This window comes from Oryctolagus cuniculus, chromosome 7 (assembly GCF_051225735.1).
Source record: "Oryctolagus cuniculus isolate XC-2025 breed Fujian yellow rabbit chromosome 7, ASM5122573v1, whole genome shotgun sequence".
In the NCBI taxonomy this organism is placed as follows: Eukaryota; Metazoa; Chordata; class Mammalia; order Lagomorpha; family Leporidae; genus Oryctolagus; species Oryctolagus cuniculus.
The window spans coordinates 133,040,175-133,324,299 of NC_142873.1; the positions used below are offsets into that span (position 1 = coordinate 133,040,175).

The 284,125-nt window shown below is 47.9% G+C and overlaps 6 protein-coding genes and 4 pseudogenes across 25 annotated transcripts; 4 read left to right on the forward strand and 6 right to left on the reverse strand.

Annotated features, from left to right (window-relative positions):
* The first annotated feature begins 2,840 nt into the window (after nt 1-2,840).
* Nucleotides 2,841-42,202, forward strand: RIMS3 (regulating synaptic membrane exocytosis 3). 2 transcript variants are annotated; one of them, XM_051857905.3, is made up of 8 exons: nt 2,841-3,159; nt 19,700-19,864; nt 24,123-24,367; nt 29,176-29,317; nt 32,902-33,014; nt 34,452-34,553; nt 34,892-35,031; nt 36,700-42,202. In XM_051857905.3, the coding sequence occupies exons 3-8, from the start codon at nt 24,154-24,156 to the stop codon at nt 36,910-36,912; spliced, it is 924 nt and encodes a 307-aa protein (XP_051713865.3). In that variant the 5' UTR covers nt 2,841-3,159; nt 19,700-19,864; nt 24,123-24,153; the 3' UTR covers nt 36,913-42,202. The 2 variants fall into 2 exon arrangements, with proteins under 2 accessions (XP_051713865.3, XP_051713866.3); XM_051857906.3 differs by lacking the exon at nt 19,700-19,864.
* Nucleotides 42,203-62,796: 20,594 nt separating this feature from the next.
* Nucleotides 62,797-73,771, forward strand: LOC138850369 (large ribosomal subunit protein eL37-like; annotated as a pseudogene).
* Nucleotides 73,772-76,371: 2,600 nt separating this feature from the next.
* Nucleotides 76,372-76,990, forward strand: LOC100338326 (large ribosomal subunit protein eL13 pseudogene; annotated as a pseudogene). Its single transcript, XR_016211097.1, has one exon. The product of XR_016211097.1 is annotated as a large ribosomal subunit protein eL13 pseudogene (transcript).
* A 3,861-nt stretch (nt 76,991-80,851) lies between these two features.
* LOC100359308 (uncharacterized) lies at nt 80,852-92,802 on the reverse strand. Its single transcript, XM_051857896.3, is given in 5 exon segments — nt 80,852-81,386; nt 81,389-82,312; nt 83,671-83,766; nt 84,052-84,203; nt 91,675-92,802. Coding segments are annotated over 5 exon segments (1,458 nt in total). The 5' UTR covers nt 91,911-92,802; the 3' UTR covers nt 80,852-81,336.
* Nucleotides 92,803-102,158: 9,356 nt separating this feature from the next.
* Nucleotides 102,159-104,424, reverse strand: LOC149125742 (rab GDP dissociation inhibitor beta-like; annotated as a pseudogene).
* A 5,253-nt stretch (nt 104,425-109,677) lies between these two features.
* On the reverse strand, nt 109,678-117,947 carry LOC149125743 (uncharacterized). Its single transcript, XM_089299402.1, has 4 exons — nt 117,833-117,947; nt 117,374-117,503; nt 116,258-116,353; nt 109,678-110,495 (listed from the first exon to the last, which is right to left on the reverse strand). The coding sequence occupies exons 1-4, from the start codon at nt 117,887-117,889 to the stop codon at nt 109,678-109,680; spliced, it is 1,101 nt and encodes a 366-aa protein (XP_089155528.1). The 5' UTR covers nt 117,890-117,947.
* Nucleotides 117,948-136,117: 18,170 nt separating this feature from the next.
* On the reverse strand, nt 136,118-143,276 carry EXO5 (exonuclease 5). Of its 7 annotated transcripts, none has more exons than XM_008265499.5 (3): nt 143,079-143,276; nt 136,501-137,658; nt 136,118-136,378 (listed from the first exon to the last, which is right to left on the reverse strand). In XM_008265499.5, the coding sequence occupies exons 1-2, from the start codon at nt 143,160-143,162 to the stop codon at nt 136,504-136,506; spliced, it is 1,239 nt and encodes a 412-aa protein (XP_008263721.1). In that variant the 5' UTR covers nt 143,163-143,276; the 3' UTR covers nt 136,118-136,378; nt 136,501-136,503. The 7 variants fall into 7 exon arrangements, with proteins under 7 accessions (XP_008263721.1, XP_069934795.1, XP_089157037.1 ...); XM_070078694.2 differs by having other exon boundaries at nt 143,110-143,247; XM_089300911.1 differs by adding an exon at nt 142,245-142,336 and having other exon boundaries at nt 136,118-137,658; nt 143,110-143,239.
* A 7,445-nt stretch (nt 143,277-150,721) lies between these two features.
* LOC100338575 (uncharacterized) lies at nt 150,722-201,459 on the reverse strand. 9 transcript variants are annotated; one of them, XM_089300915.1, is made up of 6 exons: nt 201,235-201,459; nt 164,158-164,336; nt 162,329-162,414; nt 157,366-157,492; nt 156,988-157,083; nt 150,722-152,080 (listed from the first exon to the last, which is right to left on the reverse strand). In XM_089300915.1, exons 1-6 carry the CDS (start codon nt 201,330-201,332, stop codon nt 150,942-150,944), a joined length of 1,725 nt encoding a protein of 574 aa, XP_089157041.1. In that variant the 5' UTR covers nt 201,333-201,459; the 3' UTR covers nt 150,722-150,941. The 9 variants fall into 9 exon arrangements, with proteins under 9 accessions (XP_089157041.1, XP_089157040.1, XP_008263729.3 ...); XM_089300914.1 differs by having other exon boundaries at nt 156,988-157,086; XM_008265507.5 differs by lacking the exon at nt 201,235-201,459 and adding an exon at nt 165,640-166,266 and having other exon boundaries at nt 156,988-157,086.
* Nucleotides 179,147-179,683, forward strand: LOC127493679 (transcription factor SOX-15 pseudogene; annotated as a pseudogene).
* Nucleotides 201,460-201,771: 312 nt separating the features above from the next.
* Nucleotides 201,772-255,606, reverse strand: SMAP2 (small ArfGAP2). Of its 4 annotated transcripts, none has more exons than XM_002715186.6 (10): nt 255,025-255,606; nt 219,316-219,449; nt 218,007-218,092; nt 216,950-217,028; nt 211,626-211,712; nt 210,543-210,624; nt 209,445-209,554; nt 208,168-208,333; nt 207,411-207,727; nt 201,772-203,118 (listed from the first exon to the last, which is right to left on the reverse strand). In XM_002715186.6, exons 1-10 carry the CDS (start codon nt 255,125-255,127, stop codon nt 202,993-202,995), a joined length of 1,290 nt encoding a protein of 429 aa, XP_002715232.1. In that variant the 5' UTR covers nt 255,128-255,606; the 3' UTR covers nt 201,772-202,992. The 4 variants fall into 4 exon arrangements, with proteins under 4 accessions (XP_002715232.1, XP_069934796.1, XP_089157044.1 ...); XM_070078695.2 differs by lacking the exon at nt 255,025-255,606 and adding an exon at nt 242,657-242,866; XM_089300918.1 differs by lacking the exon at nt 255,025-255,606 and adding an exon at nt 224,765-224,934.
* Nucleotides 255,607-284,125: the final 28,519 nt, after the last annotated feature.

Consider the following 284,125-nt stretch of genomic DNA (forward strand, 5'->3'; position numbering starts at 1 on the left):
GTTGGAAGGGCTGGCCAATGGGGATGGAGGTGGGTTTAGGGGGGTGGGGGGAATACAGGAGGAAACCTGGATTCACTTCCAGTTTATCATTTGTCTTCTAACTTGATTATGATAATTTTCTCTGTATAGAAACTTTTATAGTCAAATTTAAAATTTGATTTACTTATTTGAGAGAGTGCCCACCCACTGGCTTATTCCCCAGATGCACCCTTAACAGCCTGCTCTGGGCCAGCCCCAAACCAGGAGCCTAGAACTCAATTCAGGTATCTGCTTCCTCCTTGGGCGCATGATCAGGAAGCTGGAATCAGGAGCAGAGAGAAGACTTGAACCCAGGCTCTCTGGTGTGGAGCATAGGCATCCCAAGTGGAGTCCTCACTGCTAAGTCAGAACGTCCACCCTTATCGTCAAATTTATTGATACTTTCCCCTAGGACTTCTGGGTTTCAGCATGCCTAGTCTTCTCCATGTCCAAGGTTATTAAAAATTCACTCATGTTTTCTAGGGGCACATTATGGTGTTATTATTTAAACATGGTGGGCCGGCGCCGCGGCTCACTAGGCTAATCCTCTGCCTTGCGGCGCCGGCACACTGGGTTCTAGTCCCGGTCGGGGCGCCGGATTCTGTCCCGGTTGCCTCTCTTCCAGGCCAGCTCTCTGCTGTGGCCTGGGAGTGCAGTGGAGGATGGCCCAGGTGCTTGGGCCCTGCACCCCATGGGAGACCAGGAGAAGCACCTGGCTCCTGCCTTTGGATCAGCGCAGTGTGCCGGCCGCAGCGCGCTGGCCGCGGCAGCCATTGGAGGGTGAACCAACAGCAAAGGAAGACCTTTCTCTCTGTCTCTCTCTCTCTCTCTCACTGTCCACTCTGCCTGTCAAAAAACAAACAAACAAACAAACAAACATGGTGCTCCAGCTGCAATTTATTTCAGTGTAGGATAAAGACACAGTTTTCTTCTATTTTCCCAATTGACTTGCCAATTATTTCATCCACTTACAGAAAGCCCTATCTCCTCCCCCACTTATGTGAAGTTCTGTCTTTATCACACACTGAATCCCCCTGTGTGGCTCGATCCATCCACGGCTCTGTCCAGTCCTGCTTCAATGCCATACTGCTTTCACTGTGTTGACTTTAGAGTATGTTTTAATATCAAGTAAGGCGAATCCCTTTTCAGCACTGTTTTCTAGAGTCTTTCCCCTGCGTGTTTATTCTTCTATATGCACTTAACAACCCCCCTCCCCATCATTCTGGAAGCCAAGTTGGAGCTTTGGAGTCCCTGAAATTAGAAGCACAAGGTACATTTTCACATTTCTCTGGAGAGAAAGTTCTACATTTTCATCAGATGTGCAAAGGGACCACAGTTCCAAAGGAACAGGGCCAAGGCGGGAGCGCAGAGGGAACCCGGAACCTCTCTCGTCTCCCACGTCCTCCCAGGCTCTGCCCTGTCCACCTCCATCTGCATGTCCCTGGCCTGGTCCTGCCTCCCTGCTGCCCTGGCCCCAGTGCCAGGCTAGGCGCGCTGTTGACTGCAATTGCAGATTTTAACAAATAATCTGTGTGCAGTTATGGGGCCCGGCTTCAGTTCTTCATGTTGCAGGGCCTCAGTTCATCCTTCTTACAGGCCAAGAGGGAAGGAATGAGCTAGGATGAGGACTGCGGGAGACGCAGCCAGCTGTCCCCAGGAGCCTCCTTCAATCCCAGTAATTCCCCCACCCTCATTCATATTTAAATCAGTGCCCTCACGGGCTCTCTGCCAGGGCCAGGGAAAACAGTAGAAGATGGCCCAAGTCTTGTGGGAGACCTGGAAGAAGCTCCTGGCTCCTGGACCAGCCGGTGCGGCCATTTGGGGAGTGAACCAGCTGATGGAAGACCTCTCTCTGTTTTTCCCTCTCTGCAACTCTACTTCTCAAATAAATAAAATCTATAATAAATAAATAAATAAATGCCCTCAGAAGGGAGACTACTGCGTTCCTGTCTTCAGTGAGTATTAACAAGACCAGACTTTGCCAGAAGCAAGCGGAATTGACGGCACTGAGCAGGGTTACCCACAGCAAGCTGGGGCAGGCAGGACCCGAGGAGAGACTTTGTGCTCACATGGTGTCTCACAAGTCCCAGATGCAGAGGAACCCGGCATGCAAGGTGTTCCTGCGGAGGTGCACGTAGGCAGGTGCCAGGCGCGATTCTTGGGTGCGGAGACTGTCCTGTACCCTGCGGGGTGCTCAGCGGCAGCCAAGGTCTCTTCTCACCAGATGCCAGGAGCAACCCCCCAACCATGAACACCAAAAATGTCTCCAGACACTGTCGAATGTCCCCTGGGGCCCCAAGCCTCTGTAGGTTGACAATCACTGTCTCAGGAGAAGCCCTGGTCTCAGCGCAGGACACCGGTGGATTGCCTGGCCCTCGGTCCAAAAGACATGGAAAAGTCTTTGTTCATAGCGCACCCTGGAGCAAGCCTCTGCCATCTCAGAGCTTGCTGGTTCCTCTGTGTTGGTGAGTTACCCCCTACTCTCCTGGGTGTGGTGCAGGGCAGGGCAAGGGGGCACCGCGCTTGTCCCTGAGGTCTTGGGGGTGCCCCAAGGGGAGGAAGAATGAGAAAGAACAGGTGGAGAGGGAACAGAGGGAGCGGGGGACGGGCGGGCCCAAGAGCACTCTAGGGACAAGGAGCGGATTCGGGCTTCCCCAGGGCCACTTCTGCAAGGCCTCACTCCTATAAGTCGCCCCTGGCCAGACAAATCCAGACTCTTCCGACTCTTCCAGGCCCCGCCCACCACAAAGTCCAGGCCCCATTGGCCCCGCCCTAGACCCGCCCACCGCCAGAGGCCCCGCCCCCGCCAGGCCCCGCCTCCCTCCTCGCCTCCCGCCAGCCTCGGGCTTGGGCTTTGCACCCGGCGGCGACTGAGACCGGTGGCGGCTGCGGAGCCGGCAGCGCAGGCGGGCGGAGCGGAGCTGCCCGGCGCGGTGGCGGGCGATGCCCCCGTGAGCTTCTCTCGCCGCCCCTCCCCGCCCCGCGTCCCTACCCCCTTGGAGTCCGCGCCCGCCTGGGGCCGGGCCGCGCCTACCGCCGGGTCCGCGGGGCGGGGTCCCGGGGCAGCACCTGCCCCGCCTTGCGGAGCCGCCTCGGCCTGTGAGCCCCCCCTCCCTGTCTGGACCCCGGCCTCACCTCCGGGTAAGTCGGTAGGCCTTGCCCGCCTGGGAGTGGACGTGGGGAGGGGGCTGCAGAGGTCCGGGGGTCCACGGGGGGAGGGGGACTTGGGTGTGAAGCGCGGCGTGGGGATGCGAGTGTGCAGGGTCTGGGGCAGGGGCGGGGGCCGGGGCCGGGGAAGGGCGCAGTGAGTGGGATGGCTCGGGGACAGGGGCTAAGGTGGGAGAGGGGGGCATGGAGGAGGGCCTGGAAAATGGGGTATGGGCCTCCCAGTCTTGAGTTCTTTGCTGATGCTCAGAGCACCTGGGGCCCTGGCTTCAACAGCATTGCCTCGCATGGCCTTTTTGGAAAGTGCTTAAAATCCCTCCTGGAAAGGGAGCTGGAAGGCAGCCTGCCTTCCTCCCTCCTGCCTGTGCCCTGGCTGGGAAGCGGCCACTTTTTCCACCCAACCTGACACCACCGTGGTGCCCAGAGGACCTCCCCAGCCCACGAAAGAAAAGGGATGGTGTCGCTCCAGCCCGAGGGTGGGAGCGAGGGGCATCTGCGAAGCTCGGAAAGGCAGCCTCTCAGTAGCATGGTGGGGAGTTCGAGGTGCAGGGAGGACCCCTGGTGGGAGACTTGGGCGTCTTCTCTTCCCCTGGTTGCCTGGACCAGAAGAGGTGATGGGGCGTGGGGTGCAGGCCGCCGGGAGGCTGGGGAAGCTGTCCTCCTGGTGAGCAAGAGGATGTCCAAGTCTCCCACCCAGCCGCCCCCATGCGCACATCACGCACCGTACATCACCAGCCCTGAGCACTGGGTTTGTTTTTTTCCCCCACAGTGTCCTGGGCCTGAGAGAGTCCATGGTTCTCGTGGCTCTGGAGGGGGTGGCAATGCCATACCCAAGGCCAGAGAACAAGGGGCACTGGCTGGCCTTGCCCCTTGGGAGCTGTTTGAATGTGGCTCTTCAGGCCTGCTTGGGGGTCTGGGTGAATGGCAGTGTGGAGCCCTGATCACACGGCCTTGTCTGGATGTGGGGAGGAAGGTCCAGTGCTCTACCCATGACGACTTCTTCAGCCTGGGGTCCTTGGGTTTGGGGTCTGAAGTGGTGGCAAGCGGGTTTTTCTGGGTTGAGCCTGGTCACAGTTAACAGGCCATCCTCAGAGTCACTGCCAGCCACCAATTAGTCTGTAATCAGGCAGCTGCCAACTGTCCCTCGGGGTATGTGGGCAGCCTAAGGGGACATTCTCAGGTTGGGCGTGGGGATGGGAGGGGGCCCGTACAACCTGTCCTGAATCCAAGCACCACGTCTTCAGAGTTTGTTTAGGGCCCAGAGACCCCTGCAATGCCCTTTGTGCCACGCTGCCTGGATTAGGGTCTTGCAGCCCCGGGGTTCCACATTTACCTGGCTCTTTGCAGGGTTGGTTACACCTGGCTTCAAACTTAGGCTCTGCCACTTTGTGGCTGTGTGATAATCAGGAAGTCACTTCCCCTCTCTGAGTATCTTTCAGTAAAACGGCCGCACCGGCTAGGTCTGCTGGGAGCAGTCGGTGATAATGGTGGATCTGAGCTGCTGAGGTTGGTGCCTGACACAGAGCAGAGCTCCCTGGGCAACTGCTGACCTCAGGAGCCAAGCACTTGCTGGGGCAGGCAGGCGGGAGGCAGGTGCTGGGGACCCAGCAGGGAACACAGTCCCTTCCCTCGGGGCATGTGGTCTGTGTCACTGTCTTAACTATTCTCTCTCCCTCCTTCCTTGCTCACCCCGGGCTTCTGCTCTCTGGACATTAATTGGATTTTACTCTGTGGAGCCCAGGCCCGAAGCTGCCACCCTCTGGACTCCTCCTCCCTCTGCCCAGGTGCTGAGCTCTGTGGGGTCTGTCAGGGGCCTGGGCCATGTCTGCAGCTGCAGTAGCAGCTGGCCCTTTAAGGAGGGAAGAAAACAATTACTGGGCCTGGGCATTGCATCAGCTGGAGCCTGGAGGGTCCCTGGGGAAGGGGGGCAGGCTGGTGGTTGATTTCATTAGCACCATGCAGGAACTCTCACCTGAGTCTGCCCCCAGGCAACCGCAGCCCCAGTGCCTCCTCCCACCTGGGAGCACCACCTTGGAGGACGGACTGGCTCTCTGGGCACCCCCTGCCCATGTCATGGGCCCAGGCGGAGGTGGGCGTAGGGAAGCGTCTCTCACTTGGCCTTTTGCTGGCTACAAGGGTATCTCTCCTGCTGGCATTCTGCTGGCGTACTGGCATTTTGCTCCCAAGGGGGTGTCCCCCTCTTCGTGTCTGGCTGACTTGGGGGCGTTTCTCCCACACTGGTATTTTTTGACCCAGGGGAGGGGTGGTTTGCACTGGTCTCTCTCCAGCAGTGGGGTCTGCTACAATGGCAAACTGCATACCCAATGGGGACTGCGCCCGCTGGGGTGTCAGTAGACTGGGGGTGGCGGCTAGAAAGAGTGGTGCTCTGGTTGCAGGTGAACAGTGAGTCCTAGGGACTGGGTGGGTGGCCTGGGGCAGAGAAGAGACCAGGCACGTGGGCATCAGACAGCCCAGGGTTCAAGTGCTGTGTCTTTCACTTCTAGCCTGTTAGCACTTGAGGCGGTTGGCCTCTTCCCTGGAAGAACAGAAATGACTGACCTGAGCACTGCCCCACCCCAGGAAGGTGGCGAGGAAAAGCCATGGAGGAGGCGGCAGTGCAGCACCTGCCAAGGTGGCCCTCTTCCCTTTGCGGGCTTGGGCTCCGCAGACCTTGACTGTAAGATGCATGGACAAGGAAGAGAGTTGGGGAGGAACGGAGAGAAGGGGGAAAGAACGCCCCGCCCCTGCCTCTGTGGCAGGAGGGGGCAGTCAGTCCCTGGGTCCCTCCCCTAGACCAAGCGCTGGAAGCCGTGGCCCTCTGCCCCGGGGAGCTGGCATCCTGGCGGGCGCATGACCCAGAGCAGGTAATGACACCTGTGACAAGTGTTGAAAGGGAAGCTCCTGTCCCTGTCCCTGGCGGTGCTTTCCTGGCTGGTGACCTCTCCGTCTCCGCTGAGGTGTGAGAGGTGCCATGCCATTGTGGGAGGACAGAAGCAGTGGGGGAGGGGAGGACGGGGCAAGCCCAGACAGCCAGGCCAGGCCGGCCTGTTCTAGCTGGGTGCTGAAGGCCGGAGTTTATACCGAGGCCAACAGCGTCCCCCAGAGGGTTTTAAGCAGAGGAGGCCAGGCCAGGTTTCCAGGGTAGGGGCTGGGGCCTGTGGCCCTCCGGCTGAGGCTTCTCCCCAGCGACTTCTGCCTTCTCCTACCCCCTCCCCTGTGCACAGCAGCCTTGGCACCCAGGGAAGGGTTGTTTACGTGGCTCACCCCGGGAGGGAAAGGGGCCAGTCCCAGTCCCTCCGGCTCCTTCTCTCGGGGCTGAACGGCATCTCAGCACGGCCCTTGGGACCAAGTTCTCCCAACCTCCCTGGGGAAGCCACAGGGCGAGAGACATGCTGGCCCGTGTGCACATCCCAGTTCTGCTGTTCCTGTGCTGGGTGACCTTTGGCAAGGCACGGCGTCGCTGACCATGGCGGTGATGGTTACTCCCTCTTTGGGAAGGACAAAGTGAAGTTCTGATTGGGAATCAGAGCCGCAGTACAATGCCCACAGCCTTTTGGCTACTGCATGCGGGTGGCACTGACCCTGCATCAGGCCTAGGGCTTCAAGGCTGTGGTCACACGGGGTCCTGTGCCTAGAAGGATCCACGCTTGGTGGAATGTTCTGCTGTCACCATCTTGAAATTCTTGATACTTTGGAACACAGGGTCCTGCCTTTTCCCTTGCACACTGGGCCCTGCGCATTATGTAACCCACAAATCGGGTAGGGGGAAGGAAAAGGCACGGAGGGCCTGAGAGGAGGACGCACAAGGTGGAGGGCATGACTAACTGTCCTGAGGTGGGTGGATGTTAATAATAGCAACATTTATTTAGTGCTTACTGTGTGCTAGTTTAAGCACTTTACATACACATCTTCAGCCGCCCTGTGAGGTAGGTACTATCATCGTCTCTACTGTAGAGATGGGGACACGGATGTTATGTGGCCGGTCACGCAGCTGTCAAGAGGCTGGGCTTCAACTACAGCGTGCAGGCCCGGACCAGGGCATCGCCTGGGAGGCAGTGCCTGGAGGCCCAGGTGCAGTTTCCCCAGAGGGGACAAAGGTGCAGAGCAGAAGGGAACAGTGTCTTCTCTGTGGGTGGGTGATGCTTGGCCAGGAGACGGGGAGCCAGAGCCAGTTGTTCTGGGGCTGAGAGAGGCTGACCTTTGGATTTCGTGGTTCTGATTTTCCAAGCTCAGAGCTCCTGGGCCCTCAGTCTTCGGGTCTTGCTGCGGCCGTGGCTCCTCGGGGCTGCCTGAACCCCATCCTCCCCTTTTCACGGTAGTCCCTGCTTCTTCCCCACCCCCAGGTCATCCCATTCGCCTTCTTGACTTTAATGATCTCTTCTGAAGGTCCGAGTGCTCCCTGGACCACCCTCAGATGTCTCACACAGGCGATCAGCCTTAGGTGCAGAGCCCAGGGCCCCGGCTCCCCCCGCCCACCTCTGCTGTGCCTCCAGGTCCCCGGCTCCTCTCCGGCACCATCATCCGCCCACTTGCTCAAGCTGGGAAGCTGCAAGTTCTCCTGGACACCTCCCTCTCCCTCACCCCCACATCCTACAGCCAATCCTCAGCCAGTCCTGCTGGTTCTCTTTGGAGTCTGTGGGCTCCTCCTGCCCGCTGCCCCCCACCAGGCCCCTGTGGGCTCTCACCCGGCCTGCTACCTCTGCCTCCTACCTGTCTTTTGTACTCCTGCCCTACTTCATGCCATTTGCACGCTGTAGCCAGATGATCTAATAAAGCTAAACATTTGATTGTGTCATATCCCTGCTTAAAACATCCAGGACTTCTTAGAATAAACTCCAGACTCACTGACGTCTCCAAGGCTCTGTGTGATCTGGTCCTGCCTACCTTTTTGTAGCATCTTGTACCCTTCTCCCTCTCCCTCGGCTGCTGGACTCCACACATGTTGTCCCCAATCCTGAAACGCACGCCCCCTCCTCGGCCCTGCCAACTCCTACTTATCCTTCAGGCAGACACCAGCTCAGCACCAGCTTGCACGTCGCTTCCGCCGGGAAGCCTAAAAACCTGCGACTAAACCGCCCGCCTCCCCCTACCTCCATGGGACCTGGCCCTTCTTCAGGGTATTGGAATTGCTCACCTGCTGGACTGCACGCTCTGTGAGGTCGGGAAGGCTGTTCCGCCCAGTCCTGGCACACAGTAGGTGCGCAGTGAGCTGTCTAGTGAATGAAGGAAGGGACCAGCCGTTGCTGCCGTGCAGTATCTTCGCTGGGCTCTCTGCCTCCGGGCCTGCCTTTCCCAGTCCTCCCTGCGCACAGCCCAAAGCGATCCCTCCAAAACAGAACTGACCCTGTCACCCCCTGCTACTTAAAATACTTCAATAGCTCCCCATTGCTGCCAGGAAAAGGCCTCGGCTTCTTATCATGATATTCAAAGCCCGTTGTGATCTGCCCCGTCTCATCTCCCCTGCTTCCCCGCCACTCTTTGAACTCCCGGCAGTTCCTGTAGCATGCCAGGCTGTTTTGCGCCTCTGTGCATCTGCACTTGCTGTTCCCTCTGCTCGGGATGCCTCCCCACCCCGGCTTTGTCTCCCTGGAAAACGTCCTGTATTCCGCAGGGTGGGCTCAGCTGCCACCTTCCCCCGGAAGCGCCTTCCGACGCTCCCTGGTCAGAGTCGCCGGCAGGTCCATGGCCACGCTCCTTCGGGGGTCTACCTCTCTTCCTTGCTGGTTCCTCCAGTGCAAGCACAGTAACTTTTTTTTTTTCAAGATTGTTTATCTTTGTACCTCTAGCTCCCAATTTCTCTCCTGTCTTAATTAGGTCTTTGCTTATATACAGAAACCCAGTCAAACCAGCTTCAGTAATAAAGGAGATTTTTGTTTTGCTTTGTTTTGTTTTTTTTAATGAGGACAAGGATTCCTGGGAACTGAGGGGAAGCTAGGGTTTGGAAAGCCAGAAGAACTTGAAGCAGCCACTCTGTGCCCTCGTGGCCACTCTTGCCTTTCTGTCACTACAGACTGGATTTCTCTGACTTCCTGGTCCTAGGCCACCTGTGGTTCCTGTATTGTGTCCCTTGGTTCTAGCCAGATTCAAAAATGGAACTCAGGGCATGACTGATGCAATCTCAAGCTCCCAGAAGAGGATCCGATTGGCTGTGAGAGGGTCAGGTGCCCACTGTAGTCCAATCAGCTGTAGCCTGTGGGAAAGGATCACAGTCAGCCATGCAAACACGGCTACTGGTGCAACCTCAGAGAAAGGGCATCTCTGCTAGCTGGCCAAGGATGCCAAGACATCTCCTGGAGTCCCTAAGGTGCCAGGTGGGTGCAGCATTTTGGGTCTGAGCCCCAGCCTTTCATCTGGAGAAAGGGGGCCTGGAGTTGTGACTAAACCGGGAGTCTTCCTGGGGCGGTAGTGCACAGGGCAGGCTCTGAAGAACCTGTCACAGGTAACTCAGAGGCCTGAGCAGGAAGAGAGAGAGAGAGAGAGAGAGCGAGAGAGAGAGCCTGAACTTCCTTACCTCGCTTTGGAATGGGGAGGGGGAGAGGGAGGCTTGAGCAGTCAAAGCTTTTCCTTAGCAAACTTATTCATTCTCTAAACTTCATTCATTTCCTTTCCTCAGTGAAAACCCATCGCACACCTACCCCAGTTTCCCCAGCCAGGCATTCTATACCCATATTGACTTCATACATCCCAAGCACTGAACAGTTTTGATCACTTACTGTGTGCCGTGTTCACGCATCATCTCATTTAATCCTCACACCCTGTAACATGGGCATGTCCACTGTCCCATTTAACAGACAAGGAAACTGAGGTTCAGAGAGGTGGCATCCATAGGCCAGGAGCGCACAGCACAGTGACTCCAGAATGAAAGCTACTCATGGCTTTTACCCTCAGCTACCTACTCACTTGCCCATCGGGGTTAGGAGGGCCTCACGGGCAGATCCCCGGTCACCACTCTTCCTCTGGCCCCACTGCTCCGCCAGCCCAGAGCAAGGGCTCCCAACAGCGAGGCAGGGGATGCAGGTAGAATAGAAAAGGCAGGTGGGTGGGAGCCAAGGTTCTCCTCTTCATGGATCCACCCTCCTTGTGGAAGATGCCAGCTGAGCCCACCCTGCGGAATACAGGACATTCTGCAGGGAGACAAAGCCAGGGTGGGGAGGCATCCCAAGCTGAGGGAACAGCAAGTGCATGGTCCTGTGGCCTTGGACACATCTCTTCCACCTTTGAGCCTCACTTTGCTTATTCAGAAATGGGGATGACAATTCCTGCCATGAGGCTCACATTGGATGGGGGCTCTGATGCCAATTTGTAACTGAGAACTGAGCAGTTTCCCAAGGGTGGTTATTACCAGATGGGCTGTGGCAACCGGGTAGTAGCTGGCCAGGGGGTCCAGGCTTCAGCAAGAGGCAGGCAGGCCCACAGCTCCCCGGAGTGTACACTGCTACCCTCAGCAGGACCGCGGTGACGGTCAGTGACTCATGTTGAGTGACACTGGCTCGCGTGGTGAGGAAGCTTGTCCTTTTCAGCTCTGTCAAGTCCAAGATTGGCCCAGAGAGAAAATGTCAGTGTAGTTGCTAGTGTGTGTTGAACAACTTCCTAACACTTTCTGTCCCCACTTTCTAACCGAGAAAGATCTCGGACGAGGCTGGCAGCTTTGGCTGGCCACTCCACGCAGCTAAGATTTCATAGCATTAGCTTTATTTTTCACTGTATTTATCTTACTGCCCCTTTCTATTTATTAAAATGTTATATTGGCTTTTTCACTTACAGTAGCAATACCATTTCTATTAAAAATAGATGCGTTTAAGTTAAAAGTAGCCATGGCAGAAATTGTTGAGTGGCATGCGGTGTTGCGCGGGTGAGTGGTAAGTGGGGCGTGGTCTGGGGTGGCAGAGATGTGGGCTGTCACCTAGAGTAGACCCTGAAGGTGCCTTCCCCCCACCTGATGAGTTTGGGGGCCTCTCCTTGCTCTGTGCCTCTCTGCTTCTCCTCTGCTCACACAAGTCCAAGCCTGTACTCTGGTGTGATTGTCCTAAAGGAAGGAGAATTTGTGCCACTGTTCCTATAACCTGCTTGAGAGGGGGGCTCCTGGAGTTGGGGGTGCATGGGTGGGGGGTAGGGTGCCCCCTTATCTCTGAGGCCAGTTGTTGTTTGTTGTATGTCATGGTCTTTACACAGCTCCTGGGGTGGCTGGAGCTACAGACTCCATGGTTCCTCTGGTCCCCAGGCACAGCTGGGCCTCAGGGCTTCCTAGATGCCCAGAGTCCCAGAGAGCAGGGAAGCTTCGGGAGCTGCAGGTGAGGGCCAGGCTGTCCCTGGAGCTTCATGCCCTAGGCTCTGAAGTCTCAAAAGTCCCTGTTCCTGCTTTCTCCACCTCTTGGTGCCCTGCCTGCCTCCCTCTGGACACTGGGCACAGATCCCAGGAGCCCTAGTGGACACAGTGGATTCAGCCACAGGGCTGGGGACCAGGGCCAAGGCCGAGATGGGAGAGAGAGAGTCCCATCTGCCCTTTCCCCAGCACATTGTTCACTGTGAGGACGTGGCCTGGGCACCAGGACAGTGCCTGGGGCGGGGGGCGGGCAGGCCTGGACAGAGCGGATCCTGCATCCTTGCTGAGTGTCTGAGGTCTCTGTGAAGGCACTATGTGTGTGTGTGTGGGGGGGGGGGTGCTGAAAGTATTGTCACATGAGGTGTGTGTGGTCTCTATAACACAGTTTCTGTGACTTTGCATGTGCAGGGTATCTCCTGGATGTGTGTGTGTGTGATGTGTGTGGGGACCTCAGGGGTCTACATCTCCATGTAATGTGACTGTGACGTGTACTTGTGTGTCTATGTATCTGTGTCTGCCTGCCTCTGGTGCCTTGCTTGCTTGGGTGTGGGGTGTGTCTACTGCTTTGTGTACGTCAATTGTACAGCTTATGTCTGACTCCCTGGTCTGTCTCAGGGGCAAAGGGAAGGTGTGTGGCATGCACACGGGTCTGTAGCTGGAAAGGGTACACGGAATGCAGTGGCCTTCCAAGGGGCGGTGTCTGCGTGGGGGTGGGGAAGTCGCTGTGCTGGGTTCTCAAAGAGGGTCTCTAGGGCAGACCGCGGACGCGGCGGCGCCTTCCGGCCCGGCGCGGGGCTGGTAACCGGAGCCCTTGCCCCATGAAATATTGATCAGGGCCGCAGGCGGCCGGGCTGGAGGCGGGGTGTCAGGCAGCGCGCCGGCCGCTGTCCGTGGTGCTGCCACGCCTACCGGGAGTCGGTGTCAGGCCCTCCCACCGGCACCCTCAGCCAGGCCTCTGCCTCTCAGCATGAGCTTGCGTGTCCCTTCTCATCTGGCAAGGGAAGCAGAGGAACCAGATGGGCGTCTTATTGGGATCCAGTATCCCCCGTGGCTGGGGTGACCATATGGCTGGGTTGGCCTGGGACAGTCCTAACTCATAACTGTGGTATGGTGTGATTGTTAGTTGTGCCCCTGCTCGCTCCCCAAAGAGTCTCAGTGGAAGGATAAATTGTGCGCTGAGCAGCAATCTGGCTTCCATCCTTTGACTTCTCCCCCTACCGTTTCAGCTCTGCCCTGGGAGTTCCGTAGCCACTCAGGTGTGCAGGTGCATGTGTGTGTGTATGTGTGTGTGTGCGTGTGTGTGGGTGTTGTGCCCTTCCTGTACTAGGACTGAGCTGGAATAAGGCACTAGGGATCCTGTTGCAGCCCAGACCTTCCCCAGGGGTTCCAGCCCCCTTTCCCCCACTGCAACTTCTGCTTTCCTTTCAATTCCCTTTCAAACTGTGCTCCTTCTCAGCCCTGGGCTTCCCCTGCCCCTAGAGAGTCAGGGTATCTCCTGGCCTCCCTCCTGCATCCTGGACTGGGAGGCCTCTCCTTGGTCTGAACATCAGGGTGTTGTAGAGTCGCCAAATTGGCCATCTGTTCACTTACGGCATCTTCTCTGGCCTACATTTTTTTTTTTTAAGGCAAACAGACAAATAGACAGAGCTCCCATTTGTCTGCTGGTTCACTTTCCAAATGCCCACAATAGCCAGGACTGTACTAGACCAAAGCTTGGAGCTGGAATTCAATCTAGGTTCCCCCACTGTGGGTGACAAGGTCCCAGTTATTGGAACCACCATAACTGCCTCCCAGGGTATGCATTAGGTGGAAACTGGAGTCCAGGTCCAGAGCCAGGCACTCCAATGTGGGACACGTCTTCACAGTGTTTTAACCACTAGGCTAAAAGCCCACTTCTCCCCTACTTTTAACCACTGCTCCTCCCTGCTTGAGTGCATGCACTGTCCCCCTACCTGTAACTGTAGGTATTGCACCTTACGGCTTTCCTCATCTGTCTTCCCCTTTGGGCATTCCCCTCCCACCCAGCCTCGCCCTGCTTTGGGAAACACACCCAAATCCTGCCTGCTTGTGCTGCCCCGCTGAGCTCCAGTGGCCCTGCCTGCCCAGTGCCTCTATGTGGGAGCGCCACAGGTATCTCCGACTCCCGGGACTAAAGTGGGGGATTCTTCTTCCTCTTAAGCCAGGTTTTTTTCCCCTGGGACCTCAGGCTCTGCTGGTGGTGCCTTCCAGCCCCTGCTCATCATGTATAAGATCTTGGATTCCATTTTTCCCCTCTTGCCTACTCTATCCCTTTAATAACCCTAGGCAACCGCTAACACCACCATGACTCCCGGCCACCCCTTTCCACTCGTCACAGGCAGGTCTGGTCTGAAGCAGCGCGGCCCTCTTACCTGCAGGGTTACAGCAGCCTCCTGGGCTCTCCCTGCTGTCGGGCTTTCTTCTGGTTATGCGCTCAGTGTCAGATTGAGCTCTGGGAAACATCACATCTAAATCATGTCAGACTTCACTCCTGCAGGATTAAAGCCAAGCTTCTCAGCTCCGCGTCCAGAGCCTTTCATCGACTGTTCCAGCCTCCCTTCCCAGGCCCCTCCTCCACATCCGTACCTGCCTCCTGCTCCAGCTGCTCTGCTCTGCTCACCAGCCTCCGACACGTGTTCTTTCCGCACAGTCCCAGTAGTGCCCATCTCTTTCCTTTAGAGCTACTTCTGCCTCTCCAAGCCCCAAATATATAGATATATATACATAAATATATATATATATATAAAGGTTTATTTATTTATTTGAAAAGCAGTTATGGGGGGGGATCTTCTTTCCACTGGGTTCACTCCTCAAAAGGCTGTAGTGGTCATTTGCAAGGGTTGACCCAGGCTGAAGCCGGGAGTCTGGAACTCCATCTGGGTCTCCCGCATGAGTGGCCGGGGCCCAGGTACTTGGGCCAACTTCTGCTGCCTTCCCAGGTGCATTAGCAGAGAGCTAGATCAGAAGCAGAGCAGCTGGGACTTGAACCAGCACTCATATGGGATGCCAGTGTCACAGGTGGTGGCTTAACCTGCTGCACTACAGCGCCAACCCCCCACCCAACCCCATCTTTTGAGCTCCTTGGGAGGCCTTCTCTGCTCACTCATGTGCTGAAGTGTTTGCTCTTGCAGAACAAAGTATTTTATCTTTGCCTCTCGGTGCCTCGTGTGGTGCACGGACCTGTAGCACGGGCATCACTGGGAGCCTGCTGGAACTGTAGGTGCTGAGGTTCCACCTGTGAGCCCTGGGGTCAGAATCTGCATTCCCACAAGACCCTCTGGTCATTCGTGTGAACAGATGAGCTTGAGGAGCCCTGGATGGTGCTTTCATGGGGGCAGGGTCTTGTTTTTGTTTAGGGGTGGCCTTGGGCCAGGACTGGTGGTATTCCCAAGTGTCAAGTTTAGCAGCTAACAGGTGCCACACAACTATGGGATGGGGTGAGTGGTGGAGATGGCCAAGGGGATGTGTCCCCTGCCTGGGCTCCTCCCCTCCTGTAATCCACACCCCGAGGGGCCCCAGAGCGCCAGCTCTGTGAATCTGATGCCGGAAAGTCCTCTAGCGATGTGTGTAGCAATCAGTTAGTCATCCAAGAAGCAATTATTAAGCAGATAGCAGAACTTTTCCCACTTCACAAAACACATGCTGGTGGAAATGTCTGCTATTTTCATATAAAATAAAATATGCTTGAAAAGAAAAATATGTATTTTTGTTTTTTCATTATAGCATTAATATAGTTTCTAAAGTAGTAACTTTAGAAAACACAATATGTCACATCAAGAAAATAAAAATGACTCAGAGTTCTGCTCTCCAGCTCTACATGCTGGTGATACCGCCGTGCAGATTGCCACTCTCATTCGGCAATGATGTCCAGAGTCCCTGGCAGGCCTGGCCAGGGACGAGGTGTTGGGGTGTGGGAGCCGACATGGCTCCTGTGGTACAGAGCCCCCAGCCAGCAGGTGGGTTTGGGAGGTGGGCACAGAACAGGTTAAGGACAGCAAGCCTTCATTCTCAGGGCAGTTGTAACAAAGTGTCACACACTGGGCTTAAAACAACAGAAACTTTATTCTCTCCCTTTCTAGAGGCTGGAGGTCAGAGACCAAGGTGAGAGCTGTGATGGCAGATCTGGTCCAGGCCTGGTGACAGCTGGCATTCCTTGGCCTGTGGACACATCACTCCACTCTGCCTCCATTGTCACATGGTGTTCCCCCATAGCTCTGTCCCCATGGTCTTTCTCTAAGGACACTGGTCACGTGGATTAGGGACCTACCCCACTCCGGCCTGTCCTCGTCTCACCTAACCACATCTGCAGCCGCTCACTTCCCAAACAAGGCTACCTGCTGGGGTGCTGGAGTCCACCTCAGCCTGTAGCAGGCAGGGCCGTGCTGGAGTGCGGGGGCAGCACCACGGGGACCCCAACCTCATTGGGAAAACTCTCCTTGGAAATGGCCTCCAACCAGGGAACGGGCAGGTGAAGGCCCAGGGGCAGACAAAGGTGGGGCCTCAGGGCACAGGAGTGGGCATGGGCTGGAGAGCAGGGTTCTGCGCAGACAGAAGGCAAAGTGGCACTTTTTAAAAAAATTTTTAAAAGATTTATTTATTTATTTTAAAGTCAGAGTTACACAGAGAGAGAAGGAGAGACAGAGAGAGAGAGAGAGAGAGAGAGAGAGGTCTTTTCCATCCGCTGGTTCATTCCCCAATTGGCCACAATGGCCAGAGCTGGGCCGATCTGAAGCCAGGAGCCAGGAGCTTCTTCTGGGTCTCCCACGTGGGTGCAGGGGCCCAAAGACTTAAGCCATCCTCTACTGCTTTCCCAGGCCATAGCATAGAGCTGTATCAAAAGTGGAGTAGCCAGCCGGTGCCGCGGCTCTCTAGGCTAATCCTCCGCCTGTGGCGCCGGCACCCCGGGTTCTAGTCCCGGTTGGGTGCCGGATTCTGTCCCAGTTGCTCCTCTTCCAGTCTTTCTGCTGTGGCCCGGGAAGGCAGTGGAGGATGGCCCAAGTGCTTGGGCCCTGCACCCGCATGGGAGACCAGGAGGAAGCACCTGGCTCCTGGCTTTGGATCGGCGCAGTGCGCTGGCCTCAATGCGCTGGCTGTAGTGGCCACTTGGGGGGTGAACCAATGGAAAAAGGAAGCCCTTTCTCTCTGTCTCTCTCTTACTGTCTAACTCTGCCTGTCAAAAAAAAAAAAAAAAAGTGGAGTAGCCAGGACTTGAACTGGCACCCATATGGGATTCTGGCACTGTAGGCAGCGATTTTATCTGCTAAAGCCACAACACCAGCCCAAAGTGGCACTTCTGAGGAATGAAAAGAAACAAATGCGGCCGGAATACAGAGCAGGTGCAAGAGGCCTGGGACAAGCTGGGAGCTGGGAGAGGAAGACAGGAGCCAGGTGACACGGGCTGTGGGCCTTGCAAAGGGGTTTCTCCTTCATAAGGAAGGAGACGGGGAGCTACAGGGTGGGGTCAAGCAGGAGAGATTCACTCTGCTTTGTAAGCTCCTCCCAAGGTGGGGTTGTCCATGCTGCATTGTTCTTCTAAGTCCCAGACCAAGTCCTCAGGAGCCCCCTGGCTGAGGGAGGCCTGGCCATGACCCCTGAGGGTCAGCTTTGACTTCAGGAGCCTTGTTCTGAGCAGGGGCCAGGGCTCACCCAGCCATGGGTGTGCCTGACTCTTGGATGTCCTGAGCCCTTGCAGTCTGGGGACACAGGTTGGGACCTGGCCACACCAGCCCCTGCACTGCAGTGAGCATTGTGCCTAGGGATGCGTCCAGGGCCCCATGTCTCCCTGGGGCCAGAGATCCTGGTGCTGGAGCAAGCCCGGTGTTGGGTCTTACAGGGCTCCAGCAGCCTGCTCCCCTGAGGGCTGTGCTCAAGGCATCCCTTACCAGAGCCTCAGATGGGAGAGGACCCACCTGCCCGAAGCTGCCCGAGCCTGCCTTGCCCGGGCTGGGTGGGCCAGGCTGGGTGAAGGAGAAGTGGGTCAGCTTGGTAGCCATGGTGACAGCAGCTGCTCCCTGCCAGCCTTCTCGTCTCCTCGCCACAGACCTCACCGATGAGCTCCTTTGTCCAGGGTGGCAGAGACGGGGGCCCACGGGGTGAGATTGCGGGCTGCCGCGTGTCTGAGTGCGTGAGTGTTCAAGCTGGCGCAGCTGCCTGCTCCGAGCCGGTGCGTGCGCTTTCGCCGAAGCAGCCCGCGCTCAGGGTGAGACGCGTCCTGCTGCCCTGCCTTGGAAGCCTGGGGCCTCTCTGGGCAGGGGCTGTGGGGGTGAGTGTGTGCATTTGGGAATGCACTTGTGAGTGTGTGGGCGCCGCTAGCAGCTTCTCTGTGCCTCTATGTGAGTGGGTAGCTAGGAGAGAGGTGAGTATCTGCACATGTGTGATGGACACATGTCGTGTGTCACATGTGTGGCTGTGTGTGATATGCCCTGTGGTGGCTCTCCCCGTGTGTGTGTGTGTGTGTGTGTGTGTGAATGTGCAAGCCTGGACTGGGGTGACAAAGGTCCACACAATCGGGGTGCTGCCTACTCTGGCTGGGTGTGCTTCCATAGCCCAGCCTGCTCCTCCCGACCCACACCGACCCCCATTACTCCCATCTCTCACCGGGTGAGGAAGGGAAGCATTAGAGCCCAGAGGTCCCCCACGCCCCCTCTCTGGATGCAGGCCCTGACCTCTGACACAACCCGTGGGGGATGTGGGAGGTAGGCTTGGTGCTGGCTTAGGGGTGGGGCAGGAGTCTCAAATGCCAGACCCAGCAATCCAGCAAGGGATCTAGAGCTGAGAGGCTGGCACAGCTTCATGGTTCTCCTCCTCAACTGAGAGCAGCAGGACCCTAGTCCCACGCTGACCCGGCAGCACCTGGGGCTTCAGTGGGAGGCTGTCCTCTTAGTCTCTGCACCCTCCCCTAACATGGCTGCACCTGCTGTGGGTTTCAGACCAGTAAGAGCTAACAACTGGACAGTCTTTTACCTTGTGTAGGCTCATGGAGTTTGTTACAGAAACCCTCTGTCACGGCTTGTCAATGGCTGATCTAGGTTTTATTTCTTATTTAAGAAGCAGAGAGCAAGAGAGAGACAGACAGACAGACTTCTCATCCATTAGTTCACTCCCCAGAAGAGTGCAATGACCTGGATTGGGCCAAAGCCAGGAGCCAGGCCAGGAACTTCACCCAGATTTTCCATATGGGTGGCAGGAACCCAGTCCCTTGAGCCATCACTGCTGGCTCCCTGGATCCGTGTTAGTAGTAGGCTGGAATCAGGAGCTGGAGCCAGGCTTCAAAGCCGGGCACCCTGATACGGGATGCAGGAGTCCGAATGGCGACTTAACTGCTAGGCCAGTGCTGGCCCCAGATCTAGGTGTTTGACCCTGTCGTGTTTTATCTCCTCGCTGGCCCGCCTGATCCTGAGTCCAGCCTGGAAGGGTCGGGCACGGGGTAGTGGTTGCCATCTGATAGAACAGGACATGGAAGTTCAGAGAAGTTGAATACCTTACTGGGGGCAGAGCCAGGAGTGTCCCCTGCCCCCACTGCTGGGCATGTCACAGCCTCTGGGGAGAGACATGGACCTCACTAATCGGGGGGATACACAAAGGAAGAACAGGGTCTGGAGCCCCTTGGGGATTGGTCCTGTCTTAGTTCTTCCTGTGGAGTTCAGCAGTCTGACGCTAAAGTGCCGGCAGGGAGCCAGCGTTGTGGCACAGCGAGTTTAGCCACCACCTGTGATGATCCTGCCAGCATCGCGTGTGAGTGCCACCAGGTTCCAGTCCCAGCTGCTCCACTCCCAGTCCTTGGGCCCCTGCCACCCACATGGAAGACCTGGATGAAGCTCCTAGCTCCTGGGGTCAGCCTGGCCCAGCCCTAGCCATTGTGGCCATTTGGGGAGTGAACCAGTGGAGAAAGATCACTCTCTCTGTCTCTCTAAGTAACTCTGCCTTTCAAATAATAAATAAATAAATTTTTGAACAAAAAAATAAAGTGCCTAAAGGCAGATTGGGAGGGCCCAGATGTTAGACCACTTCCTTTCACAAAGGAGGAAAGAGAGAATCAGACACTTTAAATGATTTGCTCAGGGCCCCACAGCTATCTCCAGAATCCATCCAATACAATAGCCTACAGCTACTAGAAACCCCTCAGGACAAATGTCTTCCCTAGCCTTTCCTCTAAGCTCTACTCTTCCCTTCCAGACCCTTTTACCGGATCACCTCCTCCCGGGAGCCTGCCCTGACTGCCCTCACCCTGTTTCTTGAAGTGGGAGTTAATTGAAGCCTTGTGCAAATGCCTTAGTGGTGTGCTGCTGGGAGGGGCACAGCCCCCGTGGTGTAGCACACACTCTCAGGCTCCTCATTTCGGTGAGTTTGAGCTGTCTTCCAGGTGAGGGGGGTGGAGGGAGCACCAGACAGGTGACATGGGACCTAGGAGTCAGGGGACTTGGGTTGAAGCTCCCTGTGCAACCCTGAAGGCATCTCTTCCCCATTCTGGGCCTTGGTTTTCTTATTTGTTTTTATTGTTATTATTTATTTATTATTTATATTTATTATATATAATAATATACATTATATTATATCATATAGTATATTATAATATGTACTATATATTATAATATTTATTTTTATATGCAAATCAGAGTTACAAAGGAGAGGCAGAGGCAGAGAGAGAAAGATCTTCCATCTGCTGATTCACTCTCCAAAATACCCCAATGGCCAGGGCTAGGCCAGGTCAAAACCAGGAGGGGGCCTGGAGCTTCATCTGGGTCTCCCCTGTGGGTGTCAGGGGCCCAAGGACTTGGGTCATCTTCTGCTGCTTTCCCAGGCACCTTAGTAGGGAGTTGGATTGGAAGTGGAGCATCTGGGACTCAAACCAGAGCTCACATGGGATGCTGGCATTGCAGGCAGCAGCTGAACCCATTGTGCCACAGTGCTGGCCCTGGCAGAGCGATTGTCGAAGTGACTTTCCTGGAAAGGCTGTGGTTCATTGAGCAATGGTTAGAACCCCTAGCAGGTGACAGGCTGTATCCTCCGTCCTGCAGCCCTCTCCCCACTGTGCGCCCACCCCCCGCCTCCTCGCTTCCCCCTGCCCGTGGTCTCACAGCTTGGGAGTGACCGCACAGCTGGTTTGTTCTTCCTGAGCTCAACTGGCTGCCAGAGAAGGCGCTGGACTCCCTTCCGGAGCGTCCGCTGCAGCACAAGTTCATGCTCAGCTTTCCGGCCTAGAGGACTGAATCCGACTCCTTATAGCACACGGCTGAGGCAGCTGAGACCCAGAGAAGCCCCCTTTGGGGAAGTGGCCTGCAGGCAGGGTTCCCACAAGCACTCTGGAGTGCTCCAGGCCCCCTGCGTGATCCCCGGGTGTTTGAAGAGGCGCACACAGCGCCGGATGGTGCAGAGTCCTGGATGGCAAGCTGTCTCTTGTCAGTTTCATCCATTATTCATGAGGAAACACGAGCCCCCGGGTTGGCAGCCTTGGGAATTTTGTCCCTTTAGCTTCTCACCCTCTGGGGGTGGTGCGCTCAGGCTGCCAGGAGGCTGTGCAGGAAGCACTTGCCTCTCCAGCTGTGACCTGGGTGGGCTTTCTGCTGCCCTGGGATGCTCACCCCAGCGGTGGGAACCTGGCCCACAGCGGGGGCTTCTCATAGTAGACCCTTCCCTTGCAGTTTTCTCAAATAGTGCACAGCTGCTGGGCAGAGCATGAGTTTCAGGAAACGAGCCCTCTGGATAAAGCCCTGGGGACAGGGGCTGCTGAGGGTGTCGGTCTGTGGAAACAGGAGACCTGGGTTTGAGTCCAGGCCTTCTCGCTTCTTAGCTGAGCAGAACGGGCAAGTCCTTTGTTCTTGGAGAGGCAGTTTGCTCGTCTGCAGCGTGGTGAGAACTGTATGCCCCACAGAAATACTGGGAGGAGCCAGCTGGGTGTCTGCTGTGGCAGGTGCATGGTATCAGACCCCCCTGTCCCACCTTCTACCAAAGGGCCAAGCAGACACCCAAGAAAGCACAAGGACTGGCACTCGAATTGGAAACTGCAGAAAAGAGATTATCCCAGGCCAAGGTTCAGGGGCATGTTCCATTCGTGGTGAATCTGATGGGGGGCGGGTGGAGAAATACAATCCGGGTCTCTGCACACGGCACAGGCTGAGCAGGAACAGTCAGTCGGCTTTGACTCATCTCCTCTGTCAGCCCTAATTTGCCAGGCCTGCGGGAGCCAGGCTGACCTGGAGGCCAGGTGACCGCTCTCAGCTGCCTGGGGACTGTCTTGCTCCTCGGCAAGAGTGGTACCCTCCTCCCACCCCCGCCCCCGCCCCCAGCTTTCCTCCCTTGCTGTGTCCTTTGAAAAGTCAGACTCCCTCGGGGTGACAGGCCTGATGGCAGAGGGTCGAGCAGTGCCCATAGCCATGGGGTGGGCAGCTGCCCTGGGAGGAGCACTGGGGGCCGAGATGCAGCCTGGACGGCGCAGGGCACGGTGCACGCCCGAGCGGCTGGCTCTGCTCTTTGCTCTGTCCAGACAGCTGTGGACCCTGCTGTGGCACAAAGCAGCCAGAGACACTCGCTTCCCTGCTCCAGAGTGTTCTCAGAGGCCTCCGTCCTCCTCTTCCTGTACTTACGGTAGCCACCATGAAACACTTGTCTGTATAATTAGTTATTTACTGTCTGTCTCCAGACTGGAGCCTTTGGGAAGGCAGGACTGGGTCAGCCTGGTTCACTACCCATGTCCTTGGCACTCAGCATTGGTCTTGGGATTTCGGGGGCTTAAATATTTGTAGCTGAGGCTAATGGGAAGAGTACACCTCTATACTCTGGAAAGGAATTGGGAAATATGTTCCAAGAGCCCAAAGACTACTTAAGCCCTGGTACCAGGCAAGATGCTTTTGGATGTATCTGCTTCAAACTGGCCTAAGCAATGGAAAATAAATTATCTCTCAAAACTGGAGCTCAGAGAAAGGCAGACTCCAGGGATGGCCTCTGGCCCCTTCTGTCTGGGTGCTGTGCTGTCCTCAGCCTTACTGTATTGATCCTAGGGATGGGTCATCTCTTTGGGGAGGGCTCGTGGGGGAGAAAGAGGAGGAGGTAGGCAGAAAGACCCTCCCCCCCTCCCCGCAGGCATCGGATTTGAATCTTCCCCTAAGTCCAACTGAGCCAACGTGGTCATCTGTCCACCCTTGGACCCCAGGTGAACGCCATCCATTGATTGCCTTAAACTCATTAGGCTGGGTCACTACAACAAGCCAGGGGCTGGCATCTGGGCAAAGCCAGTGTTCTGCCAGGAAGCAGGCGGGGGCTGGATGTGCCAGGGAGGCTCCCAGTGGTACCCACACCTCCAACTCAGCCATTCCATTTCTAGACATCAGTCCCAAGGACATAAGCAGACAAAACCAGTGTGGAAAGGTGTTTATTGACATGTGTGTTTAAAAGAGAGGGAGGAGAGAACTTGTGTCTGATTCAGGAGATAACTATATTGAAATAGTTGTCAGTTGTGCTACCTCTATACAATGGGCTACTAGGGTGGCCTTAAATCATTTATACCAAGTGTTAATGACATTGGGGAATGCATCAGATGCAGTGTGCTGGGATATAAAACTGTTTTTCAGTACGATTGTTTTTATTTGAGTGAAAATTTTTTTTAAGCCTACAGGAGGAAGACTGGGGGAAGCATGTTAAAAGGCTCATATGAGGTGGCCATCTCAGTGGCATTGGGAAGGGTGGGTGGCTTTTCTGGACCATTCCCTTCAGGTGGAAGGACCCCTTCCACCATCTGCACAGGCTGGGGCAGGTTTTGTCCTCCCTGATGTCTTTCTTTCTTATTCTTTTTTCAATATTTTTTTTATTTGAAAGCACAATGATAGAGAGAGATGGAAAAACAGAGAGATCTTCCATCCACTGGTTCACTCTCCTGGTCACAGCAGCCAGGGCTGGGCCAACCCAAAGCCAGGAGCCAGGCGCCAAGAACTCCATCCTGGTCTCCCACATAGATTGCAGGGGTCCAAGTACTTGGGCCATCTTGTGCTGCCTTGCCAGGTACATTAGCAGGGAGCTGGATCAGAGGAACCCAGAACTTGAACTATTGCTCTGATATGGGATGCTGGTATCGCAAGCGGTGGCTTAGCCTGCTGCACTGCTGCACTGGCCCCACTGGCTGTTCTGATGGCCTGCTGTGAAGACGGCCATCCCTGGCACTTGCTGGGTACTTCTTTTACCTGCGTGGGTCCCAGCACGCTCCATGCACCATCTCATCTAATCCTCACTACTCTCCCAGGAGGAAGGGGTTGGAGTTCTCATTCTCCTGATGTGTTCGCTGCAACCGCAAAATGTCTCGTCACAAGGAAGCTCGTGGCCAGCATGTGGAGGTCCTGGGTGTTCAAGGCCTGGCCACCTGACTCCACAGCTCTGGTCCTCACAGACTAGGTCACCTGCCAGGCCCTCCCAGCCACGCGATAACAGGGCAGTCCCATTTATTGAGGCCGACCCTGTGCCCACCCTTGGCATGGCTTCATTGCTTGAAGCATTTCAGCTTCAAAGAGGCTCAGTGACTTGCCCAAGTTCACACAGCTAGGAAGTGGTGGGGCTGCCCTAGAGTCTCTGGGTCTGATGTGGGATCCTTTTGTCTCCCTCCTACCTTCAGGGTTGCCTGGGGCCCCGCCACCCGGGGGACCATGTTTAATGGGGAGCCGGGTCCGGCCTCGGCTGGGACCTCCAGGAACGTGGTGCGGAGTTCCAGCATCAGCGGCGAAATCGGATCCCAGCAAGCTGGGGCCGGGGCTGGGACCACCACCGCCAAGAAGCGGCGCAGCAGCCTGGGCGCCAAGATGGTGGCCATCGTGGGTCTGACGCAGTGGAGCAAGAGCACTCTCCAGCTCCCCCAGCCTGGTGAGGGCGTGGACATGGGGCTTGGGGCTGGGGGCACTTGGCAGTGACAGAATGCACAGGGATTGTCCTGTGCACTTGATCCTCACGGGGCTCAGAGAAGGAATGGATCCGGGCTCCGACCCTAGCATTTGGGCATCCTCATTCTCCTGCCAACCCTCACGCTGGGCTGTGTCCACACACAGACTCACATTCGCTGGGAACTACGTTAACGGTTTTGTGTTCCTCTCGGTGTGGGCAGTGACACCACTGTTTTCAGATACACAACCCTTCCCCCTCAAAGTTGTCTTTCTTTTTTAAAAAGATTTATTTGAAAGGCAGAGTTACAGAGAGAGAAGGAGAGACAGAGAGAGAGATCTTCCATCCATGGGTTCACTCCCTAAATGGCCACAATGGCCGGGGATGGGCCAAGCTGAAATCAGTAGCCCAGAACTCCATCTGGGTCTCCCACATGGGTGCAGGGCTCCAAGCACTTGGGCCATCTTCTGCTGATTTCCCAGAGGCATTAACAGGGAGCTGGATCCGAAGCAGAGCAGCTGGAACTCAAACCGGTGTTCATATGGGATGTAGGTGGCAGCTTAACCCGCTGTGCCACAACACCATCCTCCAAAAGTTCTCTTACCTGTGATCTCTCAGCCTCCTAAGTGCCAATAGTCACATGGATACCGTGACACAGTCACATGTGCACATTCTAAAGTCAAAGGGAGAGTCCCATGGAGATTCATGGCTCATACAATAACATCAGCGAGTGTTCTGCTGCTCACGCCGGCCACTCGCATTGCCAGGGAAGCACAGTTGTCATTCGCACTGTTCATGGTTGCAAAACCATGTCACGCCAGTCACACAAGCACAGATCCCACGGTACAGATGCATACCTCCAGATCGGAGACACGTCACACATGTGTACACATGTGTGTTCTCACACACCTCAACAGCCACATCCTGAGAAATGCTGTGTACCTTCTCAGGCACCTAGCGATGGAATCCCAGTTGTGCCCAGAGCCAGGCACCACCCACACTGTCACTCAGCCACCTTGGCCCTCACACCACAGAGGAGCCAGCCTTCCCCACCAAGCCCTTCTCACTGGGCGGCTTCAGCCCAGACACCAGCTGGTTTTACTCTAAAATCTCTTCCTGAATGTTTTGCTCGGAGTAACAACTTCCTCAAGAAACCTTCAAAGAGGAAGCTGGGATGGGGTGATGGGGCACCAGAGGATCCAGAGAGAATGGGCATTAAGACTTGCAGTTGGGGCTGGGGGTGGGGCACTTCCAGGCCTTAAAATAGATGATCACAGAACCCTGGATGGGGAGCACGGGGGATGGGCTTTTCCAGCAATCAAACTGTGGCGTAGTTTGTGGTTTGTGGAACGGCTACATGGGGAAGCGCCCTGGGGTGGGCATGGCCCCTGTGAATGGGCGGATGGAGATATGGATGTGGCTCCTGGAGCTGAGCCGGGACAAGGAGAGCTGGGATTAGGGATAGGGGATAAAGATCAGGAGGCTGAGGAGGTGTTGAACAGCAAGAGCCCAGCTCCAGGAGACTCGGCCCTGGAATCCATCTGATGCAGCTTCAGACCTGAAGCCTTTGTGCCCTGCAGTGATCTGGAGGGGCCGTCTCTCTTCCAAGGCCAAGGCAGGGGCTGAGTCCTTGGGAGACATCGCCATGATTTGCTGAGACTTCACAGCCAGCAGGCAGAGCCTGGAGCAGACACCAGGAAGACCTTTTGCCTCAAGAGGAGATGGGTGACGCTGGTGCTTCTGGATTGCTTGTCTCGTGGACCGGAAGGGCACGGCTGAGGGCCTGGAGCCTGAGCAGGGGACTCTGCTGAGGCCTGTGAATCATCCCATCACTGACTGTCCGAGCAGGAAGGGCCCCTTGAGATCCTCTGTGCAAGGTTCTCATCTGATCAATAAGCCTCCAAAGCCTGGAGAGAAAACGCTTTCCCAGAAAATGACCTCATGGTGGCCCCCTGAGCCACACCCTGTGCCCTGGCCTCTCCTAGCTGGAGGACTCAGGCTGGTCACTTTGCCCCTCTGAGCCTCCTTCTGTGTTTGCAAATGATGATGATAATGCATGCCTTGCAGAGCTGCCCAGGGTACACAGTGGCACCTGGTCCTATGCCTGGCATGTGACCAACACTGGGCAAAGTGTCAGTGCCATGACTGTTACCCCCGTCACAACTGAGTCCAAACAGAAGTGAGTTCTCTGGCCTCTAGCCCCGCCCCTTCTCTGTGGCATGCTCCTCTCCCATCTAGAGTTCCTTTCCCCTGGAGGATACCAGTGTCCTATCTCAGAGGCCCCTCCTGGACGGGAGAGTCTGGCACCAGAGGGATGTGATGGATTCACCATGGGCGTTGGCCCTGGAAGCTCTTCCTGACAAAGATCCTGGAAGAGTGCCCCCTGCTGCCCCAGGCGGGACGGCTCCATTCCCTGCAGGGCTGGGAAGTGAGGGACTGGCCTCTGGTCCTTCTTTATTTATTTATTTATTTTGACAGGCAGAGTGGACAGTGAGAGAGAGAGAGACAGAGGGAAAAGTCTTCATTCCGTTGGTTCACCCTCCAATGGCCACTGCGGCTGGTGCACCGTGCTGATCCGAAGCCAGGAGCCAGGTGCTTCCCATGCGGGTGCAGGGCCCAAGCACTTGGGCCATCCTCCACTGCCTTCCCGGGCCACAGCAGAGAGCTGGACTGGAAGAGGAAACCAGGACAGAATCTGGTGCCCTGACCGGGACTAGAACCCGGGGTGCCGGCGCCGCAGATGGAGGATTAGCCTAGTGAGCCGTGGTGCTGGCCCCTCTGGTCCTTCTTTCTCCTGCTTTTTATGTACCTTCCCTTAGCCAGAGCCCTGCCATCTCTCTTTATTGAAGGGCCTCTGTCCTGGGTCCAGCACTCATATTATCCAGCCTGGGCTACCTCACCAGCCTCTTCTCTAGTCCTCCTGCTTCGTGCCTGCTCCCTTCCAGTATGTTCCTCAAGGAACCCTGGAGTGGATATTTCCTGATATTTTAGAGGGCCAGTCCTGGCTCTGTAACTCTCCATGGGACCTTGATAAATTGCTTTCCTATGGGGGCCTCAGTTTCAACATCTGTATAATGGAGCTAAAAATGTTCTGTCCCAGCTACCTCCTAAATCTAATATTCTCCAAATTGTGGGGCCAGTAGGGAGGGTGAGGTCAGAGCTCTGGGGCACAAGTGAATGCTGCCCAGGCATTAGGCAGGGCCGACATAGGGCCCCTGGGGGCTGTAGTAGCCTTTGCTGATGTGGAGCTCATCCTTTCAGCACCAGGGACAGCGGCTTCCCCTTGTGCACCCTGGGTGAGGGTGGGCAGAATGTTCTGGACCATTCCAGAAGATGTTATGGTGACTGCTGCCGCAGGCTGTATCCTGTCCTCTCATATGTGAAGGGGCAGATGGAATGGTTCCTGGAGTCTTTCAGTCCCTAGGGACTACAGAATGCAAACAACTTGGCCTGGCTCCCAAGAGAGAAGCTACATACAGTTATTGCCCAGATCAACGGGGGTTGAGACTGGACAAGCGAGAAGCCAGCAGAGGAATTTTACTCAAGCTTGCAAGACCTTTCTCTTCACCCTGAAGACACGGATCACTGCTGAGTCACATCTCACATAGATGTGGTGCAGGGAGGGGACTGAGGAGCAGTGTGTCATAGACTGGGAGTCTGTGGGCCTGGGGTCTTGGTCCCAGTTCTATTATTAGTCAGAGCTCAGGCTCCCCATCTATGAAATGGGGGGGGGGTCCTGGTGGAGGTATCTCTAGCATTTCAGCATCCTGTGACTCCCCAACTCCAGGACTCATGTTGGGTTGGGCAAGTCTTATCTAAGAAGTCTGTTTGCTTCCAAATGGGTCAGAACTGCCCCCAGAAGAATGAAGGAGGGGGTGGCTGCTCGCCTGGGCCTCTAACTGGTGACAGCCAGTAGCTTCTTGGATACCTCCCATGTGAGTGCCACTTTCTCCCTACCACACCCCTCCAGCAGCCACGCCACAGCTAGGGGAAGTCCCTGCAAACCCTCACCCCGCCCCCCACCCCCAACCCAGGCCCCAACGAGTCTGGAGGGATTGCAAAGCAATGCCGAGGAAGTTGCTATGGAAACCCAGGCAGTATGGTGATGCTTAGAGAAGAAAGGGCCCTGGGTTCCCTACAAGGCTAGGGAGGGGTCCTCCTCACAGGAGTGGGCGCTCTCTGCACCGCTGAGGTCAGTTTAGGTCAAGCTCACGGACCCTCTCCTCAGTCTTGCTTCCCTAATGGCCTTTCCAGCTCCCCAGTCACCTGCCCTCCACCCCCGCCCCCATGGTCAGACCCACCTGGAGAAGGCAGGGTTGAGAGTGGCCAGCCTTCGGGGAGGGGTGTTGATAGGGCCTATCTGAGAAGGTGTCAGAGAGGTGGGAGGGTAACTGGAATAAGGGCGATAAAACTTAGAGAAGATGAACTTTCCAGGAGACAGAGGCAGGAAGAGCACTTAACCCCTGGGGCCAAGGCTGTTGAGAAGTGGGAGGGTGGCCTCATGGGAGCCCGGGGAGAACGAGGGTGAGGGCCGCAGGGCTGCAGGTCTGGGGCTCTGTCTGGCGACTCCCGCGGTCTCCTACCATGCCAGCAGTGAGTCCAGAACCCCGGATGAGCATGCTCTGTCTGCGCGGCTGGTCTAGGCAGGGGAGGGGGGCGGGCTGCAGAGCAGCTTTGAGCCCCTGCAGCAATGCCCCTGCCCTCCCGAGACGGTGACTTTGGCATTGCTCTCCGAGAAGCCTCCTCTGTGACCTGACCTTGTTTCCTCTCTGTGCTTGGTGCCGGGGTCGCAGAAGGGGCCACCAAGAAGCTGCGCAGCAACATCCGCCGGAGCACGGAGACGGGCATCGCCGTGGAGATGCGCAGCCGGGTCACGCGCCAGGGCAGCCGCGAGTCCACGGACGGCAGCACCAACAGCAACAGCTCGGACGGCACGTGCGTGCAGCCGCGCCCTTCCCTGGGCCCGCGCACACAGTCTGCAGCTGAGATGTCTCGGTTCCTCTGTGTCTCCCCAGGGCCCCGGGTCTTCCAGTTGTTCCCATAAGAGCACCCCCAGAGAGTCAGGAACGGTCAAGTCCCCCTGCACGCTCTGAAAGGGCCCCCTGCTCCCTACACGCAGCCCCGCCCTGGAGGGCTGGAAAGGGAACGTGACCCTCAAATCCTTTCAGGTCCAAAACCGATGTCAGGGCTCCGAGGAGCCGGGTTTTCGCCAGCAGGCTTGCTTGGGGCTTGAGGAAGGAGACTGGACTGGATCTGTGGTTTGCAAACTGCGTGGTGACTCAGGGGCAGGAAGTAAAGTTGGGGCAGTGGCTCAAAACCAGCAGCAGGAAAAGAAATAGACAACTTAGACCTGCCCCAGGAAGACACCATGCAGCCCCTTGCGAACTTGGATTTCAGTTTTTTAAAAGCCTTATTTAATTGAAAGGCAGAGTGACGGTGGGGGGAGGAGGGAGACAGAGACAGAGAGATCTTCCATCTGTGGGTTCACTCTCTAAATGTCTGCAATGGCTGGGACTGGCCCAGGCTGCAGTCAGGAGCCCAGAACTCCATCCAGGTCTCCCATGTGAGTGGCAGGGGCCCAAATACTTGAGCCATTTTCCGCTGCCTTCCCAGGCACACGGCAGGCAGCTGGATGGGAAACAGAGTAGCCGGGACTTGAACTGGCACTCTGATAGGGGATGCCAGGGTCTCACACAGCGACTTAACCCACTGCACCACACTGCCAGCCCTGTTTCAGTGTTTCTATGTCTAGCTGCACACAGGTCTGTAACTGGGATATGGTGTTAGGACTTCTTACACAAGAGCTGCAGCAAAAGATTTGAAAGTCACTAGTGGGAGATTCCTCCAGATCTCTAAATCTATGAGATTGTGGTTTGCAACTACGATTTTCTGCTTCAGTGTCATCAAGACCCCACAACCTCTAGTCCCAAGGTTCTGTGACTCCCTTACTTAAGATCCAGTGATTGCCGGCGCCACGGCTCACTAGGCTAATCCTCTGCCTAGCGGCACCGGCACACCAGGTTATAGTCCCGGTCGGGGCGCCGGATTCTGTCCCGGTTGCCCCTCTTCCAGGCCAGCTCTCTGCTGTGGCCCGGGTGTGCAGTGGAGGATGGCCCAGGTGCTTGGGCCCTGCACCCCATGGGAGACCAGGAGAAGCACCTGGCTCCTGCCTTTGGATCAGCGCGGTATGCCGGCCGCAGTGTGCCGGCCGCGGTGGCCATTGGAGGGTGAACCAACGGCAAAGGAAGACCTTTCTCTCTGTCTCTCTCTGTCTCTCTCTCTCACTGTCCACTCTGCCTGTCAAAAAAAATTAAATAAAAAAAAATATCCAGTGATCATGCATCCCACTCCCATCCAGCTGACCCCAGGGTCTGCCGGGATTGCCTCCAGGACCCCGCGAGGATACAAAAGTCCTCAGAGGCTCAAGTTTCTTCCTTCAAAATGGCAAAGTATACGCTTATAACCTATGCACACCCTCCTGCAGACTTTATCATCCCTAGCTGACATCTAATACCAAGCACCAGTGAAGGAAATGTAAACAGCTCAGGGAACCGTGACAAGAAGAAAAGGCCAGTACGTGTTCGGTACAGACCCGGTTGTTCTGAAGTGTATCTTGGATCTGCAGCTGGTTGAGTGTCCAGGGCGGAAGCACAGTATCCGGAAGGTCACCAGCACTCGCTACATCCCACTCCGCACAGGGCCTCACCCCACACCTGAGAGCCGAGATTCCCATGCTGGGCTCCCTGGCTGAGACCTGAGCTGGAGCCATGATCATTCAGTGCTTCCGCCACCCTGAGGGGTGTGGACACTGCTGCTCTACATTCTAGGTGGGGAGACTGAGGCATGGGAGGAGGGAGAACTTACCCAGAGTCACAGCTATTACCCACAGTGGAGTTGGGATTTGAATGAAGGCCACCCAACTCTAACCTTTGTTCATGATCCCTACACTCCATCCATACCAACTCCTAACATTCTGTGACTTTATGAGTTTAAGTTTCTTTACCTTTCTCAGACCCCATCATCTTAAGAATCTGATGTCTGGGGCTGGCTGTTGTGGTGCAGCAGGTCAAGCCACCACCTGCAATGCTGGCATCCCATATGGCACAGGCTTCAGTCTCAGCTGCTCTATTTCCAGTCTAGCTCCTTGCTAATGGCCTGGGAAGGCAGTGGAGGATGGCCCAAGTGCTTGGGTCCCTGCACCCACATGGGAGACCTGGAGGAAGCCCCTGGCTCCTGGCTTTGGCCTGGCCCAGCCCTGGTTGTTGTGGCCTTCTGGGGAGTGAACCAATGGATGGAAGTGCTCTTTCTCTTTCTCTCTTTCTTTCTCTCTCTCTCAAATAAATAAGTAAATCTTTAAAAAAAAGTATTGCGGACCATGACCAATAAAAGTGGCCTGGGCCTTGAAGCCCATTCCTGGGTAGAGAGGCTGGGCCTAGTGGAGGAGAGCATACTCGGCCTCTTCTTCCCTCCTTGCCTGTCCTTGGCCAAGGGAAACTCAATGCCAACCCGTCTAACAGGGATTTCTTCCTTGGACAGCCTTTTGTCTCTAGCCGGAGTGTGCACCATCCTAGGAGACCTGAGGACTTGGTTTGGTCCCTTGTAGCCCTGAGCAGAGCTGGGGCAAACCTCCCCCATATGTCCTTTCTCTGCTGGCCACACCCAAACCACCTGGGCTCGAGGAGGCCATCGGAAAGCAGCAGTCTCCCTTGAGGACAGCAGCAGCAGCAACCCCCACCGCCAGGCATTGTTTCCTGCTTGCCCAGAACCCTCCCTGCATCCCGTGCCCCAGTCCTCACCCTACCCCTCGGGACTGGGCATGGTCTCTGTTTTGCAGGCGAGACACATGGCTGACCTCTCCCAGTCTCTGTCTCCTCATGTGTCACGTTGGGCATTCGCTCCCAGCACGTAGAGTGGGTAAGGATGGAAGGATGCAATGCAGGCGGAGCTGCTGTTGGCGTTGTCAGCCCCTGGCCGGCTTTCAATCATTGTCAGCCTTTCCTGTCACTATCCCCAGGCCCCGCCCACCCTCACCTGCCATTCACCTCAGCCCCGTAATTGTTCTATTTCAGTCTCAGCTGCTGTTTTAGGCACCCTTCATGTGACTGACTGGGATCTCAAATTCATGGTCAACTCAAACCTCAGTTCTTGGAGCTTCCTCCAGGCGTTGAACTGTCTGGCCTTTGTCTCTGGGTCTCGGCACTGGTGTCCCCTAGGGAGGACACAGTCCAGCAAGCCCCACCTTTTAAGGGTCACCTCTGAAATCCTTGCCTTGTGGGTTTTATTACTATTAATTTCTTTTCTCTAAGGACAGCAAAATAGCTTTCTCCCATGTGCAGGAATGAATAGTTCTGTTTGTCCCATGCCCGAGTAGTGAGCTCAGACCAGCAGGGGAGAAACTGAGGCACAGAGGGATGGTCCAGGGCCCCAGTCCCAGAGTCCCTGCGTCGGACCTCGTCCCCTGACCGCACCCCACGGTCGCCTGAGCACCACTGGTCACGTGCCTCTCTGCCCTCCTGCAGGTTCATCTTCCCCACCACCCGGCTCGGGGCCGAAAGCCAGTTCAGCGACTTTCTGGATGGGCTGGGACCAGCCCAGATTGTGGGGCGGCAGACGCTGGCAACGCCACCCATGGGTGAGTCTGCAGGGCAGGGTGAGAGAGGTAAGGGCAGCCGCCCGGCGGGAGGGGCGCCCAGGGCCCCGGTGTCGCGGCAGAGAGTTACAGGAGCAGCACCCACCGCCTCCCTGCGTGGCAGCGTTCACGGCACACTCCTCCCCGCGCTGCGGTACCGAACAGCGGCAGTGCAGCACCCGCCGCCAGGGAGCTCATTCTGTCATCGACTCTGAACATGGGCAAGTCACACCCTCTCTTTGCACCTCAGTTTCCCTATCTGTAAGATGGGAATATGAGAATGCCAGTTCTGCAACCTAACAGCGGTGCTGGCTTGAACTTGTTGCTCCCAAGCAGCGCGTGGCCCCTCTCCAAGGGGCTCGGGGCGCCGCTCCCTTCTCTACCAGTCGGCCCTGAACAGCATCTGCCCCGGGGGTCCCCACGCAGCTCCCCGCCTTGGACCCTCACAGCCAAAGAGCAAGCTGCTGCGAGCCGAGCCTGCCTTCTAGAAAGTAGCCGCCCCGGAGCCCCTGCGTGCTGGAAGAGAGGTCCGTGGGGACCCTGGGCGGGAGAGGGCGCTCCCCTGGCTCCTGGGCCGGATTTGGTCAATTCCCAGCTCTTGCTTTCAGGCTCTGAAGCGCCCGGGGAGCCGGCTTCTTCCAGTCCTAGACATAGCCTCCGGTGGGAGGCAGGGAGAGGAGCCAGCCGCTGGCCCCGGCGAAGGCGCCCCGGCAGCCTCCAACACTTGTGTGTTGCGCCCCCTCGTGTCCAAAACTGGGGAGGACAGGCTTGTGCCTGCTCACCTTGCGGGGATGAAGTGACCGGCGGCACGCAAGGACCCCGCGCCTTAGAATGGGCCTAGAAATCGCATAGCAAGCCGTGACCCCACGCCTGCACTTCCGCAGCGGGGCGCTGTGCTTTGTGGGAGCACTGCAAGTTCTCAGGCTGTGGCAGCCAGGAGGTGTGGGGCCTTCCCTGCCGCCATTGCCCAGGGGTGCGCAGGCCCTCGCCCCAGGGCAGCGCCTCCTGTCCTGGCCAGGCCCAAAGCTCTCTGGCCAGTCGCACTGCTTCTCTGTCAACATTTGTTCCACATACATTTGGGGCAGGTGGCAGGGACAAGTTAGGGACAGCAGAGCCTCCCCCCGCCCCAGGGGCACTGCCTGACCCCGGAAGCTCTGTCCCGGACCTACCTTTTCTGCCCAGCAAGGCAGAGGCTGCCAGTGAGCCACCATCCGTGGGAGTTTGGCCGCCATTTGTGGTGACCTAAGCATGCCCTTGAGGGTCATGCCCCCAGCCCACACCAAGGGTCCCTCAGTGGGTTGGACACGGTCACCTGGGAGCAGCCTGGGGCACGTGCAGTTTGCCACACCTGTTCCCACTCCAGGGGTGTGGCAGCAGCCTCTGCAGACCGGCCTGTCCCTTGGCCTGGCTCTGCCTGGACTGTCCCCCTTCTCTCTTCAGGAGACGTGCACATCGGCATCATGGACCGAAGTGGCCAACTGGAGGTGGAGGTGATCGAAGCTCGGGGCCTGACTCCCAAACCAGGCTCCAAATCCCTTCCAGGTGGGGCCAAGAGCCTGGGAGGAGAATTTTGGAGATGGGGGGTCCTCTGGGGGAGGGAGGGGTACACAGCTGAGCTCTGAGCCTAGCAGGTTCTCAGCTCCCCAGTGGCCTAAATCAGAATTATTGACAGTGGAGTGATAGCCTGCCTGGAAGGCCGGCAGATGGGGCGGGGCAGGGCAGGGCAGGGGCAGGGGCAGGGGCAGGGGCAGGCGACTGGAGGAGGCAGCGTTTGCTCCCTTGCACTCCTCACTTCCAGGGTCACCTGGAGTTTGGGGGACCTGGAAGGCTGTGGCAGCCCCTCCTGACCCCTGCTCACCACGCTCTCCCTCATCCTGCAGCCACGTATGTCAAGGCTTACCTACTTGAGAATGGAGCCTGCCTGGCCAAGAAGAAGACAAAGATGGCCAAAAAGACCTGTGACCCCCTGTACCAGCAGGCTCTGCTCTTTGATGAGGGGCCCCAAGGCAGGGTGCTGCAGGTGAGTGTGATGGGTGAGCGGGCAGGCCCTCAGGGCCATTTAGGACTTAGCCCGAACCAAGCACCAGGCCAGGGGCATTAGTGCGCACTCTGTCGTATGAGTGCGTTTCTCATTCCTGTAACAAAACACTTGAGGCTGGCTAACTGTAAGAAAAAGGGGTTTATCCCAACCATAGTTCTGGGGCTTCAAGGGTTTGCATCTAATGTCAGCTGTCTTGCCGGCAGAGTCCCGACACACCACGAGGCATCCCATGGCTGGAGACAGGGAGCACCTGTGTGTCTGTGGCTGCCAGGATTCAGTCCCAGGGGCCACATCCTGATGACGTCATCTAACTCCAGTCACCTCCCAAAGGCCTCACCTTGAACTCCCAGAGTCCATTAGGTTTCCACTCTTGTAGAACCTCATGCTGGGGATCAGATTTCAACACAGGAACCCTCGGGGGACACACTCAAACCCCAGCACCCACTTATTTCCACGGCTCAGGGAGGTGTTTCTGCTCCCAGCTGCTTCTCAAGGAGTGCAGGGCCCAGAGGGTGGCAGGATCGTTTCCCAGCTGGCACAGCTGGCACAGCTGGCAGGCAGGGCTGCCCTCTCCTGCTACCTAGCACCACTGCTAACTGCACATCGCTCCAGGACCAGGCTGTGCGTTAGCTGCTTTCCAGACGTGACCTTGTTCTCTCCACCTTGCAACCGAGAAAGTTTCAGAGAGATGAGGCCACTCGCTTGAGTTGTCAGCTGGTGACCAGCTGAGCTGAACTGAGCCCGAGTCCTGGTGGCTGTCCTCCCAGTGACCCGAGTGGCAGAGCCCCTTCACACACTGTGTTGACTTCACTGCAGTCCTGGAGGGGAGGGATCACTGTGCCCATTTCACAGATGAAGACCCTGAGGTCATGTGGGAATAAAGCACAGTGGCGAACCCCTGGGTTCAAACTCCAGCTTGACACTCACTAGTGACGGGTCGTATGTGATGAGGGTTGGCCAAGAGTGTACACGTCGCACGTATGGATGCCTGGCACATAGATACCCAGGGTTAACAGTGTTGGCCTCGCCTGAGGCCCCATAGGTAGCAGGGAAGAGGTAAGAGCCAGGGCCTGCCAGGGCAGCTCCTCTGGCCTGTGGAGGTTCACGGCAAGGTCCCTTGGAGTTGTAAACTTGAACCTCAGCACCCTAGCTTAGAAAAGGCCCCAGCAATGAAAACACAAGTTTGAAAATCACTGAGCAAATCTCTTCCCCTCTCGCAGTGGGTGGAGAGGAACGCTGAGAGGCCCAGGGAGGGCGAGGGACTCACGTGAGCACCAGGCGGGCCAGCAGCAGGGCCGGCTCCTTCCTGGGGAAGGCTGTTACGTGGGATGCCGGGACGTTCTCCCGGTCAGATCCCAGCTCAGCTACAAGTTCTCGTGTATCTTTACGATGGTGAACTTGCCTTTGTGCGCTGCACGGTCCTCTGTGTGGGCACAGCAGCCCCGCCTCCATGATGTGTTACAACAGTTGACATCATGCACCTTGAGTCCCTGGGCTCAAGTCTGGCCCCTCTTACCTACTCAGTAACTGTTGCCCCAGATCGGCCTGAGTTTGGTTCCCTCTGTCCCATCTGTAGCCTGGTGAAGCCTGGAGGCTCCTGGGCCCAGGGAAGTGGCTCAGTTCCTCATTCTGCCTCCCTTCTGCCAGGTGATCGTCTGGGGCGACTATGGCCGCATGGACCACAAGTGCTTCATGGGCATGGCCCAGATCATGCTGGACGAGCTGGACCTGAGTGCGGCGGTCACCGGCTGGTACAAACTCTTCCCCACCTCCTCCGTGGCAGACTCCACACTCGGCTCCCTCACCAGGCGCCTGTCCCAGTCCTCCCTGGAGAGTGCCACCAGTCCCTCGTGTTCCTAAGGACCTCAGGAAAGGAGGCCAGGATGGCAGTGGGGGAAGGGGTGCCAACGGGCCCCGCCTCCCCTCCTGTACATAATCTCCATGTCTTTCTGGACCCTTGCCCTGCTGCATGCCTGTTGGCTCCTGGGCTCGCCCCAGCTGGCAGTGGACACCGTAGTGTGTGTGTCTGTGTGTGTGTGTCTGTATGTGTGTATGTGACCATGTCATATCTGTTCATTCGTCTGGGTACACAGTCGGTCCAGGAGAGTACCCAGGCTGAAATTCTTGTCTCTTTGTATCTTCTTGAAGAGAAACTCAGAAGAGTGTTGGGTGGCCACGACTCACCCCGAGGAGTCTCCTGGGCTGAAGTGCGGGACACGGCCCCTGGTGGAGCCTGCCCGGTCGTGTGCCTGTGCCTCCTCTCGGTGGTCTCTGGTTGGTTTTCTGTCTTGTCTTTTGTCCCACCTTTTGCCTCTCCCAGCACTGCTGCTCTTTCTTGAGGAATGTAGCATCCACTGCAGCTGGCCACACAGAGGCCCAGAGGGGCCCCTGTGCACCTGCCCCAGCCCCTGGCCGCTTGGCAGCTGTGCCCGCGGAAAGCGCTCTGTGCGTGTAGCACGCCCTTCCAGCACCCTGGCCGGGGCCGGGGAGCCCAGGGCTCAGAGAGGGTCCTCCTGGGGGCAGGAGCCACCGCCTCCTCCTCCTCCCAGCGGAGCACATGGAGTTTTGGTTCCCAGCGTTGCTGGCCAGATCCTCAGAGGGAGGCGCCAGGGGCTCACCTGGGCGCTTGCTCTTCCCAGCCCACCTCCCCGCCTCCTCCCTGCCAGCGCTGCCAAAGGGGCTCTGCAGTGGGCTCAGGGGCTTGGCCCCAGATGGGCTGCTCTCAGCCCTCCAGGGGCATCCCTGCGCTGAGGCGCTGGGGCTAGGGCTGTGGGCTGGAGGGAGGGGGCGGGGTGGACAGCCCTCCCCGACTTTCGGGGACTCGCTGCATGCTCTCGTTCCTTCGGGGCTCTATTTTTTGCTCATGTCCAAACCTGGGTCCCTGCGTGGGGGCTCAGACTCAGTCTGGCGCCCACTGCTGGCTCCACGGGCAGCCTGGCCCCGGGCTCTCGTCCCCGCAGTCACCAGCTCCGCACAGCAATACTTCGTGCTCTCGGCCCCCTGCCTTCGCTGCAGCCTGGCCTGCGCCAGGCCCTCCTCTGCCTCTGCTCTTTCCCACTCTCGTCCTGTTGACGCTTCTCCCAGCCACTGTGACCCCGACTTGACAGCTGGGCCCTATTGGTGGGGACCAGTGCCTGGACTGGACCCTGGCAGATGTATGCTGGGAACCTGAAAACTGGCTCAGGAATGCCCTCCCTGTCCCTCTCCCATCTCGGCTCTGGGGTAGAGGGTGAGAGGTCCCCCAGGAGAGACACAAAGCGGCCTCGGGTTCCTGGGTGGCAGGGAGGAACGAGGCAGTAGAGTGGTCAGGGCATGGGGAAGGCTGTCTCTCAGCCTGTTTCACAGACATCGCCCCCCAAATGCTGCCGCGGCTCCCACGCAAATGCCCAAGGCAGGGAGAGCTCCCTGGGCAGCAGTGGAGAGGTCTCGGGCCTCAGTGCTTAGGCTCTGTTTGTAAGCGAACCTGGAGGGGCACAGGAGGGACAGCTCCATGACACTCAGGCCACCAGTCCAAAGGGGCTGGAGCCAGAGTCCTGGGACCCCCCTCCCGTGGAAACCAGGGGAAGCTGCCAGGACCCCAGCACACCTGCACACAGAGTGTTTAGGAGGCAGCAAGGAAGGGAACAGAGCCTGCACCTGGGCTCCTGTCTGGCCCGAGCCTCCATTCTCGTCTTCTCAGAGGAGGGAGCCACCCTGGGCACGGGGAATGGGGAGGCGATGGCCAGGACGGGCTTCCTCTTGGGGCAGCAATGTTCTCCTAGTCCACTGCTTGGACTGGGCAATGCGTACATTTCTTGTGTTCCTGAAAACGGGGCAAAGGGCTCTGTACCCTTTGCCCTTAGCGGGGAGATGGAAAGGAATTTTCAAAACCGCATGTTCCTCCCGGCTGCTGCTGGACTCCCCTCTAGTGCGGCCACAGAGGGTGGTGTGAATTTGACCGCTTTGGAGTGGTGGGGTTCTGAGTGACCCATAGGCGAGACCCAGACCCTGCAGCCACCCCCTGGATGCAGGGTTTCTGGGTACCCTCCCTCCTCTAGGGGTCCAGGAAGGCGGTGGGAGAGGGTGGGAATGGCCAGCAGGGACAGGCAGCTGGCTAGCCTCTGGGGGAGGCTAGCACGGCCAGTTCCGGCCCAAGGAGGAGCCTGCTGTGCCGGGGACATGGGCTGCTTGCCTTTAACCCCAGCTATCCAAACTGCCCACGAGGTGGGCAGTCCCATGGAAGATCATTGCTTCCAAGTTGGCCTTGGGGAATCACTGTTTTTAACCTGGGTTCCCCCCAGGTTTCCCTCGAGAGGGAAGTTGTTAGAGGCTGCTGGATGTGAGCTGGGGAGTGGCTGGATCTCAGGTCTGTGTCCCAGCATCCTGGGAGCACCTTTCTTGGGGTTGGGGCAAGGGGAATCTGCCCTTTGTGGAGAGAATGGTGGGGGTGGGGGAGGTGGAGGAAGGAAACCATCCTCCAGGGTTCCCCCTACCCTGAGTCCAACTCACTGCCAGGTGCAGTGTCCCGGCTCCAAGCGCCCCTCGCCCCAGATGGACCCAGGTGGAGGCTGCCGGATGGGGGTCTGTGGCCTCCCCTCTGTTCTGGTCAGGCAGGACTCCCCAGGGATGCGACAGAGACCAGAGTGGCCTGGCAGTGAGCTGGGCCACAGCAGGTCGGGATGGGTGACTCAGAACGTCTGTCTGCACAGTTCTGTGCTGTTTGGTTTGCGCCGCTTTTGTCAGACTCCTTCCCTACGGGGAAGCCGGCCGTGGGCCTTAGGTAGGAACCAGGCTGCAGCGGAAGGGGCCATGTCTGGGTCTGATAAGGGTGACTGGATCCTCCAGGGAAGCTCCATCTCCGAAAGGACTCCCCACTCGGTCTCCTCCAGCACCTGGTTCCGCCAGGAACAGAGCACACGGGGGGCTCTGGAGGCCCAGCGAGTCCCAGACAATGCCAGCATCCACGGGGCAGCGCAAGCCTAGGGGAGCTCCCCGCTCACGCGTGGCACCACTGCCTGCGGCTGCAGCACTGAAGTCCAGCCAACTCTCCCCAGGGCTGTGACCCTCACAGGGAAGCGACCCGAGCTCTCCTCCACTGCCAGCCCTGAGGAGAGTGGAAGCCTCCGTTTTTAAAGACAACTGAGTCCTCCACGGGCACTTCTTTGGAAATGAAATGTAGCACAACCTCAGACTGCGTTACCAGGAGCCCTGACGCGTGCCCGGCGTCCTTCCTCCACACCCTGCGGCCGGGAGCTGCAGCGCCCTCTTCCCCTGGGCTTCTGAGCTCCTGATACCTCATACTCCCCCAGCATCCTGGGCCCAGAAGGCAGCACGGCTTCGGGACGGCTGCTCCTCTGTGTCTCTCCGATTGCTCCCACACTGTGCAAACCCTGTGCGCGAGATTGCTGCCTTTTGCCGCCGCCGTAGTCGAGTTGCTGTCCGCCCGGGTGGGGAGCGGTGGCACTTCGTTCAGGGCCCGGAGGTCGGCCAGCGCTGTTTCTGCAGTGGCTGCGGGGAGCCTGCCTCCTCCCACCTTCCTCTCCCCCTCCTCTGAGTTTTCCTCTCCGATATCCTGACACGTACCGAGGTTCTTTAACGTGCTGCTTCCTCTACTGGATCGTCTCTCACTGAGTGATCAGGGAAGAGATGGAAATGTAGACTCGCCCCCTGCTTTCTCCCTCCAGTCTGCTTCTCGCTCAGAAGAGACGGGGGGCAAAGCAATCATGACTGGAGAACGGGGGAGCCCCCTGCCATCGGGCCCAGCCTGATGGGGGGCTGGGCTGGCCTGGTCTGCCTGGGAAAGGGTTATTTTGAAAGAGTGCCTGAGCATCTCAGCGCAATGTCAGTGATGCCAAAGAGAGTGACTCGGCCTCCCCGGGCACCGGCCCTGCTGGCCGAGCTGCACACGTGTGGCTCAGATGCTGGCATGGCCAGTGGGGGGGCCTGGTTCTCTGACAAAGGGCTTAATCTTTCCATGTAGCAAAGCACCCCCTCCCCCACCCCACCCTGAGCTCGGGTTCCTCTGCTCCGAGCAGGCTGTGCCTGTGAGGGAAGCCTGCATTCTCTTGGGCGCCTCGATTGGTTTGGGCCATGAGTGTTACTGCTCCAGGAAAATCTTCGGGGCTCTGGTTGGGAACTTGCTCAGAAAGGCAGGGCCTTGCGCCTCCGTGAGTTCACATCAAACCCTGGGACTGGGTTCCAGACAGCTTGGCAAACAGAAATGGGGCCTGAGAATTCCAGGGCCAATGGCGCGTCTGTCCCATTAACCACCGACCTGGACAGCTGTCTACAGGGACTCGTGGGACCTGCTGCAAGTCTCTTCGCTCACCTGCAACACCTGACCATTAGCTGGTTGCCCTGTGGTCCCCTCCAGGCTCTCGGAGTCTTTGCTGCGGGGCTGCTGAGGTGGTGAGCCTGGTGCAGCTGATGCCCAGCTCCCCCGGGGCCCCAGCGGGCACAGGTCCACGTCTGCTCGTGCCCAGCTGCTGCTGCAGATGGGAACTCTAGGAATCCTAACAGACCCGGCTTTCACCTCGTTGTGGTTTGTTCCCCTCCTTTATTCTTGTGAGAAGTAATTAAGGGTTGCGTACAATGGACAGTTTTCAAGGTGCTGAAGTGATTGTCACAACTTCAGCTGCTTTCCGAGTGAGCGTGCGGTTCCTCATTTCTAATATAGATGACTCCAGTGGGTGGGCTGAAGACGGCAGGCGAGAGGGAACTCCCACCCCTTCCAAGTATTTTGCGTCTCAAAACCACTCGTCCCTGCAGAAGGTCTTTTACCAGCACCGTCTCTGAAGGCAGAGTGGCTGTTTCCATAGGGAAAGCAGACTTGATGGTTCTATCCGCTCCTTAGCGTGGCAGCTCACGGGAGGCAGGAACCCCTTGTTCAGAATTTCCAAATGCGTCCTGCAAAGACAGAGATCGCTGATATTGGCTGACAAGCACACTGTTTAGATAAGAAGCAATTAGCCTTTTCTATCCGTGCCCTCTACATTTTCTATGTGCAGCATCTTTCTGTGGTTCCTGGGTGGCAGGTGCACAGCTGGGAGGGACTGCCAGCTGTTTTGTACAACGTTCTTGCCAATTCCTTCGAGGAGAAAATTCTTCACATGGCTTCTGCATGTACAGTATTTGGGCAGCAAAAAAATGATTAAAGTCAGTTTGAAAATGGTCCCCTGTGTTTTCATTCTCTAGAGGGTTCTTAGTCCTGGGAGAGAAAAAATAGGGTTCTAAGTGACCCAAAGGAGGATGCTTTGGCCAAGAGGCAGGGGAGAAAAGGCACAACATGGGGCTGACGCTGTGGCATGGTGAGTAAAGCTGCTGCCTGTGGCGCCGGCATCCCATGTGGTGCTGGCTCGTGTTCCGGCTGCTAATGACCTGGGAAAAGCAGTGGAGGACAGCCCAAGTGTAGTTTGGGCCCCTGTCATATATATGGGAGACATGGATGAAGCTTCTGGCTCCTGGCTTCAGCCTGACCCATTTCCTGGCCATTGCAGCCATCTAGGGAGTGAACCAGTGGAAAGATTCTCTCTCTCTCTCTCTCTCTCTCTCTCTCTCTCTCTCTCTCTCCTTCCCTCCCTCTCCCTCTCTCTTTCTCTTTATCCTCTCTCTGTGGTTCTTTTAAATAACTAAATAAGTCTTAAAGAGAAAAAGGCACAGCAGATATGACCTGGGCCTCTGACCCCTATCCGGGAAACTCTATTGCCTGAGGACTGTGCCAAGGCCGTGGGATCTGACTACTCGAGGCAGCTGCCCAGCTCTCCCTTCCCATAGTCCCTGCTCCAGGCCCCCAAATCCTTTGGTTCCCTCTGACTCTACAAGGGATGCCCAGGTGGAGGGGAAGGTAAGATGGGGCTAAGGCCACTGCTTCCAACCTGCTGTTCATTGGCAGGAAGGTGGAATTGGGAGTGCAGCCAGAGCTCAGACCCAGGCACTCCAATATGGGATGTGGCCATCCCAAGCAGCATTTTTTTTTTAAAGATTTATTTATCTGGGGCCGGTGCTGTGGCGTAGTGGGTAAAGCCACCGCCTGCAGTGCCAGCATCCCATGTGGGCGCCGGTTCAAGTCCTGGCTGCTCCACTTTCGATCCAGCTCTCTGCTATGGCCTGGGAAAGCAGTAGAAGATGGCCCAATTGCTCCTGCATGGGAGACCTGGAAGAAGCTCCTGACTCCTGGCTTCGGATCAGCACAGCTCCAGCCATTGTGGCCAATTGGAGAGTGGACCAGCGGATGGAAGACCTTTCTCTCTCTTTCTCTCTCTCTCTGCCTCTCCTTCTCTCTCTGTGTAACTCTGCCTTTCAAATAAATAAATAAAAAAGAGAGAGAGAATGAATCTTCCATCTGCTTATTCACTCCCCAGTTGACTGCATTGGCTGAGGCTGAGCCAGGCTTAAGCCAGGAGCTTAGAACTCTATCCTGGTGTCCCATGTGAGGGGCAAGGGCCCTAGTACGTAGGTCATCTCCCACTGGTTTCTCACACTCATTAGCAGGGAGCTGGATTGTCAGCAGAGCAGCCAGGAGACCAGCTGGGGCTCATATGGGATGCTGGTGTCTCAGGTGGTAGCTTGTCCCATTACGCTGTGGTGGCTTAACCTGTTGAACCATGATACAAGCCCTGGCTACTCCACTTGAGATCCAGCTTCCTGTTAACACATCTTGAGGAGGCAGTGGATGATGGCCCAAGTGCTTGGTTTGGGCCCCTGCCACACACGTGGGAGACCCAGATGGAGTTCTGGGCTCTCGGCTTCGGCCTAGCCCAGCCCCAGCTGTTGCAGGCATTTGAGGAGTGAGCCAGTGGATGACAGATTTCTCTCTCTCCCCCTCCCTCCCTCTTAAATAAATCTTAAAATTTTTAAAAATATCCCTACATAAACCAAGATACAAAGCCTTACGTGGTTTAATAAACTCAAAATTGAAAAGTAAAATGTAAAGTTAATAATGTAATGAAAATGTAAGAGAAATATTTTTGTGAACTAAGGGCAAGGAAGAACTTTTAATTATTATTAATATGCAAATTAAATCAATCATGAGACATCACTTTATACCCATAAGAGATGGGCACAAATGACCAAGTTGGACATTGTCAAATAATGGTAGGGACATGGAGGTAAAGGGACCTCAGATTCTGCTGTAGAGAAGTAGATTGATGGAGCCATTTTAGAGTACAATCTAACGCGACCTGTTCTAATTATATGCAGACTCCAAGGCCACGAAATATGCATAGAGGTCCATTAAAGGGATACATAGAAGGATGTCTATTGAAGCATTATTTATGGTGATGGGATGGTCGGCAGAATAACGTCCCCCTGAAGACGTCCACATTCTGATCCCAAACTTGTGGATAAAGAATTTACATGGCAAAAGAGATAGACATGAGGGGTATCTGGGTTTTATCAGGGATATTACTGGGGCACTGAGATAAGATCCAGTCTAATGCCGTGGGTCTTTAGGAGTGTGCTCAGAGGGCCATGTGATTGCACAAGACTGGTCAGACTGATGTGGCTTTGAGGACAAGTCAGGGATGGGCATGAGCTAAGGAATGTGGGAAGCCTCTAGGAGCTACAAGGCAAGGAAGCAGATTCTCCCCTGTGGCCTCCATAAAGAACTCTTACAACTCAATCATAAACAACTCAATTTAAAAATGGGCAGGGGCGGGGATTTGATGTAGTGGAAGGATGCTGCTTGGGTGCCTGTCTGCCGTATCAGAGTTCCTGGGTTCCAGTCCCAGCTCCACTCCTGACTCAAGCTTCCTGCTAACATGCACCCTGCAAGGCAGCAGGTGATAGTCCAAATAGCTGGGTCCCTGCCACCCATGTAGGAAACCTGGGTTGAGCTCCTGGCTCCTGGTTTCAGCCTGGCCCAGCCCTAGCCATCATGGCATTTGCAGAATGAATCAGCAGACAGGAACTTTCTGTTTTTCTCTGTGTTTCTATCTGCCTCTCAAATGAATACATAGAATTTTTAAACAAATAGGCAAAGGCTCTGAATTGACATTTCTCCAAAGGTATACAGATGAGCAATAAGCACATAAAAAGATATTTATTAGCCATCAGGAAATGCAAACCAAACCATAATGAGATACTATAGGAAAAATGGAAGGTATTGTGTACATTTTTCATTATACTAGATGTAGCACAATATTATTCGAAGGTAGACTGTGATTACAGATGCATGGAGAATGGGTAGGTGTTGGGCATAGAGATTAGGATACCAGTTAGGATGCCCGCCTCCCACATCCGAACGCCTGGGTTTGAGTCTGGGTTCTGTTCCCAACTGCAGCTTCCTGTTCATGTGCACCCTGGGAAGCAGAGAGTGATGGTTCAAATAGTTGGGTCCCTGCCACTCATGTGGGAGATATGGATTGTTTTCAGCTCTTGGCTTTGGTCTGACTCAGCCCCAGCCATTGCAGGCATCTCTCTCATTCTCAAGGAAATAAAGAGCGAGCTAAATAAGACACAGAGTGTATAAACACTAGAAATAAAAAAAGTTAAATTAGCTAATAAACTAATGAAGATAAGGTACAATACTGAAAATAAAGGATCCAAAACAAGGTGAGAAAAGGCTAGAAAAGAAACAAAGAATAATAAGACAAGGTGAAAACCATATAATTGTCTAAAAATGCATAAAAATAATTTGAACAAATTCAGTACTCATTTACAACAACAACTAAATACTCTCAGCCAATAAGGAAGTTCATCATAGTGGAGAGAGAGACAGTCTGGTTGTCCGTCTGTCACTGGGGAAATGGATGAGTGTTATGTAGAAGAGATACCAAACCTGCAGTGCAGAATAGAAACACAGATGACCACTATACTCACAGAGACAGATCTTCACCATAGAACACTGGGTGGAAAGGTAGAAAACATAATAAAGTCTACAACACAATGTTGTGGACAACAATTCAAAACACAGTCCTCACAATAACACTGCATTTTACAAGAACACACGTGCACACATCAACATGTTTTAAGGGGGAGTATTATGAGGGGAGTGAAAGTGGGAAATGGGTATGCTATTGAGAAAAAAAAAAAAAAAAGAAAAAGAAAAAACAGCAGGCGAGGGGCCTTGCCCAGGGAATGACCAGAGCAAGCTGCGAACTGAGGGGTATATTTAGCTCACTCCTCTGCTCCTGAGGTTAAAAACGTTTCCTTGTCCCAAGATTACATGTACACATGGCTAAATGATCTCAACCGATAAATATGATATGGAAGTAAACAAGTAGATCTAAATCATTTTGTTTGGGCTATATAAGAAGGCAGGGAGGAGGAGGGTGTATGCGTAGTGGTTAAGACCTTACTTGGGAGGCCGGCATTGTGGCACAGTGGGTTAAGCTGCCACCTGTAACACAGGCATCCAATATTGAAATCCAGCCTCTTGCTAATGTGCACTGGGAAGCCGCAGGTGAGAGTGCAAGCTGTTGGGTCCCTGTTATCCACATAAGACCCCCCAGCTCCTGGCTTCTGGCCTGGCCCAGCTCCAGCCATTGAGGGCATTTGGGGGAGTAAACCAGCACATGGCAGTTTTCTGTTTGTCGCTCTTCTCTCTTTGCCTTTAAAATAATATACAATAAAATAACAAAATGAAATTCATAAAATAGGCAGGGATAAACCATAACTCGGTAGGAGCGTTCCATCCACATCATCACCAGGCTAAAGCTGCCACCCACTTCCATGGCTGATCAGGGTTATGGTGTTTGCGAATGTTGTGTGCGGTGGTGTCTGTGTGTGCGTAAGGCTCTCTGCATCTGATGCAATGAGATTAACAGGGATAATCAGAATTCAGAGTCCACTTGTAGTTTTTCTGTGTCTTACTCCCAATGGAATCTCCTATGGAAAAACAACAGAATCTTCATTAACAGTTTTTTTAGATTTATTTTTTACTTATTTGAAAGACAGAGTTACAAAGAGAGGTAGATATATATACAGAGAGGTCTTCCATCCACTGTTCCACTCCCCCAAATGGCCACAATGGCTGGAGCTGAGCTGATCTGAAGTCAGGAGTCAGGAGCTTCCTCCAGGTCCTCCACATGGGTGCAGTGACCCAAGGACTTGAGCCATCTTCTACTGCTTTCCCAGGCTATAGTAGAGAGCTAGAGTGGAAGAGGAGCAGCCAGGACTAGAAACGGTGCCCATTCTGATAACATCTGATGTAAGGGGTGGGAATGGAGGCACACGCTAAACTTAGTAAGAAAACAAAAACATGTTGGCGGCTGACAACCCAATATTGGTAAAAAGGTCCTTACCTGAGGGAGGTGGCCCTCTGGGTTGTATGCTCGCTGGTCACCATCCAGTGTGCACCATGTCCATCAGGTCACCAGGAGCTCTGGAATGTCCTGGGTGACTCACAGGTAGGGACATGGGACGCCATGACTGAATGTGGCAATCGTCAGTCGTGGTGGAAGCTGGCTGGGGTGGGTGTCCTTGCAGGAACAGGGACAGCCTATCTGGGCCCAAGGTCCATACAGCCAGGGGAAGAAGTGGGATGAGGAGAGGGGGGAGGGGCACAGGGAGGCGAGTGGGAAAAGAGAGGAGCAAGTCGGAAAGGGCGCCGGATGGAAGGGAGAGGGGGAGGGGGAAGGTAGGCGGGGGGACGGGCGAGGGTGGAGGTGACCCAGGTGGGGAGACGTGCAGTCGGGAGGGTGGGAAGAGGCGGGAGATGGTTGGGACAGGAAGTGGGAGGAGGACCGGGTGGGTCTGAGCGACTAGTGATGAAGGCAGGCCCAGGGTGAAGAGGCCGAGAAGTCAGAGGGACATCAGGCAGGATGGAAGGAAGGGAGGGAGCCGAAGGCCCAGCCGGAGCCACAGGAGAAGCGGAATGAAGAAGGTGAGCAGGAACAAGGCGAGCCAGCTTCTTCTGCATGGCTCTCAGCGGAGCAGTGAAGCTCTGGTTGACGGGTTCAGGGTTCTGCATTCTTTCTTCTCTTGGTTCCATTATGACTTAGATTCTGGTCAGAGTCCAGGATTTTAGGGCATCTTGAGTTGGAAGACACCTCTGAAATCCTCCAGTACACCTCTCTCCATCTCAGGCCTAGAGGGCTGTCTACAATCACCCACCCATTGGATGCAGTTTGCACAGAGCCCACAAAAACAATGCCAGGCTGCCGAGCAGTGGTCAGAGGAGTAAGCTCTGCAGGGAAGGGGGGGGGGGGGACCAGGCAAAGGAGACCACTCCCCTGTCATCCCAGAAGTAGCCTTCAAAGGCACCTGCTGTCCCTGTGTGGACATTTCCCACTGGGGGAAACCCACTGCAGAGGCATAGGAAAGAGAGTGAACGTGAAGAAAACACTAATACTGACCTCCTCACCAAGAAATCATTGAACTCAAACCCAGGCCTGGGGCTAAGGAATTCTGGAGCGGGTGGAGGGGTTAAGGAGGGTTGACAGTACCCTCCTACTGATTGCATGGACGCTCCCACATGGTTCTCATCCTTGTCTCATTAGAAGTTCACAGAGCAGGGGTATTACCTCCATTTCAAGAAAAAAATAAAGATATTAAGTTGCATGTTAAAAAAATGAGCCCATAAGTGTGCGTGTACATGTGTGTATGTGTGTGTGATCCGTTCTGACAGGGGAAGCACTGGGTGCTACGGAGGAGCACAGGGGGTTCCCACACCAGAGCTGGGGGGTCAGGAAAGAGAAAGAGACTTCTCAGCTGACAGGTATAAGAATGGGAATTCGCTGAGTTCATTGACAAAGCCAGTGGGAAGAACTAACGCTGCTCAAGACTTGACAGGACGGAGTGGTGGAGGTTTTGGCTGAGTTGACAAATTCATGAGGAGTGGAGTTTTAGGAGCTGAGGTCGGAGCAGCAGTCCCCTCCGTAGCTCCCTTTGAGAGAACTGCCGTCACTCCACGGAAGCTCTTAAGGAGAAAGACGTGCCGAGAACCACGCTGGCTCCGGTGTGCGGAATATGTGAAAGGAGGAGGCAGGAGCTCGGGGAAGAAGCAGTAGCTCCACGTCAGGAGAGAAAGGTTGTAGAGTGACCTCAACTGAACCAGTCAGCGGCATGAAAGGGACAATGTGAGACCAAGTAGGAGGTAGAGCTGGCAGGATGTGCCGACTTATTCGACGTGGGAGTGAAGAACAGGGAAAAGTCCAGCCTAAAACCCAAGTTTCCGGCTTAGGAGACAAGATGGACGGGGAGAGAGTGGAGGAGCAGGTCTGTTTGAGGGGAGAAGGGCTGAGAAGGTGAAGGGTCCTGCTCATGACTTATTAGAGTCGCGTGCTTTGTAGGACATCAGTTAGCCTTTGGGGTCTTCAGCTGGAAGCTCAGGAGAGAGACTTGAGAGGCATATGCAGAAATAAAACCCTCAAAAGCATGCTGCATGAGAAACGATAGCACCTAGGGCCAAGCAACAGCATCCATGGCCCAGGACAGACCAAGAGGAACCCACAAAGGAAGCAGGAAGTGAGGAGCCCAATGGCAGGAGGAGACTAGGAGCATGGACTGTCAGAACCCCAGGGGAGAGAGCCCAGAAACAAGCCCTCCTCCATTCAGTGGAGAAAGGACTTTCCAACAAATGGGGCTGAAACGGTGGCTCCTTCTGCAACAGCACATATACAAATTAACTCAGAACGGGTCAAAGGCCCAGCACCGTAAAACTCTTAGAGGAATACGCAGGGAAGGGTCTTCAGGACACTGGGGTTTGGCAAAGAGTTCATGAATACGACACCAAAGGCATAAGCAATAAACAGAAAAATAGACAAATTGAACTTCATCAAAATTTAAAAAGTTTTATGCACTAAAAGAATTATCAACAGAGTAGAAAGGCAGTGTGTGGAATGGGCAAAAATATTTGCAAATACTATGTATGATAAGGCATTAAGATCCACGTTATATAGTGAGCTGAAATTGAACAACAAAGAAACAAAACAATTTAAAAATGACAAAACACTTGAATAGACCTCCCTCTAAAGGAGATATTCAAAAGGCTAATAAACCCATGAAGAGATGCTCAGTATATCAGGAAATGCAAGGCAAAATTACAATGCGGGCCTGGCACTGTGTGCAGCTGGTTAAGCTGCTGTTTGCAACACAGGCATCCCATTGGCATGCTGCTTCGAGTTCCAGCTGCTTTGCTTCCAATTCGGTTTCCTGCTAAGGCATCTTGGAAGGCATCAGATGACGGCTCGAGTGCGTGGGGCCCTGCCACTCATGTGGGAGACCTGGATGGAACTCTGGGGTCCTGGCTTCAGCCTGGACTGTTGCAGGGATTTTGGGGAGTAACCCAGCAGATGGAAGATCTCTGTGACTACTCTGTATAATCTCTCTGTGACTACTTTGCTTCTTCAACTGGATGAAAATAAATTTAAAAATAGAAATTAAACAAATCATCTCAACAAAGGGCTGGTGTTTGGACGAGTGGTTAAGATACTGCTTGGGATGCCTGCATCCCATATCGGAATGCCTGGATTAGAATCCCAATTCTCCAGATTCCAACTTCCTTCCAGCACGTATCCTGCAAAGCAGCGTATGACAGATCAAGTAGTTGGGTTCCTGCTACCCATGTGAGAGAGCACTTGGGCCATCTTCTGCTGCTTTCCCAGGCACATTAGCAGGGAGCTGGATCAGAAGTAGAGCAGCTGGGACTCGAACCAGTGCCCATATGGGATGCTGGCACTGCAGGCAGCTGCTTAACCTGTTGTCACAGCACTGGCCCAGCTACAATGCTTTTGATTCAGCTTCCTGCCAATACACATTCTGGGAGGCAGATGATGGCTTGAATACTTGTTTCTCTGCCATCCATGTGGGAGACCCAGATTGAGTCCAGATTCCTGGCTATGGCTTTGGCCCAGTCCTGGCTGTTAAGGGCATTAGGGGAAGGAACCTAAGGGCATTAGGGGAGTGAACCTAAGGGCATTAGGGGAGTGAACCAGCAGATGGAAGACTTCTCTGTCTGTGTCTCTATTCTGTGGCTCTGCCTTTCAGATAAAGAAATTAATCTTCAGGACCAGCATTCTGGTATAGTGGGTTAAGCTGCTGCCTGTGATGCCAGCATCCCTTACAGGTGCTGTTTAAGTCCTGGCTGCTCCACTTTTGATCCAACTTCCTGTTCATGAGCTTGCAAAAGCTGTGGAAGGTGGCCCAAGTGTTTGGGCCCCTCCTACCCATGTGGGAGACCAGTTTGAAGCTCCTGGCTTTGGTCTGGTCCTGACAGGGCCATCTGGGGAGTGAACCAGGAGATGGAAGATCTCTCTCTCTGTCTCTCCCTCTCTCTCTGTAATTCAGCATTTCAAATAAAGAAATAAATAAACTGTTACCTGTTATGCCACAACACCAGCCTGGTGTGACTGTAGCTTAAATTAAGTCCATACTTGTTGCCTAAAATATCTCTTTAAGAAGGTCCAATCCCTTTCAGCAAGCACAGAAATGAAAATTTATAATAATAGCAGCAACAACAATGCTAATGTAGTTGTTCCCTGGCATCCAAGGAGGCCTTTGTTCTAGGACTCCTTTCTGAAAACCCAAATCTTTAGATATTCAAGTCCCATATATACAATATAGCCAAGTTTGTGTATAACCTATACACATCCTCCCTTATATTTTAAGTCACCTCCAAATTACTCACAATACCTAACAGTGTAAATGCTATGTAAGTAGCTGTACTGTATTGCTTAGGGAATATCAACAGGAGAAATGTGTGTACATGTTCAGTATAGATGCATTTTTTCTGAGTATTTTTGGTCCAAGGCTGGTTGACTCCTTAAATGTGGAAACCTAGACATGGAGGGCTGACTGTAATAGCCAACACTTATGTGCTTGCTCTAAGCCAGGTCTATGCTTAGGACTTGACATCATCTATTAGAAAATTTTGCCCCCAGCATTCCCACAAGGGAAATATGAAGCTCTCTTGTGTGCTCCCACCCTGCATCTCAGAGCTGACGAGAATTGTAGGGTTGAAGAAGAGTCTGGCTTCTTTGCTCTTCTTTTAAAAGATGTCTCGATGCTGCTAGGGGACAGGGCAGAGGGATTAATCATTCTGGAAAGAGTAAAATGAGGGAAATCCTGGAAGATGAACAGGATAGAGCCCTGAGCACAGGCCAGGTGGAGGAGTTGACCAAGACACTTTCATGGGCAAAGGATAGGAAGAATTAGGTACAGACGCATCTCTCTCTCTCTCTCTCTCTCTCTCTCTCACACACACACACACACACACACACACAGATTTATTTATTTATTTGAAAGGCAGAATTACAGAGAGGCAGAGGCAGAGAGAAAGAGAGCTAGGAGCATCCTCTGGGTCTCCCATGCAGGTGCGGGGCCCAAAGACTTGGGCCATAGCAGAGAGATAGACCAGAAGTGGAGCAACCGGGACTCGAACCAGTGCCCATAAGGGATGCCGGCACTGCAGGCTGCGGCTTTACCTGATACACCACAGTGCTGGTCACCTGGCTCTCTTCTTCTCTCAATAAAATCCACGGCAAAGTCATCAAACAAGAGTGAAGTGAGCTGCTGCTGCTTTACAGAAAGAGGAGAAAGTAATAAGAACAGCTCACGCCTGCTGATTGCCAGCTGCCCAGACGTCAGGTTCTGTTCTAAGTGTTTTGCTGGTGTCAACTCATTTAATCCTTAAGACTATTGTGTGAGTTAAGTCCCTTCTTGAGCCCATTACTCAGATAAGGAAATGAGGCACAGAAAAGTTAACCTGCCTGAGGTTACACTGCCACTAAGTGAGCAGTGAGAAAGAAAGTGAATGCAGGGGCCGGCGCTGTGCAGTGGGTTAAAGCCCTGGCCTGAAGCGCCGGCATCCAATATGGGCATTAGTTCTAGTCCCGGCTGTTCCTCTTCTGATCCAGCTCTCTGCTATGGCCTAGGAAAGCAGTGGAGGATGGTCCAAGTCCTTGGGCCCCTGCACCCGCATAGGAGACCCGGAGGAAGCTCCTGGCTTCGGATAGGCGCAGCTCCGACCGTTGCATCCATCTGGGGAGTGAACTAGCAGATGGAAGACCTCTCTCTCTGTCTCTACCTCTCTCTGTAACTCTGTCTTTCAAATAAATAAAATAAATCTTAAAAAAAAAAAAAAAGAGAGAGAGAGAGAGAGAAAGTGAATGCAAACTCTGCAACTTCAGGCATGTCTTGGAGAGCAGGTGGTAGGCTACTTAGTGAAACAGAATCCCTGGGTGATTTGGTGATTTTGAGTACGCTATCCAAAGTGAAGGGAGTTGTTAAAACTGAAGGTTTGGGGCAGGCGCTGTGGCGCAGAGGGTTAACGCCCTGGCCTGAAGTGCCGGCATCCCATATGGGCGCTGGTTCTAGTCCCAGCTGCTCCTCTTCCAATCCAGCTCTCTTCTGCGGCCTGGGAAAGCAGTAGAAGATGGCCCAAGTCCTTGGGCCCCTGCACCCATGTGGGAGACCCGGAAGAAGTTCCTGGCTCCTGGCTTTGGATCAGTGCAGCTCTGTCCGTTGTGGCCATCTGGGGAGTGAACCAGCGGATGGAAGACCTCTCTCTCTCTCTCTCTGCCTCTCCTCTCTCTGTGTAACTCTGACTTTCAAATAAATAAATAAATCGTAAAACAACAACAACAACAAAAAACCCTGAAGTGGCCAACAGGATACAATCAATGTAGAATGAGACTCAACAAGATAGAACAGATGTGAAATCCCAGAGGGGCCCGATCTCCCTAAGAGGGTCAACAAAGAAAATGGTCTTAGAATCTCTTCCAGGCTGGCGCTGCGGCTCACTAGGCTAATCCTCTGCCTGCGCCGCCGGCACACCGGGTTCTAGTCCCGGTCGGGGCACCGGATTCTGTCCCGGTTGCCCCTCTTCCAGGCCAGCTCTCTGCTGTGGCCCGGGAGTGCAGTGGAGGATGGCCCAGGTGCTTGGGCCCTGCACCCCATGGGAGACCAGGATAAGTACCTGGCTCCTGCCTTCGGATCAGCGCAGTGCGCTGGCCACGGCGGCCACTGGAGGGTGAACCAACAGCAAAGGAAGACCTTTCTCTCTGTCTCTCTGTCACTGTCCACTCTGCCTGTCAAAAAATAAATAAATAAATAAATAAATCTCTTCCAGAGTTCCTCAAACCCTCAGCTAGATCAAGGATCCTCAAAAAGGAGGAGAGAGAGGAAAGAGAGAGAGAAGCCAAAGGAGGAAGGGGTGGTGGAGGGGGAGGAGGGGGCAGTGGTCAATGGAGATTCTTCTTTGGAGAAATGCGGTGGGTGCCAAGCCGAGACTCCTCCCTCCACTGTGGTGGCATGCTGGGAAACCCTACCTTCTAACTCAACAGTGGTGAGAGAGTCTTCAAACTGCCCGCAGGACTGCTTTCAGTTATATTCCTTCTTGCTGCCTGAGCAAGCCACCAAGACAGTGGGCTTGAAATCTGGAGAGCTACAGGAGACTGACTGATCACCTGCTTTGCCCACACTGCATTGGGTCTCTTTCTTTGAACGGTCCATGGCAAGGAGCTACAGAATATGTCCTGGGAGCCAGAGGCTGAGAAGGAACTGGCCGCGTTATCGCGGGTCCTTTCCAGTGAGGCCGTCTGGAGGGGTGAGTGAGGGGAGTGAGCAGAGATGCTGGAGAGGTAGTTCTTGATGCCAGGGCTGAGGAAGGAATCATGAGCGCCCAGCGATAAGAAAAGAATTCCGAGAAGTCCTAAATTAAGGATGGAGGGAGGGAAGAGATAAGAGGAATTTATATCAAACTGACAGCTTTGGGGCCAAATCAACAGAGAAAAGACAAAAGCAAGTGCTCCACGTCCCTTTCCTGTGAGTCAAAGATTAGCCGTGGAGGCAGAGCACATCCTGCCTGCAGACCCAAGCGAGCAGCAGCAGCAGGCCCTTTTGTTCAGGGACATCCTCTTATCTCGGGACTGTGGGGCTTTGTATCATTGCGCCCCTCTTATCTATAGCCAGTGTAGGTTTGCTTTCATTCTAACACAGCCTAGGTTTTTAGAGCTCAGTGGACATTTTTCCAAATGCATCTGCCACGCTTCCACTGGCTTAGGAAATTTGTCCCAGAACTGGTCCTTTACAAGGGTGTTTTAAAATTTCATGGAAAAGGAATAAAGAGGTAGCTAATAAATTTTTTTAACTTACTTATTTCAAAGGCGGAGAGACAGACAGGAAGAAATCTTCTATCTGCTGGTTCCCTCGCCAAATGCCCACAACAGCCACAGCTGAGCCAGGCCAAAGGCGGGTACTGAGAACTCAGTCTGGGTCTTCCGTGTGGGTGGCAGGGATTAAACCACTTGAGGGGCCGGCACTGTGGTGCAGCAGGTAAAGCCACCACCTGCAGTGCTGGCATCCCATACGGGTGCTGGTTCAAGTCCCAGCTGCTCCACTTCAGATCCAGCTCTCTGCTATGGCCTGGGAAAGCAGTGGAAGATGGCCCAAGTGCTTGGGCCCCTGCACCCACCTGGGTGACCCAGAAGAAGCTCCTGGCTCCTGGCTTCGGATTGGCAAAGCTCCAGCAGTTGCAGCCAACTGGTGAGTGAACCAGCGGATGGAAGTCCTCTCTCTCTCTGTCTCTCTGCCTCTCCTTCTCTCTCTGTGTAACTTTTTCAAATAAATCTTTTTTAAGAAAATTTTTTTATTTATTTGACAGATAGAGTTAGACAGTGAGGGAGAGAGACAGAGAGAAAGGTCTTCCTTCCATTGGTTCACCCACCAAATGGCCACTACGGCTGGAGCTATGCCGCTCCGTAGCCAGGAGCCAGGTGCTTCCTCCTGGTCTCCCATGCGGGTGCAGGGCCCAAGCACCTGGGCCATCCTCCCTGGCCTCCCAGGCCACAGCAGAGAACTGGACTGGAAGAGGAGCAACAGGGACTAGAACCCGGCACCCATATGGGATGCTGGCACCAAGGCGGAGGATTAACCAAGTGAGCCACGGCACTGGCTCCCATAAATAAATCTTAAAAAACAAAAACAAAAACAAACACTTGAGTCTTCTTGGCTGCTTCCCAGCATGTGCAATAACAGGAAGCTGGAATGAAGAGCAGAGCCAGGACTTGAACCCAGCTCACTGATACGGGATGCAGGCATCCCAACGGGGTGGCTTAACCACCATACCAAACACCTGCCCCTAAAAGATAATTTTAATTTGCTGCAAAAATTATTTGAAACTCATACGTACAAGGAGTCTTCAAAAAGTTCAGGAAAATGTGTATTATGAAAAAGATATGTATGTATTTAACAATTTTTTGAACTAAAATTTATGCCTTTATTCTATTTTTCATGAACTTTCTGAAGTGTTCTTGTATTTTCTTTCCAAAGTCAGGTCCTCTTACTAAATGTTGAATTTCACAGACCAGAAATACAAAATAGAAGTAGAAACAGGCCCCACCAAGGAGTTCCAGGCCTGACTTCACATGACTCCTGCAGCAACAACTTGAATAGGACGAGAAGCAGCTACACCCCCAAGGTCAGGAAAGAAGGACAAGGATTTGGGTCCCGCATGCCCTGCGTCCCACCCAGTCTCTCCCAGACTAATAAGGAGCCACCCTGTGAAGCAGCACAATCAAGACACCTCCCCAGAGAAGTGCATACCGCCAGGACCGCGTGTGCCAGCGCCAGGGCAGCGTGTGCCAGCGGCACAGGCTCTGAGCACCACACATCGTGTAAGGAGAAACAGGTACAAAACCCGGTGCGGAGCCTGGGGCTTGGCAGAGTGCCCTTGGATTCTGGCGAGCATCTGTAACAGCTCGGTGAAACCCTATGACGTCAGGGGTCTCTTGGTTCTGCGTGTTTTGGTTGTAACTCCACCCAGAACAGAGATGCATGCATCGGAGTCAAGGGTCCTGAAGGAGAGACGGGTCCATGCTGAGCACCCTCTGAGTACCGGTCAGAGCACCGGGAAAACACCGATTTTATCCACCTGGGGCCCAGCCGGCGCATCGGCTCTCACAGAGGGCTTGAATCCAAGCTTCACGAGTCCCCGGACCCCTACCGCTTTCCTCTTTGTAACAACCTTTGTAATAAATGGTAAATCTGAATAATACATTTCCTTGCGTTCTGTGAGCTGCTCCAGCAAAGTCTTTTTTTTTTTTTTTTAACTTTTATTTAATGAATATAGATTTCCAAAGTACAGCTTATGGATTACATTGGCTCCCCCCACCCAATTCCAGCAAAGTCTTCAAACCTGAGGAGAGGTTTGTGGGAACGCTGATTTTTACCCAGGCTTACAGCCAGCTGGTCAGAAGTGCAAGGGGACGACCTACTTGTGCTTGGTGTCTGAAGTGGGAGGCAGACTGTGGGCCTGAGTCCTCAGCTGTGAGAACTGACACCAACGCCAGTGTCAGAATCGAGTATAGCTGTAGAACACCCACTCTGTGTCTGCGGGGGAATTGTTTGTTGTGTGGGGAACACCCCGTCCACACACACACGCATCTGCTGTCAAAGTGTTGTGTTGACTGCGTAGGAGAAGAAAATGTGTTTGTTTATCTCTTACACTACCCATATGGACTGATCAATTGGTTGCTCATAATAGTTTCTTTTTTTAAAAAAAAAATTATTTATTTGAGAGACAGAGTTCCAGAGAGAGGGAGAGACAGAAAGTCCTCCATCTGCTGGTTCACTCCCCAAATGGCTGCAACAGCCAGAGCTGGGCCTATCCGAAGCCAGGAACGAGGAGGGTCTTACACGAAGGTGCAAGAGCCCAAGCACTTGGGCCATCTTCTACTGCTTTCCCAGGCCACAGCAGAGAGCTGGATTGGAAGTGGAGCAGCCAGGACTCAAACTGGTGCCCCACATGGGATGCCAGTGCCGCATGCGGAGGCTTAGTTTCCGCATCACAGCGCTGGCCCCTCTACTGGATATCCTTCAAAAAATATCAGAACCCCATCTTAAGGTTTTCATATGGGAATCTGGGGAGTGGATATTTGGATGCTACTGCTTCACTCATTCCTATAACACCAAAAAAGAGGGCTTATTTTTGTGGGACCAATATCTTCTAACTTCATAGAGCAAAATGTTCCTGACAAAGAATCATTTATCAGTAAGGGATTGCTGACAATTGCAAGATTATTTTCATGTTCTTTAAAGAGTATTTAGGGAACATTATCACTGACCACAAGGCAGGATTACCAGTACTTTGACAACTCAACTTACTGCTCCTTGGCTATTCTCATAAGTGAAACGCTCTTCTTGTCTGCTTCCTTCATTTCTCTCAACTACTACCCAGGAAGCTGTGAGCAGGCCCCACTGTAATTTCCATGAAAAAGATTCTGAAAAGCCAGCCTCCAGGAAGCAGTAGTTCCTAAGGCTGGAGCTCGGATGCTCAGTCAGCCCTCTACACAGAAATGCTGAGTCACGGCCTCCTAGGGTGGAACCCAAGATATGTACTTTTTTTATAAATCATATTTTTAAAAGGTTTTTTTTTTTACTTATTTGAAAGTCAGAGTTACAGAGAGAGAGGAAGAATCAGGGAGAGAGAGAGAGAGAGAGAGAGAGAGAGAGAGAGAGATTCTATCCATTGTTTCACTCCCCAAATGACCACAATGGCCGGGGCTGGGCCAGGCCGAAACAGGGAGCCAGGAACTCCTTCTGGGTCTCCCACGTGGATGCTGGGACCTAAGCACTTGGGCCATCTTCTGCTGATTTCCCAGGCGCATTAACAGGGAGCTGGATGGAAAGCGGAGCAGCCAGGACTTAATCTGGTGCTCCAATGAGATGCTGGCAACACAGGCGGTGGCCTAACCCATTGTGCTACAACACTGGCCCCTAAGATAAGTATATTTGTAACAAGCTGTAGAGTTGATACTAATGCCTATCCACGTTTGGGAACCACTGATATGGATTCAGATGAGGGCACAAATTGCATTTTTATGTCACTCCATATGATGATTTACAGTAAATGGGGGTAATGCCGGAGTCAACACAGATTATTTTAGTGACATACAACTTATGCTGATGTTTCTAATATAATCTTTATTGCACTAAAGATAATGCGACCATTATCTTACTCTAACATAGGAACTTCTCATTCTGTTTCTTATTTATCATATATTGTAATAGATCCATAGCAGATTCCCATGGCATACCACACCATGTTTAATACTGTCTGAAGCTTTAGGGAAAACATATTTTAAAAGCTGCAATGTTGAGCCGGTGCCACAGCTAACTAGGCTAATCCTCCGTCTTGCGGCGCCGGCACACCGGGTTCTAGTCCTGGTCGGGGCGCCGGATTCTGTCCCGGTTGCCCCTCTTCCAGGCCAGCTCTCTGCTGTGGCCAGGGAGTGCAGTGGAGGATGGCCCAAGTGCTTGGGCCCTGCACCCCATGGGAGACTAGGAGAAGTACCTGGCTCCTGCCATCGGATCCTGGCTCCTGCCATCGGATCAGCATGGTGGGCCAGCTGCAGTGCACTGACCGCAGCGGCCATTGGAGGGTGAACCAACGGCAAAGGAAGACCTTTCTCTGTGTTCTCTCTGTCTCTCTCTCTCACTGTCCACTCTGCCTGTTAAAAAAAAAAAAAAAAGAAAAAAGAAAAAAAGAAAAGAAAAAGCTGCAATGTGGCTAATGTGGCTGCTTGTCCCTATGAGTTTTCAAATGCAGTCATCACACATCTCATCATGGGTGGCATCTGATAGCCAGGTGTCAATATTTCCTAAGGCCAGCTGATGTGTATTTGAGACCTCATGCATTTAACTTCCTAACTTCAGTCAATTTCTTGGTACAAACATCCATATCCTGTAGACTCAGCATACTAGCAAAACTGCCACGTAAGATCTTACTTTCCTTAGCCTTATGCAGACATGTCACAGAACAGTAATTCTCCAGCGTGGGTATACCTAATGGTCACTGCAAGGGCAGGGGATCTTACAAATACAAATCCTTGGTCTCCACACCACAGCCTAATTGTGCAGACAGAGGATGAAGTGTAGGAATCCACATTTTCACACGTGCCCCCAGATAAGTGTCTGTGCTGAAGTTCTGGCACACTAAAAACAGAAGTGCCTGCTGGGACTACTTACACTCCAGCACTCATTCTAACACAGGAGTCTTTGAGAAACAAGAATTCGTTGGTAACGTGGAAGAGGTCTTCTCAAGGTCAGAAAGAGAAGACACTTATCCTGGGAATGGAATGTGCTCACTGTTGCTTGCCTCTGAATTTCAGCTGTAGCCATTAGCTGCTGGCATGCAACTGATTAAGCTTCTGCTTGCCAGCACACAGCGGTGGTGTTAACCCTTGCCAGACAGCGCACAGCTCAGTAGGTGTGCAAAGGAAACATCACCAGTGACTGCGTACACATGGGCAGTATTGTATCAATTCCTATAGCTGCCCTGTAGCATTAGCATATCCAATCAAATGTAGGCATATAGTCATATAAGGGAGCCAAAGAAGCTACAAACATATATAAGAAAATATCCCTCTGTTCCAGGCTCAGGCTTTTAGATAAGAATCAAACTGAGCCTTATGCTGGCATAATAAAAGACTACTTCCTGTTAAAGGCCTGTTAGCAGGTAAAGCCGCTGCCTGCAGTGCTGGCATCCCAAATGGACGCCAGTTCAAGTCCTAGCTGCTCCACTTCCGGTCCAGCTCTCTGCTATGGCCTGGGAAAGCAGAAGATGGCACAAGTCCTTGGACCCCTGTACCCACTTCAGAGACCGGGAGAAGCTCCTGGCTCCTGGCTTCAGATCGGCACAGCTCCGGCTGTTGTGGCCATCTGGAGAATGAACTAGTGATGGAAGACCTCTCCCTCTGTCTCTACCTCTCTCTGTAACTCTGTCTTTCAAATAAATAAAATAAATCTTAAAAAAAAAAAAAAGTAAGTATGGGGCTAGCGCTGTGGTGTAGCAGGTAAAGCCGCCACCTGCAGTGTCCGCATGCCATATGGGTGCCAGTTTGAGTCCTGGCTGCTCCACTTCAGATCCAGCTCTCTTCTATGGCCTGGGAAAGCAGTGGAAGATGGCCCAGTCCTTGGGCCCCTGTACCCACGTGACCCACGTGAGAGACTAGGAAGAAGCTCCTGGCTCCTGGCTTTGGATTGGCACAGCTCCACCATTGTGGCCAATTGGGGAGTGAACCAGCAGTTGGAAGATCTCTATCTCTCTCTGCCCCTCCTTATCTCTTTATGTAACTCTGACTTTTAAGTCAATAAACCTTAAAAAAAAAAAAGTAAGTGTACAGGGGGCTGGCACTAAGCTTCCATCTGCAGCACAACATCCCATATGGGCGCTAGTTGGAGTCCCAGCTGCTCCTCTTCCAATCCAGCTCTCTGCTACGGTCTGGGAAAGCAGTAGAAGATGACCCAAGTGTTTGGGCCCCTGCACCCATGTGGGAGACGCAGAAGAAGTTCCTGGCTTCAGATTGGCCCAGCTCCTGCCATTGTGGCCATTTAGGGAGTGAACCAGCAGATGGAAGACCCACAAGAAGCCAGGAGCCAGGAACTCCATTCTGGTCTTCCACTTGGGTGGCAGGGGCCCAAGTGTGCATTACAAGGGTGCTACATCAGAAACGGAGCAGCCAGGACTTGAACTGGCATTCCCCTAGAGAATTCCAGCATAGCAAGGAGTGTCACAATGCTAGCCTCAAAACCAGAAGCTTTAAAACAGAGAAACAACAGCTAGAATATCCTCGGGGAAAACCATTCTGAATCTAAAGCTCTCTGCTCAAACTAGCGCTCAGGAATGGAGTAAACAGAAAGACCTTTTCAAACATGCAGTGACTCAGAAAATTTATCTGCAAGTTAAAAAATAAATCCAAGCTAATGGTAAATGTGGGACATAAGAAATCATGGAAAGCAAGGGCTCCCATAACAAATTAAGCTTAACTTAATCTCTGAGAAAACAGAAGCACACTAAAAGAACCATCATTAACAATTATAAATGGTTTCAACATAACACAGGACAGGGGGAGAGCAGGGGTGTGTAGGTGTGCATCAAGCAAGGCAAACTAAAAGCAAGCAATGGCCTTGTCTTGGTCTAGAGAATGAGACATTGCAAATACTGATCAACACTTGGCACTGATAGAAAAACATGACTTTTAAAACTTGTTATAATTTCAGAGGTAACTAACTGAAGGATAAAAAATAAGAGGTAAAAGGGCCAGCGTCGTGGCAAACCAGATAAAGCCACCGTCTGTGATGTCAGCACCCTACATGGGCACTGGTTCGCATCCTGGCTGTTCCACTTCTGATCCAGTTCCCTGCTAGTGACCTGGGAAAAGCAGTGGAAGATGGCTCAAGTGTGTGGGCCCCTGTTACCCATGTGAGAGGCCTGGAAGAAGCTCCTGGATCCTGGCTTCGGCCTGGCTGTGTCCTGGCCATTGTAGCCTTCTAGGGACTGAACAGACTGAACTGTCTCTGTCTCTCCTGCTCCCTATATAACTCTGACTTTCAAATTAAATAAATTTTCAATAAACATAGCAGGTAGAATTTTGAAATAATATTAGGGAGAAAAATTAAATAAGAAATCATTTAGAATACTCAAATAAGTGGAGAGATTAAACAGAAAGAACAAATATTAGGAATCAGACTAAGTATACTAATAATCACAGTAAATGTGAGTGGGCTAAATTCCACTCAGAGCCTTAAAGACCCTAAGATTACAACCTAAAATGCCAGCCATTTTCAGCTAGCAAGAGACAAAAATATCAGGTAATTAAAAGAAAACATGGAACCAGCGCTGTGGCATAGCAGGTAAAGCCGCTGCCTGCAGCGCAGGCATTCCCACGTGGACTCTGGTTTGAGCCCTGGCTGCTCCACTTCCAGTCCAGCTCTCTGCTATGGCCTGGGAAAACAGTAGAAGAGGGCCCAAGTGCTTGGGGCCCTGCCCCTGTGTGGGAGACCTGGAAGTGCAGACTCGAGCTATGAGGCCCGTGCACTGTCGGCATGGATGGGGCGACGGCGTTCTCCGACAAGAAGCACTGGAGACAAGTTTCGATGAATGTGTCTGCTTCATTAATGACCAAGTACACCTTTTAAAGGGCAAGCAGAGGGGGCATAGCTAATTCAGGGCAACACTAATTCTTTAGGATGAAGACAATATTGGGGCTGCCATGCTCCTCCAATCAGGTTGAAGGTCACGTAGCTAGGGTAGCTTTCCAGGTGGGCCTGGGCCAAATATAGCAATCATAAATTGTTAGAGCTGGCATTGGGGCACAGTAAGTTAAGTCACTTCCTGTGATGCCAATATCCCATACTGGAGTACTGGTTAGAGTCTCAGCTGTTCCAACTCCCTGCTAATGTGCCTGAGAAAAGCAGCAGAAGATGGTCTATGTACTGGGACCCCTGCTGCCCATGTGGGAGATCCAGATGGAGCACCAGGTCCAGCCCGGCCAGCCCCAGCCATTGTATCATTTGGGGAGTGAACCAGTGGTTGGAAAATCTCTCTTTCTTTGCGCATGTATCACTCTGCCTTTCAAACAGACAAAATAAATCTTAAAAAAAAAATTAACTCCAAAATCACTGTAAAAGTCTTTTCTGACCAGATATATTTGTAAGAATGTTAACTGAAGCACTGTAATACAGCCGAATTGGAATTAGCCTAAGTGTCCATCAAGATGAGATTAAATGAATTACGGTTCTCCTATACAGTAGAATATAATATAGCTTATTAAAAAGGGTAAGTTTTGGGGGCCAACAATGTGGCATTGTAGGTTAAACTTCTGCCTGTGGTGCCAGCATTCCATATGGGTACCAGTTCATGTCCCTGTTGCTCCACTTCCACTCCAGCTCCCTGCTTAATGGCCTGGGGAAGCAGCAGAGGATGGCCCAAGTACTTGTTGGGTCCCTGAACCCATGTGGAAGATCCAGAAGAAGCTCCTAGCTTTGGATTGGCAAACAGCTCTACTGTTGCAGCCATGGTGGAGTGAACCAGCAGGTGGAAGAACTCTCTCTCTGTCTCTTCCTCTCTCTGTCTGTAACTCTGTCTCTCAAATAAATAAGTGAATCTTAAAAAAAAAAAAAAAAAAGGATGAGTAAAAAAAAGGATGAGGTAGATCTGGATATACCGATGTGTAATGATATCCATGATGAACCATTAACTAAAAAATAATCATATTACAGAGTAAATAGAAAAATAGATATCTGGGCATGATGGGAATAATGTTAACATCATTGTGAGATTTGTCTAATTATTTGCTTAAGAAAACTTTCTAGAAGTAGAGTTGTTATATCAAAGGGCAATTACATCTCAGGTTTCTAACCATCATTTCTCCTGTCAATGGAAATAACTGTATGTCAGCCATTGCTCCAAGCACCTTAACCCACTGTGCCACAATGCCTGCCCCCACCACAAGCGAATTTTTTTAAAAGATTTATTTATTTATTTGAAAGGCAGAATTACAGAGAGAGACAGAGACAGAGACAGAGACAGAGAGAGAGGAGCCATGGAAAGAGAGATTTTACATCCACTGGGTCACTCCCCAAATGGCTGCAACAGCCGGAGCTGTGCCGATCAGAAGTCAGGAGCCAGAAGCTTCTTCCAGGTCTCCCATGCAAGTGCAGGGGCCCAAGCACTTCGGCCATCTTCTACTGCTTTCCCAGGCTATAGCAGAGAGCTGGATTGGAAGTGGAGCAGCCAGGACTTTTGAACCAGTGCCCATATAGGATGCTGGCACCACAGGCACCAGTTTTACCTGCTATGCCACAGCACCAGCCCCTACAAGTAAATTTAAAAAATTTTTTTAAATTTATTTAAGAGGGAGAGAGAAAGTCACAGAGACAAAGATCTCCTATTCACTTGTTCACTTCCCAAATGCTCACTACAGCCAAACCCAGGCCAGGTGGAAACTAGGAGCCAAGAACTCAATTCTGGTCTCCCATATGGGTGGCAGGTCTAGTAGCCCCCACTCCACCTTGGTGAAGTCCATGGCCACATCCTTCATGTTCCCAAAACACGAACAGGAATTTCTCCTCAGTGAGCAACCATCTATACCAATGTATGTGATTCAAAGGCTAACCCTGGCAACGTGAGAAAGGTAGACTAGAAACAAGGACTTCAGAGTTATGCCTCCAACTAGGATATCCAAAAGCACAATTTGAAAAACTTAAAAACATACATCAAACACACACACACACATACACACACACACACAAAATGCAGAGCCTCACTAACCCTAATAATTTGCAGAACTAATGAAAATGAATAAGAAAAGGATAAAAATAACCAGTTAAAAATGGACAAGTGGAAAATTATCTGAATGAGAAATCCCTAGGAAAAAAGCAAATGGCCAAAAACACATGAAAAGGAGGCCAGCGCCGCGGCTCACTAGGCTAATCCTCCGCCTTGCGGCGCCGGCACACCGGGTTCTAGTCCCGGTCGGGGCGCCGGATTCTGTCCCGGTTGCCCCTCTTCCAGGCCAGCTCTCTGCTGTGGCCAGGGAGTGCAGTGGAGGATGGCCCAGGTGCTTGGGCCCTGCACTCCATGGGAGACCAGGAGAAGTACCTGGCTCCTGCCATTGGATCAGTGCAGTGCGCCGGCCGCGGCGGCCATTGGAGGGTGAACCAACAGCAAAGGAAGACCTTTCTCTCTGTCTCTCTCTCTCTCACTGTCCACTCTGTCAAAAAAAAAAAAAAAAAAAAAAAACACACATGAAAAGGTATGCTGCTTCACAAATTGCCAATGAAATGGACACTGAGATAACACAGTCTCCCAGCCGCTGGGCAAAGGCTGAGACTTCTTACACCTGTTATGTGTGAGAGTGTGAGGAAAAGGATACCCTCATGAATCACAGGAAAGAATACACTGGAAGAAACTTTTGGGGAGAGGAATTTGACGGGACATGGAATCAGCTGATGAGTCACAGGCAGGCGCTGGGTCCAGCAGTTAAGCCCCCATTCGAGATGCCCACATTCCTTATCAGAGTGCAGCTTTGAGTACCAGCTCCAATTCCGCACTCTAGCTTCCTGCCAATGTGCACCCTGGGCGGCAGCAGGTGATGGCCCAAGTCCTTGGATCCCCACCACCCATGGGGAAACCTAGGTTCACCTCCAGCTCCCAAGGTTGGCCTGGCCCAACCCTGCCTGTCACAGGCATTTTGGGAGTAAACCAGTGAATGGAAATTCTCTTTCTGCCTCTCAAATGAAATAAAATAATTTTTTAACAAAGGAATCTAATTTGTTACAAAAAATTTCTGCAATTTTCAGCCACTGGTTCACTCCCCAAATGCCGCCCACATGGGAGACCCAAAAGAAGCTCCTGGCTCCTCTCTCCCCAGATGGCCACAGCAGCAAGGGGTAGGCCAAGCAGAAGCCAGGAGCCTGGCACTCCATCTGGGTCTCCCACATGGCTGCAGGGGCCGAAGCACGTAGACCATCTTCTGCCACCTTTCCAAGTGCATTAGGAGGGAGCTGGATTGGAAGCAGAGCAGCTGGGACTCAAACCCATGTCCATATGGGATTTCAGTGCTGTAGGCAGTGGCTTAACTGGCTGTCCCACAACACTGGCCCCAGGATTTAAGTTTTATACATTTATTAGAATTCTTGGCCGGCGCCGCGGCTCACTAGGCTAATCCTCCGCCTTGCGGCGCCGGCACACCAGGTTCTAGTCCCGGTTGGGGCACTGGATTCTGTCCCGGTTGCCCCTCTTCCAGGCCAGCTCTCTGCTGTGGCCAGGGAGTGCAGTGGAGGATGGCACAGGTGCTTGGGCCCTGCACCCCATGGGAGACCAGGAAAAGCACCTGGCTCCTGGCTCCTGCCATCGGATCAGCGCGGTGCGCCGGCCGCAGCACGCCGGCCGCGGCGGCCATTGGAGGGTGAACCAACGGCAAAGGAAGACCTTTCTCTCTGTCTCTCTCTCTCTCTCACTGTCCACTCTGCCTGTCAAAAAAAAAAAAAAAAAAAAAAAAAAAAAAAAAAAAAAGAATTCTTTATTAGGGTAAATTCTTAGAAGCAGAAGTGTTAGACCAAAGGTTATATTTTTCAAATTTATTACATTTATTTCAAAGGCAGAAATACAGAAAGACAGAGACAGAGAACAGAAAGAGAGAGATTTTTATCTGCTAGTTTATCCCCCAAATGCCAACAACAGCCAAGGCTGGGCCAGGCCAAAGCCAGGAGCCTGTAACCCAGTCTAGGTCTCCCAGGTGGTTGTCAGTGACCCAACTATTGGAGCCATTATCTGCGTTCTTGCAGGGTACACATCAACAGGAAGCTGGGATCCGAGCAGAGCCCAGACCTGAACCCAGGTACTCTGATACAGGATATGGGCATACCGAGTAGCATATTTTTTTTTTCAAGATTTATTTGTTTGAAAGGAAGAGTAACAGAGGGAGGGGAGGGGAGGGGAGGGGAGGGGAGGGGAGGGAAGGGGAGAGAGAGCGAGAGCGAGAGCAGGAGAGAGAGAGAGAGAGAAATCATCCATCCACTGGTTCACTACCCAAATGGCCACAACAGCTGGAGCTGGACCAGGCCAAAGTCAGGAGCCCAGAACTCTATCCTGGTCTCCCACATGGGTGGCAGGGTCTCAAGTACTTAGGTCATCTTCCAGTGTCTTCCCTGGCTCATCAGCAGGGAGCTGGATTGGAAGTAGAGCAGCCAGGACTCAAATTAACACTCCAATATTGGATGCCGGTGCTACAAGCTGCAGCCTATGTACAATTCTGCCCCCTCCTAAGTGGCATCAAAACTGCACCAAATGCCCACCCTGGACTTTTAAAGACTTTAACACCTATGTTGAAAACTCTCTAAAGTCTGTGACAAAATAATACTCAATTTTTTTTTTTTTTTTTGACAGGCAGAGTGGACAGTGAGAGAGAGAGAGAGAGAGAGAAAGGTCTTCCTTTGCCGTTGGTTCACCCTCCAATGGCCACCGCGGCCAGCGCGCTGTGGCTGGCGCAACACACTGATCCGAAGCCAGGAGTGCAGGGTGCAGGGCCCAAGCACTTGGGCCATCCTCCACTTACTCCCAGGCCACAGCAGAGAGCTGGACTGGAAGAGGAGCAACCGGGACAGAATCCGGCTCCCCTACTGGGACTAGAACCCGGTGTGCAGGCGCCACAGGTGGAGGATTAGCCTATTGAGCCGCGGCGCCGGCCCAATAATATTCAATTTAAAAGTACTTGAGGGGCCTGCGCCATGGCTCACTTGGCTAATCCTCTGCTTGCGGCACCAGCATCCCATACTGGCGCTGGGTTTTAGTCCTGGTTGCTCCTCTTCCAATCCAGCTCTGTAGTGGCCCGGGAGGGCAGTGGAGGATGGCCCAAGTGCTTGGGCTCCTGCACCCGCATGGGAGATCAGGAGGAAGCACCTGGCTCCTGGCTTTGGATCAGCACAGTGCACCGGCCGCAGCGGCCATTTGGGGGGTGAACCAACGGAAAGAAGACCTTTCTGTCTCTCTCTCTCTCTGTTTATAACTCCACCTGTCAAATAAATAAATTTTAAAAAAGTATTTGAGAGTTTTGCTTTTGCTTCTGTTAGGAGGTATTTTATTTTATTTTTATTTTTTTATTTATTTTTTTTTTTTTGACAGGCAGAGTGGACAGTGAGAGAGAGAGAGAGACAGAGAGAAAGGTCTTCCTTTGCCGTTGGTTCACCCTCCAATGGCCGCCGCGGCCGGCGCGCTGCGGCCGGCGCACCGCGCTGATCCGATGGCAGGAGCCAGGAGCCAGGTGCTTTTCCTGGTCTTCCATGGGGTGCAGGGCCCAAGCACCCGGGCCATCCTTCACTGCACTCCCTGGCCACAGCAGAGAGCTGGCCTGGAAGAGGGGCAACCGGGACAGAATCTGGCACCCCAACCGGGACTAGAACCCGGTGTGCCGGCGCCGCTAGGCGGAGGATTAGCCTAGTGAGCCGCGGCGCCGGCCTAGGAGGTATTTTAAATAAATATATCTCAGGGCCGGCAGTGTGACATAGTGGGTAAAGCCGCTGCCTGCAGTGCCAGCATCCCATATGGGTGCAGGTGTGAGTCCTGGTTGCTCCACTTCTGATCCAGCTCTCTGCTATGACCTGGAAAGCAGAAGATGGCCAAGTCCTTGGGCCCCTGCACCTGTGTGGGAGACCAGGAAGAAGCTCCTGGCTCCTGGCTTTGGATTGGCTCAGCTCTGGCCATTGCAGCCAATCAGGGAGTGAATCAGTGGATGGAAGCCCCCCCCCCCCCCCCCCGGCTTCTCTCTCTCTCTCCTCTCTCTGTGTAACTCTGACTTTCAAATAAACAAATAAATCTTTAAAAAATAAAAAAGAATATATCTCAATTTGCAGGTAGGAAAAATGCCATTTCATTATCTTAAAAAGAACATTTCTTAGAATTCCAAAGAAGCTAAAAAATAATAAACCAAACTGTAAGAGTATTTATAAGGTTTACAAAAAAGGTCAATACCATTATTTTATAAGAACAAGGAATCTCATCCAGTTAGAAACAAAGAAAAAGACTATTCTTTTCCCTATAACTATCAGGAAAAAAAGCAAAACCAAAACCAACAATAACCCCAGTGAGCTGGGAGCAGAGTGGCAGGCAGGCACAGGTCTGTCCCACAGTCACCGACCCAGCACTCCAGCCGAGTATGGATCCTGTGCCATCTGCAGGGTGGGAGCACGATCTGACCTGTGGCCTCTGGGGAACGGCAGGCATCCCACAGTAGTGGCATCCTCTAAGGTACAGGCACAAAAAGAAGCAATTTTTTTTTAAGATATTTATTTATTTGAAAGGTAGAGTTAGAGAGAGGCAAAGGGAGAGAGAGATAGAGAGAGAGAGAGAGAGAGAGGTCTTCCATTTGCAGGATCACTCCCCAGTTGGCTGCAATGGCTGGAGCTGGGCTGATCCGAAGCTAGGAGCCAGGAGCTTCTTCTGGGTCGCCCATGTGGGTGGAGGGGCCCAAGGACTTGGGCCATCTTCTACTGCTTTCCCAGGCCACAGCAGAGAGCTGGATTGGAAGTGGAGCAACCAGGACTCGAACTAGCACCCATATGGGATGCTGGCACTGCAGGCAGCAACCTAACCTGCTATGGCACAGCGCCAGCCCCAGAAGCAAATCCTTTCTGGAGAAAAACTTCCCATAGGTCTCAGGTAGATAGATAATCGGTGGCCTCACAGTTAAAGTCACCAAAGGTGAGTGTCAGCAAAAAACCAGACTACCAATGACTGCAGCTATTTAAACAATCAGATGCAGAACCAGGACAGCAACATGTGAGCTATCTGGGGAAAAAACTGCATTTGTAAGATGTAATTGGATGATCAGGCAATGAACTTATCTGGAAATGGGATGCAATTGTGAAACAATGACAAACTTCTAAACTGTTTCAAAGGGATTTCTAAAGAGTGTACATCAGGAAGAAGGAAAGTAATCCCAGAGGGAAAGACTAAGATACAAGCTAGAATGGTGAACAAATACGTGGCATGCACATGTATGAATCCAAACCTCATCTGTATGAAATAAGAATTCTAATAGCAATATCTAAATTTTAAGTTAAAAGAATATAATTAAAATTTACAAGTCAAAAGGAGACCTGATTAGTAGTAAGAAGTTTGAGTCCTCACATTACCCTGAGAGGGTTTATTTAAACTCAGACATTAGTCAAATATGCATGGAAAAATGTAAAGATAATGATCAAAAGAATACAGATTATAAATTTCAAATAAGTAAAGAGCGACCACTTAAAGAAGAAGAAATGAGAGGAAAAAGCAGGAAAATGGATAAATAAAATTGAAATATTGGGGCCAGCACTGTGGTGCAGCAGGTTAAAGCCCTGGGCTGATGCACCGGCATCCCATATGGGTGCCGGTACTAGTCCCGGCTGCTCCTCTTCCAATCCAGCTCTCTGCTGTGGCCTGGGAAAGCAGTGGAAGATGGCCCAAGTCCTTGGGTCCCTGCACCCGCATGGGAGACCCACAAGAAGCTCCTGGCTCCTGGCTTTGGATCGGCGCAGCTCCAGCCATTGTGGCCATCTGGGGAGTGAACCAGTGGATGGAAAACCTCTCTCTCTGTCTCCACCTCTCTCTGGAACTCTGTTATTCAAATAAATAAAATAAAATCTTCAAAAAAAAAATTGAAATACGGGGCCAGCGCTGTGGCTCACTTGGTTAATCCTCCGCCTGCCAGCATCCCATATGGCTGCCGGTTCTAGTCCTGGTTGCTCCTCTTCCAGTCCAGCTCTGCTGTGGCCCGGGAGGGCAGTGGAGGATGGCCCAAGTGCTTGGGCTCCTGCACCCGCATGGGAGACCAGGAGAAGCACCTGGCTCCTGGCTTAGGATTGACGCAGCGCACCAGCCGTAGCGGCCATTTGGGGGGTGAATCAATGGAAGGAAGACCTTTCTCTCTCTCTCTCTGTAACTCTGTCAAAATAAATTTTAAAAAATTGAAATATAAGATGGTAAAACACATCAAATATACCAATAAATACACTAAAAGCAAATGGACTAAACTTGCCAATTATAAAGGCAGAAAGGGATGAACGTTTGGTGCAGAGGTTAAGACACCACTTGGGATGTCTGCAGCCTAAACCAGAATCCCTGAGTGCAAGTCCCAGCTCCCGCTCTGTCTCCAGCTCCTGTGAATGCACACTCCTGGAGGCTGCACATGATGGCTCAAGCAGTTGGATTCCTGCCTCCACCGGAGATCTGGGTTAAGTTCCAGGCCGCTGGCTTCAGCCTGGCCCAGCCCCAGCTACTGCAAGCATTTGTATAGTGAACCAAAAGATGGGAAATCTCTCTGACTTTGTCTCTCTTTCCAATATAAATATAAATAAATAAAATTCTGTGAAAGCATGGAAAAGATAAACCAGGCATAACAACCAAAGGAAAGCTGGTAGGGAATGGGTGTGGAGGGTGGCACAGACATTTAGCCTCGCAGTAAGGCACCCACTCCTCATATCAGAGTGCCTGGGTTTGATGCCTGCCTCTGGCTTCTGATTTCAGCTCCTTGCTAATGCACACCCCAGTAGGCAGTGGTGATGGCTTGTGGTGGAATGAGAGGGCCATGCCAAGGTGGCCACTGGCAAGCGAGCATTAGTCACTCAGGAATGGCTTTGGAAACTGCCTGGCAACAGGCTGTGATTGGATGGCTTTGGAAACTGCCTGGCAGGCTGTGATTGGATGGCTTTGGAAACTGCCTGGCAGGCTGTGATTGGATGGGGCATAGACCACCCCTTGACCAGATTGGCTGGTCTTGGCTATATAAGATGTAGTTTCAACTGAAATAAACGAGTCTGCTGGCTGCTCGCCTCAAGCCTGCTTTCACCGGACTCCCTCCCGGGGTCTGTGTGGTGACTCCGTGCCTCTTGCCCCCACCACGCTGCTCCTCTCAGAAACGACCCACTGCAACATTGTTGAGAAATCAACGGCAACAATGGCTCAAGTAAGTGGGCTCCTGACATACCCACGGAGACCTGGACTGAGTTTCTGGTCTCTGACTCCAGTCCAGTCCATCCTGGCCATTAAGGGCACTGGGGAGTGAACCAGCAGATGGAAGTCTTTATCTCTCTGTCTCTCAAATAAATAAATTCTTAAAAGTTTTTAAAAGAAAGCTGGAATAGCTACATTAATATAAGATAGATTTCTAGAAGAAAAACATCATTAATGACTTAGAAAGTTACTACATATGGATAAAAAGTTCAAATCTCCATAGATATAACAATTCTAAACTTGTGTATATCTCATAAAACATTCTTAAATCAGATAAAGACAAAATGTGGGGGGGGGCGGTGGTGTCGTGTAGCAGGTAAAGTTGCTGCCTGCGGTTGGAGTTGCAGCTACACCACTTCGGATCTGGCTCCCTGTGCCTGGGAAAGCTGCGGATGACGGCCTGGGTGCTTGGGCCTCTGCCACCCATGTGGGAGACCCAGATAAAGCTCTTGGCTCCTGGCTTCAGCCTGGCCCAGCCCCCAGCCTTTGCTACTAAAGGGTAGTGAACCAGCAAATAAATGGAAGATCTCTCTCTCTCGCTCTGTTTCTCCCTCCCACTCTCTCTCTCTCTCTAACTCTGCCTTTCAAATAAATAAGTAAATAAATACATCTTTTAAAAAAATGAAAGACTACAGAGAGGAATTGACATAATTACCTCCCAAGGCGATTCTATATTCTTTTTCTCAAGTATTGATGGGTCAGGCAAACCATCAGTAACCATACAGAAATGTTCAGGAGTCAGGTCTTCTAGAAGTTGGCACCCACTGATACAGAATATACATTCGCCTGGTGGAAGCTTTTGAGCACAACATAGTGGAAGTGTCTTCTCTTCCGGTCTCTGGTCTCGGCCACAGAAGAGACAGGACGAAGGGGACGACATCACTTGGAAAGCGTTGCAATAAGACGCACACACTGGCTGCCGCTGTGCTCTGAGGCCTACCACTGTCAGAAGTCGACCTGTGGCAAATTGGCTACCTGGCCAAGTGCAAGAGAAAGTAGAACTGGAGCACCAAAGCTAGAAGATGAAATACCATGGGGACTGGCCAGATGAGGCACCTAAAAACCGTACACAGCAGACAGGCATGGATTCTGGGAAGGAGCAACAGCTAAACTCAAGGGGGAAGCTATTGCAGCATCCAGCTCATCTTGAGAATTTCAGTACTTAGTCATGCAATGAATGTTCTGGTTAAAAATATATATATACATTCCACTCTGGCTCAGATGAACTGTTATAAAAACTATTCACATGCTAAGCCATAAACAATTGTCAACAACAGAAGACTTGAAGGAAGTATGTAAGCTAACCGTATTCTTCTCTTTAGGAAATAAAAGCTCAAGACAGGCAATTGGCACAGCAGTTAAGAGGTGGCTTGAGATGCCTGCATTCCGTATGGGAGTGCCTGAGTTCAAGTCCCAGTTCCTCTTGTGAGTCCAGCCTTCCAATAATGCCCATGCAAGAAGTCAGCAGGTGATGGCCCACAGACCCTGCTAACCACATAAGAAATCTGGGTTGAGTTCCCTCCTCCCGGTTTTGACCTGTCCCAGTCTCAGTTGCGGGGCATTTGGGAAGTGAACCAAGGGGTGGAAGATCTTTCTCTGCCTTTCAAATAAAAAATGAAAACAAATGGGGCTGGCATTGTGGTGCAGCAAGTTAAGCTGCTGCCTGAGACACCAGCATCCCATATGAGTGTAGGCTCAATCCCCAGCTGCTCCAATTCCCTTCTAGCTCCCTGCTAATTCACCTGGGAAAGTAGCAGAAGATGGCTCAAGGACTTGGGCCCCTGACGCCCACGTGAGACACCTGGCTCCTGGCTTTGTCCTGGTCCAGCGCTGGCTACTGTGGCCAGCTGAGAAGTGAAGCAGCAGATGGAAGATCTCTCTGTCTCTACCTTTCTCTCTATAACTCTACATTTCAAATAAAATAAAATAAATTTTTAAAAATAAAAATAAATATTTTTTAAAAAGAAATAAGAGCTCACTTCCTTCAGAAAGTCTTCCTTAGTTTCCAGTTACCAGTTACAGAGTTTTCCCCTCTGACGGCACACCTCCAACTGGCACAGAAGAATGGCTTCTCTGCATTTTGTTTAACATGTATATTAGTAGCAGTCACTATTTCACACTCATCTACATAAGCCATCCCGTAGACATCACACACTTTGAAGGAAGAACTGTATCCAATTCTACCTGTGTGCTCTTATAAATGATTACAGAGTAGCCGTGATGAAGTGGATGAATGAAGGATCAACATGTCAGAGAAGAGACCAGACCCAAAGGAGGACACTGGGCAAGAAGCAAGCCTTCCCTCTGATTTCATGTCACAGATTCAGGCTCCGCTCTCTACAGGTGGACAATTTAAACCCAGCTCATGGATGAAAGGACATTCAATGACAACACATACAGAAGAGGCAACAGAAATAGAAATAAATCGTGGCTCCACCATTTATTTATTTATTTATTAAGATTTATTGGGGCTGGTGCTGTGGCATAGCAGGTGAAGCCATGGCCTGGAATGCCAGCATCTCATATGAGCGCCGGTTCAAGTCCCAGTTGCTCCACTTCCGGTCCGGCTCTCTGCTGTAGCCTGGGAAAGCAGTAGAAGATGGCCCAAGTGTTTGGGCCCCTGTACCCATGTGGAAGACCCAGAAGAAGCTCCTGCCTTCTGGCTTTGGATCGGCGCAGCTCCAGCCATTGCAGCCATTTGGGGAGTGAACCAGGATTGAAGACCTCTCTCTCTCTGCATCTCTGTAACTCCGCCTTTCAAATAAATTTTCAAAAAAAGATTTATTTATTGTTTCTTTGAAAGGGAGAGTTACAGAGACAGAGGGAGAAAAATCTTCCATCTGCTGATTCAGTCCCCAATATCCCAATGGCCACGGCTTGGCCAGGCCAGATCCAGGAGCCTAGAACTCTACTGATCTCCCACACAGGTGGCAGAGGTCCAAATACTTGGGCCATCTTATGCTGCCTTCTCAGGTAAGTTAGCAGGCAGCTGGATCTGAAGTGGAGTGATGCTTATATGAAATGCCAGCATTGCAAGAAGGAGCCTAATACACTGCGTAGAAATGCCAGCCCTGGCCCCACCACTTAATAGCTTAGTTGAACTTGACAAGTCTCAACCTTAGTGATCCCATTGCTACATCTTTAAAATGGAAATCAAGGCCAGTGTTGTGGCGCAGCAGGTTAAGCCTCCCCCAGCGATGCCAGCATCCCATATGGGTGCTAGTTCAAGGCCCAGCTGCTCCACTTCCGATTCCACTCCTGGCTCCTATGAAATCCAGGCCCAGCTGATGGGGCATTTGGAGGGGAGAGGTGTTGTGAACCAGTGGATGGGAGAGCTGTCTGTATCAGTCTCTTTGCCTTTCAAATAAATAAATAATACATCTTAAATTTTTTTAATTAAAAAAAGATGGGCTGCAGCTTACCGCAGAGGAATAGTTTCACTGGCTTTTCTTTGGCAGCATTGTTCTCCTGGGTCCCTATCTGTCCTCCAACAGCCAGAAACCCAGAGGGGCTCAATGTTACACCAGGATCCATACCTGGAGGAACTCAGGCTGGGAATCCCGATACAGGGACTTAATCCATTCACATTAGATTTTGCAGACTAAGCCCTCAATACACGGGTCTTTCCAGGATGCCCGAACTATTATCCAATAGTAACACCATCTCTTAGAAGTTAGTAGTGACCATGGGATTTGTTTCAACACAAGATATGAGCAGAAGTGATATATGCCACGGCTGGTGCTGCGGCTCACTAGGCTAATCCTCCACCTGCAGCGCCGGCACACCGGGTTCTAGTCCCGGTTGGGGCGCCGGATTCTGTCCCGGTTGTTCCTCTTCCCGTCCAGCTCTCTGCTGTGGCCCGGGAGTGCAGTGGAGGATGGCCCAAGTGCTTGGGTCCTGCACCCGCATGGGAGACCTGGACAAGCTCCTGGCTTCGGATCGGCGCAGCACGCCGGCCACAGTGGCCATTTGAGGGGGTGAACCAATGGAAGGAAGACTTTTCTCTCTGTCTCTTTCTCTAACTCTGCCTGTCCAAAAAAAAAAAAAAAAAAAAAAAAAAAAAAAAAAAAGTGATACATGCCACTTTCAAAAGGAGTCTTTTAAGAGCAAATAGAGGTTCTTGCGCGGAGGAGCATGCAGCCATGGTGCCCAGTCGGAATGGCATGATCCTGAAGCCGCACTTCCACAAGGACTGGCAGCGACGCATGGCCACCTGGTTTAACCAGCCGGTGCGCAAGATCCACAGGCGCAAGGCCCGGCAAGCACGAGCCCGCCGCATCGCCCCGCGGCCCACAAGAAGGTGGCGCGGACCATCGGCATCTCCGGAGACCCGCGGCGGCGGAACAAGTCCACCGAGTCCCTGCAGGCCAACGTGCAGCGGCTGAAGGAGTACCGCTCCAAGCTGGTCCTCTTCCCGCGGAAGCCCTCGACCCCCAAGAAAGGTGACAGCTTGGCTGAAGAACTGAAGTTGGCCACCCAGCTGACAGGACCAATCATGCCCATCCGGAACGTCTTCAAGAAGGAGAAAGCCAGAGTTATTACAGAGGAGGAGAAGAACTTCAAGGCTTTCGCCAGTCTCCACATGGCCCGCGCCAATGCCCGCCTCTTTGGCATCCGGGCAAAAAGAGCCAAGGAAGCTGCAGAACAGGACGTTGAAAAGAAAAAATAAGGCCTCGTTGGGGACTTACACAATAAATCCACAGTCTGCCCGGTAAAAAAAAAAAAAAAAAAAAAAAAAAAAAGCAAATAGACTACTTTCTCTGCCCCAGAGATTGTAACGTTCAGTGTGACAGTCTGCCTCTAAAATGCCCCTCCGTGATACCTTCCTTCTGTATTTAAGCCCTTGTGTAATCTCCCCTTGAGCGTGGACTGAACGTAATGACTCACTTAAAAAAAAAGTTTATTTATTTATTTATTTGAAAGAGCTAGAGAGGGAGAGACAGAGATCTTCCTTCCACTGGTTCACCCCTGCACCCTCCAAATGGCTGCAGTCTCCAGAGCTGGGCCAGTCCAAAGCCTGGATCCAGGAGCTTCATCCAGGTCTCCCACATGGGTGCAGGGGTCCAAGCACTTAGGCCATTCTCTGTTGCTCTCCCAGGCCACTGGCAGGGAGCGGGGTCAGAAGTGGAGCAGCCGGGACCAAAACTGGTACCCATATGGGATGGTGAGGACAAAACCCATCAAAAGACCTGATTTGCAGTCTTTTATCCTGTCTGGCTTGCTCAAGATAAAACAAAAAGTGCCATCAGAAGAGTGACATACCTAACTTGCTTTACAGTAAACCGGGAGCTACTCAGAAGGAATCGCCACTTCCTTGCTATTCTCATGGTAAGACTGGAAGCTTCCAAGGAGTGGGCCAAAGCTTTCTTATCCCATTAGAATGAAATCTCAACCTATTACATGCACAAAACTCAACACTGCCTCTCTGCTCCAGTCACTTTGGACTCCTTGGTGATACTCAACAGGCCAGGCTCTTTCCTTAGGAGGTGAATAAAAGGCATGGAGTGCTGGGCCCACCTCTTGCTCGCCCCTGCGCCTCTTGGCATGGGCGACTGCCTCTGGTGCCTGCTCGCCTGCGTGGCCCAGGCTGCTCTCCTGTCCACGTGTTCTCTTTCCTTTGCAGCCTCTGGTCTACTCCCTGGATAAGCCTGGTATGCAACTTCCTGTATAAGTTTCTAAACGTTTTATAAGGCCTCACTCTCTAAATCAATGCTAAACCATACCACATTGTCTGTTTCATTTACAAATAGTCAATGTTTAGAATTCTTATCTAAATAGATGGCAAAGACCCTTGATATATTAATATTAAAATAATCATTTTAAAATAAAGGTATACCGGCCGGCGCCATGGCTCACTTGGTTCATCCTCTGCCTGCGGCGCTGACATCCGATATGGGCGCCGGGTTCTAGTCCTAGTTGCTCTTCTTCCAGTCCAGCTCTCTGCTGTGGCCCAGGAGGGTGGTGGAGGATGGCCCCGGTGCTTGGACCCCTGCACCCACGTGAGAAACCAGAAGGGGGCGCCTGGCTCCTGGCTTCAGGTCGGCGCAGTGCAGGCTGTCACGGCCATTTGGGGAATGAACCAACGGAAGGAAGACCTTTCTCTCACTGTCTATAACTCTACCTGTCAAAATAAATAAATAAATATATAAAAATAAAAATAAAGGTATACCATTTCACTATTACTGCTGAGGGCAGAAGCAGGAAAAGAGCTAGGAAGGGAAGAATAAATGTTAAATAAAGCAAAATGACAACTACCAGGAGGAGAGAAAAGGCAGTCGAACTTGAAAGAAGCTCCCTCGGGGCCAGCGCTGTGGTGTAGCGGGATAAGGCCCTGGTCTGAGGCGCTGGCATCCCATATGGGCACTGGGTTCTAGTCCCGGCTGCTCCTCTTCTGATCCAGCTCTCTGCTATGGCCTGGGACAGCAGTGGAGTGCCCCTGCACCCACGTGGGAGACCCAGAAGGAAGCTTCTGGCTCCTGGCTTCATCTGGGAAGTGAACCAGCAGATAAAAGACCTACCTCTGTCTCTACCTCTCTCTGTAACTCTGTCTTTCAAATAAATAAAATAAATCTTACAAAAAAAAAAAAGTGAAGCTCCCTGCATTTGTAATTATTTATATTTACTCTTTTGTTGTTGACAAAGTGATTTAGTATGATCACCTAAATTTAATGTTGACAAAGTGATTTCTTAAGTTTAATGAGCACAAAATCTTAGGATGAAAAGACACAAGACTTAACTTGGATCTTTAAAGTCTGATTTTCAGAAAAATCACTTAAATTTTTACTCATCATCATCCTGTAAAAATGGCTGAGTGATGACAACTGCAACTTGCATTTTATACACTGAATCTAAAAATGTATGCTTGAAGGAGAGAAAAACTTGATTTTGTGAATTTAGGTTCAAGTTCAGTGTTATACCTAAGCTCCACAACCACTGAACAAGGAGCTTGAAGACTTAACATTGTCAAGCAGTACCTGGAATACAGAAGTGTCACTGAAATCATTGTTGGTTCAAGACTTTGAAGTTTATTTAAAGTTGCATAACGTCAAATTATAAAAGTTGCCAAGGAGCTCAAGGAAGCAGAAAAGCCCTTTTTGAATAGCTTGACATACTTTCATTAGTCAAATGGAAATTTCCCACTAAGCCTGAATATATACTTCTGAATTAACTTTTACTTATTTGAAAGACAGAGTTACAGAGCAGGGTGGTGGGGGGAGAGAATGGATCTCCCACCTTCTGGTTCACTCCCCAAATAGCTGCAACAACTGGGGCTGGGCCAGGCTAAAGAAAGGAGCCTGGATTTCCATTGTCTCCCATGTGAGTGGCAGGGTCCCAAGCACATCTTCTGCTGCTTTCCCAGAGACATCAGCAGGGAGCTGGACTGGAAGTGGAACGACTAGGACTCAAACTGCCCATATGGGATGCTAGTATCAAAGGCAGCAGCCCAACCCACTATACCACAACGCCAGTCCCTGAATTAACTTCTAAAGTCAAAGAATAATAATTGACCATCTTCCAGAGGTCTCTGCAAAACGCCACAAATAATTTTTCTAAACTAAATGTAGGACCACCTGTTACACAGTGCTGGATGTAGGCTTACTCTTACATATGTAGCTATCCCAGTGAAATGGGAGGTTATGTAACAGTTTACCTGAGGACATACTTCCTTTCCTGTACTATACGTTTAGAGGAATGGAGAACACAGCTGCTTGCTTTCTTTCAAGATTTATTTATTTGAAAGGCAGAGTTGGAGAGGGACGGAGGGAGAGTGGGAAACAGTGAGTGAGCGCATCACTCCATTGGTTTATGCCCCAAATGGCTGCAATGGCTGGGGTTGAGCAAAGCCAAAAGCAGAAGCGAGCTTATTCCAGGTTTCCAACAAGGGTGGCAGGGACCCAAACACTTGGCCCATCTTCTGCTGCTTTCCCAGTTGTATTAGCAGGAAGCTACATTGGAAGTGGAGCAGACAGGACTAGAACCAGCACCCAAAGGGATATTGGCATTGCAGGTGGCAGCTTAATCCCGTATGCCCCATCTTTCTTTAATGTCATATTAATCAGGATTAGTGCAAGCATACCTAAACACACATACTCATATTCTCTCTTCTTTCTCTGTCTTTGGAGCTTTGTACAGGGAAGAAAACACATTACAATGATCTAAGATGGGCAGAGGCATAAGACTACATAATTGTCCCTGACTTCGTTAAAAGGATGGTTAAGGGGCCAGAACTGCAGCATGGTGGGTAAAGCTGCCACCTCCAGGGCCGGCATCCCATATGGGCGCCAGTTCAAGTCCCTGCTCCTCTTCCGATCCAGCTCTCTGCTACGGCCTGGGAAAGCAGTAGAAGATGGCCCAAGTGCTTGGGCCCCTGCACCCATGTGGGAGACATGGAAGCTACTGGCTCCTGATTGGCCCAGCTCTGGCTGTTGCGGCTATTTGGGGAGTGAACCAGCAGATGGAAGACACTTCCTTCCCTCCCTCCCTTTCTCTCTGCCCCTGCCTCTCTGTAACTCTGCCTTATAAACCATATTCTTTCACTTACAGCTGACAATTACCCAAATGATGATTCCTAGGACTTGAACAGATAATTAAGGAATTTACCAGGTATACTTTTGAAAAATTTCATTTCTTTATTGTGGTAAAATATACATAGGTTTTGCTATTTCAGCCATTTTAAGTGTACAGTTTGCTGGAACTACACACTCATAATATTGTGCCACCATCACCATGACAGATATAATTTTGTATAAAGTACATAGGATGTATTTCAATCTGTGGTTATACAAAATTCTTAAGCAATGCAGATATTTCTATATTTGTATAAAGACTATTACTCAGAACACATTCTCCTATATGTAACTATTGTCAACATGAAGCCTCATTATTCATTTTGTCACAACTTCCTAAGCCTTATATGCATAGTAAAACTATTTATAACTCAAAAATTTGTCATCTTCTCAATAAAATCAGTATCACAGAATATGAATTTCAGAACGCTCTTTTCCACGTTTGTCCAGTTGATAGTGTTTTCCTCGTGATGAATTCTTTGCTGCTAAAAAGGCTACTTTTGCATCATCCCACCTTCCACTGTCTCATGACTCCCTGGAGGGAGAATGACATGTGTCCTCTGAGGAGGACTTCTCACGATGTTACATGTATTCTGCTGCTCTGCTAGATGAGTTAAGTAATGTTGCAAGAGATGGGACTTCCTGTTGAAGGCTTTGTCACATTTAGTGCATCCATAGGGTTTCTCGTCCAAATGAGTTCTCTGGCGCATGGGAAACACAGAGGAGTCAGCATGAGCTTTGCTGCGTTTGCGGTATCGGTATGGTTTCTCTCCTGCATGAATTCTACAATGTTTATAAAGGGATGAACAATACTTGAAGGTTTTCCCACACTGCTTACACTCAAACAAGTTCTCGAGTGTGTGAGATTTTATATGCTGATTAAAGGAGGAATGCCAAGTGAATGTTTTCCCGCACTGACTGCACTTGTAGGGTTTCTCTCCAGTGTGAAGTCGCTGGTGGGCCATGAGTTGGGTTTTCCGCATAAAAGCTTTCCCACAGTCATTGCACACAAACGCTCTCTCTACACCATGTGTTTTTTGATGAGCTACAAGGTATTCCTTATCGTCAAACATCTTCCCACAGTCACTGCATGCAAAGGTTTTGTTTCCCTTTGGATAATTTCTTTCTAGTTTAAAGGGATGAGCCTCCTCTGGGAAGGTTTTCTCATGGTCATCATGTTCACAGATTTCTTTCTTGTATGCTTTTTCCTTATACCTAATGAGATAAAACTTGTTTTTGAAAGCATTCCCACATTCCTCGTATTCACAGGCGCTTTCTCCATTATATTTTTTATTATAACTAAGTAAGTGTAAATTAGAATGCAAACTCTTTCCATTTGATTCATGTTGTTCTCGTCTTGAAGAGATAATGTTTGCACTCAGATTACAATTCTGGTCTCTCTCCTTAGACAGTGTTTTCTCAATGATGAACGTATGTTGATTAAAAAAATTGTCGTTGCTTCCCTCCTGTCTCTCTAACTCACGAAGGAGGCAAACAACTTCTAAAAAGAAGTAAAAGAAAACATTCTCAGTTACTTTTTCCAATATTATGTTATTGAAAGAAATTTTTAAAAGTTTCTGATTTCATGCAACGTGCTTTTTAAAAAAATATTTATTTATTTGAAAGTCACAGTTACAGAGAGAGAGAGAGAGAGTGTGAGAGAGAGACAGAGAAAGAGAGATCTTCCATCTGCTGGTTCACTCTCCAAATGGCTGCAACGGTTGGCACTGGCCCAAGCCAAAGCCATGAGCCAGGAGCCTCCTCTGGGTCTCCCATGTGGGTGCAGGGGCCCAAGCCCTTGGGCCATCCTCCGCTGCCTTCCCAGGTGCATTAGCAGGGAGCTGGATCAGAAGTGGAACAGCCAGGACTTGAACCAGTGTTCTACCCCCACAACGCTGGCCCCCATGCAACATTCTTGTGACTTCTATTCAACACAATACTAGAAGTCCTAGCTAGAGCAATTAGCAAGAAAAAGTAGCATCCAAATTGGAAAAGAAAAAAAAGTATCTTTGTTTACAGATGGCATGATCTTATATGTAGGAGACCCTAAAGACAACATAAAAACACTATTAGAACTAATAAATACATCAAGTTATGAGATATAAAATCAACTGTTTCTATACCCTAATAATAATCAATAAAGGAAATTAATAAAATAATTCCATTTAAAATAGCACCAAAAAGAATAAAATACTTAGGAATTAACCAAGGAGGTAAAAGACTTATACAACAAGGTAGGTGTTTGGACTAATAGTTAAGATGCTACGTGGGACCCCAGTATATCATACTGGAGTGCCTGGGTTCAAGTTCCAGCTCCACAGCCAAGCCCAGATTCCTGCTAACATACTCCCTAGGAGGCAGCAGGTGATGGTTCAAGTAGCTGTATCCCTGCCACAACATGGGAGACATAGACTGAGTTCCCAGCTCCTGGATTTGGCCTTTTGAGAAGCTCCCAGCAAATGGGAACTGTTTCTCAAATAGATAAAAAAATAAACAAATTTTAAGAAAGACTTAAAGACAAAAACTACAAAACATCACGAAATGAAACAAAAAGCAACACAGATAAATGGCAAGACATCCTGATATACTTTCCAAAGATTTCATTATTTTTTATTGTGGTAAAATATACATAGGATTTGCCATTTCAACCATTTTAAGTGTGTAGTTACCCAAAGTGAACTACAGATTCAATGCAATCCCCATCAAAATCCCAACAAGTTTTTGCAGAAATTTAAACATCTAAATCTACATGGAACCACAAAAGAGCCCAGTAAGTCAAACAATCTTATGAAAGAACAAAGACGGACACCTCACACCCACCAACTGCAAAAACACTTGTCTGGTTTTTTTCTCACTCACCTATCTGGCTCCAATATGGATCCTCTCTCTTCACCTTCCATGGCTTTTGCCCTTGCTCCACCTTAAAGATGACCTTTGTTTTAGTAACTGGAAACCCTGTTCATGGGAAAACAACACAAAAATGGGGAGAAAGTGCTAGGCAAAAAAGCCACCTCACAATTTAAGTCTCCTCCTTGAGTCTTAGGGCCTGTCAAGGGCTCTGGAGTGGGCTCCTCCTCTGGGAAGTAGACACAGAAACAGGCTATCTGACCCCAAAGGGGATTAAGGACCTCGGACAGCTTGAATTCAGGGCCAAACTAATGAATGCTTGAGAAGGCTCACAGCATTCCCATGATGCAAAGGAAGCAGTACATTCCAAGTTACCAGGAATGCTGTCCTCACCCAGTGAAATCAGGGTCCTCAAGTTCTCCAGCATCACATCACAATACAGCGTCCTCTGATCGTCAGCAAGCAGCCGCCACTCTTCTGGAGTGAAGTATATCGCCACGTCTTGGAGTGTCACTGCCTGCTGTAACAGCACACTCATCTTCACCCTGTAGTGAACACCACCAGGGAATGTGGAAGCAATTCAGAATGATTCCTCCGATTATGTTCACTGGGCAGAGTTGCAACAAGCTATACGGGATAACTGATAACTACTACGTACTTAACTCAGAATTAAAATCTGAAAAACAAAATCATGGGGCCAGCGCTGTGGCATAGTGGGTCAAGCTACTGCCTGCAGGGCTGGCATCCTATATGGGCGCTGGTTTGACTCCCAGCTGCTCCACTTCCAACCCAGCTCTCTGCTATGGCCTGGGAAGGCAGTGGAAGATGGCCCAAGTCCTTGGGCCCCTGCACCCACGTGGGAGACCCGCAGGAAGTTCCTGGCTCCTGGCTTCGAATTGGCTCAGCTCTGACCATTGTGGCCACTGGGGGAGTGAACCAGCAGATGGAAGACCTCTCAAAACAAAGTAGATGTTAAAAAAATCATATATAAATTGTCCCACTGTATATATGTATGTGTATATTTGTGCATATGAAGGCACTTCAAAATTTTCACTGAAAATGGAATTAAAAGATGACCTTATTTTGGTACAAAAAATTTTTGAAATCCTTACATAGTTTTTTTTTTTTTTTTTTTTAAATAATACACATTTCCCATGAATTTTCTGAAGACCCCTCATATGCACAGATATCAGAACTTTTTGTGCTGGGCAGTCAATGTGGCCCAGCTGCTTGCGCTGCTGGCATCCCATATCAGAGTGGAGGTTCGAATCTCGGCTACTCTGCTTCCAACTGATGCACTGAGGAAGGCAGTGGATGATGGCCCAAGTCCTTGGGCCCCTGCCAACCCCATGAAAGATGCAGATGGAGTTCCTGGCTCCTGGCTTCAGCCTGGCTTGCACTGGCTGCTGCAGTTGTATGCAGAGTAAACCACTGGGTGGACTATCTGTTTCTCCCTCTCTGACATTCTGTTGTTCAAATAAATAAATAAATCTTAAAAATTTTTTGTACCAAAATAACCTTCTCTTTCAATTTTCTATTCACTTTTTGAGGTACCCTCATACATATTCATATACATGAAGAGGGAGAGGAAGGAAGAGGGAGAGACAGAGCAGGGAAGAAAAGAAAAAAGGGAGGGAAAGAGAAAAAAGTGTTACGTTCTCCAAGCATTGCTCTGGCAGCACACATTCTGCTTATAAAAAAGGAACACTCTAAAACTAATCCTAGGATAACTGCTACATGTATAATAAGTTTCCTATATAAACATTCATCAAAATTTTTTCTTTAAAATCCTGTGCCAGGAAAATCTTTATCCATGTATTCTCTCAAACAAGGCCAATAATTTCACCGATTAAGTATTCTTTTTCTAAGACTCACAAGATTACATACAAATTGCATCTCAACATTATAAACTGTGCAGACCCTATGGCCTCTCATATCAATTTTATAACTTTTTATAGTCAATTAAAATATCAATCAATCTATATCTTTCCTGTTTATATTCCTACCTATTAACACTCTCCTAGTACATTTTATGGGGTCTTATGAGTCACTGCAAATTCACTGGAAAACAAAGTGGAACCTGAATGAACAAAGGGATGGATGGTTGAATGGATATCTGCTGTTCATGGAAAATATGGATTTATGAAAACAAGACTCGGGGGGTGCTCCCTGCCTTTCCAACGTAGAAACAAAGATCCATGCCAGCTACAGAAAAGGCTGTTGATAGAAAAACAACCTTTCTGGCCAGCGCCGCGGCTCAATAGGCTAATCCTCCGCCTGCGGCGCTGGCACACCAGGTTCTAGTCCCGGTCGGGGCGCCGGATTCTGTCCCGGTTGTTCCTCTTCCCATCCAGCTCTCTGCTGTGGCCTGGGAGGGCAGTGGAGGATGGCCCAAGTCCTTGGGTTCTGCACCCACATGGGATACCAGGAGAAGTACCTGGCTCCTGGCTTCGGATCAGTGCGGTGCGCCGGCCGCAGCGGCCATTGGGGGGTGAACCATCGGAAAAGAAAGACCTTTCTCTCTGTCTCTCTCTCTCACTGTCCACTCTGCCTGTCAAAAAAAAAAAGGGGGGGGGGGATTCTGATATCAATTATCAATGGACACCTGTACACTCTTGGGTAGAGTCATACATTTCTGCCCAATCGATCTGTTACAATTTATTGTCAATTTCTGATTTAGTGATTTCTTTTTTCCCAGAAATTTACCCTAAAGAAATAAAAATCAATACAAAATTTGAAAGCCTGAGCACTAGCGCTGTCATTATGACATAGCGGATAAAGCTGCTGCCTGCGACATCAGAGTCCCAGAGGAGCACCAGTTTGAGTACTGGCTGCTCCATTTCCAATCCAGCTTCCTGCTAATGCACCTGGGAAAGCAGCCCAAGTCCTTGGACCCCTGTACCCACATGGGAGACCTGGAAGAAACTCCTGGCTCATGGCTTTGGTCTGGCCCAGCCCTTGCCATTTCGGCCTTTTGAGACTAAACCAGGGGATGGACAATCTCTGTCTCTCCCTCTCTAACTGTGCATCTTCAAATAAATATAAGTAAACCTTAAAAAAAAAAAAAAAAAAAAAAGCCTGCACACTGGCGCCAGAGAATCTAGATGCAAATTCTGTTACTCCTCTTCCTAGTGGTATGACCTTGAAGAAGCCACCTAACCGCTCTAGCTCAGTTTTCTTACCTGCAAAATGGTGGTGACAATAGCAGGATGCCTAGCATGGGGTTTCTAGGAGGACTGCATAGTTAATACTTGTAAAGCATCCAAAACATATGGCACATGGCAAGCAGTCAATAAAACTGTTATTATTTTTAAAAAAGGGAGAGATAAAAAGTATTTTCAGACCTTTGCTTATAGTTTGAAAATAGACAATAGCCTAAACAAGTGCTGATCTAAAAAATCATGATTATTCAGAGGACAGAATGCTAAGTAGCACTTAAAAATGAGGCTGAAGGAGCAGCTGTTGGAACTGCAAGTAAGATGCCACTTGGGATGCTGGTGTCCATATTCAATTTGAGATTTTACAATCTGGAAGAGCTGATTAATCTAAAACTGAATTTAAAAAGATGCTGTAGAAAGACACGAAAAGCGGTTCCACTTATTTTTAATTTTATTTTTTAAAATATTTATTTATTGGGTTGGCACCACAGCTCACTAGGATAATCCTCCGCCTGCGGCACTGGCACCCCAGGTTCTAGTCCCAGTCGGGGCGCCGGATTCTGTCCCGGTTGCTCCTCTTCCCGTCCAGCTCTCTGCTGTGGCCAGGGAGTGCAGTGGAGGATGGCCCAAGTGCTTGGGCCCTGAACCCGCTTGGGAGACCAGGAGAAGCACCTGGCTCCTGGCTTCAGATCAGTGCAGTGCGCTGGCCACAGCGGCCATTGGAGGGTGAACCAATGGTAAAGGAAGACCTTTTTGTCTCTCTCTTTCACTGTCCACTCTACCTGTCAAATATATATATATATTTATTTATTTATGACAGGGAATGAGGGAGGCTCAGAGAAAATGATCTTCCATCCACTGGTTCACTTCCCAAATGGTTGCAACAGTGGGGGCTAGGTGAGGGTAAAGCTAGGAGCCTGGAACTCCAACCAAGTCTACCTCACACGGGGCAGGGGTTCAGCAGCTGGGCCATCTTCCCCTGCTTTTCCAGGCACATCCTTGGCAGGGAGCTTGATCGGAAGCAGAGCCGCCAGGACCTGCACTCTGACATGAGATGCTGGTGCTACATGCAGTGGCTTAACCTGCCGTGCCACGCGCTGCCGGCCACTCCACTTACATTAGTAAGCGAAAAAAGTACCTTTAAGGTACTTTTGACACAGTTCTGGTGAATTGCATGTCAAAATGTAAATAAAGATTGGAACTACAGGATTGCATGAAACTCTAAAATTGTATTCTTCCACGTCTTTGTACTTTCTAAATGGTTTATTCTGGGGCCAGCGTTGAGGCCTAGCCGGTTAAGCAGCCACTAGCAGCGCTGGCACCACATAGGGCTGCTGGTTTGAGTCCTGGCTGCTTCACTTCTTATCCAGCTCCCCGCTAATGCACCTGGGAAAGCAGTAGAAGATGGCCCAAGTGCTTGGGAGAACAGGCGTGGGAGAACAGGAAGAAGCTCCTGGCTCCTGGCTCTGGCTTGGCCCAGCCCTGACAGTTGCAGCCTTTTGGGGAGTGAACCAGCAAATGGAATATCTCTCTCTGTAACTCCGCCTTTGAAATAAATAAATTAATTAAATTGTTTATCTTATGTTACTTTTTCATCTCAAGGACATGTACAACATATTATATATGCATTACAATGCGTGCACTTTGCAAAGGACAATGAATACCTGTATTTTCCAAATACTTTCCAAGACACTACCTGTCTTTTGAAACAAAGGTCTACAAGGCCCTACACCACCTTGGGCTGACTTTTCTGATCTCATCTACTCCAGTCTTTCAATCCTCTTACTGCTTACTCTAATGAGCCACATGTTCCTCGACAACATCAAGCTGGATTACGCAGGACTTCTGCACATCCCTTTCACATGGGCTGTTCTTCCAAAGGACATAACCAGAGTCTGCAAGGCTTCCTCTGAATTCCACAGAGCTCAGTTTGCACTTCACTTACCAGTAAGACTGCTGACTGCCTCATACAGAAAGCCTCCCTCACTGTCACCTGACTCTGGATATCCTTATTCTAGCTTTAGCTCTCCCCATTGCACTCATCACCAAAGAGATTATGCATCTATTTACTTAGGTTCTTCAATTAACTAGAGAGGAGAGAGAAAGTGACAGCTCCTATCCACTGGTTCACTCCCCAAATGCCCTTATCAGCCAGGGCTGGGCCAGACTGACGCTGACAGCCAGAAACTTCATCCAGGTCTCCAAAAGGAGTGGCAGCGACCCAAGGACTCGAGCCATCAACACTGCTCCCAAGGTCTACATCAGCAGGAAGCTGGAACTAGTAGTAACGCTGGCACTCAAGCCCAGTCACTTGGACACCGGGTGCAGGTGTCTCAAGCAGCACCCTATCTGCGATGCCAAACACCTGCCCTATTTAGTTTTTCCCTCGCCCCATGAAAACAGGGACTTTGGTTTGTTCACTGTGGCACACCAAGTATCAGAACAGTGTATACTCAAAACAAACACTCAGCATACATTGGCTGGATGGATTACTGGATGAAACTCGTGTTGATCCTCTCCCTATTAGATATTTTCAAAAGAAACTTACTGAACAACTTTAGCTCAACTGAACAATGATGCAGGAAAAAGAATGATGTAGGAATTGAAGACTGGATTTCAGGTCTGACATATCTTCTAATAAACTGTGAGAATCTAGATATTCAATTACCATCTCAGGACTAGTTTTATTACTCTTTATGGCCGCTGGTTCAAGTCCCGGCTGCTCCACTTCCAATCCAGCTCTGTGCTATGGCCTAGGAAAGCAGCAGCAGATGGGCCAAGTCCTTGGGCCCCTGCACTTGTGTGGGAGACCCAGAGGAAGCTCCTGGCACCTGGCTTCAGATCGACACAGCTCTGGCCATTGCGGCCATCTGGGGAGTGAACCAGCAGATGGAAGACCTCTGTCTCTGCCTCTCTGTAACTCTGCCTTTCAAATGAACAAGTAAATCTTTAGGAAAAAAAAAAAAAGTGTCCCACATAAGAGCACCTGAATTTTATTCCCAGCTCCAGTTCCTGACTCCAACTTCCTGTCAATGCAGACACTGGGAGGTAGCAGGTGACTGCTCAGGTAGCTGAATTCCTGCCACCCATGTGGGAGACCTGGATGGAGTTCCCAGAACCCATCTTTGGTTTGGCCCAGCCCCAGGTGTAGTGGGCATTTAGAGCAGTGTTGATGGCTCGAGTCCTTGGGTCGCTGCCACTCCTTTTGGAGACCTGGATGAAGTTTCTGGCTGTCAGCGTCAGTCTGGCCCAGCCCTGGCTGATAAGGGCATTTGGGGAGTGAACCAGTGGATAGGAGCTATCACTTTCTCTCTCCTCTCTAGTTAATTGAAGAACCTAAGTAAATAGTAGATGGGAGCTGTCACTTTCTCCTCTCTCAAATTAATTAATTTAAAAAATTAAAAAGAAACAAAAATGATAAAAGCAGAACTACAAGACTCCTAAAAGTCCTTCTAGCACTGTGACTCTGTAAAAAACACCTGCATCTAGGTAAGGGGTGAGAAGTTATCAGTATACCCCCAGAGGCCATGTGTCACAACTGAAACAGCCTAGGGTCACTTGATCTTTTTTTTTTTTTTTTTTTTTTTTTTTTTTTTTTTGACAGGCAGAGTGGACAGTGAGAGAGACAGAGAGAAAGGTCTTCCTTTTGCCGTTGGTTCACCCTCCAATGGCCGCCGTGGCCAGCGCGCTGCGGCCGGCACACCGCGCTGATCCGATGGCAGGAGCCAGGTGCTTCTCCTGGTCTCCCATGGGGTGCAGGGCCCAAGCACTTGGGCCATCCTCCACTGCACTCCCTGGCCACAGCAGAGAGCTGGCCTGGAAGAGAGGCAACCGGGACAGAATCCGGCGCCCCGACCGGGACTAGAACCTGGTGTGCCGGCGCCGCAAGGTGGAGGATTAGCCCAGGGTCACTTGATCTTAAAAGAACTAACAGGGAATGAAGGGTATGCACTGGTTTTAATGTGTTTGTGACAGCCTACAATCAAGAGAGAAAAGGAGAGTGTGTGTTTTGGAAGGAATTTCGTCTGCAGCAAACCCAGATTCCTCCTTAACTACACCCTCCTTCTCTGATGAGTTCCCTTTCTTCATGGAGCCTAAGCATGCAGGCTCGCACCCCGCATCCTGCTCGAATTCTCCCTTCAAACATCAGGGACAACACTCCCAATGGACCCAGTACTTGATGGCCTCAGTACTTGATGGCCTCAAGGAATAATGCCTTGAGTCAAGCCCTGCTCTCTTTGGATAGAAGACCAGAGCTGACCCCTGTCTCTGCCTTCAAATGGGGTGAAAAGTTCCAGGTCAGGAGCGCCTCTTCCCAGGACTGCAGGACGGCAAAGCAACACTCCTGCAAATGGCCCGGTTCCATTAACTCACGATCAACTATGGCCCTGGGTTGGCGATTTCAGCCAGAGCTGCTGGAACGGGAGACAGGGCAGGAATATGCAAGACACCCGCGTGCTCAAGTGTTCTCAACACAATGATGAAGCTGGGACTGCCTCCTCAGGAAGAATAAAAGCTCTTTATTTTAGTCAGAGTTCTGTGCTAGGACAGAGCGAACTTCCGGGTAAAGCTACCTGCGCTACTTACTGGCTTTGTGAGTTGAAGCAGGTAACTGCCCACCTCTCTAAAAACATGAGCAAACTAGCCTCCCACGGTACGAGAACCAAAGAAACGCCCGCCACGCGCGCTCAACAGTGTCTGGCGCTGCGGGAACCAGGACTCTTCTCCCTGCCTTGCAGGGGTTTACTGCTGTCTGAGAGCCAACAGGCTCCTGGAACGAGACTGGGGACGGCTCACGCGCAGGTATGGGCTCCCTCGGAAGGACACACTTTCTCCAAAGCAGCACAGACTGACTCACCACACTCGAGAGAGACACGAGATCCACACCAGGACGGCAGGAGCCCTGTCCTCACCGGGCTTTCTCGGAGCCAAATACCCCCGCGCATAAGGGTTACCTAAGATTTCACTTCCTTCCCATGAACCACAAGTTGGCCTTTGTTCTTCAGCCGTTCCCCAAGCCCTTCTGAGTCCTCTGCTGCGCAGCGCACTCGCACGTCGAGAAACGCAGGGCTTGCTAGCTACTCCATTGCGCATGTGCGGAAGTGATGCGCCACCACGGTTTCCCAGAGTCCTCCCGGGAATCTACCTGAGACTCCATTTCCCATAAGGCTCTGAGATCTCGTGTCCGGAAGGCACCAGGGGTTTCCTTTTCCTCTACTGACGATTTCTAGTTTAGTTCGGTTTGGGCTCCCCGGGGAGTTCGGATAATATTGAAAGGAAGCGTGGGGCTCACGCCGTGGCGCGGCCGCGTAAAGCCGCGGCTCGCTGCACCGGCATTCCGAAGGACCGTAGGTTCGTGTCCCGGCTGCTCCACTTCCGTTCCAACTCCCTGCTAATGCGCCTGGGAAAGCAGCAGGGGATGGTCCAAGTCCTTGGGTCCCTGCCACCTACATGGGAGACCTGGAAGAAGCTCCTGGCTTCTGGCTTCCAGTCGGTTCAATTCTGGACGTTGGGGCCATTTGAGGGAGTGTACCAGCGAATGAAAGATCTCTCTCTGTAACTCTCACTTTTTCAAATAAATAAATCTTAAAAAAGAAAAAAGGAAACATATACGTAATGTTTACTTATTAAAGTAGGCATGAGAATTTAAAAATTTTTTGTTTACTTTAAAGGCAGAGAGAGATTTTCGCTCTCTCATTCACTAAATGCCCACAATACCCGGGCTGGGCCACGGTGAAGGGGGGAGTAACAGCATCCGTGTCCCCCGCGTGAGTGCAGGGGGTCTAACTACTTGCTCTCCCAGGGTCTGCATTAACAGGAAGCTGGAATTTGAGCAGAGGGGGGAAACTCTAACCCAGGCTCTGCAACATGCCATGCAGGTGTTTCCAAAGACATGTTAACCACAATGTCAAACCTCCTTCCTGCCATGCGATTTAAAAGATACTGGCAAATAGAAAACAGTAACTTAATAAAAGAAACTGCCTTTACCAAATATGAGCTCGTTCATTTTCTTTTTTAAAATAATTAAATTGAGTCGGCGCCGCGGCTCACTAGGCTAATCCTCCACCTAGCGGCGCCGGCACACCAGGTTCTAGTCCCGATCTGGGCGCCAGATTCTGTCCCTGTTGCCCCTCTTCCAGGCCAGCTCTCTGCTTGGCCAGGGAAGTGCAGTGGAGGATGGCCCAAGTGCTTGGGCCCTGCACCCCATGGGAGACCAGGAGAAGCACCTGGCTCCTGCCTTCGGATCCGCGGCCATTGGAGGGTGAACCAACGGCAAAGGAAGACCTTTCTCTCTCTCACTGTCCACTCTGCCTGTAAAAAAAAAAAAAATTAAATTGAGTAATATGGGGGTAAATACAAATGTATGAGAGCCCTGTTAAAAACTTTTTTATATTTCAGTCAGTCTAGGTATGAATATGTTTCTTTTATTACCTTACTTAAGGGAACACCAAGATAACACCCTCACAATTTCATTCACGTACGGGACTTAAATAGCATAGGAAGAGAAGGGTTATATAATCATTGTTGATTGGCTACAAAATGGAGAGTCATATTTATCCAACAGGCACCAGGATGAGTGAGAGAATCTCTCCTAGAACACATTAATTCCATTAATTTTAAAGTTACATATAAGGAATGATCATTTTTCCCCAATAGGAAGTCATGAATTAGAGGATGCGAAAATATTTCCCTCCCAGACCTTGTATAAAACAGCTTTTCATTTACAGGTTTCTTCAAGATAGCTTCCTTCCACTCTCCCCACCTTCACATGAGTGTGGACTGTCACACTTTATTCTAGGCATATATCTGATATTCAGCTGAAACATGCTGATCTCCTAGTGTGTAAGCATTGTTTTAGGTATTGAGTAGTTAACACAAAAATACGAAAGTGACTGTCCTTATTCAACTAATGTTCCGTGTGCTTAGATCTTGATAAGTATTATGGAGAAAAGGAGCACAGTGACTAGGGATAGGAAGTAGGGGAGGAATTCTATTTTTTAGAAGGTAGTTAAGGAAGGCCTCACTTAGAAGGAGATATTCAAGAAAAGACCTAAAGGAAATGAAGTTGCAAGCCCAAGCCAGGTGGAAAAGAGTTTTTGGTAGCAAAAACAACAAAGGCAAAGAAAGGGCCAATCAGGCTTCAATGATAGCAAGAGGGCAAGATGTGGCAATAATATGCTAGAAGGGTCAGGGCCCAGACTGAGGAGGAACTTACAATCAATGTAAGTACTTTGGCTTTTACTGAAGTGAAAAATGGAAGTCTTTAGAGGATTTTGAACAGAGGAATGGCATGATCTGACTCAACTTCTTTTTTTAAACTTATTATTTTTGTTTATTTGAAAGAGTTACAGAGAGAGGTAGAGCCAGAGAGAGGTCTTACATCTGCTGGTTCACTCCCCAGATGACAGCAACAGCCAGAGCTGAGCTGATCCAAAGCTAGGAGCCAGGAGCTTCTTCTGGTCTCCCACACAGGTGTAGGGGCCCAAGAACTTGGGCCATCTTCTACTGCTTTCCCAGGCCATAGCAGAAAGCTGGATCAGAAGTGGAGCAGCTGGGACTTGAACTGGCACCCATATGGGATGCCAGCATTGCAGGCCAGAGCTTTAATCCACTGGGCCACAGTATGGGCCCCCTGACTCAACTTATAATAAGACCACTTTGCTTTATGGAGAATTAACTGGAGGAGTGCAAAGATAGAACAGGTTAGGAAGCTATTACCATAATCCAGAAGTGAAATCATGGTGTTTTGGATCCAGTAGTATCAGAACTAATGAGAAGGAATTGAATTCAAATTTGAAGGTAGAGTTCAAGGACTTTGAATCATATGTAAGGTATGAAAGAAAAGGGGGACTCAGATGTTTACCAATTTGGGGTTTGACCCATTGAAAGGACAGCATCCTTATCAACTGAGAAAGAGCACATCAAAGGGAGAGACAAGGACATCATGAACTCAGTGTTGGACATGTTGAGTTTGAAATGTGTATTAGAGACATCCAGGTGGTGATGTTGGGCAAAATACTTGTGTTCAAGGGCAGATGTCCTCAAGAAATATTATATAGGTAGACTTTAAAACGATGGGACAGATGAGATTACCAATCAGGGGAGGGTAGAAAGAGAAGTCTAAGGATTGAGTCCTGCCATATTCACAGCTTAAAAGGAGGTAGAGATGAGAAGAAATAAGCAAAGGGTGGGAAGGAAAAATCCGTGAAATAAGAAGAGAAATAAGGGGATGAAATACTCTATAGGTAAAGTTCAAAACAATTCAAAAGAGAAATGAGTGATATATTGTATCTAAAATTGTTGATTTTTAAGACTGACAACTATCATCAGATATAACAATTAGAATTGTGTTAGTGACCTTGACATGAAGAATTTCAATGGGGTAGTCAAGAGAACACTTATTTGGAATATTTGAAACCATGGCTTATTTATATTTCCTGATTCAAAACTTACTACAAAGTTATGGGAATTAAAAAACTGTGGTACTGACATAAAGACAGGATATAGACCAATTGAATTGAATAGGAAAATAAACCCTCACGTAAATGTCAAGTTATTTTTTACAAGGATGCCAATACCATTCAGCAGATCTCTATGATGAGAATTACAAAACATTAAAATAAGAAATAGAAGAAGATACAAAAAAATGGAAAACTCTTCCATGTTCATGGATTAGAAGAATCAATATCATCAAAATGTCCATACCACCAAAAGCAATTTACAGATTCAATGTGACACCAATCAAAATAACAAGGACATTCTTCTCAGATCTAGAAAAAATGATGCTGAAATTCATGTGAAAACACAGGAGACTCCAAATTGCTAAAGCAATCTTATACAACAAAAACAAAGCCAGAGGCATCACAATACCAGATTTCAAGACATACCGCAGGGTACTTATAATCAAAACAGCCTGGTACTGGTACAAAAACAGATGGGTAAACCAATAGAACAGAATAGAAATTCCAGAAATCAATCCACACATCCACAACCAACTTATCTTTGACATAGGAGCTAAAATCACTCCCTGGAGCAAAGACAGTCTCTTCAACAAATGGTGCTGGGAAAACTGGATCTCCATATGCAGAAGTATGAAGCAAGGCCCCTACTTTACACCTTATACAAAAATCCACTCAAAATGGATTAAAGACCTAAATCTACAACCTGATACTATCAAATTATCAGAGAACATTCGGGAAACCTTGCAAGACACTGGCAGAGACAAAGAGTTCTTGGAAAAGACTCCAGAAGCACAGGCAATCAAAGCCAAAATTGACAATGGGATTACATCAAAATGAGAAGCTTCTGTACTACAAAAGATACACTCTGCAAAGTGAAGAGGCAACCTACAGAATGGGAGAAATTATTTGCAAACTATATAACTGATAGAGGCTTAATAACCAGAATATATAGAGATCAAGAAAATTAACAACAAAGCAAACAACCCAGTTAAGAAATGGGCTAAGGACTTAAACAGGCATTTTTCACAGGATGAAATCCAAATGGCCAAGACACATGAACAAATGCTTAGGATCACTAGCTGTCAGGGGAATACAAGTCAAAACCACAATGAGGTTTCACCTCACTCCCATTAGAATGGTTTTCATACAGAAATCAACAAACAACAACTGCTGGTGAGGATGTGGGGAAAAAGGTACCCTAATCCACTGTTGGTGGGAATGTAAATTGGTAAAGCCACTATGGAAGACAGTATGGAGATACCTCAAAAATCTGAATATAGAACTACCATATGACCCAGCCATCCCACTCCTGGGAATATACCCAAGGGAAATGAAATTAGCATATGAAAGAGTTATCTGTACCCCATGTTTATTGCAGCTTAATTCACAATAGCTGAGATAGGGAATCAACCCAAATGCCCATCAATTGAAGACTGGATAAAGAAATTATGGGATATGTATACCATGGAATACTACACAGCAATAAAAAATCAAAATCCAGTCGTTTGAAACAAAATGGATGAAACATCATACTTACTGAAATAAGCTGATTCCCAAAAGACAAATACCATATGTTCTCCCTGAGCTGTGATAACTAATAGAGCACCTAAAAGGCAATCTATAAAAGTGAAATTTACACTTTGAGAATCAATGACTTTGAACAGCCCTTGTCTTGACTGTTAAGGAACAGTTTTTTTTTCCATACTATTTGTTGAACTCTTTACTTAACATAGAGTTTATCATATGTGTATACAGTTAATTGAAACTAGATCATTGTAAAAAATAAGAATGGGAATAGGAGAGGGAGGAGGAAGAGGAGTGGGAGATTGGGTGGAAGGGCAGGTACAGTGGGAAGAATCACCATATTCTTAAAGTTGTAATTATGAAATGTATGAAGTTTGTATTCATTAAATAAAAGGTTTCTGGGGAAAAAAATAAATTCATCTAAAGAAATTAAAGTCCTGTAAAATCACCTAACAAATGCAGTGGAAAATCCTAGTTGGATCCTGGATTGGGAAAAAAAATAAAAAGAATATTATCAGTACCTGTATTGTATCCTAAAACAGAAAGGGAGCATTCATGGTAAAAAACTACTGGGATATGAATAATGTCTGGAGTTCACATAATAATGACTCATTATTATTGGATTTGTCATTGCATCCTGATAGTATAAAATGTTAACAGTGGGAGAAATAGGTGAGGGGTGTATGGGAAATCAATGTCCCTTTTTTTTAATTTAAAAAATGTTTATATTCATTTACTTGAAAGACAATGTGACAAGACAACACACACACACACACACACACACACAGCCCTCCATATACTGGTTCATAACATTTAGGGTTGGGCCAGGCCCAAGTCAGGAGCCAGGAACTCCATTTGGGTTTCCCATGTGGGTGACAGGGGCCCAAGTACTTAGGACCCTGCCATACACATGAGAGACCCAGATGAAGCCCCTGGGTCTCGGCTTCAGCGTGGTCTAGCCCTGGCTGACAAAGTGAACCAGCAGGTGGAAGACATCTCTCCCTTTCTCTGTAACTCTGCCTTTCAAACTTTAAAAAAAAAATTATTAAAAATTAATAAATAAATTAGGTGTAGGTGTTTGGCCTGGTGGTTAAGATGCTGCTTGGGATGCCCACATCCCATACTGGAGGAACTAGGTTTAAGTCCTAGCCCTGCTCTGCTCCCAGTTCCAGATTCTTGCTGATGCTCACCCTAAGAGGCAAAAGGTGATGGCTCAAGTGGTTGGATCCCTGCAAACCCTGTGGGAGACCTGGGCTGAGTTCCCCGTTCCTGGCTTTGGCCTGGTCAAGCCCTAGCTGTTGTGTACAGATGGGATATTTCTTGTCTCTCAAATCAGTAAGATAAATAAAAAATAAATTAGGGGTGGGCATTTAGCATAGCAGGAAAGATGCTCACGTCCCCTGTCAGAGTGCCTGGGTTCAATCCTGGCTCTGGCTTCCTGCTAATACAGACCTAGGAGGCTGTGATAATGGCTCAGTTGTGCTCCTGTCACCCACATGGGAGTCTGGATTGAGTTCCATGCTCCATCTTCATCCCAGTCCAGTCCTCGCTGCTGTGGTCATTTCAGGAGTGAACCAATGGATGGGAGTTCTGTCCATCTGCTACCTCTTACATAGTGAGAAAAAAAGAACACGGCTAAAGTCTGTAATACCAGCAATACGAAATGCTGACGAGAATGTGGAGCAACACTACCTCTCACTTACGGCTACTGAGAATGAGAAACGGTAGAGCCATGTGCTTTCTCCCCACAGGTGTTATGTGCTACAAGCTTGGTCCCCTGTGTAATGGTGTTGAGAGGTCGTGGAACCTTTAAGAGGCAGGGCCTGGTGGGAAGTGATTAGGTCATGTTGGCACCACCCTTGGAAGAGATTACTGGCCATCTCACAGAAGTAAGGACTGGATTAGTTATCTTGGAGAAAAAGCTGTTAATGAGCTGAGAGCAGGTTGTTGAGAAGCAAGTCTACCATGGGGCTGGCACTGTGGCATAGTAGGTAAAACTACTGTGATGCCTGCATCCCACATGGGTGCTGGTTCATGTCCCAGCTGGCCTATTTCCAATCCAGCTCCCTGCTAATGGCCTGGCAAAGGCAGCACAAGATGGCTCAAGTGTTTGGGCCCCTGCCACCCATGGGAGAGACCCAGATGAAGCTCCTGACTCCTGGCTTCAGCCTGGCTCAGCCCTGGCTGTTAAGGCCATCTGGAGAGTGAACCAGTGGATAAAAGCTCTCTCTCTCCCTGTATGTGTCTCTCCTTTTCTCTCTGTAGCTCTTTCAGGTAAATTAATAATTTTTTAAACATTTTATTTATTTATTTGAGGGGTAGAGTTACAGAGAGGGAGAGACAGAGAGAAAGGTTTTCCATCTGATGGTTCACTCTCTAAATGGCTGCAAAGGCTGGAACTAAGCTGATCTGAACCCAGGAGCCAGGAGCTTCCTCTGGGTCTCCCACATGGGTACAGGGGCCCAAGCAGTTGGGCCATCTTCTATTGCTTTCCCAGGCCATTAGCTGAGAGCTGGATTGAAAGAGGAGCATGCAGGACTTGAACCAGCGCCCATGTGGGATGCTGGCACCAGAGGACAAGGCTTAGCCTGCTACACCACAGTGTCAGCCCAATAAATTTTTTTAAATGCAAGGCCACCCCATGTGTTTGTCTTCTTTTGTACATGCTACTCACCCACCATGTGAGAATGCAGCAAGAGACCCTTTGCCAAGTGTGGCCATCAGAACTCAGACTTTTTATCCTCAAAACCCATGAGCCAAAGTAAATCTTTCTTTATAAACTGCTCAGCTTTAGGAATTTCATGATAGCAATAGAAAACCGACCAAGACCAGCTATTTTGGAAAACTGCTTAGCACTTTCTTATTCTTACCATAGGATCCAGAAACTGCACTCCTTGGTATTTAACCCAAAAGAGTTGAAAATATGTCCACGCAAGGACCTGTAGCTTTATTCATAATTGCCAAAACTTGGGAGCAACCAGGATGTCATCTTGTAGGTGAGTGGATAAACTGTGGTACACTGACAATAGAACAATATTCAGCACTTAAAAGAAATGAGCTATCAGGTCATGAACAGAGAAGAAACTTAAATGGGTATTACTAGTGAAAGAAATGACCTACATGAAAGATTTCTGTGAGTGAGATCCCAGTGGAAAGAAGGAGCCATCAAAGAAGGAGGTACCTTTCTCTGAAGGGAGGCGAGAACTTCCACTTTGATTATGGCCCTGTCTAAATAATGTCGGAGTCTGTGGACTCAAGAGGCTTCCATAGCCTTGGCAGCTCATGACAAGAGCCTCAGATGATCACTGACATCATAAATAAGAGTGTCAATTGTTAAATCAACAACAGGAGTCACTGTGCCCTTGCTTCCCATGTAAGGACCGCTGTCCTTAATGTGTTGCACTATGAGAATTAATGGTAAAACTAGTCCTCAAACAGTACTTTATACTTCGTGTGGGTGCAAACTGTTGAAATCTTTACTCAGTATAGAGTTGATCTTCTGTATATAAAGAATTAAAAAGGAATCTTAATGAAGAATGGAATGGCAGAGGTTGCAGGAGGTGGGATGGTTTGGGGGTGGGAGGGCAGGTATGGGGGGAAGGACCACTATAATCCAAAGCTGTACTTATGAAATTTATGTTTATTAAATAAAAGCTTTTTATGAAAACTGTTATTACAAAAAAATGATGTAGAGGAATTCAAATACTGATTGGATATTTATATTAGTAATTTTTGTTAGTAGTGATAATGTTAATATGGTAATGTGATTTTAAAAGAATCCTTAACTTTCAGAAATAAGTTCTAAAATATTTATAAATATTTGGGACTTACTTCATTGATAATCTAGGAGTGCACACTTACAAGAGGTATAAAAGGAATTCATTGTACTATTCTCTTTGCCATTGTGTATGTTTGAAATAGTCTATAATTTGAAGAAAACAAAAACAAAACTCCTAAAGCTGAACTAAAAAAAAAAAAAAAAACCACTGGGGAGGGTGAGTTACGCTGTTATTTGGGACACCTGCATCCCACATCAGAGTTAGAGTCCCAGCTACGCAGCTTCCAATCCAGCTCCCTACTAATGCACCTGGGAAACAGCAAACAATGGCTCAAGTACTTGAGTCCCCACCATGTGCGTGGGAGACAGCAATGGACTTCCAGGCTCCTGGCTTTGGTCTGGATAGGCCTCAGCTGTTGTGGGCATTTGGGAAGTGAACCAGTGGATGGAAGATCTTTCTCCATTTCTGTCACTCTACCTTTCAAATAAATTAATAAATAAATCTTTAAACAAATATAATATTAATACTATAGTTCCTCCTACCACTCTCCTTCACTTGATAAATTCCAGACTGTGCTTAAACAAGACACCCTGCAGAGGGGGTTGAAGGCTCTACTGCTTCCCATGTATGGTGAGAGCTCCAAGAGCTGCTGCTTAAGTTAAAAGGCACTAAGCACCTAATGGTCTGCTCCAGCTCACTGAAAATACTCTTAAGATGCTTTTAGTTTGTTTGGTTTTTTGTTTTTTGGTTTCCAGAATTTGGCTTTATTTTGCAGTACAGAAACCACTTGCAAGCCACTTTGAGACAAAGTGAGGCTCTGTCAAATCAATACTGCAGTGCATCTTAGTCCATTGAAGAAGCCACACCTGGGATAGAAAAGCTGAGTCTACATTTTACCTGCTTCATGACAGAGTCCTTTCCCCTTTCCTCCCACTCATTCCATTAGGTTAAACCACTACATACCAGCTTCCTCAAATGACTCCCTGAGTCTGGAGTTTCGTTAGACTTTTATGCCCACATAAGCCAGACCTGGGGCTATACTATTTGGGCCCTGCATTAATAGCTGACATAATGCAAAAAATATAAAGTTATAGGAAAAATGTGGGGATGCTGTTCCAAATTATGGACTATTCAGTATAGAATCTGCTTACTGTCATGAGGCTAGATGTTACACAAACTGTGGGGATCCAGCTGTTGAGCAGCAAAAGCACATAATTGCAAAGGCTATGCTGACTAAGGCACAAATACTGTATCAAGTATCAGAATGTTTGTTTAAAACTGATCCTTCACTGCGGGGAGGAGGCAGTTTGGTTACAATGAACAGAATGTGGAACCTGACAGTCCTGAAGAGCCACTCCGAAACAACATGATACCAGAAAAAGGAAGGCAGGACTAGGCAACTGTACAGTGCTCTTCAACCCCTCCCTTCTGATTACAAAAGCAGGACTTACAAGACTGATTCCACACAATACGCATCATTTGCCCAGTTTTAAATCTGTCCTAATTAGATAACAAGTACTGTTAGTCTCCCCTCCCCCTGCCCCATGCCACTTTTCTTGTGTTCCATTTTCTCAAAGTCAGATTCTGATGCTGTCATCCTCAGTGTCATCACAAGGTCTCTCACAGGTGGTTGAAGCATCACACATGCGGGAAATAAAGATCCGGCTTTCTTTTCCCAAATCTTTTGGCATGAGGAAGTCACTGATGCTAACACATTTCAGTTCAGCTGGTTCCGAGAGCTACAACGCTGGTCTGATTTCTTAGGCTCCTTGGTTTCTACAGTTGTACTGACTATGGCAAAGAATTTCCCTTGTGTGTGCAGAGGAGATCACGAAACATAGGTATCTTTCCGTTGACTAGCTTTTGTGGACTAACCATCGTGGGTGTTCTGGATGGGGTGGCTAAGGATGCACATGACCTGGATCACCTGGCCCACTCTCTCCACCCATTCCTTTACACAGCTGCAGCGACAGATGAGCCGCTGACAGTGAGCGACCTCTCCTTCAGATTTTACACCACTCCTCCATTCTGCACAATTTCTTCAATAGACTTATTCAGCATACAGGTCCTTCCGCAAAGAGCACTGAGCCCTGCAAATCTTTCTGTTTTAAAGATTTATTTATTTATTTGAAAGTCAGAGTTACATAGAGAGAGGAGAGGCAGAGAGAGAAAGAGAGGTCTTCCATCCAATGGTTCACTCCCCAATTGGCGGCAACGGCCAGAGCAGCACCAATCCAAAGCCAGGAGCTTCTTCCTGGTCTCCCACATGGGTGCAGGGGCCCAAGGACTTGGGCCATCTTCTACTTCTTTCCCAGGCCATAGCAGAGAGCTGGATCAGAAGTGGAACAGCCTGGTCTCGAACCGGTACCCATATAGGATGCTGGTGCTTCAGGCCAGGACATTAACCTGCTGCGCCACAGCGCCAGCCTTAAGCCCTGCAAATCTTTGTGGCAGTTCTCCAAGGCTACAGGGTGGATAGAAATATGGGCTTTTGCCATATCATGCCAGACTCATTGTAAGGTTTAATCCTATTGATGTATTCACAACATGATTGATCTAAGAAGTCATCAGTTCTGTAGTGTACAAGACCATGACCTGCAAAAGCTATAACATCTCGGCCCAAGTGAAATTTCTTTTCTTTCTTTCTTTTTTTCTTTCTTTTTTTTTAGAATTATCTATTTATGTGAAAACTTTGAGAGAGAGGAAAAAAAAATCTTCCATCCACTAGTTCACTCCCCAATGGCTGAAATGGCCAAGGCTGGGGCAGGCCGAAGCCAGGAGCTAGGAACTCCCTCCAAGTCTCCCATACGGGTGATAGGGCCCCAAGCACTTGGGCCACCTCCCGCTGCCTCCTGAGGTGAGTTAGCAGTGTTTGGACCCAAAGCAGAGTAGCCAGAACTCAAACTGGGGCTCATATGGGAAGCAGGCATTGCAGGTGGAGACTCAACCTACTGTGCCCCTGTTCTGGCCCCCCTGAATCAAATTTCTTATACACATCTCACATTGCAGTCTTCGTAGGATCAAAACCTTCAAAACTTCTAAGCTCTTCTTCACTGAAGTTGGCAACATACACTAGGAATGTTCTGAAGCAACGTTTTCCAGTCCCATGAAGTATCTGCTCCAGTGGAAGGAAACGTGTAGATTTTTCCTCTCCTACAGACACAGCTTCCTTCAGTCACTCTGAAATCCAGATAATGAGTAACCTCTGTATAAAATAGCATCTTAACCAGTGGACCGTTACCCATAAGGCAATTGGGAATTCAGTCAACATTGCAGTCTCTTCTCCCCATGGCCGACAGTGGTGATCCTGGTGTTTTAAATCTTCAGTGTAAATCTCCCAGTGGTGTTACAGATGCATGTTCTCCTCCGTAGAACAGGTTTCCATCCACATGAAGAACGAACTTGCCACTCACTGCCATCATACCTGACAGGATACACACATGCCCGGCACGATCACGTCCTAGTCCTCCTTGCTGGCAGGGCAAAGCAAGGCAGAGGAGCAAGAAAGGAGAAAGCTAAGGGGCGACGTGGCCTCCCTAAGGAGGCGGGAGGAGCTCAGGCCACTGTCAGGCTGAGGGAGAGGGAAGGCGGTAGGAGATGAGAAATGGAGCTGATGAGGTGAGGCTAGCAGGAACCTCAAACAGGAAGACAGGACTGGGGAGGGAGAGGGAGGGTGGGGAGGGCAGCATGCAAGATGTTTTCAGTGTGTGCAGGATATTGGTGAAGAGTATAACATATTTGCAGATATTGATATATTTTATTTATTTCTGACTGTTTTGTTATTTATCATACCCTTTTCTTTATGATTTTCACCTTTCCTGCTCCGTTGAATCTGTTATTCATTTTATGTTATTTGGGGAGGAGGGAGAGAAGGAGAAGGGGAGAGAAGAGAGAGAGAGGGAGAGAGGGAGAGGAAGAGAACCAGAGAGGCTGACTCTCCCATCCATTGGTTCACTCCCTAAATGCCCACAGTGGCTAGGGCTGGTGCCAGGAAAGCAATCCTGATCGACATGTGGTAGGAACCCAGTTACTTGAGGTAACAGCCAGGAACCAATGCTTGGAACTGAAATCAAGTAATCTGGTGTGGGACACGGGCACCTTAAAAAAACTTGTCTGAGGGATTGATGTTGTGGCATAGCGGGTTGAGCCTCTGCCTGCAGTGCCGGCATCTCAATTGGGCACCAGTTCAGGTCCCAACTGCTCTACTTCCGATCCAGAAAGCAGTGAAGGATGGCCTGGCACTTGGGCCCCTGCATCCATGTGGGAGACCTGGAAGAAGCTCCTGGCTCCTGACTTTGGTCTGGCACAGCCCTGGCCACTGTGGCCATCTGGGGTGTGAACTAGAGGATGGAAGATTTCTGTCTTCCTCTCTTCTCTCTCTGTAACTTTGCCTTTCAAATAAATAAATCTTTTTTTAAGATTTTTATTTATTTATTTGAGAGGCAGAGTTACAGACAGTGAGAGAGAGAGACAGAGAGAAAGGTCCTCCCTCCACTGGTTCACTCCCCAAATGGCCACAATGGCCGGAGCTGTGTCGATCTGAAGCCAGGAGCCAGGAACCTCCTCCCGGTCTCCCATGCGGGTGCAGGGGCCCAAGGACTTGGGTCATCCTCCACTGCCCTCCCAGGCCACAGCAGAGAGCCGGGCCAGAAGAGGAACAGCAGGACTAGAACTGGTGCCCACATGGGATGTTGGCGCTGCAGGCAGAGGATCAACCTACTGCGCCACGGCGCCGGCCCCAAATAAATAAATATTTAAAAAATTAATTAATTTTTTAAATGCGGCTGAATGCCCACTTCTCTGTTGGGTTTATTGAGTTTTCTTTATTCTCCTTTTCAGATTTGAAAGCTTCACATTCTATTTCTATGCTTTTTCTAATTTCTTAATTCTTTTTTACAACTTGTAAAACTTACTTTACCTCTTTGCTTTTCCAGAACATAGGGACTCCTAAACAAAGATCTCCTGTTTCTATATTTTCTGTTCTTTCATTATTTTTTTGTATTTGATTTTTAGAAATTACCATATACTATATTGTTCACAATCATGGATTATATAGTGTATAAACAACTAGAAGAAGAAAAAAACCTCAAAATCAGGAGCTGTAGGCTCCAAACAAAACAAACAACATAAATGATATAAAATGAAGTTTTATGGAGAAAAAATGTTAATCTACCACTTCTATAAATAAAAGAGAAAAATGGTATTTTTAAATGATTTTTTCATAAATTAAAAAAAGAAAATCTTAGGGCTGGTGGTGTGGCACAGCAGGTTAAGACACTGCCTGAGACAGTGGCCTCCCATATGAGCACTGGTTCAAGTCCTGGCTACTCTACTTCCAATTCAGCTCCCTGCTAATGTTCCTGGGAAACAAGCAGCAGATGGCCCAAGTACTTGAGCCCCTGCCACCTTTGGGAGACCTGGAGTTCTTGGCTCCTGGCTCCAGCCTAGCCCAGTCCCAGATGTTGCAGCCATGTGAGGAGTGAACCAGCAGATGGAAGATCTCTCTGTGTCTCCTCTCTCTCTTTGTAACTGTAACTCTGCCTTTCAAATAAATAAATCTTTACAAAAAGACAATCTTGTGATATAGTTTCTACCGAGACCATGTATGGCTGTTTCAGCTACAGAGTACAAGGATGCTAGGGGGTTCTGGGAATGCAAGATGTTTGGATAGAACTAAACACAGACTTTTGGTTTTCCTCTAGTACATCCTAAGAAGTGAATGAGGCCGGGGCCAGCGCTGTGGAGCAGCAGGTTAAAGCCACCGCCTGCAGCGCTAGCATCCCATATGGATGCTGGTTCGAATCCCAGTTGCACCATTTGTGATCCGGCTCTCTGCTATGGCCTGGGAAAGCAGTAGAAGATGGCCCAGCTCCTTGGGCCCCTGCACTTACATGGGAGACCCAGAAGAAGAAATGACCCTGGCTTTGGGTCAGCTCAGCTCTGGCCATTACGGGCATTTGAGGAATGAACCAGTAGAATGGAGGACCTCTCTCTCTGGCTCCACCTCTCTCTCTAACTTTGTCTTTCAAATAAATAAAATAAATCTTAAAAAAAAAAAGTGAATGAGTGAATGAGGCCAGTGATGGAAACCCCCTGGGTGGCGGTTTGTATTAGTCCAGCACTGGAAATATATTTAACTTATTCTACAGTAGTCTTCCTTCCAACTAAGAAAGTAAGCAGGCAAATTTAAGAAACGCAGATTAGGTGTGCCCTGATATATTACAGTTAAAATTTCTTGACTCCATCTTATTCCTAGTGAGGTAAAGCAAGCCACTGTACACTTCTTGCCACTCTGACCTACAAGGTTGCACTTTCAAGGGTATTTCATACCACACTGCAAAATGGAACCCCCCTGGGCCTTTTCCTGTGGTCTCTGTAGTTTGGGCAGGGGAAGGAAAGTTAGCGTGGGAATGCTAAGCACTAAGTTGGATGCTTAGGAAATGAGAGAAAAATGCTGAGCTAAAAAATGGCAAGTCCTGCAACTATAAACACCTAGATTTTGGCTGGCAAACTGATTCTGAAGACAATTCCAAAAAAAAAGAGGTTCCAGAAACTTTTGGAATAACTACATAAGTGAAATTAGCATATAGCCTCCTAAAATAACTTGGAATGACAGTATTTAATTTAGATCTCTAAGTTCTAGTGTGCTTCTTCAAAGAAGCGCATATCATTCATTTATAGACACTATTCAACATTACTTTCTGAAAGAGAAATCAAGCAACATAGTTCTAATTGACCTTAAACCTAAAAGTCTTGATTTCTGAATTCAGGTTTAACCTGAGTTTTATCACAGCTCAATAAAAGACATTAAAGTTTTTTTTTTTTACATTAAATCCACTGAAGGGAATATGTAAAACACACAAAATGTCAAATTCCAAAGTAAAGCTAAGCGGAAAAACTTGCTTATTTGAAGCAACTTGATTTATGATGGCTATGCTGACCATATGGAAAATTCCAAGTATCCCATCGAAGTTAATCTATCAGTTTCTCAAAAATAACAATGTGTGTGTGTGTGTGTGTGTGTGTGTGTGTGTGGTGCTGTGGCATAGCAGGTAAAACTGTTGCCTGAAGTTCTGGCATCCCATATGGGCACCAGTTCAGGTCCAGCTGCTCCACTTCCGATCCGCTCTCTGCTATGGCCATGGAAAGCAGCAGAAGATGGCCCAAGTCCTTGGGCCCTGCAAACATGTGGGAGACCCAGAAGAAGCTCCTGGCTCCTGGCTTCGGATTGACACAGCTTTAGCCATTGTAGCTATCTAGGGAGTGAACCAGTGGATGGAAGACCTCTCTTTCTCTACCTCTGCCTCTTTGTAACTCTATTTTTCAAATAAATAAATAAATCTTTTTTAAAAAAATTACAACTGGGGCTGGTGTTGTGGCATAGTGGATAAAGCCATTGCCTGTGATGCTGGCATCCCATATGGGTGCCAGTTCGTGTCCTGGCTACTCCACTTCCAATCTAGCTCCTTACTAAGCCTGGGAAAGCAACGGAAGATGGCCCAAGTGCTTGAGCCCCTGAGACCCACGTAGAGACCTCAAAGAAGCTCCTTGCTCCTGGCTGTTGTGGTCATTTGGAGAGTGAACCAGAGGATGGAAGATCCCTTTGTCTCTTCCTCTCTTTCTCTGTAACTCTGCCTTTCAAATAAATAAAAATAAAATATTGAAGGTGCTAGCGCTGTGGCAGAGCGGGTAAAGCTGCTGCCATCCCATATAGGTACTGGTTTGAGTCCTGGTTGGTCCACTTCTGATCCAAATCCCTGCTAATGTGCTTGGGAAAGCAGTGGAAGATGGGCCAAGTCTTTGGGCCCCTGCACCCATGTGGGAGACCTGGAAGAAACTCCAGGCTCCTCACTTTGGATTGGCTCAGCTCGGACTGTTGCAGATATTTGGGGAGTGAACCAGTGGACAGAAGACTCTCTCTCTCTGCCTCTGCCTCTCTGTAACTCTGCCTTTCAAATAAATTAATAAATAAATCTTTTTAAAATTCTTTAAAAACAGTAACAACAACAAATTGTGGTGGGCATTATGACACTGCACGTTAAACCATCATTTGGGATGCCCGCATCCCATATCAGAGCCACTCTGAGTCCTGGGTAGTCCATGCTTCCCATCCAGCTTCCTGCTAATGTGATGGGAGGTTGCAGATGATGACCCAATTACTTACATTCCTGCCACCCATGTAGGAGACCCACATGGCATTTCTGCCTTCTGGATTTAGCCTGGCCCAGCCCTGGCTATTGCAGACATTTGGGAAGTGAACCAGAGGATAAAAGATCTCTGTGTGTCTCTCCCTCTGTCACTTTCAAATAAATAAATCCTTAAAAAATAAAAGAATACAACAACCAAATCCCAAAAGATGCAAAGTATCAAGACACCCTATTTTATTACAGTCAAATACATATAATAATTTAAGTACTATTTGAGCTATGCTTATATCTTTTATATATATGCCAATGAAAAAGAACATGAATACTTCAAGTAGAAATGTTTTAAATACTTAAAAACTTCAATATTTCATTTCCTCAACTGAATACTTACTGTAATACAGAATGCAATTGCCTTCCTTCTCCTCAATTGGCTACTTTGTTAAACTTTGCTTTAGTGCTTATACACATAGGAAATCATATTTGTAAGTTTTACAAGTCTTCTATAATTAAAGGGGAGACTGGTATTCAGTAACACTGCCATGCCCATTAAAAATGCCAGTAAATGAATGAAAATATTACTGAAATTCACACTATATGTTAAATCACATTTTCTCACTTGATTAATTATGCATATACTGCTATTAGAAGAAAAATAGTGATATTTATTGCAGGAACTCTTGATATAACTTAATATAATAGGTAGGCATATATTTTATACTAACATCTGCATTATATTATTTGATATAAAAATTAAAAATCAAGAAGGACAGATGTAGTCTTCACTGACTCCTTGACTATTTGATTTATGCTTACTGTCCAGGCTCTATGTTCTATTATTTATTGTTCAATGTTTTCTGTGTTCTTTTAAAAATTTGTTATCAGATTCATTCAAATTGTGGATTTCTACCCACCACAAATTATCTGCAATTTAGTAAGATTTATCTAACACTTAAGGACTTCTCATAGTCATAAAGTGAGTATTATGTATGAGTTTTCTGGTGACACTAAGATTGGACTTCTGGGAAAATGCTTTTCCACATCTGTTACACTCATAGGGCTTCTCTCCTGTATGAGCTATCTGATGTTTAAGGAGATGACACTTTTTGATGAAGGCTTTGACACATTCAGTACACCCATAAGGTTTCTCTCCTGAATGAATCCTTTGATGTGTAACAAGCACGGACGTGTTGCCAAAGGCTTTGCCACATACAGTGCATTGGTAGAGTTCCTCTCCTGTATGAAATCTAGAATGTTTATGAAGTGATGAACTATACTTGAACGTTTTCCCACATTCCTTACACTGAAATGAGTTCTCAACTGCATGAGATTTCACATGCTGGTTTAAGGGGGAGCTCCACATGAATGTTTTTCCACACTCACTGCATTCATAAGGTTTCTCTCCAGTGTGAAGTCTCTGGTGGACCACAAAGTGTGCCTTTCTACTATAGGCTTTCCCACAGTCACTGCATTCAAAGGGTTTTTCTCCTGAATGATTTTTTTCATGTCTAATAAAATCAAACTTGTTTTTGAAGGCTTTCCCACATTTACTGCATTCATAAGTGTTTTTTGCAGTATAACTTCTGTTATAATTAAGTAAGTCTAAGTTAAGTTGCAAACTCTTCCCATTTGATTTGCATTTATATGATTTTTTTCTTGTAGGATTAAGATTTGTGTTCATATTATAATGACGGATTCTCTCCACAGTCAGAATTGTATCTTTGCTTTCCTGGTGCTTCTCTGGTTCACCAACAACTGAACAATCAGCTTCTAAAAAGGAGTATAAATAAAACATTCCTAGTTATTTTTCCCCAATGTATTATAGAAAGAAATGTCTATGGTTTCAAATACAGTCTGTCATTCTGAAGCAAATCCTCTATTTGCCTTGCTCCTCCTTAGCTTTAAGAAGAAAACCGCAAAGAGGAAATGGGAGCAGATGACCACAATGAGAACAGACGGCTACCTTGTGGCTTGTGGCAAGACAGCAACCTACACAATGTAGAATGTGCAATAGGAAGGTGTGATGTGGAACGGACAAGGGAAAGTACGAAGGAAACAAAGTGAAGTAGCACCTTGACAGTAGGGACTGCATTTTGGAGCACTTGAGACTCCATTCTGGGAAAGCAACCCCCGCCTGAAACTATGATCTCAAATAGTCGGACAATAGCAGTGCACTACATCACCCTTGGTAGAGCACAGAAACCCCCTAGCATGATTGCTCAAGCTTGAAAGTAGAAAGGTTGCACCTGGGTTAATGATAAAGATGTGATTTGTCTACGTCTTACATATAATTAAAACTAATAATTGGATTAATGTCAAGATCATAATTGATAATTGTTAAGATTGTAACTGGTATTGTCAAGATTATAATGGATATTAATTTCACTTAGGTCTTAGGTTATCTTGACCCCAGTAACTATGTACTCTCTTTTGATCTTAGCAACCACGTATTCCCCCTCCCGATTCTGCAGTTTTTGCCTTTATAAACCCTGTAGCTTTGGGCCTCAGGGTCGGGAGTTCTTTGGGGCATGAGCCCACTCTCAGCTGCTGGCAATAAAGGACTTTTAAAACTTTTTCAGTGTGTGGCACTCCTCTCTCAGCACTCGCTCAGGCACAACAAAAGGAAGTCAGAAGGCTGCTTAATCGAGGTACACGATTAGCCCAGAGAACGGGGCAAGTCCATTGTAGAGATGTGATAAAAGGATAGAATAGCCGGGGCAACAAGAGACAAGTGAGTTAACGGGCAAACATCAGACTTTGGCTGGGTTCCGAGGAAGCAGGGAAGAGGCAGAGTTCTCACTCCCTAATTCCTAGATTAACCTGGTAGGATAGCTCTCTCTCATTTACCTCTTTTTCTTTCTTTTTTTTTTTTTTAAGATTTTATTTATTTATTTGACAGGTAGAGTTACAGACAGTGAGAGAGAGAGAGACAGAGAGAAAGGTCTTCCTTCCATTGGTTCACTCCCCAGATGGCTGCAACAGCTGCAACAGCTGGCGCTGTGCCGATCCGACGCCAGGAGCCAGGAGCCTCCTCCTGATCTCCCATGCGGGTGGGGCCCAAGCACTTAGGCCATCTTCTACTGTTTTCTCAGGTCATAGCAGAGAGCTCGACTGGAAGAGGAGCAACCGGGACTAGAACCGGTGCCCATATGGGATGCCTGCACCACCAGCAGAGGATTAGCCGGTCCCTCATTTACCTCTTTTTCAAAACTCTTAACCCTGAAAAATATCAATTTCCTTTTGAAACATTCTTTTAACTCCTAGTCCTCTAATCCTATCCCGACCACAACTGATGGGTATCTGGAGACAGCGCTCTGCATTCTGACTGCCAATAGCTGCAATTCACTCTCACGCATGCCCATGAGCCCAGGAACAAAAACCACCAGTGGGCCATTCAAGGGCAAGTCATCCTTAGCTCAGGGATTCATTCTGTCAATTTGCTATCATTTTTATTCTGGCTAGGTTTCTGTAAGGGACAACTACGTATTGTGTTTGATTTTGACAAGTACTGTTTTTTATATTTTTTTTCAATCTGCTAACAAACAAGTTTCCCAAAAGCTGCTTTACTTCTCATTTTTTTTAAAATTATTTTTGACAGGCAGAGTGGACAGTGAGAGAGAGAGAGAGACAGAGAGAAAGGTCTTCCTTTTTGCCATTGGTTCACCCTCCAAGTTCTTGGGCCATCCTCCACTGCACCTCCGGGCCACAGCAGAGAGCTGGCCTGGAAGAGGGGCAACCGGGACAGAATCCGGTGCCCCAACCGGGACCAGAACCCGGTGTGCCGGCGCCGCAAGGTGGAGGATTAGCCTAGTGAGCGGCAGTGCCGGCCCAAAAGCTGCTTTACTTCTAACACCAGTTTTTCACTCCCATCCTCAAAATTCTATAATTCCAAATCTGTTGCTCCATAAAAAAAAAAAAAAAAAACCGGAGGAAGTAGGTTATATATATCTCGAGGTTTCCACCCTGTAGAGTGTTAGTAAAACAAAACACTCCTACATTTTTGCCTTAGCTTCTCTGTGAAACTGGACTGAATAGTGGCCTATAGCCTTTAGTACACATTTATTTATTTTTTAAGATTTATTTTAGTTATTTGAAAAGCAGCATTACAGAGAGAGATAGAGACAGAGAGGTTTTCCATCTGCTGGTTCACTCCCCAGATGGCCGCAAAGGCCGGAGCTGTGCCAATCCAAAGCCAGGAGCCGGGAGCTTCTTCCAGGTCTCCCACATGGGTGCAGGGGCCCAAGGACTTGGGCCATCTTCCACTGGAGCAGCCAGTAGAAGCAAAGCAACCGGGACTAGAACCAGCGCCCATATTGGATGTCAGCGCTTCAGGCCAGGGCTTTAACCCACCACGCCACAGCACTGGCCCCTAGTACACATTTCTTTATAGAGGGATTCTCAGTATGGGGATTTGGTTCCTTTCTTCTTTCCTCTCTATCTCAACCAATGGGAAGCAGCATCTAACATTACTACTACCAGCAACAGCCAATTGAAAAAGCCAGGGTACTCAGCCTGGTAAACAAAACCATGCAAAATACAGATTCATTCATGGAATCTAAGCAGGCATTCCACTACACAACAAATGCCTTCTATTTCATGAATGGATTCTAGACTCCTAAACACAGGTGTTCCTCAACGTATGATGGGTTTAAGCCCCAATAAACCCGTCATAATTTGAAAATACATGTTGAAAATGCATTGAATACACCTATTCTACCAAACTTCCTAGTTTGGCAACACAATGCACTGATGAGTATCAGGTGTTTGTAGCCCACGATCACATGGCTGACTGTGAGCTGTGCCTGCTTCCTGGGTGAGAAAACAGGGCCAAGGCATAGACGGTATTAACAGCCATTTAAATACCACAGCAGAGATTATGAAGGAATAACCTACATCTCACAGGAGACTGACAAGAAACATGGAGTAATGCGGGTAAATTTCAGAGGAAGATGTAAGATAAACCAGAAAACAGTATGGAACCGGCAAAACAGGAACATGAACAGTCCAGGCACAGAATTAGTAATTAAAATTCACTTGGTTTATGTCAAAAGAAGTTGGGGACCCAGCATACATACAGTATATATAAAACATTATACTTAATTGGTATCTTAATCATTTAAGACATTCTTTTTTTCTATGGTCTCTATGGAAAGGGAAACTTTTGAGTCAGTTGTCATTAAACTAATAGCTGAAATCAATAGCAATAAGTCACCACAGTAGGAAAGGAGAAACTATTGTGAAGAAAACAACAGATTGTGTACTACAGTGATTTTGAGACTGCGAAACAGTGAACCCGTCATTATACTTTACTGTAAAGATACAAGTGAGGTGAAGAATTTAAAAGATTAGTTACTCTGAAAAACCAGAAAATAAGGCAAGGTAGGATAAAATTACAGAATGAAAAGCTGGGGAGATCAAGATGCTGGCGACGGCATAAAACAAGTAACTTGAGTCTTGAGGGTGATGAGGCTTCTGGGGTGTCACTATGGGGAGAAGTTGAGGAGATGAAAGGGAAGTCAAAAGCAGTATAGATTAGCAAGCACACACCAAAAATAAAGCTGGAAGAAGATTTCCAGAAGATAGCAGTATTATCAAGAGAAGCAGAAAGATGCACCAGAACATGGACAGCCCAAGTTAGCAGCCAGACAAAACACAAGCAAGGGCGACATGGTGAATTCTTGTCGTTCTCCATTGCCTTGGCATCCACTTTGACGATAAGTTTACTTTTCTCACACCAGGAGCAGGGGTCACTCACCTTTTTCAGTTCCTAGTCCAACACCTTCCCCTCCCCCCATTCTGCCATGTGGTCGATCCAGTTTTCTGCCTTAGACAACTGCTCCCTGGTGAGCATTTTCCCCAGGGACAGCTGGAAGCAGCCCCAAATACCTGGCCCCACAGACCCTCATACTGCATGGAATGTTCAGAGGAGCCACAGGGACTTCCTGACAGTTACATGTGACCCCTGGAACTTGTGCCAGCTTGCTGTAAACCCACTGATTCTAATTCTCAGTGGGAGATCTGCTTGGCTAATACCCCAGATCCAACAAAGGTGCTGGCCTGTTCTTCGTGCACTCCCTGACCTCAGTGTGTGTGGCCTCTAGGCATGCCATGTACCCATCACCCATAGTAATAAAGTCTTTACTTCCACCTGTGTCTCTCCTAGTCATTGGAAGGGTGCTTCCCCCAGAACCTAAATTAAAACAGTGGCATCTATGACATAAGAAAAGGAGTTGGGGCTGGTGCTGTGGTGTAGTGGGTAAAGCTGCCGACTGCAGTGCTGGCATCCCTTATGGGCACTGGTTCAAGTCTTGGCTGTTCCATTTCCAATCCAGCTCTCTGCTTTGGCCTGGGAAAGCAGTAGAAGATGGCCTGAGTCCTTGGGCCCCTGAACCCACACGGGAGACCTGGAAGAAGCTCCAGGCTCCTGGCTTCGGATTGGCTCAGCCCTGGCCGTTACGGCCATTTGATGAGTGAATCAGAGGATGGAAGACCTCTCTCTCTTTGCCTCTGCCTCTCTGTAACTCTGCCTTTCAAAATAACAAATAATTTTTTTCAAAAAAAAATAAAAGAAAAGGCGTCAGTTTAAAAACATGGGAAATATAGCATGATGCTACTAAAATTTTGGGAAAAAATAACAGATTTTTGTCAAATAACTGAAATATATTGCATGTTTTCACTCATTAATCCTTATAGGATCTTGAAATAAGAACTAAGAATATTTGTTTTATAAATAAAACAAACTGTGCTTCAAAATAATTTGCCCAAAGAGAATGATTGGTGGAGTTACAGTAAGGCTTCAAATCTATACAATCTGACTACATTATAAAGATTATAATAGAGAAAAGGATCAGAAATCTGTAGAGAAGGGAAGAAAAATGAGCATTTTGGGAAATAAGAGACCAGAATAAAACCAAGGAGCTTGATAAAATAGGCAGTGTGAGGAGCCAGGGCCAGGAGAGAAAGACATCCCTTCGTACCACAGTTGACCAAAGACAGAGCCCATGTGGGGAGAGTGAAGGTGAAGACACCCGTGGGAATCTGATGACATGTCAAGTGAACCCACTCACTTTCAAAGGTGAACAGCATCTAAGAGGTGCTTCTTGAAAAACATAAATGTGGGCCCGGCGCCCTGGCTCACTTGGTTAATCCTCCGCCTGCGGCGCCGGCATCCCATATGGGCACCAGTTCTAGTCCCGGTTACTCCTCTTCCAGGCCAGCTCTCTGCTGTGGCCCGGGAGTGCAGTGGAGGATGGCCCAGGTGCTTGGCCCCTGCACCTGCATGGGAGACCAGGAGGAAGCACCTGGCTCCTGGCTTCGAATCGGCGCAGCACTGGCCATTGCAGCCATTTAGGGGGTGAACCAACGGAAGGAAGACCTTCCTTTCTCTCTCTCTCTCTCTCTCTCTCTCTCTAACTCTGCCTTTCAAATAAATAAATAAATAAATCTTAAAAAAAAAAAAAACCATAAATGCGTGTCTCACTGTAAAACTGGGATCTCAACTCCAGACTCCCTTCTGATTTTCTCTCACTCACCCAGAGAGCTCCATTGCGGACTCTTTCCCTTCATCATCCATGGCACTTGCTCTTGCTCCACCTTGAAGATCATTTTCACTTTGCTGACAGGACACCCTACTGATGGAGAAACAACACAAACATGGGGACAAAGTGTTAACAACAATTCAGTCTGCCTCTGAGTATCAGGGCCCTTAAAGGAGGACATTCAGTCTTTAGAACACTAGAACTGTCTCCAGTTGGGAGAAAGCAGCATAAACAGGCTACACGATCCCCAAAAAGATTAAGAATCTTTCATCACAAAGATTCAGGCCAAGGGCTGGCATTGTGGCGTAGTGGGTTACCCATTGCCTGCAGCACCAGCATCCCATATGAGTGCCAGTTTAAGTCCTGGCTGCTCCACTTCCAATCCAGCTCCCTGTTAATTCGCCTGGGAAGGGAGCAGGAGATGGCTCAAGTGCTTGGGTCCCAGCATCCACGCGGGAGACCCAGAAGCAGCTCTTGGCTCCTGGCTTTGGTCTGGTCTAGCCCTAGCCATTGTGATCACTTGGGGAGTAAACCAGCAAATGGAAGATCCCTCTCTCTCGCTCGCTCTCTCTCTCTCTCTCTCTCTCTCTCTGTGTATCTTCCTCTCTATATATAACTCTGCTTTTTTTTTAAGATTTATTTTATTTATTTGAAATACAGAGTTACAGAGAGAGGCAGAGACACACAGAGAGAGGTCTTCCATCTGCTGGTTCACTCCCCAGATGGCCACAACAGCCAGAGCTACACTGATCTGAAGCCAGGAGCCAGGGGCTTCCTCTGGGTCTCCCACGTGGATGCAAGGACCCAAGGGCTTGGGCCATCTTCCGCTGCTATCCCAAGCCATAGCAGTGAGCTGGATGGGAAGTGGAGCAGCCGGGACTAGTACCAGCGCCCATATGGGATGCTGGCACTTCAGGCCAGGGCTTTAACCTGCTGCACCACAGTGCCAGCCCCAACTCTGCCTTTCAAATAAATAAAATAAATCTTTAAAAAAGACATTCAGGCCAAATTTAGTAACATTTCTGAATGTTCATAGCTTTTACACATCTTAAAGGAAAGGCACCATTAATATATTGAATTGCAGTGAAAAGTGACCAGCCTTGTCCTTACCCACTGAGAGGAGGTTTCTATAGTTCTCTTGCATCACATCCCAATATTGGATTGGGATCACATCAAGCAGTTGCCACTCCTCCAAGGTGAAGTCCACAGACACATCCTGGATTGTCACTAATTCCTGTAACTAAATAAAGCATGTATCTTTAAGGGGCTCGCAAGAGAATCATGGCAGCCTCTTTTATTATGTTCATTGCTGAGTTTATAGAAAATTATATAGGGTAAATACTATATAACTGACTCAGAAATACACTGTGTGATAGAAACATAAATCCTATTAAAAATACCCAGGGTAGGCATTTGGTGCAGTGGTTAAGTGATATACACGTCCCATACCAGAGTGCTGGTTGTCTGGCACTGGAGTGTCCCAGATACTCCACTTCCAACCTAGCTTCCTGCTAGTGTGCCTGGGAAGCAGCAGATGATGGCTTGAGTGCTTGAGTCACTGCCACTCACCTGGGAAACCTGGATTGCGTTCTGGACTCCTGGCCCGGGCCTGACTGTTGCGGGCATTTCTCTTCATGTCTCTTCCTCTTGGTCACTTTTCAAATAAATAAATCTCTGTCTCTCTGCATTTCAAATAAAAAATGAAAATAAATAAATCCTTTTTAAAAATCAACTAGTGCCTGATGGCGCCACGGCTCACTAGGCTAATCCTCCACCTGAGGCGCCGGCACCCCGGGTTCTAGTCCCGGTTGGGGCAGCGGATTCTGTCCCGGTTGCTCCTCTTGCAGTCCAGCTCTCTGCTGTGGCCTGGGGGAAGGCAGTGGAGGATGGCCCAGGTGCTTGGGCCCTGTACCCGCATGCGAGACCAGGAGGAAGCGCCTGGCTCCTGGCTTCGGTTCGGCACAGCGCGCCTGCCATGGCGGCCATTTTGGGGGTGAACCAATGGAAGGAAGACCTTTCTCTCTGTCTCTCTCTCTCACTGTCTAACTCTGCCTGTCCAAAAAAAAAAAAAAAAAAATCAACTAGTGCCAGAAACAATGCAAAGGGGAAAAGTCTTTTCTTCTGACGGCACTGAGACAGATGAGAAGACTTCCTACCCATATCATATCAGATACAAACTGAACTACATAGATCAGGACCTAAAAGTGAGAATTAAAACAACTGAAAGCAAACAACGGAGAAAAGCTTCATGACCTTGGATTAGGCAGTGGTTTCTTAAATACAAGAAAAAAAGATGTGGTAAAAGAAAAAATAACATGAGCGCCTCAGGAAGGCTGAACACTGACCTTGGTCTGCACTCAACTCACTCCTTCACTTTCCTACTTGCTGGCAGTTTTCCCCACAGTTGTGTAAGATTTTATTCCTACAGTAAATCCTTGAGTACGTTAATACTCATGGTGGTTTATCCTTCCTATTTTTTTAAAAGAATTATTTATTTATTTATTTGAAAGACAGATTACAGAGAGTGCAGGGTGCAGGGGCCCAAGCATTTGGGCCATCTTCTACTGTTTCCCAGGCCACAGCAGAGAGCTGGATCGGAAGTGGAGCAGCTGGGACTTGAACCAGTGCTCCTATGGGATGCCAGCACTGCAGGCAGTGGCTTTACCCACTACACCACAGCACTGGCCTTTATTCTTCCTATTGGAACTAAGACTGATAACACAGGTATACTATACTTGTCCCATTATTTGTGTTTCTAAAAGTCATAAACAAGCTAAAATTTTGAAATCATTTTTAATTTAGAAGGAATTGTGGGGGGCAGTGTTGTAGTGTAGCAAGTAAAGCTGCAGCCTGCAGTGCCGGCATCCCATATGGGTGCCAGTTCAAGTCCTGGATCCTCCTCTTCTGATCCAGCTCTCTGCTATGGCCTGTGAAAGAGTAGAAGACGGCTCAAGTCCTTGGGGCCCCTGAACCTGTGTGGGAGACCCAGAAGAAGCTTCTGGCTTCTGGTTTCGGACTGGGGCAGCTCCAGCCATGCAGTCATCTGGGGAGTGAATCGGTGGATAGAAGACCTCTCTCTCTGTCTTGTTGCCTCTCTGTAACTCTGCCTTTCGAATAAATAAAAATAAATATTTTTTTAAAAAAAGAAGGAATTGTGAAACTCTTATGGGGGGTCAAATTTATTTTTTCCCACTTAAAATACTTCATTTTTTATGGACAAATAAAACCTGTACATATTTATGATGTAAAACATGATGTTTTAATAGATTCATATAATGTGAAATGATTTTTAAAAATTGGAATTCATCAAAACCAAAAGGTTTTATGCTTCATAAGGACATTATCAACAAAGTGAAAAAAAACCCTACAGGAGAAAATATTTGAAAATCATATATCTGATAAAATAATTTTATCTAGAATGTATAGGGAATTCTTAAAATTCAACAATAAAAAGACAACTCAATTCAAAGTGGGCAAAGAGAGGAGAGCATTGTGGCCAAGTCAGTTAAGTCGCCACCTGCAACGCTGGCATCCCATATGGGCATTGGTTCCAGTCCTGGCTGCTCTATTTCCAATCCAGCTAATGCACCTGGGAAGGTAGTGGAAGATGGCCCAAGTATGGCCCCTGCCACCCATGTGGGAGATCCAGATGGAGCTCCAAGCTCCTGATTTCAGCCTGACCCAGCCAATGCGGCCATTTAGGGAGTGAACAAACAGATGGAAGATCTCTCTCTCTGTAACTCTACCTTTTAAAAAATAAATAAAACTTTAAAAAAGTCAAATGATTTGAATAAATGTTTCTCCAAAAACATACAAGGGGCTTCAAAAAGTCCATGGCCATTCACCGCTGCTTTCCAGGCACATTAGCAAACAGGATGGGAAGAGGACCAGTTAGGACACAAACCATTACTCCAATTTGGGATGCCAGTGATGCATGCAGCAGTATCACACACTGTGCCACAAGACCAACCATTAACTTTTTAAAGAACCCATATATATGGCCAATAAGCACATGAAAAGATGCTCAACATCATTAGTCAGTAGTGAAATGCAAGTCAAAACTATAATAAGAGACCAGTTCACACCCACAGGATGGCTAAACACAAAGGCAGACAATTACAAGTTGTTAACAAGGATGTAGAGAATTGGAATTCTTTTTTGTTTTTGTAAAACATTTTTTAAAGATTTATTTATTTTTATTTGAAACTCAGAATTACACAGAAAAGGAGCGGCAGAGAGAGAGAGAGGTCTTCCATCTGCTGGTTCACTCCCCAATTGGCCACAATGGCCGGAGCTGCGCGGATCAGAAGCCAGGAGCCAGGAGCTTCCTCTAGGTTTCCCATGCAGGTGCAGGGGCCCAAGGACTGGGCCATCTTCCACTGCTTTTCCAGACCACAGCAGAGAGCTGGATCGGAAGTGGAGCAGTCAGGACTTGAACTGGCACCCACATGGGATGCCAGCACTGCAGGCAGTGGCTTTATCCACTAGGCCACAGCGCCAGCCCCAAGAGAATTGGAATTCTTATTCATTGTTGGTAGGACAGCAGAATGGTGCAGCAACAATGGAAAACAGTTTGGCAGCTCCCCAAAAATGTTAAATATCATATGATCTCAACAATTTCACTACTAGGCATATACCCAAGAGAATTCAAAACATATATGTCCACACAAAAACTTGTATGTAAATATTCACAGAATTACAGTAGCCCTAAAATATAAATAATCTGGTATCTGGTATTAACTGACAAATAGTTGAACAAACTATAGTATATCCATATGATAGACTGTTATTTGGCAATAAAAAAGGAACGGGGTGGTGTTTAGCCTAGCATATAAGACATGGGTTTGGATCCACATTCTATATTGGAGCACCTGAACTTGAGTCCCAGTTCCACAGTCAATCTTAGCTTCCAGCAGATGCAGATGCGCATACTGGGATGTAGGTGGTGACCTTTTTTTTTTTTTTTAAGATTTACTTATTTATTTGAAAAGTCAGAGTTACAGAGATCTTCCAGCTACTGGTCCACTCTCTCCAGATGGCCACAATAGCCAGGGCTGGGTCAAACTGATACCAGGAGTCAGGAGCTTCATCTGGGTCTCCCACATGGGTGGCAGGAGCCCAAACACCTAGGGCATAATCTGCTGCTTTTCCCAGGCCATTAGCAGAAAGCTGGATCAAAAGTGGAGTAGCTGGGACAGAAGCTGGTCCTGGTTTTTACTGGTTATGCCACGACAACAGCCCCCAAGTGGTGGCTTTTTACATAGTTGGATTCCTGCCACCCATAAGGGAGATCTGAATTGAGTTCCTGGTGTCTAGTTGTTTTGGGCATTTGGAGAGTAAACCAGCTTATGGGAGTTTTCTGTCTCTGTCTCTCAAATAAATAAATAAACATTAAAAAGTAAAAAGGAACAAAATGCTGATACATCTGCAACATGGATAAACCTTGAAAATACTGTGCTGGGTGAAAGAAGTCAGTTAGAAATTGTATGTTACCATTTGCACGAAATGTTCAGAATAGAAAAGCTATAGAAACAGAAAAATGGATTAGGATTAGAGGGTAGAAGGAAAGGGGAGTAATTGCTATTGGGTATGTAGTTTCTTTTGGGATGTAGTAAATGTTCTGAAATTAGATACTGGCAATGGCTGTGCAACTCTGTGAAGGTACTAAAGCCCATGGAATTATATACATTGTAATAAGTCTCTTTTTTGATACATTAATTGTATTTCAATAACACTTTTAAAATACTACTTATGTATTCTTTGTTCATTCACTCATAAAATATTTAATGAGGACCTACCAGACCCTATACCAGTGATATTTAAAGGAATAAAATTACTGCTCCTAAAGGAGATCTTACAATCTATTAGACTCTACAAAGTAAATGTAATTATAATATCAGTAAGACTATAAAGTTTATGTGCCAGACTCACATAAGCATAATAAAATAGGAACAATGCATTTTTACATAGAAAATATATTCTTTCAACCATAAAGCCAAAATCATGTTTAAAGACTAAATATTAAAGGCACTAAAATTAAAGGCATGCAACTGTGTCTACCACAAAAGAGACAGTTAAGGCCATATACAACATAGATCAGAAAACTATGACTCATGGACTGGCCTCTGGGTTTTTAAATTAAAATGTTATCGAAACATGGTCACATCTATTCATTTATTTCAGCTGCAAGGGCAGAGTTGGCTAGGTCCTACAGAGGTTGTATGGCCTTTAAGTCTAAAATAGTTACTATCTGGGGCAAGTGTTTGACCTAATGGTTAAGACACCTGCATCCAGGGCCCGGTGCTGTGGCACAGTGGGTGAAGCCTCAGCTTGCAGCACAAGCGTCCCATATGGGCATCAGTTCAAATTCCAGCAGGTGGAAGATCTCTCTCTCTCCCTGTCTCTCCTTCTCTCTGTGTATAACTCTGACTTTTAAATAAATAAATCGATCAATCTTTAAAAAAAGAAAAAAGACACCTGCATCCAGTACATCAGAGTGCCTAGGTTTTTTTTTTTTTTTTTCCTCCGGAGTGCATAGGTTTGGTTCCCAGCTCCTGAATCGACCTTCCTGTTAATGCACACCTGGGGAAGGCGGTAATGACGGCCAAGTGATTGGGTTCCTGCCACTACATGGGAGACCTGGAATAAGTTCCCAGCACTCAGCTTCTGTCTCAGTTGCAGGCATTTGGTGAATGAGCCAGCAGATGAGAGCTCATGCCCTCTCTTCCTGTCTCTTTCTTCCTAACTCTCAAATAAAAAAATAAATAAATAAAAAATAAAAAAAATTAAAAAAAAAAAAACAAGATATTATCTAGCCTTCTAAGAAAAAGTTAAGATGACTAAATAGGGTTTATCTCAGGAATGCACAGAGTTCACTTCTGGGGCATGTACTGAGAATTCTCTAAAGTAGTACATTAAGGAAGACAAAATATATTACTTTATTGCCAACTATGAAGAAAGGGTATGAGAAAAAAGCTCCTAATTTGGGAGAGTAATTTATACTAACTAAAAATTCTTAACATGATTAAAAACAAAAAAATGAAAACCAATCAAAAACCAACGATCTACCAGAAGTTGAGAGAAACTAGTGAAACACTGGAAACATTCCCATTAAAACTGCATCAGAAAAGTCTTTAGGTTAGCACATCCAAAAGTGCAAGCTGCCCAAAATCCTGACCATTGCAATAAGACAAGAAAAAAGTGAGAGGATAAAAATATTGGGCAGGAAGGGACCAAACTCCATTTGAAGAACATCTGATTGTTTACTTAGAAAACATCAAGAATCAATAAGAGTTCAGTAAACTGTGGTGAAGCATTGTGGTGCACTGGGCTCAGCCACCACTTGGGATACCACATCCAATATCAGAGTCCCTGTGTTGGAGTCTCAGCTCTGCTTCCAATTCAGCTTCCTGCTATGTATACCCTGGAAAACAGATGATGGCCCAAGTACGTGGGTTTCTACCAACATAGGAGACCTAAATGGAGTTTCTGGTTCCTGGCTTTACCCTGGTCCAACCCTACCTGTGGCCTGTTGGTGAGTGAATCAGCAGGTGGAAGTTCTCTCTCTCTCTCTCTCTCTCTCTCTCTCTCTCTCTCTGTAACTCTGCCTTTCAAATAAATAAAATAAATCCTAAAAAAAAACTCTATAAACTGGAAGGATACACAATCAACATGGTAAATCTTTACTTTTTATATACCAGAATAGCCACATAGAAAAAAGAATGGGGGCCGGGGCTGTGGCTTAGCAGGTAAAGCTGCAGCCTGCAGTGCCAGCATCCTATATGTGGACTCCCTCCGGTTCAAAACCCGGCTGCTCTACTTCTGATCCAGCTCTCTGCTAAGGCCTGGGAAAGCAGTATAAGATGACCCAAGTTCTTGGGCCCCTGCACTCAAGTAGGAGACCTGGAAGAAGCTCCTGGCTCCTGGCTTCGGATCAGCCCAGCTCCAGCCATTGTGGCTATTTGGGGAGTGAACCAGTGGATGGAAGATCTCTCTCTCTGCCTCTACCTCTCTGTAACTCTGTCTTCGAAATAAATTAATTAATTAAAAAAAAAAAAAAGAAAAAAGAATGAAATAAAAGATTCATCTCATTTTCAATAGCAACTTAAAGCACATATAAGAAATATAACAAGAAATGTAAAAGAATTACAATAAGAAACCTATAAAACTTTAATGAAGGATCTATGTAAAAAGTTGAACATATGAAGAGGGCTCATAATTGAAAAGTTATAAATTCTCTCCAAATTAATCTGTAAGTTTAATAAAATTATAATAATTTTTTTAAAAAAGCCTAACATAGGCCGGCGCCGCGGCTCACTAGGCTAATCCTCTGCCTAGCGGCGCCGGCACACCAGGTTCTAGTCCCAGTCGGGGCGCCGGATTCTGTCCCAGTTGCCCCTCTTCCAGTCCAGCCCTCTGCTGTGGCCAGGGAGTGCAGTGGAGGATGGCCCAGGTGCTTGGGCCCTGCACCCCATGGGAGACCAGGAAAAGCACCTGGCTCCTGCCTTTGGATCAGCGCGGTGCGCCGGCCGCGGCGGCCATTGGAGGGTGAACCAACGGCAAAAGGAAGACCTTTCTCTCTGTCTCTCTCTCTCACTGTCCACTCTGCCTGTCAAAAAAAAAAAAAAAAAAAAAAGCCTAACACAGTGCTTTCTTTGTAGACCTTGATATCATTCCTTAAATTCAATGATCTTAAGATTCATGTGAAAGAGAAAATGCTCAGAAAAGATAGCTGGAGACTCTGGAAAAGTACAAGATTTACTTTTGGATCCAAGTAGACTTTTTTAAAAAAGATTTTTATTTATTTATTTGAGAGGTAGAGTTACAGACAGTGAGAGGAAGAGACAGAAAGAAAAGTCTTCCATCCTATGGTTCACTCCCCAAATGGCCGCAACAGCCAGAGCTGAGCTGATCTGAAGCCAGGAGCCAGGAGCTTCTTCCAGGTCTCCCACGTGGGTGCAGGGACTTGGGCCATCTTCTACTGCTTTCCCAGGCCACAGCAGAGAGCTGGATCAGAAGAGGAGCAGCTGGGACTAGAACTGGCACCCATATGGGATGCTGGAGCCACAGGTAGAGGATAACCAACTGCGCCACAGCACCAGCCCCCCAAGTATACATTTAAAAGGCTACGTACCTGGACTTAAAATCTGAGTTCAGGAGTAGACACTGTAGTGCCACTGCTGCTACTTGGGATGCTCACATCACAAAATGGAGTGCTGGTTCAAGTCCCAGCTCCTCCGCTTCTGATCTAGCTCTCCAGCAGATGATACTTCAAGTACTGGGGTTCCTGCCACCCACTTGGAAGGCCAAGATGGAGTTCCTGGCTCCTGGTTTCAACCTGGCCAAACCCTGGCTATTGTGGCCATTTGGGGAATGAATCAGTGGAAGGAAGATATCTCTCTGTTACTCTGCCTTTCAAATAAATAAATAAATAAATCTTTTAAAAAACTGAGTTCTTTTAGTGCTGCTTGGCAGCATGTTCTCTTACTTAATTACTCAAGCGAACATCGAAGAAAATCATAGCAAACCCAGTACTATAAGAGAATACTTCAAAAAGTTCATGGAAAATCAAATTAAAAGATAAGTTTATTTTTATGTAAAAATTTTTAAAATCTGTGCAGTTATTCATCACAGGTTGTTGCTGTGAATGTTATTTCTAACATTACCTATATGAAACACCATTAGAAGATATTTTCTTCATAGGACTGTGCCAGGATAAAAACCTTACCTGTCTGGGGAATTACTTTGCTTTATCCTCTGGACAATGTCAATACTTTAACTGGTTGGTTATCCATTCACTGTGGTTTCCAGGAAGGTTGAGTATATGGAGGATCCTCCAAAAGTTCATGGAAAATGTGTATTACAGAAAAACCTATGTGTGGATTTCAAAAACTTTTATACCAATAAACTTACTTTTTCATTTTCCATGCACTTTCTGAAGTATTCTCATATATCTGCAGCTCAAATTTATTCCAACTTTGTGCAGGTCTTATGGCTTGGATATCGAGTTGTCAATTTTCTTTTTTTTAAAGATTTTAAAAAATTTATATGAAAGAGAGAGAAGGAGAGACAGAGAGAGATCTTCCATCCTCTGGTTCACTCCCCACATGATCACAACAGCCGGGGCTGGGCCAGGCCGAAGCCAGGAGCTTCTTCCGAGTCTCCAACGTGGGTGCAGGAGCTCAAGCACTATGGGCCATCTGCTGCTGCTTTTTCCAGGCCATCAGAAAGGAGCTGGATCGGAGGTAGAGCTGCTAAGACACAAACCGGCACCTATACAGGATGCTGGCATCGCAGACGGCAGCTTTACCAGCTATGCCGTGGCGCCAGCCCCTAACTTGTCAATTTTCTAAATTCTCTTCTGCAGCAGATAGTCTATGCAGTCTATGTTTTCCTGGACTATACATTTCCTTTTTATCATATGGATTTGGGCAAGATTTAAATGACTGAACAAATAGATGGATGCCTTAGCTGGACGTTGATCATTTTCTGCAGCTCTTAGAGACCTATTAAAGTAGAAATGGGGAGAATACGAAGACTTGAGACACTAGGAATGCAATGTAGAACCCTGCTGTATCAGACTCAAAGTACCCACACTGCAGCCTCAGAAAATGCCACCTAGTGGGAGAATGGTATTTCTTGACAGCCAGAATAGTCCATGCTCCATAAACACAGATCCCTATTTGTGATACTGTTATTAATATATGAAACTTAGATAAGGATATTACATAGTTCTGACCTACTGATCCAATACCAAGCTTTTAAAAATTGTTTAAGATTGATTGGTTGATTTCAAACGTGAGATGTCGGGACCAGCGCGGTGGCGCACTAGGTTAACCCTCCGCCTGCAGCACTAGCATCCCATATGGGCGCCGGGTTCTAGTCCCAGTTGCTCCTCTTCCAGGCCAGCTCTCTGCTGTGGCCAGGGAGTGCAGTGGAGGATGGCCCAAGTGCTTGGGCCCTGCACCCCATGGGAGACCAGGAGAAGCACCTGGCTCCTGGCTTCGGATGGGTGCAGCGCCAGCTGTGGCGGCCATTTGCGGAGTGAACCAACGGAAGGAAGACCTTTCTCTCTGTCTCTCTCTCACTGTCTGTAACTCTACCTGTCAAATAAATAAATAAAAAATCTTTTAAAAAAAAAAAAGTGAGATGTCACGGGGCCGGCACTATGGTGCAGTGGGTTAGCGCCCTGGCCTGAAGCGTCAGCATCCCATATGGGCGCCAGTTCGAGACCCAGCTGTTCCACTTCCAATCCAGCTCTCTGCTATGGCCTGGGAAAGCAGTAGAAGATGGCCCAAGTTCTTGGGCCCCTGCACCCGTGTGGGAGACCTGGAGGAAGCTCCTGGCTCCTGGCTTCAGATCTATGCAGCTCACTCCCCATTGCTGCCATTGGGGAGTGAACCATTGGATGGAAGACCTCTCTCTCTCTCTCTCTGCCTCTCTCTCTGTGTAACTCTGACTTTCAAATAAATAAATAAATCTTAAAAAAAAAAAAAAAGTGAGATGTCAAAAAGAAAGGGAGAGAGAGAGAGGATGTTCCATTTGCTGGTTCACTTCAAATGGCAACAGCCAGGGATGGGTCAAGCCAAAACCAGGAGCCAGGAACTCCATCTGGGTCTTCCACATGATTGGCATGAGCCCAAGCACTTGTGATACAGGCAGGCAGATAGGATAAAGTTGATTAGATTTGTGAGCTGGAGGCTGGCGCCGCGGCTCACTTGGCTAATCCTCTGCCTGCGGCGCCGGCACCCCGGGTTCTAGTCCCGGTTGGGGCACCGGATTCTGTCCCGGTAGCTCCTCTTCCAGTCCAGCTCTCTGCTGTGGCCCAGGAAGGCAGTGGAGGATGGCCCAGGTCCTTGGGCCTTGCACCCGCATGGGAGACCAGGAAGATGCACTTGGCTCCTGGCTTTGATAGGCGCAGCACGCTGGCTGGGTTGGCCATTTGGGGGTGAAAAAACGGAAGGAAGACCTTTCTCTCTGTCTCTCTCTCACTCACTGTCTAACTCTGCCTGTCAAAAAAAAAAAAAAAAAAAGAGAGAGAGAGAATAAAATCTTTATATAAAAAACAAAGATTTGTGAGCTGGAAGACCACGCCTTCACCATGCCCCTGTGCAATCTCATCCCCCTACCTGACCCCACCTGTATGCCCACCTACCAATCAGGCTACATGACCACTCCCCTTTTGAAGTGGATAAAAGGCCCGGCACTTTTTTGCCTCATTGCCTGGATCCCCTCGCTGCCCTGTGTCTTTGGGACTCCACGCTTTCCGGCCCACATGCTCCTCCATGTGGCTCTCAGCCTGCTCTCTGCTCGGTATGGATTCCAACTTAATTCCCAGACTTTTCCTTCTCCCTTAATGCCCTCACTCTCCTGTGCATTTCTCTCACTAAATAAAAAGCTTAAAAACTTAGCGTGTTGCCTGGTTTGTTTGAGTCAGTATTCAAAATTCTTCTCTGAACACGTGAGAAGAACCCACATAGCTTATTAATTTCAGATATATTAATAAGCAAATTGGTAACACTTAGACCATCATCCACTGCCTTCCAAGGCACATTAGCAGGAAGCTGGAATGGAAGCTGAGCATCCAGGACTTCAACTGGCACTCTGATATGAGACACCATTATCAAAACTGTGGCTTAGCCAACTACATCACGCCAGCCCCTAATACCAACTTGCTAACTTCTGAACCAGTGATTTATCTTTTCCTTCCAGAAAATTATCCTATAGAAATAATGATTTAAAAGACTAACTAAAAGCTGGGTGTCTGAAGCTCGATATGTCTAGATTATCCTTTTCTGTGACTCTCTGGTCCCTGCTCTTGAAGCTTGTGTAAAAATCTCAAATTAAGTTGGGCTTTTTTGAGAAGGTTGGATTCAGGGACCCAGGAATTTTGTTATTTGTATGTTGTTTTAAAGCTGGAGGGGCCAGCGCTGTGGCACAGCAGGTTAATGCCCTAGCCTGAAGCGCCGGCATCCCATATGGGCACAGGTTCTAGTCCGGGCTGCTCCTCTCCTGATCCAGCTCTCTGCTGTGGCCTGGGAAAGCAGTAGAAGATGGCCTATGTCCTTGGGCCCCTGAACCCGTGAGGGAGACCTGGAAGAAGCTCCTGGGTCCTGGCTTTGGATCAGTGCAGCCCCAGATGTTGCGGCCATCTGGGGAGTGAACCAGCGGATGGAAGACCTCTCTGTGTCTGTACCTCTCTCTGTAATTTTTTCAAATAAATAAAATAAATCTTTAAAAAAAATCTGGAACCTTCAGTTTGGACTCCAAATCTGTTTCTTTTGTTCCCCCACTCTAGGAATTCACCACCACCTATAAGCTTGATCTGAGCTTTCTGAAATTCTAACCAAAATTCTTCTAGGGCCCTAGAAAGCCTAAAATGGACAAGAGGAGTTCACAATTTCATTTACACAGTCTTACCAGGGAGATATGTAGGTACACCAAGAAACCCTAAAAACTGACCACAAAACTGAAACTTACTCAGCATTCATTGCTCAACTATTTCAAAAAGAAAACAAAAGCAACTATTTTATGTAGGAATGCTGTGTGTGTGTGTGTGTGTGTGTGTGTGTGTAGGTAAATGAAATTTGGAGAACATTCATCTGGGTTTGAATCTGAGGTCTTCAATTAAGCTGTTTAGACAAGTAATTTCACCTCTTTTAGCTTCAGTTAATTCAAATGCAAAATGGTGACAGCATTTACTTCAGATAATTGGGGTGAGAATATCCGAAGGATGCTTAGCAATTTCTCTAGAAACGCTTTCTTTCTAGGTCCCTTTGTGAGCTGAGATGGGTGATGGGAGGTTCTTGTCTTCACACAAGAAAGAATTCAGATGTGAGAGTTGCAGAAAGCATGTTAGCCCTGCTTAATGAACACAGTACACCCGACAGCAAAGAGCTGAGAGCCCAGTCGGCAATCAGAATGCAGTTTTTATAAAAATAGGTATGGGCCACCTTCTTCCTCCCTCCTCACTCTTCCCTTTTCTGGGTTATTGCAGGGTGGAGGGCTTTCTGGGCAGAGGAATTCATGCAATTCCTCCCGGATTTTCATAGTGGACTTCACAGCCCCCCTGATGTAGCCTGGGGAAGATTCCCCTAAGCTGCCCCTTGGAGAGGGTTGGGACCAACCTAACAAGGTTATTGAACCAAAGCAATACTTAAGATATTTAATTGCTGGTCAGATGGCTTCTACATTTCTTCCCTCATTCAACCACACAAAAGAACCATCCAAAAAGTTCATCCCAACGAAGACTTTTTATTTGTAAATCTGGTTTGCTCCCAAGGCATGCTTCTACTTTTTTTCCCTCATTCCATCACACACAACTTCCCATTTTCTTTGGCCCCTGGTCCATATAGGTTAATGGTAAGTTAATCTCTACCTGGCTATCTTAACAACTGCACTTCATGGTGGTACAGTTTTATTTTCTGAAAGGTAAACACAAGCTGGTCTTCGCCTTTCTCTTTCAGCTTTCCTTAAGTCTCGGCGTTCAGAAAAGGCATACATGTCACTCTTCCACCACCAGGCTCTCTGCTCAGGCTACAAGCCCTGGATCAAGTTACACCATCGTCCAGAGACTGGCGGTGCAATCCCAGCCCTCAAGTCACATGGCGCACGTCTCGAGATTTAAATACCGGCTACGGTCCCACTGCGCGTGTGCGGAAGTAACTCTCCTCCTACAGGTCCCAGGCTCTTCCGGGGTGTAAAATAACCACCCGAAACTACATTTCCCATGAGGCCTGTGGAGCTCGCTTCCGGAAGGCATCCGCCGCGTTCTCTTCCTGAGGAGATGGTTGGTAGTTCTGCGGCGGGTCTCAGAATATGTGCTCGTTTTAAAAAGGGAAGTGTATGCATCATTTTCATTTAAAAAGAGAGACATCACTAAAAAAAAAAAAAAAAAAAAAAAAACACTGGAGAGTCAGAGTCAGCAGCATGCTAGAATAATTGAGTATGGTTGCATCGGCGAAGTTTAGGGAGATGAAGAGGCCCCAACAACTAAGGGCCTGAGAAGGAAGATGAAATATTAGGAGAGCTTGAATCCACAAAACCAGAGGAGGAAAACGTGTCAATAGGAGTAAATGGTCTACTGTGTCAAGTGCTGCTGATAGGTCAAGTGAGATGAACATAAAGAACTGACGTTGCAGTTAGTTATATCTAGGTCACAAGTGTTTGTGGAAACGTGCCATTTATTGGAGTGGCTGAAGTTTGATAAAACCTGTGAGAGTTTTGGAGCTGGCACTGTGGCACAGCAAGTTAATCTTCCACTGCTTTCCCAGGCCATGGCAGGGAGCTGGACCGGAAGAGGAGCAGCCGGGACTCGAACCCGCGCCCACAAGGGATGCCGGCGCTGCCGGCGCTGCAGGTGGCAGTTTTACCTGCTATGCCACAGCACTGGCCACATAGTTTCAGTTTCTTTTTTAAGATTTACTTATTTGAGGCCGGCCGCAGCTCACTTGGCTAATCCTCCACCTGAGGCACCGGCACCCCGGGTTCTAGTCCCGGTTGGGGCACCAGATTCTGTCCTGGTTGCTCCTCTTCCAGTCCAGCTCTCTGCTGTGGCCTGGGAGTGCAGTGGAGGATGGCCCAAGTACTTGGGCCCTGCACCCTCATGGGAGACCAGGAGGAAGCACCTGGCTTCTGGCTTCGGATCGGTGCAGTGCGCCGGCTGTAGTGGCCGTTTGGGGGGTGAACCATCGGATGGAAGACCTTTCTCTCTGTCTCTCTCTCTCACTGTCTAACTATGCCTGTCAAAAAAAAAATTTTTATTTATTTGAAAGGTGGAGCCACAGAGAGGGAGAGGTAAATACAGACAGATCTTCCATCCTCTGGTTCGCTCCCCAAGTGGCCAAGACTGCAGACTGGGAAGTCCAAGGTCAAAGTGCCGCTGAAGCGGCTGGTCAGGGCCTGTTTTTCCGTATATGAATAGCGCTTTCCCATTGTAACCTCACATGCTAGCAGGAGCAAATAAGCTCCTTTGGGCATGTTTTTATAAGGTCACCAATCCTATTCATGAGGGCGCCCCCTTGTGACCTAATCACATCCCAAAGGCTCATCTCTTAATACCATCATCTTTGGGATTTGGATTTCAATACAGTAATCCGGGGGTGGGGGGAACACAAACATTTAGTCTTTAAGAGTCCTTCTGAGGCAACCCCAACTACAAATTTCTCATTGTGTGAGAAATCATAAAGTGACAACTAGAAAATGTTAGATTTTAAATAAGACTAAAATGTGGACTAGATCTCAGGAATTTACTGAATTCTGACAGTGTTGCCAGCTGACTCTTTTTCTTTCTTATTAAATCTTCTAATATTACTAACATGCCACAGAACCCTTAGCAAATTCTTTTCTTGAAAACTGTTAGCTTAAGTAATGCTGTTTATCCCACAAAGTGCAGTATATTATGCCTCCAATTGAATTCCAAGTTTCTTAAGGCCTATAAAAGTACCCAGTATGGTGGTGGGTGTGTAGCTCAGTGGTCAAGTCGCTGCTTAGGACGTCTGCATCCCATTATCCCATTACCAGAGTGGCTGGTTCAAGCCCTGGTTTCTCTGCTCCAATCCAGCTTCCTGTTCATGCACACCCTGGCAGGTGGCTTGAATACTAGAAACCCTGTCATCCATTAAGAGACTCAGATGGAGTTCTGCTTTGGCCTGACCCAGCCTCACTTTTGCAGGTACTTAGGAATTGAATCATCAGATAGGAGATGTCTACATCTCTGCCTTTCAAATAAAATGAAATTCAATAAATAAAAATTTTTTCAAAATATTGAGGATTTTAGGGGTAGGCGCTGTGGTGTGATGGGTAAAGCCGCTGCCTGCAGTGCTGGCATCCTATATGGGCATTCATTCAAGTCCCGGCTGCTCCACTTCCGATCCAGCTCTCTGCTATGGCCTGGAAAAGCAGTGGAAAATGGCCCAAGTGCTTGGGCCCCTGCACCCACGTGGGACACCTAGAAGAAGCTCCTGGCTCTGGGCTTCAGATCGGCACAGCCCTGGCCGTTGCAGCCAACTGGGGAGTGAACCAGCGGATGGGAGACCTCTTTCTCTTTCTCTGCCTCTCCTCTCTGTAACTCTGCCTTATATATAAATAAATCTTTTTAAAAATATAAAGGATTATATATATGTGTGTGTATATATATACATAGTGGTTTAATAGTAAGAAAAACTTTATAGCATAATGGTTAAGAGCCAGACATATCTAGGCTAAAGTCTACCACTTACAAACCTTGGGAAAGTTATATAACCTTACTGAATTCCCTCACTGGGGACAACAAATACACAGATCAACCATATAAAGTGCTTAGATGGGGCTGGTGCTGTGGCACAGTGGGTTAATGCCCTGGTCTGAAGTGCCAGCGTCCCAAATGGGTGCCGGTTTAAGACTTGGGTGCTCCACTTCCGATCCAACTCTCTGCTATGGCCTGGGAAAGCAGTAGAAGATGGCTCAAGTCCTTGGGCCCCTGCAGCCATGTGGGAGACCCGGAAGAAGCTCCTGGCTCCTGGCTCTTGATTGGCACAGCTCTGGCCGTTATGGCCAACTGGGAGTGAACCAGCGGAGGGAAAACCCCTCTCTCTCTGCCTCTCCTCTCTCTGTGTAACTCTAACTTTCAAATAAATAAATAAATATTTTTTAAAAAAGTGCTTAGAACAATGCCTGACATATAACAGCCACTTAGTCAATGGGCAGGGTTATCACAAGATTCCGTGTCTGTAAGAATATGTGGATCTCATAGAAGTAACTCATTGTGTCTTCCATAGACGTCCAGGCTTTACCAGCTCGTATATAACTTAGAGCCACACTAACAACATCTTCCATGTTCTCCTGGCTCTTAACCTTACACTTCATGCAGAAACTTCCCCTCTGCCAACTGCTCTCCCCATCCACCTACTCTGGAAGTTCTCCAATAGTGTCTTCATAAGTAAGTCCTTACCTCCCAGCTGGTGTCCATACAATTCTGCACTCTGACAGCTTCTCTACTACCTTTCTATTTTGCTTTAAATGTATGTTATTTTTCACTTTACAAAAAGGGTATCATATTATATGTACTCTTTTGGGACTTTCATTTAAGAGACAGAGATAGTAAGAAGAGACAAATGGAGAAGATTCCCATCTACTGGTTCACTCCTCAAATGCTCACAATGGCTGGGACTGGGCCAAGCTGAAGCTGGGAGCCATGAACTCAATCCACATCTCCCACATGGGCGGGAGGAACCCAATTACTTGAGCCATCAACACTGCCACCCAGGATCTCCATGGTAGGAAGTTGGAATCAGAAGCCAGAGCTGGGTATCAAACCTGGGCATTCCGATGTGGGATGCAGGTGTCTTCACTAATGTCTTAACCACTAGGCCAAGTGCCCACCCTGGGACTTACTTTTTTCACTAATATTGTGCTAAGATTGATGCATATTGTTGTATATCATTATAGATCATCTGGCTGTTACACCACATCATACACCCTTTTGATGATGGGCATCTGAATAATTTCTAGGTTTTTATTTTGTAAAAGCACTACAAAGTGATACAGGCATCGTGGCACAGGGGGTTAAGCCACTGCTTGGGACATCCACATCCCACACTGGAGTGCCTGGGAGGGAGTCCTGCCTCCACTTGTGATTCAGCTTCCATTAATGTGCCTGGGAGGCAGCAGATAATGGCCAAAGTACTTGGGTTCCTGCCACTCACATCAAGACCAGAATGGAGCTCCTGGCTTCAGCCTGGCCCAGCCATGACTATTGCAGGCATTTGAGGAGTAAACAAGTGGATGGAAGATCTCTGTCTCTGCCTTTCAAAAATAATATTCAATTTTTCAAAAGTGCTGCAAAGTCTATCCTTGTTAATATTTTCTGATGTACACATATAAATTTTTAGCATATACTTAGGAGTGTTATTGGATTTTACAATGTGTTAATATTACATGGTACCTCATGAATTGTATTTTTCATACCTAATTTTTTTTAAGATTTATTTATTTGAAAGGCAGAGTTCAGAGAGAGAGAGAGAGAGAATCTTCCATCCACTGGTTTACTCCCTAAATGACCACAACAGCCAGAGCTGGGATGGTCCATAGTCAGGAGCCAGGAGTCAGGAGCCAGGAGCTTCTTCCATTTCTCCCAGGTGGTTGCAGGGGCCCAAGCACTTGGGCCATCTTCCACTGCTTTCCCAAGGGCATTAGCAGGGGGCTGGATCAGAAGTGGAGCAGCTGGGTTTTGAAGCAGTATCCAGATGGGATGCTGATATTGCAGGTGGCAGCTTTACGTTACACCACAATGCTGGCACCTTTATCTAATATGTTGACTTTTTATGACTTCCTATTCCTACTTTATATTCCTACCTCTGAGAATATTTATTGTATTTTAAATTATTGGCCTGCCATTATACTAATTGTGCTTCAGAAATATGTTTAGGTTTTTTTGTTTTTTGTTTTTTTGTTTTGTTTTGTTTTTGACAGGCAGAGTTAGACAGTGAGAGAGAGAGACAGAGAGAAAGGTCTTTGTTCTGTTGGTTCACCCTCCAAATGGCCGCTACAGCCAGCGTGCTGAGCCAATCCGAAGTCAGGAGCCAGGTGCTTCCTCCTGGTCTCCCATGAGGGTGCAGGGCCCAAGCACTTGGGCCATCCTCCACTGTCTTCCTGGGCCACAGCAGAGAGCTATACTGGAAGAGGAGCAACCGGGACAGAATCCGGTGCCCCAACCGGGCCTAGAACCTGAGGTGCTGGTGCCACAGGCGCAGGATTAGCCTAGTGAGCCACAGCACCGGCCTGTTTAGGTATGTTTTTAAAGGCTTGAAATAACATCCACCCAACTATGTATAGTTGATGATCAAGATCATGCAAAAAAAAAAAAAATCAGTTCAATTGTCCTGACAGTGTTTCATTTTATTATATAAATGTAGACAGAAAATAAGAAAAACTTTTTTTCTTGAGTGAGAAAAATAGGGAAGACTTATCAGGAGCTGGAGACTTTTCTTAGGAAAATGACATTTGCTGGAAGATACCTTTGCTCTAGCCATGATGAGCATCCACCTTCTGGTAACCCACAGCAAAGCTCCATGGGTAACCCTGTATCTCTCCCACTCATCCCTGAGCATTGCTCCTGGACTTGGATGTGGCTAGAGGCTGCAGAAATATAAAAACCAAAATAAGAACATGATCTCCATGAAAGCAAAGCTTAGAGATGGGTCCTCTTTTACTGAGGTATATTAGGAGTTCCAGAAAGATCAACATTTCTGAAAGCATACCTTCTATTTATTTGACTTTTTAGGCTGGGGCTCCAGTGTGGAACTTAGCACCCCACCGCCCTTTCTCCACTTGCAAATGTCTGTATAGCTGCACGTCCGGCACTTCCAAGCCTCTTCTATGTCAACTCCTCGAGGCTCTCGGAGGCCCTTCCAGTAGGCCATATAATGCTGCACCTTGCCTTTCACCTCTTCCTCTTCAAAGGCTACAATTTCTGTACCCAGTAGAGTGGCACTCTCTTGGTGAATATACTCAATCTTCAGAATATCGATGACTGGAAGGTCTGACATAGTGAGAGATAAGAACACCAGTTCCATGAGGTCACCCAAAGACTTCACAGTGAAGCCTCCCCGCCGGGCATGGCTCAGCACTGAAGGCCCCAGTGCCTTGTCTGGACACAATTTTGTGTGGTGGATGAGACTTGCAGGGGTCACTTTCCCTTGTACCATGGCATCAAAGATATATTTGTATAGGCTGACTTGAAAACAGTCTTTCTTTTTCTGAGCTTCTAGAGGGAGCAGAGGGCGCCTGCGTGTCTTGAGCTCCGCCAGCTCCAGTTCCCCCTTGGCTGTATAGTGCAGCTCATCAATCACTCCAACAAGAAGCACACCCTCCACTTCCCCAAACACTGGAAACTCTCTGATGCGGCCTTCTGACTGCAGGGTAGGAATCATTGATAGCATATTCAGAAACTTAATTGCCCAGGCATCTTCTTTACTGGCGACAGGGATGGTCACAAGATCGTGAAGTTCTAATTCTCTAGCTAGATGGATGCTGGCCCCAGTATCTAAAACAGCTGCCTTCTCAGGTGTCACAAGGTCAGGAAGCTCCTTTCCGTGTGCCATTTGCAGCTCACACCAGTTCTGAGCAGACAGGTCAGTGACATACAAATATTGAAGGTGGAATCTCTGCATGGGTGATGAGATATCCAATCCTCTTCCGCAGTTCTGTAAGCTTCTGGGCTTGCCATCCTTCCCAGGGAGTTCAGAAGATGGGCCAGGCTTGCCAGGTGAAGCACTTGACTCTTGGGCATCTTCCAGTTCTAGAAACTCCACAAGCTCCGAGTCACTCAAGTCTGAGAACCCTGATGCTTCAGCTGATCCGGTCTCCTCTTCCCCAGTCTCTGACATGGCACAGCTCTGGACTGGGCAAGGAAGGCCCTGCATAGCATGTTAAAGAAATGCACGGAACAAATAACAAGTAAAAAACTCCTCAGAAGCATTTTAAATTCTAGTGAGATAAAAAGAATGATGGCAAATTATTTATGTATAATCTTTGAAGAAGCCTATTTATTTATGATCAATTAGTAATGCCTTAGAGTTGTAGTACAGACTATACAATAAATCTCCTTGTATTATCGACATATGTTCACTTCGCAGAGTTTTTTAAGTGGGAAATGGTTTTATTCCTCAATCTTCTACTAGCATTGTGTGTAATTCTAAACAAATCACCTTCCTTGGTCTCAATTTCTTTAAATTTAGGAGATTTCAGGTTTGCCTTTTTACTTCCAAACACTACTTACAACATTATTTCTTTATTTTTAGGTGAGCATATATCTGTAAAAATGTTGAAGCAATGGGCCGGCAACGCAGCTCAATAGGCTAATCCTCCACCTGCGGCACTGGCACCCCAGGTTCTAGTCCTAGTCAAGGCGCCAGATTCTGTCCCGGTCGCTCCTCTTCCTGTCCAGCTCTCTGCTGTGGCCCGTGGGTGCAGTGGAGGATGGCCCAAGTCCCTGGGCCCTGCACTCGCATGGGAAACCAGGAGGAAGCACCTGGCTCCTAGCTTTGGATCAGCATGCCAGCCACAGCAGCCATTGGGGGGTGAACCAATGGGAAAAAAAAGGAAGACCTTTCTCTCTGTCTCTCTCTCTCTCACTGTCCACTCTGCCTGTCAAAAAAAAAAAAAAATGTTGAAGCAATGTTTGACAGTTTACCATGGACCACTTCTACAATCTTTTTTTATACAAAGTCCTTGACTAGGGAAATAAATCTCAGTTACAGACTGTGCCTTGAGAGAAATCAGCTCCACAATGACTGCTTTTAAATGCAGTTCTCAGGAACATAGTATGGCAAAAAAAGAAAAGACAAAGATCAACTATAGAGAAATACAAATAAATGTACTCCTACACAAAATAGCCCATGAAGTAATGAGAGGATGTTCACAACAACATGTGGAAATCACTATCTTTTTAATACTTGAGATATATTAAGGAAAGGCCAGGATAAAAAGCTCTTGGTGGGTTTTAATTTATCTTTACTCCTTACAGACTATAAATTATTCTCTTAAAATTATAAGAATTGGTGTTTGCCATTAAACTGGTATTTCTCATACAGTTTATTTCCTTTCTATACAAGAACTTAACTCAGAATGGAATATATCTGTCTGAAAACGCTGTTAAAAACCTAAAATTTGGAACAGACTATTAGCCTAGTGGCTAAACACCTGTGTCCATTCTACACTAGCGCACCTGTATTCAATGCCCCCTGCTCTGGTTCTGACTCCAGATTCCTGCTAATGTGGACCCTAGGAAGCAGCAATAATGGCTTAAGTAATTGGGTTCCTGACACCTCTGTGGGAAGGCCTGGCTTGCATTCTGGCTCCTGGCTTCAGCCCTGGCCACTGAACCACCAGATGGGGGTGCACTTTCTCACTAGGTCACTCTCCCTCTCTCTGATTCTCAAAAATTTTAACCCAAAGTTTATTGCTGTAAGTAACAGCAAATACTTGTTGTGTCTTTACTGTATACTGGACATTGAGCCAAGTGCTTTACACCTAATATCTCACTACTTTTTTCTGTGAAAAATTTCAAACATAGAAGCAGAAAGAACACAACAATGAATACTCATATGTACCAGGAAGACAAACAACTGTTGACAGTTGGCTGTACAAAAGATCTTTAAAAAAAAAAAACAAAACACAAAAATTTCACATATGTTTTGATTACATCTTTACAGAATATTTTTGAAGGTTTTTCATATTTGCTTCTTGTGTGTGCATATTTTTTGGCTGAACTAAAGTAAATTACAGACATTATAACAGTTCACATCTAAATGCTTCAGCATATATTTCCAAATGGCATTCTCCTACATCTCCTACATAAATGCAATACTATTATCACATCTAACAAAATCAATAATTTCCCAATACCCTAGTCCATAGTTAGGTTTCTCCAACTATTTTAAACATGTCTCGGATAGGTTTTCTTTTCTTTTCCTTTTTTTTTTTTTTTTTTTTTTTTTGACAGGCAGAATTAGACAGAGAGAGATAGACAGAGACAGAGAGAAAGGTCTTTGTTCTGTTGGTTCACCCCCCAAATGGCTGCTACAGCCGGCGCACTGCACCGATCCGAAGCCAGAAGCCAGGCGCTTCCTCCTGGTATCCCAAGTGGGTGCAGGGCCCAAGCACTTGGGCCATCCTCCACTGTCTTCCTGGGCCACAGCAGAGAGCTGGCCTGGAAGAGGAGCAACCAGGACAGATTCTGGTGCCCCAACCGGGACTAGAACCCGGGGTGCTGGGGCCGCAGGCGGAGGATTAGCCAAGTGAGCCGCAGTGCCGGCCCTCAGATAGGTTTTCTTTAAACCAGCAAAGACCACTCATCATGTTTGTTAGTTGTTCTCTCACAAGTATTTTTAATCTCAAGAAACAAGGCAACTTATGACAATACTTTTTTAGGGGGGAAAAAGATTTATTTATTTATTTATTTATTTATTTGAAAACCAGAGTTACAGAGAGAGAGAAGTGTCTTCCATCCACTATTTCACTCCCTAAATGGCTGCAATGGCTGGAGCTGGGCCAATCTGAAGCCAGGAGCCAGGAGCTTCTTCCAGGTCTCCTATACGGGGGCAGGGACTCAAGGACTTGGACCATCTTCTACTGCTTTCCCAGGCACATTAGCAGGCAACTGGATCAGTAGCAGAGCAGCTGGGACTCAAACTGGCACCCATATTGGATGCCAGCTCTGCAGACAGCGGTTTTACCCACTAAGCCACAGCGCTGGCCCCTGACAATATTCTTCTTTAAGCCTTCCTCCTAACCTCCCATATCTAATTTTGCATAGACAAAAACAAGGCATAACCAGTCAAATAATAGTAGTTTGTGACTTTGAGAGGAGAAATATAAAAAAAAGTGACACATAATACAACCTGACGGAGGTTAAGTATGAGCCTCCTTGCTCTTCTAATAAGGAATAAACTACCTGTATCAAAGTTTGAGAGCTGATATCCTGAGAAGGTCATTAATATTTAGTTATGTTTGTGCTTAACTAATTTTTAAATAGTTTAAATGTCAGGGGGCGGTGCTGTGAGACAGTGGGTAAAGGGCATCCACCTGCAGTGCTGGCATCTTATATGGGCACTGGTTCAAATCCTGGCTGTCCACTTCCAATCCAGCTCTCTGCTATGGCCTGAGAAAGCAGTGGAACATGTCCCAGGTCCTTAGGCCCCTGCACCAGCATGGGAGACCTGGAAGAAGCTCCTGGCTCCTGGCTTTGGATCAGTGCAGCTCTGACCATTGCAGCCAATTAGAGAGTGAACCAGCAGATGGAAGACCTTTCTCTCTCTAACTGCCTCTGCCTCTCTATAACTCTTTCAAATAAATAAATAAACCTCTAAAAAATAGTTTAAATGTCACTAATGAAAAAAAAGCATAGAAGTTATTTACAATGAGAAAAAGGAATATTACACTAAGATTTTTGCTTGTATCCTAAAGTTACTGCTTTAGGGGCTGGTGCCGTGGCAGAGTGGGCTAAGCCTCCACCTCCACCTAAGGTGCCAGCATCCCATATGGGCACCAGTTCGAGTCCCGGCACATCTGAAGTGCTCAGCTCTATGTGACTCATGGGTGCATAATAAGGCACAGAGAACATTTTCCTGATCACAGGACATTCTGTTGGACAGCACTGATAGACTATTTCATGTATATGCATTAACCCCCAAAGAAGAGTAAGCTCTGAAAGATAAAGACATTTTTCCTTGTTTTACACACAACATGGAGAACAAGGTCATCCTCAATGGGAAAGGGAATCGTCCTGTGTAGAGGATGCAAGAGGCAGAGGCATTTCCGTGGAATTAGTCACATAAAAGAAGAAAACGATACCCTAGGGATGGATGATTTAATCTCAGATGTGTAGCCTGGACTTTCCTATGCAGAAAAATACCCAGGAGAGAACATGATGCAGTGCACTGTGTCCCAAAATGCAGTCTGTACGTCTTTGATACCTGAGATGATTTCACACAGTGCACGTAACATTCTTAGATGCCCTTAGAATAACTATAACAGAGCACCCATCCAATGCCTAATTTCACAGATAATTTTCTTAAGACACGTTTGGCTTTTTTTAAAAAAATATATAGGTAAAAAATATGAGAATAACAATATAGGTCTTACATTAGTATGGCAAAAATTGTTATGTGGCAAGTAAGTGAGATGTCTGGGACACCCAGCACAGAGCCAGGAATGGCCCATGGATCCTGATTCTGAAGGCGACCCCAGCAGTTCAGGAGTGTTTAGTCGTATGCCACTTGGCTGCTGAGAAATCTGAGATCCGGTTTTAGTGTTCCTGAAGTTCCTGACACATCCTTAAAGTGAGAAGACCCCTTGGAGCCCAGCTCAGCTCTCTAACCACTGCAGGATAAGACACAGCACCCATATCAGTAGTCAGGGAATGGGGGTCTCCCCCCGTTTCCCGGGGAAGAGAGGGCATAGCGCGTCCCCTCTAACCTTTGGGAGAGCAGAAACTCCGCACCTGGAACTTAGCTGGTCTTCCTCATCATGGGAAGGGCAGCATAATGAAATGACAAGGCTGGGGGAGAGGCAAGCAGCTCTGAAGGCCCAGGTCTGCAGGAAGAACCCGATTAGCCACTTGGGACCTCGCCAGGGTAGCGGGGGCCTTTTGGTCCTTTCTCACCTGACCGCTGCCTCACCTTGTGATGTTTCTTCCTCTCTGATCCACACTGCACACACTGTTGCCCACCCCAGATCTTAGGTAACGCTCGCCTCTCTCCCGGGGCAAACTCTCCACCACTTCGTGTTCCCCAGCTCCTGGATGCAGTATCATGATCCCGTCCCTGTTCCCTGCCAGCAAGTGAGTTAAAAAGAACCAAGGTCCCCCGGAGCTCCGGGTCTCTCTTCCAGCTCCAGCTGAGACCTGAGGCTGTTCCCCTGGGGTCCCCGCTGCCTGTGGAACTGCCACTGCCTCACTCTCAACACCCCGACTCGGCCGGCGCGTCCGGTACGCTGGGACTCCGAGGGCGTTTGGCTTCAGCGGCTCCTTTCCTTGGACCTCAAACCACCGTCTCCCGCACGCCCTCAGGTGTCCTGTGCACTCCCCCACAACGTCCTGGAGGAGCGGGGAACGGGAGTAACAGGTCGCCGGCGCTGGCGGAGGATCTCAGCCGAGGCAGGGTCTTCCGAGGGCGCAGGTCCAGAACCCACGGGAACCCGGCCCGCGAGGGCAGGAGAGCTGAACCGTGAGGGCGGGCGTCCCTCCCACCCGCGGAGGGGGACGCGGCCACTGTGGCGACAGAGCCCTGGATTCCAAAACGCAAGCCGTGCAGCCCTCTACCCCCATTCCCCTAACCTCAGATGCTCCGCCACACCCCGGACTCCACCTGGCTCGGCTGCAGCCGCGGAACTGCTGCTGGACTCTACCCGCCGCCTGCATGAAGAAGCTGGACACACCTCCTGCCCAGCCCGGCACTCGACAGAAGCCGCCCAGCGCCCAGACCCAGCATGCTCAGCGCCTGCCAAGGACCGCCCCTTCCCAGAGGCCTCCGCGGCGCCTGGTTCTGACGAGACTGCGGCGGCTGGGTGGGCGTGTGAGCGCTCTCTGAAGCCGGGTGGCGTCTCTGCGCCTCTTAATTCCAGACAGCGCTGCTGTCACCCAGCCACAAACCCTGTCACAGGCGGGCCGCCGGGCCAGTGTGAGAAAGGCCCGCACACGCCCCTCGCCCCGGGGCAGCTGGCCTCTGCCTCCACTTGGCCGCCCTTGGTCGTCAGCTCCTCCCAGCAGCCCTGCGAACGAACTCACTTTTCAAAAGTGCCGGCGCTCGATGTATGTGTTCGGTTTGCTTACTTTTTAAAGAAATTTATTGGGACCTAGGGCCGGCGAGTCCTGGCTGCTCCGCTTCCGATCCAGCTCCCTGCTAATGGCCTGGGAAAAGCGGAGAAGGATGACCCAAGTTCTTGGGCCCCTGCACCCACGTGGGAGACCCGAATGGAGTTCCAGGCTCCTGGCTTCTGCCTGGCCCAGCCCCGACCGTTTTGGCCATTTGGGGAGGGAACCAGCAGATGGGAGATGGTTTGCTCTTTCTCTCTTCCCTCACCCCCGCCTCCTAAGTAAATCTGTTTAAAATTTTTATTTACTTTCATTTTACATGAAAGGGAGACACAGAGAATCTCACATTCTCTAGTTCACACCCCAAATGGCCACAACAGATAGGGCTGGGCCAGGCTGAAGCCAGGAGCCAGGAACTCCATCTGGGTCTCCCACTGGTGGCAGGTGCCCAGGTACTTGAGGCACCATCTGCAGGCTCCCTGGGGGCACATCAGCAGGAAGCTGGAATTGGGAGCAGAGTGAGAACTCAAATCTGAATGCGGGTGTCCCAGAGACCATCTTAAACACCACATCATTGCCTGCCCCAAGTCTGTTTATTTTGACCAACCTTTCTGTGGTAGACATCCTGAGTGCTGGAGTGAGTCTGTGGTTATGTAGGAGAACGACCTTTGTCTTAGGGGTACGGAAGTTGAGGAAAGCTTCTTAGACAAGTGTGAAATAAGAAGGCTTTGCTGGATTGGGGCTGGAGGTGTCTACCTCCCCCGCCCCCCCAACATAACTTTTTGTCAACCAAGAAGTAACCAGTGCCAGGAAAACCCTTCCCCAGTCCTGCACACCTGCACTGCTTGCCAAATGGAATTTGGGGGTGGGGCCAGGGCAATGCCACTGAGTGGAGAATCGATTGAGAAACAGTCATGGGATCTGGGGAAAAGAAGTATCCAAAGTAGACATACCATATTGCTCAAAACTTTCCACCTGCAGACCAGCCTTGAAATTCACAAAAGGGTTTCCTTCCCTGAAAAGGTTAGCCCAGGAAGTCTGGGTATTTTAGGGTCCATCTGTACAATTCCTTGATTTGATTCTTCTGTCTCCAGGAGTATCTGTAACCATGGAAAAACTGTGACACACAAATGGTCTTTTTCCCTCTTTTCATTCTTCCTTCCTTGGTCTTTTGGAAGATAGAATTTATATCTCTAACACTGCACTGACTACAGTCTGCCAGGTATCAGAGTAAGTTTTTATACTCATAGACGTATTCGGTAGAGCTGTGCTGTCCACAAGATGCTAGCTACACTACATGTGGCTCTTGAGCACTTGAAATGTGGCTAGTCCAAAATAAAATGTAAGTAATGTAATTATAAAGTACATACCATATTTTGAAGACTTTATACCAAAAAATAATTTCATATTGATTGCATGTTGAAATGATAGCATCGTGGATGTATTGGGTTAAATAAAACATTTTATATTAATTTAACATATTGCTTTTTGTTGTATTGCTGTAGCTGCCAAAAACTTTGAAGTTACATGTGCTTTGCATTTGTTCACTTTATATTTCCCTTGGATGGTGCTGCTCTAGAACATCTGAGCCTCAAGCACAGAGAATTCATCTTGCTTACGTTTGAGTTCTTTGCAGGTGCTGGAATCATCATATGATCTTAATGTGCTCAAGAGAACCCCACTGGTGATATTCTGTATTTGAGAATATATTCTGATTGTACCTTCTAAATCAACACATATGCTACGGTTTGTTTTTGCCCCTGAAGTTCATGTGTTGGAAGCTTGGTCCTCAGTGTGGCAATGTTGGGAGGTATTGGAAGAGGTAGAGCCTACTGGGAGATGGGTAAGTCACTGAAGTTGATGTCCTGGGAAGGGATTAACAGTTCTCACAGGACCCCCCAGTTTCCATAGGAGAGTGTTGTTATAACAGAGCAAGGGTGCGGGGCATCCCTGCTTTCTGTCTTTCTGTCTTGCCATGTGAGCTGCCCTGTTGAATGCACTCATACAACAATGTCATCCATTAGAACATCACCAGATGCAAAACAGAGGGGACTGAACTAAGGGGGGGGGCGGGGTGCGGGGCTTGCTTGGTCATAGATTTTCAGACTCCAAAATAGTAAGTTTAAATACATTTTCTTTGAAAAGTACCCAGTACTTTATTATAGCAACAGAAAACGAGTACACCATGGTAACAAGTATTACAAAGGAGGGAAGCAAAGCAAGCAGCATTGTGAAGCGAACTGAGTGGTGTTATTCCACTGGCTACTGCTTCATGTTGAGCCTTAGTTCTTCCACATGGATTTCAGAGTAATTTTAATTTAAATCCCATAGAATAAACCTTATTTCTAGTTTATTTAATAAATCCAGCCAAGAAGTCACGGGTCCATTTGTAAAGTGTATCACGTGTCATTCCCTGATGATATGATACAAACTAAATCTGGGAGGATGAGGAGGTGCTAACTACGGAAGCTGGGAAGAAGGAAGAGGAAACTGCACAGCTGAGGTAAGAAACCGTGAAACAGCATGGGATATTTAGGGGATCGTGAGGTGTCTATGGCTGAAACAAAGTAAGCTTGAGCCAAAATTAGGGAGCAGTTTACCAACAATGGGCAATATTCTATACCAAGTGTTATATGTTAACAAACTTGACCTTTATCTTCATGAGAAACTGTACCAGGATTTTAAGCAATAAAATAATTTTTAAAAAAGATTTATTTCATTTATTTGAGAGGCAGAGTTAGAGAGAGAGGGACAGAGAGGTTTTCCATCTGCTGGTCTACTCCCCAAAAGTCCATAATGGCTGGAACCGAGCTGATCTGAAGCCAAGAGCCAGGAGCTTCCTTCAGGTCTCCTGCGTGGATATAGGGGCCAAAACACTTGGGCCATCTTCCATGGCTTTCCCAGGCACTTTACAGGGAGCTGGATTGGAAGTGGAGCAGCTGGGACTTGAACCAGCACTCATACGGGATGTCAGCGCCACAGCACTGGCATCACAATAATTTGGTTACATATGTGTTAGAATGATTACTGTAGCACCCATGGGAGGATAAAGAAAATAGCTTAGATATAGAAAATAGCTTAGATTTAGAAAAATGAAACCAAACAAAACAAAACGAGGCCTCTACTTAAGCATTTAGGAAGTGCTAAGAACCTGAGTAAGGCATGTAAATGAGGACAGAGGGGAGAGAGCCCAAGATCCTCACAGAATATACGGGAATCAGTGAATGATTAGGAAGGTAAAGAATGAAAGAAGTTGACTGGACAATTGGATATATATATGGTAATTCCACTTTCTGGGTTAAGGAATACACATTTTAATGAAAAAATTATGAGTTCTGGACATGTTGACCCTGAGGTGACTACAAGATATCCATGTGGTGTTATCCAGAGGGATATCAAATATATTCAACAGCTCAGGAGAGATTTCTAGTATTAAAATATAGATTTAGGGGCTGGCGCTGTGGCGCAGTAGGTTAATCCTCCACCTGTGGGGCCAGCATCCCATATGGGCACCAGTTCTAGTCCCGGCTGCTCCTCTTCCCATCCAGCTCTCTGCTATGGCCTGGGAAAGCAGTAGAAGATGGCCTAAGTGCTTGGGCCCCTGCACCCACAAAGGAGACCCGGAAGAAACTTCTGGCTCCTGACTCCTGGCTTCGGATTGGTGCAAGCCTGGCCATTGTGGCCATCTGGGGAGTGAACCACCGGATGGAAGACCTCTCTCTCTGTCTCTACCTCTTCGTAACTCTGTCCTTCAAATAAATAAAATAGATCTTTAAAAAAATGTAGGTTTAAGAAGTGTTGGGGGACAGCGCTATGGCATAGTGGGTAAAGCCACCACGTGCAGTGCCAGCATCCCATATGGGCACCAGTTCAAGTCCTGGCTTGTCCACTTCTGATCCAGCTCTCTGCTATGGCCTGGGAAAGCAGTGGAAGATGGCCCAAGTCCTTGGCCCCTGCACTCCCATAGGAGACCTGGAAGAAACTCCTGGGTCCTGGCTTCAGATCTGGCCAGCTCTGGCCGTTGCTGCCATTTGGGGGAGTGACCCAGTGAATAGAAGACTCCCTCTCCCCGACCCCGCTTCTGCCTCTCTGTAACTCTGCCTTTCAAATAAATAAATCTTAAAAAAAAAAAAAAAAAACTTAAAAGAAATGTTGAATGTCAATAAGATCAACCAAACATAACATGGAGCTACAGAACAGAATATGCCCAATAACGCAGCCTGGGGAAGGACATTTATGTGATCAGCAGGAGAGGTGCCTTTGAAGTGAACAGAATGAATAAACAGATATGGTAAAAGGTCAAGCCAATGGGTAGGCTCTGAAGCATAACAAAGGTACCCTGGGGCAGTAGATCAAAGAAGTAAACCTTATAAGAAAGGCAGAGTGGTTGTGTTCAGCTCATGAAGGGCAAGTACTTAGAAAGTTAGGATAATAAACAGAAAAAAATGCTTAAAATATGTCCATGGTTCACATCTATGTGTAAAGAGGTGCTCTGTTGCTTATCTCACCTAAGTGAGGGGTTTTTCTTGAGTGAATTTCCACTTTCCAGTTTTAAAACCCTAATTCCATGAGCTGATATTGAGAAATGGATAGGATTTGAAACGGTGAATAGTAAGCCCTTCTAGGAACTGCTTTCCTGCCCTTCCAGCCATCACTCCATCCCCATGGTTCCATGGAAGCTAAGCTCTCTGCTTTGTTGATTTACTTAGGGTGGGCATCTGACCCAGGTGGGCCAGTTAAAATCTTCCCACAGGAATTTGAGACTGGAAGCGAAAGAGAAATAGCTTTCTGAAACTGTGCGATGGAAACTGAACATACATAAAATCTGGAGTTGACAGTAACTGATTTACAATGAGGCGATTTAAAAACAAAACAAAACAAAGCCAGAATGAAGACACAGATGCAGAAAGGACAGACGGAAAGAGAAAACCATCTGGATTTTTCAAAGTGGTTGGGTCCGGTCCCCTCTAATGTTATGTAGCACAACCCTGAATTCCATGAGATACCTCAGTAGCCCTGATAGGAGCCTCCTCTAAGACATCAATAGCCCTCATAATTTCTGCTATTTGCAACCTAATGATTCATAACTATGTATACATTTAGTCAGAGCTCTTATGGGATGGAAAAAAGCACAAAAGTACAGAAGGAAGACTAGACATAATGGAGGACTTTAAGTACCAGGCTTTGGACTGACTGGAGTAGCAGCTATGGGTACGAAGGCGAGGGGGAATCTATGAACATATTTAATAAAAGTTAATGAGAGTGAAAAAGAAACTTGTACAAAATCATTATGGAAATGGCCTGGGAGTCGGATTTCACAATAAGCAATGTTAATCAATTAATGCTCATTAACACTTAGAAAGTCATGTGGATCCTCCTTTGTGTCTCCTTACATGTGTTAACTGTAATTTGTTAATACATTCACAGGTGGTCATCCATGGTAGATCCTGCCATTCTGTGTACTCTACCTCAATTGTCAGGTCTCCTTCACTCTGATCAAAGAGCTTGTGGCCAAGATTATATTTGCTAAATGCAATTTAGAGAGACACTCTTCTCTTTAAAGGGACTTTCATCAGGCAGCTGCAGCCTCAGAAGTCTGGGACTAGAGCAGTTGGTGAGAAAATATCTCCTTCCCCAACTGAGATCTAGTGGGCCTACTATTTTTTTTTTTTAAGATTTTTATTTATTTGTTTGAAAGGCAGAGTTACAGAGAGGCAGGGGCAGAGAGAGAGAGGTCTTCCATCCACTGGTTCACTCTCCAAATGGCCATAACTGCCGGAACTGTGCCGATTTGAAGCCAGGAGCCAGGAGTTTCTTTGGGGTCTCCTACATGAGTGCATGGGCCCAAGGACTTGGGCCACCCTCTACTGCTTTCCCAGACTATAGCAGAGAGTGGAATTGGAAGTGGAGCAGCCGGGACTTGAACTAGCACCCATATGGGATACTGGCACTGCAGGTGGCAGCCTTACCTGCTATGCCACAGCGATGACCCCCTGACTATTTAAGAAAGTACAGATTCTTTCTTAGCTCCAGGGATAACAAATGCTACGCTGTTTCTATGGGATACACTCAACTGTTCCTAGGCCATGTTGTTGAGATACTGAGATAAGCTGAGGTTTCTTTGAGGACTGATAGGGCTGTTGGTCTGGGAGTTGCTTCAGTACCAGCTATGGCTCCAGCAGTTCCAGATCTAGCTGTGGAAAAACTAGTCCAGCCTCCATGAAGGTCAGTTTACCAGTATCTATCATACAAATGCATATATCATCTAATACAGAAATTCCAGTTCCATATATATATATATACACACACACACACACACACACACACACACACACACCTATGTGAGAAATGAAAATATGTAAAACTGTTCACTGCAACAGATTGGAAACAACCCAAGTCCATTCGTGGTGAACTGGCTAAACATTCACACCTAGGAATACTACACATCCACAAAAAGGTAGAATGACCCTCATGATATAATAAATGAAAGTAACATGCAGATGTTTGTATAAGAAGTTCCTGTTTTTTCTTTAAAGAAAACTTATGGGGCTGGTGTTGTGATACAACAGATTAAGCCATCACCTTGGATGTGGGTATCTCATATGGGCACAGGTTCAAGTCCCAACTGCTTCACTTCCAATCTAGCTCCCTGCTAATGTACCTGGGAAAGCAGCAGATGGTGGCACAGGATCTTGGGCCACTGCCAGGAGACCCAGATGGAGTTCTATGCTCCTCGCTTCAGCTGGTGCCCGGATGCTGTGGCCATCTGGGGGGTGAAGATGGAAGATCTAACTCTGGCTTTCAGAAAAATAAACAAATCTTGCAAAAAAAAAAAAAAAAAACTTGTATATTTGTATTTGTATTCTTTTGCCTATACATAGAAAACTCTAGAAGGATACACACAAAAAATAGTTATAAAATATGGTTGCCTGTAGGTAGAATGTGGTGGGAAATGGAGGAAGGAGGCTTTTCACTATATCCAACTATGTTTGTCTCCGGAACTTTATGCCAGGTGGAAACTTTCCCCATTAAAAAATTTAATTAAAAAATAGGTGTGGTGATATTTCATTTAGTTCCTAAATGCTGGTCTGTATGAAAATCAGAGAATTAGAATGCCCATGAAGAAAAATGCATTAATCCACTATGAAATCAGAAAAAAAATGTTGTGGATTTTTCATAATGAATTTATTTGATTTGAAGGACCATATTTTATTAAGTACTTTGTATGGAGGTGTTAGTAGATGGTAGTAATCTCTATTTACACAATGAACACAATTTAAAAGTTAGCATCTTTCTAACAATTCCTCAAATTTAACTGAGTCCTGAAATTTTAAAGCATAGACACTGACTTACACTTGGCTTAGGTCTTATGTCAAATGCCTGTTTTTATACATTATTTTGGAAGGCATTCCTCCTGTGTATTTCATGGTGTCGACTAAGTGATGAATTATAGCTGAAGGCTTTTCCACATTCATTACATTCATAAGGCTTTTCCCCAGTGTGATGTCGCTGATGTTTCTTAAAGGATGAGTCATGCCTATAGGCTTTCCCACAGCGATTGCATTCATAGGCTTTCACTCCTGTGTGGACAGTCTTATGGTTGCTGAGGTGAATCCTCTGCCTAAAGGCTTTCCCACATTCCTTGCATTTGTAGGGCCTCTCTCCAGTGTGGATCCTCTGGTGATGCGTTAGGTATGCTCTGTGACTGAAGGTTTTACAGCACGCAGTGCACGCGTAGGGCTTCTCCCCGGTATGAATTCTTACGTGCTCACTGAGGTGTCTAATCTGTCGAAAGGTTTTTCCACATTCATTGCAAGTAAAAGGCTTCTCTCCAGAATGAGTCCTCAAATGTTGGATCAAGCTAATGTTCTGGCTGAAGGCTTTCTGACATTTGTCACATACATAGGGTTTCTCCCCCGTGTGAGTTCTGTGATGCTGATTAAGTGATGAGCGGTGTCTGAACGCTTTGCCACATTCCTCACATTCAAAAGGCTTCTCACCAGTATGGATCCTCTGGTGTGTACTAAGAGACGCACTTTGGCTAAAGGCCCTCCCACATTCTTTACATCTGAAAGGTTTCTCTCCAGTATGAATTCTCATGTGTTCAGTAAGGTGAATGGGTTGTTTGAACACTTTTTCACATATAGTACATTCGTAAGTTTTTGTTCTTATGTAATTTGTTGGATGGTTAATCAAATCCAATTTGTATTTGTTCCTCTTTCGAGATGTATCATATTCATGGTGCTTCTGTTCTATAATAACATTTGAATTCACAATGATATTTTCCCCCAATTTGTTAGTTTCTCGGCCTTTCTTCCTGTTGGTCAAAATGGCTTGTTTCACATCTCTTCCATGGGTTTCCTGATGCCTTTCTAACGCATCATCATACTGGGAGACATTTCTCAATGTGGAATAAATGATGTCATCTCTCATGAACCTTTCCATCATAATGCCATGATATAACTGCTCCTGTGAAATGTCATTCTTGGCAGTTGACTCATCGGTTTCTGTCTTACTCCTCAAGTCTGAAAGAAACAGAAAAAATGCAAGTAACTCATATTTATTATGTTTTCAAAAATCAATTACTGGAGCAGATATAGAATAGATATTTAGAAAACAATACATAGAGTACATGAGATTTTTAGCTATTTTTAATATAGTTGTATAGACTGGAGAGGATATGGGAAACGAAATTAAGAAACAGTGAACATGTTAAAAGTATCATTTTAAAATGCATTTATAGTGAAACTTGAATATTTTAGTCCTGTTCTAATACTACTAAGTAATGAAATTTCAGTTCTATGTCTTAGGAATGTAAGTCTTTTAAATTGACAAATACTTTCAGAAAACAATCTCAGAAAGATAAAATTATCCCTTTCCCTACTCCTGCAGCAACAGGAAACACTAGAAATAGCATTTAAACTAAGAACATTACAATGTGCCATTTGGGGAATGAACCAGTGGATGGAAGATATCTCTCTCTCTCTCTCTCTTACTTTACCTCTCAAATAAATAAATCTTTCAAAAAAATAAGACAAGAAAGTGACAGGAAAAGAGAAAAGCATACATCTATGTACTAATCCCCAATTCAATATCCAAGCCTGAAGCAGGCCCCTACCAGGAGACATGGAGAAGAAAACACTTAACTTTGAATGAGCTTAGGAGTTTTCATTACTGCACTAAATTAAATAAACATTTTGCTAAAAGACTATTGTTATTTAAAGGGACTGGGCCATCTATGAAACCTCTTTGAGAGTTTATTCATAGGCAGCCAAAAACACATTCAAAGAAGTTTTTATTTCTATTTTCATTATTATGAGCTGAAGAAGGAGAAACCCAGGAGAATGTAAGAATTATTATCGGTATTAATAACAGAGTGAAACAAGGTGATTGCCTACAAGATCAATATTCAAAATCAGTTATTATTACAAGTAATAAGCAGAAAGCAGAATTTAAAAAATTTATCATCTATGACAGCAACAAAATGCAGGTTTTTAGGATGAATCTGACAAAACATGTACAATATATATAAAGCTTTTATGGAGAAGATCCTAAAACTATTGAAAAAAAATCAAGAAACATCAATAAATGGAGAAATAAATCATATAAATGGATCCTAGGACTCAATATTATAACAATGTTAATTTTCCCTAAAATTGTTCTATTAATTTGATTCTATTCCAATCAAAATGTCAGGAGACCATTTACATATGTGCATAATTTGATGCACTGATTAAATAATTCATATGGTAAAGTAAGGGGCTGAAGAACATTTGAAACTGTTAAATTTAAAACATCCAGCACAATTATGGAAGACAAAGTGGATAAATCACCTCGCTGTGAACTGAGCCTGACATCAAAGCAGGGATAAAAAATAAAATAAAACAAAAGAGCACAGAAACAGACATAAGCACACAAAGAAACTTGACAGGTGACAGAGCAGCATCAATGACTGAACAAGTGGTCCCTAACCTGACTATTCCCATGGAAAAGTTAAACCAGAGCTCCACATTATACTATATATAAAATAAGTCCCAGATAAAGTAAACCTAAGTATGAAAAGCAAAACTTTAAAGAGATATGAATACACACACACATACACAATGGAGAATAATGGGGCAGAAAGTTTTTTTTTTTTTTTTCAAAAAGCACAAACAACTTTTAAAAACTAGCAAATTCAATAATATAAAATTTTAAAACTCATCAAAAGACTCTTTTTAGAAAGAGAAAGAAGGGCCATTGATTGAGAAAAAAACATTTGCAAAACAGAGTTATCAAGGATTGGTATCCAAAATATATACATAGTATTTTTTTCCTGTAAATCAGTAAGAAAAAAGGTAACTAACAGAAAAATTGGCAAAGGATATAAAGAGGTAATTTACAGAAGAATAATTCTGGAAGGATGATCAATAAACGTAAGACATATGCTGTCGGGGCCGGCGCTCTGGAGTAGCGGGTAAGGCCGCTGCTTACGGTGCTGGCATCCCATATGGGCGCCAGTTCAAGGCCTGGCTGCTCCACTTCCAACCCGGCTCTCTGTTGTAGCCTGGGAAAGCAGTAGAGGATGGCCCAAGTTCTTGGGCCCCTGCACCCACGTAGGAGATCCGGAGGAAGCTCCTGGCTTCAGATCTGCGCAGCTCTGGCCGTTGCGGCCATCTGGGGAGTGAACCAGTGGATGGATAGCCCTCTCTCTCTCCCTCTCTCTCTCTCTCTCTACTTCTCCTCTCTCTGTGTAACTGTGACTTTCAAGTAAAATGAATAGATCTTTAAAACATGTGTGTGTGTGTGTGTGTGTGTGTGTGTATAAAAGAAATATGCTGTCTTTTTCTCTCCATCTCCTGACCTCTCTCTGGCTCTGGATCTCTCTCTTACATTCTACTTCTCCCTCTTTTCCTTCTTCGTCCTTTCCTTCCAGTCTATTGGGTTTCCCCCAATAAACCCTTTCCCTTGAAAAAAATATGCTTTCCCTCACTATTAATTAGGATAATGAAAGAAACAACATACCATATTCACCTCTGTATTTGCAAAAATTTAGTAAGTTCCTCAGTGTCAAGTATTGACAAAGATACTGAGTTCTGGAAGCTCTCCAAGTCAGCTACAGGGGGTATGTGTTTGGCACAGTGGAGAAGCCTGCACTCCATGGCAGAGTGCCTGGACCAAGTCTTAGCTCTGCTTTCCATTCCAGTTCCCAGTTAATGAGCACGCTGGGAGGCAGCAGGTGATGGCTCATGTACTTGGGTCCTTACCATCCATGCGGGGGAGTCAGACTGAGTTATAGGCCCCTGACTTTAGCTTGGTTCAGTCCTAGCTGTTGCAGGCATTTGAGCGAGTGAATGCCATCAGCAGATGGCAGAGTTCTTTCTCTTTCTCTCTCTCTCTGTTTCTCTGATTTTTAAATAAATAAAATCTGCTAATGGGAGTGCAGATTGGTACAAATGCTTTGAAGTGCAACTTGGTAATAACTAGCAAAATGAAGATGCACATAGTCCATGACCAACACTTCGCATCTACCAACCATCTTGGTAAAACACCTGCATATGTGTACAAGGAGACATGTACATGAAGGTTCACTGCAGCATCTTTATAACCTCCAAATTTGGAAACAGTGTAAATGTCTATTAATAGTAAACTGTGGTTTATTAATTCAGAGGAATTGAATGAACTGAAACAGTATGCAGGAATCTCAACACTGGTGAATGAAAAAAGCAAGTAAAGGAAGCATACATACTATTTATTTAAAAACAGGACACATAATTGGAGCCGACTGTGGCACAGTGGGTAAAGCCACCAACTGCAGTACCAGCATCCCATACTAGTTCAAGTCCTGGCTGCTCCATTTCCAATCCAGTGCCCTGCTAATGTGCCTGGGAAAGCACTGGAAGATGGCCGAGGCCCTTGTGCCCCTGCACCCACATGGGAGACTGGGAAGAAGTTCTAGGCTCCTGGCTTCAGATCAGCTCCGGCCATTGCAGCCATTTGGGGAGTGAACCAACAGATGGAAAATCTCTCTCTCTCTCTCTGCCTTTCTGTAACTGCCTTTCAAATAAAATAAATAAAATTTTTTTTAAAAAAAAGGACACATAAAATAATGCATATATTGCTTAGGGAGATATATGTGTTAAAAGTATGAAGATATGGGAATGAGAACTCTAAACTCAAAAGACTGGTTATTTTGAAAAGTAGAAGGGGAATAGCAGGGCTTCAGTTCTGATTACTTCTTAAAAATTTTTTGTTTATTTATTTGAAGGGCAGAGTTACAGAGAGGCAGGCAGAGAAAGAGAGAGAGAGGTCTTCCATCCAATGGTTCACTCTCTAAAGAGCCACAATGGCCAGAGCTGCACTGATTCAAAGCCAGGAGCCAGGAGCTTCTTCCGGATCTCCCACAGGGGTTCAGGGGCCCAAGGACTTGGGCCATCTTCCACTGCTTTCCCAGGCCACAGCAGAGAGCTGGATCGGAAGTGGAGCAGCCAAGACTTGAACCAGTGCCCACGTGGGATGCCGGCAGGCACTGCAGGCGGTGGCTTTACCTGCTACACCACAGCACTGGCCCCCAAAATAATTTTTAAAGGGTTATTTATTTATTTAAAAGGCAGAACGACAGAGAGAGGGAGACAGACAGACATATTCTATCCTCTGATTTACTCCCCAAATGCCTGCAACAGCCAAGGCTGGTCAGGTAGAAGCCAAGAGCTAGGAACTCCATCCTGGTCTCCCACATCATAGCAGAGGCCCAAGTCCTTGGGGCCATCTTCTGCTGCTTTCCCTGGCACATTAGCATGGAGGTGGATTGAAAGCTAAGCCAGCGACTTGAACTGGCACTCTGAAATGGAACATTGGTGGTACACAATGCCAGCCTTGTCTCCTTTCTTAACATAGGTGGAAGCATAGAAATTTGGTAAGATGTTCTGAACTTCTTAATAAAAGTTCAAGAAGATTGCTAAAGACCACTAGATTCGGTGAGAAGGAATCCTGTGGTAATTTCTATTGCAGGAGTTTTCATGAAATGGCTATTACAAGAAATTAGGATACACGAGTTAAAAACACAATGAGAACTGAAGCTGAGATTGTAAATGAACATTGTCAAAAAGTGGAAATAGAGTGAGAGAAAATTAAAGATTAGCACAATGTCATGAAAAGAGATCTGTTTTGTGTGGAGAGACCATATACACTGATTGCTTAGAGAATGGAGCTTTAGACATAGAGACTTTCTCCACTGGAGAAAATCAAGTTTAAACTTAAAGAGGACAAGATATCTTTTCCCTCTGACCGCACAGAGACATCTGCAGGGGCTCAGTGAAGAAAAGGGGTAACTGGAAAGGGTGATATCAGGATGAAGGCAGGTCCCATCCAGCAGCCTGAGCCTTCTCCCCAGGCTGGGAAGGCCTGAGCACTCCGCCCTCACAGTAAAAGGCACCACCTGCCTTGGTCTCACCTGAACTGGGATCTCCTAGGTCTTCTCTCTCTGCCATCCATGGCTCTTCTCCTTTCTCCAACTGGGAAATCACGCTTGGTTTGGAAAGCTGATATCCTGCTTATGAGTAAGGAAACAGCAGGAATGTTCATGCTTATGTTTAAGAACCATCCCCCGAACTTAGCTCCAGCCTTCCAGTTATTCAGGGTCTCAGAAAGCGGAGTAAAGTTGTTGCCCAAGGAAGGAGAATCAGATGTGCCCTGGCTTGATTTTCAAGGGAATAAGATGTCTCTAATATAGAACCCAAGGCCAGGCTCCCAGGAATCGCAACACGAGTAATGTAGAATAGGTGCCTCCCCAGCAGTGGGTAGATTTCTTGGATAGACAGCCCATCCTTACCCACGGACACCAGGTTCCTGTAGTTCTCCAGCATCACCTCTCGATACAGGTTCTGGTGAACAGGGGCCAGCTGCCCCCACTCTTCCTGGGAGAAGTCAACAGATACATCCTTGAAGCTCAGTGGTTCCTAGAATATCAAACACACTGCTTTTCAGTCAGAGACTACCTCCATCAAGTCAAAGGACTTCTGACAGTATCCTCAGCTCTAAGACTCTGAACTAGCTTCACCAGGACCTTCCTTCTCTGATCTTCATTATGGATAATTAAATCTATAAGACAGTCATACATGCCTCAGGAAAAAACTAAGCAGGATAGGGGAGCAGGGAGATCCACAGTGAGGGTAGGGATGATTTTTTACGTAGGTGGTTGTCGAAGGCCTCCCTCAAAGCGTGACATGTGACTGGAGACATGAAGTCGGTGAACGTGAGAGTCCTGTGGCAATCAGGAAGGAGCATTCCATGCAGGTGCCAAGGACCTACTCTGAAGGTGTCCTGGGCTCCTCTGAGGAGCAGGCAGGTGGACAGTATGGTTGCAGGTCAGTTAGGGAAGGGCAAAGAAGATGAGATCAGAGAGGAGGAATGAGGGCAGGGTTTGCCAGAAGTGCTTTCTCCCCCCAGTAGCTATCATCACAAAGAACAGCTTTCGTCACATTCTTTTTGAGCATGAATTCTAGAGCTCAGAAAAAAGTTTAATCACCTAAAACTGTAGTCTAACCCCTTCCTCGATCAAATACTGAAAAGAGAAAAGAGCAAGACTTGGCAGTGGTGGGGCAGGGCACTTGTAACCAGGCTAGTTAGAAGTAAATGCAATCAAACTGACGCTGCATCGCAGGCAGAGCTCAGCCACAGCTCCAGGAAGAACATGAGCAATTAGTCCCTCAGTCTCACTTTAACCACCAGACAGAGGAAAGGGCTTAGGGTCTCTTGGAAATAGAACAAAACAAAACAAAACCATATATACATACAAGTATGTGTATATCTATACTTCATTCTCCACTGTTTTTTATATATGATATATGAACTAGACAATGAAAAAGGAGAAAAGTGTAGCCTATAACCAAGAAAAGAAAACCAATACAAGCAGAACTGAAGGTGACCAAGTCATTGGAATTAGCAGATAAGAAATCTAAAGTAACTATTTATTTTTTATTATTTATTTTTTGACAGGCAGAGTTAGACAGTGAGAGAGACAGAGAGAGAGAGAGTTATAGACAGTTAGAGAGAGACAGAGAGAAAGATCTTCCTTCCGTTGGTTCACTCCCCTAATGGCCACCACGGCCAGCACTGCGCTGATCCGAAGCCAGGAGCCAGGTGCTTCCTCCCGGTCTCCCATGCAGGTGCAGGGCCCAAGCACTTGGGTCATCCTCGTTGCCCTCCCAGGCCATAGCAGAGAGCTGGACTGGAAGAGGAGAAACCGGGACTAGTACCCGGCGCCCCAACCGGGACTAGAACCCAGTGTGCTGGCACCACAGGCAGAGGATTAGCCAAGTGAGCCACGGCGCTGGCCTAAAGTAACTATTAAAATACACATTAAAGGATTTACAATACAATATGGATCAAATGTGCAAAAGATGGGGGTCACTGAGGAGAGGTATAGAAATGCTAAAAAAATAACTAAGTGAAAATTCTGCAAAATTCATTGGATGGGATTAAAGCAGATTAGATCCTGATGAAGACAAGATTAGTAAAACTTAAGCTAGACCAACAAATATTACTCAAACTGGAGCAGCAGAGAAACGAGGCTGTGGGAGAATATCAAAGGTACCTAATATATGAGAATAATACTATCTCAGAAGAAAGGAGCAAGTACTGTGGCATAGTGAGCTGCCACCTGCAACACCAACATCGCACATGGGCACCAGTTCACGTTCCGGCTGCTCCATTTCCAATCCAGCTACCTGCTAATGACCTGGGGAAAGCAACAGAAGATGGCCTAAGTATTTTGGTCCCTACCACTCATGTGGGAGACCCAGATGAAGCTCCTGGTTCCCGGTTTTGGCTTAGCCCAATGCTAGCTGTTGCGGCCAACTGGGGAATGAACCAATGGATGGAAAATCTCTGTCTCTCCCTCTCTCTGTAACTCCAACTTTCAAATAAATAAATAAATCTTTAAAAAAAGGAGAAAAGAATGAGCAGAAAAAAATTTGAAGAAATAATGGCTAAAACTTTTCTAAACTGATAGAAAAATAAAATGAATCATAGATCCAAAAAGCTCAGCAAATCCCAAAATGGATAAACTCAAAGAAAACCATACTTATCATAGTCAAAATGAAGATAAAAGACATCATAAAAGGAGACAAAAGAAGGTAGGAAAAGAGGAACAAAACAACAAACAAAACTTGGCATGAATCGATGACACAATAACTGGGTTCCTGTCACCCACAAGGGAGACCTGGATTGAGTTTCCAGCTCCCAACTTTGACTTCCTGGCTATTGCAGACATTTGGGGAGTGCACCAGCAGATGGAGAACTGTCTGTCTCTCAAATTAAAAAAAAAAATACATTTTGTGATTGCTAGAGCAACACTGAAAACACATCAGGGAAGTATGGTTTAAAAGTCATTAGAGGGGGCCAGCACTGTGGTGTAGCAGGGTTAATGCCCTGGCCTGAAGCACCGGCATCCTATATGGGCGCTGGTTCAAGACCGGGCTGCTCCACTCCCCATCTAGCTCTCTGCTATGGCCTGGGAAAGCAGTGGAAGATGGACCAAGTCCTTGGGCCCTTGCACCCATGTGGGAGACCTGGAAGAAGCTCCAGTATCCTGACTTCAGATCAGCACAGCTCTGGCCGTTGCGGCCAATTGGGGAGTGAACCATCGGATGGAAGACCTCTCTCTCTCTGCCTCTCCTCTCTCTGTGTAACTCTGACTTTCAAGTAAAATAAATAAATCTTTAAAAAAAATAATTAGAGGACAGAAAATAGAATTCCAAAAAATGGTTCAATGGAAAGAAAGAAAGAAGAGGACAAACAAAGAGCAAATAGGACAAATAGCAAACAAAGGGGAACACATACTTACACAGCATTACATCAATGATCCCTTTCACTATAAATGGACTAAGCAAGCAAGACTTTTTTTTTTTTTTTTTTTAAGATTTATTTATTTACTTGAAAGGCAGAGTTACAGAGAGGCAGAAAGATGTCTTCCATCCACTGGTTCACTCCCCAGATGGCTGCAATAGCCAGAGCTGTGTTGATCCAAAGCCAGGAGCCTCCTCCGGGCCTCCCACACAGGGCAGGGGCCCAAGGACTCAGGCCATCCTCCACTACTTTCCCAGGCCACAGCAGAGAGCTGGATTGGAAGTGGAGCAGCTGGGGCTTGAACTGATGCCCATGTGGGATGCCAGTACTACAGGGAACAGCTTTACGGCTATGCCATACCGCTGGCCCCATCAGTTAACATTTAACAAGGTCACACTTTAGATGAAGAAAGCCACACCATGTAAATAATAATTAAAAGAATTAAAAGAGATATACTGAATCAGACAAAGGGGACTTCAGGAAAAGGAATATTACTAGGCAAAAAGAGGGACATTCCCTAATGATAAGAGCAGCACCTCATCAAAAAGACAACAATCCTAAGTGATTATGCATCTGATGGCAAAAGTTTAAAATAAGAAAAGCAGAATCGACAGAACTAAAGCAAGAAATAAGCAAAAACCTCAATAATCAGAGATGTTAACACTCCTCTCTCAGTAACTGATATGCCAATAGACAAAAATTCAAGGATATTAGCACCCTGCTAAAGTGCCTGGAAAAGCAGAAAAGATGGCCCAAGTACATGGGTCCCTGCTACCCACGTGGAAGACCCACATGGAGTTCCAGGCTCCTGGTTTCAGCCTTGCCCAGCTCCAACCACTGTGGTCATTTAGGGAATAAACCAGTAGATGAAAAAATCTCTCTTTCTCTCTCACTCTGTGTATCTGTCTCTCCTCTATCACTCTGTCTTTTAAATAAATATTTTTTAAAAATCCCATCAGTTTTTGATAAGTGTTGGGAAGTGAGAGGTTCCAGATATGGGGGATGTAGAGACAAGATAATCTTCAAATAATAAGACTAGTAGCATTACTTCTCCCATATTACTGTAAATTAATCTGGAATGTATTTTAATTCTACAAGTCAGATATCAGCCCCTGAACTTCTCAATTAAGGAAACTGAGATTGCAAATAGCTTAAAAAAAAAAAACAAAAAAAACAAAAAAAAACCTGCCCCAGGTCACTTGAGCAAGATGAGAGAAAATCAAATCCTGTTATTACCTTCCCCCAGAACCCAAGTTCTTTTCACTTAAAATTCTTCTGTCCTCCAGTAACATTATCTTTAAAATTCTTTCTTTTACGTTTATTCTGTAATGTCCCCTCTATGTCATCTGTGTCTCCAGCAGTCCGGGTAAGACGCCCCTACTTCTGCCACCCTATTATAACTGCCTCGGACAGGGCTCCTGCCTTCTCTGCCCAGCCGGTCTAATGTGTCTCTGTGCCAACTGACCACTTCTCCTCTCACTTCTGTGGCTACGACTTGACCTCTGCTGCCCAGCTGTGATAGGGTCACCTGTCAAAGATCACAGGCTACCTGTGCGTCTCTAAGAGCATCCGAATGTTCTCACCCATTTGCATTCTGAGTATTTTACTGACCTTTGTCTTAGATCCTAAGTGGCACCTACTGGTTTTGGGGCGGATTAGAATTTTATCACTGATTTTGCTTTCTCTACAGAAATTATCTCAGTATTAGATCTAGATGTTGGTGAGAAACAAGTTACAAGGAGAGAAGCCACTACAAGTAGGAAATTGCCACCATGGAAACCCAATTTTCTCTACTACAATAACTTGAATTAAGTGCCCTAGGTCAAATTTGTTAGTCTCAAACTCCTCTCCCACACAAAAGACAGGTTATAATCTTAAATTCTGAGAAGTAATGTTAAAAACAACAAAAAAAAAAAAAGAAAGAAAGAGAGAAAACTCCAACCCACCTGTGATTCTGCTGCCAGGAACCCAGGGGTCACTTCAGCCTCTAAGCATTCTTCCTGGGCCTCTTCAGTGTCCTGAGACAGCGGAGCTGGCGAGGGGAAAGAGCCATGAGGTCTGCCTCTCCCCATGTCCCCCAGACAGAATGCAGATCCAGGGAGCGCGGCTCTTCCTCTACCACACTCACACAGAGAGGGCCACTGAGGACCCAAGAGTGGCCCAAAGCCTCCTGATGAGGAGGACCTGCAGCACGGACTCTTGGCACTTAATATTTCCCAGCGGTCGAAGCTGCTCCCAAACCACTGGCCCATCAGGCCACCCCTTTGTTCAAAGCATGGACAAGAAAGAAAAATCCAAACATTTTACCATGGGATTCAAAGGCACTCTATGACCTGCCCTAAGCATATTTTTTTAACACTGCTTACCTCTAAACTACCATCCTTTATCCATGCGACATACCCACCCATCACACTCTTCACCCTGTTGGACTAAATACTTCCCATTCTCTAAATCATTCTGCAAGGTATCCATTTTTGTATCCTTTCCCAAAACCTAGAAAAAAACTAACACATTCTAGGCCCAATTCAACAACATCTGGCTTGTGAAAATTGTTTAGATACAGACAGTCAGAAGAAGTTCCCACTCCTGTACATTCCCCAAGAACTTTGCTAAGGCTGTCCTTCCACTATTTTAATCTGTGTCTATCTTCATCAGTTAGTAATCAGGGAATTATTATTTTCATCTGTCAGGATGTTTAGCCAAGGGTTAGGCATTTGGCAGAGGTTAAGATGCCACTCTGGACAACTACATCTCATATCAGGGTGCCTAGTTCAGATCCCGGCTCCTCCATTTCTGACCCAGCTTTCTGCTTACGTGCACCTTAGGAAGCTGCAAATGATGGTTAAAGTAGTGAGGTCCCTGCCAACCACGTGGAAGACCCACATTGAGTTCCAGGCTACTGGCTTTGGCCTAACCCAGCCCTGGCTGTTGTAGGCACTGGGGAGTGAACCAGATGATGGAAGATCGCTCTATGTCTGTCTCTACGTCTCTCATTCTCCCTCTGCCTTTCAAATAAAATGAGAATAAACAAAATTTTCAAATAAAAATGAAACACGCCATCCTCTTCAAAAACAAAAATAACACAATACTGGCTGAATCTTAAGTGTTAAAGGTAGGAATTAAGACAGCACATGACACACATGGATTCCTCTGTCCACCTCTGTACTCTTGACCACATCTCTAAATAAGGGGTGATCTCTCTCTCTCTTTCTTTCCTTCTATCTCTGCCTTTCAAATAACTAAGTAAATATTAAAAAAATTGTTTTAAATAAATAAATAAGGTGTGATCCTGGACATGTTTCCCTGGGAACCCACAGGGTTCAAGGTGAAATGAAGGTAATAAGGCCTGTCATTGCTGTCTCTCTCCTGATGACATGAAAAAGCTGATACTTGAGAAAACGCTGGCTTGGAATAAAAATAACTGGAATTTGTACAGGAAAACCCTTGAAGGACTTAATGGGAAGAAAATTTTGACAGCCTCCCAAACTCCACCTTGTGAGTCACATCCCCACTCTTAGCAGCCACTGATGGGGACATTCTGCATCTGTCTTCCTGTCCTGTGTGAGGACAGATGGGAACAGCATTCGGCACAAGTCACAAGGAGCCTGGGCTGGGATCCCAGTATTTTCTCTCACACCTATGCTTTTCCCAAAAGCCCCAAGCATGAACCCCAAAGACCTTCTTCCCCCAGTTTCCATGCCACGAGACCAGCTCAATGAAGTGTATATCCATCTTTTCACACACAGATGAGACCAGCTTCTTCCCTCATCCTCACCTTCTCCTTCAAACACCGTAGTCACATCCTCCCACAGGGGCGTGCCCTCCTTGGTCTTTTTTGGATGCTGCAACTTCACCCAGGCGCTGGCCTTGGTGGGCAGGGAGATCAGGAGCTGCTGCGGCATGCTGATGCCCGCCTGGGCGGGCCTGCCCGCTCTGCAGAGGACACTGCCGAACCTGGAGGAGAAGCGTCACAGCTGGGTGGTCATCCCCAGGTCACAGTCTCCTGCCCTGACGACTTCCTTGTGTCTGTGTGGCTCCTGGAGGCTGCTGTGAGTCGCACACTTGTGAAAAATGGATTCCTCTCCTAAACAGAGCACTGTTTCCCTGGCAGGCAGCCGGCTGGGTAGGTTTGAGCGCATATTCTTCTAGAGGAGCAAAAGGCAAGAAAGGAGGGACCCAGAAGTGCCTGTCATGTAACAACTCCAGAACCTGCAGAAATACATCGATAAACCACAAAAAAGCCCAAACAGAGACTTGGCCCCATGCAGGAGTAATACAATCAGTGTTCTTGGCTGTCACTGTCTCTCAGTCCCACACACATATGTCAAAGATACACCAACACCCCGAGATGTAGAAACACGGACAGCCCGGGCCTCGACTTCCCTCCTTGTGAGCTGCAGGCATCTTCTGCCTGGGGACAGGGCTAGGAGTTAAAAGGGCAGCTTTTGAAATCAGACAGCCTGGCTGGAGTCCTGGCACCTGCACTCAGAAGTTCTACAGCACTCTGCTCATTTATAATAGTTGTACTTCACGGGGTTGTAACGCTGATTGAGACAACGCTGGGGATACAACATATCCTTAATAAAAATTACAACAAGCCTTTTATTTTAATGCTGTATCATATAATTATCTTTTTAAGTTATTTAAAAGAAAAACAACTAAAGGCTTGAAATTACAGTTCAAGTATCTCAGCGGGCACAGCACTGTGGGGTGAGCACAGGGGGCAGACACAGCATCACCCAGGCGGGTGCTCAGCAGCGGGCAACTTCCTTTGGACCTCCCTGGTGAGAGGCATCCTGGTTTCAAGAAAGGTTAAAGTTGGGGGAGAGGGCGGTGCCTTCAAATGCAGAAAATATACTTCTTAACATATAAGGAGGATCCCTGCAGCGCTGCCAGTAGCAGGCCAATCTGGAAAAGCCCAAATCCACCACCTCCTCCCAGCCGCACTATATGAACAGGTGCCTCTGGGGCTCCGAGAACGGCGCTAGTTCCGTGGAAAGGGAGTCGGCCCAACTTTTGGAAGTCTGGCGGGAGGAAGAGGAGGCTACGTGACTATGCGCGTCCTGGAGCCTTGCAGAAAATGTCCTGTGTATAGAAAAAGTCTCATTGCCGAAGTGCAGAAACTTTGGAATCTGAACTTATCAAACAGCTGGTGACCGAGCAGCTTCCTCGCGAAGACGCTCCGTTCTCAGTGTTCCCAGCCACGCCACCCTCGGACCTACAGACCACAGCCCCACGCGGAGAGGCCCCCACTCACCCGCTGCGCTACGGAGGCAGGCAGGACCAGAGCTGTCAGCCGCAGCGTCTCTTCGGAGGAGGGCTGGGTGCTAACGGATCGTGTCTCTCCCAGCCTTTTATGGACCGATCACCTCTCCACCCAACGCAATCATTCTCCAAAAGTCATGAAGCCCAGAGGGCCATCGGCCTCCGGAGTGGACACGGGTCTTTCACAAAGCGCCATCAAGGGTAGGCCTAGGGCGGTGGGCTTTCCCAGCCACAGCACCGGCGGGGCTGAGCGCCGGCTGGGAAGGCTGCTCAGCACCGGCTCCTGGCGGGGCCGGGCGAGGACACACCTCACTGGCTGATGCTTTAGTGCCGGATCCAGCGGCAGCGGCTAAGTCCACCCCCAGCTTCCGCCTCCTTAGGCCGCAGCCCGACGTCTCCCAGGGCCTCTGCCTCGGGACTGAACCTCCAGGTCTACCGAGCCGCCGGCTGCCCCCCGGCCCAGCTGGGGGGCCCGGCTCCAGCCCACCCCACGCGGTCCCGCTACGGATACGGCCGGGCGCCTGCGCGTCCTACCGCGGGCTCCTCACGCTCGGCTAACGGCTCCGCCCCCAAGAGGCGGCCGCGAAGCCCGCCCTCTCCGGGGACGCAGCGCGCGCCCGAGAACCCGGAAGCCGGAAGCCGGCGGAGCAGCCCCGAGGCCGCGCGCGCCCCCGCTCACCCCCGAGAGCTTCTGGGAGCTGGGGTCCGCGGCCGCCCTGCCGCTGGGGCCTGGGTTTCCTGACGGTGCGCCCCGAGAGACCACGTGGCCGGCCGGCCCTTCCGGGGAGGAAGCCTTGTCTGTCTGTCATTCATTCATTCATTCATTCATCGGGCAGCTCTCTTGTGAACGGCTGTGGTGATCAGCAATAAGCAAAACTCGGTTCTTGTTCTCTTGAAACTTAATTCTAGTGAAATTAGTTGATGATTGTAAGTGGAAAAATAAATACATAAAACCCCTGGCAATGCTGAGAGTCTTAGAAAACAATAAAATTTAAAATAACGGTCTGAAATCGGTACTTTTTAATGTTCTTAAAGGCTGTATTAGTTTGCTAGGGCTGCCGTAAAAAAGGCCGGACTGCGTTGCCTACACAGCGGAAATTTACCTTCTCTGGGCTGTGGAGGCTAGAAATCCAAGAAAAGCGAGGCAGGTTTTGTTTCTCCTCCTGGTGTTCCCGTTTTTAAGATTTTATATTTATTTATTTGAAGAGCAGAGTGACAGTTTTAGTGGGAGATTAAGAGATATCTTCCATTTGCTGGTTCCCTCTCCGAATGTCTGCTCTCCCAATGTGCACAACAGCAGGCGCTGTTGTCTCAGTCAGCGTTACAACCCCGTGAAGTACAGCTATTATAAATGAGCAGAGTGCTGTAGAACTTCTGAGTGCAGGTGCCAGGACTCCAGCCAGGCTGTCTGATTTCAAAAGCTGCCCTTTTAACTCCTAGCCCTGTCCCCAGGCAGAAGATGCCTGCAGCTCACAAGGAGGGAAGTCGAGGCCCAGGCTGTCCATGTTTCTACATCTCGGGGTGTTGGTGTATCTTTGACGGATGTGTGTGGAGCTCCATCCTGGTCTTGCACATGAGTGGCAGAGGCCTAAGCACTTGGGCTGTCATCTACTGTCTTCCCAGGTGCATTAGCAGGAAGCTGGACCAGAAGCAGGGCAGCTGGACTCGGGGCAGACATTGCACTGGCTTAATCCACTGAGCCACAACACCTACCCCCTGATGTTTCTCTATATGTCCAATCCCCCCCCCCAAGGTTTTATTTAAACACAAATAAAATGTGCAGCCTGGCTGTCAAAGAAGAGAAGGGACGGTGGTGTGCAAAAGCTGATGGGACAAGTTACCTTTTTTTTTTTTAACTTTTTTCCCCAAAGAAACCTATTATTTAACAAATACAAACTTTATGCATTCCATAGGTACAGCTTTAGGAATATAGAGATTACACCTACCATACCCCCCAACCCACACTCCCACCCTTCTAGCTCCTCCCTCTCCCTTTCCCAGTCCCATTCTCCACTAAGATCCATTTTTCAATTAACTTTACACACAGAAGACCAATTCTATACTAAGTAAAGAGTTCAACAATTTGCACACACACAAAAAAACTGTTCCAACAGTCGAGACAAGCGCTGTTCAAAGTCATTGCATCTTGAAGTTACTTTCACTTCTGTTTTCTTTTTGACAAACTTAATTAACTTTAAAGAAGCATCTAAGAATGATATATCATTTGTGAGCACTTGGACATAACTATAACTTATGAGACATAAGACTTCCATTTAGGAGGCCGGCGCCGCGGCTCACTAGGCTAATCCTCTGTGGCGCCAGCACCCCGGGTTCTAGTCCCGGTCGGGGCACCGGATTCTGTCCCGGTTTCTCCTCTTCCAGTCCAGCTCTCTGCTAGGAAAGCAGTAAAGGATGGCCCAATGCACCCGCATGGGAGACCTGGACAAAGCTCCTGGCTCCTGGCTTCAGATCGGTGCAGTGCGCTGGCCATAGCGGCCATTTGGGGGCTGAACCAAAGGAAGGAAGACCTTTCTCTCTGTCTCTCTTCTCACTAACTCTGCCTGTCAAAAAAAAAAAAAAAAAAGAGAGAGAGAGAGACTTCCATTTAATACATTAAAAGAAAATAAGTTCAGGAGCCAGGAGCCAGGTGCTTTTCCTGGTCTCCCATGGGGTGCAGGGCCCAAGCACCTGGGCCATCCTCCACTGCACTCCCGGGCCACAGCAGAGGGCTGGCCTGGAAGAGGGGCAACCGGGACAGAATCCGGCGCCCCGACCGGGACTAGAACCCGGTGTGCCGGCGCCGCTAGGCGGAGGATTAGCCTAGTGAGCCGCGGCGCCGGCCCAAAAGAAAATAAGTTCTTGAGAACAAGTTTTATCATTAATTAAGGAAGCACAAAGAAAATAAACAATGGTCGGACACTTAGGCATAACTAAAACTTATGGTACATAAGAATATCCTCCACTTAATACACTAAAATGAAATAAATCTTTAAGAACAAGTTTACTGTTAACTCTCAAAATACAACTCTTTGAGGACAGAGGTCCTGCATGGGAAATTAGTGCACAGTGACTCCTGTTGTTAATTTAATAATTAACACTTATGTATGACATCAGTGATCACCTAAGGCTCTTGACATGAGCTGCCTAGGCTATGGAAGCCTTTTGAATCCACAGACTTGATCAGAATTTAGACAAAGGCATAAGCAAAGTGGAAGTTCTCTCCTCCCTTCAGAGAAAAGTACCTCTTTCTTTGATGACCACTTCTTTCCACTGGGGCCTCACCTCACAGAGGTCCTTCATGTAGGACATTTTTTTTTTTTGCCACAGTGTCTTGGCTTTCCATGCCTGAAATGCTCTGTGGGCTTTTCAGCCAGACCAGAATGCCTTAAGGGCTGATAAATTACCTCTTCTTATAAGGTCACCCATCAGATTGGATTAGTGCATATCCTGATGCTTCATTTTAACCTGATCACCTCTTTGAAGGCCCTTTCTCGGAATACACACCCTGAAGTACAAGGGATTAGGGTTACAACCCAGGAACTTGAGGGCAACAGATCTGAACCTATAACAAGGCATCTAAGATATGGGAATTACTGGACCAAAAGCTAGAAAAGCCAGGATCCAGGGAGTTCCCTGAGGGCATTTACCTAGCTAGAAAATTACCACCTACCTTTTGTAGTTCAATGAAAGAAAAAAAAAACCCACAATGAATGAGGAGTGAAATATAAGACCTTCCTTACAATGACTGGTACCCCAGCAGGATGAATTCGAAGTGGAACAGCTTCAGAGGAATTTTCAGGTTGGATGCAAACTGCCTAACTCAAGAAGCAGACTGAAGGTTGTATCTGTGGTACCATCAGATACCGGCCAAAGCAAATAAAAACCCTCTTTGATGGAAAGTATTAAAATTGTAGTCCCCTAGGCTAATCCTCCGCCTTGCGGCGCCGGCACACCGGGTTCTAGTCCCGGTCGGGGTGCCGCATTCTGTCCCGGTTGCCCCTCTTCCAGGCCAGCTCTCTGCTGTGGCCAGGGAGTGCAGTGGAGGATGGCCCAGGTGCTTGGGCCCTGCACCCCATGGGAGACCAGGATAAGTACCTGGCTCCTGGCTCCTGCCATCGGATCAGCAGGGTACACCAGCCGCAGCGCGCTGGCCGCGGCGGCCATTGGAGGGTGAACCAACGGCAAAGGAAGACCTTTCTCTCTGTCTCTCTCTCTCTCACTGTCCACTCTGCCTGTCAAAAAAAAAAAAAAAATTGTAGTCCCTAAATTGTTTCTACATATATGTTTTCATAAATAATGCCAAGTACAGAATTTAAAACAACCAAGTACACAAGAAAATAAGACTTGCTCAGTGAAAGCCGACAGAAATACATACACCAGAAACACACCTGCAAAAAACAATTGATTTTGTAATTAGCAGACCCAAACTATAAAATAATTTATTTTCTTTTTTTAGAGAAATAAAAGATAACTTAGATAATTTTGGCAGCCTCCTGCGGTGGGGGAAGTAAGGCAGGAAGGTAGGAATAGGTGAGCTGGAATTTCTGCCAGCTCTATGTTGTAACTCTACTCCTTTATCTGTTAATATAGTATACCTACTTGCCCATGATGCATCTGTGTCTCATCCAGGACCAGGAAGGAGGAGACACCATGATGCCCACATGGAAATTAAATTCTACATGGAGGGGACATGAACCCCCAGAAAGCCTCACATATGATAAGCTCCACCCCATTTGTATATGTAGTATGTCACTCCCTGTCTCATAAAGAGACCCTCCTTTTGCTCCTTTTTTTTTTTTAAGAGTTATTTATTTATTTGAAAGTCAGAGTTACACAGAGAGTAAAGGGGAGAGAGAGAGAGAGAGAGAGAGAGAGAGAAAGAGAGGTCTTCTATCCGCTGGTTCACTCCCCAGATGGCCACAACAGCCAGAAATGCGCTGATCTGAAGCCAGGAGCCAGGACCTTCTGACCGGGACTCAAACCGGCACCCAAATGGGATGCCAGCACTGCAGGCGGTAGCTTTACTCACTACACCACAGCGCTGGCCCCTCCTTTTGCTCTTGATCATGCTTATGGATCCTTTTCTAGCTTCCTCCCCTACTCTGTCCTCATAGGCAGCTCTCTGGCCCCCTCATGATGGGTATCTCTCTGTATGGGGTGGCCCACACTCATGAATGAATGTATATTCAGTCTTGTTTAAAGCCCGCTTCACTTGTGCACTGTATTTATACCTCTGCTCGGAATTCTTATCTCTTTGGGAGTAAGAACCTTGAATAAAGATTAAGATACCTAGGCCCATAACACCCAGAAACTATAAAAAAAAAAAAAGTGATAGAGCGATAGAGCAGATGTAAAAAAGAACTAAATAGGAATTCCATGACTCAGAAATACAGTAACAAAATTAAAATTCAGTGGATGGATTATAACTGCATATTAGAAATAACTGAATACTGAATAAATGAAAATGAAAATGGGTCAGAAGAGATAATCTAGAAAGGAGCATTAAGAAAAAAGATTTAGGGGTGCAGGCATTGTGGCACAGTGGGTTAGGCTGCTGATTGCCACACTAGCATCCCATGTCGTAGAGCAGGTTTGAGTCCTGGTTACTCTGCTTCCAATCCAGCAACCTGCTAATATGCCTGAGAAAGCAACAACAAATGGTTCAAATACTTGAGTTCCTGCTAAGCATGTGGGAGACCCAGATGGAATTTCTGGCTCCTGGCCCAGCCTGGCCCAGTCCTGGCTGCTGTAACATTGGGGAAGTGAACCACAGGACAGAAAATCTTTCTCCCTCTCCGTGTCACTCTGCCTTTTAAGGTAAAAAAAAAAAAAAAAAAAAAAGGAAAAAAAAAAAAACAACAAAAGAAGCAAAAGAAGGAATGAAGGAAAGGAAGAAGGAAGGAAAGAAGAAGAAAAATGGGGACAGGCATTGCTACGGTGGTTAAGACACTGCTTGGATGCCTGCAGCCCAGATCAGAGTGCCTGCTTAAATCCCAGTCCAGCTGCCAATTGCATTTTTTTTTTTTTTTTGACAGGCAGAGTGGACAGTGAGAGAGAGAGACAGAGAAAAAGGTCTTCCATTAGCTGTTGGTTCACCCTCCAATGGCTGCCGCGGCCGGCACACTAAGGCTGGCTGATCCGAAGGCAGGAGCCAGGTGCTTCTCCTGGTCTCCCATGGGGTGCAGGGCCCAAGCACCTGGGCCATCCTCCACTGCACTCCCGGCCCACAGCAGAGAGCTGGCCTGGAAGAGGGGTAACTGGGACAGAATGCGGCACCCCGACCGGGACTAGAACCTGGGGTGTCGGCGCCGCAGGCAGAGGATTAGCCTATTGAGCTGTGGCGCCAGCTGCCAATTGCATTTTCCTGCTAATGTGCACACTGGGAGGCAGCAAATGATGGACCAAGTACTTGGGTCTCTGCTGTCCATGCTGGAGACCCAGATTGGGTTCCTGGCTCCTGGCTTTGACCTGGCCCAGTCACGGCTATTGCAGGCATTTGGGAGAGTAAAGCAGTTGATCAGGGTTGATATCTATTTTTCTCTCTCACTTCCTTTTACATAAAATGCAAATAAATAAAATAAATAAAAATTCTTTAAAAAGATGAACTATACAGATATCAGGACAAGAGATATAAGTATACAGTGAAAATGTCTAACAAATTGAAGAGGAGAGAAGCTAGGGCAGAAACAGTATTTAAAGAGATAACTGCTGAGTAACTATGAAAGCAACCAGATCACAGGTATAAAAAAACATATAGGGGTGGGTGCTGAGGCACAGTGGGTTAAGCAGCCACTTGAGATGCCCACATCCCATATTGGAGTACTTGGTTCAAATCCTAGCTATTCTGCTTCCAGTCCAACATCCAGCTCATGTGTATTCTAGGAGGCAACAGGTAATAGCTCAAGTACTTCAGTTCCTGCCACCCATATGGGAGACCTGGATAGAGTTCCAGGCTCCTGGCTTTAGCCTAGCCCATTCCTGACTGTTGTGGGCATTTGGGGAATGAACCAGCATATGAAAGATTCCGTCTCTCTCTGCCTTCCAAATTTGTTCTTTCTTAAAAGATGTATTTCTTTTTTTTTTTTTTAAATGTGAATGGCAGAGTGACAGAGAAAGGGAGTGTTGGGGGAGAGAGAGAGATCATCCATCTACTGATTCACTCCCCAAGTGTTTGCAACAGCCAGAGCTGGGCCAGGCTGAAGCCAGGAGCCAGGAGCTTCATCTGGCTCTCCACATTGCTTTTCCAGGTACATTAGCGGGGAGCTGTATCAGACACAGAGCAGCCAGGACTTGAACTGGTGCTCACGGGATGCTGGCATCGCAGGCAGCAACTTAACTCACTGCATCATGGTCATGGTGCTGGCCCCACTCTGCTTTTCAAATAAATAAATAAATATTTAAAAAAAAAAAGATAGCTCACTAGTGGGATAAATAAAAAAGAAATCCATACCTAGCTACATCACAGTAAAACTGCAAAATAATAAAGACAAAATCTTACAAGTGGCTGTGGTTGTTTTAAAATATGTCCACTGTTTCCTCCAGTAGGTGGATATTCACCTTAAAGGTGAGGGCAGACTTTCCTCTAAAGACTAGAATGTGGTGGGAGTGTTGGCATACACTTTGCAAAGCTAAGAGCTAAGTCATGAAAGACACTTCTATGCTGCAGACTCTTTGCTTGCTCTGGGGAAAGCCAGCCGAGTCACCAGCATCAGTCTGCTAGTCAAATGGGTGAGCCACCTTGGAAGCCTACACACAGCCCCAGTCATGCCTTCAGGTAACTTCAACCTTAGCTGACATCTTGACTGCTCACCAAGCCAGAACCTTCCATTTAATCGGCTTCTGAATTTTTGTCTCATGAAAACTTGAAAATTTAAAAATGTTTATTTTTTAAGCAATTAAGGTTCAGTGTTATTTAGTAAGCATCAGTCAGTGACCAATAAAATGGCAAGGCCAAACCAAAGCAAACATAACACAGGTAACATATTGACAGCCAACATAATTAGCAGTAATGGAAGCCAAAAGACAATGGAATGAAATTCTCAGATTTGTGAGAAAATAATTGACAACTCAGAATTCAATTCACAGTAAAAAGATGGGGGGTGTGGATTGCTTCAGGAATAAGGGTGAGGGGCCGGTGCTGTGGCTCATCGGGTTAAAGCCCTGGTCTACAGTGCCAGCATCCCATATGGGCTGTCCCACTTCTGACACAGCTTCCTGTTAATGTGCCTGGGAAAGCAGTGAAGTGTGGCTCAAGTGCTTGGGTTCCCACATGAGAGACCAAGAAGCTCCTGGCCTCTGGCTTCAGCCTGGCTCAGTCCTGACTGTTGCAGCCATTTGGGAAATGAACCAGCAGATAGAAGATTCTCTGTCTCTCCTTCTCTCTCTGTAACTCTGCCTTTCAAATAAATAATAAATAAATCTTTTTTTTTAATTTTTTTTTTTTTTTTTTTTTACTTTTTGACAGGCAGAGTGGACAGTGAGAGAGAGACAGAGAGAGAAAGGTTTTCCTTTTGCCGTTGGTTCACCCTCCAATGGCCGCCGCTGCAGCCGGCGCACCGCGCTGATCCGATGGCAGGAGCCAGGATCCAGGTGCTTTTCCTGGTCTCCCATGGGGTGCAGGGCCCAAGCACCTGGGCCATCCTCCACTGCACTCCCTGGCCATAGCAGAGAGCTGGCCTGGAAGAGGGGCAACCGGGACAGAATCCGGCGCCCCGACCGGGACTAGAACCCGGTGTGCTGGCGCCGCAAGGTGGAGGATTAGCCTATTGAGCCACGGCGCCGGCCCATAAATAAATCTTTACAAAAAATTAAAGGACTTAGCTATTTAGAAAAGAATAAAGGTGAAATATAGATAGTTTCAAACAACCAAAAACAGTCTGCCACCATCAGACTATATTACAGAGAATTCTTAAAATTGAACTTCGGGTAGAAAGAAAATGATTCCAGGCAAAAGGACAAAGATGCAAAATGGAAAGAAGAACAAAGAACACAGAAAATGTATATCTAGATTTGAATGAGCATAATGTGATATAGCACTAAAATCTTAATAATTTGTGAGGTTTTAAAACACAGAATTAAAATACCCAGGAACCACACCACATAGATTAGGAAGAAGGTGAAAGTTAAAGCATTCTGAGCACCTTGGAGAAGGGTAGAAATATTCACTAACACTGAATTGGGATCAGTATAAAATGCTTTTAGCTGGGAGACATATTATTGAATATGAAGATCTATTATAAAGTTATAGTAAAAAGAATGAGGTAGGTATTAGTGCAAGAATAGATAAACTGGGCAAAGAAAGGGAACAGAGTTCAGACACAAAGAACATTATTTATGCCACAGGTGGGGAAAGGAGGATCTTTTTAACAACAGTGCTGGTTCAACTGAATGTTCATATTTACTCATACTTTGTTCTTTTTTGGTCAAGCAGAGTTAGACAGTGAGAGAGAGAGAGAGACAGAGAGAAAGGTCTTCCTTCCCTTGGTTCACCCCCAAAATGGCTGCTACAGCCAGCGCGCTGTGCCCATCCGAAGCCAGGAGCCAGGTGCTTCCTCCTGGCTTCTTCTGTGACCCTTCTCGGGCCACAGGAGAGAACTGGACTGGAAGAGGAGCAACCAGGACAGAATCCGGCGCCCCAACCGGGACTAGAACCTGGGGTGTCGGTGCCGCAGGCGGAGGATTAGCCTAGTGAGCCACGGCGCTGGCCAGCTCATACTTTGTAACATACACAAAAATCAATCCACATGGATTGGTGATCTAGGTAAAACAATACAACATTTTAGAAGAAAGTATGGGGCTAGTGTTATGGTGTAGTAGGTAAAGTCACTGCATGCAATAGTAGTATTACACATGCATGCCAGTTCGTGTCCCGGCTACTCCACTTCCACCTAGCTCCCTGCTAATGAGTTTGGAAAAGCAGTGGAGGACAGCCCATGTTCCTGGGCCCCTGCGTGCACATGAGAGACCCAGATGAGGTTCCTGGATCCTGGCTTCAGCTGACCAGCCCTGGGGGTTGCAGCCATTTGGGGAGTGAACCAGTGGATGGAAAACCTCTCTCTCTCTCGCTCTCTTTCTCTCTCTCTTTCTTTCTCTGCATTTCAGATAAATAAATCTTAAAATAAAGAGGAAGAAAGTATAATGTTTTTATGAACTTGAAGTAGGCATAGATTTATTACATGGGATAAAAAGTGTTAAACATAAAGGGAAAAATTGGTAAATTAATCCAGGTTAGAGTTAAGAACCAGATTTTCCAGACACTGCTGTTGAGAGTATAAATTGGTACAACTATTTTGGGAAAGCATTTGGTGTTACCTACTAACGCTGAACATTATGACTCAGGCATCCCACTCCTGGCTAAGTTCCTAACAAAAATGCATATATATGTTCTCCAAAATAGGTGTACTAGAATGTTCATAGCAGAACTCCATGCCCACCGACAGTGAAATGGGTAAAGAAATATGGATATATTCATATGACTGAGGACAGTGAAAATAAACAAGTTACACAGAATATTGATGAATCTCACAAATATTAAGTGAAAGAACCCAGACACAAGAGTACACTTAGTGTGATTCCATTATATAAAGTAGAAAAATAAATGAAATTAACCTGTAGTGTTAATAGTTTGGAGGGTGGTAGTGATTGGAAGGAGGTTTGGGGAACTTTTTGAATGTTATCATTTCTGGTTTTTTTTTAAAGGATTTTATTTGTTTATTTGACAGGTAGAATTACAGACAGTGAGAGAGAGAGACAGAGAGAAAGGTCTTCCTTCGGTTGGTTCACCCCCCAAATGGCCGCAACGACTGGAGCTGCGCTGATCTGAAGCCAGGAGCCTGGTGCTTCCTCCTGGTCTCCCATGCGGGTGCAGGAGCCCAACCACTTGGGCCATCCTCCACTGGAGGAGGATTAACCAAGTGAGCCACGGTGCAGGCCCCCTGAACTTTTTTTTTTTTAAAGATTATTTGAAAGTCAAGTTAGAGAGAGAGAGAGACAGAACGAGAAAGAAACCTTCCATCAGCTGGTTCATTCCCCAAAGGGCTTCAATGGCAGAAGCTGGGCAGTTCCTGTCGCTCCCCCTCTTCGTGGAGGAACGACACCAAACCCTGCCTAGGCTTCATATCCGAGTCATGGCACCATTATGTCGCTCCCCCTCTTCATGGAGGAACGACACAGGACCCTGTGCTGTTCTTTTGTCTGCTCGGCCCTCCCCGGGTTTGCTGCTGGTTCTTCCCGGGTTGGCTACCGTCCCTTCCACCTCCGTGGAAGGGCGGTTCCCCCTGCCATGTTCCCCACTTCCGCAGGGGAGCGGCACACCGCCGGCCGGCTCTTCTCGGGGGCTGCACAGGTGTTCCTTCAGCTAGATGTTCCCCATAGATGTTCCTGGTGCATGCCGTCTCTCTCCTCCTTTATAGTCCTCCTCCGCCAATCCCAACTCGGCTGCCCACACGCCGAGTACGCTGCTCTCCAATCAGGAGCAAGTCCTACAGTTAATTGGTTGAACTGGAGGCAGCTGTGCGGAAGCTGTTTACTTCTCTCCCAGCGCCATATTGTGGGAGAGCAGATGCATAGAATAAGTCTTAATTCGAGTAACTTAGTCTAGTCCGGATTGCTCCCCACAGTTCCGAAGCCAGGAGCCAGGAACTTCATCTAGGTCTCCCACATAGGTGCAAGGACCCAACTACTTGGGCCATTTCCTGCTGCTATCCCAGGCTCATTAGCAGGGAGCTGCATTGGAAGTGGAGCAACCAGGACTCTAACCAGAGCCTATATGGGATGCCAGCACTGCAGGCGGCAGTTTTATCTGCTGTGCCACAGTACTGGCCCCTTAGCTATGAACTCTTGGGCACGATATTTATCCTCTCAGATCTTCAGTGTCTTCATTTACAATAGAGGGGTCGGAGGAATAATAGTACCCATTTCACAGACATGGTTTAGTTCTAAATAAAGTCACACATTTTATGGAGTTGAGAAGGATGACATACAAGGTGCTCTCGGATAATGGACTAGAAATTTGGGAAAGAGAATGTTTAAACTTTACATTGTACTAGATGTAGAAACACAAACTCAAAATTTAGAAAATAACCTTGTCAGTGGTGGATGTTCACCAAAGTCACAAAAATAAATGACATATGGAGTGATGAGTTAAATACCAAAAATGTAAAAATGGAACAGCACACTCTTAGAAGTAACTCATGAAGAAAATGTAGATGAATATATATTTAAGGAAAGTTTTTTCTAGGTGAATCCCAGACACTGGGTATTAATTGTCCATTTTATGAACATGGAAACTGAGTCTCTTTTCTGCCCTCCTGCTTGGGGACCCAAGTCCTCTGGCTCCTCTGACTGCCTGTTTTTCTGTTTCCTCCCTTATTTTAATGGAGCAATCCTCCTGTAGCTTCCTATGAAACGGTGCATGGGAGATGACTGTTGGCACCTAGAGCATCTAAAGATTATTAATTTTGCCCTTATCCTTGATTTGGTAGATGGTGGGGCATAGAATTCTAGGCTGAAAGTCATTTTTCTCAAAATCCTGAAGACATTGCTGGATTACTGCTGTGAGGAGTCTAAGGGTTTTTGATGGCCAAACTTGCCCCAGAAGCCTTTAGGTTGCTGCCTGGGTGTTCTTACTTGCTTAACTTCTGTGTGTCTCTATCTCTTTTTCTCTTCCCTCCTTCCTTGCTTCCTTCCTTCCTTTGAAAGTCAGAGTTACAGAGAGAGGGAGAGGGAGAGAGGGAGAGAGACGGAGAGACGGAGAGATCTTCCATCTGCTGGTTCACTTCCCTAGATGACCTCAACAGCCAGGACTGAGCCAGGCTGATGCCAAGAGCTGGGAGCTGGATAGGAGCGCCTGAGCACTCGGGCCATCTTCTGCTGCTTTTCTCGGCCATTAGCTGGCAACTGGATGGGAAGCTGGAGCAGGAGCCCGAATCATTGCAGGCGGCAGCTTAACCTGCTATTCCACAATGCTGGCCCCATGTCTCCCTATCTTTAGCTTTGAAGGAATAACACTACACACTTCAGAGGATTATTTTGAGAATGAAATGAATTACCGTGTTTAAAGTACTCAGAACAGAGCCACAGACACTGAGCCGGGGTGGGAGAGGCCAGCAGTACCACGGCGCCCAGCAGCGGGCGGGAACACCAGGGACCCACAGAGCAGCGTTACCGCCTTCACAGAAGGTTCATCAGTCGGGTCCCGGCAGTGGGTATGGGAAGAGGGACAGGGCTGGGGGACCTCAAGGCAAGAAGCAAAGGGGAATACCGCTCCAGCCTTCGGGTACCAGCCAGTGGATCCTGCATTTGACTCTCCAAAGTATGCCGGATTGGTTGGGAGGAGACTCCACTTGGAGAACTCTGGACTTGAGGGTGAGCTACACTTTTCAAGGACCCAAGTTTCGTTCTCTGCGACGACTCAGCCTGCCTGGAGAGACATTTCAGGGTCACTGCTTCACTAGAGGGGACAGCCTTTAGGATGCCCACTTGAAGCTCCCCCCCTACTCATGGTGCTACCTGGCTCCTCGCAGACCCTGGTCTGGAGCCTGGAGCCTCTCGCTCCCACAGCGGCTACTCCTCATCTTCGGGATCCCAGGAGCCAGAGAGAGCTGCAAACCGGTGGTCTCCGGGGCGAGGGGCGGGCAGAGGAGGCTCTCCCAGGAGAAGGTGAAGTGGCCCTCGAGCTTGTTCAGGGTATGGAGCTCCGCTCAGCGCCGCCAGATGGCGCAGCAGAACCCAAAGATGCACGACTCTGAGATGTCCCCAGCGCCTGGGCACGCAGTGGAAGCTGCTGGGTGAGGCTGAGAAGCCGCCCTTCGTGCAGGAGGCCAAGCGGCTCCGTGCCAGGCACCTGCGCAAGCACCCCGATTACAAGTAACTCAGGCGCCAGACCTGCTAACGCCAGCCCGGGAAACGGTGGCCTGCTCTGGGGGCCGGTGTACGCAGTCAATCAAGGCAGCAGAGGCTTTGGGTACCAGCCCCACACCAACTCGACAACCTACCTGCTTGGCAACTATAATAGCTCTTCCCTCTATAAATCTTAGGCACCCCTAAGAGCCACACACACCCGTACAAGCTGCACCTCCTCTCCAGTGTTGGGCCACAGCTCAGAGGCAGCCTGTAGCCAGCCCTTTCGCAACACACTTACCGTCTTCATAGGATAAAACACAGTTTTGTACGATCAAAAATAAAGTACTTAGAACAGTCCTAGCACATTCTAAGGGCACAATGCATGTTAGCTGTTGATATTTCCTTTGCTGAGCACACAAAGGACCCTTTAAAAAAATTATTGGGGCTGATGCTGTAGCACAGTGGGTTAAAGCCCCGGCCTGTAACGCTGGCATCCCATATGGGCGCCAATTTGAGTCCAGGCTGCTCTACTTCTGATCCAGCTCCCTGCTTATGGCCTGGGAAAGCAGCAGAGAATGGCCCAAGTCCTTGGGCCCTTGCACCCACGTAGGAGACCCAGAGTAGGTTCCTGGCTCCTAGCTTTGGATTGGCTCAGCTCCGGCCATTGTGACCATTTGGGAAGTGAACCAGCGGATGGAAAGATCTCTCTCTGTTTCTACCTCTCTCTCTCTGTGTAACTCTTCCAAATAAATAAAATAAATATTTTTTTAAAACGAATTTTTTGGAGCTGCCATTGTGGTGTACTGGTTTAAGCCACTGCCTGCAATGCTGGCATCCCAGTATGGATGCTGGTTGGAAAACTGGCTGCTCCACTTCCAAATCCAGCTCCCTGATGATGTGCCTGGGAAAGACTGCTACACCCATGTGGGAGCCTGGGTGAAGCTCCTGGCTCCCAGCTTCAGCCTAGTCCAGCACTGGCCATTGTAGCCATTTATTTATTTATTTGAAAGGCACTACTAACAGAAGAAGAGACACAGATAGAGAATCTTCCATCCGCTGGTCCACTCCCCAAATGACCACAACAGCCAAAGCTGGGCCAGGCCAAAGCCAAGAACTCCATCCAGGTCTCCCTTCTAGGTGGCAGGACCCCAGGTGTTTGGGCCATCTTCTGCTGCTTTCCCAGAAACATTAGCAGGGAGCTGGATCAGAAATGGAGCAGCCAGAACGGTAACCAGCACTCATACGGGATGCAGGCGTTGCAGGCAGCTTAACCAGCTGGGGTACAACACAAGCCCGAGAGAGGGCCCTTTTACTCTGAAGATTTGTGTCCTTCAATTCTGCAAATTTGTCCTGTGCATGCATTTATTTCCTACCTTTCATTTCTTCTCTTTCTGGAGTTTGAATCCTTGGTCTTTGTGTGCAGGATGTTTGGATAACTGACCTTGATTTTGCAACAAAGTGTCCCCAAAAGATCTTTTTCTTTGGGAAGATCTAGTTTCTCCAGGGGAGAATCCTCCAGCCCCCGCTGGGAGGGGCTGGGAGACCACCGAAAGGAGGCTGAGGACCCCAGGGCTCAGTGTGCAGCCTTACCTTAACATCCGCTTTCCCTGCTTTCTCCTACTCTCTGCTCGACTGTGTCCCCAACTCCAGCGTAGGTGCTTCCTGCAGATAAACCTCAAGTCTCCTCCAGAATGAGGAAAAGACAATAGGATGAAAAGAGGCATGAGAGGCAGAACTTGTGCCATATGGGGACTCAGGAGCCTAATCTCATGGAGCCCCATCCCCAGCCCCTTGTCCTCCATGAGGTCCAGTGCATGCAAGGCCTTAGCCTTCCTGGGAGCCTCCTTTTGCTGGAGGACTTTTTAATTTTTTTAGACTTATTTTATTTATTTGAAAGACAGAGTAAGAGAGAGAGGTAGAGACAGTGGTCTTTCATCCACTGGTTCACTCCCCAAATGGCCTCAATGGCTAGAGCTGAGCTGATCCAATGCTAGGGATCAGGAGTTTCTTCCCCAACATGGGTGCGGGGTCCCAAGGCCTTGGGCCATCCTCCACTGCTTTCCCTGGTGCATTAGAAGGGACGCTCAAATGGGATGCCGGCACTACAAGCCAGGGCTTTAACCCACTGCGCCACAGTGCTGGCTCTGCTGGAGGACTTTTCTGCGGGCTAAATCACCACTCTGTTTGGTCACTACCCCAAAATCGCTGAGATCTCGTGTCTACTGCTATATTCTCTCTCACTACCTGCCCCCAACTCACATATTTTGCTTATCTACTCAGGCTCACAAAACAGAGATAAATTTGCGTGGCTTCTCAACTATATTTAGTTGCATTTTTTTGCAAATTAACTAAAAAATACCCTTCTATCTTACAGTATGTCAATTTTAGAGAACTGGAAATTTTGGTTCCCTTGCAAAAAGTTTCTCACCTATAAAACCTAGGTAGGAAAGTAAAGGGATTGCACTTGTCTGTTGTCACGAGGTAGCCATGGTTCAATCCCATTCAAATCAAAACAATTCAATGAACATTTACGGAGCACTGTTCTAGGCACTTGTGATTGCTCTCTCTGAACAAAGATGCCTACCTTCATGGAATTTACATTCTAGCAGGGGGAAACAATACTGAACAATAAACATGATACATACATAAAGTACCTAATGAGTTTCAAGACGATGTGCTATATGGGAAAAAAAAAAAAAAAAGCACAGGCTAAGAGGAGTGAAGAGGAGTGCTGGAGTTCAGGGGATGAAGGGTTACAATAATGACTTTATTTTAACATATTTAATTACAGAGATAAAATAGCTGGGGGAGGGGGTGGGCCCCAGCCTAGCCCCACCCTGGAGCTCAGGTGGGGGTGCAGGTGAGGCCTCCCTGATGACCCTGGCTGGGGTCTTCCTATGATAGGGCCCTATTGCTTTAGTGGGGAGGAGCCATGCAAACGAGGGGGGCTGTGTTCAGTTGCATGGCCAGGTTGGGTATCAGAGATGTGCAGATGACAGGTAAGGGCACAGACTATAAGGAACAGGCAGCACAGTGGCCAGCACAAAGCGGGAATAAGCCTGGACTTGAGGACAGAGCTCTGGGCTATCGATGCAAAGGTGACAGCTGTTAACAGGGGTAGTATTGTTAAGCCACAAGACTACATCAGATCCAGAGGCAGAGGCTGTAGAAAAGCTACAGTTATGCCTCTCACCAAAAGAATCAGGCAAAGAAACCCATATCCTCAGAAAGTCTGACCACAGAAATATGCTGGAACAAATGTGGGGAACAACACATATCCCCCACTCCTTCTGCCCACCAACGCTGTGTGAGAACTTCAGAGCCGGACAACAGATGTCTGTTTTTAAGGTATACACTAGTAAAAAATCTTGATACTGGTATACATTTTCGACTTACAGCTTTGGTTATTTCAAACCTACAATGCTCTGGCAATTGAACTGTTCACTCTCTCCACATAAGACAGTAAGTAGCTGAGCCTGACCTACCTCCAATTATGTAAGAATGCAGTACCTATCTCTCCAAAAGTTATGGCAAAGTATTAGAAGTCAGTTTCTGCACTTCCTCTCCCATCATTCTCTGCTTCAATATGGCTCCTGCAGTCACTTTCCCTGGTCCCCTTTGGTGTACTCCTTGTATTGTTGTTCTGGGGCTATTTTTAAAACTCTCCCACTTGACTGAGGGCACATTTTTAAATCTAATACTGTACACTTGGCAAAGTGGCAGTTAAAAATTTTAAATGGCAACCACCAATCTCAATATATCTAATTTTAAAAAGTCATCAATATGTGTTAAGGAATTATGGTTATCTTTTTTTTTAAGATTTATTTTATTTATTTGAAAGACAGAGTTACAGAGAGAGGTAGAGACAGAGAGAGAGGTCTTCCATCCGCTGGTTCACTCCCCAGATGGCCGCAATGGCCAGGGCCGAGCTGAAGTCAGGAGCCAGGAGCTTCCTCCGGGTCTTCCAGGTGGGTGCAGCGGCCCAAGAACTTGGGCCATCTTCTGCTGCTTTCCCAGGCCATAGCAGAGAGCTGGATAGGAAGTGGAGTAACTAGAACTTGAACCAGCACCCATATGGGATGCCGGCGCTGCAGGCTGGGGCTTTAATCACTGTGTCATAGCATCGGCCTTGCTAATAATTTTTTTTCAAGATTTATTTATTTGAAACTCAGAATTACACACAGAGAAAAGGAGATACAGAGAGAGAGAGAGAGAGAGAGAGAGAGAGAGAGAGAGAGGTCTTCTATCCACTGTTCACTCCCTAATTGGCCGCAATGGCCGGAGCTGCACCAATCTGAAGCCAGGAGCCAGGAGCTTCTTCCAGGTCTCCCACGTGGATGCAGGGGCCCAAGGACTTGGGCCATCCTCCACTGCTTTCTCAGGCCACAGCAGAGAGCTGGATGGGAAGTGGAGCAGCCAGGGCTCAAACCCACGCCCATATAGGATGCCGGCACTGCAGGCAGCAGCTTAACCCGCTACACCACAGTGTTGGTCCCTGATAATGTTTTAATATGGCAAAATTAGTAGCTAGTAATGCCATTTAAAAAGAATTATTGGGGGCAGGCATTTGGCACAGTGGTAAGATGACACCAGAAGTGCCTGGGTTTGAATCCAGCGCTGCTCTCTATCCCAGCTTCCCACGAGTGAGCACCTAGAGAAGCAGCAGTGATGGCTCAAGTAGTTGGGTCTCTGTCATCCACACGGGAGACTGAATTGGGTTCCTGGTTCCTGAATTCAGCGTGGTGCAGCTGTGGCTAGAGCTAGGTATTTGGGGAGTAAAGTAGTGGATTGGTGATCTAATTCTGTGTCTCTCCATCACTCTGCCTTTCAAGAGAATAAAATTAAAATTTAAAACAAAATGTTGGTTCTTGAAAGGCAAGTCAGGGAGCCACTGATTTAGAGGCTCTGACTCCAGTACAGATTCTTCGACAGTGAGTATATTTCACTTATGATTGCCAAAGGTTCTTCTTAAATGTGTCATGCAGTGTCTAATAAGTGATGAAATAGAGCTGAAGGCTCTTCCACATTCATTACAACCCTATGGTTTTCTCCAGTATGAATTCTCTGATGTTTAGAAAATGATGAATCATAACTAAAGGTTTGGGGCCGGTGCTGCAGCGTAATGGCTAAAGCTGCCACCTGTAGTGCCAGCATCAAATATGGGCACCGGTTCGAGACCCAGCTGCTCCACTTCCAATCCAGCTCTCTGCTACGGCCTGAGAAAGCAGTGGAAGATGGCCCAAGTGCTTGGGCCCCTGCACCCACATGGGAGATCCAGAAGAAGCTCCTGGTTCCTGGCTTTGGATTGGCACAGCTCCAGCCATTGCAGCCAATTGAGGAATGAACCAGTGGATGGAAGACCTCTCTCTCTCTCTCTCTCTCTCTGCTTCTCTGCCACTTAAATAAAAGTAAATATTTAAAACTAAGGCATAAACTTAGAGGAGAAAATTGAACAGAAAAGAAGAAAAACAAAACTTTGAAAAATGGAAGACAGGTGGATGAGGAGTGACAGACTTATGAGAAGGCTGGATTCTGAGTGGGCAGTGGGGAAGGTCATGAAGTATCCCAACTTCCTGTGGGTGATCCTGTGGGACTGCCTGTCCTGCCCATGTAGGAGGATGAGAGGGCATGGCACGCCATGCCTCCCGGGAGGGACCCCACAGCCTGGCTGCTGGCAGGTGGCAGGGGCTCTAGGCGTATTTCCCCCACCCCCACTTCCTGTTGGGAGCCTTGTGGCCATGCCTTTATGATTGATAAACGGAGAGCCAATAAGCAACTCCCACATTCCATATATGGCCTGGTTGCACAAAGGAGCCCAGGGGCCCACTTGGCTTATGTGACCTGTAAGTCGATTGGTTAGGGGTCTTTTGGCATACTGCCCCTTCTGCCCTATAGAATTGCCATGGTTCACTAGGCTAATCCTCCGCCTGCGGCACCAGCACCCTGCATTCTAGTCCCGGTCGGGGCGCCGGATTCTGTCCCGGTTGCTCTTCTTCCAGTCCAGCTCTCTGATGTGGCCTGGGAGTGCAGTGGAGGATGGCCCAGGTCCTTGGGCCCTGCACCTGCATAGGAGACCAGGAGGAAGCACCTGGCTCCTGGCTTCAGATCAGCGCAGCACGCCAGCCACAATGCACTGGCCATAGCGGCTACTTGTGGGATGAACCAATGGAAAGCAAGACCTTTCTCTCTGTCTCTCTCTCTCTCTCACTGTCTAACTCTGCCTGTCCAAAAAAAAAAAAAAAAAAAAAAAAAAAAAATTGCTGTTACTACCCCAGGTTTTTACTTCCCCTCTTACCCTGTGAAAATCTGTGCCTAATTGCTAATAAACAGACATGCTCATCAGGCCTGTCTCTGGTGTTTCTTGTCGAGAGACGCCGTCGCTCTTCCTGCCCGACAGCTGAGAGTCACACACAGAGAAACCTCAACTTCCCTTGTGGGATCCCAGAAAGCAAAGAGATTGGTCATCGTCGGGGGTACCTCTGAAAATGGGGAGTGAACGCAATGTTGAAAATAGAGTACAGTGGCAGATCTGCTGCAGGAGCAGTTGGAGTCTTACCATCCGGGGCTCGGTGTTGTGGTGATGCCAACATCCCATATGGGCGCTGGTTCATGTCCTGGCTGCTCCACCTCTGACCCAGTTCTCTGCTAATGGCCTGGGAAAAGCAGCAGAAGATGGTCCAAGATCTTGGGCCCCTTCCACCCATGTGGGAGACCCAGAAGAGGCTCCTGGCTCCTGGTTTCGGCCTTGCCCAGCCCCAGCTGCAGTCATTTGGGGACTGAACCAGCAGATAGATCTCTTTCTCTCCCTGTCTCTCCCTCTCTGTATAACTCTCTCAAATGGATAAATAAGTAAATCTTAAAAAAAAAAAAAAAGATTCCTAGTATGCCTGCACTACTTTACAGTCAGGAAGCTGAAGGAGTTGTCCAGGAGAGGATACACTGAACTGAAAGACCCCAGGCACAGTGGAGGACAGGGTAGAATCCTGAAAGTGAGAATGGCTTGAGTTATGCTGAACTTCAGACTCCCAACTTCCCAGAGTGCTCTTCCCCTTGGCTGTACTCTCTGGGCAGCATTTGAAAGAACTTCTTCAATAGCTCCAGTCGGTTTATGAAAAAAGATCTAAGGATACTGACATGGGGGTGGGGGGTTCCCAAGGGCATGGCTCAGGCAGACCACTAACCCTCTCATGCTGGTTATGACTTGGGGTTCCATCTCTGTCAGGGCCAAGTATGGAAGTACTTACCCAAGAAGGCAACATTTCAGAAGCCACAGTTGTCTCCTTTGTGGTTCTTTGATTGGGGCTTGTGGGAGTCTCCATACATTATCTGATCTACTACTGATCTACTGACCCATAAGGGCTGGGGTTCCTTCTGTAGCCGGAACAAGAAGAGACTGCTGTTGTTCTGGGCTCCCCTTGAAGTAGGCAGCTCTTCAAGTTGCCCAAAAAATTGGTTGAACCGAACATGACACATGTGCTTCACAAATCCAAAGAGAGTCACCAAGTCCCGCATAGTATTCCTTTTCTAATAGGGAGGGCTAAAAACTCAGCAACTGTTCCTTACTTTACAGAGGTTTTCCCAACAGGACTCAAATAACTCACTGATGTGACAGGACTCTATATATGTTATATACTGCCCATTACTTCCTGATTAAAGTAACAGTCAATTATTATCTCTCAAAGTTTCCATGAGTCAGGAATTGGACAGGACACAGTACACACAGCTTGCGCTTGCTCCATGGTGTTGGGAGTCAAGATGGAAGCATCGAGGGCAAAGGGCTGGAAGCATGTGAAGGCTTATGTATCACCATGTGAGCTTTGCTGGGGCTGTTCCCAGGACACCCACCTGGGGCCTAGGCCTCCTCAAAATTTGGTGGTTGGGATCAAAGGGCAAGAGAGAGGCAAGAAGAGGCCCTGTTGTCCTTTTCTTTTCTTTTCTTTTTTAAGATTATTTATTTGAAAGGCAGAGTTACAGAGAGGCAGAGAGAGAGAAAGAGGTCTTTCATCCACTCGTTCACTCCCCAAATGGCTGTAGCAGCTGGAGCTGGGCCTATCTGAAGTGAGGAGCCAGGAGCTTCTTTGGATCTCCCACATGGGTGCAGGAGCTCAAGGACTTGGGCCATCTTCCACTGCTTTCCCAGGCTATAGCAGAGAGCAGGATCAGAAGTGGAGCAGCTAGGACTCAAACTGGCACCCCTATGGGATGCTGGTGCTGCAGGCAGTGGCTTTACCCACTACACCACAGCGCCAACCCCCACTATTGTCCTTTTAGAGCCCAGCCTTAGAAGTCACACAGTGTCAGGGCTACAATGTTCTTTTGGTCAAGGGAATGATAAAGGCCCACTTAAGTTGCAGGGGAAAGAGAAATAGACCCCACATTTCAGTAGGATCATACAGTGTCACAGGTCTGACAGGATTGAAGGTGGATTATTGTGACCGTCTTTGGAAGATATGATATACCATAGTGAGAGAGTCAAAACCGCCATAGACTAAAATTATGGCATGGATCTAGACGGGGTGGCAAACTCATCCTGTTCAACCAAAGCACGTATCAGAAAGCAAAGTGCTTCTGGCATGTTTATGAGGATAAGAGCCTCCCTCCCCAGTTGTCTTTCTGTATAGCTGGAGAGCAGGAGTCAGGAACTTTCCTGATTTGATTCAAGAGGGAATAACTAACTTCTGGAAGAGCATGCAGTAGGTATAAAACACCTGCTGGAGGTAATGATAGACTGTGTCCTTCTTCCAAATGCACCCTCCTTCCATACCAGCTAGGCTGACATCCAAGTGGACGTGTGACAGCAGTCACCACTCTGCCATCTGTGGAGTCTAAATCTCTGCACTCCCCGGAGATGTAGTACTGCCTCCGTGTATTATTTTGGTGAGGGAAGAACCCAAAGAACTTCCTCCTCTCCATTCTTTGCTTGACGTTCCTTTCCTTACTTCAAGGCAAGCAAGCCAATGTGGAGGCTCTGCTGCTTGCCAAGGACATCTTTTCCAGTAGACACCCAGCACTTTGTTGTGTACAGTGATGGCCCAGGTGAGGCCCACTTGGGTCAAAACTCTTATCATTTTCTGGTCCCTATGGTTCTACTCCAGCAAGTTGAAAATGACACTGTACCCAGGAATTAGTAACAACTAACAATTAGCATCCCTTTGTTGTCCAGGTGTTTGTATGGTTTCCCCAGTGTACAGTTAATCGGACAAAATGGTAATAGGTCCCCTTGGGGGAAGGCCAGGAGTGAGATACACACTGAGCACTCATAGGGCTTTTACAAGTTCCCTCCTCAGGATAGCTGGCCTCTCCATCCTTCAACAGCTCTGACTCTGTGAACCGGCTCAGTTCTAGCAAGAGAATGCATAGCTGCGTTTCTGTCTTGATGCCATCTGTCTCCAAACTTGCAGATTTGGGCAAAACAAAACAAGTGGGACCCTGCCTCAGTGAACTAACTCCAGAGATCTTGTTATCCATTCTGATTACCATAAATTGCAGTTGGGTCACTGTGAAAGACTGTCATCGGGAGCATCTCGATTCTACTGAAAACAGGAACCACATCCCACTGGCACTCTTGACCTATAGAGAAGGTGCACTAAAGCATGTTTTAATGATTCTAGAACTTTTGTAGTATATTTCAAGACTTTGGTGAGGGCAATGTCTTCCGAATTCTGCTAGGGAGAGGTCGGGGAAAGGGGTAACATATTTGGTAATTGATTCCAGATTCCCTCTTGATGATTTCTCTACATCATACAAATGAATTTCTGTCATCTCAGCTTTCACATGGGCCAGTATTATGTTCAACTTCATTGATTAAAAACATGCCTAGCTGCTGGATCTAGGGCATCAAGTCCTGGAGCTTTGGAAAGTGTACCTAAATCGTAAACAATACCAGGCCTCAGAGTATACCTTTGGGAGCAGGTGTTACGGCTCAGTGGGTTGAGCTGCTGCTTGGGGTGGCCATAAACAACATCAGAGTGCTGGTGCAAGTCCTGGTTTCCGATCCAGCTGCCTGGGAATCCACACTCTGGGAAGCAGCAGATGATGGTTCAGGTTGGGCTCCTGCCACCCACGTGGGCGACCCAGATGGAGTTCCAGGCTCCTAGCTTCAGCCTGGCCCAGTCCTGACTGTTGTGTGCTTTGAGGAGTGAACCTGCACTCTCAGGAAGATCCCTCTCGCTCTCCCTTTCCCTCCCCCTCCCCCTCCCTCTCTCTCTCTCCTCCTCCCTCCCTCCCACTGTAACTCCGCTTTTAGATAACTAAATAAACTATAAAAATTATGCCTCGTCTTCTTGACACTCGTCTCAATATTTTCATATGAATTCCTTGCATTTTTTTCCAGTGACTGTGTAAGCCTCCGCCTTTGTGCACGATTTGCTTCCTGGTGTCCCATGATGTCCAAAATAAACTATGAGGGACTGGCGCTGTGGCATAGTGGGTAAAGCCACCGCCTGCAGTGCTGGAGTCCCAAATGGGCGCTGGTTTGAGTCCCAGCTGCTCCAGTTCCAATCCAGCTCTCTGCTATGGCCTGGGAAAGCAGCAGAAAATGGCCCTAGTCCTTGGGCCCCTGCACCCATGTGGGAGACCCCGAAGAATTTCCTGGCTCCTGCCTTCGGTCGGTGTAGCTCTGGCTGTTGTGGCCAATTGGGGAATGAACCAGTGGATGGAAGACCTCTCTTTCTCTCTGCCTCTCCTTCTCTCTCTCTGTGTAATTCTGACTTCCAGGTAAATAAATAAGTCTTTAAAAATAAATAAACTATGAGATATTCTTGCTGAAAATCTTTAACCTGAATCTAAACAAGTCTCTAGACCTAACTAACTTTCAGTTTCTAGGAAAATAGGAAACATCAAGCTTTCTACCAAATAATTAGCTTGAGTGATTAAAAAGTCAACGTCTTGGTTAAAAAAAAGGGGGGGAGGTCACTGCTCCAAATGAAAAGAAACCAAATATACACAATCAACAAATGCAATGCCTAAATTGTTATAACCTAATTATAACCTAATAGCTATAACCTAAATTATAACTTGACTTGAAAAGCAACAAAAGAAATTCTTCTTTATTTTTCATTTTACTACCATTTATTTAAATATTTATAAGAGTAATCTTTTTGGGACTGGGCATTGTAGTGTAGTGGTTTAAGATGCTGCCTGCAAAACCAGCATCCCATATGGGCGCCGGTTCATGTCCCTGCTGGTCCACTTCCAATCCAGCTCCCTGCTAATGTGCCTGAGAAAGCAGCAGAAGATGGCCCAAGTGCTTGGACCCATGCACCTGCATGGGAGACCCGAAAGAAGCTCCTGGCTCCTGGCTTCAGATCAGCCCAGCTCCACCTGTTGCAGCCAATTGGGGAGTGAACCAGTGGGTGGAAGATCTCTCCCTCTCTCTCTAATTCTGCATTTCCAATAAATAAATTTTTTTAAAAAAGTGACCTTTTTCCATAAGTTTTATTAGTGAATCACTTTTCTTCTGTAAGTTCATAACCTGTTGGTTGTAATCTATTGATACTTTTGGATTTTTCTTATTGATTTGGATAAACTACTTTTATAATAAAGATACTACTTCATTGCTAGAGTTCTTTATTTTCTACACATGCTAAAGTAGTCCACAGCCAGAGTTAGCAAAAATAGTACTTGAAGGCTGGGAATGAAGGAAACTTCTCTGCTTCTGTTTGGGGAAGTCAGGCGACACCTGTGGATCCCTTTATGCTTGCCAGGCCTCAAGTGCTGCATGCTTACTGTACTGCTGGGCTTCGCTTCAAGTTTAATCTCTTTTGCTTTTTAAAATGCATATACCCAGGGCCAGCGCTATGGTGTAGTAGGCTAAGCCTCTGCTTGCGGCACCAGATCCCATGTGGGTGCCGGTTCCTGTCCTGGCTGCTCCACTTCTGATCCAGCTCCCTGCTGATGCACTTGGAAAAGCAGCAGATGACACAAGTGCTTGGGCCCCTGCATCCATGTGAGGGACCTGGAAGAAGCTGGCTCCTGGCTCCAGATCAGCCCAGCTCTGGGCATTGTGGCCATTTGGGGAGTGAACCAGCAGATGGAAGATCTTTCTCTCTCTGTAACTCTGCCTCTCAAGTGAATAAATAAATCTAAATATATATATATTTATATATATATAAGTACTTATATATATAAGTACTGAATCAGTGCTCCAATATGGGATGCTGGTGTTATACTGCTGGCCCCATGAACTCTAATGTCTCTTATGCAGGTGCAGGGGCCCAAGGACTTGGGCCATCTTCTAATGCTTTCCCAGGCCATAGCAGAGAGCTGGACCAGAAGTGAAGCAGCCAGGACTCGAACCAGCAGCCATATGATACTGGCGCTGCAGGCTGGGGCTTTAACCTGCTGCGCCACAGCACTAGCCCCTCTGATTATTATTATTATTATTATTATTTTATTTTTGAAAGAGTTACACACAGAGAGAAGGAGGGATAGAGGTCTTCCATCTGCCGTTTCATTCCCTAGTTGGCCCCAACAGCCAGAGCTGCGCTGATCCAAAGCCAGGAGCCAGGAGTTTCTTCCAGGTCTCCCACATGGGTGCAGGGGCCCAATGACTTGGGCCATCTTCTACTGCTTTCCCAGGCCATAGCAGAGAGCTGGATGGGAAGTGGAGCAGCCAGGACTCGAACCGGCGCCCGTATAGGATGCCAGCACTGCAGGCGGCGGCTTTACCCGCTGCACCGCAGCACTGTCCCCCCTCACTTCTGATGTATTACTGTTAAGGGTTGATGGATTACAGGTGGAGGCTTGATCTAATTATAGCATCTGAGAGGTGGGTCTGAGGGGAGGTGTTTAAGTCACTGGGGGCGTGCCCTGAGAGGGTTGATTACTGGAGTTCAAGTGCTGCTTAGTTGCTCTCTCTGCTTCCTGGCTCACCCTCTGATGATCACTCCTTTGTACCCACCATGACCAGCCTCTATAGACAGGGGACAGTGGGGCTTCCTGATCCTCAACTGTAACCTCCAAAGTCTAAGCTGAAATAAAGCTTTTCTTTCCCAAGAACCTTGTCTTAGGAATAGTAGTTAAAGTAACGAAAGCAAACTGATACAAAACATTGGTACCGGGAAGCAGGGACATTACTCTCAACTGTGCCTGCAGATGGAGAGAAGCCTTTGGAATCGGTTTACCGGGAAACATGGGGAGAGTTTGGAGGAGCAGGCTAGGCAAAGTTAGAATCTGTAAGGTGAGTGTAGGGGCAGTTCTGATGAGGGCTCAGAAGACTGGAATGCTGCTGGAAATGGGGCTGATAAAGGCCTGGTGAGGTTTCAGATGGAAATGAGAATCCTATTGGAATGGGACTAAAGGTCACCCACATTGCTTGGTGGCAAAGAACCTGGCAGTTTCGTCTCCCTGTCCTGAGGGTTTGGGGAGGTGGAATTTGAAGGTGGCAGATGGTTATGGGGGTGCAAGACGCTTCAAGGCAGCCAAGTGTTCAGGCTGCAACGGGAGTGGTAACGACTGCTCCTGGTGCATTTTACAGTGAGCACAGGGTGCAGAAGGGAACAGTGCAGAAAGATTGGGAAAATTTTTCAGTTTGGCCAGAGAAGGAATGAGGAGAAAGTAGTGTGTTTGGGACAGGGGAACACCATAGGAAACCATACACATTGTGATACTGAGTGAGTAAGGCCGGAAAGAAAGAAGGAAAGGGAAGAGGGAGGGAAGGGAGTGGAGAAAAGACGTTTTGGAGTAATCGGCAAAGACTGAAAATGGTTTTCGGTTATGGGAATTATTGTTAATTTTCAGAGGTGTTATGATGGTACTGTGGTTATATAAGAGGATATTATTGGCTGGCGCCGCAGCTCACTAGGCTAATCCTCCGCCTAGCGGCGCCAGCACACCGGGTTCTAGTCCCGGTCGGGGCACCGGATTCTGTCCCGGTTGCCCCTCTTCCAGGCCAGCTCTCTGCTGTGGCCCGGGAAGGCAGTGGAGGATGGCCCAGGTGCTTGGGCCCTGCACCCCATGGGAGACCAGGAAAAGCACCTGGCTCCTGGCTCCTGCCATCGGATCAGTGCGGTGCGCCGGCCGCAGAGCGCGGGCCGCGGCGGCCATTGGAGGGTGAACCAATGGCAAAGGAAGACCTTTCTCTCTGTCTCTCTCTCTCACTGTCCACTCTGCCTGTCAAAAAATAAAAAAAAAAAAATTAAATTAAATAAAAAAAAAGAGGATATTATTCTTCGCACATACTTGAATATTTACAGGTATAACATACTTTGAAATGACAAAATGAAAAATGTGTCCAATATTGTTTCTGAAAGGGCTTTATCTGGTTGTATATAACTGTAGTTTAGCAATTTCCATTTTTTACAGAGTGGGCATAGTGACAAAGGGAGTTACACTGCCTTTTGGAATGCCCGCATCCCATTCTGGAGTGCTGTTTTGGGTGCCAGCTACTCCGCTTCCAATCGAGCTCTGTACTGATGCACCCCGGGAGGCAGCAGGTGATGGCTGAAGTGCCTGGATCCCTGCCACTCAGGTCCAGGTGGAGTTCCGGTCTCCTGGCTTCAGCCTGGTCCCGCCCTGGCTTTTGTGGGCATTGGGAGGTGAACCAACAGATGAAAGATCTCTCTCTCTCTCTCTCCCATTCTACCTTGCAAATAGATGAAAATAAATAAAAATAAAATTAAAAATAATTTCCAGGTGCTGGCACTGTGGACCTGTGACACCAGCATTTCATATGAGCACTGGTTCAAGTCTTGGCTGTTCCACTTCTGATCCAGCTTCCTGCTAATGTGCTTGGGAAGGTAGCAGAAGATGGCTTGTGCTCCTGCCACCTACACACGTGGCAGTTCTGGGCTCCTAGCTTTGGCCTGGCCCAACCCTAGCTGTTGTGGTCATTTGGGGATTGAACCAGTGGATGGAAAAGCTCTCCCTGTTTCTCCCTGCTGCCTTGCACATAAATAAATAAATCTTTTTCAAAAAATTCCATTGTTTTGCTGTATTCCATTGTATGACAATTTATTTATCCATTTTCTGCTGATGGATATTTGGATTGCTTTCAGCTGGGAGCTATAAAAAACAGTGCTTCCATGGACATCCCTGTGCATGTCTCTTAGTATTCTAATGCCTGTATTTCTATTTGGCCTCTAGCTAGGATTGTGTGGCCATAGGTATGTCTACCTAGCAGTCTCAAGAGATAGTACTAAATTATTTTGCAAAATAGTTGTATCAATTTACACTCACACAGTTCCAACACTTGTAATTATTTTTCATTTTGGTAGGTATTTAGTAGTATCTAATTGTGGGTTTCATTTGTATTTTTCCAACTATTAATGAAACTGGACATCTTTTCATGTATTTGTTAGTCTTTTTAGTATCCTCTTGAAGTACCTATTCAGGTCTTCAAGTTTGGCATTTTTTTATTAAATATTTATTTATTTGAAAGGCAGAGTTACAGAGAGAGAGATCCATCTTCCATCCATTATTTCACTCCCCAAATGGCCACAATGGCCAGGGCTGGGCTGAGCCAGGAGCCAGAAGTCCCAGCGGTTCCACTTCCAGTCCAGCTCCCTGCTAATGTGCCTGGGAAAAGCAGCAGAAGATGGCCCAAGTTTGGCCCCATCACTTACATGGAAGACCTAGATGAAGCTACAGGCTTCAGGCAGGCCCAGCCCTGGCCATTGTGGGGAGTGAATCAGCAGGTGGAAGATCTTTTTCTGTCTCTCCCTCTCTCTAATTCTGACTTTCAAAATAATAATAAATCTTTAAAAAAGCAATCAGGTAGGGGCCAGTGTTGTGGCATAGTAGGTTGAGCCTCTGCCTGTGGCATCGGCATCCCATATGGGTGCTGGTTCCTGTCCTGGCTGCTCCACTTCCAATCCAGCTGCCTGCTAATGTGCTTGGGAAAGCAGTGGAAGATGGCTCAAGTGCTTGGGCCCCTGCATCCACTCGGGAGACCCAGAAGAAGCTCCTGGCTCCTGGCTTCATATCAGCCAAGCTCCAGCCTTTGCGGCTATTTGGGAAGTGAACCAATGGATAGAAGACCTCTCTCTGTCTCTCCCCCGATCTATAATTCTGCCTCCCAAATAAATCTTTAAAAAAAAAATCAGGTACTGAAATCCCTCCAAATTTGTCTTTTCGCAAATTTCTAGGTCTTTTGCATTTCCATATTAATGTTAGAATCTAATTGTCAGTTTCTGCAAAGAAAATTCTAGTGACTTTTTAATGATGTGTATTATAAACTACTACTCATGGATTTCAAAAAACTTTGTACCAGCATAAACTTACCTTTTAATTCCATTTTGATGATGCAGTGCTAAGGTTTCTCCCAGAAGTTCTGTAAGCTTTTGACTTATTTGAAAGCTTTACGAAATGCAATCTTGTTTTAAAATATTATATTTTCCTTATGAATTGAACAATCCTGTTTCTTATAATGTTGTCTTAAAGCCTATTTTGTAAATGTAAATATAAATATAAATGATCCCTGCTTACTTTTGATTAGTATTTGCCCGATGTTGCTTGTGCATTCTTTTCTTTTTGTGTATTTATTTGAAAGGCAGAGAGAGACAAATACAGAAAGAGATCTTCTGTCTGCTAGCTCATTTCCCCAAATGCTTGAAACAGCAGGGGTCAGGCCAGGCCAAAGATGAGCCAGGAACTTCATCTGAGTCTCCCATGTGGGTGGCAGGGGCTCAACCACATGACCATCACCTGCTCCCTCCCAGGACACGCATTTGCAGGAAGCTGGAATTTGAAGCAGAGCGGAACTTAAACACAGGCACTCCTGGTGGGATGTGCTCATCTTAACTGCTACACCAAATGCCTGCCTCCCACTCCTTTATTTCAAAGATTTTCCTATCCTTATGCACCATGCACAATGCAGAAAGACCTTCACTACAGGAATTCCCAAAGGACAAACAGTCCTCAGGTGAAGGAAAGGGATCTTAGCAGAAGTGAGAGGTGCTAGCTGCAATAGGTTTTTAAAGTCCAATCTGACAACCTCAAAATGTTAACTGTATCCCATTCACATTTATTATATTTTTATGTATTTAGACTTGTTTGATACACACTACTTTTTAATTCTATTCCATTTTTCTGTGCCTTTAAAAAAATTCTTATCCTGGGGCCGGCACTGTGGCTCACTTGGTTAATTCTCCGCCTGCGGCGCCGGCATCCCATATGGGCGCCGGATTCTGTCCCAGTTGCTCCGCTTCCAGTCCAGCTCTCTGCTGTGGCCTGGGAGGGCAGTGGAGGATGGCCCAAGTGCTTGGGCCCTGCACCCCATGGGAGACCAGGAAGAAGCACCTGGCTCCTGGCTTCAGATTGGCGTAGCTCTGGCCATAGCGGCCCCTTGGGGGGTGAACCAACGGAAGGAAGACCTTTCTGTCTCTCTCTCTCTGTTCTCACTATCTATATCTCTACCCGTCAAAAAAAAAAAAAAAAAAAAAAAAAAAAAAAACCATCCTGCTATTTTCTTGGGGATGGGGGATGGTTTATATTTTTGCTTATTTGCATCTTCTAATTTTTTACTCTTTATTGGATTGGAATTTACACCTCTTTTAATTCTTTCTTTTTAAGATTTATTTATTTGAAAGGCAGAGTTATACACAAACACACATAGAGAGAGAGGGGGAGAGAGGGAGGGATGGAGGGAGGGGGAAAAGGAGAGAGTCAGAGAGATCTTCCATCTGCTGGTTCATTCCCCAAATGGCTGCAACAGTTGGAGCTAGACTGATCTGAAGCCGGGAGCCAGGAACTTCTTCCGGGTCTCCCAAGTGGATGCAGGAGCCCACTTTGCTGCTTTCTCAGGTGCATTAACAGGGAGTTGGATCGGAATTCTTAAGAGTAAAACTCGAGGCCAGCGCTGTATGGCAGCGGGTTAATGCCCTGGCCTGAAGCGCCAGCATCCCATATGGGTGCTGGTTCTAATCCCGGCTGCTCCTCTTCTTTTATTTATTTATTTATTTATTTTGACAGGCAGAGTGGACAGTGAGAGAGAGAGACAGAGAGAAAGGTCTTCCTTTTGCCGTTGGTTCACCCTCCAATGGCCACCGCGGCCAGGCCGCTGATCCGATGGCAGGAGCCAGGTACTTCTCCTGGTCTCCCATGGGGCGCAGGGCCCAAGCACTTGGGCCATCCTCCACTGCACTTCCTGGCCACAGCAGAGAGCTGGCCTGGAAGAGGGGCAACCGGGACAGAATCCGGCGCCCCGACCGGGACTAGAACCCGGTGTGCCGGCGCCGCAAGGCAGAGGATTAGCCTAGTGAGCCGCAGCATCGGCCCCGGCTGCTCCTCTTCCAATCCAGCTCCCTGCTATGGCTTGGGTAGCAGTAGAAGATGGCCCAAGTCCTTGGGCCTCTGCACCCACGTGGGAGACCCGGAAGAATCTCCTGTCTCCTGGCTTCGGATCGGCACAGCTCTCACCCTTGCAGCCATTTGGGGTGTAAACCAGCGAAAGGAAGACACTCTATCTCTCCCTCTGTAACTCTGCATCTCAAATAAATAAATATTTTAAAATATGCTCAAGTTGCATTAAAATGGACTTTAAAATGTTACCATGTATATTTAATAGAGTCTGTTTCACTAATTTTTCAAATACTTGAATTTTCTCTTCAACCCACCATATTCTGGCTTCTGGCCCTGCCACTCCATTGAAACTTCTGCAGAAATTTCCCAACATTGAACCCAACAGTGCTTTTATGAGTACTTACCTCACCAAATTTGCCTGATTTTACATTTATGGCCATCCTCTTTCTAGGTATCCTAGTCCCTAGATGTCCTTGATATTGCAATTTCATGGGATTTGGTTTGTTTTAAATTTAGAAGCAAACACACACATACACACACAGGCAGAGACAGAGACAGAGCACTCCCAGCTGTTGGCTCACTTCCCGAATGCATGCAATGGCCAGGACTGGGCTTGACCACAGTTCGGAGCCAGGAACTCAATCCAAGTCTCTCACAAGGGTGACAGGGACCCAGCCACTGTGTCCTGCTGCTTCCAGGATCTGTACTGGCAGGAGGCTGGAGTCAGGAGTGGATCTGGAACTTGATATGGGAGCAAGCCTTTTAACTGCTAAGCCAAACACCCACCTCTCACGGGATTTCTTTGTTTTCCATACAGTCTTTCTCCTTATCCACTCCACCTCAGGCCTTTCTTCCTTCACTCTTATTTAAAAAAATGAATACTTTCCTCAAGGTTCTGTCCCCATCCCACTGCTTTTATTTTACAAATCCACTCAATGTGATCCCATCTACTTCCATGGTATCAACTACCACCTACAAGGGGCCAACTCCCAAATTAATTTCTCTAGCACCTACTTCTTCCTTGCATTTCAGACTGTTATATTTCCATTTAAAAAAGTAGTTATTTGAAAGGCAGAGTGTGTGTGAGTCAGTGAGTGAATGAGTGTGTGTGTGTGTGTGTGTGTGAGAGAGAGAGAGAGAGAGAGAGAGAGAACTATGAATCTTCCATCTGCTCGTTCACTCCCCAAATGGCTGCAATGGCCAGGGCTGGGCCAGACTGAAGCCAGGAGCCTGGAACTCCATCCGGGTCTCCCATGTGGATGGCAGGGGCCCAAACACTTGGGCCATCTTCTGCTGCCCTCCAAGGGGCATTAGCAGGCAGCAGAATCAGAAGCAGAGCAGCCAGGACTAGAAATGCCAAGCTGATGTGGATGCTGGCGTCACAGGTGGTAGCTTAACCCACTGTGCCACAATGCTGGCCCTGAACTTCAGACTGTCAAATCCAGCTTCCAGCTGATCAACCAAACCTGAATGGATCACAGCCAACCCACATTCAATATGCCTAAAACCAAACTGCTAATTATCTACTTCTCTTCCTGTAGATTCTTTCACATAACTAAGAAACATGGGAAATTTGACTCTTTCCTCTCTCTCCATCCACATCTCACTCATTACTGAGATCATAAATGTTTTCCTAGTTGCTTTTGATTACCAAATAGTCCAGAACAGTGAGTCTATGTTGGGAGTAAATGTTGGGAGATGCTGATACCATAAAACACAAATGTTTACCACAAGACTTTTCAGAACCATTTCTATGCACATATTATAATCTAAGCGTATAAGAGGTGACAGAATATGCATCTTTCCCAAGCTAGTGTAGAGTTTCTGGGGGACATCTTTCAGCATCTCACTTGCTGCACAACCAGCTCATGAATTCCTGGCATAAGCCACTCCATTTTCCTCCACTCCCCACTACCATGATGCTCCTGCATCTCTTGCCATCTCTCTGGTTTCTAGCTCCAGTCTTTTTTTTTTTTTTTTTTTTAAGATTTTTATTTATTTATTTGAGAAGCAGAATTACGGTCAGAGAGAAAAGTCTTCCATCTGCTGGTTCACTTCCCCCATGGCTGCAACGGCTAGAGTTGGGCAATCTGAAGCTAGGAGCCAGGAGCTTCTTCTGGGTCTCCCACATGAATGCAGAGGCCCAAGCACTTGGGCCATCTTCTACTGCTTTCCCAGTCCATAGCAGAGAGCTGCATTGGAAGAGGAGCAGCTGGATACGAACTGGTGCCCAGATGGGATGCCAGCATTGCAGGTGGAGGCTTAGCCCACTACGCCACAGCACCAGCCCTCTAGCTCTACCTATTTCCTCAAACACACTGTTCACAGTGATTCAAGAGCCAGCTACCTTACATTCAATTCTGATGTCACTCCCCCATTCATGCTTCATCCTAGACACTCCCTCCTGGGGTATGGTATGCCTGCTACCCTGGCAACAGGTCCAGCTCCAGCTGTCTTACCCTAGACCACATGCAGACTCACGTCACACTTCAGAAACACCAGGGTACTCACTCTTCCCCATGTCCTGTGCTCTCAGAGAGCCCTATCGTTGCTGCCATGCAATTATCTATCTGGAGTACTCTCCTCACCCCTCCTTTTACAATGGTTCACATGTTGCTGTTCTTAGGCGGGTTTCCCTTCCTGGGCTGGGTGCCCCCATAGACCACTGTGAAAGGCATGATAAACGCGTTGCCCTGAGACTGCAAATTTCTTAAGAGCAGGGAGTACACTGGTTTCATTCTCTTTTTTACCTGGGTTATTCTTCCCAAATTCTGAAAGCTGATGGGTTCCAAGGCCTTATGCTTTCTCCTTGGGTGGATTCGCCCGGTGCCAAAGCTTTCCACACTACCCACCCCGATGGCTCCAGTCCAACACTTCCCACCAGACACTCACACATGTTCTGCTGTTCTTCCCGATCTCCACCTGACCGGCTCAGCCCAACCTCCTGACAATGCCATCCAAGTGGTCCCGGACCCAGCCTCTCCTCCCACCCCTTCTTATCACTCTCTGAAATTAAGTCCATTATTAAATGGACTGGTGTACTGTCAGCTCTCCTATCACACCATCCCATGAGCTTGGGGAGTGCTTCACGCTTCATCTCCAGGCTCTGAGGCAGTTCCTGGCACACTGTGAACATTTACTGAATATCTGCGGAATGAATTAATGCCTCACACAGGTCTGGCAGGTAACCCCTGCTAACAGCTGAGTGCTTTCCACCTGGCGACACTGGGCCACATGCCTCACCGGAGTTGCTCATTTTACCTGAAGTTAGCCCCGGTTTCTGCTGAGACCCAGAGGCTCGGTCACTTGCCTGGGCCCCAGGATGAGAAGGGCTGTGAACACCTGCAGCCTGAGGCAGCGCCCACGTTCTTAGCCAGGGCAGTTTGCTCGCGCTCTCGTCCGTCAGCACTCAGAGGAAAGAAGAGGGGAGGCGGGGCGGAGGCTCCACCGTCCCTTGTGATTGAGCAGAGAGAGGAAGGGAGAAAACGGACCGATTGTTACTCACCTCTTGCTCTTCACATTGCCTGGTTGTAGCGTTCTCTCTAATCCCTGACAAAAGCCCAGCTCCTGTTCCTCGATCCGACCGCTCAGGAAGGGCTGCATTACCTACTCACCAGGCACAGCTACTGCTCTCCTGGCAGAGAGGAATTTAAAGCTCTGCCGCGGTACAGGGACAGAACAAGAGGCTGGGCACCCAGACACTTGGAGCCCACTGCTGGTTCAGCCAAGGGCTCTCCAGGAGGCCCCGCCAGCTGCTTCCTCTTTGGGCGCAGCTTCTCCTCCTGGGCCTGTGGTGGGGGTGGGGGTGGGGCACACTCCTAGTGTGATGTTCTGTGCCTCTCGCAGGTGTGGATCCCCACAGGTGTCTCAGCTCCCAACTCCAAGCCACCCCTGGAAAAAGGGCCCCTTTCTCACTACTTGAGCCTTGGCCTGGCCATGCACAACACAGAATTTTGCAAAATATGAGAAGCAAACAAACTGGCCATCCGGGTGTAAGTCACTCTCCTCCAAGAGGGACACAGAGCAGCAGCCACGCGAGCGGTCCTTCCCTGCAATATTTATTAAGGAATTTACACGTACACAGGAGAAAGGCAACCGGGAATCATGGTTCCCACACATGAAACCTTTTAAGCAAAGTTTTCTTGTTTGAATCTTCAAGTGGACAACAACTGAGAAGAAAGCTGTCCAGGCTCTCTGCCCCGCACACCTGGAGGCGGCGGCAAACAGAGCACCCTGGATACACAGGCATGAAAGAGTGACTGGCAGGTTGGGAGACGGGAAAGGAGAAAAGGAGCTATCAGTGAGATGGCGTCTTTTTTTTTTTTTTTTTAAACCTGTAAGAAAAACTGGCAACAGTTTCAGGCTGTCGATAAATTAACTCCTCTCTGTTGTAAACCTAAAACTAATAAAAACAAAACAAAAAAAACACCCAGAGCCGTTGGGGAGTGGCGGGCGGCAGGATTCACACGTACATACGTACACACACACACGCGCACGCGCGCGCGCACACACACACACACACACACAGTACACACGTTAAAGCTGTGCATTCCCACTGCAGGGGTCGGTCTTCCAGCCACGGAGCCAGATCCTACTGCAGGCAGTGGGCGGGAGGCTGGGAGCGGGTGCCTGTTTGCGGGTGGGACCCTCACGAAGTCTTTGGTGCTAATAAAGGCTGACAAAGCAGCAAGCTCTGAAGCCCCAGATGGAGAGAGCCACCCCGGGCACAGCAGGGTGATATTTTTGCTCATCCGCATAGGAAAGGGCTTGCCTCCTCCCAGGGCCAGGGCCAACCTGAGCCGAGACCCAGGGAGTGTTTGATTTCCGTGTGTACTTTCCTGGGCACACCATGGCTCCTTCTTCAACCACAAGCTGCGACACTTATTGCCACCTGTGCAAGGGCCGCCTGCGGGTCCTCCTCCTCCACCCCCAGGGACCTCTCTGGGAGACTGGCAGGAAGTGCGACCCTGGGGGAGGTGCTCAGAGGTGTGCACGCTTCTCCTGCGGTGCCAGTGCTTTCTTCCCACCACTTCTAAGGTGCTGGTGCCAGGACAGGAGAGGGGCTGAGGCTGGCAGGGGAGGGGGGTGGGAGGACGTGGACAATAGCAACAGAGAGGTGTGCGCCGTCGGGGGAGCCGCAGGGCCCCAGCCACTGACCGAGCAACTTCTAACCAAACAGACAGAGGGAGGAAAAGGGCTTGAAGGGAAGGCAGCCGGGGGGAGAAGGGGGAGGGAGAGTGGCAGCCACGCGGGGGCTTCGCGTCTATTTCCACATCTGAGGGCTGAGAGTCTGATTCGCTGCCTGTCCGTTTCCACCGCTCATTGACTGTCCATAGTTCATCACGCCGTTGGCTCCGTAGAAGTTCATCCCAGCCATCTGCTGGGTCACCTGCAAGGGAGAGAGCCCACTGTCAGAGCTGGCTGCTGGCAAAGGCAGGGCGGAGTCCTGCGGCCCTCAGGGAGGGGAGGGGGAGACCCTGCAACCGGCCCCGCCCTTCATGGTCAGATGGGTTTGAGGACCTGAGGCCGGAACCTGAAGGACCCTCTGGGACTGTGACGCTGCCAGAGACCAGTGCTCAGGGCGGCCGACAGGGAGCGCTGCGTGTCTCCCTGCCAAGTCCCTCACGTGAACCACAAGGGGCCTGTTGCCAACGTGCGGCAGCCTCGGAGGCCCAGGAAGACCCCGGCTCCACGCTCCCGGCCCACGTCCAGCCGACAGCGGTTACCGTCGGGCAGCGCCGGGCATGCGCATGTGCAGAGGGAAAAAGGAAGGCGCACTGTTCAGTATGAACAGACGAAGGGGAAAGAAGCGTGTCCTGTGGTATAATGAAAGCCGCATGCCCCTTCCTTAGATTCACAGCGTCCACGTTAGCCGTGTCACTTTTTTGTCTCTCTGTAAAAACTTTAAGAACGTTTTCGTGAGCATTGAAAGTAGCCCATGTCATGGCTCTTCTCCCCTGAATGAGTGAGGAAGCACTTTTTTTTTTTTTTTTTTTTTTTTGACAGGCAGAGTGGACAGTGAGAGAGAGAGAGACAGAGAGAAAGGTCTTCCTTTGCCGTTGGTTCACCCTCCAATGGCCGCCACAGCTGGCGCGCTGCGGCCGGCGCACCGTGCTGATCCGAAGGCAAGAGCCAGGTGCTTCTCCTGGTCTCCCATGGGGTGCAGGGCCCAAGCACTTGGGTCATCCTCCACTGCGTTCCCGGGCCACAGCAGAGAGCTGGCCTGGAAGAGGGGCAACCGGGACAGAATCTGGCGCCCCGACCGGGACTAGAACCCGGTGTGCCGGCGCTGCAGGTGGAGGATTAGCCTAGTGAGCTGCGGCTCCGGCTGGAAGCACTTTCTAAGAACTCAATTCAGGTAGCATCCTCCAGAAACCGAACATGGTACAATATTCTAACACACACTGCATTTCATTCTCATGACTCATTAGTGCCATTGAATCTAAGAAAGCGGTCCTATTACTTTTTTCCTTGACATGGACATTTTTAAAGAGGCCAGACCAGGAGCTGCCATCATGGCATAGCTGCCACCCATGACACCAGCATCCCATATAGGCACTGGTTCGTGTCATGGGTGCTCCACTTCTTATTTATTTATTTATTTGTTTGTATGGTTTTATTTCTATTTGAGAGGTAGAGTTACAGACAGAGAAAGAGAGAGAGAGAGAGAGGTCTTCCATCCACTGGTTCACTCCCCAAATGACCACAATGGCCGGAACTGGGCCATTCTGAAGCCAGGAGCCAGGAGCTTCCTTTGGGTCTTGCACATGGGCGCAGGGGCCCAAGCAGTTAGGCCATCTTCTACTTCTTTCCCAGACCATAGCAGAGAGCTGGATCAGAAGAGGAGCAGCTGGGACTTGAACCAGCTTCCATATGGGATGGCCAGCATAGCAAGTGGAAGCTTAGCACACTATGCCACAGAGCCGGTCCCTAGTTGTTCCACTTCTGATCCAGCTCCCTGATTATGTAACTGGGAAAAGCAGCAGAGAATGTCCCAAGTGCCTGGGCCCCTGCCTCCTGTGGAGACCCAGAAGAAACTCCTGGCTCCTGGTTTTGGCTTGGCCCATCGCTGGCCATTGCAGTCAACTGTGGAGTGAACCAGTAGATGGAAGATCACCCTCTTTTCTGTGTCTCTCCCTCTCCCTCTGTAACTCTGACTTTCCAATAAACACAGACATCTTCTAAATAAATAAATAGGCCAGGCCAGATGTTTTGTAGACTATTCCCCAATCAGGCTTTCTCTTGTGTTTTCTCATGACTGCATCTAAGTTACATATTTTTGGCAAGATTCAACAGGTGATGAATCTTAGTCCTTTTTAGTACAAGGTGTCAGAAAGCATATGGCATTAATTTGTTCTATCTTGATAATTTCATATTTGAGCAGCCAGCAATAGTATCTATCACTTAAAGAAAAAAAGATTTATTTATTTATTTGAAATAGTTACAGAGAGAGAAGGAGAGAGATCTTCCATCTGCTGGCTCATGCCCCAGATGGCTACCATGGTCGGGGCTGAGCCAGGCAGGAACCAGAAGTCTCATCTGGGTCTCCTATGTGGGTGCAGGGGCTTAAGTGCTTGGGCCACTTTCTGCTGCTTTTCCCAGGACATTAGTAGGGAGTTGGATAGGAAGTGGAGCAGCCAGGACACAAACTGGCACCTGTAGGGGATGCCGGCATCGCAGATGCCAGCTTTACCCACTATTTCACAACACGGGCCCCTCTCACATTCTTTAATTGTAATTAATATGTATTTCAAGACGTATTTCTTTGAAAATGTATGGATACTCTTTCTTCTATAAGTGTTAACTGTTATTACTTTGTAAGGAAGACTTTCTCTCACTACATTCAACATCCAATTTTTAAAAAAATATCACTATGGACACATGGATTTTTTTTTGTTGTTGTTTTTGTACAATGTTACAATCCATTACTATGATTATTTGTTTAAAAAAATATTTATTGGGGCCAGCACTGTGAGATAGTGGGTAAAGCTGCCACCTGCAGTACCGGCATCCCAGGTGGGCACCAGTTTGAGATCTGGCTGCTCCACTTCAGATCCAGATAGCTCTCTGCTATGGCCTGGGAAAGCAGAAGATGGCCCAAGTACTTGGGCCCCTGCGCCACATGGGGGACACAGAAGAAGCTCCTGGCTCCTGGCTTCGGATCAGCCTAGCTCCAACCATTGTGGCCATTTGGGGACTGAACCAGCAGACGGAAGTGCTCGCTCTCTCTCTCTCTCTCTGCCTCTGCCTCTCTGTAACCCTTTCAAATAAATAAATAATCTTTAAAAAAATTTTTGAAGTAACAAATGAGCAAGAAACACATGTAATGTTGAAGATCAGTATCTAATGTTTGAAAAGCTTGCCATTTATATGGAATGCTCAAAAATGACATTTAAAAATTTTATTTATTCCTTTTATTTATCTGAAAGGCAGAGCAAGAGAGAGATCTTTCTGCTAGTTTACTTCTCAAATGCCTGCAACAGCAAAAGATGGGCCAGGCCAAAGTCAGGGGCCAGGAACTCCATCCAGGTCTTCCACACGGGTGGGTGGCAGGGACTCAAGTAGTTGAGCCAACAGCTGCTGTCTTCAGATGCTTCCTTCAATACTGTTTCTAGAAAGTTTCCTTGTATGACAGGTTTAAATGTATTAACTCTGTCCCACTGTTTTGTTTTTTTCTCCTTTGCAGGTCTCAGAATATCTCTCTGTTAGACTCTCTGCCTAACTTCTATAGTAACTTCTTTCTGATTCTTTCCCACTCCTATTAACAGTATTAGCCTGCATTTAGTTTTCATCCTTTTAGCTGTTCCATGCCTTTCCACAAAGCCAAATATTTTCCCAGCTGAATCTCTTGTCTTCTGGCTAATCTGGTATTCAGTGTTTATTTTAAAGATAACTTTGTCTTTTTCTTCAGTTTCCTTCCTGAGTTTAATAAACTTTCACAATTTCAAACTTCTTGTCCATTTTGGTTCTACATTTTTGAATTTCTGATTTAAGCTGTTTTGTCCTATCTGAAAAAGCTAGTTAAGAGCATTTTAGTCAGGCCAGTGGCCTGTGGAACAGTTTTCTTCTGCTTCAAGACTGGTTTTAAGGAGAGAATTTTCATTATCTGAAACCGGCTACACCAGTGTCGGCCTCGAGTCCCTTGTCTCGATCCCCCAGGTAACCAGTGTTCTGATCTACCAGGTCTCGGTTCTGTTCACGGGATGTCGCCTCCCAGGGCACATCTTTCTCTTCCAGAAGGCATTTTATCCAGGCCCAGTCCCCTCTGGGCCCCACTGTCTCTCCTCTCCCATGGTCTCCTCTCTGATGCTGGCTCTGCTGGACTTGGGGGTTTCCGTTTCCCTTGCTGTGTCATCTGAAGTGCTGGTGTTCGGTTTACTGGATTTCATGGCTCAAGGTTGGTCACATGTGCATTCCTTGCTTGTCAGCATGGGGTGTTTTTGTTTTTGAGAATGTGTGCAGATGCAGATTTAGGCAGTGACCCTATTCTACAGGAACCCAGAACTGCTCAGAAAGGTCCACCTTAGAGAGTCCTTCTAGGAAGGAAAAAGCAAACCTAAGTCTTGTCTCTGGCATCATCTCATCCACACAGAAAGGGTGAAGGGATAAGAGTGAGCTACAGAGTGAAACAGACTTGCGGGAAGCACAGAACTCTTGGTGCAAGCAGAATGGGCCGCTTACCTGGGTGAGGTTCCACTGCAGCTGCTGAGCAGGCGGAACCCCATACACAGTCTGGGGCATAGCTGCCATGCCTGCCATGTAGCCAGCCTGCTGGGTGGCCATCATCCCGTTCGGCACGCCCACCATTGATGCCTGCATGCCACCCATGTAGCCTGCAGGCATGGCCATGGGGGCAACCATTCCAGAAGCTCCTGGCTGAGCTACCATGCCTACTGGCGGGGGCATCATGCTCCCCAGGATGCTGTTAGGAGGTGTGACTCCAGGGAAGCTGGGGTAGGCTGTAGGATACGCCATCTGAGCTGGAGCCATGAACATTGCTGCCAAGAAAACATACACAAAGGTCTGTTAAAGAGGAAGGGAAATGAAGTTAGCCCAAACCCTCTCTGGTTCCATCTTTTCAGCTAGAATTTCTCAGGACAGCAAGACTAAGAATGCTCTTTTGCCCAGCAAAGCTGCTAGAGAGGTTTCTACCATACTTGCTAGGGCTTACCAGTGGGCTACTGACCGAGCCACCTCCCCTTCAGCGCCCAGACCCCAGCTTTTAGCCAGATCTCACAGAGGTGCGACACCAGCCCCCACAGGAGGATGGCTCCAAGTGACATACTATCTATCTGCTGATACTCTGTGGCTTCACGAGAAAAGTCACGTTCAGGCTGGGCTGGCATACGATGTCCTGGCCCCCGAAGTGACTGTCCTTTCTCACAACAGATAATTCCTGCATATAGGTCCTCAGCGCCACGAGCCCCATGAAACCGACCTTGGGCAGGCATCTGAGGCGTCTGGGATCCATACAGAGAAAGGATGGAGTCTTTTGAGAGCTGCTTCTTGCCTATTTCTTCAGATTTGCTCCCTGGCTCTGGAAACAGGTTCAGGTTTTCAGGAACAGAACCGGCACTGCCTGCAGTTGGCATGGAACCGACAACCTTAGGGTGAAGAGGGCAGGAGGAGAATTGGAATGGTCCTCACGGAGGTCTCTTTAAGGAGCCCCCTCTCCTTTCTATTGCTTTGAACATTCGCAGTAACAAATTCATGGCTCAAGTTCATAGCTTCCTGCCATTTTTACTGTATAAATATCTGAAAAAAAACACTTAACAGTTAAGTTCTGGTACAATTCTTCGTTCTTCTGCAAACAAATGTGATTTGGTAAGAAAAAAATATGCAAATAAAGCAATCTACAAAAATGATGCAGCAGAGAGAACTGAGCCTAGATCCTGGTGTAACCATTTTACTAGTTGTATAACCAGAGGGTAGTCACAGAACTTTTCTGAACTAGTGCTCACCTGTAAAATTTCATTTTGTAAGGTTGAGGTGAAGACTTAAAATTATTAATGAAACAGATAAAATGATACACCAAAAGCACCTGGCACTGTTCCTACACACTGCAAGCCATTCACAAACAGGAGCCATTAAAAGTTGCAAGATGCTGTTTGGGACACTCATGCCATACTGGAGGGCCTTGGTTCGAGTCCTAACTCCAGTCTCAATTCCAGCTTCCTGCTAATGCAAACCCTGGGAGGCAGCAGGTGAGGGCTCAAGTGGTTGGGTCCCTGCCACTCATGTGGGAGCTCCTGGCTTCTGGCTTTGGCCTGGCCCAGCCCCAGGTGCTGCAGGATTTGGGAACTGAACCTGCAGATGGCAGATCTCTCTGTCTCTATTTCTTTCTCTACCTTTAAAATAAACATAACAAGTGAATAAAACAATTTCTTATGTCTCAAGTCTTTCATACTTACAGCTCCCCGGCAGTAACTCAGGCTGAGGCGCTGACATAAAGCTTTAGCCCTTCTAATAGGTTACCCCTTTGATGGAAGCCCACTCAAAGGGCCCATCCTTTGAGTGCAGAGACAAAGCGGTATGAACAATCATCTTGGGCTAGAGCAGAGATGACACCGCTTAAGGAAAGAGTCAAGAACAAGAAAAGGCAAAGTCCAATTCCATCAAGGAAGTGTGACTTGGTTTGACTTGGTTCGATAATTAAGCTATTCAAACCATCCTTTCCAGAATGCTGTAGAATCTTGAGGAGCCCATAAGACTTACCTTTCTGGGAACCGAGGAAGAAGGGGATGGAACAGAGGCCAAGAGATCTAAATCCTTCTCTAGGGTATTGCTGGTCTTACTATTCGCAATGGAGCAAGCCACCGGAGCATCTGGAGAGAGTCGGAAGGTAAAACGCAACACTGCTCAGTAAGTCTATGCCTTCAAGCAGACAAAAAGTGAAGGCCCACGTGCTCATCACAGACCTGGAAATCTGAACTTCTGGAACCATCTAGCTTGGGTGCTGCTACTCAAGAGGCCTCACCCACACTCACAAGAGCACTCTGGGGAAGCCCACGGCCCAGCTGGCCGGCCTAGGGCAGCAGAAGCTCACAGCCGAAGGCCACGGCAACACTGCAGCCAGAGGCTGGCTGGCTCCCTTCTGGCTATTTAAAGGGCAAGGTGGTTAGGATTCTTTCTCAAAGAGGAATGAAAAAGTATAGAAATTAGGAGCCTAAGGAGCCAGTAACGGAACTCAGCAGAAGTGGACTGGAGCAAAGTACCACTGCCAGCGCTGTGAGAGGGGCAGAGGAGGCTTTCTTCCCGACAGGGGCAGAAACCACTTCACGACCTCACAGGGGAAAAGGACCACAAGGCAACAGGCCATCGTAGAAACAGGCTGCACCTGAAAACTCGGACGGGGCAGGGAGTGGAACTCAGCGCTGTGGCCCCAGGCTCCAAGGTGCTGATTAGCAAAATCTATTGAGCACTCGGTATGTGCCAGACATGGGGCTATGAGTTTGTGAGTCTTTCTAGCAACTCTTTTGAAGTAGAGACATCATTCTCACTGCATAGCTTAGCAAAGTAACACCCAGAGGGTGAGTAAACCACCCAGGGTCACACAGGAAGCGGAACAGGTGGGATTTCGCTCCAAATGCCACACTCTTAACCATGACACAGTACTGTCACGCTGAAAAACGTCCCAGTAATCCCTTCCTTAGAACAACCGCTCAGATATAAAACACACAGGAAGAACGTGAGGGAGCAAGCCTGTGGAGAAAACACAAGCTAAGGGAATCGCATGTCAACCTGTCATCCTGGAGTCACGGGGAATGCATCAAAATCTGTAAGAACTTGGGAGCTGAAAAGTCCAACTCTTACCGAGGCCCAACAAATCCATGACGGGTGCCGTGGATTTCGGGGAGCTTTTCCGAGGTAGCTGGGGATCTTCCTTTTTCTGTGGCTAAGGTGAGAGGAAGAAATCAGCAGGTGTTGTGAGCCCTTTCCCCTCTGCTCTCTACAGCCACAGGGGTCCTTCTGGCAGGGTTGCTGTCACTCAAGGAAAGTCACCAAGGAAGCAACACTGGGGAAGCGCCAGGTGACAGAATCCAGTCAGGAGACACGAGTGCGTGAACCAGAGCTCGGGCAAAGACAAGACACCATCTGTGCTTGCTCAGCCTGCTAAAGGCAGGTCTTCCCGAAACCAAGACAACCACGGATCAGAGGACCCAATAGAAGCAGCAGTGTTTGGTTCCAGGAAAAGTCAAGAACAAAGGTAGCTTTCCGATGGTCCAGGAGTCAAAAGCCAACAAATCTCCCAGAGGTCAGTAAACCTCTCACTTCAACGCCAAAAGGGAGGTCAGTTGAAAGCTTATCTAGTTCACTCTGCCCGTATCTCCAGTGATTGTGTCTGCAGACTGTGTGATGCACACAGTGACAGAAGACTCCCTTCAGCAACAGTGAAAAGTCACCTGTCTCCTAAGCCTCTGAGCTTTATCAGAGCACCTGCCACTACCATACGTGCTACGGGAAAAGAAAGGTGTGTGCTTCGATATGACACAGCCAGACGAAAGAAGGGGTTATTTACAGTGCACGAGTATGGCCCGCCTTCTAGAGGGGTCTGAGCTGCAACAGGAAAACGAAGCACAGAAGTTCCGACAAGATAGACTCCTGTCGGGGAGTGTGTGCTCAGAAGTGTCACACAGCCTTGGCATTCTGGCCTGGAATGTGCCTCTTGCTTGGAAGGGACAAAGGCAGTTCCCAGGCTCCCATCTGGCCCCAAAGAGAAGTGTGAACAGAGCAGATTAGGCAGCAACTGATCTAATCTAAATGTGGAACCTCATAGCCCCAGGCAGGATGATGCAATGGTATCAACCTGACCCCACTGTCCTGAGGCCGCTCCCCTCCCCCACACATATAAACACACCTGACACTGGCCACCCAATGCAAATATCTCCCACTTACCATTTTCACTTTCTCAAAAACAACAGGTTCCATTTTTTTCTCTGGAACTGATTCACTCCCTCTTTTCCACTTATCATCTTTTTCTTTCTAGAATGGTTTAACAAGACAAAGAACACAAGCCCTCTGGTGACTAATAATTCAATTATTGCAATTCCTAATGTCCAAAAAGGTTAACAAAAAATCCCCAATGATTCTGATGGAGGCATAAGAGAAACTTAGGAATGTGTCTTGGTGTGGGGCCCGAGAGCTGGCCTCTCACCTTAGCCTCAAAGGTAAATATCCGCCGAACATCAGAAGCCCCTGCCCTCCTGGTCTGTCCCACCTGCTCAAGACTTTCAAAATTTGTACTCTATACGAATCTACCAAGGCTAAAAACCTTCACCAGTTTGCTGTCCATTTTTGCCCGAAACTTCATTTGCTCATGCTTTGAGGGGCCCCCTCCTCATCTTTGGGATACTGGTCAATACATTTATGTTATCTTCTGTCCTGTTACATTATAAATTTATTCATGTGTCCTCTCAATATTCATCTCCTTTTTGAAAAATCAGAAAGTAAACCTTAATTACAAGGTTAAAGATTAAAAAACAAGTGTTGGGAAAATAAGGCAAAAAGAATTAGAGGATTCTTAGAGAGGGAGGCGGTATCCATGGTGATTAGGGTGCTACCTGGGATGCCTGCATTCCATGCTGGGGTGACCAGGTTCAAATCCTGGCTCTGCTCCTGATTCCAGCTTCCTCATAATACACACCCTGGGAAGCAGCTGATCATGGCTCAAGCACTTGGATCCCTGCCACCCACATGGGACACCTGGTGTGGGTTCCAAACTCCTGGCTTTGACTTGGCCCAGTTCCAGCTGTTGCATACATTTGGATAATGAGTCAACCCATGGAGGATTTCTTTCTCTCTCTCTCAAATACATAAATAAATCATTTTAAAGTGATTAACGTGTCCTTTTCTAGGGCTTCCTGCAAGTCATCTATCTAAAATCAAAAAGTAGATCCTTGCAGTTTCTTTTTAATGTTTAGAGACCATTTCATTGTATTTTCAACATTTTAGGAATATAATGTTCCTGGCCACATTTTAACATCAAATAAATACCTAAAGCAAAACAGAACCACAAAGCAAACTTAATACATGCATAGAATATATGTATGAAAAAATGTTCAGTTTTTCTAGCGATCAAAAATACAATTAAAAATGCATTTTAGGGGGGCTGGAGTTGTGGCATGGTGGGTTAAGCCACTGCTTACAATGTCAGCATCCCATATGGATTTCAGTTCAAGTCCTAGCTATTCCACTTCCAATCCAACTCTCTGCTAATGCACTTGGGAAAGCAACAGAAGATGGCCCAAACCCCTGCCTCTGCACCCACGTGCGAAATCCTGATGAAGCTCCTGGCTCCTAGCTTTGGCCTGGTCCAGTCATGGGAGTGAACTAGTGGATAAATGACCAATCTCTCTTTAACTCTGCCTTTCAAATAAAATAAACAAATATCTTCAAAATGCATTCTAGGAGTGGAGAAAGATCTTAATGATATATCTAGTTGATAAGGATGAAGTAAAACTAGCACTCTCATACAAAGCTGTAAAGACAATGTAAAATGGTACAACTTCTGGAAAGCACATTGGCAAAAGTATGAAGAGACAAATATTGAAGTCCTTTGATCTACATAATACCATATCTTGAAATTTACCTTAAGAAAATAATACAAAAGTTATATGCTAAGAATCTCACTCCAGAATTATTTATGCCAAAGAAAAACTTTTATGCCACAAAAGGAGAATGGTAAAATAAACTGTGATGTAGCTACTCACTCACTGAAAGATGATATAACAAAAATTATGAAAACCACTAAAGCCTCATGATTTTTTTTTTTTTTTTTTTGACAGGCAGAGTGGACAGTGAGAGAGAGAGAGACAGAGAGAAAGGTCTTCCTTTCCCATTGGTTCACTCCCCAATGGCCGCTGCAGCCGGCGCACAGCGCTGATCCCATGGCAGGAGCCAGGTGCTTCCCCCGGTCTCCCATCCAGGTGCAGGGCCCAAGGACTTGGGCCATCCTCCACTGCACTCCCTGGCCACAGTAGAGAGCTGGCCTGGAAAAGGAGCAACTGGAACAGAATCCGGCGCCCCGACCGGGACTAGAACCCGGGGTGCCGGCGCCAAGTGAGGCGGAGGATTAGCCAAGTGAGCCGTGGCACCGGCAAGCCTCATGATTCAGATGAGTTCCATTCCCAGCTCCAGCTTCCTGCTGCTGCAGAGCCTGGGAGGCAGCGGCGACAGGTCAAGTAATCAGGTGCCTGCTTCCCACGTGGGAGACCTGGATTGAGTTTACAGCTCTCAGATTTGGCCCCCTCTGCTATTGTAGGCATTTGAGGAGTGAGCCAGTGGATGGGAGCTCTCTCTGTGTCTCTCAAAGTTAAAAAAATTTTTTAATTATGAAGATCTATGTAAACATAGAAATATATGCCATGTTAAATGCAATGAAAGCAGAAAACATTCTACATAACTATATTATGATTCCAAAAAGTAGCTATATAGGGAAAAGGAAGACGTCAAGACAATAACCATCAGTAAATATGGTGGGAGTATGCATGGATTTATCAGTCTAATTTTCATATTTTCTGAAAAATAACTTTATAATCACAGTGCAGCTATGTCTTTGTCATACATATTGTAGCATTTAGAGCACTTTCTTAAAGCTAAAAATGTTCTGTTTTAAAAATACGCTAGACAACAAAGTTTATTTTCATTTACCATTATATGTATTTAATTTTTAAGGTTTATTTATTTGTGAGTGTGAGAGAGAAGAGACAGAGAAAGATAATCTTCCATCTGCTGGTTCACTCCCCAAATGTCTGCAACAGCTGGGGTTGGGCCAGGTTGAGGCTAACCACCTGGAATTCCACCTGGGTCTCTCACATGGGTGGCAGGAACCCAGGTACTCAGGCTATCATCTGTTGCTCTCAGGAGCACTGACAGGAAGTGGGATCTGAAGTGGAGTAGCTGACACTTGAACTGGCACTCTGATATGGGATGTGTGAGTCCCAAGGGATAGATCAACCAGCTACTCCACAAAAAGAGTAAATTTTTTACCAACCTCTAAGAGACTGCATGTAGCAAATATTAATTCTTGGCCTAAAAATCATCGCAGGAATATTTTAAAAATCTAAGCACAGTCAACAAAACTTTCGAAATTGCTGCTTGGTAAACAGGAAGTATTTCCTTCCTGAGTGGAAACACCCAGTAAGTCAAACAGGCTTGTTTTCATGGGCACACTACACCTGCAACATAACTACAAACATCTGGACAGCTGTCTTCATACAAGACCCTCTCCCTCCTCCAGCTTCCACATCACCTCAGAGACCCTTCTCTGACTCACCTGATTTCACTTCTTCAGGCACAATGAATGGAGCTAGGCAGAAAGCATAGTTTTCGATAAATAAAGGAAACATGTGTGCTTTGGGTTCCAAACCCTTTTTTAGGATGCCATCAAAGGTTGACTTTTTTTTGGAATAGCTATAATAACTGGCAAGCCTCTTTTCTGGAAGACTGTGAGGTAAGAGTCCTTCCTACTAAGCTAGAAAGTAACTGATTTCATCAAACCACAGTACTTACTGCCTTGCACTTACTTGCTGCCTGTGTGGAAGTTCACCTGACAGATAATGGCCCTTTCAGAAAATCAACTGGATTTGACTAGGTGCCAGCTTGGCTGCACCGCAGGTTGAGCTGCCACCCACAATGCCAGCATCCTATATGAGTGCTGGTTTGAGTCTGGACTGCTCCACTTCCAATCTAGCTCCCTACTAATGTGCCTGGGAAAGCAATGGAAGACAGACCAAGTACTTGGACCCCTGCAGGAGACCCAGAAGTAGTTCTGGGCTGCTAGTCTCGGTGAGCGCTATTGTGGCCATCTGGGGAGTGAACTAGTAGATAGAAGATGTCTCTCCCTCTCTCCCTTTCTCTTTGTAATTTGTAATAAAATAAATCTTTAAATAAAAAGGTCTGGGGGTCAGTGCTGTGGTGTAGGGGGCTCAGCCTCCACCTGCAGTGCCGGCATCCCATATGGGCACTGGTTGGTGTCCTGGCTGCTCTTCTTCCGTTCCAGCTCTCTGCTATGGCCTGGGAAAGCAGTAGAAGATGACCCAAGTCCTTGGGCCCCTGTACCCATATGGGAGACCTGGAAGAGGCTCCTTCCTGACTCCTGGTTTTGGTTCAGCCCAGCTCTAGCTATTGCAGCCATTTGGGGAGTGAACCAGTGGTTGGAAGACTTCTCTCTCTCTCTCTCTCTGTCTCTCCCTCCATCTCGCAAATAAATAAACATTAAAAAAGAAAAAGGTCTGAACAGTCCTAATTATGAATTCTCCTTTAATTGTCATTCATCGGGCATGTGTTCTTCCAGAAACCATGCATTTCCTCCTGTTTTCCTTGTCCTAGTGATCAAACACAGTACTGTAGACTCTGGCCATGCCTAGGCTGGAACGTGCAATTAACAGCTGGAAGTCATGGTTCCTCTGCAACCCTTCTCAAGAACAAGGGTCCTGGTGGCAGTCAGTCCCCCAGCACACTGGTTATCAGCAGGTAATGCTGGAAACACATATTGATGAGACTGGAAACAACTCTGGTGATTTAATTATGCCTGGTTTTGTAACTATTTACAGAAAAATAAGCGTGTGTATCAACACACACATGCACATACATCTACCATAACCAATGTGCCCATGTGAAGAAACAACACAGCACTGGGAATCACTTACCTCTTCAGACCAAGCCAAAGAATTCACTGGTGGCTTGCCCTGCCCATCCCTGAGGCAAAAGTCTCTTCCATGATATCTGATGGTCTTTTTTTTAAAAATACATGCATGTATGTATGTATGTATGTATTTGAAAGGCAGACAGAGTCAGATAAAGAGGGAGCTTCCGTTTGCTGGTTCACTGCCCAAATGCCCACAATGGCCTGCGCTGGGCCAAAGCCAGGAACCAGGAACTCAATCTAATTCTCCCACATGGGTAGCTGGAACCCAATCACTTGAGCCATCACTGCTACCTCCCGGCGTCTGCACTAGCAAGAAGCTGGTGTCATGGCTGGAGCCAAGTGCTGAACTCCAACACTCAGATGTGGAGCATGGGTATCCTAACTAGCATCTTAACCACTGGGCTAAAAGCCCATACTCTCCTGGCCTCAATACAACAACTGCTTTTTCCTACTTTGGCCTTTTAAAGATTAGTTTGGAGTATTTTTGGTAGCAGTTTTTCAAACTTTTCCATGATGTAAGTAATAAACAAAGTAGTTATTCTGAACAACCCTTGAAAGGTTTGCAACCAACCCTAAAGGCATTGATATCCAGACTCCGGTCCATGTATTTCTTCTTCTCGTATTTATCTCGGATAAATCCCTCGACAGCTCTGCCAGAAGCTTATTAAGGATGAATCAAACAAGCCTCTCCAACAGTAAGAATACAAAAAGCCAATTTGTATTCCACGGAGCTTTGTTCTTCTTCCTTCCTGCCTGGTTCCCCCCTTGGCTGCTGTCTCTCCATTTGCAGTTTCCCTGACCAAAACCTCAAGCTGCCTCCTTCAAGGTTACTGCGGAGAATGACTTCCTAGGATTTCCATCTAGGGTGCCAGCAGCAACGAGTGGGATTCACCTTTATGGACATCAGAGGTGTGTACGACTTCCAGAACACAGGGAACACAGGCAGTGATCTATTTTAAAACTCTTTAGGTCAAAAGATCTCAAACAAAGGCATTTGAATGCCCCTTAAAAAGATAAACTCTTGAGCCCACTGCCAGATTCTGATCATGGGGTCTTCTGCAGGGATTCAACTCTGTATTTAACAGGTTCCACCTGAACCCACCGAAAAGCAAAACTCTTAACAAGATGGTCTACAAGTTACATCTTGAAATGCACAAAACCTTTAGGGGTTTTGGTTTTGTCTATCAGGTGCAGAGAAAGAGAAAGTTACTGATAAACTGGTTACCAATAGTGAATTGTTTTACACAGGCCACACAAAGGCAATAAAACGAATGGCAGTTTTGCTGACTGCAAGAGTTGAACAGAGCACCAGTAAACTATTCTTTTTTATCCAACAATAGTTTCAGAGATCCAAACACTAATGGAGATGTTGCATTATGGAAGGGTTCACAGTGAAATCGTGGCATCCTGATGCCCGAGTGAGTCCTCCCGCCATGAGACTACACGGTAATTCTGAGGTTAGCAAGTATACATGTGCTTTTTATATGTCATGGTTGCAGGAGAGAGGAAAAGCAAGAACTCGGACTACTCAACACAGAGACAGCCCAGTCAGATCACAGACTTGAATCTGGTCTGACTCCAAACACCAAAATACCACTCTGCCTTTTAGGTTGCTCCAGAAAAGATACGGGTCTATCTGTGGTCGCCGAAATGTCTCAGGAAGGTAGGCTTCATAAAGGCGGTTTGCCTTTCCATTCCCCATCTCTTGCATGCACTGCGATCAAAGAGAACGTAGAAACATGGAATGTCAGAGCAGCAAAGAACTGGAAAACGTCTCACCCAGCTCCACCCATGTACACCGAAGAACCAACCCAGAGAGTGGAAGAACCAAGATTTTAATTTGTGCATTCTTATTTCCAGTCTATGATTCTCTCTACCCTACCAGGAACTCACATTCATTTGCCCCAGTAACTATCTTTTCTCCCTGTCCACGGGTTACTTTTATTCAAAGATTTGTCTGCCAAGATAGAATTTAAGTCAGTAACAATTCAAGATCTTATTTGGATGTCCAACATATATAGCTACCAACCAAAATGTCTCCCTGGGAGGCAATAATCAGTGTTACAACTCTAAGTTTTCACTACTAATTAACCTATTCCATTTTATTACCAATAAATGTTATGTTTCCCATTAAGTTTTTGAAATAGCCCCCTTAACACTTGTGAGAAATAAACCCCAAGAGCTTTTTAGATCTTCATATTCCCAAAACGTCCATGGCATGTCATTTCCTTTGTAGGATAAACTACAACTGTGAAATGTACTTCTGCCTTTTAGACCTTTAATGAATCTTGAGAGTCTCAAACAATTTCTAAAGCCATTTTCTGATTAAGAATAACCTCTTATTTCTATCACCAACTTTAGCAACTGGTTTTCTCTGGGACTTCCCTTCCTCCTCCCAACAAAGAAAAACACACTTTTTTAAATGAAGGTATTTCAGTATTGTTCAGTGTAACAAGAGAATAAAGAATAGCGAAGCTGCACCGAGGCTTAGGCCAGGCAGACTCAGGAACAGAAATGTCCCACTCCCAGCTCACCTTGCTGACAGCAAGCAATATTCATGCATGCATTTTAGCTGTATTACCCTAAGTCTATGATTTGGAGATTATTTTTAAGTAAGTACCTAAAACTACAAATGTTAGATCTGTAAATGCCGAGGGTATTAGAAAATAGACCAAAGATTCCTCCTAATATCGCCATGGGTACATGGGGTCCTAGACCACAGTTGATTTGTGTTTTGAAGCAGGTAAAATACGGATAGAATATCTTGTGTCTTAAACAGAAAGATATAAAATGTCTCTTAAAGATGCAAGAATTTCATGTAAGTGTTTAACAACTAAATTCTCTTTTATCTTCCCTTTTGTGCCCAGGAACTGAAATTCCTCCAGAACTTTTTACGTGGATATAGGGGAGTGGCTGACTCTCGGACTGCGTAAGTACCTGAATCTGTTCTTGAGTCCACTGGTCGAGGTTTACTGATTTTACCCTGGATATGTGCACCCCCAGGTTCCTGTGGATTCCAGCACAGCGAATGCAGATGAAGACACCAATGTTCCAGGAGGCCCATCGTGGCCCTGCGAAGGTCAGGAACAGGGCGATAAAATATAAATTACAACAACATTTAGGGCCAAGCTGTGATCGTTAGATTATGATTCAACATTTCTACTGGAATGCAAGTGAAAGAATTTTGACCACAGTCACTTTTTTATTGACTTTGTTCATTCCTCCATGGACCAAGGGTTTTTTCAGTTTTAATTTTTTTGAGAGTATAGTACATACTCATATAGTTGTACAAGGATCACCACTATCTAATTCCAGAAGATTTTAATCACCCCAAAAGAAATCCCAAACCCATTAGCAGGCACTTTCCATTTCCTCCCAATCCCTTCCTTTCAACCCGGTTAACCACAAATCTACTTTCCAATGGATTTGCCAATTCTGGACATTTAATTCAAGTGGAATTATACAATATGTGGGTAAGTGTGCTTAGAGCAGTTTTTTACAGCTACTGTTGAGTGCTGAAATGCAGATGTTAGAATATTTTGTCACATATAAAGAAAACTCCCAAAGTTACATCATATCCTATTTAGCCTAGCACCTTACATGGAGAGTCCTCCTCCATGAAACTTTGCAATGGTGGTGAGGCCTAGATTCAGTGTTCCTACTAGGAAAAAAGATACAGATGTGGATGCGAGCCCAGGACTCAACCTGAAATTAAAAACGTTGTTTATCCTCGCTTCCCCTCCAGGCTTATAAAATATGCATCCACATTGACTTAATAGGATCCGCTCGGGCTGATGTCCCTACTTTACTCAACTACAGAATTATCTAGACTCAACTGCCCTCCCCAAAATAACAATAATAAATAAAGATGCTTATTGCAGCAAAGAGACATCTCAGAGAGGTTTTAACTCTTTCCCATCTCTGCCAACTTTTCTCACTCTCATAAGCATGCTAGAAAACTATCAAACTCCTCTTCATAATTGTTAACTAGGAAAACTGACTTGCTTTTACATGACACCTTCCAAAGACTGAAATATCAGAAATACTTCCTTCTCTATCATTCCACATCAGAATTAGAGGTTGCAGTAAAGCAGTGAGAAGACACTAACTGATTTTCTACAGAGATAAACCAGACCCACGTTTGAAGCAACAGGCACAAGACTTCAGTTCTGAGGGACACAGGCAATTATTTCGTTAGCCCACAGGTTTTGGAGACGTTTTAATGGAAGAATGCTAGAATCATGTGGCAAAAAAATATATATTCTTAGAAACTTGAATTCACAACTATTATAAATAACACAATTTTCTGATGATATCATTCATTTACAATGGCAGTTACTAGATACAGAGGGCTCACCTCCTCCTTATCACCATTAGGTGGTATTCTCTGCCTGAAATTTTATCCCAATGCCTTCTTATTACTATTATCTTGAAAGGCTCAGATTTATCTTCTGAAAAGATCTGCAGTCCCTTCAAATGCTTAGTTGGATTTGCATCACTGGTCTGCCATACAGCTAATAAACACACAAATGATTCACGAAGTTGTTTCATGTGGTGGAGTATACAGTGTTCATAAAGGAACTCCGATAAGATCTGAGCAACAAGATTAAAAATACGACCAAAGGTAAGATTTTCATGTTTCTTTAGCATCTTTCCTTTGCCCAAGGGTTGTGGAGTTTAGAACTCATGATAAGATACTTCAAATGTATTTGCTTGCTAACAAAATCAGAAACCAAAATCTCATTAAAAGCTGTGGAGGCATCGGGCCTGGCGCTGTGCTCTAGCAAGTAAAGCCACCACCTGCAGTGCTAGTTCAAGACCGAGATGCTCTACTTCCAATCCAGCTCTCTGCTGTGGCCTGGGAAAGCAGCAGAAGATGGCCCAACTGCTTGGGCCCCTGCACCCACATGGGAGACCTAGAATAAGCTCCTGGCTCCTGGCTTCAGATCAGCCAGCTCTAGCCATTGCAGCTATTTGGGGAGTGAACCAGCAGATGGAAGACCTCTCTCTCTGCCTCTGCCCTTCTGTAACTCTGCCTTTCAAATAGATAAATAAACAAATCTTTAAAAAAAAAAAAAAAGCTGTGGAGGCAAGTGTTTGGCCCCTGCTTGGGATGCCAGCAGGCACCTGGGTTCAGGTATTAGCTCTGCTTCTAATTCCCTGATGGCTCAAGTACTTGGGTCTCTGCCACCCACGTGGGAAACCCAGCTTGGGTTTCAGTCTCCTGGCTTCAGCATGGTTACTGCTGCAGGTTATTTGGGGAATGAATCAGCAGGCGGAAGATCTCTCTCTCTGCTTTTCAAATAATGGAAAGTATATATATATATAATTATTATTTTACGTCACCTTGAAAGGTTACCCTGTTTGCTTCCTGGCCCTTCTTCCCGTGAGGACGGCAGTTCTCAATCATTCAAACACAGTGAGAACTGTGGTCCCCAGGTCTTGCTTTGAGGAAGCAAGAGTAAGACTTGATGCCCTGAAGCCACTGATGAGGCCCAGCCCAGAAACAGGGGTAACCATATGTTCCTGAAAAGCCAGGGGAGAGCCTCCTCTGGTCCCCGCCTGCCACCACCGCCCCCACCTGCCACCCCTCCTACAACACACAACGTTCTCCCCAGGAAACAGTGACCGCTCTATCCCAGAGGCTCATTCTCTTAAGAGTTCTGAGCCACTGGACTTATCAGTCAATGACTATATGTGCCTATCAATTCTGAAATTGAAGAAAAGAAAAAGACAAGAGACAAAAAGTTCCTTCTATAGCTGAAAATGCGGAGAAATGTTATAGTTATTAAAAGTACAACATTTGCAGCCAGAAAAGAGTTAGTGACTACCTATGTGGAACAATTCAACTTCCTGAGCCTCAGTTTCCTCATCTGTCACATCCACCTCGTAGCGTATAGCACCCAGAGGAATGGTAATAAAAGAGGGTTACGTGTAAGAACGAGGTGTGCAGTGGGGCTTCCGGGACCACCTCCCATTCTTCTTCACTGACAAGGGCCAGCTAACTCATTCACACGCACACTCGTGTGTGTATCAGCACTGTCCAGCACCACAGACTGCTTCTCTTCAGACAGGAATATGAGTTCTGGTCCTAAAATGTCAGAACCAAGACTAACTGAATATCAGAAAGAAGAAATTTGGGGCCTGGCACTGTGGTATAGTGAATAAAGCCACCACCTGCAAGGCTGGCATCCCCTACAGGTGCTGATTCATGTCTCAGCTGTTCCACTTCCAGTCCAGCTCCCTGCCAATGTGCCTGGGAAAGCAGCGGAAAATGACCTAAGTGCTTGGGCCCCTGCCACCCACGTGGGAGACCCAGATGAAGCTCTTCGCTCCTACCTTCTGCCTGTCCTGGCCCCAGCTGTTGAAGCCACTTGGGAAGTGATCTGTCTCTGTAATTTTGCCTAGAAATTTATCCTGGAGTCAATTTCTGCTTTTTAAAAAAATAAGCTTTACTGTGTATACTTAGGTATACAACATGAAGTCTTATGATGCTGTATAGTGAAATGGTTATGGAGTGGAGGGGACCCAGTTTCAGCCTTCTAGAAAACATCACGTTTTAAGCAGCTTCCTTTATCTACCCCAAAATATTCTTGGAAAATGCGCTATCTAAACTCCACCCAGTCCCCTTCTCTGCTACACCCTGCTCTTCTGCCTGCACTTGCCCCCCCCCCCCCAACACACACACAGAGAAAAACAGGCCCGAGGCCGTCAGCCTGAGGGTGCTGCTTGGATTCCACAGTATGTGGTACCGCTGCCACAAGGCCTGCCTACTTAAATCTGCTATACTTGCGAGAAGAAACCAGCTGTTCAATACACTTGGTCATGGCCCATCACACACCCAACAGGCTTCCACTCTATCTTGGAAACCAAGGAGAAAATTTAAAAGATATCATTCTGAAACTGAAAATAGAAAGAGATGCTGAGGAGCAATGTTCCAAACAACTGTGAACCTGAAGAGGATAAACAAGTTACACACACTGGTAGTGACTAGCACCACACAAAAAAGAGGCTGCAGATGAATGAACATATTTGATGGGGACCTAAGAGCGAACTCAGGGGGTCCAGTGCTGTGGCACAGAGGGTTAAGCAGCCACCTGCAGCACCGGCATCCCATATGGGTGCTGGTTCCTACTCCGGCTGCTCCATTTCCGACCCAGCTTCCTGCTAATGTGCCTGGGAAAGCAGCAGAAGATAGCCAAGTCCTTGGGCCCCTGCACCAATATGGGAGACCCAGATGAAACCCAGCCTCAGCCATTGTGGCCATTTGGGAAGTGAACCAACAGATGGGAAATTGTGCTTGTTCTCACTCGCTCTCTGTCTCTCTCACTTTTCTCTAACTCTTTCAAATAAATAAATCTTAAGAAAAAAATAGGCAGCATTAAGCAATATTCAAATTAATGTGTAATTAGTCTGCATAATAGAATCAGTGTGAATGAAGAAAGTATATGGATTTCACTGACTGCTCAGCCAAAAGATCTACTGTAATAAGTACCAGCCCAGTATTGGGCTGAGTGGCTGCATGGGTTTGACAAGTCCCTCTCAGGCTTATGCCTACATTTGCAAAACAGAAGGCATATTAGTCATAGCCGCAGTATATGCGACTTCTGGATAGTTTCTGAGCAACACCTGCTGCCTTGTGCACAGTTCACTGGCTGCTGAGATGTCCCCCACCACCAGAGCTGCCAGGATCAGAAGGGTTCTGGGTTTAAGAACTCAGCAGAAAGAAGGAGAGCTACAGCTACTATTATAATAATCACAATTCATTCATCTCTCAACTGTGGCATTCCAAACAAATAAAGATTACTAAATTGATGGCTTTAGACTTGTTAGCATCATGGAGCTACCGTAAATTTCAACAGGCAGGATGAACAAAGGGAGATTAGAATTTCTTCCATCTCCCTTCCCAACCTTTTTGAATCTACCTCACAAATTTCTAGACCTTCTAACCTCTCACCGATGAGTACCTATTGTCTTAGTATTACCTATATGGCAAGCTCTCTGTCTACTAAGCACTGGGGATACAAAGCCAGAGACAATAAAGATGAGATTTCTCAATTCAAAATCTCACAGATTAACAACTAACTGGTCTCCAGACTCCCACTAGAGTAATATTTCCAAAACACAAATCTGTACAGATCAGATCTCTGCATATAAACCTTCCATGAGGTCTTATACACAGAGATGAAAATGTAAATTGGTGCTGTATCAACAGCATATTCCAATGTGAGCTCTGAATCTCTTGCCACAAAGCCAGCTCTTCCTCTGTTCTTTTCCATCTTTGCCAATTACACCTCCATCCATTCAACAGTATAAGATGAAATCTTATACATCCTCCTGAAACCTTTCTCTCCTTCAACTCTCAACATCACAAAGACCAAAATACCTGTCAGATCAGTATTTCTTCTCTTCATCTCTCTAGTCTACGATCATCAGGTCTCTGGACCAGTGTAATAATCGACTAATGTCTCTTCACTTTAACATGCTCTTCACCTCTCAAAGCCCAGCCCCAAAACTATTCTTCACAAAATAATAAAGCCAAAAAAAAAAAAAAGAGAAAAAAACAAAAGAAAGAAAGAAAGAAAGAAAGAAAGAAAGAAAGAAAGAAAGAAAGAAAGAAAGAAAGAGAGAAAGAAAGAAAGAGAGAAAGAAAGAAAGATCTTCCTCTGGAAGGCTTCCTTCTATTACTGAGGGACTGCAGGAAAAGACCTTTAATGCGGCCTCAGATGTCTGGCCACTCCTCCTTCCCAGCCTGCTTTCATTTCCTTGAAGACCAACAAGTTCCCCCTTTAGGGCTGTTGGCCTTAGAACATGCTGCTCCCAAAGTCAAAAAGCTCTTTCCCCAGCCACCTGCCATCACGTGAGGCCTGGCCAGCTCCTATTCATCACGAGGGGCTCAGCTGAAATGTTTCTTCCTCAAAACAGCCTTTCCTTGGTCCCTCCAATCCAAGAAAAAGAAATTTTTTATAATAAAATGTAAACAACAGAAGGAAGAGTATAACCTCTCCTCTACTCTTTCTTCTGTTGTTTACATTTATTATGGAAATTTGTTTTAAAAAGCCCAAAGGGGCCTGTGATATAAGGCTTTTTTTTCTTTAAAGTTATTTATGGGGTTGGCGCCATGGCTCACTTGGTTAATCCCCCACCTGCAGTGCTGGCATCCCATATGGGTGCCAGGTTCTAGTGCCGGCTTCTCCTCTTCCAGTCCAGCTCTCTGCAGAGTTACAGAGAGGCAGAGGCAGAGGCAGAGAGATCTTCCATACGCTTGTTCAGTGCCCAGATGGCCACAACGGCTGGTGCTGCACCAATCCAAAACCAGAAGCCAGGAGCTTCTTCTGGGTCTCCCACATGGGTGCAGGGGCCCAAGGACTTGGGACATCTTCTACTGCTTTCCCAGGCCATAGCAGAGAGCTGGATCAGAAGTGGAGCAGCCAGGACTTGAATTGGTGCCCATATAGGATTCTGGCACTGCAGGCAGCGGCTTTACCAGACCGCTACGCCAAAGCGCCAGCCCCTGGAAAATTTCAAACACACAAAAGCAGCTCCAGCAATTACCAACTCCTGGCCAATACTGTTTCAGCTCTGTTCTATACACTTTCCCTCACCCCTAAACCTTGGGTTATTTTGAAGTAAATCCCAAACATCACAGCATTTCATCTGTACATACTTCTGTTTATATCTCTAAAAGATAAATATTTTCTAAAAATCTATTTGAGAGACAGAGAAGGCATCAGTATGCTGGTTCACTCCCCAAACACCTGCAATGGCCCTGGGTCAGGTGCTGGCTAGGAGCTAAGAACCCAATTCAAGGCTTCCACATAGTGCCAGGGACTCAACTACTTGAGGCATCACCTGTTGCCTCCCAAGGTGAACATCTACAGGAAACTAGAATTGGGAGTGGGGCTGGGATTAGAACCCAGGCACCCTGATAGGGGGTGTGACTGTCTTAACCAGTGGGCCACCCCAGATAAGGACTTTTCAAATGTTAAGAACTTTCATTTACCCATTCTATTTTCTTTCTAACTCATACAACATTTTATCATTAATTATTTGTGTGATTATTAACATTTCTTTCCCACTAAACTATTTTAATGCCACAATAGCACACATCAGATCTGTGATGTTCACTGTCAAATTCTCAGGGCATAGCACAGTTCCTCCCATTCAGAAGGGAGGCAAAATTTGTTTAAAAATTAAAGGTAAATGGGGCTGGTGCTGTGGCGCAGTGGGTTAACGCCCTGGCCTGGGGCGCAGACATCCCATATGGGTGCCAGTTTGAAATCCAACAGCTCCACTTCCCATCCAGCTTTCAGCTATGGCCTGGGAAAGCAGTAGAAGATGGCCCAAGTCTTTGGGCCCCTGCACCTGCGTGGGAGACCCGGAAGAAACTTCTGGCTCCTGGCTTCAGATCAGCGCAGCTCCAGCCGTTGCGGCCAATTGGGAAGCGAATCATCGGATGGAAGACCTCTCTCTCTGCCTCTCCTCTCTCTGTGTAACTCTGACTTTCAAATAAATAAATAAATCTTTTTTTAAAAAATTAAAGGTAAATAAATTTTTGATTCCCACTTCTAAGAATTCATCAGGAAAATAACTCATCAGGTACACAATTATACATATTAAGAATTTTCATTACTATATTTTTATAAAAATTAGAAATTCCGGGGCCGGCACTGTGGCATAGCCAGTAAAGACGCAGCCTGCAGTGCCGGCTCAAGACCTGGCTGCTCCATTTTCAATCCAGCTCTCTGCTATGTCCTGGGAAAGCAGTGGAAGATGGCCCAGGTCCTTGGGACCCTGCACCCATGTGGGAGACCAGGAAAATGTGCCTGGTTCCTGGCTTCAGATTGTTGCAGCTCCGGCCGTAGCAGCCAACTGGGGAGTGAACGAGCGGATGGAAGACCTCTCTCTCTCTCTCTCTCTCTGCCTCTCCTTCTCTCTATGTAATTCTGACTTTCAAATAAATAAATAAATCTTTAAATAAATTAGAAATACCGAGTTCATATAAAGGTACTATACATCATAATGCAACAGGAAAAAAACTTTGTAGCTAACTTGGTATGGAAATATCTCCATGATATAACAGCTTTTTAAATCTAGCATTAATAAAGTGGTGAAAAATGTAAATAAATTTGTATGTACACACAGAAAAACAGACTAGAAAAATATATGTAAAATACTCAAAGCTATTATCTCTGGGTAATGGGGCTGTGAAATATCTATATCTTCTATTTTTTAATTTTACTTATTTATACATGTACTTTTACAGCCAATCATGGGCTGGCGCTGCAGCTCACTAGGCTAATCCTCCACCTGCGGCACTAGCACCCTGGGTTCTAGTCCCAGTTGGGGCACTGGATTCTGTCCCAGTTGCTCCTCTTCCAGTCCAGCTCTCTGCTGTGGCCCAGGAAGGCAGTGGAGGATGGCCCAGGTCCTTGGGCCCTGCACCCGCATGGGAGACCAGGAAGAAGCACCTGGATCCTGGCTTCAGATCGGCGCAGCACACCAGCCATAGCGGCCATTTGGGGGGGTCTAACTCTGCTTATTAAAAATAACATAAGCCAGCGCCGCGGCTCAATAGGCTAATCCTCCGCCTTGCGGCGCCGGCACACCGGGTTCTAGTCCCGGTCGGGGCACCAGATTCTGTCCCGGTTGCCCCTCTTCCAGGCCAGCCCTCTGCTGTGGCCCAGGAGTACAGTGGAGGATGGCCCAAGTCCTTGGGCCCTGCACCCCATGGGAGACCAGGAGAAGCACCTGGCTCCTGCCTTCGGATCAGCATGGTGCGCCGGCCGTGGCAGCCATTGGAGGGTGAACCAACGGCAAAAGGAAGACCTTTCTCTCTGTCTCTCTCTCTCACTGTCCACTCTGCCTGTAAATAAATAAATAAATAAATAAATAAAAAATAAATAACATAACATAACATAACATAACATAAAATACAGAGTAAATAAAAACCTATAGAATGTGGGGCCAGTGTTGTGGTGCAGTGGGTTAAACTGCTGCTTGTGATGCTAGAAGACCATATCCAAGTGCTGGCTGAGTCTGGGCTGCTCCCTTTCTAATCCAGTTTCCTGGTGCTGTGCCTGGGAAGGCAGCAGATGTCCCAAGTACGTGGGCCCCTGCTGCCCATGTGTGAGACCCGAATGGAGTTCCTGTCTTCTGGCTTCAGCCTGGCCTAAGGCTAGCTATTGCAGCTACCTGGGGTATGAACCAGTGGATGGAAGAGATCTCTCTCTCTTTCTCTTTGCCTCTCTCTCTTTCTCTGTTGCTCTGTCTTTCAAATATAAGTAAGTAAACAAGTAAGTAAATCTTTAAAAATAACATGATTGACTTTACCTTTTTTTTTTTTTTTTTTTTTTTGACAGGTAGAGTTATAGACAGAGAGAAAGGTCTTCCTTCCATTGGTTCACCCCCCAAAATGGCCGCTACAGCCGGCGCTGCGCCAATCCAAAGCCAGGAGCCAGGTGCTTCCTCCTGGTCTCCCATGCAGTGTAGGGCCCAAGCACTTGGGCCATCCTCCACTGCACTCCCGGGCCACAGCAGAGAGCTGGAAGAGGAGCAACTGGGACAGAATCCAGCGCCCCAACTGGGACCAGAACCCGGGGTGCTGGCGCCACAGGCGGAGGATTAGCCAAGTAAGCCATGGCGCCAGCCTGTATTTTATTTTTATTTGCAATGAGTTTGATTAATTTTATAATAAGAAAAAAATGGCACATATATTTTTAAAACAAGACAACCACCTATGACTCCTTACTGATTGTGGGAAAAACTGAAACTCCTTACCATGACATATAATGCCCATTAAGAGCCTGAGCTTTACACATGTTGAACAGGTCATTACTCCGAAACATGGTACACACTTATACCTCTTTGCTTACACCACTTTTTCTATTGGCATGGCTTTCTCCCTCATTCCCTGCTTCAGAAACCTCAAGATCCAGTCTAGGGCTGGCGCTGTGGCATAGCAGGTAAAGCTTCCACCTGTGATGCCAGCATCCCTTATGGGCACTGGTTTGAGTCCTGGCTGCTCCACTTCTGATCCAGCTCTCTGCTATGGTGTAGGAAAGCAGTGGAGCATGGCCCAAGTGCTTGGGCCTCTGTACCCACATGAAAGACCTGGAAGAAGCTCCTGGCTCCTGACTTCAGCCTGGCCCAGCGCTGGCCATTGCAGCCATTTGGGGAGTGAACCAACAATGGAAGAGCTCTCTCTATATATAACTGTGAATTTTAAATAAATAAAATAAATCTTTAAAAGAAAAAATATCCAGTCTAACGTTATACTTTCTGTAAGGCCCTCAGAGGGGAGGAGAAAGCCTGACCCATGGCTTATATAAGGCCCACAGAATCATTTGTTCTGACCCTGCTAAGACAATCACAGGTAGAACTCAAAATTCAATACATCTAAAGCAGGCTAATTTTTAAGTTGAGGATTCTGTATGACCTGTGAATGATGTTATAACTATCTACATGACCCTTGGCAGAAAAAATGTTCCCCCTCCCTGCTTTAATGAGATAAGCCAACCTTCTCTACGGCTAAGAATCCACTGCATGCTTTGTTTTTCTACAACTGAGTATCTTATTAGAATTGGTTATTTACAGGTCTCTCTTGCCCTAATTAGACTGAGTACCAGAAGCCAAGGACCATGTCTCTTCATTTTGTGTTCTAAAATACTTAGCACGGTGCTACCAAATTAAAGATTTTACAGAATACATATCTATTAAATGAATTCATCAACAAGCAACATAGAAGTAAATCATTTTCCGGGCTTCGTACAATGAAGGGTGGTGTTTTCAACCATCTTAAAGGCTAAGCTGTCACACACTTTAGTAAAGCTGCAAAGGCAGAACTAGCACAACTGAACAGTTGATGATTTTAGTACACTCTCAGGAAGGATTTTCTAGCAGTGAAGGTTGTGTGAAAACAAGTGTAGCATACCTAGAAACAGTAAAATCCCCTAAGCTCTGGTGTTCATGCGGACGCTTGGGAAATCGACTTTCAGAGACTGTAGGAAAATGATCCCCACAGTCACTGGGTGATCAAAGAGCCCTACGAGCCTTCTGACTACTTCAGTTCTAGCAGATGATGTGCAGGCAATTTTTGGGTCCCTCCCAGTTCAATACTCAATGCTTCTGAAAATGCAAAATGAGATCACTAATTTGTGAAGACGTTAGATTTTGATGAACCTAAAATGCTGAATTAAATTCAGTTCAGTGAGTCTAGGATTGGCACTGAAATCCAGTTTACAAGTGATACACACAGGAGGAAGAACCTAACTCAACAAACACTGATTTTAAAATAGAGGTTAAGCTCCCCGCTGATGGCCTGGGAAAACAGTGGAAGACGGCTTACGTGCTTGGGTCCCCGTAACCACGTGAGGGACCCAGAAGCTCCCGGCTCCTGGTTTCGGATCTGTGCAGCTCTGGCCGTTACAGCCATTTGGGGAGTGAACCATTGGATGGAAAACCTCTCTCTCCCCCTCTCTCTGCCTTTTCTCTCTCTGTGTAACTCTGACTTTCAAATAAATAAATAAATCTTAAAAAAAAAAAAAGAGGGGGCAGTTAATTTGCTATATCTCAGCTGCCATTTACTCTGACACAAAATTTGGAAGTAAAAATAAAGGAAATAAACTAGTGCCAGTTCCAATCATTATATTCCTTCATTGCTGATTTACTGAACAAAAGGATACATAGAATCACCAGTATGATCTTAGAGAAATTAAGTGGAAGTGCTAAATGTTTACAAGCCGATTTTCATTTATACAAAAGAGAATTCATCCAGTTCCTTGTTCCAAAATAACAATAAACAGTAACTTTGAACTTCTGTAAATACAAACCTTTTAAGGAACCATGAGGCCAAAACAAGGGCTTACTCAAGAGGTTTCTGCTCTCAGAACGCTCTGCAAGAAAAGTCCCTTTGCATCCAGGCCATCTTGCAAGAACGGTATTTCCGTTTGTCAAAAAGAGTCAGCAACCACATTCACACACTTGAAAAAAGAGCAGAAACTAAGCTTTCGAAATGTCTGAGGCAAAGTGAATTGAAATACTTCTGAGATTGATTGGGGAACAAAGGTAAATACTAGACGAAGGAACTGAACGTTAGATCAGAGCTCTGGGATTGAGCCACAGAGTTAGGCTGCCGCCTGCATCTCATATGGGCTGCTCCACTTCCAGTCCAGCTCCCTGCTAACTCGCCTGGGGAAGCAACGAAAGATACCCAAAGTCCTTGGACCCCTGCCACCCACATGGGAGGACTGGATGGAGTTCCAGGCTCCTGACTTCTGCCTGACCCACCTGACTGCCTTTCAAATAAATAAATCTTAAAAGAAAAGACAAGACAGAAAGAGAAAAAGAAAATCAGAGGTGGAAAGAACCTGAGAATTCAGAGCTTCAACCTCCACTAAGTGGAGAAAGTCTTTCTAAGGTAACTACCTGGCTCACTGATGCACCCCTTCAAAAGGTTCTACTGTTGGATGGCAGTGATTGTTAGAGAGATGTCTCCCTACCACTTCCTATCTCCTGGTACTGCTTCTTACCCCTCCCATATTTATATAAAATATCAAAGTGCACAAGACAAAGATGGAAGTCTGGGGATTCTAGCAGCACATAGCAGCTACTCATATACTCAACAATATAAAAGCCAGCTGAGCCAACTCAATCTGTAAGACCGAGGATGGAACAGAGAGAGCTGTTGGATTGCTATGAGAGCAGTGGAGATGAGGGAAAGCAATATTATCTTCCTACTAGGTAACCAGAAAAGGGTTAGTGAAATAGAACCCTGCTAAGTTTTCACTCACTGGTAAAATGATCAATCAACATCTAAACTTATCTCAGCAGTTAACTTAAAATGGCTTTTCTCAAAACATCAAGGCCTGTAACACCAGGAAATCAACAGGACAGCAACTCAGGCCTAGTGGAAGAGACTTTGTTTTTTCATCCTTTCTTGTATTGTTAATGCTGACAGACCACAGAACTGCATTGATTTTACTCCTAAGCAAGGAGGCGGGGCCCAAAATTAAATATAACTGAAAAAGAACCTTTAGAAAGGAATAAAAAATCCAAAGCAATAGCACAACCAAAGGCCAGGAGACAAAACAGGCCACATGTCTACAGCTGGGTGCAATGTCTCTTCTCAGCTCCTCTATACACTGGCTAGCCATTTCCTTTAGGTCCTGCAAAAACTAATACTTGCTCTGAGTTAGTCCAGTAACCTGCTCACACATATCTCCTATTATTTACCTGGTTCCTGCCACACACAAAGCTAAAGATATGGGTTATCTAGACAGTGCCACGTATTAGTTGTGTGACTTCAAACAATTTAACTCTGAGTCAATCTCCTTACCAGATTAGATTATCTGAAAATCTACCTCTTCTGAAAGATGGTAACTGTACCTCTAAAATTAAACTACTCTGAGAAGACTAAAGGGAGGACAATTAACTTCCAGTAAACTGAGCTCCACATCGCTTATTTCCCTTGTTTTCTGATTAGTATGTAGGGCTTCACTGCCAGTTAGGCTGTGACTCTTCCTTTCTGTCTATCCCCGCAGCGGATGGTACCTTAGGTGATGTTTCTGATACTAAAGAATCACCAAATCAACCACCCTGTGCCATTACTACTCAACCACATTCTCAGAATACATCAGAAGGGAAAGGACAGGGCTTTCATTTGGGATTTTTGTTGGCTCTGCAAAGGTCATTCTGCCAAGGTGTTCTGATGATGTCATTGCCTCATTCAAAGTCATGTAATTGGACACCCACCATCAAATGAACTCCAAACTTCTTAAAAAAAAAGATTTATGTATTTGAAAAGCAGAGTTACACACATACACACACACACACACATACAATAAGAGAGATCATTTGGTTCACTCCCCAAATGGTCACAATGGCTGGGGCTGTGCACAGCCAAAGCTAGAAGCCAGGAGTATCATCTGGATCTGCCACATGGGTGCAGGAGCCCAGGGACTTGGGCCATCTTCTGCTGCTTTCCCAGGTACATTAGCCGGGAGCTGGACTGGAAGTGGAGCAGCCAGGAGTCAAACTGGCACCCATATGGGATGCAAGTGTTGCAGGCAGTGGCTTAACTCACTATCCCACAACGCCAGCCATTGAATTCCAAATTTCTAAGTATGGCTTAAATTCTTCCATGAAGTTGGCCACTCTAGAATCCATTGTTATTCTTTTCTCATGTCTATATATCAACAAGGACATCACTTCCCCTTAAAATTGTGGGTACAGATGACAGATGTCATGTTCCTGCCACAAAGAGAAACTGGAAAGAGTAAAACCTACCCCCACACCTCCAAAGGCCTTCTCCTGGGGAGGGACACAGAAGGAGAGACTCCTGGGTGTGGTGAGTTCTTAATTCCAACAACAGGGCCTCCTGATTGCCACAAGAATCAATGAATCCGTGTATCAAAACATCCTATTCTACACCACAGATAGATACATACATATATATATATATAATTTCCATTTGTTATTATACCTAAATAAAATCATTTTTAAATATTTTTTTTAAGATTTATTTATTTATTTGAGAGGCAGAGTTACAGACAGAGAGAGGGAGAGACAGAAAGAGAGGTCTTCTATCTGCTGGTTTACTCCCCAGAGGATCAGAATGGCCAGAGCTGGGTTGATCAGAAGCCAGGAGCCAGGAGCTTCCTCTGGGTCTCCCACATGGGTGCAGGGGCCCAAGCACTTGGGCCATCTGCTGCTGCTTTCCCGGGCACATTAGCAGGAAGCTGGATCAAAGTGGATCATCTGTGACTTGAATCGGTGCTTATATGGAATGCCAGCGAGTGGAGGGTTAACCTACTACACCACAGCACCAGCCCTTTTTAAATGTTTTACCAGAGTGGGCATTTGAGGCAATGGTTAAAACACTGCCTGGGGGGCCACCGCCTGCAGTGCCAGCATCCCATATGGGCACCAGTTCAAGTCTCAGCTGCTCTACTTCCGATCCAGCTCTCTGCTATAGCCTGGGAAAGCAGCAGAAGATGGCCCAAGTCCTTGGGCCCTGGCACCTACATAGGCAACCTGAAGGATGCTCCTGGCTCCTGGATTTGGATCGGCACAGCTCCAGCTTGAGCCATCACCACAATGTGGCCAACTGAGGAGTGAACCAGCAGATGGAAGACCTCTCTCTCTCTCTGTCTCTCTGCCTCTCCTTCTCTCTCTGTATAACTCTGATTTTCAAATAAATCTTAAAAAAATAATAATAATAACATTGCTTGGGATACCCACATCCTGTTTCAGAGTGCTGGGTGCAAGTCACAGCTTGGCTCCCAATTCCAGCTTCCTGCTAATGTGCACCTGGGGAGGCTGTGGTGATGGCTCAAGTAGTTGGGTCCCTGCCATCCACCTGGGAGACCCAGACTGAGTTCCTGGCTTCTGCCTTCAGCCTGGACCAGTCCTAGCCATTGTAGGCATCTGGGGAGTGAACCAATGAATGGGAGATGAATGCCTGTCTGTGTCTCTGCCCTTTAGGTAATAAAGTAAATGAATAGATATTTATATAAGTAAATATCTTTCCAGCTGGTACTGGGGCAACTGTGCAGCACTCTTGGTGGGACTGTCTGAAAGCTCAAGTCAAGGACCAAGCCTCAGGGCCAGTGTTGCGGCGGCGTGGGTTAAACCACTGCCTGTGACACTGACATCCCATACAGTGCCAGTTCAGGTCTCGGCTGCACCATTTCTGATCCAGCTCTCTGTTAATGCACCTGGGAAAGCAGCAGAAGCCTGCCCAAGCACTAGGGCCCCGCCACCCACATGGGAGACCTGTAAGAAGTTCCAAGCTCCTGGTTCCAGCCTGGTCCAATCACCCTTGTAGCCATTTGGGGAGTGAACCAGCAGATAGGAAATCACTCCCTCTCTCTGTAACTCTGCTTTTCAAATAAATCTTAAAAAAAAAAAAAAAAAAAAAAAAAAAAAAGCCAAGCCTCTTGGGGTTTCCTTGGAAAATTCTGGTATGTGCTGCTTTGACTGATTTTACAGTAAAGGAGGAGAAAAGAGCTAACCAAGAGATTCCCTGCCCATGACAAAGAGTCTCATAAAGTCAGTGACAGGAGAGAGACGACGCGAGCAGCGAAGCCTCACGATGCTCCCAGCGGAGGACAGTCCTCCGACGTTACAGATGCTAAGTAGGGCAAACTCAACAGAAACCTGGGCAGGCCTGCCTCTTCACTTCTCAGAAAAGAACTGAAGTGAGTGCCCTAACCTCTCATTTCGTGGAGCAGAATAGCCAAGACTCGCCTTCAATGATACACCAAAATCCCTACTGACGGATACCCAAAACACCCTAAAAATATCTCGGAGGATGAAAAATAACTTCTGAGGGAAATGACGGATGGTGTTTACTGACTTTCAGGAAAAGCCTAGAACCGCATTCCCAAAAAACCACAGGATGGAAGCAAAGAGTGTGGAAACTGAAGGAAAAAAATGCTTGGAAACGGGGACGTGGGTTGTATGTGATCCCAACAGCCAGCTAAAAATCCGTGACCAACTGCTGGAGATGACACGTCTGTGCTCTTTAGAGCTGACTGCATGGACGGTAGCAGCTCTGGATTGGGCCGGCGCAGTGTGTGTGGGGGAAGCTGAGGGGCAGACATTTGGGTGTTAAGATGCCGCTTAGAACACCCTCATCCTGCATCACAGGACCAAGCTCTGCAAGTCCCAGCTCTGCTTATGATCAGGTTCCTGCTGATACAGACCCTGAGAGGCAGCAGGTGATGGCTCGTGGTTCCTGGCACCCATGTAAGAGACCTAATTTGAGTTCTAGGCTCCTGGCTCCCACCTGGCCCAGCCCCAGCTTTAGCAGACATTTGGGGAGAGAACCAGCAGAGAGATCTCTCTGCTTATCTCTGTCTGCCTTTCAAATAAAGATTTTTTTAAAAAAGAAAGATGATGGGCCGGCGCCGTGGCCCACTAGGCTAATCCTCCACCTGCAGCACCGGCACCCCAGGTTCTAGTCCCGGTTGGGGCGCCGGCACCCCAGATTCTAGTCCCGGTTGGGGCGCCGGAGTCTGTCCCAGTTGCTCCTCTTCCAGGCTAGATCTCCGCTGTGGCCTGGGAGTGCAGTGGAGGATGGCCCAAGTGCTTGGGCCCTGCACCCCATGGGAGACCAGGAGAAGCACCTGGCTCCTGGCTTCGGATCAGCGCGGTGCGCCGGCCGCAGCACACCAGCCGAGGTGGCCACTGGGGGGTGAACCAACGGAAAAAGGAAGACCTTTCTCTCTGTCTGTCTCTCTCACTGTCCACTCTGCCTGTCAAAAAAAAAAAAAAAAAAAAAGAGAGAGAGAGAGAAAGAAAGATGATGAATCAGAAAGTAGAGACCACCTAGACTTGTCAGAAGTCAGTCTGAAAAAAATCACAATGCTGTTAACTTAAACGTTCCCTTAAAAAGGCTTGGAGAGGAACCAGTGCTGTGGTGTAGTGGGTAAAGCCATGGCCTGCAGTGCTGCCATCCCATATGGGCGCCAGTTCAAGTCCCAACTGCTCTACTTCTGATTCAGCTCTCTGCTTTGGCCCCGGAAAGCAGTACAAGATGGCCCAAGTTCTTGGGCCCCTGCACTTGCATGGGAGACTCAGAAGAAGCTCCAGGTTCCTGGCTTCAAATCAGCACAGCTCCGGCCATTGCAGCCATTTGGAGAGTGAGCCAGCTGATGGAAGACCTGTCTCTTCTGCCTCTGCCTCTCTGTAACTCTGCCTTTCAAATAAATAAATAAATCTTAAAAAAAAATAAAAATAAAAAAGCTTGGAGAATGTCTTAGAATTTTGTGATCAAATTAAAATATCTTAACAAATAGCTCACAGGGCGATGCCCTCCATTCACCAAGTACTTTTTGTGACAATCTTGCTCTGTCCACTTTTCTCTGTGAAGCCCTTTTCTACCTATTCTGATGCCTCCAGCACTTTGCTGCCTCTCCCACGGCACCCCCTCCCCAGGGTTGTTCTGTTGTTGGGTTTTCTTTCTGTGAGCTCCTTTAGATAACATACCAGCCTAATTTAGTATACTTTTTAAAACCTAGTATAAGTATTTTTCTTATGTGGATTTAAGTTGTTGTTGTTGCTGTTGCTTTGAGAAAGAGAGAGAGCTCCCATCTGCTGGTTCACTCCCCAAGTGTCCAAAACACTCAGGGTTGGGCCAGTGCAAAGCCAGGAGCCTAGAACTCAATCCAAGTCCCCCCCAAGGGTGGCTGGGGCCCAATTATTTGAGTAATTGCTGCCTCCCAGGGTGCACATAAGTAGGAAGCTGGAAGCAAGAGTCAGAGTCGGGACTCAACCAAGGCACCTGATAGCAGAGGAAGCGTATTAACCAGCTTCTGAGCTGCTAGGCCAAACATTTGCCCCTTAGCGTTGTTTTGTTGTTACTGTTGTTTTGATCTCCCATCAGTGGTTTACTCCCCAAATGGTTGCAGGGGCTGGGGCTGAGCCAGGCCAAATCCCAGGAGCCTGGAACTCCATCTGAGTCTCCTACGTGGGTGGCAGTGGCCTAAGAACTTGGGCTGGGGCCAACACTGTGGCACAGCGGGTAAAGCCCTGGCCTGCAGTGCCAGCATCCTATATGGGCACCGGTTCGAGTCCCAGCTGCTCCACTTCCGATCCAGCTCTCAGCTATGGCCTGGGAAAGCAGTAGAGGATGGCCCAAGTCCTTGGGTCCCTGCACCTAACTGGGAGACCTGGAAGAAGCTCCTGGCTGCAAATTGGCACAGTTCCAGCTGTTGCGGCCATCTGGGAAGTGCACCAGTGGATGGAAGACCTCTCTCTCTCTCTCTCTCTCTCTCTGCCTCTGCCTGTTTGTAACTCTGCCTTTCAAATATATAAATAAATATTTAAAAAAAAAAAAAAAGAACTTGAGCTACCTTCTACTGCTTTCTCAGGCACATTAGCAGGGAGCTGGATCAGAAGTGAAGGAACTAAGACTTGAACTGGTGCCCATATGGGATACCAGAGCTGCAGGCGACTTAACCAGCCCTGCCAACATGCTGGCCCCTGATATTGTTTTTAGACAGTGTCTCTGTGTCCTGTGCCCAAATATGAAAGAGTTCTCTGAGTGTCCATGGTAGGATTCACTCTCTCTAACATTTCTGTGTGGCAGAAACAGGACAGCTGGAGTTTCAGAAAACCAAATGTAATTTAAACCTCCTACATAGAGAGCCAGAGGAAAGAGTATCCTTGATGGTCCTTGTCTCCTGGTAAGCCCATGATATTTTGGCTTCAGCCAATTTCCTCTACACAAAGACCCTGCTCAAAGCATTTGTGAATAAGGCAGAAGAGGGGTGGCTGAGACATGGCTTCTCTGAAAAAGGGAGGGAGGAAACAACAAATAGCTGCTTTCATTGGGGGCAGGAAGGAGGCTATTTCATTAGGAGCCAAACAGTGAGACCATCTCAGTACAAACGATTGTCTGGCCTGAAGGCCCCACGTGTGCAATTGCTCCAGCAAAGGCTCAGCTGGAAGGGAACACAGAGCCTGCCAGAGGCCAAGGACAGGCACTGACGCAGGCTGAAGTGTATGAATCATGGCTTTGGGATCCCAGAGCATCCCAGCCAGGATGCTGACAGGACACACTTGACCCCAATCAGTAAGCAGCACCGTTCTGCCCCTGACCCAGTGGAGAATGTGGATTTAAAAGAGACGGGGAGGAGCAGCATCGTGGTACAGTGGGGTAAGCTGCCTGGTTCAAGTTTCAGCACCTCTGCTCCCAATACCCCTTCCTGCTAATGCATCCTGGGAGGTAGCAGGTGCCAGCTCAAGTCTTAGGCTCCTGCCACCCACGAGGCAGCCCTAGATGGAGTTCTGGGCTCCTGCCTTCAGTCTGGCCCAGCCCTGGGGACTGAACCAACAGATGGAAGATCCCTCTCTGTCTCTCTCTGGCACTCTGCCTCTCAAGTAGATGAAAATAAGTAAATATTTAAGTGAAGGAAAACTAAGAGTATTGGGAGCAAAAGCAAAATTACTCAATCTAAACAGACATTTCATAGCAAATGTAACATGTATAAAAATTACATATGAGAAATCTAATACATTTCAGTCCCTACTTCAGTGGCTAACACATGCTACAGGGAGTAGTATGTAGGAAGGGATTGCTAAGCTAAAGGCTAGGCAGCCATTCCATTGTGAGCCAGGTGAACCTGCTATTTGAAAACTTGACATTATAATTATACTATTTTCCTAAAACTCATGACTTCACTTGGGGTAAACGACACAAACTTGCCTTGCCAGAAGTTACTGTCTTGTGGCCGGCACTGTTGCATAGCGGGTAAGGCCGTCTGCAGTGCTGGCATCCCATATGGGCACCAATTCGAGTCCCAGCTGCTCTACCTCTGATCCAGCTCTCTGCTATGGCCTGGGAAAGCAGTGGAAGATGGTCCAAGTCCTTGGGCCCCTGCACCCGTGTGGGAGACCCGGAAGAAGCTACTGTCTCCTGGCTTCGGACCTGCACAGCTAAGGTCGTTGTGGCCACCTGGAGAGTGAACCAGCGGATGGAAGACCTCCCTCTCTCTTTCTCTGCTTCTGCCTCTCTGTAACTCTGCCTTTCAAATAAATTAGTTAATTTTTTAAAAAGTTATTGTCTTTATTCCCTAGGGACAGTCAGTTCTTTACATTTTTTTTAAGGTTACTCCAGGTTAAAGGCTTAAGTTCCTCTTTGTAACAACCAGTATCTACTCAATTCTCAAAAAAATACTGAAGGGGTGTATCTTTAGAAGATGCTACTGCTGGTGCCGCGGCTCACTAGGCTAATCCTCCGCCTTGCGGCGCCGGCACACTGGGTTCTAGTCCCGGTCGGGGCGCCGGATTCTGTCCCGGTTGCCCCTCTTCCAGGCCAGCTCTCTGCTGTGGCCAGGGAGTGCAGTGGAGGATGGCCCAAGTGCTTGGGCCCTGCACCCCATGGGAGACCAGGATAAGTACCTGGCTCCTGCCATCGGATCAGCGCAGTGTGCCGGCCGCAGTGCGCTGGCCGCAGCGGCCATTGGAGGGTGAACCAACGGCAAAGGAAGACCTTTCTCTCTGTCTCTCTCTCTCTCATTGTCCACTCTGTCTGTCAAAAAAAAAAAAAAAAAAAAAAAAAAAAAAAAAAAAGATGCTACTAACGAAGGGTAACCCAGCCACTGCCCACTGAGAATGCTCTCCATCCTCCATCCCCAGGACAGAGACCTGGTCTCACCATACTGATGACATATTAATTTCTTCCATTTGGTAGCTGAAGAAGTAACAGCCTTCACACTAGATTCTGAATGCACAAGCCCCAGTCCTATCCATAATTCACAAACCCTGGGGCCTCCTAGGATACTAGCCTGATAGCCTTTGCAAGTAAGTGCCTGGATCCGTTTCAATTACTTCCTCAACCAACAGCTAAGGGCAGGCTGCTAGGAGCAGGAGTGTAGGGAAGGACTGCTGAGCTGACAGAATCATTTCCACACTTGACACTTCCACACTACCACCATTAAACTCCCTCGAATCAAGTGCTGGCACTCACTTCCATACAGTGAGCACGAAATACATGCCTGCTAATAAAACAGGTAATTAGCAGCAGAGGACAATGAAAACTGATATAAAAACAGCCCACATTTGGGGCTGGCATTGTGGTGCAGTGGGTTAACCTGCTGCCCTTGACGCTAGCATCCCCCATGAGCACCAGTTCGAGTCCCAGCTGCTCCACTTCCAATCCAGTTCCCTGCTAATGTGCTTGGAAAAGCAGAAGAAGATGACCCAAATACTTTGGCCCCTGCCACCCACATGGGAGACCCAGAAGAAGCTCCTGGACCTCAGCTTTGGACCAACCCAGCCCTGGCTGTTGCAGTCATTTGGAAAGTAAATCAGCAGGATCAATCTCTCTCTCTCTCTCTCTCTCTCTCTCTCTCTCTGTGTCTGTCTCTCCCTCCTTCTCTCTAACTCTGCCTTTCAAATAAATAAATAAACAAATAAGCCCACATTCAAATAGTCCCACTTTTCTCCCCCTGGACCAACAGCTCCCACCCAAAGAAGCTTCCCCTTGAGGGGGCCGATGTTGATGCCTGGAGAGATACTGGGTTTTCACAACCAGCAGGAGAATGCTACTGGCATCTAGTGGGCAGAGGCCAGGAATGCTGCCAAGCATCCTAAAATGCACAGGACAATCCCACAGCAACGGAGAGCAGAAATGCTAATAGTGCTGAGCTGAGAAATGCTGCTCTAGAGAAGCCATTTTTAAGTCATTTACTTTGAGGCAGTGAAATATTAGAATATGCCAATTCTTCTGAAAAGCCTCTTCTCTTGTTTTCTAACAGATAAACACTTGAAGGATACAGTTCTAGAATTGGGAGGAACCATAGGGATTAGGGTAGTCCAAATATCACTGGAGAAACCATGGCCCAGAGAGGTCAAATGAACTTGGCTCACTTGTGCAAGTTCATGGAAGAAATGTTCAGCTGGACTAGAATTAGAATAATCTACAAATACCCTACACATGTGTGTTATACATAGGAGGTGCTCCCCAATGGTCACTAAATTGGTACCCTGTTCTTCAGGTGTTCTTCTTTATGACAACATGGGATTCACTCTCCCCCACTGAGAAGCTCAACATCTGAGATAGAGCGTGGGGACTTACACTCTTGCCAGCCACTTTCTCCTTCCTTCAAAGGAGGCCTCGAAGGGAAGAATCCAACATCTGATGACTCAACACCTAGCGGCCAGGCAGAAAGCATTTTTAAATAGTTTCCAAGGAAACATAGGCAGAGGCTCTATACAGAACCCAAGTGAACCAGTGAGTCCTCATGAAGACTACGGATGTGCCCCTCTCTCCACAACAGAGGGCAGCAGCTTTCCTGACACATCACAGCTGACCCAACCAACAGCGAGCAGAAAAAAAAATCCGTGCTGGCCTAATTAAATCACAGCCATATCCGAAGGCCAGAGAAACTGCATTTCTAAACAAACACAGAACAGAAATGAATTCTGGGATCAAAGTGCAGGTTAGTCAGGTGGTATGCTGAATGTTAGTCATCCAAACAGCCCTGGCTTCAGGGAGAAGGGCAAAGGTAGGGAGTTGCCCTGCAAAAAAGGAAAACATCCACCATGACGTTTCAAAACCCAGGTGTTTTGGAATTGAGTATAATAAGTACAGGTCAAAAGGTGCAGTGCGAGGGGGTAGGGCACAGACGCAAGGGGGTAGGGCACAGACGCAAGCCACGTGGATAAAAGATCCTGGAAAGGGAACCTTCTGCAGAGGAACCCAGGGCAGGTCTGCAGGGAAAAAAAGAATCACTGCTTCAAAAGAGCCAAAGTAAGTCTTTAAACAAACCTGTTCCAATGGGTACGAGGAAAGCTTCCACAGCTGCTGCGAGGTTATTATTAATTTCTATGGCACCCGAGAACCCTGTCCAAATATTTACTCCCATCCCATGAAAGGGCTAAAGGACTGCTGCTTCAGCCTCCTATTTCACACCGCATGCTACGTTTTCCCAGGCTGATGCGTCACACTGAAACCTCCTACCGAGAGAGCAGAGGGTTAGCTTCGTGACTGGCTCCAGCTTCCAGGGCGACACAGATGCCAGAAGCACATGTGACATGGCACAAAGAAGCAATTATCACAAAGCAACCAGGAGATTCACCTGCTCAGCTTTCTGGGATGCCACAGATCTTCAGATATCTGGGTTAACGGTATGAAAGTGACTGCCAGAAAACAAAACAAGAACAGGATCTGAACACACATTAATAGAACAATGCTGCTCATGACAGGAAGAGAGACACAGTGTGCCAGACATCACATGAATTATACAGATACACATGAAGACAAGGTCCTTGTCCTCATGTAGTCTAAGGAACGCCCTTGTTCTTAAATAAATAAATAAAACCAGTCAAGCAAGAGCTATTATCTTCTTTCTACTAACATAGGGCCTCTAATTCACCTTTCCAAGGGGTGAACCAGTACTGTATAAACAACATGAGATGCTAACCAATGGCACAACAGTATTACCACACATCAGACATATAATGTGAAGTGCTGGCCCATTGTGCCGTGATGTGACCCAAAAGCTGCTCCTACGGTCACGCCAGGGATCTCTCCAGTTCTTCACTTCTTGCCTCAACAGATGTCTACCAGGGTGAAACAGTTCTGAATCACAGCCCTCATGCAAGCTGCTCTACCACAGCTCGATCCAAAGGCCACCCCCTTCACAACTTTCTAAAAATTAGAAAGCCCTGGTGACTACTCAAAACTGAACACATAAATAACTCATCAGCCTAACAGCAATATAAAAATTTATGTTGCACCATTATTTATAATATTGAAAAGCTGAAAACCCAACAATCGGGGAAGAGTTAAATAAAGAATGATGTCATTCCAATGATGTAATAAAATTAAGGCTTTTAAAGGTTTTATTGTCATGAAAAATGTTTATGATAAATGTTAAGCAAAACAATAATGACATAAAATCATGGTAGAAGTGCAAGAAAATAACAGGTAATAAGGATCACCTATTATCACATTGTTTTCCGTGCTTTTCATCATAAATATGGATACCTTTCATAATCAGAAAAAATGAAGTTTTTCACTTTTAAGAAACAGCATTTGATTATTTTTAGATAAAAAACACAAGGACCCTTCCACCTCTCCATCTCCCAGATCCCATAAGACACACACACACACACACACATACAAAAACAACTGGTCTGGAAATCTGTTTCTATGGTAACAGGTCTCTCTTTTTTTTCTTCCTTAAACACATAAGAAGTCTAATGAAACTGGGGCCTATTTTTACTCTGCCCATAAAATGGATCCTGATTTGAGTCACCTCGTGCACAAGGATGAGGCTCAGAACCAAGTCAGGGCACTTTGAGGAGCTAAACTGGAGTCCACCTGGCTCCCGCACTAAATGCAGCTTCCCTTTACTGGTAGACAAGCTGGGAACGTTCACACAGCGGCCATACAGTAGGAAAGATCTCAAATTTCTCCTCAGTCTGCACAGTTCCTCTAGCCAAAATCCTTGGGTCTACTTCCAGAGACACAAGGTCGACCCCTGTTGCAAACAGCTACTCTTTCAGTAAAAGTGCTTTCAACATGGCAGATTTCATCCCTTCTTTCTCAGATCAGCTGTCACACTCGGATTGCTTTCCTTGAGCCCTGCGGTTTACAGCTATTTTGAACAAAAGCATCATGGTGAGAACAGCAAGGTTCCTTCCTATTTCTCCTCTGAGGGCTGTGTCAGTTTTCACACGAAGACCACCACCAACAAAGACTCCAACACCACCCCCGCCACAAGCTGTATGCTGCTGCACGTCACCAGCCTGCACTTAAAAATATTCTGAAATTATTTTTCAAAGCCATGAGAACAAAAACAACTATCTAAGCCATATTAAGACCAAAAAAAAATGTTTTTAACCCAAAACCAGAAACACCAGGAAACTCATTTCTAAATCCACATATTTGGGGACTTCCAGTTAGACAAGAAAAGAGGAAGAAGTTAAACAACAAAATGTACTGTGTGTGCACTTAAGGCAAACGAGGTGAAGAAATACTGCGGGATTAACACGTAAACCCACATTTACAGATGTCAGCTCTGCGGTGCAGGCGTGGGATCCATGGTCTCTCCCCACCAGCAGTTATTGCAAAAGCCAGCAGGGTGACTTGAAGAAAGGAAGGAGGAAAGGCGCTTGTTTGCTCTAATCACTCTGCTGGGACAGGCTTATCAGCCCCGGCTGAGATTCTCTCCCCGACTTGACTTGCAATTGCTGGACTCTTTGCAGTACGTCATAAAATGAGTGTGTTACTATTTGTGTTTGGGGTGAGAAGAAATGTCACGAAACCTGAGAGACCCAGTTCTCATCATTGTTTTGGATCAAGAAATTTCTTTGTGAAAACTGTGACTTGAGATCAATATATTCTCAAAGTGGCCTTATGGAATCCAGAACTTCAACTGCGTTCTACATGTCTTTAAAAGCAAACTAGAGTGTGTGTAAGAAATACCCAAATTGGGGTGGGGGGGAGGAACAAAGGGTATGGAGAACAAAAATGGCCAGAAAGTCATTTAGCTTTAACTGAAAATGAACCACAGCAGCAATAATAAATCCAATTACTATCCAGGGACATGCTACAGAGGTGGGATTCCAGGGCACGTTTCAGCCACACAGGAGGGAAGAAGGGAGACAAGGGAGAAGTCGGACAAACTGCAGACAATCTCCAGGGCAACCTTACGCTGATGGATGGCCACAGCTGCAGGCAGATTTGGCTCATCTTGGGGGGTTTCCACTGGGGAAGGACCTGCAGCTCAGCCCTCAATGGACCAGCATTCGCAAAGCCTGTGGGGAAATACAGGATCCAGAAGAGTGGGGTAGGGAAGGAGAAAGTTTGGGAAAGGGAAGTCAAACATGGTAGCAAGATATTATAATTATTAAACATGAGGCTTCAAAAATGCATAGCTGTACCTTTTCATTTGAAATGGACTAGCTAAAAATAACTGGTACTCTGGGACGCAGTCTGATAGGCTTTTTAAAACACCAAATTACATTTTAATTACACCTGTGAATTGCAGTAATCCCTGCCGAGAGGAAATTAATTTTTTTGGAGAAAAGAGAAAAACAATGAAACCTATGTGATTTTTACAGTTAGTGACTTTACTCAAAGAATGAAGGTCCTGTATGTATGAGCTCCATGGAAAGTAACACCTGAAAGCAAACATACTCTCCCTGTACTGAAAACCTTGCTGGCCTAGTTCCACCAAGTCCATTAATGCAGCAAGGGCCCAAATGCAGGTGACCTGATTGACAAAAAAAGCACTTCTAGAAAGTGAACTTGTATGGTGTAACTTATTAAACACTTTTCTAATCAAGAAGAAAATTGGTAGCAATAACTTGGGAATTTTTACCTTGAAAGAAAGCGCAGCAACATTCCCCTATAAGCCAAAATGGTTTGGGGGCCCCACGTAGATGCAAACAGATGCAGCCATCTCACTCCTCTCACCCAGAGCTAGGCTGTCTCAGGCTGTGGTGGGGCAGGCGGTGCGGCACAAGGGAAATCTGCCCCACCACAGTCCCCTTAACCACCCAGCGAAGATTACGCCATAGCAAAAGGCTGAATCCTCAGAATTCTCCTTGTGTATCTTCCGTGTCACTGACTGCAGTGGACACGCACATGCCTGAGACTTCCCAGAAGTGACAGGGTGGGAACCTATTTTCTGAGTAACTAAAGGATAAATCCTTCCTGGCAGCAGCCAACGGTCACAGACAGATTCAACAGAAACCAACCTGCCTAGTCACACACGTATTTCTATGGGCTGCCCCTGAGTTGTTAGACTACTTCCTGGGACTAGTTAGTTATTGTTTGAGCAATGATCAAGATCCTTTAGAAGCACATAAGCTTGTATTTGCTTGGAAATCCTTCTTATTTCTTGTCCAAAATAATGCAAATAGGGAGAAGCGTTCCATCTCGGAGATTTTCTTGAGTGCATTGTGTCCTTGCCTGTTTGCACTTGGGTCCCGCCCCGGGTCCACTCCATCAGGGAACTCTGGCCTGCAGGCTCCCTTGCCAACCCCTCTAGGTGAGCTGTCGGCTGGAGGCAGTGGTGGGGACACAGGCAGGAGGAGGGGAGCAGCAGGGCAGTGGCCTCGGTCCAGCTGCCACCAGACAGCTCCTGCTTCCATGCTGCGAGCTCTCACCAATGGCCCAGCCTTCTGGATCTGGTGATGCCAGCACCTCCTGTTCTCCTTAGGGGAACAGCAGCCCCAAGTATTGCTCATTTCTGGGGACCCTCGCCAGCCCCTGTGAAGCTTCTTGGCTCTCATCTCCCCTGAGTAACCTATTTCCTATATGAAGTTCCCTCTGCTTGTACCACCTACAGTGGCTTCTGTTTCCCTGACTGGTCCCTGACTCAAACATATTTTAAAACTTATTTTTCAGAAAATGAAAATGAATTCAGAAAATGAATAGCTTTCCTAATAATTAAAATAATTATTCAGATAACCTGCAAACAATTTCTTCCAATAAGGAACAAGCGATTTAGAGATCACAAAAAGGAATCCAATCATTCAAACAAAGATTTACTAAAAGCCCAAACTATGCCAGTCTATGTGCTGGGAAGACAAAGGAGATGAACAGGCCCAAATCCTTGCCATCACGGAGATGACAGTCTAGTGGACACATTAAGTATGGCAAATTATGATGTAAAACATTAACCAATACAGGAATACCACCTTAATAATAGAGGAATCTGGTAAAAATGAATTCACTTTAAGGTGTCTACTCTACAAAAATTTGGTTCCTACCTTTTCACATTCCAGGGGCCAATACAGAACTTCTTCAGAGTTAGTATCTACTTAAACAGAAGTACAACTGTGATAAGGATTTGAACAGACACAACAACAAAAGTTACATAGAATATGCTTAGAAAATAAAGCCTGCACGTGTTGGGATATCGGTTAAAGAGACTGAGTATGATTCAATTTAAGAAGTTACTTTAGGGGCTGGCACTGTGCAGCGGGTTAAGCCACTGCCAGCAATGCGGGCATTCTATATGAGTGCCAGTTCAAGTCACAGGTGCTTTACTTCTGATCCAACTCCCTGCTAATGTGCCTGGGAAAGCAGTGGAAGATGGTCCAAGTGCTTGGGCCTCTGCTACCCACCTGGGAGATGTGGATGGAATTCCTAGCTCATGGCTTTGGGCTGGCCCAGCCATGGCTATTGCAGCCATTTGGGGAGTGAGCCAGCGGATGGAAGATATATCTCCCTCCTTCTCCCACCCCATAACTCTGCCACTCAAATAAATGTTTGTTTAAAAAAATTATGTTTAAAAAATTTTTTTTAAATTAAAATAAAGAAGCTACTTTATTCCTTCTCTGTGGCACAGATTCCATCAACAAAACACGCAGAGCCAGCTGCACTGTACGTAATGAGTAGTGTTACAGTCACCAATAGCATGCCATTATTTCCAAGATGGGATTTTCAGGCAGAAACAAAAACAGACAATGACTCATGTGGTGAACAGTTATACAGACAACGGTGCCCAAGAAAGCTACCACCTACATACCATAATGACATCAGATGAAAAATGCAAAAAGTAAGTAGTTTTCTGATTCATCTAGAAACAAAAGATTTGCTGCAAAGTATACTGAGGCTGTAGATACTTGTTCACATGGCCATAGCCCACAGCAACTAAGAGCACACGTCAGATATCCAAAACATGATCTTCTTACATATCAATCAAAACCAAAAGCATCTGCTCTTGGGGCTAGCACTGTGGTGTAGCGGGTAAAGCTGCCGCTTGCACGGCCGGCATCCCATATGGACGACCATTCGAGTCTCGGCTGCCCCACTTCCCATCCAGCTCTCTGCTGTGGCCTGGGAAGCAGAAGATGGCCCAAATCTCTGGGCCCCTTTACCCACGCGGGAGACCCAGGAGAAGCTCCTGGCTCCTGGCTTCGGATTGGTGCTTCTCCGGCCGTTGTGGCCAATTGGGGAGTGAACCAGCAGATGGAAGACCTCTCTCTCTCTCTCTGCCTCTCCTTCTCTCTCTGTGTAACTCTGACTTTGAAATAAATAAATATTTTTTTAAAAAAAAGCATTTGCTCCAGAAATGACCTAATGTCTACCCCTGGCTAGTGTACTCATGAAAATACATTTCGGTGGAGATCTTGTGGGCCTGACACTCGGTCCTGTCTAACTATTCAGCAATTAGAAAGCATTTCTCACATGCAATACTTAGACTTGCACTGGTGTAGCAGGTAGACCGACAACACTGTGGGCTTCTTACACATCAGGGAGCCTAACACATAATGCATATTCATAACCTCAGTGCCATACACAAAGTCAACTAGAGAGAGCATTTTAATCTCACGGGCCAAATGCTGTCAAACTCTACCCTCCAACATTCCCCAACATGCAGTCAAATTACACTAAGGGATCCTTCCTCTGACTCCGGCACACACGTGATACAGCACATCACAGAAGCCTAGCGCATTGTCTTTCTCTTCACCAAGGCCAGAGTCCCCTGAATTCACCTGGCAGAGTCATGTTTACCCTTTAAGATTTAGCCTAGTGGTCTCTCTGAAGCCATAGCTTCCTGGGAAGATCTGTTCGCCTTCTTCAATGCTTTAATTTCCCCCTGTCCTCAATGCCACAAATGATCATTCCTGTTGCATCATTTATCTGCTGTACACATCTGCTTCTCCATTAGACCGTAAAATCCTTGTGACCAAAGGTCCTGTCTTTTAATCTATACTTCCTGGTATAGTGTCTGACACAACAGAAGTGCTTAAGAAATATCAATGAATATATGTAGCATAGTTTGTGAAGAGTTCCCACTAAAAGATACAGCATTTTGTACTTTTTCTCACTACTGTGGAATGACATTTTGTTTTGTTTTTAGAATTTATGTCATTTATTTGAAAGAGAGAGAGAGAGTGTGTTTCCATTTGCTGGTTCACTCTCCAAATGGCCCCAATGGCCAGGACTAGAACAGGCCAAACCCAGGAGCCTAGAGCTCTACCTGGGTCTCCTACATGGGGCCAAAGACTTGGGCCATCTTTCACTGCCTTCCCAAGTGCATTAGCAGGGAGCTGGATCAGAAGCAGAGCAGCTGGGACTGGAAGCGGTGCTCGGAGCTGACGCCACAAGTGGGGGCTGAATCTACTGTGCAACAATGCCAGCTCCAGGATGCTATTTAAAGGACAAATAAAACAAAGAGGAAAGTATCTCCCAGAGAACAGATTTAATATGTTGATACTAAGAGACAGCTTTTAGACTTTAGATACATTACTGTCAGTAAAACCAGGTCAATCTAACCATGACTTTCAAAATTGAGGTACATAAGCTGTAAAGACCCAGAAAGTTACTTGCTCTTGGCTCGAGAGGACATTTAACAACTAAAAATGGAAGCAGAACTCCTGTTGTCTAGGGCTGATGGAATTTTTTTATCTCTCAAAAGGGGTCACACATAGAGGTAAAATAATTAAAAATTGATAGGAAACTTAATATTCTAGGGGTTTAGCTACTGAGGGAAAACAAATGTAAAGCAAAGCTGGGGGCTAATTTACAGGAGGTAAAATTTAGGACTATTAGAAAATTTCCACGCACAAAAATTCCCTGGTCTAATCTTGAAAAGTCAGGAAACGTCCAGAGGCCGTTCTCAAGGGTACCATAAAGAACATCTGCAAAAATGCCAGAACTCCCATATATAGGAAGTGGTTTTGGCTTAAAGACTAGGGAATGATTGGGTGAGTCATTCCAACCGTGGCTTCCAGTAAGTAACCAGAGTATTTCAAGGGAATAGTCAAAAATGAGACTAGTGAGATCCAGACAAAATTAGTAAGATCAACAACGGCGAGAGTAAAGCATGCTCACATCTGCACGACAGTTTCGTCTGTAAGGCACTTTCCCAGCCTCAGACGGGGACGCTGAGAAAGTGAGCTGGCCTGCTGAGGTCACTAAGCCACAGCAAGCAGAGTAACGGGTGGAGAGAGAGATTCCGACATCACGGCCACAGCCCCTTCCACTCCTCTGCCTCTGGGCCACCTAAAAGGTGGGCCACTGAGCGTTGTGGCCAGGTCCAGGACATTTCCCCAAGGGGTCTTCAATGAGAGCAGCTGTCCCCCAGATCACCTAAGAATGTCTTCCAATGCAACACAGATAACCCGGAGGTCGCCCTGGAAAATGCCTTCAAACAATCACAAGTTTCTCAGCGTGTAGGGAGACAGAATCCTCACATCTTCCACACTAAACTGTTCACAGAAAAATGCAAAGTGCCCAGACTGTAAGTAATATCCTACTATTTGCATAAAAGCACTGAAAAGGAATGCATATAAATGGCATGTATTTATTTATTTTATTACATCTTTTTAGCTTTTTTTTGCCCTTTTTAAAGATTTATTTATTTATTTGAAAGCCAGAGTTACACAGAGAGAAGGAGACACAGAGAGAGAGAAAGGTTTTCCATCCGCTGGTTCACTAAATGGCCACGACAGTCGGAGCTGTGCTGATCCAAAGGCAAAGGCCAGGAGCTTCTTCCAGGTCTCCCACGTGGGTGCAGGGGCCCAAGGACTTGGGACATCTTCTACTGCTTTCCCAGGCCATAGCAGTGAGCTGGATCAGAAGTGGAGCAGCCAGGACTCGAACTAGTGCCCATATGGGGTGCTGGCACTGCAGGCGGCGGCTTTATCCGCTATGCCACAGCGCTGGCCCCCATGTATTACATCTTAAAAGTCAGATAGGAAATTGCTGAGAGTGCTTGGTTGTTACTTCCAGGGATGGAAATGGTGGCCAAGGGAACAGAGAAGGCTAACTTTTCAATATACATATTCTCTTTTGGAACTTCAGAATTTTGAACTATATGAACATGTTACCTTTTTCAAAAAGTAAATTTAAGCTTAAAAATACCTAGCAGGATGTGGAACACGAGCACTGCTCAGGTGATTCAAGGTGAAGCATGAGACAGGACGCAGCAGAGGGAAGAGTGAAGAGTTACTATCATAAGGTTTCTGTCAGAGTCCACAATTCCATGTGACGGCTCACAGGCTGAAGGAAATACTCCTCCAGACCATCAGATGTCTTCCTCTCTAATTCTTAGCCCATTAAATGCTCTCAGTTTCTCACAAGCCTTGACACTGAGACAGGTGTGTCCCAACAGTGGACACAAGTATTCAGGTCATCAGAAAGGTAGATCCTCTCATGGTAAATAAGGTAGTGTCCAGTTTAAGCCAGTCCCTCGGGAGCTATTCCAGGCCCAGGGGTACAATCCGGAACTGCAGAGCTAAAGACCACACCTTGGGTTAATAGTCCCTGAACATGAAGGACCCCCTGTTCCATAAACGGTGGTACCCCCAAAATGGACCCTGGCCTTATCTAGCCAGGTTACCACTGACATAACTGGAACTGTGCTCTGTTAAGTCAGTCCAAAAATTTATCCTAAAGGGCCCACTAACTCCAGGGCTCTGGGTGATAAGGAAACCACAGCTCACACCTAGCATAAGATAAGGCACTTTTTTTAAAGGCAGTATTGCAGCAGCTTCCTTTCTCTCACTGGAGTCACTCCAGTGCCACTCAGGTCACTGGTAAGCCTTGTGTTCCTAAGTGTTAAAAACCCCAGGAGCAACAAAACTGCTACTAAGTCAAAAGAACACAGGCTTGTTCTCTATGTTGATGTTTACTAAAAATATAATTCCTTAAAAAATATAAGACTTTAAAAAGGAGGGCCATTTTCAAACACTGGTTTTGGAACAATTCAAAAATACCTGCTAGGGGCTGGAGCTGTGGCATAGCAGGTTAAAGCCCCGGGCTGCAGGGCCAGCATCCCATGTGGGCACTACTTAGGGTCGTGGCTGCTCCATTTACCCTCCAGCTCCCTACTGATGCGCCTGGGAAAGCAGCTGAGGATGGTCCAAATCCTTGAGCCCCTCCACTCCTGTGGGAGACCCTGAGGAGGCTCCTGGCTCCTGGCTTCAGATTGGCTCAGCTCTGGACATTGTGGCCATTTGGGGAGTGAATCAGTGGATAGAAGACTCACTCTCTCTCTCTCTCTCTCTCTCTCTCTACCTCTCTCTCTGTAACTCTTTCAAATAAATAAAATAAATCTATTTTTAAAAATACCTGCTCACAGGTCTGTAGTCTAGGTTCTATCATCTGATTGAATACTGATGGATGAGCATGCACTCACCAATTCTGCACATGTAGCTCTGTTTGACATCGGAATACAGATAAACCCAACACTTATTTCAGCCAACTGTTTTTGAAATTCCTCCTCCAAGTAAACAAACTATGGATGCAAGTCTCTCTTCCTTCCAGCATCTGATAGTTGTCCACATGGTCATCACAACAACCAAAATTAGAAAAGAGGAAGAGGAAATGAATGAGAGGGGCCCAAAGTGTGGAAAGGGCTAGAAAATTCACCAAGTGCACAGCTGAGGCCTATTTAACAAAATGCACAGATAAGTACCACATTGTCATTTCATTTTTAATACAATAGCCAAGTCACTGAAGCCTGCAGGGCAAATGTAAAACTAACTTGAAAAGAAACTATTTCAGGACCCAGGCTTCTCCCATCTACGGAAGCTAGTCAAGCAAGCAGTTACTAGTTCCCATTAAGAATTGACTAGTGATTCATTACCTGATCCCCTGGTAAAGCAACCCATAAAATTTGGAAGTAGTGAATCAACTGCTCTCTTCCATATGCTATCTTTTATTGGGATATGAGTAAGTATATGAGTAATACAAAAAAACGGAGCAGGAGTGATACTAATCATCAAAATGGCATCTGACCCCCCAGCTGTAGCAACGCTCACTCGGGTGGATGCTGCACCCTCGCTGAGGATGTAAGGAATCTGAGTAAAGCCAAGACACACTCCGAAATCTTAAACCGAATCTTCGGATAGATGCAACACCAGAGCTAACGAGAATGAACCTATAAGAAATTAACCTTCTCAACATCAACTGGTTCTGAAAGACTTTTGTTAATGTAGAAATTCAGGAAAGAAGTCTGGGCACCTGCCTTCCTAGTGGTGCACCCCATTTATCTACTGGTAGAGGTCACCAAAATATACTATGAGGTGTCTAAATCAGTGTATCATTCCCCTGTCCTCCTTACATAACCTTATTCTAAATTAAAAGAGAATTAAGTGCAAGCATCGATTAAGCATGCACTTCCTTTCTTAAAATACCTTCCAGTTTTTGTTTAACGCTATCTGTCCGAGGTACTACATGGCAAACCACCCTGGCAAAGCCACTGCATTACAAACAACAGCCCCTCTCACATAACAGCTATTATCTATGAATGTCAAATACAAACATTTCCTAATAACCAAACCTTTCTATCACACTGAGTTTCAATTGTATTAAAATCCAAACTCTTTGAGGGCACTGCCCATTTACAGTGATCCTATTTCACCTTTACAAGGGTAAGCACCATGAAGCAACGAATTCAATGAATTCCTTGCTTCTTTCTCTCCGCTGATCAAATGGATGCTGCACTACAGCCAAATCTGCTAGCTTCTGCCACCACACACACACACACACACACACACTCACACACACACACACCAGGCCTCCAACGCACTCCACAAGCCAGGGCCAGGCTGTCGAGAAATCCGCACTGTGCCACTGCATAAGGCAGCTTCCCACAGCACGCATGCAGGAAGACGAAGGGCCCCTAAGCACCGTGTCAGATCTCCGCACGGCTGTAAAATGACAGGAGCTGCCAACCAAACGCAGGCGGCAGCACCACCTTTATAAATCATTGAAGCAGTTTTCCCATCCGTCATCTCACCTCCCTCCTTGCCTCCTCTCCCTCTCCCTCTCCCTCTCTCTCTCTCTCACACACACACACACTGCAGTTCATCCCCAGCTTTGCAAGCGGAAGGCTGCTATGCTGGCTCTGGACTGCCAGTCGGCCCAGAACTCATTCAGAGCCCCTGAAATGCAAACGTTCTCACCCCTTCCTCCCTGCCATCATCACCATCATCATCACCACCACCACCACCACCACCCCACGCCACCCACGCGCGCGCGCGCGCGCACACACTCCCGCCCTCGCAACCTCTGCCCACACCAACCCGCGAACTGCAGGAAGCCCAGCAGGCTCAACGCAAGAGCAGCACCCCTAGCCGTTCAAAGATGACTCGGGCGCCCTCAGCTCCACAGACCCCTCCCCAGCCAGGCCGGCCCCTCGCCCGCCACGACCGAGGCGCTACCTTTGGACTGGCAGTCCGCACAGAACTTGTTATCCTCCTCCAGCAGCAGGTTGGCCAGGACCGCCTGGTACCGATCCACGTCCTTCACCGACTTGCCCGTCATGGCCAGGGTGCTGGCGGGGGCAGGGGGCGACGCGCCCTCCTCGCCCCCAGAGACCCCTGCCCCAGTCCGGGGCTGAGAACTCCCGGCCCCCCGCCCAGGGGCACCTCCTGAGCGGGGGAGAGCCCTCTCCTCTCGCCCCACCCGGAGCCCCTCTGGGGTCAGCGGCGCCCGCCCGGACTCCGCAGCCCCCCTCAGTGAGGCGCCCCCTGGCGGGCTCAGGGGAAGACCTGAGTCCAGAGACGGCTTCCGGACTGGAGCCCCTCAGCCCAGGCAAAGGGAGCCCTCGGGTCTCCCGAGCGCCGGACGCAGTGATGATCCCAGGGCCTGCGGGTCTGCGGGCCCTCAGCCCCGCGCCTCGGTTTCCCTGGCAGCTGCCGCCTGCCCGGCCACCACCTCCGCCGCCTACTTCCGGCAGCTCTTCCTCTCCTCCTCCACCCTGCCCAGCCCGCGCATGCGCCCCGCCCCCACCGCGCCGCACTGGGCTCTTCCCTCGGCTCCGCCTCTCAGGGACCAATCCGGGGAGACGTGGGGGGCGGGGCCTAAGGGTATGTGCGCAGAGGACACGCCTCCTGCGTGTCCTTGGAAAAGAATGAATGGAGCCTGGCAGAAAAGGAGGGGAGGGGATTGAGGAAAGTGAAGATGGTAACTAACAGTTACTGAGCCCTTAACCACGTGCCAGGCATTGTGCTAAAGCTTTACATGAATTATCCCCACAGAGCTTTATGTGTTGTTCCTCACATCACCTTTATGAATTAAGTACTTACCATCCTTATGTAACCCCAAAGTCCGCCAAACGCGTTCGTTCCTTCAGGACTCAAATAGAAAGGACCGAGCCTGTCCCCCATTTTCAGAGGATTCTGGTCACCTCTCACTTGGTCACCTCCCGCTGATACCTGTTCACTTTCCCCTGTGACTGCCGCTGACTTTGGACACTGCTTAGCCTGGTGCTCAGACACTTCATTCCTTCACTCCCCATAAAATAGTGCAATTTTGCGTAGCAGACTTCCACGGAAGGAGGCTTGTATAGCATAGCCCAAAATAGGCAACTACTTAATAACGACTGATAAACATCATTTCCAGGGGTGGGTGTTGAGCCAGCAGTTGAGAAGTCGTGTCCCACATCGCAGTACCTGGGTTCCATACTTGGCTCCAGCTCGGGACTCCTCCAGCTTCCTGCTGATGCAGACCCTGGGAGACAGCAGCAATGGCTCAAGTATAATTAGGTCCCTGCCACCCATGTAGGAGACACTGCAGGCATTTGGCGAGTGACCCAGTGGATGAACTGCCTCTCTCCCCCTCTCAAATTAATTACTTTAAAAAATAAAAAATCATGTCTAAAGCCACCTAAGCTACAGAGAATATCTCAGTGGTTGCCCTTCTTGTTGTTAATTTTAGGAATTCACCTCCTATCTGCCTGGTGTTTTTGTTCATTCATTTACTCCACAAATTGTCACAAAGGAATGTCTAGTTATCAAGCACTGCACTTTGGGAGAGGCACCAAATGATCTGATTTGTGGTTTTAGAAGTTCACTCTGCAAACAAGACTAGTGTCTGCTAATACTAACTGATAGAATCAAAAAGGGAGAGAACGATCCAACATGGGAAGCAGGATACACAGCAGACTCATAGAATGGCAGATGTCCTAAACAGCACTCTGGCCTCAGAATCAGCCCTTAAGGCATTTGAATCTGGCTGAAGAGCCCATGAGAGTATTTTAGGCATGGAAAGCGAAGACCCTCTGGGAAAAGAAAAAAAAAAAAAAAAAGACCTAAATGAAAGATCTCTGCGAGTGAGATCCCAGTGGAAAGAACGGGGCCATCAAAGAAGGAGGTACCTTTCTCTGAAGGGAGGAGGGAACTTCCACTTTGACTAAGACCCTGTCTGAATAAGATCGAAGTCAGTGAACTCAAAAGGCTTCCATAGCCTTGGCAACTCATGACTAGAGCCTAGGGAGATTACTGACGCCATAAACAAGAGTGTCAAATTGTTAAGTCAACAACAGGAGTCACTGTGTACTTACTACTCATGTGGGATCTGTCCTTAACATGTTGTCCAATATGAAGTAATTCTATAACTAGTACTGAAACAGTATTTTACACTCTGTGTTTCTTTGTGGGTTCAAACTGATGAAATCTTTACTTAATATATACTGAATCCATCTTCTGTATATAAAGATAATTGAAAATGAATCTTGATGTGAATGGAATGGGAGAGGGAGCAGGAGATGGGAGGGATGCGAATGGGAGGGAAGTTATGGTGGGGGGGAGCCATTGTAATCCATAAACTGTATTTTGGAAATTTACATTTACTAAATAAAAGTTAAAAAAAGAAAAAAGAAATAAGACACACAAATAATGGGAAAATCGTCTATGTTTGTGGGTTGGAAGAATTAACATAATCAAAATGTCCATACTACCCAAAGCCATTTATAGATTCAATTTAATTCTAATCAAAATACAAAGGACATTCTTCTCAGATCTATAAAAAATGATGCTAAAATTAATATGGAAACACAAAAGGCCCTGAATAGAAAGAAAAAAAAAAAAAGTTCACTCTGATGGCCACAAGGATAGTCAGGGAAGCGGATGAGATCAGAAGCTCAGAGCTATCTTATCTCTACTGAAAGCCTCGCCTCCATCTCTTTACTTCCTTTCAAGACCAGGCTCTCCTCAAAGCTTTCATGTGGGGCCAGCGTCATAGCATAGTGGATAAAGCCACTGCCTGTGACACCAGCAACCCATACCCTGGCTGCTCCACTTCTGATCCAGCTCCCTCCTAATGTCCTGGGAAAAGCAGTGGAAGATGGCCCAGATGTTTGAGCCCCTGCCACCCGCATGGGAGAGCTGGATGAAGCTCCTGGCTTTCACCTGGCCCAGCCCAGGCTGTTGTGTCCAACTGGGGAGTGAACCAGTGATCGGAAGATCTCTGTCTCTCTGTGTCTCTGTGTCTCTCTGTCTCTCTCTCTCTCTCTCTCTGGAACTCTGACTTTCAAATAAATAAATAAATAAATAAACCTTTTAAAAAAAACTTTTTCGCTTCATCAGAGGAAAAAAGGTTACTTTATTAATAGAACAATTTGCTTTTCTTTTTGAACCTCCTCTGCTCTAGTCAAGCCTAGGAGATTTGACTTTCATGAATACCCAAGTTCATTAAGACGTTTTTCCTGAGAAAAATCCATCAAAACGAGGCTGACCAGAACCATCTCTCAAGGTCACGGTTCCCAGTTAATCGAGGTGACTGTGCCTTAGTCCAAGCCCTCACCATCTTCACTCAGCAAATCGCCTTCCTGCTTTAGCCTGAGTTCAGCTGACCTTCCACCCGGCTCTGCAGAGAGGCTTTTAAATGGCAGATCTGATTGAATCTCATTATCTTGCTTAAAAACCCTGTCGTGGCACTCCCTCACCCACGATGGTGTGCTCAGATTTCTCTGTGGTTGAGAGGGGGCCGTGTGCTGGTGAAGCTCGCAGACTGCGGGCCAGAATGCTTGCGTTTCAGTCCTCAGCTTCACCACCTACTCTCTGTGAGCAGGCTCCGTAACCTCTCTATGCCTCAGTTATTTCATCTATAAAATGGGAATGATGACGATATTAATAGTACTATTTCACAGGATTGTTTCAAGGCTTAGTTAAGATGCCGTCTGCAATATATTTAGAACAGCTCTTGGCACAGCAGATAATGGGCAATAATGCTTTTCGCTGAATATTCTTGGCTTTTTGCCCTCTGAGCACATGGTAGGATTTTATTTCCCCACTCACTCATGGTTGGGAATGGCCAGTAAGCTTGAGCAGAAAGAATGTGCTTTGGGGCCAGCACCATGGCATAGAGGGTAAAGCCGCTGCCTGCAGGGCTGGCATCCCATATGAGCACCAGTTCGAGTCTCAGCTGCTCCACTTTTGATCCAGATCTCTGCTATGGCCTGGGAAAGCAGTAGAAGATGGTCCAAGTCCTTGGGCCCTTGCACCCACGTGGGAGACCTGGAGGAAGCTCTTGGCTCCTGGCTTCAGATCTGTGCAGCTCTGGCCGTGGCAGCCAACTGGGGAGTGAACCAGGGGATGGAAGACCTCTCTCTCTCTCTCCTTCTCTCTCTCTCTCTCTCTCTCACTGTCTAAATCTGCCTGTCAAAAACAAAAACAAAAAACAACAACAACAACAACAAAAAAAACTCTGGCCTGTGGCATTGGCATTCCATATCGATGTCAATTCAAGTCCCAGCTGCTCTACTTCTGAGCCAGCTCTCTGCTATGGCCTGGGAAAGCAATGGAAGATGGCCCAAGTCTTTTAGCCCCTGCACCCATGTGGGAGACCCAGAAGAAGCTCCTGGCTCCTGGTTTTAGATGGGCCCAGCTCCAGCTGTTGTGGCCATTTGGAGAGTGAACCAGCAGATGGAAGACTGTCTGTCCCTCTCTCTGCCTGTAGCTTTGCCTCTCAGGTAAATAAATAAATCTATTTAAAAAAGAAATAAAGATGTTGGTAGCTCTGTGAGCCTGGATTAGTCAGTAGCCAACAAGCAAGAGCCCTTTGCCAACCAGTGCCACATACCTGGCACGAACAGGAAATAAGCCTGAGTTGTGTTAAGTCACTGAGCTTCATTTGTTTGCCACACACAGCATAGCCTAGCTGATTTATCAATATTGGCTCCTTTTGTCATTATTCAGAGCAGGGGAAAGTGAATACTCATCCCAGGGTCTAAGGCTATGGATAAAGCAAGCCTTCCCTGTTCCCAAGTACAAATACTTTTATGAAACCTTGAGTCTTGTCTTGACAATTCTTGCAAAAATTTTCCCTCTATTCCATCATGTTCTGTGTTACTTTAACATAAAACAGCTTTGCATTACTTATTACTGTTACTCCTCTCTGACCCGGGGGCTACTGAGCACAGTTCAATTGCACTGTGTCTGTGTTTTTCAGAAAACTAGAAAGAGATGAACAGGCCTGGCACCACATACTCTCGACTTCCAGATGATTCCTCTTCTTGGTCATTAAATCAGAATAGTTTGAGACCCTCAACTCACATAAACAAGAGGACAAAATCGAAAGCAGTTTTTAAAAACTATTATGTTGGGCCGGCACTGCGGCTCACTAGGCTAATCCTCCACCTAGCGGCACCGGCACACCGGGTTCTAGTCCCGGTTGGGATGCCAGATTCTTTCCCTGTTGCCCCTCTTCCAGGCCAGCTCTCTGCTGTGGCCCGGGAGTGCAGTGGAGGATGGCCCAAGTGCTTGGGCCCTGTACCCCATTGGGAGACCGGGAGAAGCACCTGGCTCCTGGCTTCGGATCAGCGCGGTGTGCCTCCTCAGCGCGCCAGCCGTGGCGGCCATTGGAGGGTGAACCAACAGCAAAGGAAGACCTTTTTCTCTGTCTCTCTCTCACTAGCCACTCTGCCTGTAAAAAAAAAAAAAAAAAAAAAAAAAGCTAGCACAGTGAATACTGTTGACTATTACCATGGGAAACTTCCGTTAGTATGCTTCTTCCTTTCTGTTTTTTTTTTTTTTAAGTTTATTTATTTATTTATTTGAAAGGCAGAGCTACAGAGAGAGAGAGAGAGAGATCCTCCATCCACTGGTTCACTCCCCAAATGTCTGCAATAGCCAGAGCTGGGTCAGGCCAAAGTCAGAAGTCTGGAACTCCATCTTGAATTCCCACATGGTGCAGGGGCACAAGCACTTGGCCCATTTTCTGCTGCTTTGCCAGGGACATTACCAGGGAGCTGGATCAGAAGTGGAACAACCAGGACTCGAACCAGCACCCGTATGAGATGCTGGCATCACAGGTGTAGCTTAACCTGCTGTGTCACAGTGCTGGCTCCTTATTCAGTTTCTGATCCACTAGCCAGTCATTTCTCCTACTCAGGGTAATACTCACAAAGCGACTTTTTCATTAGGAAAGTTGGATTATTATGTTTTCTATTCTACTATCAGCTCTGAACTTTTTTTGTTAAGAGTAAACATTCTTTTCTAAAATTTTTATTTAGGAGGCAGAAAGAAAAACTGAGAGAAAGAGATACACAGACAGGGAGAGCAGCTATCTGCAGGTTCCCTCCCCAAATGCCTGCATGGCTGGGGCTGGGCTGCGGCTGGACATTAGGAGCTGGGAACTCAAACCAGGTCTCACTGGGTGGCAGGAACCCAACCACTTGAGCCAATACCTACTTGAGCAGTGGTCTCCTAGGGTTTGCATTAGTAGGAAGCCGGATTCAGGAGCCAGAGCCAGAAATCCAACGCAGGCACTCCAACATCTTAACTGCTGGGCTAAAAGCCCACTCCAGCTCTGTACTATTTGTCACATACAAGTGAACTGAGGGGCTTGTTACGGTTTGGATATTAATTTGGGGGTCCCTCAAAGACTATGTTTTGGGATGGACATTTGGCCTAGCAGTTAAGCTGACTATTGGGTTGTCCACATTCCATATTGGAGTGTCTAAGTTCAAGTCTCAGTTCTGCACTCAATTCCAGCTTCCTGCTAATGCGCACCTCGGGAGACAGCAGGTAATGGTCCAAGTTCTTGGGACTCTGCTACCCACATGGGATACCTGGACTGAGTTCCAAGTTGTGGGTATTTGGGGTATGAGCCAGCAAATGGGAAGTTCTCTCTTTCTCAGTCAGTCTGTCTCTCTTTCCCTGCCTCTCAGATATTAATTAATAATTAATTAACTTTGGAAAGCCATGTGTTAAAGGCTTGGTCCCCAGGATGGCACCGTTGAGAGGTGGTGGAACCATTAGGAAGTAGGGCCTGGTGGAAAGTTCTTATGTGACTGTGGTGTGCCCTCTGATGGCTGCTCGCATGAGAGGGTTATCACACAAGGCTGAGTTTGACCTCTCTCTCTCTCTCTCTCTCTCTCTCTCTCTCACTTGCCATGTGATTTTCTTTCTCTGCACCTGCTACACCATTGCTATCCACAACCCTCATCAGAAGCCAATGGCTACCCAAATTTGGATTTGAACCTCCAAAACCATGAGCTAAATAAACCCTTTCTCCTTATAAAGTTAGTTGCCTCTGGTATTTTGTAGTAACAAAAATCAGACTAATATCTGTTTCAGATGAACTCTCTTCAACCAACGTTTTTCTAGTACAAAGAACTTGCAGTTCTTTAAAAAGCCTCCACCGCCTTGTACTAGATTGTGTGTTCAGCCTTGAAAACGTAGCCACCACTTTAGCCAATTCTGTGAGTCCTGGAGTTGAGCTATATGACCCCTCCTTCCTACTCCAGTTCCTGGATGTCCATTGCCACAGTGTGACACCCTTGGAAGAACCTTCTCTTGCCATTGCTGATGCTACCTGTTGGGAAGTATCCAGTGTCTTTACATTGGCACCGTTTCGTGATTCACACAACACCAGTACTAGGATTTCAGGCAATCAGTGGTCACTGACCCCTTACAAAGATGGAGAAAATGACCTCTCCGCAACTCTGTGTCACACACTGTCACCTGGACTCCAAATCAGTTCTGCCGTGTGCATTCTCCCAGTCTTTCTTAGTGATGGCTTGCTGACCTTTGCCCCTCCTCCTTCTAACCATAGGGGCCCAGGGTCAAGGCCAGGACAGGGGCACCTGGGACATCAGATGAGAATAGATTTCGTGTCACACCCACTCACCACTCCCTTCAAGACAACTGTGTCCCTACCTCTACCAAACCTCTCCCTCTTCCCTTCTCTCCTTTGATTTCACAGTAAAACCTTCTATGCCTATTCCAGACTTTGAGCTAGGAGGTAGAGTTGTCTGTGCTGGCAGCATCTGAATCCCAGCTCAGCTCAGTGTCATTGTGTCCTTGCTGCACTGTCCACAGGTGCATAATGAGCGGCTATCATACACAAGCAATCATACTTCAGCTGTGTAATGACACCCAAGGGTGGGCATCTACACAAATAGTTCCTGCATTTTCAAGGCCTCAGAGGAACTGAGCAAGTTCACACAGACAAGGCCTGTGCCAGGGACTCTGCAGTATACAGACAAAATGTGCCCCACTCCGAGGTATATCATCCTGAAACAGAACCCTTGGGGAAAAGGCAAAGTCTAGAGACTCTAAAGTCTCCAGAAAGGAAAAACAACGCACATGGAGAAGAATCAGGAATGAGACTGGCACATGCTTCTCAGTGGCAATTCTGGAAACTAGGAGACCACAGAGCATGGCCTCCAAAGAAAAAAGAATTGCCAACTCAGAATTCTATGCCAGTCAAACTACTATTCTAGAAGCAGTGTTGAATAAAGACATTTTCAGATATACCAGATTCCAACATTGTCCCCCTGGGCTGGCTGTGTTCCATCGCTCTGCTCATTCTCTGCCCTTCACCCTTAGGGACACACACAAACCATATCCCAAGCATAGCACATCATGCCCTTTGCTGGGTTTTGTTTGTTTGTTTTGCTTTGGCAGGCAGAGTTAGACAGTGAGAAAGGTCTTCCTTCCGTTGGTTCACCCCCCCAAATGGCTGCTACGGCCGGTGCACTGCACCGATCCAAAGCCAAGAGCCAGGTGCTTCCTCCTGGTCTCCCATGCAGATGCAGGGCCCAAGTACTCGGGCCATCCATCCTCCACTGCCTCCCTGGGGCACAGCAGAGAGCTGGACTGGAAGAGGAGCAACCAGGATTAGAACCCGGAGTGCCGGCGCTGCAGGCAGGGGATTAGCCTAGTGAGCCTCGGCTCTGGCCTGCTGGTTGTCTTTAACCCTTTAACCTTTAACCCTGTAAAATGGTCCCTTCAACTGTCTCTTTTGCATTGGTTACCTGCATCCAACGAGAATCCTGACCAATCCATCTCTCATGGTCACTTTGTCAAAAATAACAGGCAATCAACAAAGAGAAAAGCACAACTCTAGAAAACAGGACACTCACCCAAGAAAACAGAGGCTGCTCCCCAGCGCGGCAATGAAGGCAAAGCTCCGGCTTGTGCTTGGGCAGCACAGGTTAGAGCTTTGGAATGGACAGCACCAAGAAGAGGGAAATGCATAGATGAGCTAAGGCTTAGAACTCCTTAAGAAGAATTTCTCTTCTGTCAGAGGATCGAGAGAATTAATCATACATTCATAGGGAGTTACCCACCTCCATAGAGCAAGTATTGTCTCCAGGGAAAATGAAAAGGTTGTTTAAGAAAAAAAGATTTATTTATTTATATGAAAGGCAGAGTTGCGGAGAAAGAAGGGGAAAGACAGACAGAGATCTTCCATCTGCTGTTTCAATCCCCAAATGGCCACAATGGCCCAGGCTGGGCAAGGCCAAAGCCAGGAACTGGCAGCTTCTTCCGGTTTTCCCATGTAGGTGCAGATGCATAGGGAATTGGGCCATCTTCTGCTGCTTTCCCTGACGTGTTAGAAGGGAGCTGGATCAGAAGTGGAGAAGCCGGGACTCAAACCGTCATCCATATAGGATACTGGTATTGCAGGCGGACGCTTAACCCTCCATACCACAACATCAGCCCTGAAATCAAAAAGTTTAACCAGAAAAAAAAAAGCAAGCAATGAATAAAGCCACTGCTGCAGTTCCAGCATCCCATATGGGCACCAGTTCAAGTCCCGGCTGCTCCACTTCCAATCCAGTTCTCTGCTGTGACCTGGGAAAGCAGTGGAAGATGGCCCAAATCTTGGGCCCCTGCATCTGTGTGGGAGACCCAGAAGAAGATCCTGGCTCCTGGCTTCGGATCGGCGCAGCTCCGGCCATTTCAGCCAACTGGAGAGTGAACCAGCAGATGGAAAATCTTTCTTTCTCTGTCTCTCCCCCTCTGTGTAACTCTGACTTTCAAATAAATAAATAAATCTTAAAATAAATAAATAAATCTTTAAAAAATAAGCCTTGAGTAACTACTTAACTTTTTAAACTATGTAGTTGTTTTACTTTGATAAGATAATTTTTTAATTAACCTAATATTAAAAAGTGTGCTTGGGGGGCCGGCGCCATGGCTCACTTGGTTAATCCTCCGCCTATGGCGTCGGCATCCCATATGGGCGCCGGGTTCTAGTCCCGGTTGCTCCTCTTGCAGTCCAGCTCTCTGCTGTGGCCCGGGAAGGCAGTGGAGGATGGATGGCCTGAGTACTTGGGCCCTGCACCCGCATGGGAGACCAGGAGGAAGCACCTGGATCATGGCTTCGGATCAGCATAGCTCCAGCTATAGCAGCCATTTGGGGGGTGAACCAATGGAAGGAAGACCTTTCTCTCTTTCTCTCTTCTCACTGTCTAACTCTGCCTGTCAAATAATAAAAAAAAAGTGTGCTTGGGGTAGGTGTTTGGCCTGGTGGTTAAGATGCCCACATCCCACATCAGAGTGGCTAAGTTCCAGCTCCTAATTCCAGCTTCCTGCTAATGCACACCCTGGGAAGCAGAGGATGATGGCTCAAGTGGTTGGGTCCCTGCCACCCACGTGGGAGACCTGGATGGAGTTCCCTGCTCCCAGCTTTATTATAGTTCAACTCTGGCTATTGTGGGCATTTGAGGAATGAACCCGTGGATAGGAATGCTTCCTCTCTCACATACTCTTTCTCTTTCTCTCTAGCTCTCTCTCCCTCTCTGTCTTGCTCTCTCTCTCTCACTCTTTCTCCTCCTGAAAAAAAAATTTTTAAACTCACATCCTCCCCATGATCAACATCTATGGACTCCGGAGGATTCACACCACTTCCTGTTAACAGTTTTGACTCTGTACCAAGTTAGCCTCAGATAAGCATCCACCTGGATTCTTCTCTCCTTCTGTCCTCCCTACAGTGTCCAACTTCCTGTAAGTTCAGAATATTTTGGGATGGGAGCCATAAGAAGTCCAACTCCCCAGTGCTAACCAGGGCTGGCATGATGGCACAACAGGTTAAGCCACTGCCTGCAACGCTGGCATCCCCTATGGGTGCCGGTTTAAGTTCCAGCTGCTCCACTTCCAATACACCTCCCTGCTAATGTGCCTGGGAAAGCAGCAGAAGATGGGAGACCTGCATTGGAGTTCTAGCTCCTGGCTTTAGCCTGGCCCAACCCCAGCTATTGCAGCCATTTGAGGAGTAAACCAGTGGGTGGAAGTTCACTCCCTCTCCCTCTCCCTCTCCCTCACCCTCTCCTACTGTCTCTCTCTCTCTCTTTCTCTCTCCCACTTTCTCCCTCTTTCTCTATAACTCTGCCTTTCAAATAAATAAATAATAAATCCAACTAACCATGGCTTAACCCCAGAGTTGTGTATTCCCTCACAGAACAGGAAATCCAGAGGCAGGGCAGCTGTCTACACTGATGCAGCCCCCTGACAGAGCCACCCTCAGCACCCTCACAGTATCAGCTGGCTTTGGCATCCTCAGCCTATCAGATTTTCATCCTCATGTTCAATAGTTCTCAAGGTGTGGTCCCCAGACCAGCAGCATCCGCCTCACTTGGAAACCTGCTAGACATTCTCAGGCCCACTGCAGACATACAAGTCAGAAATTCTGGGGCTGCAGCCAAGCTGCCTGTGATTTAAGAAGCCCTCTGGGTGACTTGGATACATGCTCCAGTTTGAGAACACTGCTCATGCTGAGTATCTCATGGTCACAATGTGGTCCCCATAGCACCAAACCTCACATCATCTTTCAAGAAAGGAAGAGGGAGAGAGTGTATCCTGGCTCTTCCTTTGATCCAGAAATGAAAACTTTTCCCAGAAGCTCCAAGTAGACTCTTCCTTAAGACTGTGGCCAGAGCCTGGTAGTCTGATTCAGCCCCTAACTACAAGGAGGCCAGGAAAGCCTGTGGCAGGAGACGACAGGAGAGAAGCAGCTGGGAGCGGCCAGCAGTGTCTGCCATTGGGGTCCTCAGCAGTCAGGGTCATGGTTGAAATCTCTCCTGACTCCTGTGAAAATGCAGAAGCGATTGGCTCTCATCCCACAGCAGCCTAGAACATCCACACTTTCCAGAGGGGGCCTCGACAAGACACAGAAATCTCATTTCTGATAGTATGTTTGTCATTTCACGGAGTGGTCCCAATCATAATTCATGTTGTGGGACCATCAGAAGTGAGTGAGGAAGGAACAAGAAGGAGAGAGGGAACAAAGTATCCTGTTCTGCCATTCTGGCTGAAGACAAAAACTGCTTTTTCTTTTTTCTTTAAGATTTATTTATGGGGCCGGCACTGTGGCGTAGCAGGTAAAACTGCTGCCTGCAGTGCCAGCTTCTCATATGGGTGCTGGTTCAAGTCCCGGCTGCTCCACTTCTGAGCCAGCTCTCTGCTATGGCCTAGGAAAGCAGTAAAAGTTGGGCCAAGTCCTTGGGCCCATGAAGATCTGGAGGAAGCGCCTAGCTCCTGGCTTCTGATAGGATCCTTGGGCCCATGAAGACCTGGAGGAAGCACCTAGCTCCTGGCTTCTGATAGGATCAGCCCAGCTCCAGCCATCATGGCCATCTGGGAAGTGAACCAGTGGAGGGAAGACTTCTCTGTCTCTCCCCGCCTCTCTCTCTCTGTAACTCTGCCTCTCAAATAAATAAATAAATCTGAAAAAAAAAAAAGAAAGAAAGAAAGAAAAGAAAAGGCGGCTCAACCCGCTACGCCACAGCGCCGGCCCCCACAGATGAATCTCCAATGCCTTGTCAACTCTTCGGAACGTTGTGACAAACCTCCTGAGTGTGCAGGTCCATGCAAGCTTCTAGACAGGGGGCTCCAGACTGGCAAAGATGTGCATAACCCCAACAAGTCTAGGAATCACTTCACTGCCATGGGCATTTGGCTTGGCGGTTAAGACATAGGTTAGTATGCCCGTACCCTGGTCCCATATCAGAGTGCCTGAGGTCTGTCTGCCGCCAGAGACGGCTGGATCAGAGACCTTTTGTGCAAGAGAATATTAGATGTGAGACTGTGAATAGCAGCGCACGTGGTAGCAAAGTTTCATGAAGAGGGTGCACCAAGAGCCCAGCCTGCATGCAGACGGCAGTCGTCACAGATAGGGGCCCAACACTTCTCCCCGCTCCTGCCTCTGCTGGGGTATTACTGGGCGGAGGGCTTTCTGGGCACAGAATTCATGAAATTCCTTCCAGGACTCTCTCAGCAGGGTTATTGGGCCTAATAGCCCCGCTGGCACAGGGTAGGAAAGAGTCCCCTCCACTGCCCCCAGGCAAGGGCTGGGACCCTCCTAACAAGGTGCTCGGCAAGATTTCTGCTGCACAAATGCTGCTCCGCTTCCCAAGTTGCTTCTACATTTCTCCTCTCATTCAACCACAAAAAAAAAGTCCCATTAGCTCTTCTCAAACACACAGGCCAACAGCTACCTTCCTACCTAACACTCCTTGGCTCTGGCTCCCAATTCCAGTTTCCTTGTAGACGAAGACGCTGGCAGGCAGCAGGTGGCAGCTTAAGTGGTTGAACCACATGGGAGACCTGGATGGGGTTCCCAGCCCCTGGCTCTTCCACCTGTCCCAGTCCTGGCTGATGCAGAACCCCGCCCCACCTCAATGTGTGTGTGCGTCTGTGCCTCTCTAGTAGATTTTTTTTTTTTCAAAAATCATACTACACAACAAAATTAAAAAAAGTATGTTTCAGAAGAAGTCACACAAATGTTCTTCACTTGACTAAAGCTGTGCCTTGGTTCTTTCCAATGAATTCCTGAGTTTGAGAAGCCCTTTAGGTGCCACAGACCTAAAATATTTATCCACATAAACTCAGTAGACTGGCAAGCGACTCTTAGGGCCCTTGACTAAGAGGGGAACTTCCCTTTATTCACTGTTTCAGGCCCTTCTGACCCAAAAATATTACACAAAACAGGAAGTGGCCCTGATTTGCAAATCGCGATACAGATTCAGTTTTGCACCAATCATATAGTCTTCTTCCTGGTCCTGTCTCTCACCAGGAAACAGATGTGTCACCCATCAGTGCTGGCCACTCTTTTTTATTCTTGAAATCCCCAGAAATTCCCAAACTTCTTCTGGTCATGCTCTCATGGGACCCCCGGTTTGCACACCGCCCTCTGCACACTTTGCTGATGTCCAACAAGGCATTTCGGGAATGAATCTTTGGGGAAGGACTCTTCTCCATTGATTTTCTCAGCAAACACTCGTATTTCATAGGGGACTCTTGTTAGGCTCCAAGGACACAGCAAGAACCAGACAGTTTCTGCCCTCATGGAGTTTACAATCTAACCGAGGGGACTGAAAGATCATTCCAACACCATATGATATCCCTGACTTGGGACAAGCACTGGAGAACCCTGAAGGGGACACAAAACCCAGACTGGGACTGGAGGGGTTAGAGGAGAGTGACAGGGACAGCATCCAGAAGAGGATGGCATTTAAACTAGACCCAAAGAACAAGCAAGAGTGAGCCAGACACAGGGCACGTGGAGAGCAGTGGGAGACGTGGGGAGCAGTGGGAGACACGGGAAGGGATGGACAATGACCTTGATGGCAACCTTGGGCTTGCAAGGCTGCAAGATCTTCAGGACGGCTTCAGCTGAGGGTGCCTGAGGCAGGGCGGGGCGGGGGGTGGGGGAGAGGCAAAAGACAGTGCTTCACAGGTGGGAAGGGCTTTGTGACAGCCATGGAAGGAACTGGGTCTGTATCCTGCAGTCTACGGGGAGCCACTGGAGAGTGTGAAGCAGGGGACTAACAAGAGCAGATTCTGTAAGGCGGGAAGAGAAAGGAGGTGGATGCTGCGCTGGCGCCTCCAGCCAGGGACGCAGCCCTGCTCATATCCTGATCTTAGCCCAGTGTCATCTAGACATCTGCCTAAGGAAGTATCACACACTTGTATATTTTTTAAAGATTGATTTATTTATAAGGCAGAGTTACAGAGAGACAGAAAGAGAGAGAGATCTTCCATTCACTGATTCACTACCCAAAAAAATGGCCAAAGCAGCCGATGCTGAGCCAGCTTAAGCCAGGAGCCTGGAACCCCATCTAGGTCTCCCGCCTGGGTGCAGGGGCTCCAGTATTTGGGCCATCTTCGGCTGCCTCCCCAGGCCCACTGCAGGGAGCTGGATTGGGAGTGGAGCAGCAGAGACTCAAGTGGTGCTTCTGTGGATGCTGGCATTGCAAGTGGTAGCAAATTTGTTTTATTTTAAGCCATTACATTGATGGTAATTTCTTACCAGAGCAACAGGAAACTATACAGATTGTGGAACTGCTGGAGTAAATCCCTAAACCTAGAGAAGAGGCTTTGGAATTGGGCAGTAGGAAGAGGCAGGAAGAACATTCAGGAATCTGTTAGAAAATCTAGGGGCCGGTGCTGTGGCAGGGCAGGTTAAGCTGCTGTCTGTGATGCCAGCATCTGATGTGGGCACCAGCTTGAGTCCCGACTGCTCTACTTCCCATCCAGCTCCCTGCTATGGCCTGGGAAAGCAGCAGAAGATGGCCCAAGTGCTTGGACCCCTGCACCCATGTGGGAGACGTGGAAGAAGCTCCTGGCTGCTGGCTTCAGCCCAGCTCTGGCTGTTGTGGCCATTTAGGGAGTGAACCACCAGATGGAAGATCTCTATTTCTTCCTTTCTGTAAATCTTTCAAATAAATAAATCTTTTAAGAAGAAGAAGAGAGGCCGGCACTGTGGCACAGCGGGTTAATACCCTGACCTGAAGTGCCAGCATCCCATATGGGCGCTAGTTCAAGACCCGTCTGCTCCACTTCTGATCCAGTTCTCTGCTATCGCCTGGAAAAGCAGTAGAAGATGGCCCAAGTCCTTGGGCCCCTGCCATGAGGAAGACCTGGAAGAAGCTCCTGGCTCCTGGCTTCAGATTGACGCAGCTCCGGTTCCAGCTTCAGATGCGGCCAGTGGGGGAGGGAACCATTGGATGGAAGACCTCTCTCTCTCTCTCTTTCTCTCTCTCTCTCTCTCTCTCTGTCTCTCTCTGCCTCTCCTCTCTCTGTATAACTCTGACTTTTAAATAAATAATCTTTAAAAAAAGAGAGAGAGAGAGAGAGAGAGAAGAAGGAGAGGAAGATCCAGATTGGAGTGGGCACTGTGGCTCAGTGGGTTCCAGTTTGAAGCCTGGCTGTTCTGTCTCCAATCCAGCTTCCAGCTTCCTAGTGAAGACCGGGAGGCAGCAGGAAGTGACTCAGGTGCTTGGGGCCCTGCCACCCATGGGAGACCAGGATGGAGTTCCCAGCTGCTAACTTCAGCCTGGCCAGCCCTGGCTATTGTGTGCATTTAGAGAGTGACCTAGCAGGTGGAAGATTCTCTCTCTCTCTCTCTCTCTCTCTCTCTCTCTCTCTCATAAATAAAAATAAAGGAATAAAAAACTTTTAAAAGCAAGATGAAGTGTGTGACTCATATGACTCCTCAGCTCCCTCAATAGAAGCTAAAACTCAAAATATTGTTGTCTGGGAAAGATCTATGAATGGGGCCCTTTGTCTAAGTCCTTGGACCCCTGAGCCCGCATTGGAGACCCAGAAGAAGCTCCTACTCCTGGCTTTGGATGGGTTTAGCTCCGGCCGTTGGGGCCATCTGGGGAGTGAACCAGCAGGTGGAAGACCTCTCTCTCTCTCTCTCTCTCTCTCTCTCTCTCTCTCTCCCTGTCTTTATGGCTCTACTTCTCAAATAAATATATAAATAAATGATCTCCCAAAATCCTAGCAACAGGAAGCAGGTTGGTAGAAAAATCCAGGAGCAAACGTATCCCACCTCCCATGAAAAAGGAGGAATAACTCAGAAGGCAAAGCTGGGAGCCCAGACAGAGGGCAGAGGCTTGGACCACAGAGTGTTATTCTTGGGCCTTGGACCCTGGGGATTAAGTCTGCCTGACTTAATTTTGAAACTGCTTGGGAGAGTGACTCCTCTATTTGTCCCATTTTCTCTCTTCTCCCATAGGAATGTCTCTGCCTACTGTCCTGTGCCAGCTCCACTGCTGTGTTTTGGGAGCAGAGGGCTTGTTTTCCAGTTTCACACGTCCTCTGATGGAAGGGACCCTTGTCCCAGGACAGAGGATACCGTTTCATCCAACACCTAATTGAGACGGTTTTGATGTTGGCATTTGCAAACTCTTGAGCTGATTGTGATGGGTGAGTTGGATTTGCCTCCCAAAATCTTATGCAGCTGCTTAAACCAAGCTGTCTTGATGCTGGGGGTTGATTAAGAGTGGGGACTTATTCCAGTGGTGCTGTCTGAGAGGTGGGGCCAGTGGCAGGTCTTTGGGCCATGGGGTGGGGGGTATGTGAGAGGTTTGGTTTATTTTAGTCCAAGTTCGGTTTAAGTTTTCTCTCATTTCCTGTCTCACCATGTGATCTCTCCACCTACACCTGCCAAAACCAACCTCACCAGACACCAGATTATGGGGCCGCCAGATCCTGTGGCCTCCACTGTGAGCTGACATAAATTGTTTCTTTCCAAAGAAGCTCTTTCCAGGTATTTCATTAAAGTAACAACAAGTGAACTAATATACTGATGGAACTTATTTAAAACTTTGTTTGAAAGGCAGAGAAACACAGAGACCTTCCGTGTACTGGTTCACTTTCCAAATGCCTACAACAGCCAGGGCTGGGCCAGGACAAAGCCAGGAGCCCAGAACTCAATCTGTGTCTACCCTGTGGGTGGCAGGGATCCAAATACTTGAGCCATTACCTGCTGCCTCCCAGGATGCGTGTTAGCAGGGAGCCGGAATTGGAAGTGGAGCTAGGATTCAAACCAGGCACTCCCATATGGGATGTGAAGTCCCAGGCAGTGTCTTAACCACTGTGCCAAATGCCTTCCCTACCTGATGAGATTCACATACTTAAGACTTACAGATGGGGCCGACACTGTGGCGTAGTGGGTAAAGCCACCACCTGCAGTTCCAGCATCCCATATGGGCACCAGTTCAAGACTCGGCTGTTCCACTTCCAACCCAGCTCTCTGCTATGGCCTGGGAAAGCAGTAGAAGATGGTCCAAGTCCTAGGGCCTCTGCACTTGTGTGGGGGACCCAGAAGAAGCTCCTGGATCCTGGCTTCAGATCGGTGCAGCTCTGGCCATTGTGGCCACCTGGGCAATAAACCAGTGGATTGAAGACCTCTCTCTCTCTCTCTCTCTCTACCTCTGACTTTCAAATAAATAAATACATCTTTAAAAAAAAAGAAATTCAATAAATCCATAGCAGCCTGATTGTTAAGCTGATCATTTTGTATGACCCAGGGATGAAAATATAAATATGCAAATGGATCTTGGCAGAAAAAAAGGTTCCACCCTGGGTTAGAGGTGAGGTATAGTGACTGCAGTGTGGTGAGAATGCTTCTGCGGAGACAGGGAAGAGCCCAGGCTGACTCCACATCCTGGCATAAGTGGGACCATCGGCAGTGTGGACCACACAGGAAGAGGCACGGGTCTGTGGGCTAGATCCCTGGATTTTGGAGACGTCCAGTGGGTGGTGCCTGTGGACCATCTGGAAGGCAGTTGGGTAAGCAGGTCTGAGGCTCAGGGAATGCACATGGGAGACAGAGTCAACGGGGGTGGAAAAGATGACCCAGGAGAGTGTGGTGAGGACGCAGGGAAGGGTGGGACAGGATCTGATGTGCTAATGTGGAGTGCTAACAAGAGCAGAACTCTCCAAGGAGCCCAAGGCGGAACAGCGGGAGAGCGAGGAGGACAACCAAGGCAATGGAGAGCAGCCAGCCCAGAGCTCATCAGCGATGGCAAGAGCTGGGGAAGAATCAGGTGCACCCAGAGCGGGGTCAGAAGGGAGCAGGGCCAGGACTGGCGGCTACAAAGGAGGCGAGGGGGAAAGCCGGGGCGGCGTGTTCCACCCAGGCCTGCGAGCACAGCCAGCGTCCAGGAGAACAAACCTGCTCAGGACTGCGGCACAGCCTGGAACCCAGGGGTTGCAGCTCCTCCCGCTGCCGCAATTACAGACACATCCGCTGCCCCACCTTGCTCCACAGGGCTGACTCGGCCGGGAAGAGGGATTGTTGACACCTGCTCTGTCTTCTGAATGCTCACCCTGTTCCCTACCTGTACCTACATAGTTCCTTCTGCTTAGCAAATACCCAGCAGTGGGTGTTCAGCATAGCACTGAAGATGCCACTTAGGATACCAGCATCCCATATCGGAGTGCCTGGGTTCGAGCTCCAGTTCTGCTTCCAATTTCAGCTTCCTGCTAATGTGCACCCAAGTACTTGGTTCCCTGCCACCCAGTTGGGAGACCCCGATGGTGTTCCAGGCTCCCAGCTTCAGCCTGGTCCAGTCCTAGCTGCCGTGGGCATGTGAACCAGTGGAGGGAAGATCGCTCTGTCTCTCTCTGCCTTCCAAATAAATAACAAAGCTTTCTAGATCCTGCAAGTAAGCATTCCATTGGCATCAAGACGCATTGGTATGCTCCCCATTTTACATCCGCAGCTCAAAGAGCAGAATTGACTTGCCTGAGATCGCACAACCAGTACGCTGTAGAATCAGGATCCAAGTCATGCTGATACCAGTTCTGAGCCACATGGCTCTCCAGGTGAGCTCCCAAAGTGCCTCCTCCCCTTTTCATCTTTGAAAGCAATTTCTTACCGTGTGGTCAGCGGTGCGTGCTGCGGAAGGCGACCACGAGGTGGCGACAGAGCGCCGCTCCGGCGCCGGACCAGCGGAGGCATCGGGGGAGAAGGGAACGGGCCCTGTAGCCTTGCCCTCGGCGCCCAGCCCGGCCTCCTTCGGAGTCGGAAATGGAAGACCGGGAGATTGGAAGGTTAGGGATTGGGGCTTTAGGAGTGTAGAGGGAACTGGGTTTCAAGTCACAGAGAAGTGTCCACGAGTGCTCTGAGAAAGGCCGGGCCCAGCACAATCACCCCTTGTCGGGGCTAGCGCTGTGGCGCAGCGGGTAAAGCCGCCACCGCCTGCAGTGCCAGCATCCCATGTGGCTGCCGGTTCGAGTCCCTGCTGCTCCACTTCCAATCCAGCTCTCTGCTGTAGCCTGGGGAAGCAGTGGAAGATGGCCCAAGTCCTTGGGCCCCTGCACCCATGTGGGAGACCCAGAGGAAGCTCCTGGCTTCGGATCTGTGCAGTTCCGGCCATTTGCAGCCAATTGGGGAGTGAAGCAGCGGGTGAAAGACCTCTCTCTCTGCTTCTCCCTCTCTCTCTCTGCCTCTCCTCCTCTCCTCTCTCTGTGTAACTTTGACTTTCAAATAAATAATAAAATAATTTTTTTTTAAGTAACATCTTGTGGCCAGCCTGTAGCCGGGATGGGTCCCTGCCCCACGCTGCCAGCCGTCCCGCCGCTTCTGTGCTCAGCCTCAGGCCCCGTGCTGTGGTCTTAGTGGGAAAGGGCGAGACTGCTGCCTTTGCTGGGACCTACAGTATTTGTCATGTAATAGTGTCAGAGATACACAGCGATGACACTGTCCAGAGCGGCAGGACCAGGGGCATCCAGAGGTCTGCGGCCGAAGATTTAGGACACGAACTGGTTCACGAGATCACGAAATCCCAGGACAGACCAGGTACCCACTGGGGAACCAGGAAAGATGGCGTCATCAGGCCGAGGCCGGAGGCCTGGGACCAGGAGAGTGGGCAGTGGGCTCAGAGGGCTCAGAGCCGGGAGTCCCGATGTCCCGGGCACCACTGCCAGCTGCCTGCCCTCAGCCTTCTTGTTCTCTCTGGGCCCTCGGTGGACTGGGCGATGCCCACTCACAACTCTGAGAGGGGTCTTCGCTCATCCACTGATCCCAAGGCCACTGTCAGCCAGCAATAACCTCACAGACAGCCGAGCCTAAGGCCTTCCGGCTGCCTGGAAGAAAGCAGCCATCACACGGACGGATAAATGGCAGCTGCCCTTCCCGGGATGGCCATTCCATTATTTCCCGCATGATGGGCCTGGCGCTGGCTAAATCCAGTCCCTGGAGCCTGGAGAGCCTTTGAGGACCACAAGAGCTGGCTCAGGACAACAGCACTGTCTGCAGCCACGAGGGCGGCTCCCGGCACAGAGAGAACGCTCAGAACCTACCCAGGGAGAAGGAAGAAGGCAGCAAAGGAGGGAGAGAGGAGGGAGCTTCCCCAGCACCTGGAGACAGAACTGCAAATGGGGTTAGAGCATCGATAACAAGACCCTGAGGCCCTCAGGGGTCCCCAGCCCCAGTGCGAGCTGTGTGAAGGCAGGGACTATAGCTATCTTGTCCAGTGTTTAAATATATATATATTTATATTTAAAATATATATGTATACATATATATGTGTATATATATATATAAAATAAAGAAGGTGCATCGTTAAATTTTGTTACATCCCTAAATTACAATGAATTCTGGTTCTGACAATAGTAGAGTAGACTGTATCTGGCATGCCCTCTGACACCTGCCAATTACAAATTCTGTACAAAATACTCATCAATCGGGGCTGGCATTGTGGTGTAACAGGTTAAGCCACTACCTACCATGCCAGCATCCCATAAGGGCACTGATTTGAGTCCTGGTTGTTCTGGTTTTTTTTTCTTTTTGAGATTTTATTATTTATTTGAGAGGTATAGTTGCAGTAAGAGGGAGAGACGGAGAGAAAGGTCTTCCTTCCGTTGGTTCACTCCCCAAATGACTGCAACGGCCAGAGCTGAGCTGAAGCCAGGAACTTTCTGGTCTCCCATGCGGGTGCAGGGGTCCAAAGACCTGGGCCATCTTCTACTGCTTTCCATAGCAGGGAGCTGTATTGGAAGAGGAGCAGCCGGGACTCGAACCGGTGCCTATATGGGCTGCCAGCACCACAGGCAGAGGAGTAACCTACTGCGCCACAGCATCGGCCCTGCTCTACTTTCAATCCAGCTCCCTGCTAATGCACCTGGGAAAGCAGGGCGTTCCTCTTTGTGGCTCTTTTGTTTCTCCCCCAGTTTCCAACCCCTGCACAGCATGAATCCTGTCCGTTGATTCATAAGACCGACAATATTCTGACATTTTGCTTAAATTTTAGCTTTGCTGTGCCGTGAAGACTGAGAAGTTTACGTTGGTGGAAAAATCTACGTAGCTGTGGATCATACCCAGTGTGGCGCTCTTAAGTTAAATGCTAAATTCCCCTGCATTTTCAGCCTGTTTTTTGGTCACTTTTCTGTGCCTTAATTCAATTTTTGTTGTTGTTATTATTGATTTTTTTTCAAATGTCTGGAGAAGGAAGATTCAAGCTTTCCATTTTGATAATTTAATGTTCTTTTTTTTTTTTTTTAAAGAGCTATTTATTTATTTTAAAGGCAGAGTTACAGAGAAAGAGGGAGAGACAAAAAGAGATCTTCCAGGCCAGCGCCGCGGCTCACTAGGCTAATCCTCCGCCTTGTGGCGCCGGCACACCGGGTTCTAGTCCCGGTCGGGGCGCCGGATTCTGTCCCAGTTGCCCCTCTTCCATGCCAGCTCTCTGCTGTGGCCAGGGAGTGCAGTGGAGGATGGCGCAAGTGCTTGGGCCCTGCACCCCATGGGAGACCAGGAGAAGTACCTGGCTCCTGCCTTCTGATCAGCGCGGCGCGCCGGCCGCAGTGCACCAGCCGTGGCGGCCATTGGAGGGTGAACCAACGGCAAAAAAGGAAGACCTTTCTCTCTGTCTCTCTCTCTCACTATCCACTCTGCCTGTTAAAAAAAAAAAAAAAAAAAAAAAAAAAAAAAAAAAAAACTTAACAAGAATACACAAGCATCTCTGTGTAGTTCTAGCAAAATTCCATCTATTCCTGTGTTCAATAAAGTTAGATTTAAAAAAAAAAAAAGAGAGAGAGAGAGAGAGAGAGATCTTCCATCTGCTGGTTTACTCCCCAGATGGCCACAAATAGCCAAGTCTCAGCTAAGCTGAAGCTAGGAGTCAGGAGCTTCCTCCAGTGCCAGCATCCTATATGGGCACCAGTTCTAGTCCCAGCTGCTTCACTTCTGATCCAGCTCTCTGCTGTGGCCTGGGAAAGCAGTAGAGGATGGCCCAAGTGCTTGGGCCCCTGCACCCACACGGGAGACCTGGAAAAAGCTCCTGGCTCCTGGCTTTGAATTGGCTCAGCTCTAGCCATTGCAGCCATTTGGGGAATGAAACAGCAGATGGAAGACCTCTCTCTCTCTTTCTGTCTCTACCTCTCTCTGTCTGCAACTGTGCCTCTCAGATGAATAAATAAGTAAGTCTTTTTTAAAAATATCAAAGAAAAAACACACATAACCCAGAACAAAAAGAATGACTATAGAATTCTCATTTGAAGCTATGTATTCTGGAAGAAAACAGTGCTTGAAGTTCATGAACACACAGAATTGTATACCCAGAAAAACTCTCAAAAAAATTTAGATGAGATGAAGTCAAGCTGGACCCAAGATAATTCTTCAAGATGAAATACAAAGTTTGGCTCCTGGTATCTATTTTTGTAACTATTTGTAGCTATCACTTCCCAAGTGCCTGCAACAGCTGGGGCTGGACCAGGCTGAGCCAGGACCTGGGAGCTCAGTTCAGGTCTCCTGTGTGGGTGGCAGAGACTCAAGCACCTGAAGCATCACCTGTTGCCTTCAGGCTCTGCATTAGCAGGAAGCTGGAGTTGAGAGCTGAAGCCAGCACTCAAACCCACGTGTTCTCATATGAGACATGGGTATCTCAACTACCAGGCCAAACACTCACCTCCTTATCTCTATTTTTTAAATTGAATTTATAATTTAAAACATTCCTCAAAAGAAACCCTAAGGCTGGGAGACTTACTAGTCAATCCTTTCAAACATCTAAGGGATAAGGAACCCGAATTCCACATAAGCCCTCTCGAAACAGAGGAATAAACAGTCGCACCTCAGTTTATGAGGCCGGCGTTGTGCTGATACCAAACGCATATAAAGGCTTTGCAGAAAACTACAGACCAACACTGTAGGCATAAACATAGATAGAAAATCCTCAACCAAGCATTAGGCAAATGTGCAGAAATCTGTAAAAAGACATCCAGTAATAAGTGAAAATATTAAACCACAACCAAGTAATGTCCATGCCAGGGATACAAGGCTGGTTCAGTCAGTGTAATCACGCATATTAACAGGCTAAAGACAAAAGCCGCATGATTATATCAGCTGATACGGAAAAAGCATTCGGCAAAACTCAACACCTGCTCAGGATTTTTAAAAAAAGCAACTGTTGGAGCCAGCGCCGTGGCTCACTTGGTTAACACTCCGCCTGCAGTGCCGGCATCCCATATGAGCGCCGGATTCTAGTCTTGGCTGCTCTTCTACCAGTCCAGCTCTCTGCTGTGCCCTGGGAGGGCAGTGGAGGATGCCCCAAGTGCTTGGGCTCCTGCACCCACATGGGAGACCAGGAGAAGCACCTGGCTCCTGGCTTCGGATCAGCGCAGCGCTGGCATATAGCAGCCATTTTGGGGAGTGAACCAACAGAAGGAAGACCTTTCTCTCTGTCTCTCTCTCTCACTGTCTATAACTCTACCTGTCAAATAAAAAAAATTAAAAAAAGCAATTGTCACAAACTAGGAATAAGACAAACTTAATATATATTTACTATATGACCAACAGTTGCATTTCTGGGTATGTATTCTGGAGAATGAAAACTTAGATTTAATCAAAAACATGTATAGAAATTTTCACAATAGCTTTATTTTTTGATATTTAAATGCTTAAGTTTAAAAACTATCTTTATGGCACCAAAGATTCTATGTTAACTACATACTATGTATGTAGAAAAAAGTACATTGCTTTGAAGGGAAGTGTAACAGGGTTTTTGTCACACAAAAGATGAACAGCTATGGTGGGGTTTTTTTTATAAATAAACTTAACTTTTTTAAGAAAAAGATTTATTTATTTATTTGAAAGGCAGAGATACAGAGAGATAAGGAAAGAGACAGAGAGAGGGTGTGAGTGGGAGGGGAGGTACAGTGGGAAGAATCACTATATTCCTAAAGTTGTATTTATGAAAAGCATGAAGTTTGTATTCCTTAAATAAAAGGTTTCTGGGAAAAAGAGAGAGGGAAGGGGAGAGAGAGAGAGAAAGAGAGAGAGAGAGAGATCATCCATCTGCTGGTTCACTCCCCCAAATGGCCACAACCTCTGAAGCCAGGAGCCAGGAGTCTCTTCTGGGTCTCCCATGTGGATGCAGGGGCCCAGACACTGAGGCCATGTTCTTTTTTTATTTTTTTTTTTATTTTATTTTTTTTTTGACAGGCAGAGTGGACAGTGAGAGAGAGAGACAGAGAGAAAGGTCTTCCTTTGCCGTTGGTTCACCCTCCAATGGCCGCCGCGGTCGGCGCGCTGCGGCCGGCGCACCGCGCTGATCCGATGGCAGGAGCCAGGAGCCAGGTGCTTTTCCTGGTCTCCCATGGGGTGCAGGGCCCAAGCACCTGGGCCATCCTCCACTGCACTCCCTGGCCACAGCAGAGGGCTGGCCTGGAAGAGGGGCAACCGGGACAGAATCCGGCGCCCCGACCGGGACTAGAACCCGGTGTGCCGGCGCCGCTAGGCGGAGGATTAGCCTGGTGAGCCGCGGCGCCGGCCGCCATGTTCTTTTTTTAAAAAGAGTTTTTATTTATTTATTTGAGAGGTAGAGTTACAGACAGAAAGAGGCAGAGAGAAAGGGTCTTCCATCCGATGGTTCACTCCCCAAATGACCGAAACAGCCAGAGCTGGGCCAGGAGCTTCTTCCGGGTCTCTCCCATGAATGCAGGGACCCAAGCACTCGGGCCATCTTCTGCTGCTTTCCCAGGCCATAGCAGAGAGCTGGATGGAAGAGGAGCAGCCCAGACACTGGCACCCATATGGGATGCGGGTACTGCAGGTGGATGCTTAACATTCTAAGCCACAATGCCAGTCCCACAAATGTATATTTTTAATGAAACTAAGAAATTCACATTTGCAGGTAGTTTAACCTTCTACCACTTAAAGATACGGTACACTGTTCTTTTGTAAGAGTTTTATTTCTTCTTATAGACAAAGCTGTGAGAAGCATTGCTTTTCCTACAATGAGATAACACTAACTTTTGAGAGAAAATGACAGACATAGTAAAACCAGATGAAAAATTTAGACAATTTTTAAGGGTGGGGAGATTAAAAAAAAAAAAAAAAAAGCTAGTCACCAACAAAGGTTTGTTATTCAAGCACTATTTGAAAGCAAATTAAAGGGAACTTTTCTTTCCGTATTTTCTGGGATAAACCCTGGAAGAAAATCCAAATGGTTCTGTGTGGAGAGCAAAATGCAGCTGTTGGGAGCCACCTGGACGGCGCCGGTGCATACTGTGGACACAGTTGGCGCACAGGAAGCCGGCGGCTGGGTCTCTCTACTGTGAGTAGGGGAAGTCAGAGTGGCGGCTGTCACTACGGCAGAGAAGCAGGGCATACTGCAGCTGAGGTGGGAGCCCTACACCACAAGGCCAGAGCCATGTGAATGCTCAGGTTCACCCCAGCCCCGCCTCCTGGCAGCCTCCCCTCTCTGGGTCTATGTTTCACTGTAGCCCTTGTGCTATGCAGATGACGGGCAGCTGATCTTAAGTGATTCCTAATACTTGCTGGTATGGAAATGATCTGTGAGGCCCTCTTGCCCTCTTAGCTTTGGTCGTGTTTCAGCTTCTCAGGGCTTGGTCTTCGGGCATCAGGCATCTCTTTGCTGGCTGGTTGTTTGCGCACCCTTCAAGCAAGCAACCCCAGTGCCTCCATAGGGAGTGGTCCTAGGTCATTCCCACCAACCAGGAAGGGGAGTTGACCCTCTTCTGTGGCACATTATGGGCTGCTCCTTCATTTACATAGCAGCCAGGGTGGGCTTTGGGCTGTGATGGCAGAGTTGAGTCTTTGTGCCAGAAGATGGCCCCCAAAAGCAAAGCAAGAAAGTAGCTCCTCTCCTCTCTGGCACTTGCACAGAGTTTTGCTGACCTCTGGGCCAGACGAAAGGGCATCTTCCTTGAAAATTTTGCAAATCCTCTCTCCCCTCCCTGACTATTCCAAGCTACTACAGATTCTAAACGGGCACGGCCCTGCTGTCTCCGGAACAGACTGTACACATGATGCCTTGTCTTCTGCCCACAGCTGCCCCACTGTCGTGTGGCTCTCAGAAGCAAGCCCCGGAGCCTCCATAAATAAGTCCTCAGGCCCCAGCTGACTCGGACATCTCTCCCAGGGATGAAAGCAGGTTCTCAGAGCCCCGCCCAGGAGCTCACACTCAGCCCTCTGTGCACAGGCCTCCCTGGAGGGCGAGGGCTTCCCTAGAGCTTCTTTTCCTGGTGCAGAGCCTCATGCTAGGGGGCAAACAGCTTGATTCACAGAACTGGAATCTACCCAGCAGTCTCCCAGGAGGCCAGTGAGTAAGCTGTGCTACATCAATCCTATGGAACAGTACTCAGTGGTGAAAGCGAGCAAACCGTTGACACACAACACCTTAAATGCATCTAAAGGGAACTGCCAAGAGTTGAAAGCCAGTCTCTGGTGGGCTCTTGGCACAGCGGTTAAGCCACCAGCATCACATCTTGGAGTGCCTGGGCTTCAGTCCCAGTTCCACTCCTGGTTCTAGCTTCCTGCTAATACACAACCAGGAGGCAGCAGGTGACCGCTCAGGTACCTGGATCCCTGGTACCCACCTGGGAGAAGCTGGATGGAGTTCCTGGCTCCTCGGGGAGTGAATCAGTGGATGGCAGCTTGCTCGCTCGCTTTCTCTCTCTCCCTTCTCTGTGGATGCTGTCCATCTGCCTTTCAAATAAAATAACTTTTAAAATTAAAAAAATAAGTTTACTTGGTACAAACGTTGTTTTAAAATCCGCATACAGGGGACTGGTGCTGTGGCGTAGCAGGTAAAGCCGCTACCTGCAGTGCTGGCATCCCATACAGTGGCCGGTTTGAGTCCTGGCTGCTCCACTTCCAATCTGGCTCTCTGCTGTGGCCTGGGAAAGCAGTAGAAGATGGTCCAAGGGGCCGGTGCTGTGGCGCAGTGGGTTAACGGCCTGGCCTAATGCGCCGGCATCCCATATGGGTGGCGGTTCTAGTCCCGGCTGCTCCATTTCCGATCCAGCTCTCTGTTGTGGCCTGGGAAAGCAGCAGAAGATGGCCCAAGTCCTTGTGCCCCTGCACCCATGTGGGAGACCTGGAAGAAGCTCCTGGCTCCTGGCTTTGGATCAGCGCAGCTCCAGCCATTGCAGCCAATTGAAGAGTGAACCAGCGGATGGAAGACCTCTCTTTCTCTCTCTCTCTCTCCCCCTCCCTCCCTCCCTCTCCTCTCTGTGTGTAACTCTGACTTTCAAATAATAAATACATCTTTTCTTTTTTTGACAGGCAGAGTGGACAGTGAAAAAGAGACAGGGAGAAAGATCTTCCTTTACCGTTGGTTCACCCTCCAATGGCCGCTGTGGCCGGCGCATTGCGCTGATCTGAAGCCAGGAGCCAGGTGCTTCTCCTGGTCTCCCATGGGGTGCAGGGCCCAAGCACTTGGGCCATCCTCCACTGCACTCCTGGGCTACAGCAGAGAGCTGGCCTGGAAGAGGGGCTACCGGGACAGAATCCGGTGCACCGACCGGGACTAGAACCCGGTGTGCCAGCGCCGCAGGCGGAGGATTAGCCTATTGAGCCACGGCGCCGGCCTAATAATAATACATCTTTTAAAAAATCCACATAGTTTTTTCCATAATCTGCATTTCCCTTGAACTTCATAGGGGTGTGACTATAGGGGCTGGTGGCATCACCAGTGACAGAGTCGGACCCCCAAGTGCTTTAACCTCGGCCGCCTAAGGGAACAGAGGAAGGGGAGGACTGCGGACAGGTCGGGTGGAAACTCAGGTAAGTGAGCGGGTGGATATTTACGTTTCCCTGGAGAGGACCTGAGAAGCTGGGGAAGAAGGCCCGACCCCAGACACCGTGGCGGCCCAGGAGCAGCAGGGAAGAGGTGGGAACCCGGGGCGCTGGGAGGGGAACCTGGGCGGGCCAGGTGCCAGCAGCCTCCCGCCTGGAAGACGGGAGAGGGGTCGGGCCTCGCCAGCGACCTCCGGGAGACTGACGCCCAGCCTGGAGCAGAAGCCCGAGGTGAGGTGAGGGCGAGGGAGCGAGTTCGGAGGTGGGCGCAGGTGCAGCCGAGCCGGCGCGAATGCAGCCAGAGCCGAGCGCCGACCGAGGGAGGATGCTGGAGGGTTCACGTGTGCAAGAGGCCGGGTGCCCGTGGAAGGGACAGAGCCCGTGGGCGGGCAGAGCCCGTGGGCACAGAAGAGAGACCATCGAGCTCTGGAGAGCAGGAGTCGGGCCCCACCTGGAGGAGGCGGCTGAGCC

What these genes read in the sequence shown, in the direction of transcription:
- RIMS3 (XM_051857905.3), top strand. Translation starts at nt 24,154, where the DNA reads ATGTTTAATGGGGAGCCGGGTCCGGCCTCGGCTGGGACCTCCAGGAAC. An exon ending in TCTCCAGCTCCCCCAGCCTG is followed by an intron (nt 24,368 to 29,175) that starts GTGAGGGCGTGG and finishes CCGGGGTCGCAG; the next exon opens with AAGGGGCCACCAAGAAGCTG. An exon ending in CCCAAGGCAGGGTGCTGCAG is followed by an intron (nt 35,032 to 36,699) that starts GTGAGTGTGATG and finishes CCCTTCTGCCAG; the next exon opens with GTGATCGTCTGGGGCGACTA.
- LOC149125743 (XM_089299402.1), bottom strand. Translation starts at nt 117,889, where the DNA reads ATGCCCGCAACAGTCAGGCCCGGGCCAGGAGTCCAGAACGCAATCCAG. An exon ending in TAGAAACCTCCTCTCAGTGG is followed by an intron (nt 116,354 to 117,373) that starts GTAAGGACAAGG and finishes CTCCATCAGTAG; the next exon opens with GGTGTCCTGTCAGCAAAGTG. An exon ending in TCCGCAATGGAGCTCTCTGG is followed by an intron (nt 110,496 to 116,257) that starts GTGAGTGAGAGA and finishes ACTCCTTTTTAG; the next exon opens with AAGCTGATTGTTCAGTTGTT.
- EXO5 (XM_008265499.5), bottom strand. Translation starts at nt 143,162, where the DNA reads ATGCAGGCGGCGGGTAGAGTCCAGCAGCAGTTCCGCGGCTGCAGCCGA. An exon ending in GGTGTGGCGGAGCATCTGAG is followed by an intron (nt 137,659 to 143,078) that starts GTTAGGGGAATG and finishes CATGCTATGCAG; the next exon opens with GGCCTTCCTTGCCCAGTCCA.
- LOC100338575 (XM_089300914.1), bottom strand. Translation starts at nt 201,332, where the DNA reads ATGCAGCCCTTCCTGAGCGGTCGGATCGAGGAACAGGAGCTGGGCTTT. An exon ending in GGCAATGTGAAGAGCAAGAG is followed by an intron (nt 164,337 to 201,234) that starts GTGAGTAACAAT and finishes CTTCTCCTCCAG; the next exon opens with GTTCGGCAGTGTCCTCTGCA. An exon ending in CAGGAACCTGGTGTCCGTGG is followed by an intron (nt 157,087 to 157,365) that starts GTAAGGATGGGC and finishes CTTACTCATAAG; the next exon opens with CAGGATATCAGCTTTCCAAA.
- SMAP2 (XM_002715186.6), bottom strand. Translation starts at nt 255,127, where the DNA reads ATGACGGGCAAGTCGGTGAAGGACGTGGATCGGTACCAGGCGGTCCTG. An exon ending in TTTTTGAGAAAGTGAAAATG is followed by an intron (nt 210,625 to 211,625) that starts GTAAGTGGGAGA and finishes CTCTCACCTTAG; the next exon opens with CCACAGAAAAAGGAAGATCC. An exon ending in CTTCCTCGGTTCCCAGAAAG is followed by an intron (nt 208,334 to 209,444) that starts GTAAGTCTTATG and finishes CTTCACCCTAAG; the next exon opens with GTTGTCGGTTCCATGCCAAC.